Source organism: Amphiura filiformis, chromosome 6, assembly GCF_039555335.1.
Source record: "Amphiura filiformis chromosome 6, Afil_fr2py, whole genome shotgun sequence".
NCBI lineage: Eukaryota > Metazoa > Echinodermata > Ophiuroidea > Amphilepidida > Amphiuridae > Amphiura > Amphiura filiformis.
Window position 1 is genome coordinate 10027213 of NC_092633.1, and position 245449 is coordinate 10272661.

At 37.6% G+C, this 245449-nt stretch overlaps 5 protein-coding genes and 2 long non-coding RNA genes across 9 annotated transcripts; 5 read left to right on the forward strand and 2 right to left on the reverse strand.

Moving 5' to 3' along the window:
• Positions 1–1137: 1137 nt before the first annotated feature.
• Positions 1138–142679, forward strand: LOC140154948 (mitogen-activated protein kinase kinase kinase 2-like). Of its 2 annotated transcripts, none has more exons than XM_072177609.1 (16): positions 1138–1636; positions 29394–29494; positions 55776–55836; positions 118803–118846; positions 120088–120199; positions 121073–121255; positions 121899–122156; positions 124860–124933; positions 126797–126858; positions 128615–128710; positions 129485–129739; positions 130208–130356; positions 130795–130920; positions 131403–131532; positions 131928–132105; positions 132619–142679. In XM_072177609.1, exons 5-16 carry the CDS (start codon positions 120095–120097, stop codon positions 132854–132856), a joined length of 1854 nt encoding a protein of 617 aa, XP_072033710.1. In that variant the 5' UTR covers positions 1138–1636; positions 29394–29494; positions 55776–55836; positions 118803–118846; positions 120088–120094; the 3' UTR covers positions 132857–142679. The 2 variants fall into 2 exon arrangements, with proteins under 2 accessions (XP_072033710.1, XP_072033711.1); XM_072177610.1 differs by having other exon boundaries at positions 1138–1393.
• LOC140154946 (uncharacterized) lies at positions 73580–81251 on the forward strand. The gene is made up of 5 exons (XR_011859328.1): positions 73580–73840; positions 78293–78454; positions 79407–79609; positions 80202–80295; positions 81210–81251. It is a non-coding gene; the product is annotated as an uncharacterized lncRNA (long non-coding RNA).
• LOC140154947 (uncharacterized) lies at positions 82154–98517 on the forward strand. Its single transcript, XR_011859329.1, has 2 exons — positions 82154–82210; positions 96883–98517. It is a non-coding gene; the product is annotated as an uncharacterized lncRNA (long non-coding RNA).
• Positions 142680–150315: 7636 nt separating the features above from the next.
• LOC140154949 (uncharacterized) lies at positions 150316–171789 on the reverse strand. Its single transcript, XM_072177611.1, has 15 exons — positions 171648–171789; positions 167794–167876; positions 163586–163796; positions 162831–163030; positions 162204–162344; positions 161496–161744; positions 160868–161002; positions 159453–159692; positions 158374–158682; positions 156980–157083; positions 156126–156236; positions 154852–154947; positions 153716–153868; positions 153202–153349; positions 150316–152301 (listed from the first exon to the last, which is right to left on the reverse strand). Exons 3-14 carry the CDS (start codon positions 163741–163743, stop codon positions 153305–153307), a joined length of 1941 nt encoding a protein of 646 aa, XP_072033712.1. The 5' UTR covers positions 163744–163796; positions 167794–167876; positions 171648–171789; the 3' UTR covers positions 150316–152301; positions 153202–153304.
• Positions 171790–171944: 155 nt separating this feature from the next.
• Positions 171945–180259, forward strand: LOC140154950 (dnaJ homolog subfamily C member 24-like). Of its 2 annotated transcripts, none has more exons than XM_072177612.1 (5): positions 171945–172073; positions 174621–174791; positions 176002–176140; positions 176500–176568; positions 177653–180259. In XM_072177612.1, exons 2-5 carry the CDS (start codon positions 174684–174686, stop codon positions 177823–177825), a joined length of 489 nt encoding a protein of 162 aa, XP_072033713.1. In that variant the 5' UTR covers positions 171945–172073; positions 174621–174683; the 3' UTR covers positions 177826–180259. The 2 variants fall into 2 exon arrangements, with proteins under 2 accessions (XP_072033713.1, XP_072033714.1); XM_072177613.1 differs by lacking the exon at positions 171945–172073 and adding an exon at positions 172459–172584.
• A 5269-nt stretch (positions 180260–185528) lies between these two features.
• LOC140154951 (uncharacterized) lies at positions 185529–200401 on the reverse strand. The gene is made up of 7 exons (XM_072177614.1): positions 200206–200401; positions 197267–197384; positions 193786–193918; positions 191759–192741; positions 190471–190633; positions 188869–188946; positions 185529–187441 (listed from the first exon to the last, which is right to left on the reverse strand). The coding sequence occupies exons 1-7, from the start codon at positions 200263–200265 to the stop codon at positions 187342–187344; spliced, it is 1635 nt and encodes a 544-aa protein (XP_072033715.1). The 5' UTR covers positions 200266–200401; the 3' UTR covers positions 185529–187341.
• Positions 200402–200514: 113 nt separating this feature from the next.
• Positions 200515–232193, forward strand: LOC140154952 (protein lin-9 homolog). Its single transcript, XM_072177615.1, is given in 15 exon segments — positions 200515–200589; positions 205732–205850; positions 208185–208230; positions 208233–208294; positions 208696–208919; positions 209872–209997; positions 210596–210759; positions 211189–211334; positions 212039–212121; positions 212550–212682; positions 213312–213392; positions 213941–214066; positions 228746–228925; positions 230607–230701; positions 231831–232193. Coding segments are annotated over 15 exon segments (1710 nt in total). The 5' UTR covers positions 200515–200567; the 3' UTR covers positions 231934–232193.
• Positions 232194–245449: the final 13256 nt, after the last annotated feature.

The following is a 245449-nucleotide window of genomic DNA, read 5'->3' on the forward strand; positions in this document are numbered from 1 at the left end:
GTGATTTCGGAAAACGGAAATACTTTTATACCTTAAAATATTCACATTTTGCCATTTGCAACAAAAGAACTTTGATATAAGGGACCGTTCACAAACACTTGTAAGGGGGGCCTGATGAAAAAAGGGGGGCCTTGAAATTTTTTTGACCCTCCTAAGGGGGGTCCTGAAAAAAAATGACCACAAATTTTCCTGGAAAAATTGAGTTTATATGCTTTTCTATGGGGTTGACCCATAATTTTCATGTCAAAAAAGGGGGGGGGCTGAAATTTTTGAGGTCTGTAAAGGGGGGCCCGAAAAAATTTTACAATAAATTTTTTTTGCATCAGGTCCCCCCTTACAAGTGTTTGTGAACGGTCCCTAATTAGGCCTACATTAAAAGGGCATTTTGTGATCCACAGCCTCACCCCCCCCCCACTTTTCTCAAAAAAAGTTTTGAATTTCGTTCTGGTAGGCCTAACGAAATGCCTATCATGAGCAGTGTAATACACATAGGCCTAATCATGCATAACTCGCAAATGCAAAATCGGAACCAACTGATATCCACGAAAAGCGGCTTATTCCCAAAATTTCAGTTGATTCCGATTAGTGGCGATTACCAGTTGGAGCTAGTTATTGATCATTGCAGTTTTATCAAGTATTACATGACTGTAAGCCTAAGTGTGCAATTTTGTTGATTTGAAGGGGGATTTGTTTGAAGCCTGAGCCTAGCCTACGGCCTGAAAATGTTTGATTGTAACATAAAAAAAGGGTAGGTAGGTCGGGATTTTTTAAAAACTTAGTTTCAAACACTTTTAAAGCTTTTATACTGTAAATTGAGACATTTTGATCCCCTATATTTTCCACCCCCTCCCAGCAAAGTATTTTATGAACCCGTTTAATATGAACATTCCCTAATTTTGATGGAAATAAAATGAACACTGAACTGTATTTAATTGTTATTTTTATACATTGTACTAGTTTTCATACACTTCACTTGTTCTTCATAGGCCAGTCTTTGGCCTGTATTATTTTTGAAACCTATCCCCCTATCCAGTTTGCTATCAGTTTCTCATTTTGGACGATTCCGTACTGGTGAACAAGTTGCAGGACCAATTGCACACAAATTGATTACGTCACCAAAAAAGGTGAGATGTGACGTATACACACTAGCAATGATGGCCGGCTGATGTATTTGATGAGAACCAGGAGATATCGTGATTATGATGGATTAATTAAACCGCGTTTCCACATATTTTCAATATAAACGTGAGACCAGCAAATGTATTTGATATACAACTATCTATGTAGGTTCATGTGCTACTCTCAATACTTCGAATCAAGCCAGGAATATATGCAAAAAATCGGTTTTCCCGGCCCCACTTTTGCTCATACCAGTCGATACGTCCTGCATCAGGTACGTAAACAAGAGCATTTTTTTAGGAGGCGGTGGTCGCTGCAGCTAGCATCTACGGAACGAAACTACACGAATGTTGTGCAGGAAATTGTTACAACAGTGATTTCGGTAGATCATATTTCAAGCTTATAGTCACATTTTGCGTTAATATTACATGCTGGTGTTTTTTAATGCAAGAAATGCAGGGGTGTGACATCCCTTGCACATGACACTGCTGTGCACTGACACTGACATGAGTGACAGGTAAGTTCATGAGTTTACATAAAATATACATGATATGACATGCATGGCCATGGCATTGCATATATCACTTTATTCACTTTAGTACATTATACATTTATGTCATAATAATATGTGCATGTCATCTAGTACAGAAAACCTATTGCCAGTGAGCTGTCACCGATGCGGCGACAGTATTATAGGCCTTTCTGTCTCATTTCTGTACATGCAGACTAGAAAAAAGTACATCGTGGAACATACACTTTTGTCTTTCGCTGTGCAGCCATAGTATAGGTAACCCAGGCAAACCTTAGTTAACACATTTGCTAGTCAGCCAAATTCCCCGGTGTCGTCACTTAACATTCAAAGGCGTAACGCATGATCGTTCCCTACTAAGTCAAAAATACCCCCTATTTTGCGCGGTTTCAAGAACATTTTCGTCATTTTTTACCCCTTTTTAATTCAACATTATCACAATTCACAAAAATATACCCTATTTTTTAATTTCGAGTACACCGTCGTCAAAAACAACCCTATTTTTTAAGCATCGCGAACCCCTTTTTTCGCGAAATTGGGAACGATCATGCGTAGGCCTACACATAGTTAATGTTAAGTGACGACACTGGGCCAAATTCGCCGACAATGTCAATGCATATTTACATAGAAATTTAAAACAACTGGCCGAAGAAGGAAACGTACATAAATATGTTTTCTATACTTCACTTGTTGACCCAAATATATGATTTTTTATGGTGATAAGTCACTCGCACATGGAATTTTAGAGGGATTTGGATAGCAGTTCCATTAAAAAAAGCTGCTATCATATTGGGACTAAGATCTAGAAACACCCCCGAAATGCCGTTTTGGGGAATTTTGCTAGCTGAAACTTTTTGATGAAAGTCAATCTTTGACAAGATGTAACTTTGCTACGGAAAGTGCTATGAAAAAATGGTTTTCAGTTTTGGCTTTGTTTACTCAAGGGCTTTGATTTGATATATAAAATGATGCAGTTTGATGGCAAATTTGAATTCACCTAGCATACCTACATAGTATTAACCCTAACACTGACCCATGCTTTTTGGTATCGGAAGTCAGAGAAGATCCGAATTTTCAAGAAGAAGAAGAATTTTTGACTTGGCATTCCCGGGAATCGAACCCTTGACCCTTCGCATGGCATGCGTAAGAACCCCGACAGGTAGCTGCTCGGGTTATTGCTGCCCGCCAGCAATTCCGTGAGCATATCACACTTCGGTGATTGCGTCATCGCAGAACCCCTGGGATGCATGCATGTTATGAATTTTTCATCGTGGTATTTTGTGGTTTTTACTGGTGTTAGGGTTAAAGGACACTCTAATCTGGAAAAATACACCTTTTCTAACCCTAACACTGACCCATGCTTTTTGGTATCGGAAGTCAGAGAAGATCCGAATTTTTCAAGAAGAAGAAGAATTTTGACTTGGCACCGCTGAGATTCGAACCTTTGACCCTCGCATGCCAAGCGAGCGATCGCGGACCGGTAGCTGCTCGGGTTATTGCTGCCCGGCCAGCAATTCCGTGAGCATATAACACTTCGGGTGATTGCAGATTGCGTCATCGCAGACCCTGGGATGCATGCATGTTAATATGAATTTTTCATCGTGGTATTTTGTGGTTTTTACTGGTGTTAGGGTTAAGGAAGGTGTTTATACGGCTACGCAGATACCCTCATAATATGGACATCGTAGGGTAGCATTGTACGCTTGTGTATAAGCATGGTTAGTCGCGGAGTAACAAGCGTAACTTGCCTTTGAATGTTCCACGATCTACACAAATTAAATAATTTTTCTATATAGTATAATTAGTATAGTCTAGTTCGCAACGCAAACTTAATGGTATGACATTTTGTTATTGATTCTGCCAGCCTGCGGCCGATTTAGCATGGAACTTATACGATGTCCTCATTCACAAACTGATACTATCTATCTGTCCATCTATTAGACTGCCAATTTACGCTTCCTGGAAACACTCTTGCACATAACATACAAAACAACAAACTCACTAACTTCAACTTGCACTACTCACAAAATAAAACAAATATTAATTATTACCGATCCTGCAGAATAACTTGCATAATCGTCAATTTCATGGAATCCCGTTGCTGAGAATCGCAAATTTCATAGAGGAACGTCAAATGAGCTGGGGATATGCTTCATAAATCACAGGTGTGAAACTGAGGCCACTCACTCGCTTTTGCAGAAAAGTGAAGCCGCATGGCACAGGGCATGACGGCATGGACGTGTGCAAAATTTCCGATGGGCGCCGTATAATCCGTTTTGTGATTGGTTGCAAAAACCATTCATTGCAATCGTAAGCTAATCAATGAACGCGACAGGGTTTTACGGTATTAATTAATGTGACCCCATGTGACCCGCCAGTAAAGTACGTCTAGGCGGTCTAACCTGATTGGTTCACAAAACTACTTTGACAATTGCTAAGCCAGTCAGCGTGCTCGATGCTTAACAACCTCGTAGAGGTTTTCGAGAGGTAATTCATGTGGTGATCCAGCGATCGAGTATAAATTCAGTTTGACAACTGCTCTCGCAGGTGCAAGAACAATACATGGACACAATCACTGACATAAACACAATGAATTTAATGAATTATTTATGACATGCATCGGCTGCATTTTACATTGTACGATTGAGGTAAGGTTTTCGGCCCGTCCCTGCGTGAATATCCTTATTTTTCTGCATCAAAGATGCTTGCGATGACCAGTTTTTTTCGGACACTTTGTTAACAGGTAACTTTTATACGTCATAGGGTAGAAACGATAGCTCTACAATTGTACAAAATATACATTTAAAAAAATTTGTTATAGGCCTAAAATGTTGTGCACAAAAATGTGTTTCCGTACTTTACGCAAGTCTTGGTATGTAATACACATACTGTCCATCGTATAAGCCTGTTACCGTACGGCAGCGTGTTGAAGGAATATTACACAGTCAAGAATAGGCTCCGTCATCTGCTGATTCGGATCCCTCATAGTCTCCCAAAACATCAAAAGCGTTGCGTACATGTATACTTTTAAGTAAGTACCGTGCAACGCTTTGACTATCCTTTTCATAACAGAGACAAAGTAGGCCAACTTGCCTAGAAATGGTCAAATTTTGGCAAGAAATATCTCTGTGCAAGTCCCACATCACATCGATATCGGCAATCATGTTTTTTTACTGAAGTTAGGCTAGGCTGGTTACCACCAGTGTCATGCATGTGACATGACACAGTTAAAATAATCGATCGGAAATCGGGGATCATTAAATCGTCAACAATTTCAAAATACGCAATGACAGTAAACTTATTGGCGAGCGGTCCGAATTTAGAGCCATACAAGTTTACGTGGTGAACTAGGGCCAATTTGGATCATCAGAGACTGTCTTTTGGAATTGGCAGGAGAGCATTAAATAACTCTTCTGGAGCCTTTCTAGTTTCAGGCGAGCTGTTTAAAGCTGAATTTATACTTGATCGCCGAGCGAACGCCGATTGCGATGAAACGCTTTTGTAAAAGCGATGAACAATCGCCGAATTTTGCAATCATGCATGGCTTGTCGCTTTTGCATTTATACTTATCACGGCGATAGCGATTGCAGGCGACAATTTTTTATTCTAAATGCCACAAAATACATTTTTAAAACCTCAGTTGCTGTTAATAATTATTCCTTTGAACTAATTCATCATCAAAAGTAAATACATGTATACGAGAAAGGTAAATTAATTAGAAAAATAATAAATCCAGTTGGTTGTAATAATAATGATTGGTTGACGCATTCACATGTCAAGCGATATCGCTGATTCGCTGGAAAGTTGAGATTTCTTCAACTTGCAAAACTGAAAAGTGACATCGTTTTTACCTCAGCGATTTGAATCGATTAAAAGCTTGATGCTCTGGAAATGTAAGTAAACACTGTCACTGAGCATGTGTGAGAATCGCTTTTCTGCAAAAGCTATCGAGTATCATAAAGTCACTGAATTGTCAACTTAGGAGAGCTAAAAATTGCTCTCCTACATGTATATCAGATTTAAGGAGAGCAGTAGAGAGCGATTGCTATCGCTCTCCTCAAAAGGCAGTCTGGATAAATAATGGGAGTACAATTTCAAGCACAGGAGGTTAGGCATGTTATTGTTAGGTAAGAAATACAAGAACCTGTATAGCACTATTGGCAGGCTCAGAAATCTGACGCAATCGATTCGCGCAAAGATTCTCGTAAAACATCAACCGGGCAAGAGGAACAAAATTTTATACTTTTTGAACCAAGATTTATATAACTTTTCCACCGTACATGTAGATAAGATATTTGTGGCACCCTGTATTATATCAACTTAAAAATTGTAAAATTGTCTTCCGTACACTTTCAGCGTTATACAGAGGTCAAAGGTCATATGAAGTTGTTTGTTTTCCACTCATACAGTATGACATTCAGCTATTATAATTTCCAAGATTAAGTCGCCCCATATTGGAGGCATCCCAATTGATGGCTTGCGTTGAAAACTACAACGTTTCTAGTTTATTCAAGAGGAATATATTGTAGTATGACTTCAGCATCGTCCATGCAGGTAATAGATGCTACTTTAGGGTTACAGAATTCGTCATCGCAGCCGCAGGCCATCACCATGTTCATGGATGCATGAATAATGCATTGACTGCTGAATTCGGAAGCTTTATCAACACAATGTTTGCTCAAATACTGGGCACCCATACGGTAAGAAAAGCACAGGTATTCGTCTACTTTTGTGGGTACAAAAATACTACAAATAGTTTAAAAATAAGCTAATTGCTACACATAAAATGCATATACATGTACGTGAAACAAAAAGTAGCTCTTAGGAACTTTAAGCCACAATGTTTGATTTGCTTCACAGCAACGCCCTCAATTTTACTTGAATTTCTACTTTTTGTATAAAATTATAATGCCCAGTAGTGTACTAATCTTACAAGGAAAACCACTGCGCATGTATGCATTCCATGTGATGCCATTGGGCAATTACCAGGCCTGGAAATAAGTCGGTCTGAACCAGGAGCCAAACATTTGGAAAAGCGGCTCCTGGTCGGTCCTGTAATTCCCGGGGTGCCAAGTGAAATCTTTCTTCATCTCCTCTCCTTTTTCGTTCCTTCTCTGCCTTCAGATAGCAAAAAAGCATGTTCCTTGTTAGGGTTTTACCAATAAAATTTAAGTTTTTATTTCTCCCCGGAGTCCCCGGTTTTATTTAGAGTTTCCCGGTCGAGTGCTTGCTAGCATGTCCCGTGGATGTCAGCTTATGTGTACACACATCGGCGCGATGCTCCGTGCAGTATTACATGTAATACGATCGGCGAGCGTAGTACGCGCATTGTAGGCGTTGCATTGACATTGCAATTTTCTTTGTTATACCTCATTTGTTTGGCTCGGAAATTAAAAGGGGATAATGTGATCAGTGAAAACAAACATTTAAATAAGAATCTATTCTTTATGCAAATCACACATTGCTTTAAAAATCACCCCCTAAACAAAAAATTAGAGGGCATTTTAACATACGGTATGAAACTTTGACATAGCATATAAATTATAATTGCCTTGGTGCCCAACCATGCTTTAGCTGAAATACTTTTTTCCCCATATATGAAAAATTCCCCTTTAAAAAAAAATTAAAGCCCTATTATAACATTTGCTCAATATTTTTCAAAAATCTGTTTTTTACTCATTTGTAACATATTTCATTCAACCAACATACCCCACAAAAATCAAGACTTTAGGTGATGTAGTTTTGTCAAAATCCGAGATTTCAAATAAAATGCAGGAATCATCATTTACATTTTGTAGTATGGAAATATTAGTCGAACACGCATGCGATGTTTATAACACACATTAAAGGACCGTGCCGTAGCATGACCGATGAAGTGATATGCATTGCAGACATCGGCACGGGTAGTAAATCCCAAACATCAGTTTGGCTCAAAATGAAAAGGGGACATACATGTATCTGACATTAAAAGGTAACATTTGATGGAAAAGAAAGACTAATCTATCTGTTATGGAAATGTAGAATTTATGGCTTTAAGGAAAAATTAGAGAACATGAAAATAAATTTTAAGGTTGTAGTCAAGAGGAAACTATGGTACCGGTAAACAATGTATGTACTCATAGTACTCTACAGGTTAAATTTTAAAATCATGTATAAGTAATGACCCCAAAACTCAATTGGTCTTCTCTAGCTATAGATTGGCTTGCTTCAAGTTTGGTAGTGACGGCAATGCTTTTTTGCAGTTGCGGCGCAAGCTTGTCGACAAACCAACCTTGTACACGTGCATGACATGTACCGTTAAAACGCTGAAGTTAACATGCGCGATTTGATACTGCGGCCAGCAAAATACGCATAGAACTTGAGGTGAACCAAATTATACCACCAAATTCTAGCTGTCAGTATCATACATCCAGCAGTTACCACTACAGTGTACTTGACCCAGCTGGGTGGCTGGATAGTTGTAAACAACAACGTCAACAACAATGATCTTGAACCTTGGCATTATCAATATTGGTGTGATAACTTTCCCTGTCATGGATTTCATAATTGGTCAACTGGAATTTTATAAATTATTTGGATTTGTATTGACAGCCATGTACAGGCTAAATACCAAAAATATGTTTATTACAAGTGACAAAGAAGGCAGTTCACAAACCACTGCATGCAGAAACAACTGGGTTTTTAGGCCTCACAGCTACCTGCTTTTGTGGGTGGAGGTACTTCGGAGGAGAAAGGAAGATAAAGAGCAAAGATTTTGTTGTCCGGTTTTGAACCACCGCCCGATCCCTCGGGTGTAGAGCACCTGCCCGTGGATAACAACCCATGTGTGGGGACATGCCAGGCCAAGCTTTTCATGCCTACATGTAGATATATGTATGTAGTCGGATCCTTTGCAATCACATCACGCAGCATGTTTGGGCTGCCAGGGGCTTCATGCTGTACTGTTAGGCTGTAGCATTCAGGGCAGTTAGGGTTAAGATCACATGGAAGGGGTTCTATAGGCTACTACAATGTAGACCCCTTAAAATCTGGAAAAACCTCTTTTTAGAGTTACAGTGGAGGGGGGGGGGGGGGTTAAGGGTTTTAAAAAACCTTACTTTCAAACCCTAGTGCAACCCTGGAATGTCCCAAAATAGATGTTGACCATATAGATGGTATGGTATTCAATGCAACAGGATGGAATCTGCCACCTCCCACCTCCCACCTTTGTTTGGGTGTAGCCTAAGCCTGAATTATTATTGGACAAACTAATGAAGGATCCACCTGTTATTAGTAGCCTGATTAAATAATGCCCTTATTTTGTAACCGACTCACTATTTCCCCCTTCATTTATTTTACATAGTTCCTCAAGCTAAAATATTCCAAACTGACCTTTGTTTGACAAGGTAAATATGATAGAGCTCTGAAATCTGAACTAATCTGATCTAAATGTACTATATACTGAACATATCAGTGCCAGGGGCGTTTATTCTTCCGTTAATCGCCCCCAAAGGGGAGGGAATAATTGTACCCCTTTGGGGAAGAATTTTGCATTTTGAAAAAAAAAAAAAAAAGAGGGGAAAAACAGAAGGAAGTCAACAGGATTCAAGGAAAATTAAAAATAAAATTAACTAATTTTGGGGAAAATGTATAACTGGAACATGTATTATTATGTTTTTTGGTATTTTTGGATGGGTGGGTGAATTCATCAAGTGTCATTTAGGGAAGAATTATAATGGGTACATAACATTAGCATGTTTATGTAGTGGTCCCTTGGCTTTTACCCATTCCCATCCCAAAAATAATTATTTGAGGGAAACCATGGACTTCATCATAAAACAGGGAAAAGTTGGGTCAGTAACTCTTCCCTGCCTGGGCAATGGTGACTAGTGGTCATAGGTAATAATGCAAATTTTGCACACTAAGATTAAGGGAGCTCTGCTTTGCATATTTTATACAAAATCCATTTTCTTTTTAGTTTGGACATCTGCCTATCTAGGGAAGCATTTGGGATTCTAAGGGAAGAACCATCAATTAGTTAACAGCTCTATTGTCCAAGTTTATCTTCCCTTTTAAACCTCAGCTTCAGATCCAAATCCTTGATTATTCTTTCCTAGATGCAATAGTTCAGTGGCATTCTCCGAACTCTGCAACAGAAGAATTTTAATTCTAAGGCTTTATAAATCAGGGGCATGCAAGTCACCACATATATATATAAAAGAGCTGAAGATGCAAAAAACAGATAGCAAAAAGCTCAAAACACCTAGCAAAAAGCTGCAATTTGGGAAGATCCTATACTTTTATACAGAGCAAGTGTACTGGTACAAAAAAAGCTGAAAATCAAAACAAAAACGCTGAACTCTCACACCCCTGTAAATAATAAATCACAGCTAGCTCTGAAAATAATAAAGAGCCTAAGAGGTGTTTACCAGCCTGTCTTCCCTTTGAACCATTAGTCCTTTAGAATGCAATGGTTCAGTGTCCAGACTGTAGGCCTACCATCTAGGAAAGAATTTGGTGTTTTTAGGGAAGACAGAATAGAACAAACAACTCACAACACACCTATGTACAGTCAGGGAAGGGAGGGATCAAGAAAATAAGGAAAAGTACATGTAGATAGCACCCGAGGGAAGCACTTGAATATGAAAGTGACATACCTGTGCCCACCAGCGTATGAAACTAGGGGTCTATCGGTGTTTAACTTTTCCGAAAAAAGGGGGTCATTCGGTGTTGGCAATGTAAAAAATGGAGTGATTTTGCATGGGAGCGCCTAAAATTTCACATCATTGACAATCTAAATTAGCTTTTTACCCAATTTTACAGTACAACATAGACAAAATTAATTTATTTTGCTCAAAATGTGTGTGAAGTGTGCCGAAATTTCAATTTTGAGGACTAATTGTTCAAGAAAGGGGTCATTCAGTGTAGGCTACTGAAAAAAAAACCCAGGGTCATTGGGTGTAGGATTTGCCAAAAATAATGGGGTCTTTTCACGGGCTCATGACGTATGTCATTATATGGGTGCCCCCCGCCTCCCAGGAGATAGCAACCAACCTAAAATGTTCACTTTTTGGTCCATTTTGGGAGTTTTCAGTTGGGGAAGAATCTAGGGACGGATGTGACACCGCGCGGTAGGGTGAGGGAATAATTTCAATTTTCTGGAAGAATAGACACCCCTGATCAGTGCAACTTGCATTTTGTTTGATTCGGTTCAGTGGTTACATTTTTATGTGGCTGTCAGTTGCAGTCCCTGACCCCAGGACCCTGGACTAGCGGGGACTGGACAGGAACGTAATGTTTGAAACGGTTACAGATATGTTACAGTCCTGGCCAAGTCCCTGGCCATGTCCCCGCCCCTAACCCCGGGCAGCTGTCGTAAGCGTGAATGACTTCTGGGACTCAAATCATAATATCAAAGAACCTGGATTCCCCTGGTAAATTGATAAAACACATGAGTGTTTCTCCCACATACAAAGCTATCCGAACCAACACAGTTGAAGAGTACTATTTTATAATATCCCAGGTATAACCCTTACCCCTGGCCCTTTTGAAATGCATATGGTCATTTTCACGGTAAAGGGTGTAACTTTGGATTTTTAACATTTTGATCCGTAGTGTTCTAATAAAGCCACAGAATTCCATGATTTTTGGCTACAAAAGTCATCTAGTTAGCAGCTACCTTGGGTAGCATAATCATCTTCGGGAGTTACTGCGTTCAGTTTTAGCAGGCTTAAATGTACCTAATATTGCCATTTTGAAAACTATAAAAAACAGTAACATTTTTGTAAAACCCTGTGTTTTCTTCAGTTAGTTCATGGATAATTTTTCTTATCCTGAAAGTACGGTCATATGTTCAGTAAACACTGCCACATTAGATTTAATTGTGAACAGCCCTGTATTTTTGAGAAATGGACTTCGATATTTGTCGTTTCGGAGGCTTCATTTTCCGTTAACAATTGTTAACAAACTTTGTGGGTATAGCTTTGGTTCAAAATTCTTGGTTATTTCATCACTTCTTCTTGATTCATAACAGTTGATATCCTAACTTGAAATGGGTAACAAAAATTAGTCGATTTGCAAGCTTTTAAAAATTTTATAAAATCTTGACTTCAAAGAGCCATTTTTCCGTTAACTTTTTGAAGCCTCGAAACAAACTGTTCAGCAAGCTTGGGCAAATATAAATAAAAGAGCTCATCCAATCTATTTATCAAAATGTAGCAAAGTAGATCCTCAAGTCACTTGTTTTTAAATCATGGAGATATATATCACTGTTTGAAAATGGGACCCAATACAAACTTTCCGTTAACAATTGAAGCCTCCGAAACAAATGAAGCCTCCGAAACAACAATTAGGTTAATTATCATCTATGCATATCTAAATTGGTGTGTTCCATATTGATATCTGCATTGTAATTGTTACATGATATGTGCAGAATGTCATAAATTTAAAAAAAAATTGATATTATGGTTAATGTTTGAAAAATATACTGATACCCAAGAAAGTCCGTTTGGAGGCTTCACATGCAAATAACACCATACTTAACAAATGGGTGAAAAAATTACCATGTTATAAATCTACAATATCTGCCGCATAGAATCATTGATTCAATACACACAAGAAAATAACAGCTTAGATGATCCCAACAGTGTTGTTTTCAAAAAAAATACTTCTGCAATGTTTAACCATTGTTAACATGAAGCCTCCAAAACAAAAAAAATGACTTGCTGTGATAATTTAAGTTTTGTCACAACTGAAATTCAATACTTAGAAGCAATGCATGAAAATTGGTAATTGCGATATTTTTTACCTATTTTTTCATGTCAAATTGTAGTAGTTAGCCAAATATTTTACTTTTATGATCACCTGAGTTGTTAACTGAAGCCTCCGAAACACAGATCGCTTGAATTGCCAATTCTAGAAAATAACTCCAATTTCTGTGAAACTTGGCTGGGAGGTTCCTTTCATCAAGTAGTATTTGTACATGAAGTTAGACATTCAAATTATTTTAGGAACCCAATTAAAACTTAAAAAATATGTTTAAGGTTGGGAAATTTCCATTGCAAATGACCCTTGATGTTAAAAATTTTCAAAATTGCAATTACAAACATAGCAAAACATGGTATAAAATTTAACTTATATCTGTTGACTTACTTTGGAATGGGATTTCACATGTATTCCAGCTTTCATGTCATAATTTTCTGAGCTTATGTAAAATACATTTTTTCTTAGATTTTAACCAAAATGTTATGGAAATGTCAAATTTTTATCCGAAATCAAAAGGTTTAAGCCTTGAAACATTATTTTACTGGAATTTAAGTTGCTTCTATGCATGATTACAGTAAACAGAAACATATTTAAGTGGTTTGAAATTTTGACCCTAAAAATCAAAATATTAGTTTACAAGTTTTAAATAAACCATGTGATTTGTGCTTGATAATTATTTTTCTTACATTATGAGGCATACATGTAATGTTGTGATTGCCCGAGACTTCCTTTAAATTGACACAAGTAATATATGCTTTGATCTCAAATCGGATTTATCTAAAATGGATATTGCTTTTTGCATAGATCTGAACTCTTCAGATGCATGTAAAGGATCCAGAGAAGGATCAAGACAATAAATAATGTAAAAATACTACATAGATATAATGTGCAATCTATAGGCCTATCTGTGATGCATTTGTCGTCGAGATAAATTAAGTACTTCCTTATTTGGCTGTAGGTTTGTGTCTGGCAATGACCTCCTGGCCACAGGTATAACTTGGTCAATATTCCTTCATGTAGCTGTCACTAACCTCAAGTACTTAGTCAAATAATTATTTTCTAGTTTTCTAAGGTAGGGCCTACCTTTAGACTCGATTTCATAACATGTTGAGAAAATGTAGCAGGCACCACAGTGTTATGGGATGTTATATTTTTAATCATGTATGTTATGTTCCAAAATAGAAAGTTTAAAAAAAATACAATGTGGAAAACAAAAATCAAGAAAACAGTCGATATGGGAAAATAAATTTTCAGTGAACGACTGAACGTTTTAAAAAATCATTATTTACAAACTGACTTGGAATGCTTTCTGAAGTTGACACAAATTGAGTCTGTGCATGCTGTATTGTGCATGCAGGCTGTAGGTAAAAGTACAAAGATGTAGGTCAATTTGTAAACGGGAAAACAACTTGTACAGGCATTGTGAGGTTACATGTGTGAGATCTGATAATAATTACACATTTGGACATAGCACAATGACAATAATCCACACAGGGCCATTTCAAAGTGTGCATAGATTTGATTTCTCTGTAAAGTATGTAGTTTTTGGATAAATCATACAACAATGTAAGAAAATTTCCACCAAAGTGTTGGTCCCTCCATTTATGCATAGATTTATCATTTACCTAGTATATTTCTGGCTTGGGGAAGTATTATACTGTTGCTATAGCTACACAATAAAGATTGTAGTCAAGTTCCATGAACTTGAGTGATATAAGTGCTACCCATGCTACACAGGCAGGGCCTTCTGTAAGTATGCTGCGAGTTTTGAAATTGTTGAATTCTTCACATGTATTATAAACCAACTGTATTCATAGAATCATACATGTTATGTATAAAAAATAGCTAAACAGCACTTTAAGGTGGTTATGGAGGCATTATAAAAGTGCTCTAAACATGTTTTAAACAGATTAATTGAGTAGAGCAAAAGTACACTGATCAATATGCCTTTTGTTTGAGTCAATCGGACATACGGTTTTCAAAATATATCAATTTATATTTTCTTTGTATCTTATTGTTTTTATCAATAATCAATAAAGTTAATGAGCTAAAATGACTGAGAAGCTCATTAACATATAATTTTGCCAATATTTTGCTAAAATCCATGCATAAATGTTCAGGTACTTTTATTTTGCATACTTTTGCCCTGAAACTTGGTCAAAGTGTTTCTAATATGTTCTAATGTATTATATAGTGAAGCCGCCGCTTAATTTGCATATTTGCATAATTAATTAGTATTTATGCAAATTAGCTCATTAATTATGCAAATATGCAAATTAGAGGGCGGCTTCACTATATAATACATTAGGACATATTAGAAACACTTTGACCAAGTTTCAGGGCAAAATTATGTAAAATAAAAGTACCCTGAACATTTATGCATTGATTTTAGCAGAATATTGGCTAAAATTACATATTCATGAGCCTTTGCAGTCATTTTAGCTCATTAACTACATTGATTATTGACAAAACAATAGGATACAAAGAAAATATAAATTGATGTATTATGGAAACCGTATGTCCGATTTGCTCAAACAAAAGGCATATTGATCAGTGTACTTTACCCGACTCAATTAATCTATTTAAAACATGCTCAAAGCATTTTCTATTTTCTAGAAAATGCATCCAATACCACCTTAATGAAATGAAATTTTACAAGCAGTTTAAATGTCGATTCTAAATAAAGGCATTTATAGTATCGCATTCATTCCATTAACCTCCCAGGGCACTTAACAAAGTCCTTTTGGGTGGACACTTATTTTTTACATTGTTTAGGCCTACAATACATAAAAAAGGCCCAAAATATTCATCCATCATCGTCAGTGTGTTACATGTATATGTTTTAGACCATGATACAGACTTACACAGTCAGTTAATGAATTAATTTACTACAGTTTGCTTGTTGTAAAGTCACAGGGTGGGCGCTTAAGGGGCATGGGCAGTTAATGAAACGAATACGGTAGTTTTTTAAGAGCATCAACTTTGATGATTTTGATATCTGTGTTATAATTTATGAGAATCTGTAGGAATCAACATGTTGATAGTGGGCTTGTCATGGAAATTCTAGCCATGTTAAAATTACAAAAATGTACATTCAAAATTTCAATTGTGTAAACGATTTGAAAGACTCAGGATTCATTTCTCGCAGGTTGACAAGGAAATGGAATGTGTGAATCCCCCCATTGTCCCAATTGTGGAAAAAAGCTTTATTCTCCAATGAACACACGTATGTATATGGGATAGGCAAAATAAAGTTATTATTATGACTGCATAGTGCATACAAACATGTTGTATGTAAACATGGTAAAGTCAGTGCATCATGAAATCAAAATTGTGATGGACTTCATACCCAACACGATTATTGATAAAAGTTGGGTTTTGATTTCTCAGTACACAGACTTGCTACCCTTTGGACCACTTCAAGGGTCAGATAGGAAACACACCATTCAGTCCTGCATTCAGTGCATACAGGGTTGCTATTAAAAACCGATTCGGTAATTTGCTCATCTTGAGGATCATAAAAATCATCCAAAATCTTTGGTATCTTTGTTAGTGTCATATGTGCTAACATAACCTACTGGTGGTTAAGCTGAAGCATTAAAGACAAAATGAGACATTTTACATCTGTAATTTCTATAGGGTTGTGTGTCTTGAGCTCGCCACTGAGCTCGCCACCAAAAAAAGGTGGCGATGTTACATTTTGCCAAAGTCGACTCAAAACAAATGATGATATCTCTGTCAAGCAAGAAGGTATTGTCATGCCTGTGGTCTCATTTTATTGCTAAATAAAATGCACTTTCAACCCTGTAAAAAGAAATACTTGAACTTTTTAAATACTGACACTGTGCTTCATAGACTTCAGAATGGGCAGGGTGGCGGTGGTGGGGGATGTGGTGGTGGGGGATGTGGTACACACAAACTCTATGGGATTGGTATTTTTAGTGCGTAATCTGCTTCTGTAAAGGCTGTAAATTGGATTTGGACTCTATTTAGCATCTAAAACACTCATGGCCTTGCAGCTAAACAATTCTACTAATTGTTTTTAATAATTTATGATTGGTTTAGTCTAGAACATACAAACTTTTCCATACAAAACTATCCGTTGTCACGAATATTAAACACTGTAGTAAGTAATGCAGATGTCTTCAAAATCTAAAAGTTACTGTAAAATTTTAATTACCTATCCTATCATAGTCAAAGTATAGATTTTCTGAAGGGAAATTTGATGAGGAATCTAAATATGGACATAATTTTTCTGTATGGGTTAGGGGGAAATGTTAAGGTTCAAAATATGTTGAATTGTAAAAAATTCTAACATACTTTGGGACACCCTATATTCCTGGTTTCTTCCAAAGTCAGTTGGCTCTCCATATCCTCTAACCAAATGAATGTTGTTTACTTCCAGTTTATTACTGTAAGTTGGTAATAAGCAATGCATTGAGTGACCCATTTTTTATCAAAATCTTTTTTATTCCACCCTGTATAACTTGCAGGTCACCCTGTATAATGAGTTGAAATGTATATATTTGAATTGCTTATGCCTTCAGCTTTCCGAAAATGTATACTTTTGCTAGTTTCGGGTTGATGATTGTCGAGATAATCTAATTAGAAACCCGGTTGGTGTAAAAATTCATAATATTTGTCATGTAACGCTAAGGGTGGTGGCGAGTTCAGGACACACGGCCATAGATAGGAAATAAACCTCATGCCATGTATTTTTGGGGCTTCAACTTTGTCATTACTGCTCATGTTTATTTTTTTATTTTTTGCCAAATTTTTCATAGCAAAAATACCAAATGACACAAGGATAGGATTACTGAATGGGCCTTTAAGGGGGTACTACACCCTTGTGGTAAATTTGTGACTATTTTAGCATTTTTCTCAAAAAATAATAACACTGGTAACAAAAGTTATGTATGTTATTGGGGCAAGGAATCCAATTGCTACACTGAAATTTCAGTGACTCAAGACAAGCGGTTCAGTATATATGATAGAAAGTGAGGTACATCCTAGCGGTACCTTATTTCTTATCATAAATAACGAACCGCTTGTCTTGGGTCACTGAAATTCCAGTGTAGTAATTGATTCCTTGCCCCTATATTATATATAACTTTTGTTACCACTGTAGTATTAGTTTTTGAGAAAAATGCAAAAATAGACACAAATTCATCGAGGGGTGTAGTACCCCCTTAAAGGCATCTAATTAACTTTGTATACAATTGGGGTAATTTTGCCTCAGACAAAAGTTACTACACTTTTGCAAGTTATAGTTGAATTTTGTGTTTTATGAAAGTGATAGTAGATTTTGCCGTTTTCGACAGATATTTGACCCGGGATATTTGAACCTTGAAAGCGCCAAAGTGTCCTTGTCCTTCGGCCACATTTTGTGATCAGTGACCGGTCAGTGACTAATTTTAAAAGTACATGTAGAGGGAATTTTATTATTTTAAAACAAGTGTGAGATCATCCACCCAATTGGGTGATGTGCTGGATTCAGGAAAAAAAACCACCCCAATTGATACATTTAATTAGGGATTTTGTTGATGTTTTCCTTTGTCTTAGTAAATGAGCAACTTGAGCATTGATTGCTCATTGCTATCTTTGATGCAGAGCTCACTGTACCTGTGGACTGAAAATAGATGGCAACCCTTTAGTGTATGTATGTTGCCAAACCTGTATCCCAACATGGGTTTTATTATGGTAGCGTGAGCATAATTTGAGCTAGCACAGTTGCATACCGACTTCCACTTCAACACGGGAACCTGCTTGGTTTACCTTTCAACTATTAACAGACCTGTTATGCAAACATTGTCCCTCAATAGCAATGACACAATGGAGTGACTGAAACCTGTATCTCAATACTTCAGCTTACAGTAGACACACCGATCTTACCACACGATGTGTGATGAATGAATAGCATTGAATAACTTGGCAATGACTTCCTTTGCTGCACATGAATTGTTTTCACGTTAACTACAAAAACTTTAATTAGGTATAACTTGTAAAGCAACAATTAAAATGTGAATCATTACACTCATTGTTCTTATCAAAGTTCATGATCATAGGTTTGTACATTGAGAGTAATTGAAGCAAATGATGCTAATTATTGCAAGAACCATGGATGGTTTTCTGGAGGCATGTGTAGGGGATGCTAAGCAAAGACACATGGAGTAAGAGTCACATAAAATGGTGGTCCCATGTACCAGAAGAGCAATATCTGGACATGTAAAAGTTGCAGGCCTTTTCGTAAAGAGCAGGGGATCAGCCCGGCCAGCCTGTTGTCTGTCACACTCAGCATTGAGGTCAATTTGTGCTGCCCTTTGGGGCTTGGCAGCATATCGACCCGTGGCGCGCTTTGAGGAATCGGAGTATTCAGAAAGCGTGGATAAATGCCGTTTTATTATTATTATTATTATTATTATTAATATTATTGTAAAGTCATGGGATATTGCCATTTATGATCACTTTGTGCACTCTACATGTATGTTAGTCTGAACCATCTCTGGTACATGTATGAAAGTGAAAGAGGAAGAGAATTGTCAATGGTTCTTTATAATATCTCCCCATCACATTCACATAGTAACAATGTTACATGTAGGCTAGAACAATGTTTCTTGATCTAAATATAAACACTTCAATACATTTATGCATGTATAGGACTACATGTATCAGTTTCATCACATTTATAGTATTGTTATGTTGGTATTATTGGAATACATTCATGGCTAAATTTTTACAAGTTGACATCGGTAAAGCACAGGCATATACACAGGATTTTATTTTTTGGTGTGTGGCACTTCCAAAAAATTGACCTTTTTCGATGAAAAGTGCACTTAGAACATACGCATATTTTTTGTTTAAAGTGGGCCTATCCCTCTGGAACTTTGGTCAATGTTTCTCCCACTTGTGGCCCTTTTTATTGAAAAAAAATAGCAAAATGTGGACCTAGTTAATCTGTCAGACCATGTATGGAGAGAATCGACTGGGTACCGCATACACAAGAAACAAAAAGTGGTGTCTCATCACTTTGCAGCTTGATGTCGTGGCTTTGTTGCTTATTCCCCACTCATGAATAGTTAGACTAACCTAAGCACAGGAAATGCGCTATTTTTGAGAGTAAAATGCGCACACCAAAATGCATGATTTTTCTCCCCCCAAAAGTTCAAATATATGCAATATTTAAAAAAATTACTGTTTTTCTTCTATATTTTCTTGCAATGTTTGCGACGGCCTATTTTCTATACTTTTTTTTAACATGGATTGCATTGCAGATCAAAATGGATTCTTTGATTTTAGTGAAATATCCTTCCTATAGCAGTGTACAAGGAAAATGAGTACTTGAAAAAATGAGTACTTGAAAAATTGTTAATTTGGGCAAATCTTAAAATTCGCCGTCGGATGTAAAATGTGCGATTGTACCTAAAATGCGCAATTTTCGGTGTTTTTTGCGCATTGTGCATTTTCCGTGACCTTAGACTAACCTTTGTGGATAATGGGGGAAGGTCTACAAATTTCAACATTCTGTAAGGTGTTTTTTTTTTGGGGGGGGGGGGAGGTTCTTGCAAAGCATGAGATATATGTTGGACTTACATGACAAAGACTAACCTTTGGGTATTTGGGAGAAAGTCATTTTGCAAGAATATTGTATGCTTGTAACACAATTTACTCATGAAAAAAAATTGTGACCTGTGTCTTTGTCAAAATGTGTATTGTGGTAAATGTAAACAATGCAGGTAGACTTTTATGCTGGTCGGAATCAGAATTATTTTTGACATTTACAAATTACACCCGTCTGCATCAAATTGCCGATTAGACAATGATAGATTTGAAATTAATTGCAGCCACCCTGCATCATACAGAAATAATCCCCAAAGTCCATGAAGGTCCACTTTATGCTATTTTTTCTAATTAAAGTCCACACTTTTAAAATTAAGGTTCACTTTTTGGTGATAATGTGTTCATAAAGTCACTTTTTTTACAAAAAAAATCTGTGCAAGCACACCTTTCATTTGAGAAGGTTCGGGAAGTCCCGCATCCCTTAATATAAGTCTGCCTGCATCGTGTGTACATATTGCCCACTGGCTGACCAAGTGCTGAACTATTGTAGGTTTAATAATTGCAGATAATAATGTTTAACAGGGAGAAGTGACATCATTTTTTCATGCTTTGCTGATTTACAAAGTTTCCCAAGTCTTTTAAATTCATGATTTTATAATACATTGTAGACCTAGCTCTACAAAAGGAATGTATTCACACATAATTTTGGTTGAAAGCTACAAAAATGGTCAGAACAGAATGCAAAAAAATACACTTGTAAATATATTCAATCAATGTGAAAGTGCATTGATTTCTGTGTTAATTTTATAATGGTAACGAAGCAGGTGAATGCTCTGCAGTAATCATATGTTAGTTTGACCATCAACCAGCTAAGGTAGCCAGCCAGCCAGCTACTCTGTGACTCATGCTTATTGTATTTTGGATAAGAAATGAATAGATTGTATAATTTTACTTTCAAAAATAATGCAGATTCAAAGGGTCATGTTTTTGTAGGACATAAAAGTCATTTAATACATAATGTTTGTGTAAATTCATGTTTACTGTCCAGGGGGTAGTTGGCCAAAAATAGTCCGATTTATGCTGCACTGTTCACTGTAGCCCAAATTATTGAAAAATGTCCAAATATGTAGGGCCCCTACATGTAGGGAATAGTTGTTAACTTTGGGGTAAAGTTGTTAAATGTGGCCAACATTTTTCACTTCTGGTATATTGATGGGTAAAGTAGGTATTATGGGGCAACGCACCCTGCATATGATTATGAACATATGCAAATTGTATATATACACAAGTAGATGAAATGAGTACTCTTAACAGGTTTAAGGTGAATTTGATTGTAGGGGTTTTTGGAACAGGAAAAAAGTAATAATTTTAAGAAATTTTGTATTTAAAATATAAACAAATGATGATGGAGCTCCACATTTTTTTCTTTTCACCAAAACTTTAATAGACCTGTAGGCCTCTGTATGTAGTTGATGGAAATGCATAAAATAGCTTTGATAGTGCATTTTTAATAATTCTTGAGCATAAAAAGATAAATTTTAAGATTCCACGAACGTGGTACGGTATTTTAGCACCCTTGTTGATATGCACGTTCTGAGTAAGTTTGAACCACCATATTTACTTGACCCAATTTTTCATAGAAGGAAATAATCATGTAAGAAATGTTATGAACCACAGAGCAGCATATGAATGAGTAAATAAAAGTGGGTTATCATTTCTCATCAATCAAAAGATGCCTTCACTCTGTCATCAACAAGATCACTTCCAATGTTAATCCCCTGTGTAATTATAGGTACCTGTTACCATGGTGATGGCATCACATTGCTGAGTGAGCTGTGTGTGACAGGAACTACTAAGTATGATGTACAGGAAAGACAATACTGCTATGACACAGGAAGAATACAAGGAATTTGTCCAGAAATTATTAAATGGAAGTGCACAATGCTCTCACTTAGATTTTCATGCATAGAGAAATAAAATTAACTTAGGAGGTCAGGAATTCACAGAATTGTAAATTGAATTTGATTCATGAATTCACTCTTTTTATGCCTCCGCTGCGAACGTGTACGACAATGCTCAGATTAAAGCAGGTTATCGGCAGATAGATAGAGGCATACTGTGTTTGCACTGTCCGTCTGTGCTTCACTGTCCGTCTGATTTGGTCTCATATGAATAGTTCCTAATGCAACCATTATTATGTTTTGATGAATCCAAGTGTGTGAAAATATTGGATCCACAACATAAAATGATAAAATTGGATGCTTTACGCCCAATTAATATTTATTGGTCTCGCTATGATAATGAGTATTAAAATATGGGCTCAATCAATCCAATTTTATATCAATCTTGGGTCGTAGCTCTGCATTATGGGTACCTTTATGTACTGGTGGTATCCAAGGTTACATATGGATGTCAAAGGGATAAGTAGACAAAAGTAAATATATAAACAACAATATTTTGAGTAGATAAAATAAACTGCCCTTCCTCTGGGACAAACAACAAAAACATATCTCAGGAAAATGTTTGTCACTCCATTTTGACAATTTTAGTGATTTTTTTGCTCAAACTAGGATCTTCCATGTATCATATTGTTTCCGTTTAACTCAAATTTAACTGCACATCCATGCACTTATATTATAAACCCGGCTATAATGTATAAACATGGTAAATGCACTAAATGCAGCTTAAAAGTCACTGTCTATAATTGTGCTTGTGTTCTCATGACAGGAATCGACAATGTTGTGCACTTTTGGTTTTGGATATGGATTGTCTTTAAAACTACATAATAATATCAAATATCGTCCCCTTTATGCTGCTTCGTGAAAAAACGAGAGCATTTTCAGCATAAATGTGAATAAATAGCAAAATTCACAATCCAATACCTTGGTATGCGTGAATTGCATTCTGGGCAGGCAAGCAACAACAACATGTGCCATATATTCCCTTCGTCATGTGCTATGCGTGCGTGGTGCACTGACATGACAATCAAGCTCCACTAGTCACGTTCCGATACTAAGTTGTGACACTAGTTTTAATAGGCCTACCACTAACCACAACCAGTTTCGTCTTTATATCGCTCACGGTTCATGATAGATTTTTGTGTATAAATGATGGCAATAGCCATGTCATTATCGACGAAAACAAAACCGACCTGACGACAATGCAGCAAATGCACGTATTGAACGGATTTTTTTGTTTTTAACTCTTTTTCGTACCATTTCAGAAAAAAAGGAAACAAAATATATTTCCTCTTGCAATATGTACATTTCAAATGAATGTAAAAAAACTTTTGGTTAAAAATGGAGAGGAAAAAGAGAACTATTACCGGGTATTGAACCGGGTACCTCATGGTTAACACATAACACGCTAATCAACTGAGCTATTTGGCCCGCTTCGCTCATAACGGAATTTTTAGATCTATATACTACCGCCGTAAAGCTGGAATCTCCCGGGGAGTCTCCTCAGCAGTTAGTGTGGTTCGCTCTTTTGTGAATGACGCGAAACAAAAGTAGCTGTTGAGGAGACTGATTATTCACTCATAATTCCCTACCCAGAAATCTGACGTACTTTTTAGTATTTAGAAATTGGTAGCCTGTAAAGGTTGATGTTTTTCATGATTTCTCCGGAAATACATCGACTTGGGGCGTCAAAGTTCAGGATAGTAATGAGAAAAATAGTATCTATTATGTGATACCAAAACCTCATCAACAATGAAAAATATCGGGGGGATGATGCTGTCGATCGGGTTACGGACCTTTAATCAGGCCTCTGACAGTAATTTTGCTGATCAGCTGATCCCTCCTGTTCTTTTCCCAGCTCGATTTAGCGATTAACCAGCGATTCCCGCTGTTGTTTTGGTTCCATGCCAGCACCCCCGGTACATGTACGGAGGCCTCCATCTTGGGTTTCGGGGGTGCTGGCGACTGTTGAGGGTCGCCAGCACCCCGAACGCACCCAGCACCATGACTATGCGTAACAGTACGAGTTCCCAACTGCCAATCATCGGGGGTCAATCACCTTGAGCTTGACAACAATATCTGGATAGACTATCGCCAAGTCTTACGTGTAGAGGTGCACAATTTAGGTTAATTTTCGTGATTGAAACGGTATTTTTCTTGTATAAATCTTGGCCCGGATATATAGATAGCGGGATAGTTGGTTGAATTGATGTATGTGATAAATTAAGTTCATGGATGCGCTAAAAATATCATTAAAAAAGTTGTTCAACAAAAAAATGCACTGTAGCAGTCTAGCAGACTTGAAAAAATCTAACCATGGATGCAGCAAGCCGCGATTTTTGCAGGTAATTTTCATTACTGAAACGCGGAGCACAGATGCGATATAGCCAGTAGAAATCGCGGTAGTGTTACAGGATACGCAATGGCAGAAAAATGGCGGCTTACATACCTGTATATATATTATTTGACTGACTGCCTCATTATACCTCATCCCTGACTTAATTAACAGGATTGATAGAGATTTACATTGAAGCCATTAATTGACCAATAATTGCAAGCTTTGTAAACAGGTGTAGCTGTAGTGTTTCAGGATGGCAGAACTGAGCCACTTGTTGTTTGCAATCACCACAGGCTACTTCCGTTCACAGGCAACTACTAGTGAACTTCCTCATCACTAAGGCCAGGTAGCACTACTTTTGGACTCTGTTGTTACTTAGTGTACTATCCAGAGAGGTGCGCTACGCGCTCTAATGGAATGTGCGGAGTGCTTTTGGACGTGTTCATTTTTTTGCGGGTGGATGCATTTATATTTGTTTGCGTTTTCCAACATTTTTACTGACAATTTTGTTATAAAAATTGCAAAAATCACAGGAATTTTAATAAATGCATATCACTTGTTGCTCGAGAAATCGTACAAAATAATGCACTTGTACTGAGGTGTTGATTTGTCTAATGCACTCTCCCCTTCGGGGCTCGTGCATTAGACGCATCAACATCTCAGGAGTCAGTATGTGTGCATTATTTTGTACAATTTCACTCCCAACAAGTGATACGCGTTGATTAACTTATCAGTGGGAAACAGTCACATCGGTTAGTTTTCCTTGTAAGATTTTATGCGGTTAGGGATGATATTTTAATACCATTCTGAGGCATGTTGGCATCATGGATGTGCAAGGAAGGGAAATCCCCAGATGTGTGGGCTGTGTGTCGCATATCAAGTGTTAAGTAGGTATTAAGACTGTGATTGGGGATCTGTTTAAAGGTTTAGGGTTCAGATTTGGGTTAGGATAGTATTTAGGGTTAGGATTATACTTGTAGGATGAGGGTGTGTTAGCACTAGGGTTGGGTTTGGGATGATTCAACTACAGATCACTGATTTTTCCAGGATCTGTATTTAGAGTAACCACCTGCAAAGATCTGTAATGTTTTTATTTTCTGTATACGGTAACACAAATAGGATACTACTATTTGCCGGATGTACACACCAGAAATGAATGTGTGTGACAAGTTATTTTTAGGCCATTTTACGTCAAGGTGCATTGTACTACACTAACACCCTGTGTGTGTGTGTTCTTGAGTTATTTTAGATGGCAGATTTTCAATGTAATATTGATTAGATGCTTTGAATCAAATGCAGTTGGCCCATTCAACCATAGAGCTTGCTTAGTTTTCTCGGATAATGATGCCGAATATTAGCGAATATGTACTGATAATGATTCTAAGGGTGGCATTGCCAGGGTTTTAAGGCAAAATCTTATACAAACTTGGAATATTATTGTCAAATTGGCAACTTTATTCAGCTTTCATTTGGGAGTTGCTGAGTCTATTGTTTATCGTGGGGTCATCGATGAAGCAGTGAGAATTATCACATCGCGATAATTAATACATTACCCTCGTCGAATATGGGTTGTTAATTAGTAATAGTATAACTAGTATGTATGTGTCTTCCTTCACTTCTTCTGACAACTGGTGTATTGTGAGTACAATAATGATACTATAAACAAATTATTTAGTAGTAAACAAACTGACAGTTAATACTGACTGCATAGAATTTATGCATCAAAATGAAATTATTGAAGTGTAAAAGATAATTAATTGCATGAAAATAACTGCTTTTGTATATTCTATGGATACAATAGAGAGTGAATGGACATATGCAAGTTTACTGTACAGTGTATCCCAATAAAAATTCTGGATGAATCACAAAATTGAGAAAGGAATTGTACAATCTGTTTCCTACATTATTTATTCAGTGCAAATTCCATTCAATTTTGTTCAGTGGTTACAAAGAAATGAATGATTTTGTAATGCCTGTCACAATGCAATTCTTTCCAAGTTTGACCTTGAGCCTCTTCATACTTGCTCATGAATTCTAACATCCCTGGACCACTGTGGACTGTTTGATGATCCAGCTTTTCTGTACAATGGTTTAGCCGCAGTCTGTGGCCCTCACGGACTTACGCGCGAGTAACCGAGCGTTCAATCGATGCGCCTCTCTGGATAGTATACTAATAGCAACAGAGCCAAAGTAGTGCTATAGTGGTTGTGATCATCTTGACATTCTGTCATTTGTGTTGAGGTATCTTCAGTTGATTTACGTTGTATGTTGTCATTTTATTCCCAGAGTTCTATGTGTATTTTAAACAAATTCAACATACAGAATGGTTTGTAGCTTTTAAAGCCATATATGATATGTTCAACAGTGACACCCTCAATTTGTTTTGAATTTCTACTTTTTGCATTTTTGTAATGCCCAGGAGATACACTTATGCATTTCATTTCAGTGTGTACTTTTTGAGTTATAACAAAATACCCAGTACTTTTTGGGGGGATACACTGTATAATATGGTGCTTATGTGTTGACCTTAACAATTGTATCAAGGTGGTCTCAAATCAAGCTGAACCCTGCATCTGAAGTGATATCTGAAAGAACTGATGATTGCATCTCTGAGGTCAAGAAATACAATGTTGATGCTTTTTCATTGCTATTTAATATTTTTGTTTGTTTGTATAATTAATTAATTCAGTCATTTGCCTCAAATCAGAAACAGAAAATTTAATTGATATTCATTCAATGAAATTGCCACCCAATTCTATTTTGATGATTTTATGCTAGATTTTATGTAATTTGTTTTGTTTCTGAAACAGAAGCAAGTGCGGGTACATATGCAGATGTGCCCCTACTCTGACATTTTATAAGTCCATCTTTTCATACCAATCCAGGGTAAAACCCCAGGGTAAAACCAGGTGAGACATATATTCCTGGTGAAACCAGGTAGAAAACCAATTGATTCCACCAGGGAAGTGGCACTGATTCCACCCATCACCCACTCACCATGCTCACTATGGAGCCTAAATTCTGTGATTAAAAGTACTAGCAGGTGTATCAAGTTTTAACAAGGATAGAATATTCTTTTTGTTTACTTTGACATTTTATAAGTTCATCTTTTCACGTCAATCCAGGGTAATAATACAAGGTAGACAACCAAATGATTCCACCCATCACCCACTCACAATAGAGCCAAATATCTGTTATTAAAAGTAATTGTAAGAAAAGTAGACAAGTTATTACATTACTTCCTTGTACATATATGACTATCATGTAGCTTTATGTGATCCTCCCATCCACCCCCTGAAAGCTAAAATGTCTTATATAAAGTGTAGTTTACCAACTGGTTTATTTACAACTGAAACCAGTGATAAGACAAGACTTGATGGATAGTAGTACTCTGCTGCAAGGTAAGGACACTGTGGATGCAGCTTTTTTTTGTTTTGCACAGTCAAAACTTGGAATTCCTTATTTATATGGTATATTTTGAATCAAAGCTGTTGCAACCTTTTGGTTTTGATTGGAGGTACTACATGATTGTATGTTTATTAAGGTTTATCGTTGTTAGAGCCTATAGCTGTCTTCTAATTAGTGTGGAAGAGGGCTGTACTGGCCCCTTCACTCACTGTCTGAAAGGGATGCAACATACACAATGTCAGCATGAATATTCGGCTTGAGACCTATTAAGTTCACTGTAATATTTAGTTCATTGTGTTGTGTTCTGATCCTAATTTCTACCATTACTATAACAAAATGTTTGTAGCTGTTGGGAGTAGGATCAAAACTATTCTTCTGGTTTCTGACTTTTTTAATCCAAAAATTAACTTCTAACTTGTTAGGGTGATAGAGTATGATCATCACTTGTGTTATTTGCACATTTTATGATAGTAATGACTTCATTTGCATATATTGCACAATAAACCTTTGTAATTTACAAACCTGTTTTGTGCATTTACATTGCACTTGGGGCACACACTCATGATCTTACTTCTCAGTACAAAGAGGAACTCTGAACATTTGTTTGGTAGTGATATTAACTTCAAGCAACCTGAGCCGGTTTTTGATCTCAATTGATGAATGCAAATTGTCTCACTGATGTTGATTTAGGCAATGATGGCACTTAACATGGGCCCATTTACATCATAGTGTATCAAGAACTTGTCATATAAAATATAATGTGATGAAGGAGATACAAGAGTTTAATGCTCCCTAATAATTCAAATGTAAGTTTCAAGAATGTATGTAGTATCTGGTAGCTGCACTTTCACACATATTTAGAAATAAGTTCTATTTGTGAAATTAATCACAAATATAACTGACAGAATTGCTATATCATCTTCTCCAACCACACATCGCAGACACACATGGAAGAATATCTTTCAATGCAAAGTGACTCTTGTCCATATATATTTAGATGTTGTTTTTAAGTCTCTTGATCTAAATAGAATCTCACTACCATAGAAACTGTGTCATGCAAATGCTCTGTAGCATATAATACTACTTCCTTCTGACTACTGCTGGACCGTCATTGCTGTCAATGACTAGATATGAGGATTTCAAAACAAGCATTGCTAGATGAAATGAGGTCTCTGATTCATTACATCATCAGCAGTGTGGACTGTGGATGGAAGCATATTTTTTGTTAACTTGGTCAGTTAAGTTTGCAGTTATCGTGACCTGCTGTCTGATAGCAGAACTTGTCATGTTTCTAATATATTTGAGTAGCTCATCTGATAAATATTTTATTCTTGTACGTAAATGTAGAAAATGTCAAGATGAACATAGGATCATGAATTTGAACGATAATATTACTGTAATGGTATCAATGCTGATGGTGATGATAGTTGAAATATATTGCGTGAAAATACTGATGTTGACTCTGTGTGTGAGCATCAGGCTTGGTTGTGCTGTTTAAGCCTTGTGTATTTATGGGGAAAGCTGATGAACTTCCTGGATTTGAAATGTATTTTCTCTGTTCCAAACTTGAACCTTAATTCTGGTTTTGATGGTTTATTTAAAGCTAACTTGCAGATAGGGTACTGCACTTGATGGGTGTTACGGATGTATCTTGGAATTTGTGTCAGTGAAGTTTGTACGTACGTAATAAAGTTGGACATGGTGAATCACTAACAATAACTTGTATTGTTTCCTGTTGCAGGTTCTCAATGCACTTTACATTGGTAATGTTTTTGGATATATTAGGAGTGACCCACAACCAATCGCCTTAATGAGAGAACCACCATACATAGACAAACATGGGTAAGTACAGGTTGATTTTTAAATGTAACAAACTCCATCATATGTGATGCGATCAAGCAAAATCAGTCGGAACTTGGAAATATTAAATTTTCAGTTACTAACAGGAAAGTAAACAGCATTTACAAAGCTGCATTTTGCAGAAAACCTCACTAAAATTAAACAATCAGTTTATTATACAGCAATTTCGAAAACAAAAGGAAATATTTCTTTGTTTGGTTATATCTCAAAATCAATATGTCCGAGTTCCGACTGATTTTGCTTGATCGCATCACATATGAAAGCTGGGCCATATGGAAGAACAGAGGGATACTTTTAGAGGGAAATTAAAACATTTTTGACCCAGAGTAAAAAAATAAAGAAATGAACAAACAAACCACAGTTCCCAAATTTTGCATGGTCCAGGAAAACTAGGGCAAACCCACATAGCCCATCTACGCATGTAAACATGTCAAAGCTTAGTTGCGATTATTATGATTATAAGACTACCAGCAAAAAAACATACATTGTTATCAAAATCAAAAATCATTGCATAAATGAAATCAAAGTCTGACAGCTAATCTATCTTTTTTTTGTCCTCTTGACATGTTTTAAATGAAAGGAATGGGAAAAGAAACAGTTTATTGCATTATGGTACATTGGGCCAGGATTAGTATCATAACTTACTATATATGTACCAGTACTGTGCAATAATTATATAATATTGGATGGCATTGAGGGTTGTATAAGAATATACTGGCAAGTGCAGTATATTCTCATACAACCCAAAATAAAGCCATCCAATATTATTATTATTATATAATCAGGCATGAGAATTTTCAGTTTAAAAACTGAATTCAGTTTTTTTTATAGTCAAAATTTCCGCAACTTTATTTAATTTCAGCCTGTTTTTGGTACTTTTTGCCCAATTTCACGCGCATTTTCAGTTTTTTTCATTTTTTTTTAGAAAGTGCAGTCTCATGCCTGTATAATATGAAGCTTTTTCTATGCATGTTTAGTACCAAAGTATCAAACTAAACATGCTGGGTGCCATTTGGAATCCAGTCGTTTAGTGTAATCATTTTCATCATGTTTGCCGGCGGTACAAAACAACAAACTGCGTAACTCAATCAATTACGCCTGCTTTGGTTCTCCGCATGCCTTGGTATGCCGCAGAACACGCTACAAGTTGCGAAAGCGACAAGCAAAATGTGCGCGCCTGTTCAGTATCAAAATTATCTTGCACGGTGTTACCGTGCAGTATTAAAAATGTGTGGTATAGCTAAAAGCTTCGTATTATATAATAATGTACATGTATGTTATTGCTTTTTCAAGGTTTCCAAATTTGGAGGGTCATTTGCTGTTATCAGCAATTTTTTTGCACACCTGCACCTTTCCTAAATTGATATTCTAAAACGAAAATGTTATGTTTTTCTTAATATCTTTATTCCAATTTTGGCATATATTTTTATCCTTTAGTTGATAAGAATTCTGTAATCTAATTGGTCAAACACCACTTGGATAAAAATCTGTATTACCTGCGTACTAATTGTACACTTATACAGGCAGGTAATATATTCCTGTGTATTCCTAACATGCATGCACAGTGTTCTAAATTGATAAGGCCAAAAAAAAAAGGTTTGTCTCAAAGCTCACAGGTGGTTTGACTTTGAAAACAAATGCGTAATGCGATTTTTTTCCCCCAACTTTTTTATGGTATTTTGAGAAAAAAAGTCTGATTTTCGCCGAATTTTTCTGGAATTTTTGTCAAATCGTGCAATTTTACAAATGCGCGCACAAGCTTTGAAACAAACCTTTTTTTTTTTGGCCAAAGTTACCAGTATTTTACATCAGTAATTACCTGAGTTTCCTTTTTGAACTTCTCCCACATTGCATTGGAAACTATTAATTTTGATCATTGAAACAAAAGGTACGGTACTATATTAAGATATCCTGAATACTAGTAGCAATTCATCTCATTTAGTGTAATATGTATTCCAAGTAAAAAGTAAAACAGTATTGTGTGAAGGTAACCGTTTGATTTTCTAACCATGCATTTTCTAACCATGCATCATGTTTTTGAGAACTAGTAGTGATCAATCTTATTTAGTATGTATTCCAAGTAAAACAATTTCCTGAAGGAAACATTTCGATTTTCTTTAAAGGTCTGTGACCCGATCGACAGCATCATCCTCTCGATTTTTCTCATTGTTGATGAGTTTTTGGTATCATTTAATAGATTATATTTTTCTCAAATTACCATCCTGTATTTTCGGAGAAATCAAGAAACAAACAGGCTATACTGGTAGCCACCTTCGACATTCTGGGTAGGAAAAAATAATTCCGTGAATAAGAGCGGTGTTACTCTCAAGCCAATTCGAACGGAAATACATGTAGGTCCGAAATAATGAGGGCGCTATAATGATAAACGCTTAAAACAAAAATAAAGAAATACATAAGGGATGAAATAAATACAAAACAAGACTTTATCTTGATAAGTATGATACGAGGAATATGAAAAAAAATATGAGAAAAAATGTCCCCACTATAAAATTAATTAATTAAAAATATTATAAAAAACCCATTTTTTCATCAAAACAAATCCTAAAATAAAAGATAGTGTAAAATGTACGTAATGATAATATACAAAATTAAAAGGAAATGTATCAGGGTCAAATTAAAATAAAAAGAATGATATAGACTCAGTACACGGTCGATCTTACCGCTTCCGATGTTGATTAAGATACTTCTTGCATCGATCCCGAGATGCGGAAAAACCAATAGTCATTTTGTCCCACATAAATGAATAAATAACAAAACCCCGATCCCCGGTGGACTCACCCAAAAGGTGACGCCACACCATATGATCGTCCCTTATCCTCCTTGGTCTCCGACTGACACAGACGTGCCTATCGATTGTTCATAGCACTGTGTATCAATTTCTCGACCAAGGCGAGATATACGGTTGTAGTTTCACACCTTAGGTTAAACCAAACCGGTATTGTTCGGCTGAGGATAGTTTTGACGGCATTTTATGGCGAAAAAGTGACAAAAAACGATCCAAAACTTAGCTACATATCGTGCCTCCGTTTGTATACGGGACACACGAGCAATTCAAAATGGCCGCTCGTTGACGCCATTCATTTTGTTTCCCACGTAAAACAACCATTGCAGCCTGTAAGTTACAATAGATGTTTGTACATACACATTGTATTTCATGTACGGTAGGTTATTGTTGCTATGTTAGGGTGATTACTCTATCGTTATGTCTTCATTACCGTCCAATAAAGACGAGTTAATCAGATATTCATACGGTGGGGATTGGTAGGGACCCGCCTGACATTTTAGTAATAAAGTTAGCCAGTCCTTACTTTACCACTAACGTTAGCGACCAGCCTCCGTGCTCAGGTTTGCTTACTGGGCTTGAGTCGCGTGTTGGGGGGGGTAGTGCCCTCCCTTTCTCCTCGCTTCGCCTCGCCCTGTCGGGCTTGCCCTTCCTGGTGACGGAGCGGGACCCACACCCGCCCTGTTTCACCCACAGGGCGTGCTCACGATCTTCTAGATGTCTGTCGTGTGCTTAGGACTCTCCGAGTTCCAGCTTGACGATTGGGATAGGCTCCGTCATCGCCATAGGACGAAGAAGAAATCTACCAAGGGCACTGGTAAGGTCGATTCGGTGGATTCTGCTGTGACAGCCCCTATGGGTCATGGCAGGTCTGCTTAAGGGGCTCCGGTCCCCGGACAAGCAGGAGGATCCATCGGGACTGCTAGCGCGTCCAAAGGCTCAGCAGCCAGCGAAAGCACTGACTATACGTCGGAGCAAAGTAGCAGGCAGCAGAGCGGTAACCACCAGCGGAAACCCTAGCGGGTTTTGCAGCAGGAGGATACCAGTCGACACGGTAGATTCTGCTGTGACAGCCCCTATGGGTCATGGCAGGTCTGCTTAAGGGGCTCCGGTCCCCGGACAAGCAGGCGGTTCCTTCGGGACTGCTAAGCGCCCAAAGGCTCAGCAGCCAGCGAAAGCACTGACTATACGTCGGAGCAAAGTAGCAGGCAGCAGAGCGGTAACCACCAGCGAAAACCCTAGCGGGTTTTGTAGCAGGAGGATACCAGTCCTCTAGCGAAAATCCTCACGGGTTTTTAGCAGGAGGACACCCGCCTGTTGCAGGCATATCTACGGGCTCAAACAGCCACAGTAGTAGCCAGCGACGGGCAGCATGCAAGGGTACCCGGGCTTGCCTGGGTTGAACCCTAGCATGCATGGGTTCAGCAGAGACGATACCGCTGCTAACGCTGTGGGTGTAGTCTTAGCAGAACCAACTGGGGTTGTCACACGGCAGCGCCCATGGCGGGACCGCCGAGTGATACCCTGGGCCCTAGAATAGCTGCTGGCTGTCCACAGGGACTGGCTGGCGATTATTCAGGGGTTGGGCTCGCAGTCTCTCACGGGACAGCGACCCAGGTGCATTCGGTGGCAGCTACAAAGACGAGCTACGGCTTGACTTCAGTGGTAGCCGCTATGCACCCGCCCATAGCTGCCGTGAGGGGTCCGCCACACACAGCGACCTTGGGCGGCTCTAGAGGGTACAGTAAGTAGCTTGAACAGCCTAGCTGATCAACAACCCACTTATGTCCTCGAGAGCCAGCGGAGCGTGGGTGATCCATTACCGCAATGGGTCAATTACCTCTCTTGATCGATCACTGTCAAATCAACAGGGCATAGCTCCATTGATTGACGCTGCCTATTCAGGTGGCGAGGTGATTGATCGGGGTATGCACGCTCAGCTACCCGTGGTACTAGGCAAGCTCCCTCTAGCCAAGGGACAGCCGGTATAGCGGGTACCCATACACGGCTTGATTCCCTTGCGGGGAACGCAGTGAGGCATGGGTACAGTGGTACACAGCCGGAGCCCTCACGGGCACCTACGCTGGAACCACGCATACAGCGGTACACAACCGGAACCTCACGGGTACCCATGCTAGTACCGCACCGGTACCACGCCAGCACACAGCTTGATCCCCCAAACAGGGAACGCAGTCTGGCGAGGGTACAGCGGTCCACAGTTGGGAACCCTCACGGGTACCCACGCTGATACCGCACCGGTACCGCAGCACCGCTTTAGTCGCCACAGTCTCTGTGGCAACAAGGGGAGGCGGTGCTGGTACTGCAGTACCATGGGGTTACCCTGGTGGCGGATCCTTTCAGGGTCAGCTGCCGGCTGGGTATGCCCCGTGGTACCCGCCGCAGGGTGTTTCTTCCACGGCCTAGCACCGTGGCAAGTGTCGCCAGCTAGCGATGGCCACGCAGTACCAACATCAGCTGTTGACCAGGCCAGCCGGCATGGGGCTAACCCAGATCTTGATCAGGGTAGGCCCCGTGCTGCTAGCGCTAGGACGACGGCTGCGAGAGCATGCGGACCCAGTGGTGCCATGGCGGATACCTCAGGGTCTTGCGGGAGTACTCCCTCTTCTGCTGGCAGGTAGTCGGCGAGCCACACAGTGGTTATGCCTTCTTACCCGCTTTCAGATGCCCGTCCTCAGTTACCGTCATCATCGGAGCATGATACGGATACTGTGGGCGAGGGAAAGGAGTCGGAAGCTGAGTCCGGTAGTGACATCACTACAATCTCCTTCCCCCGCTGCCCCGCGAGGGGAGCAACAGCACTGATCTTCCTCCGGACACCCCTAAGGGGGAGTCCATGGAGGAGGACCAGGGGATCCTTTCAGTAGGATGCTCAGCTGCTGCTTCCTCACAGGGACGCCTGCACTCTCATTCCCGCAAACCTCACGGGTAGATATCGTGAGGGCTGTCGAGCTCAGTAGAGCTATGACGCCGCGTGCTTGCACGCTTCCTCTGCGCGTAACGTGGGAGGACCACGGGACCTACCTGAGGGGATCCGAGAGGGACCCACATGTCGTCCAGCGACGCTCAGACAACATCTGAGCTCTTCCGCGAGGTGAGCCTATTAGCGGTGCTAACAGCTAGCCTCAACGAGAGCTCCATGGGCCTAGCCCATAGGGTGTCCACGCAGCGCCGGGGGGAGGGGCCTGCCACTCCAATCGCTCAACGCGATGGAAAGGCAGGGTCCTTTTTCTTTTTTTTTGCTTCTGCGCTACGGTGGAGGACCGTGCAAAGAAGCTACCAACGGGAGCACTCTGAAGAGGTCGGAAACTGCCCTTACCATGGGTAGGAGCTCCGACTTCAGCAGGCCGTGCACCACCAACAGTACCCGAGCCCACTACCTCTGCAGCACCCATTTCTGGGAGGCGCAAGGGTAGCACAGGAACAGCTGGCAAGCCCGAAGAAGAGCAAGCGCTCTTCCAAGGGAAGCTAGGCAGAGCATTCCTGGGGGCTCAGCGGTTTTTCCACAGGGGATCTCCCAGTGGATCGACCGCTTATGGCTTTCACCCAGAGGTGGGAAACCATCTCTTTGAGCGCCTGGGTATGGGCAGTGGTGAGTGGGGGCGACAGACTGGCAACCCAGTCTCCCCACATTCTGCCTGCACATTTCAGAGGTCCACAGTAGTGCCGTCAGACGGCCCCCAGCGGCGGGCACTACTGACAGGGATCACACAGCTTCTCACGAAGCGGGCGATTGTCCCGGTCTACCCCCCGTTCTACGGGTGATCTTGGAGCCATTGGCTCCAAGGAAGACCGGCGACGGGAGCCCCATCCGGAACCGCAGGCTGTTGAACACGTTCTTCAGGCCCAAGAGGTTCAGAATGGGGACTCTCGCCTCGGTGCTAGCCTGCCCCATCAGGGGCATGGGAACAGCATCGCTAGATCTCTCGGACGCCTATCTGCATATGCCAATCGCCTCTCAAGATCGGAGGCATCTGCGCTTCTAGGTACAGGATCAAAATTACCAGTTTTGATACCGCCATCCGCCTGTCCATCTCTCCCAGGGTGTTTAACACTCTTGGTCAGAGCGGTGGCAGCGTACCTGAAGCACAGGGGTGTCAACATCAGTTGCTACCTGGACGTATGGCTCATATACGGACGCACTCCACTGAAGACTACGGGTCTCATGGGGTTGATAGTCCGTAGGGTGCGGGACCCTGGATTTTTGATCAGCTCAAAAAGTCCAGCGTGGTCCCGACGCAGACACCACTATTTGTAGGGGCCCAGATCACCCTCACGGAGGGGTTCGCGGTGCTCTCACCCGAGCGGGTGATTTAACATGGTGCGGTGTGCCTGACTCTTGGCCGAGTCTCGGGCAAAACCCGCTGTGGCATGGATGAAGGGGGTAGGCCTAATGGCCAGTATGGTAGACCTCGTACTGTACTGCCGGTTCTACGTTAGGCTTACCCAACTACACCTTCTAGCCTGCTTGCAGGCCCAGTCGTCACCAATATCCCTCGCGGTTCCGCTTGTCGGAGATCGCGCGAGAGGAACTCTGGTGGTGGACCCATCAGCCCAATTTGACCCAGGGTGTCGGGTTTCCTGCACCCCCGGTCTGTCGCGTAGTGACGACCATCGCGTGAAAACGGGGCGGGGGGGTCCACATCCACGGACTCTCCGTCTCGGGCCTATGGGGGCCATAGAGACAGAGTTTCACATCAACCTCCCTCGCTTACGAGGAGGTGATCGTGGAATCACATACCGTTGTCCTGACGGATAACACAACCGTGGTAGCCTACCCCAACAGACAAGGGGACTCCGGGCCACCACGATTGAGCCTGCATGCACGACACCTGATAGGGTGGTGCAAGTTCAGGCAGATTACGATGAGAGCGATACACATCGCGGCGTCCACCAGCATCCTCGCGCACAATCTGTCACGAGGAAGGGTGTCGGGACCAGCAGAATGGTCCCTTGTTCGCAGGTCGCTCAGACGATCTTCAAGGGATGTACCACCCTCGAAAGATCTGTTCGCATCTCATCGCAATCATCCACTGCCGGTGTACTGCTCAAGGGTCGCGACCCCCAAGCATTCACCGTGGACGCTCTGTCCATAGACTGGGGAGGGATGACAGCTTATGCAGTCCCTCCGATCTCACTACTCATGAGGGTGGTGGCCAAGATCGGGTGGGAAGACTGCATTGTCATTCTGCTAGCGGCAAGGCCGCTGGCACTCCCGAGTACCAGATCTACTCCGGATGCCCGGAGCGGAGGTACCCAGTCTATCACTAGAGCACCTGCAGTTAGCTGCATGGCCCTTACCAGGGAACACGCAGCGGAGGGATACTTTTCATCAGAAGCTGTTTTTCTCATCGCCGGGCTAGACGGAAGTCTACCCTCCGTGACGTATAGCCAGAGTCTGGCTCCATACTACGCTTGGTGCAATGAGACAAATAGCTCTCCCGCTAGAGCCTCTGTGCTGCTAGTTCCGGAGTTTCTGACAGAAAAGTTCCAAGCAAGACTTCAGCGGGCCACTAGGGCCAGCTATAAGTCAGCTGTCCTCTCCATTCACCGAGGTTTCGAGACGGGTCGACTATCATAGCCGATGGTTACCTTATTAGTCTACGCCTCGACGGTATGTTCAACGAGTGTCTACCAAAAAGGAAAGTGATCCTCCTAAGGGATCCCAACACAGTCTTAGATTACTTTAAGGGTCACCCTTTTGACCTTCCGTCAAAAGCGACGCTTAAATACGTAACTCTCAAGATGGCTTTCCGGTTTGGCGTTGGCTTCGGGACGGCGGTGCTGAGTTGCACACGGTCTCGAGGTTAGCTTCCGTGTTCACAAACACTGGAGCGTCACTGTTTCGGGCGCTCTGTTCTCGTGACTCACGAACGGGCGCGTGCATACCGACATTCGCCCCTCTCCAATCCCCAGGGTTGGGCAAGGTTCGCTGAAGCCAAAGATAGGCTGGGGTGTCCGATAAGGCGCTGCAGCACTATTTCTTCCGAACACAAGCCTTGCGAGGACTCACGACCGCATTCATCACCCTTACAGAGCCTTTCGGTCCAGCCGCTGTCGCAATGGCTGGTCCAGGTGTTGGTGGGGTCCGGCGGGAACGCGAAGGTTTCGCGTCCCACGACCCACTCGACACGAGCTATCTCATCATCTTGGGTGTACCGGTCGGTTGTCCCTTGAGGAGATCTAGCAGGCGGTGTCCCGGAAGCCACCTTCGCCCTTCTCTACGATACTTCCGCTTACGTTAGTAATCAGAGACGGGCGGGAGGTTTACCGGGACATTGTTCGGGCGATCATAATACGGTGGTGTACGGGTACCAGGTTTTCAGACTATACAGAATACTCAGCATGGTAAGAACCAGTGTCGCTATTCTTAACCACCAAACTTATTAAGTAAGGAGGTTTATGTCTGTGATCGCGTGGTCTTTTTGTTTCCCGACCGTTGGGGAAAATATTTTCTGACCTCGCGAAAACCATCGCTACCGCCTCCCGATCCCTGATCAGATGCTGACCAATCTTGTACCTCCATCCGTCGGTTACTTGCTAGATCGATCTTTCAGATGTTGATGCAAGAAGTATCTTAATCAACATCGAAGCGGTAAGATCGACCGGTGTACTGAGTCTAGTCCCAAACAGAAATGTTTGGTAGACTCATAACCGGTGCGATCTTACCTTTCCGATGTTGATTATCCCGGACCCCGCCACCCCTACAAGTTTGGTCCGGTAGGGGATCCCAAGTCGGATAAGGGATTTCATATGGTGTGACGTCACCTTTTGGGTGAGTCCACCGGGGATCGGGGTTTTTTGTTATTTATTCATTTATGTGGGACAAAATGACTATTGGTTTTTCCGCATCTCGGGATCGATGCACGAAGTATCTTAATCAACATCGGAAAGGTAAGATCGCACCGGTTATGAGTCTACCAAACATTTCTGTTTGGGACTATTTTGTCACAAGAATGATGAGCGTAGTGGTATGGCGAAGCACTCGACGGGAGTGTTGTTTCTGGATGCTGGACCACAATGCAATTCATGCGTACCAATGTATTGGCTTACTAATTGTGCTAATTATTCACTTTTACGCTGAAAATGTTCTTGTTTTCTCACATAGATGCATAAAGGGGACAATATTTGAAATTGTATGTAAGTTTGAAGACAATCCATATCCTAAACTGATAGGGTTACCCCCCTTTATTACCCCCATCATGTTTTTAGACATCTCAAAAATATCTTTTCCTTTGGTGTCTTTTATTTTCCGTATTTCATGAACAAACAGGGGTAACTAACACTAGTATTTTGGCCGCTCCACATTTGTGATGACCTCCCCACATTTTTCAAACCTGCTACGGCCCTGTACTCACTTGAAAGAGCCTGAAACTTAAAAAAATACATACTAGCCGACCCGTGTTCAGACGGTCATATATGTAGGATCCTCGAGGATTGGCGTGCTCGAGGATTGCGATCCCTAAGTCAATCCCCGAGTGTGTGTCCACATGACTTTGTCGTGGCCTGTAATCCTCAAGGTCTGATGACGTCAGTTCGAGAATCATTACAACCGGAAGCTGAATGTGACCTCTGCAGTATCGCGCTAAATAGAACATGTTTTTACCGTGTATAAATGAAGTTATTTAATATTATAACTCGGCAGAACGTAAACAAACCATACCACCAAATCAATTACTGCGATGTCACGATCTGCGAAGAGCATTTTGCTTTTGTTTGTACTTAAATTCATGATGGGAGGGGGGGGGATGATGGAAAGTGGTGATGATGTTCTAGATTTGACATCGATACTGTTGATTGGGAGAAGAGAGTTGTTGAGAAAGAAGAGGCAGAATGAGCGACAATTGCAATATTTAATGTACATCTACCGTAGCTGCAATGGAACTCCACCACCATGCACAGGTCAAGCTCAGTGCTTGAGGATCGCAAAATTTAGCGTTCACACGGCAGTAGAGCTCGAGCACCACTCGGGGAACTTGTGAAATCCCCTAAATTTATAGGGGATAAATTCGGGATAAATTTGGGGAAAAACTTGAGGACTGGAATCCTCGAAAGCGTTCAGACGGCAGATTTCCCCGAGTCTGTACTCGAGCAACGCGGTGCTCGAGGAAATAGCCCTCCATGTGGACAGGACTACTGTATTTTTTATTGTAGACATAGATCTCAAAGTCGAACTTGTTGTGCGCTCATAAATTTAGGCAAATGATGATGATGGCCATGCTATAAGCATTCCTTTGACTTGTTTATTTTAAGAGAGCAAGGAACATTCACCAAGCAAAAACTATTTGCATAAAATTGTTGCACATTACATTAAAAATACATTAGAAATACACAATTTTGAAGGCCAAAAAACGCACCTTGATTTTCGAAAAAAAATAATGCAATTGTGTATTCCTGGTAGCAGCCCTACATTCATTTGTCTGAAAAAATTTGCTGGGCTTAAAACCAGGAGGCTCATTTCTCTTTTGTAAAACAACCACTGCCTGCACACAAGTATACAGTCTACATTACACACCAGTTGATTCAGTTCCTAACGTTTGCAACATTGATAGAGAATTCCCTTTAGCAAGCCTTAAAAAGTGTCAAAGTTAGCAAGTCAAAGATACATGCTAGAGGCTAAAAACAACAAATTGAAAACTTTTAAACAGTCATAGCTTGAAGTAAATTGCAAGCAAAGCAAGCATGCCCTGGCTGTTGACACAATGTAACAATATTCTTGTCATTCATCATCTTGTTAACCATAAGAGGAAACTTGGTGCTATGAAAAAGCAGGTCCAATGAACTCGATATGCTACATGGATTACATCCAAGCTAAATTTGCCGTGTAATGTGTATTCCCTAGCGACCCATAGAGGGAATATCCTGATGAAGGAACTGCGCGCGTTGTTGGCAGCTGCATGAAGCCAGGGTAGAGAGATAACCAGCGAGGATAGGAACTAGGAAGCATGCAGGATAAGCCAAGCAGGAACATGCACATGATCCAGTCAGCAAGCTAGTCTAGAATACTCACTCGCTACTTTTGGCTAGTCACCACTGTGAATTTTAGGGCAGATTTAACAAAAATTTGACAAGTTCATAACCATGAAGCTTGCATGAATTGGACAAATTGCATTTTAATCACTGTAAAGGTGACCATTTATAAGCACAAATTATTAATGACATGTACTTTTAAGCGGTTTCAGTCACATTAAAATAGCAACACATTTTTTTCTAGTAATAATGCTGTGTTGCCCTCAAGTGGGGAAAATAGGATAGTTGGGTCACTCGGTCGGTCAGATTTCTTTCTTTCTTTTTTTGTAACCTTCAGTTTTTAAAAATCCCCACAAATATTAAATAATACTTTTTTCATCAGGAACATTTGTAAATTGACTACTGGATACTTGTTAGATTAATCAATTTGATAAATCAATTTCGATAAAATATTAATTTTAAGTGAAAAACATTTCTTTGAACATGTGTAAAAATAGTCATTCAAAGATTCTTAAAACCAATTCAGTGCTCCATTTTATTTCATTTTAAAAACACTGCAATTACCTACATGTTGAACAACCTTACAGGAGGCCCTTTAACCAGGATTAATTTGGGGGGGCTGATTTTGAAAAAGTGGATTTTTTCCCAAAATTTGGACCTTTTTGGACTGGGGGGGGCAGATTTTTAAAAAGTGTGCATGGTTGCGAAGCAGCTACCAAGCCTGCCAGGGCGAGGTGACTAAAGCGCATGCATTGCCAGCGCTGAACCAGTACTATAGCTAAAATAATAGTTTCTCGATCATGAGAGTATGAATGTACTGCGTGCACTGCGTAATGTCCCAAGTTTAGTGGAATGACACGATAGCGCAATCGATTGTGCACGCACAGGAAATGCAGTGCTACCCAAAGCGTGTGTGGTAGGCGTTGTACGCCGACGCAATTGTCATTGCGTGCCTATTGAGCTCTAATGATCGAGAAACTATTATTATAGCTATACCATTACCCCCGGGCAATTAACCAATAGACCAGAGTAACAATCTTTGAATATCCATGCAAAACGCTCGGTTAGAATAAGGGGTTTTGATGGGGAAGGGGTGGGGCTGCACATTAGGGACAAGATTTAGTCCCCAACAGGGGTAGCGCTAGAACTAAATACTCCAGTGTCCGCAGGGACCCCCGAACTTGCAGGAAATTAAAAAGTATGGGGTCAGGAGTATAGTTAGGTGAGTCCGAGTTGCACAAATGCAGCATAAACAGTATGTCTGAAATAGCGCTAGACTGAAAAACTGGGGGTCTGCAGGGACCCCTGAACTTTCAGAAAATTTAAAAACGGGGGGCCCGAACTCTATTTTGGTGGGTCTGTGACCCCAAAAAGCAACCTAGCGCTACCCCTGGTCCCCAATTGATCACAGGAACCAGGTCAGATGGGATGGGGAGGACATGTACTCAATGGATTAATTGGAAGGATAAAACTCTTGAAAGCAGTAGGGCAAACTGTTAATCATTTGCAATGTTTTTTTTTGCATAAAATACAACTTTTAAAGTATTTTGTTGCTGCATAGATATGAGAAAGTATCCGTCCCATTAACCCTGCCTACACAGAAATCCAAGGTATGACAATCATCCATATCAACTTATCATCATGCGGCGTAATTGGTCTACTGATATCGGCAAGCATACAAATGTAAACTCTCTCTTCCAAGTTTTGTCAGTGATACTTGATCCCTTAGCTTCACCAATTAAAGTGTTCTATCACAGTATGACAACACAAATTTTATAGTAGTATAGTAAGTATACTATCTCATTTATAGGCTGGGGTTGCCAATTTTTGACTATTTTTGAGTCTTCAGGCTAAAGCTGTGAGTTTGCTTGTTTATTTGTTTGCAAGTCATGAACAGAGTTTAAGTTTGTCCAGGCTATATTTCTATGTGAGGAACTTGGCTTTTCTTTAACACTGTTTGTGGAAAAATAGCAGTTCATCTTCATCCATTTTGACCCCTTAACCCTAACCCTACCCGTGGTTTTTTGGCTATCGGAAGGGAAAGAAGGAACGAAAAAGGAGATGAAGAAGAAAGTCACTTGGCACCCCGGGATTCGAACCTCGGACCCCTCGCATGCCACGCAGAAGATCCCCAGCATGTAGCTACACAGGTGACGTTGGCCCAGCCAACGATTCCCTGGGTATATGACTTGGTCTGATTGCGTCATCAAGTCCCGTGGAATGCATGCACGCAGAGTGGTTTTAATAGTGAGCTTTAGTGAGTCCTACAATGTAGTTGGGTTAGGGTTAAAGGTGGTACTACACCTCGGGCAAATGTTGTGCCTATTTTTGCATTTTTCTCAAAAATTATAGCGTATTGGTGACAAGTATACTATAGGGGCAAGGACTTTATTTCAGCACAGACAACAGTTGTGGAGTTACACTCAAAAATGAGGGGAAACCAATATTTGATCAATAAATTAATAACTTCTTGCCTTGAGTTGCTGAATTTCCAGTGCAGTAGTTGTAGTCCTTGCCCCTATAATATATTATATAAACATATCTTACTTGTCACCAACACGCTATAATTTTTGAGAAAAATGCAAAAATAGGCACAAAATTGGCCAGGGTGTACATTTTTGTAGTACCACCTTAACTTCAAGTGCAACTTGCATTTATGTTACACTTGCCCAATTAAAAAATAAGATACCGGTACCATTTAATGGTATAATGCGCTTCATACAAAAGGCATATTGATTCTTGTGTGCTTTGCTCTACTCAATTAATCTGTTTATAACATGCATAGAGCACTTCCTAAATGCCACAAATACCACCTTATTAGAAAAACAAACAAAAGCCAAGGATACCTATCTTCTGCCCCCTCCCCCCAAAAACCCTCATCATATGCACCTTCACTACCAAAATTAACACCAACAACAAAACCTTGCACATAATTTGTCAAGCAACCTATTTTTCCTCAGCTCTTGCTTTTGCAACACAAGATTTATTAGGGCCTATAGAATTCATAAGTTGTTTTGCATATAATATAATTTGTATCAAATTCAATGTAGACATATGAATCTTCATATTTTATTCTCTCTTTCTTTCACCATAATATACATTTTCAACTGATTTGGCAAATGCTACTATCATTGCAAGTATACACATTTACTCGTACAAGTAAATGCACCGATCTCACCTTGCAAATATTTGAAACGTGAATATGTTATTATACCCAGGGCATTAAATAGCTGGTCTTGTTTCATCATCGCTAAAAATAACGTCTGCACACATGAAACTACTCCATTATTCTATTATAACAAGAATTGCTGGCAGCACCGGCAGTGGGAGTGGGAGATCCCCATTATTGTCTATACACAATACAGCTGCACAGCATCTGGCAACTTGCTGTCATTTCCATGTGATCCCCGATTTAGTCAACTTGTCATTATATCAATTGGCTTAGAAAATAGCTTTAGCAGTTATTATAATAATACTCTACCATTTGACAAATGACTGCAGCAGGTTGATGATCCATCAGCTGTAGAAGGATATCTGTCTGTCAGTGAACTTGGCTTTAGTGGAAGTTCATGGGTATTTAAAAATTAAATAAATAAATGTAGACATTTATATAGCGCTTTATGCCGTAAACAGCCTCTAAGCGCTTTACATTTATTCCGCCGTCATTAGAATATGTCGGAACCACGTTTGCAGCCTACAAGTGGCGCAGGGTCCATCAGTACAACGACTGTGACTACCCGGAACAGCTTCCCATTGCACCTGGGTGCAACAGACCTTGAGGGTTTTATCTCATCAATAGGATTTTGCCATGTCATACATGGAGATCACTTAGTCGTGTAATACAGACGGACATCTTCATGTCCACTCTATGATGATAAGGATAGCTTAACTTAACCCCAATTTCAATTAATTAATTAAATGTTAAAACCCCTGTTTGGAATATATATGACACATTATGTTGGTATTTGAAATTTCTAAGTCAATATTTACTTTTTTTTTCTTTATACCAGGGTTTTTAGAATTTCAAACTATTCATTCCTTACAATATTTCCTCTTCTGTTTTAGAAAGCACAATATTTTGTGTCTGATTCTGAATCCTGTAAAAAAGTAGTTTCAACCTTGACATATTGCCACTCTGACTCCAACAAAACATTGAAGATGATGATGGACCAGCAACTCTCATAATTTATGCATGCAAACAATGTGAAAAATTATTCACCCATAAAAACCTGAAATGAAACAAACTATACATGTTTCAAGCTTAATTTCCATGTATTGTAATGTTGCCAAAAATGCAAGAACCCCGTGTAAACACCTAAAAAAGGAGTCTCACTTATTTGGGTGGTCATAACTTCGATTATAATTGAATTAAAAGCAAGAAAAGTAATATAAGCGTGTGGGGAATTTTGTCAACGACAGTATGATATCGCTTGATTCACTCATAAAAACAAAAAAAAATTAACAATTATTTATGAACTTTGGTGCAATTTGAAAAGTCTAACAACAGATTAGGCGATGTGAAATTGCATTTAGCGTAACATGTTCCACTCACTTGAAATGTGTGGTGGTCAACGTGTGTCATTCATTGATCAGTAAGAACCAGGGCTGACCCCCGGGAGCTAACCATGGTCTGTTCAAAGTGGAGGGCACCATGCACGGCTGATACCAATTCAAACATCCTCAGTAAATGACGCTGCAACTTTTCGAATCGCGCCAAAATCATTCAATCATGAATTCTTGATCATTTCAATTTCAATTTAAATGTTTACACAAAATTCGGTATCTTGCTGTAGGTAAATAAAAATTTCCTATAAATTTTATTGCTTTTAATTTATTGTGCTCAAAATTATGACCACTGAAACAAATGGAAATTGTCTTTTTTGAGTTGTTTTTAATGGCCTAGGAGCTGGAGCTGCATGGTTTTAGCATTGATTTTCAAATAGTACAATCATGTCCTAGTTAGAGTTTTCCCTAGCTGCTCATAGCTGCCATTAAGTACAGTGCTAATTTCCTGATGGTAAATAACATGTATCCTGTTTGAGACTTCAGCTCTATGAACATGAAGATGAGTGAGGCACCAAGTATGGTAAAACCAACTGATTCCTAAAGCCCAACATTTGTCTACTTTGCGTGATGCTTTATCATTGCATCATTGAACGATGAAACTGAAATTTTTTGTCATCATGAGAGTGGCATTGCTGTATTGTTGCATTCTTCTAGGTCACGCCCCCCTGTGATTCTGCCTACCAGAAATTTAGAGGGGCCTATAGCACTGTGATATCGCAGCCAAGTTGAACAAATTTCAACTCTCTGTAATTGGATAAAAAGAATCCAAAATTGATGCTCACAAAGATTCTTGCAGGTGGGTTCATTGCATGGTATTCGCAATACTTTTTGCAAAAATCAGTGCTCATTGATTGTGGCATTTTGAGCAAAAACTTCTTACCTTGTTCAATCAATTTCTTGATAATTAATATGAGAGACCTCTGTGTTTGTGTTCTTTGAGTTTTCTCCCTCAAGAAGCAGGCATGAGATTTTCCAGTCAAATCACTGGAACCAGTCTTTGGTGATGTCAAAATTTCAAGTTTATTTATTTTCAGCCCATTTTCAGGTGTTTTTGTCCAATTTTACTCACTTTTCCAGACTTTTATATGAATATTTATTCTCATGCCTGAAGAAGGTAGTAAACTAGTGTGTTTGCAGATTTCATCACTTATTGATGTTAAGCATGTATCAGACATATTGCTATATATTCATACTTGATGAGTGGCATGTAAGGTGTCAAAAAAGTAGGCCAGACTTCCTCAATATTGAAGTACTGTTTCAAATATGTGTGAGCCAAAATGTGCCACTATCTACACATGATGAAGGCAGAGCAAGCAAACTAAGTTGAACCATCCTTTGGCATTAGGGCCAAAAAAGTTTTTTAGTCTTTCAGTGTGGCCATGCAACTTAGGTTGCATGGCCACACTGAAACGCAACCTCTCTGGATAGTATACTACCGTACTGACGCGAGTATAGTCCAACCTTCGAGTAAAGTCCCACCCCCATAATCTATTAATGATTTCAAAATGCATTCAAATTCAATGCATTTTGAAATCATTAATAGACTATGACATGAATACAAATTATCAATTTTCATATTAAAAATACAAAATATCTTGAATTTTTTTTTTTTTTTCTTTAGGTCAACCATGAATGATTCTAGCATTTAGGTCTAGGTCTAGGGACACTACAAAACCGAAAAAATAAAAAACTTAAAAAAAAAAATACAAAAAAATGTTTTTTTTGTTTTTTTGAAATTGAGTATAGTCCCACCCCCAATTTTGAAAAATGTTCACCCAAAACGGGTGGGACTATACTCAAGGCCAGTACTGGTAATAGCAACAGAGCCCGAACGTACATGTAGTGCTAGGCTTTTTGGTGCTGGGAAAGGAAAGAAGGAAGTTTTAAACAGAAGCTGTTTGTTTCCCTCAGGATTCGAACCCCAGACTCCTTGCCAAGCATGCCATTAGAGATCGGTAGCCATGGGTGTTTCGCTGACCCGGTCAACGAAACCGTACATATGACTTTGATGATTGCATCATTATATCAAGTGGGATGCATGCATGCACAGTGACTTGGCTTTTAAAGATTTTTTATTAGATTTAATAGCGTTAGGGTTAATATTTTGGATTGAAAGCTGCCTTTGTGTAAAGCAAAAAGAAAATTGCTCAAATGTGGGCTAGTTCACCTTAGACAGAATGTATGGAAACTTTCCAGGCTATAAATATTTTATTGGTTTTGTAGCCAGTATTTGTGCTAACTTAGTTATTTGCAATATGCTGTCTAGTACTTATGTGCTTGTCACAAGGCAAATTTCAGTCTAATCTACTGGAACATTACCACTTCCAATATGATTAGCGGGATGATAAATGCGTATCGGAATCAGACTTGCATAGCAATCTCTGTCACAGTCTTGGTGCTTCACGCTATTGCATTATGTCGGCAATTATCCTTTGCCATCGGTGTAGACTTTCCAGGAGGTATAGATGAATATTGAACTAGAAGCCAGACATTATTGTAACATTGCATTTTCCATATTTATAGGGGAAACTAAATTTTGCTCATAATCAGGGGTGATTATGGCATAATTTTACCCCAAGAATGCCAAAATTTTCCTGTAATGAGCTACATGGATTCCAGGTTTTTCTTCAGGCATGACCCTCTCACAAAATCCAGATTTCATTGTCCTTTAATTGTCTGGTTACATAAATCAATGATCCTTCAAATAAGTGTAAATTTGAACTTGAAGTCTATGTTTGTTTGCATTTTTTTGCCAATATCAAAATGCACAAAATGTACATTATGGTCATAGAACTTGAAATTTGTGTAAATTTGTTTGAACTTCAGTAGCTGCACTTGTCCATAGGAAGAGGGTTAAGAAATTAGGACACATTTTTTAATGTCATTGTAAGTTAGTTGTTATTCTTGTTCTCTGCGCACGTATGGGCAACAGGAAATGGGAGATTTCATGGCTCGTTTGTCATGTTTGTTTAAGGATGAAACTGAGCTGAATTTGGTGGAAAGGAAGATGGCTGTGAGATAGGGTAAGAGATGTATGAAACGCTATGTAGCATTGGTTAACATGCTTGTGGCATACACAAATATAGAGAAGGAAATAGTTGACGTACATTTCCCGTTGTGATTCCGTATGGAAAAAGGGTAATTTGCAAGAGACTGAAATTAGAAATAAGATTCGAGCGAATGTTCGAAAATAAGATGAAATTTTCAGGTCAGAAAGTTTGCTGATTTGTAGTTTGTGTAGGTAGATACTTGAAGTATACTGGGTCATACATGTAATGGTTCAAAGAATAATAATTATTTTCAACATGAAAAACTGCACAAACCTATAATTTTTTTAATGATTTAGGCTCCCCTTTTAATAGTTTCCTCCACCTGGGCCATCCTAATTTCACCACTTGAGGCCCCATCACTCCTCCAAAAAGCAAGGGTGTTATAAGTATTCATAAAACTCTGTGCTCAATCTAGCATATTTGGCTCAATTGAAGTAAATATTAAACTACCTGCAATGTTGGAAAAATAGTCTTGGAACGCTTTCATGTAAAGAACGGAAAACTCGCCCCCTTCTCCCCCGTGCAATGTTGAGAAATGCCAATGTCTGCAGCAGTTCCCCAATGTGTTCTAACATTGATGGGAAGAGGGGAAGGGTAAATCATTGTTGTGTATGTCATATTTGTTCACAAATACATCATTTCCATGATAACAAACACAGAATTTTGTCATTTCTACAGCGTGTGCCAAGTGTTCCAAGTACTTTTTTTCCAAGATTGTAGGTACCGGTGCTTTAGGCAAGTCTTCTAAAGAGCGCTATTATTGTATGTTTGCTTTCCTCTTTGAAATCGGTTGAAAAGTTGTAAAATGTGGGGAAAAATGCTGAAAAAAGTTGGAAGGTATAACACAGCCAAACAGGTTGGTCAAGTCATATCAAATTAAAGTCAGATATTACATGACCCATACAAATAACAGTTAACTCTATTGCTGCATACTTTTTGTATGTAAACTTGATTCTCTTTTCATAGATTTTTACGCTCTGTTGCCTTTTGTTGACTGGAGAATGAAGACATTTGACTGAAAAATGGAAATCAAATCACCTGTGATAAGTGGTCAAGGTTATGCCTTTGCTTCTGCCAAACCTTAGGGTTGCACCATTAAGATTTCCAGGGGGCATTGAAGTTTAAAAAAAAAAAGCTTTGCCCTAGTAGTGACTCAAAACAAAACAAGAATTACTCCACTGATGAGTAAAAAATAACTCCTGTCCAACTTTTGATAGCAATGCTATAAAATACAACAATTTTGTGCTGGCAAAATATATCCTCACAGTCCAAACTTCCATGCCCCGTTAAAAATCTAATGGTGCACCCCTTAGAGCTTGTATGTCCCTGCAAGCTTCTATACAATCATATTTTCATAATAAATAGGATCTATGATACAACGTTGTGAACGCACCAGTGAAAGTGGTTGCAAATTCTTTTGTTTGAATCGCAAAGAATTTTAGCTACACTTTGAAGCAGGTTCAACACAAACCCATGAAAAAGACCCCAATGAGTTGGCGGAGGACATTTTGACAAAATAAGCACATCACCACAAGAGCGCTTCAGGGGTATATATTTTTAAAAGAAGTGCTTATTTTTTCCATCCTCTTTATTTTCAAGAGAGATTTATATTTCCATAATTTGACATGTTCTTCAGTGGGTAAAAGAGCTTTTTTACTCCAAAAGTACCTTTCCATACCAAAATATAGGGATTTTCAAGTTTACCTTGGGCTCTGGGGGCTTTTTACTTTTTATGCGGTACTTTAGAGAAAGAACTTGGGGAAATCTGCTGTGTGAACTGTCAAGATTAAGGATCCCAATCCCTAAGTTTGTCCCCAAATTTTTCCCCACAAAATTTTTTTTTGGATTTTGCGATTTCCCTGAGTGATCCTCTAGTGGTCGTTCTGTGATTCTCCAGTGCTGAGCTTAACCTATGACCTTAGTTAAATTATATTTAATATGGTTCAATTCTATGCACCACTGAGATGGGTCACAGCCACAGAATTACATTAGAGAAGGAGAACCGGGACTCCCTATACCGCCATGTACAATCGCGCCATCAGCTATGGGGAGAAAATTAGGGGTATTCGGGTCCTCGCCGACGGTGTGCGGGGACGAACGAAAACAATTCTGCATCTCATCTGAAGCGTCTTGGAGCATCAAGTGCGTCTCTCAAATGCGATTTTTACCAATGTGAGTGTTCAGAAGACTGGTATCCATAGAGGATCTTGTGATGGGCCAGATGAGTGAGCTTCCTTTAATAGTCCAGGCAAACTAATTGATTTTTTAGGTAAAGGTCAAACAAATTGCAACAGAATTTTTTTCACCACAATGCATTTCTATAATGTCCCTAGAATGACATACTAAAAGTCCCTAAATATCCAAGTGGTGGAAATATGCCTAATTTGCATAAATCCAAAATGGCCGCCAATTCACAGATTTTTCACCTTATTTTGAATTTAACACTCATCTTATATAACTTTTCAGGTATTTTAGATGCCTAAAATGCTTATTCCAGAATGGATACTCAATACATGTTTCACAAGTTTGCCTAACGTCTCAATAAGGGTGCCTTAATTTGCATCAATCCAAAATGGCTGCCAATTTTGGGACATTTTATATTGATTTGGCCAGCATTCCCAGTTTACACAACGTTTGTGTTAATTTAAATACCTGAAGTGCATTTATTAGGATTAGTAATTTCTATGTATGTTTCACAAGTGTGCAACATGCCTTAATATGTGTACCCTAATTTGCATAAATCCATAATGGCCGCCATTTGTAGTACTTTTTCTAATTCTATTAGCTGATATCATCAGGCATTGCTCAACTTAACTTGAGGATTCCAGTCTTCAATAGAGACATGTTGGCGTGCAGTCAAGAATTAATTTTGGAATCGCATTTCTTATGTACGCCGATACTCAAGAATTTTATGACCATCTGAACACGCCTATGGAGTTATTCCGCTTGAGCTGAATGATGCCTAAATGATTGGCTAATGAAACTCACACAATTGTTCTTCATTAAGTGTAGGAACACTTTGTGGTAGCCCATGATGTGCACTTTGAAATTATAAAAGGGCAGGAAACCTTGTCATATAAATAAAAAAGAACAAAAAATCTCACAAAAGTGACAAAACTATAAAAATAAATAATCATAATAATAGTGAAAAGAAGAAAATTCACACATGGTGAGACCTAGACCAGCAGTCTCCAAACTATGGGTTGGTATTTTGGGGTCACAAGCCCTTTGTAAATGGGTTGGAATATTACCGGCAACATATTAACTTGTTAGAAAGGATTTTATTTTATTTTTGAACATCAATCATTGAGCGGGACATAAAAGAAATCTGCATAAGAGGTTCGGACAATAGCAATATTAGATTTCAATCAGGTAACCCAGTCATTTAAGTTGACATCAGTCTTGGAAGAATCCTTGTGTAAAGTGACTTAGCAGTTGATTTCTATTTATGATCTTTGAATGATCAATTTTACAGTAGCTGTATAACAGTACATTACTCTTTTGTAATGGTTGACTCCCGTACACAGTTAATGAGTGACATAGGCAAGGCTTTGAGTTACTTTATGAGTGTCAAATGAAGCTTTGACCCGGTTTGATGCGCAAGCAGCCAATCTTATCACGGCTCTCTTGTTATGATTGTTTGACGATTGAATAGCCAATCTGGACCCATTTCCGTATCCACGCATGGTACACGCACCATTGGCAAGAAAGAGCTGATCGCCGGTATTTCATTGCATCGCATGTCAGTTTGATGCGAATATTTGACTATTTCCTTCAGTTTTTTTGATGAGATTTTTAAGATTTACGTAAATATTTATTCTCTATAACAAATTATGTGAACGTGAACTCGAACACTGTACGATAGTTACGAAATTTGTATTTTTGCTCTCGTGTTTGGAGCTTAAGCTTATGTGATTCACACATCGCCCTACCCTAAGATTTCCATTGACAGTCCTGACCTGGAAGTTGTTTGCAAAATAAGGTCAATAATGCTAACTCGTTCACTGATTGGTCTGCTAATTTAATTTTAATATATGTACGATGGAGATGTAGACATATTATTTCATGGAAAGTATATTGCGTAAACTAGCTTGATTATGTTTTAAAATTCACTTGCGTCCTCACAGACGCAGGGCATTGATGCAGCTTGTTGAACAGTGTGTCCAACAGTAGAAAATCGCGTCCTGGACGCACAGACGCACCTTAGCGGGAGCCTTGGATACTGGTTTATAAAATCACACTATTTATGTAGATGTAGATCACAGTAGAGTATGATTGGAGTTCACTTCTAAAAGGTTATTACAATTTACAGTCAGCAATAAGCCTTTCTATCTTATGGTGTCAAAATGGGGACACCAGTTTGGTTTGAAAGAAAAACAGTTGTCATTTATTATGCAAATATTGTGGTAATTGGGCTGTTACCTAAACAGAGTGGTGGTTCTAAAATTTGTGTCAGAAAAGACAATTTACCAATTGTTGCAACAATAAGGTGAAAAGAGTTAAAGTTCTTAAAAAGTGCACTTTTTTGATGAACTTTTAACCACACTTTGCAAAAAAATAGGTGAGCTTTGTGCATAGAAAGTGACAGGACTGCAGGCTATGATAATTGGTTATTCATTGGTCGGAATTTACAGACACAATCTGGACACGCTTGGAAGAGAGTGGACAATAGTGGTTGCCAATGTGTGGACAATAATGATAGCCCATGTGAGGTCAAGAAAAGGTGCTTGGAAGTGTTTCATCACCTGTGACTTAGGCATAGATTGTGACAATCTGTGCTCGAAGTTGTTACTATCCTGTAGATTGACAAATCCTTACTAAGGATGGAGCTGGTAGATCTTTACCATTAATTAATGGTAATTACAACAAGGAATTAGGAAATGAAGACTTGTTGCAGTGGTTTATCAAGACTTGGTCAGATTTCTCAGAAAGCTGAATTTGACAATATGCTGGTAAGACATGAAACTTGTCTCACACATCTTGTGGTGCAGCTGTAACTAAGTGCTATGTTTTTTTGTCATCTTACCTGTTTTATTATGTCTCACGTACAACCAGCCACCAGTTACAAAGGAAACACTACGATGGATGATGAAATGAAAGATCATGACTTGACTCATTAAATGAGTGAAAAGGAATTGATATGAGTTGAAGTAAAAGGATTACTCTCTTGAAGTGATTTTGTAATTGCTGATGCTAAACCAAGAACAGGAATAATCATGCTGGAAAATCAAAGTCTGCATTCACTATGGAAGAGTGAAAACAGGACGGCAACACTTTCATCGCGGTCGTGATATATATCATGGCAGTACATTTCAATTTCATCGTGTTCCCGCCAACCTCGTAAAAACCTAGCTTAGTTTTCATTGATAGACTTTGATATGTAGCTGTGTGAAAATACAAATACTCAAGCAATCACAAAACTGAACTGTTAAAATCCTGAATATTAAACATACCGGAATGAAAGGTAAATGGTATTTAAGCACTGACATTCATTTGGCTGTATGTACATGTAGTTACGCATGGAACATACAAATTTGGTACAAATGAATGCTCTATGATGGATTTGAACACTGTTAACCTGTCAAAGACCTACTACAATAAGTATTTACCAGCAGACTACTAGTATTAATGAAATGCACCATTAATTTTCATCTATTTATAAAGTGAAAGGACTCATTAACTAATGAGGTGTAATAATAATAATATTAGAAGGTAATAATTAGCTGGAAAGCATTACAACCATTGTTCAGTGAGACATGATTTCCATGATTTTTCCTGTCAATCACAGTGCATATAGTAAACCTTGAGTGTCTATTTCGGTCTGAATAGGATTCTTATTTAGTTATTATACAAGTGTTGGTTTTCTAGCAATTTCTCAGAAATACATTAATAAAAATTAACTTGATGTCCTTGCTATGTCTTGAAATTATCATGAGACTATACAATAGTAACAGCAAATCAAAATATGATTTTCTTGAAATAAAAATAGCTCAGCCGCACAAATCTGCACGTAACCGATAATTCCATGGATAATGTGTCATTTTGCGCAGTTGTGGATTCTCCTGAGCCCTAAGTATTTTCCAGCAGGGACATGAAATCACCTGTCGGTGGATGATTCTACATGTACCTGTAAGTACATGTCAGTAATCCATGCACTACTGATATAATGCATCTACTGAAGATGACAGCACTAGTTATGATTTCAAATCAAAAAGTGTTAAAATTGAATACATATTATTTGCAAACACTTTGTAAACATGCATCTTACAATATGTACCTAAGGGTTTGCTATAAAAGGTGAATGTCGGATGAATTTGATATACAAATGTTAATAGTACATAATCAAGTAGTGGTGTACATATTTTATAGCCATACATGTACTCAAATGCTTTAGTAGTATCCACTCAAAATATATGTAAACATAGCAACAACAAGTGTTAGCTTCTGGCTTGAACTAAATGTTGGCCAAGCAGCTGTGTATTTTGGCATCTAGTACATCAGATGATGAAATCTGTGATAATTTGTGATCTAGCTGCGAACTTGAGCGCTTGAATTCAGTGAAATCTGAATTCAATATGATTTCAAAATAAAACATTGGTTAAAATGACTTTATGTTTTGACATCAAAAAAAGGCTTTGATAAGTTGATGACACTCATGTGAGTTGATGAAGAGTTTTTTCATATAGAAGAGGGCTGTTCAATTCTCTTTGGGCTGTTGGGAGCTGTTTGATCAGGTAATACTATAATTATTTGTGATGCTCTTCCAGAGCGCATAAATAGAGCTACTTAGTAAATTCTTGTTGTGTAATAAAATGATGTTAATTTTTTTTTCACTTTTTTCCCCCTTCCTCCTCAGATAAAGACGCGGTGATTAAGGAAATTACCAGCGGCTAGCGGCCCTGAAGAATAGCAAGGCAGTAAGTATGAAATACAAAGATATACATGTTCTGTTACAGCTCTTTCGCAAATTGCGGATGTGTGCACTCTGAAAGGGCTGTCTTTCGGAAGTCAATTTGTACCTAAATTTCTTCCTACAAGATGATATGCGTAATTGCATTTTGTATTTCATAGAAGATGGATTAACCTTTGAGCTGTATCTATTGTTATGCAATTTGCTTATTAACATGTTGGAAGGAATTTCGGTACAAAGTGACTGCTGGTAGAGAAACCTAGGATCTAAGGATTCAGCATTACTTGTTCAACCTGGGGGAAATGGATGGGATTTCAAATACATTTATGCTGTTTATACTGAAAATACAGATCCCCTGTTCCATTCCTCCATTTTATTTCCCCACCTGGCATAAAAGTTTTGCCCAGTTTCTTACAAACTATAAAATGACGTGGCAGTGACGTCAACGTGCAGAGGCAGCTGTTTCGCGGGCATCTATGCGGCGTGTTTAAACACTAGGCATGTTTAAACACTAGCGATTTGAAGCTGCGCCCAATGATATGTGCACTGGTGTAACTGCCACATCAGGATGAAAAATATAGATGTAATTCCTCCTCTCATGCTTCATTTTGATAAATACCATGAGGAGAAGTCTGAATTTAATCTACTGATCATACCCATTTAAAATCAGACTTTTTTCGCAAACATTCTACATCGGCAAAACAAGAAGGGACACGAATTCTGATGTAGAATGAAAAATCTTGAATGGGATAACATAGACATTTGAGGGTAATCTGTTCTTCAAAGAAGGCATTTTAACCAAAGATATTTTAAACCAAAAAGGACTAAAAAAAGTGTCAGCAGGGCTGGTAAAAAAATACTTACTTCCTGTGAAGATAAGCAAATTTCACTCAAAGATAGTACTTAATATTTCCTATAGACAAATCCGGTGAGCCCAGTGATGGTCAGGATCAGTCGGCCATAGCTAGGGGCCATCCGCGCCAAACTAGCTTAGTTCGTTTGGATTGCGATCCAAGACGCCCACTATCGTGAGCGCATCGGAGCGTGTAGCACTTGCGTCGCGTCACGGGAACGGTAAACGCGCGTAAACATGCATACTGACGTCGCGTAAAGGCATGGATGGCCCCCAGCTATGGCCGCCATTGAGGTGTAGGAATGTGGCTCGTCGGATTCGTCTATAATTTCTTATTATTTCATATACATTTTTCCTGGAATGAGCTTCCTGGGTTCCATATTTTCCCAGGCCTCATTCCATCTACAGAGAGAATACACCTGTACACCTATCACAGTCAGTTTCAAATAGAGTAGGGTATGGTGTTTTTGTAACTCAGTGACTTGGATTTATAACCAATTATCATAGCATGCAGTCCTGTCATTTTTTATGCACAAAGCTCACCTATTTTTGTAAAGTGTGTTTTCAAGTGCATCAGCAATTTGTGAAAGGACGCTAAAAGTAGAAATCTGTTGTTATGACTAACGTGTCGCCCCTTATTGGAATTTGTAGTTTTTCTGTTACTTCTGGTAATATCATGTCTTTGGCGTAGTGTCCTGGGTAAGTGTACATGTGCACAAGATTCCTGAAGGGAATTGATGCTTCTGTCACACTACACCGAATAGGTCTTCCGTACAAGAAACGGATGGTATTTTAGTAAATCCGTTGTTGTTCGTCCATGATCGCTTTATGTTCTTTTTATGTCCTGCTACCATCCGCCAAATGCGTTTCGTGTTAGGTGATGTTCGTTAAGTCCGGCGGCAAGTTTTGTGCATGCACAAAACTTGAACGGAGTGTACCGAATACACATGTTCGGTATTTATCCGATGTGTGTTCGTATGGTGCTGCATATTGCCGGAGTTTGTTCGCTCTCCTTTCGCTCATGTTCGTTCTTTGTTCGCTGCACTCGCCCGTGTTCGCTTGTAAATACGCTCCTGTGAGGCCTTCACCACCGGATAGCATATTTTTGCATTCGGTGATGTACGCTGACCAAGAACGTGTTAGTGTCACACTACACAGGATCGGTCTTCCGTATAAGAAACGGATGGTATTTTAGCAAATCCGTTAGTGTTCGTCAATGTTCGCTTTATGTTCTTCATATGTCCTGCTATTATCCGCCAAATGCGTTTCGTGTTAGGTGATGTTTGTTTAGTCCGTCGACATACGTTTCAAGTTTTGTGCATGCACAAAACTTGAAACGGAGTGTGCCGAATACACATGTTCGGAAGCTGTCCGATGTGTGTTCGTACTGTTCTGTATATATACCCTGGGTTTGTTCGTTATTCTTTCGCTTATATACCGCAGGTGTTTGCAAGGTTTCGCAGGCGCTTGTGCCGGATGTAGGCCTATGGCGAACATGTGCATCGATCATGGGGGGGGCTTTCTGAAGGGTGTGTGACGCAATATCATATTTCCCCCAGTACTTTAGTGACTGGCAAGTAGAAAAAGGGGAAAGGAGAAAAAAAGAAAAGAAAGTGAGAAAAATTGAAGAGAGAAGAGAAGAGAAAAGTTAAATTGCACGTAATTTAGTAGGCCTATGCATGCATGTAAGTAGTATTGAGAGAGGGCACTTTCTGAAGGGTAGAGGACGAAATATCAAATTCCTACCAGTTTTAGTGATTGAAAAAAAAAAAAAAAGAAGAGAAAACATGGAAAATGTAAATTGTGCGTTATTGAGTAGGCCCAGGATAGTATATAGTAAGCCTAAGTATAGGCCTGTGATTATTATAGGCAGTGCTTAAATGTGGTTCCTTGGCCTCAAAGCCTGTGAAAATTACTGCCGCCCGTCGATATGTAGGGCCCGTGACATTTTGTCACCAAAGTCAGTATTTAAGACGGACTTAGGTCTATTACTGACTTTAACATATTATCAATCCATGCATGCTTTACCTGAAATTATGAGTCTGAAGTCTTATATCTAAGTGTCAGTGGATCAGTGTAACATTTTAAATTTTGCAAATTCAGTTCGGGCCTTCTTTGGTTTTTGTTTAAAGCAATAATAGTGTAAAAATGATGCACCAAAAACAATTTTCCAAATTTTCCATTTTTAAACTAAATTTTTACACAATAGGCCTAGGCCTAATAATGTAAATAGGCCCTACAGTCCCCATGCAAATGGCTTCAATTGGACCTTCAGTTTGAAAAATAGACAAGTCTTCCTTTTTGCTTCTGCTATGGACATCCACGTGTTATTTTAAAAATAATTGTTTATATTATACAATAGTCATAATGGTGAAAACTTTTCAATGGCTTCAATTAGGATTTCGTTGCACCAATTTGCGGCTGTTTCTAACTAATATAGTACCCAATAATAGTGCTAAAATTGATCCAAAAAATGACAAGTGGCTTCAATTGGGCCTCCATTGTCCAAAGGTTTCTCATCTCTATTGCCCCCGGACGCTGGTTGCCAGGGGTAGCGCTAGAACTAAATACTCCAGTGTCCTCAGGGACCCCCGAACTTGCAGAAAATTAAAAAGTAGGGGTCCGGAGTAGAGTTTACGAGTCCGAGTTACACAAATGCAGCATAAAAGTATGTCTGCAATAGCGCTAGATTGAAAAACTGGGGTCTGCAGGGACCCCTGAACTTGCAGAAAATTTAAAAACAGGGGTCCGAACTCTATTTTGGTGGGTCCGGGACCCCAAAAAGCGACCTAGCGCTACCCCTGCTGGTTGCCCTGATATATAAGATTTGTAGCCCTTTTGTACTTATTAGCCAATATTTGACCATTTTCGTCAAAGTTTTCCCCCTTAAAAGTTGTCTTTCCCACTTTGTTCACCCTCTGAAAAAGTGCTTGCTACGTCACTGCCTCTAAGGGGTCAAAACCCTCTCAAACACCCTCTCCTCCCCACTTTTCTGATAGGGTGGACGTCCCTGTTGGTGCCACATGCCACGGATTCGCCGGTCATTTGTCGGACGTTGAACGATTGAATATAAAACGCCTGCAGGATTATTAGCGCCACAACGCATAGAGAGACGAACGGAATCGGACCCCAAATCCGCACATTTGTCGGACGTTGACCCCAAAATCCGGTCATTTGTCGGACGTTGAACGATCGAATATAAGACGCCTGCAGGATTATTAGCGCCACAACGCATAGAGAAACGAACGGAATCGGACCCCAAATCCGGTCATTTGTCGGACGTTGAACGATCGGATATAAGACGCCTGCAGGATTATTAGCGGCCACAACGCATATAGAGAGACGAACGGAATCGGACCCAAAATCCCACCGAATCTTCTGCCGAACTGGTGATTTTTCCACCGAATAAAATATTTTTGTATTCGGTGATGTACGTTGATCCAGTCCGTCGTAGTGTGACAGACCTATCAACTGTGAGATCATATCAAGATAGTTTTACTAGCCGGATTTCTAATTTTGTCCGAAGTCATTGAATCTTTACACCATACTAAAGGTACATGGCGAGTTACAAAACAATCTGTGAATTAAAATAACAAACTCTCTGGTAAAAGACATTAGGAGTCTTTTAAAACGTTATGCATCATTGCTGGGAAAAATTTGCCTTGTTTATCTAATGAGAGAAAAAATAAACTTTCCTGCTGACTGCACAATCAGAAAAACAGATATATTTAGCAATGACCAAGTCAGGTTTGAAATGGTGTGAGCATGTCCATACCAGGAGAATGACCCGACCAAACCAAAGCATCTATTCTATTGTTTTTGACATACGTATGGACGAAGTGGGTTCTGTACACTGTGAATGGTAGACTAGGTTTGGGGCCCATTTCACAACTTTTCACCCTTCGTAACTCAAGTAACCATTCGTAAAGTTACAAATACCCAATACTAGACATAACTTTATGAAGGGTCCCTATAGTAAATCCCTATTACTTACGAAGGGTACCATTCGTAACTAAGTCAAGTGAAATGGAACTTTGGACTCATCGTAAGTTACAAACGATTTCGAGACTTACAAAGCTTCGTAAAATTGAGTGAAATGGACCCGTGGACCTGTAACCACTAAAGGGTCAGTCCATGTCAAAACAGACTGAGTGTACACCCACCCTCTTGGATTATGCCCTCCTTTGGCTCAGGGGTACCTTTCATGGACCCCTAGGTGAGGTCACAAGAAAAAATTCAAATTCAATTTAGTTTCGAATGGCGGGCCATCTAAGTTTGGCGACCTTGACCAAAATTGGGAATTTAAGGTGTCCAAATGACAAAGCGCTCTCTTTGAGAGGCATTTTCTTCTTAATTAAATCAGTTGTGACCCTCTTTTTGAATGTGGTCACTCACTGGCTGTGTCTGAAATGCCGAATGCCAAAAAAGATTGATTTCGAATTTCGTTGGGATTTCAGAGGGGGTCAAAATCAGCACTTCGTACTGTTCAATCAAATTATCTTTGATTTTGAAGGACCCATGATAATGCCACAGTGCACTTATAGGTCCTAATTATGTTCAGAATGGATTAACCATGTGCCAATGTCTATGAGCAATTCAAAAAAAGAGAAATTTCTAGACCCCCTACAGAATTTTAGGCCCCCCTAAAGTGGTTCAGCCACAAATGACGCTTAAAATCGGCAAATTTTGACACCTAATAACTTTAGGTGTACACCAGATATGAATTTCTAGTCTTTTGCATCTGAAAGAATGTAGTCTAATGTTACTAGGAACATAAGATTTGTTTTGTATTTTTGTGTTTTGATACTTTCAAAAGGTCGTTGACCTATGAACATTTTTCGTCATAGCGCCCTCCTGAAAGGTCTGACACATAACAAACTATACATTTTGGAATCCTCATGACCATACGAGTAATTTGATATATTACTTGACATAATTGGGAGCATTCTGAAAATCTGACCCCCATAACCTGTACTTTGCATGTGCATCGTTGCCAGGAAGTGCATTTTTGACCCCCTTAAAAATCCATACAGAGGATTATAAAGTAGTTTTTTCTTGTTACTTAACTCAAGAGCAACTTGAAATATCAGGATAAATAATACAAATGGCTATAAAGTGATCAAATATATAAAAAGTATCATACTAAAATTGGCATTTTGTACCGTATCCTGTATGCATGGTATGTTAGGCAAAAATGACTATTTTTGAAAGCGTCAACTTAATACTAAAACACAAAAAATACAAAACAAATCATATGTTCCTAGTAACATTAAACTACATTCTTTCAGATGCAAAAGGCTAGAAATTCATATCTGGTGTACACCTAAAGTTATTAGGGGTCAAAATTTGCCGACTTTAAGTGCCATTTGTGGCTGAACCACTTTAGGGGTGGCCTAAAATTCTGTAGGGGTCTAGAAATTTCTCTTTTTTTTGAATTGCTCATAGACATTGGCATATGGTTAATCCATTCTGAACATAATTAGGACCTATACGTGCACTGTGACATTATCATGGGTCCTTCAAAATCAAGATAATTTGATTGAACAGTACGAAGTGCTGATTTTGACCCCCTCTGAAATCCCAATGAAATTCCGAAATCTATCTTTTTTGGCATTAGGTATTTCAGACACAGCCAGTGAGTGACCACATTCAAAAAGAGGATCACAACTGATTCAATTAAGAAGAAAGTGCCCCTCAAAGAGAGCACTTTGTCATTTGGACCCCTTAAATTCACAATTTTGGTCAAGGTCGCCAAACTTTGATTGCCCGCCATTCGCAAACGAAATGGAATTTGAATTCTTTTCTTGTGACCTCACCTAGGGATCCATGAAAGGTACCCCTGAGCCAAAGGAGAGCATAATCCAAGAGGGTGGGTGTACACTCAATCTGTTTCGACATGGACTGACCCTAAAGTGTAACCCTTATACATTTACACCCCTACCCGTCAAGTGACCTGTTCAGGGATACAGGTCACCACTTCTTTTTAATTATTAGTCTATTTTAATGATATGGGTGAAATACAAAAAAAAGCAATATATTCATGGTACCAAATTTTCGCAATTGTGCTAGAACTTAAATCTTTGGTTACTGTTGGCAAATTGATACATTACATGTATCTTAAAGGCAGCATCATGCAAGAGTAACATATATGGCTCATTCTTGTATTATGGGGTCCAATGGTGTCCAGTTATGACCGACACATAATTTGCCCTGAATTTTGAAAACTGTAACAGGTATTTGGCCTATTTGTAATTTTTTATACAAAACAAGTGGGTTATTACTAAAACTTTCAAAAAAGAAATTGTTAACAGCTATTTTTAATTTTTATTACATGTAAGGTCTCGAAAATCATGGACACCACTTGTGACAAAAAAGATCATCTACATCTGGTTGCCTGTTAGTTTCATTTATATATGACCATTGCTTATTTTTTTTGGTCTTATTTAGTGAATAGGATGTATACTAAAATTGTTTTATGAAAGAAATGTTAGCGACAAAACATCTGTTAACAAAGACAGCGCTTACGCAAAGTACATATTTTGGTGTCCGTGTTATGCGCGACGTTATGACCGACATGTAAAAATGCAAAATGTGCTATATTTTTTTAAAATGGGGTAATTTGTAAACAACAAATACTTCAAATGATATATTATGACATGTTTAAATATATGACTGACAAATGGAAATTGCAAAATAAGTTGAATTAAAGTTAAAGCTGGATATTGTACGACAAACTGGACACCGAGTTATGACCGACACATGAAAATGAATAATATGTCATAATTTTTAAAAATTGGGTATCTGATAAACAATGAATACTTAAAACAACAGTGTGATATGTTTAGATAAATTTGCAGGTCAAATACACTTTTCAAAGTATGACATAATTACAGATAGCTTGTTATTGTCAGTCATAACTGGACACCAAATATTTTGGTGTCCAGTTATCTGCTATACCACTGGGCACCTTAAATTCTCTCATGTGCACAAAATTGATGTTATAGAAAGTCATCCACTTATCTATTATGCCACACTTGTGCTGGCCCCACATAAAATGGCAACTTTTAATCTAAACTGACAGAAATTGTACAAAACAGGCCCAATAATTAACTTTTGGGTCAATTTTTGACCATGTATTTTGACCAAAATGCAAATATGCTGTTTTGAAGGTTACAGCAACTTCTTATATAAATGTTATTTTATTTTTACATTATAAAAGCTCCTAAACCACATTTAACTTGCAACTTTTTAGCCATTTTGGCATTTATATTTTTTGTTTAGCAGGGGTTAAAACATGTTTGGTGTCCGGTTATGCGCGACATTTTAGAGTGATTTCTCCACAGTTATGTGCTTGCATACCATAGGCGTGCATGAGGGGGGGGTGTTACGGTGTGAAACACCCCTTGGATCTGTCCAAAAAATTAAAATGGGGGGAGAAAAGGCAAAGAAAGAGAGAGAGACAGAGAGAGAGATGGTGAGAGAGAGAGAGAGAGGGGGGGGGGGGGGAAATGGGAAGAGGAGAGGAGGGAGATGAGCAAGGCAGGCCTATATATTCCATAACTACCCCGCCCACACAAATTTATCTCACCCCTAGGCCTATACCCGGTATTGACCAGCAACGTACGTAAATGTGTCAATACATGTTAACACCCCCACATCATTACACCTTTACCCTGGCAACGTCGTGCGTAAAGGTTTTAATTGTTAATTGACATGGATATAGGGCCTTATGATGTTAAAACCAACACCTCTCCACATCACACCCCACACCCTACCCCGGACCCTACCCCGCAACATACGTAAAGGTTTTAATTGTGCAAATTGAGTTCGGGCCCTTTTTTCTGTTTGAAGCAATGATTTAAATAGTGTAAAAATTATGCACCAAATGGCTTCAATCGGACCTTCATTTTGCAAATTTTTAGAACTTCTGCAGGAGGCAAAACTCTTGTTCACGAAAGGCTTCATGTACCGTTATTTCACCAATTTTCGGCTTTTTCAAACTAAAATTGTACACACTAATCATGCTAATAGTCCCAAAATGATCCACCAAATCGCTTCAATTAGGTCTTCATTTTGCAAAAGTTTCTTAATTCTGAGGGGGAATGTGGCCCCTCAGAATTAAGAAACTTTTGCGTAGTGGATAAACAAGCAGCCATTTTTGATTCTGCTTTCGACATTTACCAATTTGTGTTTAACACAATTTTTAGGCCTACAACTGAAGAGAAAACTTGTTCACGAAAGGCTTCATGGACCGTCATTTCACAAATGTTCGGCTTTTTCAATTTAAAATTTTACACACTAATAGTGCGAAAATCGTCTACCAAATCGCTTCAATTAGGTCTTCATTTTCCAAAAGTTTCTTAATTCTAAGGGGGGCACATCCCCCCTCAGACACCCCCCTGCACAGTGGATAAACAAGCAGCCATTTTTGATTCTCAGTGCTTTCGATATTTACCAATTTGTGTTTAATACAATTTATAGGCCTACAACTGAAGAAAAAACTTGTTCACGAAAGGCTTCATGGACCGTCATTTCACAAATTTTCGGCTTTTTCAATTAAAAATTTTACACACTAATAGTGCCAAAATTGTCCACCAAATCGCTTCAATTAGGTCTTCATTTTCCAAAAGTTTCTAATTCTGAGGGGGGCACATCCCCCCTCAGACTCCCCTGCGTCGCGCAGGCGCGACGGGATGACCACTACGCGGCCATTTCTTTATTTTAGTATTTTTATCATCACACCCCCCTTGAAAAATTCCTGCGTACGCGCATGCTTCGTACAGATTTCTGGGCAATCATCGCTGAAAATATTTTGCAGATTTTGAAAGAGTATATAATTCCACTCAATTTAAGCTAACTTTTGACATTAATATTCAATTTTGAAAATTTGACTGTATGTCACACCATTGGACCCCATAATACAAGAATGAGCCATATACATATGTTTATGCGAAGATAAAAATATGCCAATCCATGCCATTCTCAAAAATATCATGGATGCAAAAATATCTTGCTGAAGATTTTGAGCTGTTACTGGGAATTTCCAGGGTTGTGGTATTCTGTTTTATTCAGTTAAACAAACTATGAATGAACTGGGCTATAAAGCATAAAGAGATAGATAAATACTGGTGTTGTATGTGTTTCTATGCATACACATTATATGTTGTGGTACTCACTGGGTATTCTAAGCAACTGCAACAATGGGTATGAAGTCTAAAAGCTGATTTGGGAAGCATAGGCCTTGAAATAAGACAACATTTTTGCAGGCACTGCATCCAGGTCTTCATTTAGCCCTACTTTCAGGACTCCAAGTTGCTTTAGTATATAATCCAGAGAGGTTGCATCAGTTCGCTTCGGCTGCTCATGCTACGCGCTCACCCTTCGTCCTCACTAAGTATGTTGTGGCAACTTGTGTGTAAAACATCAAAGAGATATAGGGGCTCACTATCCTTGCATATTTTGGGTATTTTTGCGATTTGAGGCTGGGGAAACAAGAAAAACAACAAAATACATACAGCAGCAGTTGCATTGTCCAATTGTCTTGTCATTTAACTTTGTCAAAGTTACTGGCTCTTTTGCTGATGATATGCATGTTTTTAGGTCAGTCAATTGCCCTCCAATAAAATCCTAGTTGATCCTTTCACTTTATTGTGTCTGACAAAGACTTCTGCATTTAAAAAGAATTGTATGCAGTGAATTGTATTAGACCATGACTGGGTAAATGGCTGTGTGAGGGAAAGTTTATCTCAAGTTGTGACATTGGTTATTGCTACATGTAGGGGGAAAGTAAAATGTGCATTTTGTTTGATCTGATAGAGAAGTTTGTTGGTTCAAACATGGTTTAAGTCCGATGTATACTCCACTTCGCGAGAAGCTGTGATGAAAAAATTAATTCGCAGCTTCGCGCGAAGGCATTCATGTATACTTCATCAAAATATCGCCGAGTATCGCGAAGAATTGTTGCCCACTCTGTGTTTTCATATAGAAACTTCGATGCCCTACCCCCCAAAAGTTGAACCAAATCAAACTCTCCGCGAAGCGAAGAAACCTGGTAATATTCAGTTCGGATTTCTGTTTCTCCCATGGCACATTTCAAATTGGGTTTATAATTTATACAACGAGAATGCTCATTCCTAGATGGAAGGGACACAAATCCATCAGTTCTATAATGTGTAGGCCTACATGTAGGCCTAGTATTATTGTGTTAGAATATAAAAGTGCAATGTTGTCAGAGTTTAATATTTGGAGCAAGGCCACAGGGTTGAATTTTACACTATTTGTTGGTCCATTTCCATGGTTGGTCATAACTATAGAAACAGATTGTATATTTTTATTCCATTTCTGTTCTGCTAAATGATTTTCAACAACATTTCTACTCATAGAAATTGAATTCATTGTTACAATTACATAAAGTAAAGTGCATATTAAGTTTATCTAGGGGTCACTAGGTCTCCTGAATTTATCAATAATGGATATAAGCTTTTTATTTTCATATACATACAGGCCAGGGATGCCAGTTTTCAGGCAATTGCCTGATTTCCTGCTTTTGTTACTTCAAATGTCCAGAATTATATTTATTTCTAGCCTGTTTGAGGATTTATATAGTCCAAATTTGCACACTTTTCAGGCTTTTACTGCAAATTCACTTTAGGCTAATGCCATCCCTGATAGGCATACATGTAGGGCCTAGATTTTTTCCATGATTTTTCAGTTTTGCCTTAGGAATATTGCACAAGTTCATATTTTGCCAAATTGATCTGAGGCCTGCATGTATATTTTACTGCTGGGGTGTTTGCTTGTGTATGTCCAGCAATTTCATAAACCATCACAATTGCAGCAGGGCATAAAGTAGGCCTGCCACAAAATATTTTCTCCCCCAATTTTTGTTCCATGCGTGTATCAATATGGCGGTCGAGTCATGGTTTTATGATTTTAATTCTGTCGTAAAGTTACATACTTTTTCACATTAATTATGACATTCAAATCTTTTTTTTCTTCAATATTTTAGATCAAAAAATTCAGCAATCATGACTAAATAAATAGTTTGTGCAAAATGAAAATTATAAATGTTTGTGTGAATGGAAATATCACAAATCATGTCTCTAAACATTTCAGGTTTTGCTGTATTTTAATTTCGTGTATTTCACAAGATTTTTCAGTTCCTGTTATTAGAATTGCCCAATTGTATTGTGAATTAATACACACACAAGATTCCTAGGGATATTCGGATTTGCTCGGAATGTGCTTGAGGCAATCGTTGTCATTTGAGCGCGTCATCTCATACCTGACGCATTTGAGAGATGCACTTGACGCGACCTGCATGCGATACTTTTAACGCTTCAAATGAGACGCAGAATCATTTTCATTCGTTTCCGCGCACTGTCTGCAAGGACCCGAATACCCCCAATTTTCTCCCCATAGCTGACGGCGCTAATTATATGTGGCGGTATAGGGAGTCCAGGTTCTCTGATTTTAATTCTGTGATCTTTACAGGAACACAATGTTTAGGTGACGACATTAGGCTACATAATACATGAATAAAAATAGAAACTGGGTCACTGCAGAAATGGAACTTGCAAAAAAGTCTTCTCACAAATTCCGTTATAAATAAGCCCATAGTAATTCAGATTGTACATATCAATTTGTTTGTTTAGTTCATGCCACAATGCTTGTTGACTTTGTGGTATGTTCTGAAACTTGTAGATCGGATTGAAGTCATGTAGTAATAATAATATTCACATTCTAGTTCAACAGTTGTAAAGTTCATGATCAAACTTATATTTATTTATCACTCTCACAGGCAAAATCTAGTCCTACAACCTTACATTCTAAGGGCTGCTACAGACTTTTTAGTGGGTTTTGAATATATCGTTGATCCAATATACTGTAAAAACTTGACAGTTAGCATATGTGCTTACTTTCGAGGGCTTTTAAAACATGCAAACATGAATTGAAGAGCCCCATCCACAAAAGTTTCAAGGGTTTTGAGCAAATCATCGATATACATAGTTATACATGTATATACGAACAAGTAAACCTGTAAATGTGTGTCTCAACCCCAGTAGCTCAGTTGATAAAGCGCTGGACATGTTTTCAAAAGCGCTAGATAGTAAGCACTTTTCGCCAGCCCATACGCGGGCTGGTATCTATTTCTGAGATTGGGTTTGTATGCTCAAGAGATTAACTTTATTGGTATTGGTAAGAATTATTTTATTTTACTTTTTGAGGTGGAATGTTTTAAAATTATTGTTATTCGATTTGTAAGGAAAAGTAAGTATGTTTTGCCGTTTCAACGAATGAAAACGAGTGAGTATTACCAAAGTTATGTTTGAACTAATTATGACTTTAAAAGTTCTAGGTATAGGCCTAAATGTAACAATAATAGTTAATATACAGCATCATATGGTCAGCAGAAGAAAACCTGACATCACCTATGATGTCATATCAGTGTCCTTGACCGGGGGTCCTTACTTACTGAACAGCGTGATATCATGTTGATAACAGATCTATAGAATCAAAATCTTCATCATATCCCCGGATCATATCACAGATTCTCAACAATCTGTGATCATGTGGACCATATTGATGTGAAAGTAGTTCTCTATCATATCCTGTGTCGTTTTATGGATAAAAATGACTCAAAATGTTATTGATGAAATGGTTGCTATCATCAACATCAGTTTTGTCTTTTCAACGGGAAAAATCCGATGCAAAATAAAGTTTTTAGGGCCTAGCTATAATATGGGCATAATTTAATTATTTATGCATGTAGGCCTATAGTATTGAACAATGTACCCCATTTGACATGCACTTATAGATAAATAAATTGTCTTACTTTATTAATTTAATAACTTCTTTATTATAAATAAAATGACACATAACTATTTGATTCATAAAATTACATTCAACAAAATGATTGAAGAGAAAACACACAAGGCACTAGGCAGACTGTTATAGAACGGAGTAGGTAAGATGCCATGTCCATAGCTTCATGGAGTTTCCGACTAGCAATCAACATGATCAGCACATTCAGAAAAACACAGTTTAAGAGTGAAGATTGTAGTGAGTAACCAGTCCTTTATAAATGTGCTGGCCACTATCTATTATAATATAGTAGGCTTAAACTATACATTGCGAATTAATTAAGTTATTTTAAAATAAAATGTACATGTAAGTTAACTCAAACCGGCAGTGTATTTGTGAAGTGGTATATCGAAAGCAGTGAAATCGGACATTCCTAAGCGAAGATATTGAGTTCGTAAGTTCTGGTATTACAAAATTGGAAATTGAGATATCGTGGGTAAAAAGCTGAAAAGACAAAAAAACAAAACAACAACAACAACAAAAAAACCAAAAAAAAAAACCCAGACCAGAACAATTTGGAGTAATGAATTAAAAGAGTTGACATGAGATTAGGAATTAATGTTTTCTGCTGTTTCAGTGTGCATGTTCTCATCGTTGATGGTTTGGTGGACTGTCATGTAGATGTAAGCGTGATCCTAAAAATGCCTTTCACATTGACCAAAACTAATTACAAGACCTCTTCTACATTGAGGCTGGCTTTCCTTTTAAAGGGAATTTTTATTATTTATTATGCTATAAACTATCAAGTTTTTATAGTATACTGGTATTTAATCTATTCACATTCTATTTCCATTAATGTTTAACATTAGAAGACACACATTACTGGAAATAGAATAGGAATTGATTAAATAACGAAGGCATGTTGCATCAAATATTCTAGGTGGATTATTCGGAGTCTATGGCTACTAATTCTATTCTATTTCTACTAAACCAAAGCTATGTTCTAAATGAGAAGACATTCACTGGACTAGAGAGATCAATAACTGTTTAGTTCTTAGTTCTTGTGTAAGCCAGGTTCAGACTGTTCTGTGGTAAGTCTGTGGGGAAGTTAACTCTAGACTTAGAGTTATCATGGTAGTGATTGTGAAGATGTGCTATGTGATAACTATCATAAGCTTATCACGGAGGTAACTAAACTCAAAGAGTACTTCCTTGAGTTATCTAGCTATCAGGAAGCATTAGCGTCTGCTGTGCCAATGTCTATAGTTGTGGATGAAGTGAACATGGTGAACTGGTTTGGATAATCACTACATTATTTGTTGGCCCTATAATAGCCCAAATGTACAATGTATGTAGTTTTCATTTCATCAAGGTCCAAATATTTTCTTCATTCAATGGTGCTCCTAATCTGTATACAAACACACATAGTGCAGTTGTATTGCGATTGTTGAATTAAGTCATTGATATTTGCTATAGCATGAAGTGCATAATGATATTCATATTTGCTCAGGCCAATGACAATTGAATTATTGCAAATTTTCATATCAATACTGGTGCATGATAAAATGTATTTTGTAAGAATGTCATGAATTTAGTAAGGTTTCATTCACAAGTAAATGTGAAAAATCCTAAATGCTAAAATAAGATGATGAGCGCCTAAATGTCATATTTCAATTCAGCATCAATTCAGCCTTAATAAGCATGCAAATATGCAAATTAAGTCTGGTTTTAAGGTTTGGTCACTATTCTAAGGCCATAGAAACATATAAAATTTATGACCCAAATTCTATAAAAGAGCTGTGAAACTGAAGTCATGAAATATTGTTCAAAATTTAGTTGTGAGCACTTTTCAGCTATTTGCCACAACTAACAATGTACACAAAGTTTGATTTGTTTCAAATTTAAGACTGATGATCAGGGTTCTTATCCCTACAAAAGAAGCCTGTATAGATGCAAAATGCATACATGTAGCCTACGTGTACAAGTAACCAAGCTTTTTTTTCTGGGGGAAGGGGGAAATGAGGGAGCGAAGTAAAATCTTGGGAGGATGCAAAAGTCTGAAAATTTGCCTAAATTTTGGGATATTTTGCACGAAGTAGTGGGATTCTTAGTGAATGTTTTTGTTCTGACAGCAGAAAAGAGTAGTCTACTTCATAGCCCCTTTTGAAATTCATACTTTAATATCAACTCTTCTCACAATGATGACAAGTTCAGAATGAGAACTGCTCCCATCTGAACACCTCGATGTCCAAAGAAACCTTTTTCTCTGGGCAGAGCGGTCACTGGGGATGTGTTACGTTTTATGGAAGGGCATAGCTGGGGTGATTTGTTTATCAAAAGGGATGACAAAGCAGTCTACGGAAGATGCCCCTTTGCCTCTCTGGCACCACCTCTGCCTGCATGGTAAGAATTTGGCGAAACTAAGATTCCGCAAAGTAATTTTCAAAAAGGATTTCATTAATATGCAAAGTGAATTGGGAGTTAATTCAGATTCATAACTTTTGAGCCTGGTAGACTTTTGCCTGAGTCAAATAACTCTTTCCAAATCTATACAACATTGATTTGTCAGAGATGAGCTTGTAATTGTTTACAATTGAAGTGCATTTTAAAATGCTACTACAACTTCGCTGAGCTCCTTTCATAGTATGCCAAGCCATGGAGATAGCAATTATTGGTTGTTTATAAGAAATATAAATATACCATTTTCCTGTTTGTTTCAAATGTTTCCTTGAATTTTAGAAATCCTGTCCCGAATTTACTATACGACAAAGCTAAAAACACCAGCATGTTGACAGCACTGATGTGCTAACTAACATACTCACAATCCAGGTTGACATACCACTTCTTGTGAAAATTCCCCTATTTCCCTTTCTAACTCAAATAAATCACTTTTGGAGACTTTGTGGACAAGTTTAACTGATATGCAGAATTTAAGTATTCAAATTTAATAGCAAGCATTGGAACAACTTAATCTCACCAAAGTATCACCCTGAATAGGAGATCAAGACTCAGACCTGAAACTTTTCCTCTTTTTAGCGGATTTCGGCTTTTTATGTTGATCAAATTTACTTGTTTACTTCTATTTTTAGCCCAATTTGAGCAATTTTACCCCAATTTTGAGCATTTTCAGCATTTTTCACCAAAGGTTAGTTTCAGGTCTGAAGACTCAAATTTGGTATTGTAAAAACGAGAGATGTTTTTACGCTTTTCGTAATGTTAGTTCACAGCTAGTTCTGCAATCGCTAATTGAAAACCTGTGAAATAAAAATAGTTTTGATCTAAGGGTTCACTATTTATAGTTGTTATGACAGGCATAAACATTACATTTTCCTGTTTGAACAGAAATTCCTCTGTTTTGTTTTTTGGTCAAATTTCTGTGTTTTTATGTATTTTTGTTTGGGGTATTTGGGGATTTGTTTATATGTTTCCTGTTTTTGCCCCATAATTTTCCTGTTTTATTTTTGAAATTCATCCTAATGTCTGGTTATAACCAAGTACAACATTGTTTATAATTGTAATAACCAGAATTTATTTCCCTTGGCACACCTTACATGGATTGCTGATCACACTACTTGAAAATATGAAGGAAAAACCCCAACCCTGTTCTACCTGTACCGCAGACAATCGTGTAGGATAAATTGATCAGGTGGTTTTTGTTCTGTTTTGTTGATATTACCCAAAAATCACCAAAATCTGTAAACATTTAGCAAATATTTTCCATTTGCTTTATTCACATTTTTTTTTTCAGTCAAATTAATCCACTTTTCCTATTAAAAAAAAAAAGCTGCTGAATTTATACACATGTTGCCAAAAATAACCCGGAAGCAAAATCTTGGGTTGGGTCTCAAGAAGAGGTTTTTGTTTAAAACAAATTTGTCAGGGTGTTTACCATGTTTAGGTGGTGTTTTTTTTGTAACAGACTACTGGCTTCTAATATGAAGTCATGTTTACAATCTTGTCATCACCTACTAACTGTAAATTATCCCGGCCCTAACCCTGCTCACTAACCCAAACCCTTCTAGTTCTAACCCTAAAGCACTACAATGAATGTGTATGTCTTGTTCTACAGTACGACGGCAACTTTCGCATACGACCGTTAAAAGGTCAATTTTTACCGGTAGGGACTTTGGTGGACTACATTTGCACTCGTGGGTATGAGGAATGATATTTTTCCCGCTGATTTTTAAACAAGTTTTTGACAATTTATTACAGAAAATAAAAATCATCAATCGACGGTTATTACATGAAAAATTACATGGATGCGGATTTTGTTTAACTTTTGGTATCAAATTTTAAAATCTGAAATTCCGTCTTCGCCGGAAGTCACTTTTACGTGTTTACTACTCGGGTCACGGTAAGTAATGTTCTCGTCATGTTTACATTATTCATGAGGTGTGAATTTGCCGTATAAAACAAAATAGCACTTAGAACATAATAAAATATAAAACTATAATATGTTAATTTTAAGTTGAGGTGAAATTTGTGAGCGGCGGACTCTCTTATTTGCAATAAATTGGAAATTAGAATCGATGTTCCAAACGGACCTTCGCTGACACAGTCAACGTAAAGGTTTCCGAATTCTGCACCCTGTATGCACAGCACAGCAGCGTAATTTTACTCGAGAAGTTTGCTCACTTATTTTCGGTAGATTAGCGCTGATTTCATGCAATGCATGTTCATTTTTATTATTTAATTAATATTGTTACCGTACTGATTTTTTTAATTGAATGTAATGCATGAATCCATGTCGATCGTGTCAATGATGTACGTCATGTACGCATTTGACGTGCTGACGTGATGATGAGCATGAATCATGATCTGATGATGAGGAGTCATGAATTTTGTTTCATATTCATGTTTTCAACAGAATAGTACCATTCAATTGAATGAACATACATGACATAGAGCGTTTTACGATTATTCACATTAAACATTGTTCATACATACGCTGCTATATAACGGTAGCGTGATTGAGTCGAGAGCCGGGCATAAACAGCGTTTATGCCCGGTGGCCCGATGTGCGATCTCGGGTAAAGAAAACGAAGGAAATTCATCGTTTTTATGATGTTCCTTGTTATCTTTTGTCATTATTTTGATGAAATAAGAATCACAAAATGTTCTGGTATGTATGAGCAGGGGTTCATTCATATATTTCATGACTAAGCGGTTGTTTATGCCTCGGGCATAGCGGCCCCTCGGGCATAAACAACCGCTTAGTCATGAAAATATATGAATGAACCCCTCATTAATGCATATCATTGATCATGCGTATGCTCGAGAAGTCTAGCCAAGATTTTTTGCGTGACACTGCGTGTCGCGTGATGTACGCCAGCATGTGCAACTGTGAATGGGTATTAAACGTGGAAGTGAATCCAAAAATGATGAACCATTTGGGATTGGTTATTATTGTATCCAAGGTCGTGTATTCGTGTTGTAGTTTGAAAAATTACTGTACGCTAAGTACGATCGCGGTTGGATAGAAATTAGAATACAGCTGTGGTGTTGAAAGCTGCGTTCATTCAATTGGAATTCCCACTGTAGTAGAGACCATTGCTTCTACATGTACTTGTAGTCTAGTCGAATTCGCTGAAGCAGCCATGACACTGACTGTGTAAAGCAATGAAAGTAGGCCTGGCATTTTCGGGTAATTTTGTACCCGGCGCATTTTTCGGGCGGGTAACCGGGTACCCGAAATTGCAAGAAAAAAAAATCTTAATTTATTTTTTAAAATTTAAGTTATTTATTTTTTCGGTTTTGTAGTGTCCCTGGACCTAGACCTAAATGCTTTTTTTTAATTGCCTTAGGATCATTCATGGTTGACCTAAAATAATTTTAATATAAATATAATAAATTTTAATATGAAAATTGATACTTTGTTTTCATGTCATACTCTATTTTAAAGATATCAAAATGCATTTTCGACATGACATATCATGACATGAAAACAAGTATCAAGTTTCATATGAAAAACACAAAACATCATGCAAAATTTTTTTGCCCGAAAATGCCAGCCTTAAGGGATCTAAAATGAGCGTTTATTGCGTTTCGACAGTATTTTTTGTGGGACATGAGAGCACCTCGGACCTATCGAATTGCATTCTGAATACGAAGCATGTCTTTCTGATATCAAATAATTTTCATTTTTTGAAAATCACAATATAATACAAATTTTATGACAAATTATAAAAATTTGATATTTTTTCAAATTTTTGATATATAACAGTCCTCGAAGTAAATTATATAAATCTAATGATATATTCTTAAAGTGTATGTAGCAGGAGGAAAAGCCGACGGTCAATTGAAAATTTTGACCTTTCATATTGAAGATATGGATTTTTTTCCCAAAAAGACCTAATTTTTTTGGTCAAAATTTTCAATTGATCGTCGGCTTTTCATCCCACCTACATACACTTTAAGTATAAATCATCAGATTTATAAAGTTTACTTCAAGTACTGTTAAATATCAAAAATATCAATTTTAATGATTTGCCATAAAATGTGTATTAAATTGCAATTTCAAAAATCAAAATTATTTGATATCAGAATGACATTCTTCGTATTCAGAATGCAATTCGATATGTCTGATGTGCTCTGATGTCCCAAAATAAATACTGTCCAAACGCTCATACCCCAGCCCTTAAGTTAAATGAAAGGTTTTGGATTTATCGAAATTATTTATGACACATGGTACCTACTTACGTAAATATATCCATATTGTGTTACCTTATTTCCTTGAATAGTCCACCCCCCCGTGCCGGGGACTTGCATTTTCCAAAAAAAAAGGGGGTGTGTTTCTTACTAATTTTTAATTAGGTCATTTTTAGAATGACAATTCCTGTTAAAATCATTAAAGGTACCGGTAAGCTGAAAACTCACGCTAAAATGACAAACTACAAACTTGGTAACGGCTTTACTACATGTAGGCCTGCACGGTAAGCTTTACACAAGATAGGCCCTACATGTAGCATGGCTATGGAAATATCAGCATATTTGAAACATCTTGGAAGAAAAAAGTGGTGGGGTGTTTAATTGAAAGGGGGCGACTATTTGTGGATATGTATACGGTACATTTAGGAAGTAGCTTCAATACTTAATCTTATGTCATGCAAAGGGGTGTGATTTTCGGGTAATTTTGTGCCCGGGTACCCGACGCATTTTCGGGCGGATAATTTTTAAAATTTAGGGCACCGGGGCAGGGTAGGCCTATTTCCTGCCCGGGTAATGTAATCCCTGGCTTGGTCATGCATCTAATGCGTTGAATACGCATTAACTGTGGTATGACCGTATTAAAAAATATGTGCCCACTCCAATCAATCCCCAGATATCAGAAATGAGGCCATGTATAATATAAATATAATATAAATGATATATCGACTGTCTCCGCCCTCATCAATTTTTTGTAGATTGACGATTTTTTTGTTATTTCTCTTATTTGCTCCCTTACTTTGTTTCTAAAATTGTTGATGAAAAGACATGTTATAATTATTTGCAGAAAACCTTTGACTACTGACTAGAGCGTATTTTAAGCGTACCACATATTTACTGCGCTGAAATGCACTTGTCTCTGATTTGCTGCTGAGGCGATCTGCTGTTGCAGAGTGGAAAATTATTAATGGACTTTGCGCCATACGCTTTGTTAGCTCTGACTTTGCAACACCACGGTATAGTAGTATTCACTCGACAATTACTGGCTGCAAAATATTATAAGTTCTTGGTTATCATTTATAAACACATTGCAAACACAGACTCCAAAACTGTTAAAATCTAGTAGAAAGCAATGAAGCATGACACCACCATGCACCGTACTGACTCGAGTATAGTCCCACCCCGTTTTTGCGTGAACATTTTCCAAATTGGGGAGTGGGACTATACTCAATTTCAAAAAAAATTTATTTAAAAAAGTTATATATTTTTCAAAATGCATACAAATACAATGCATTTTGAAATCATTAATTCAAAACACATAGGCCTACTATTTTTTAATCAACCATGAATGAATGATCCTAGCATTTAGCTCTAGGTCCAGGGACACTCCAAAGCCGAAAAATTAAATAAATAACTTTTAAAAGATTTTGGGGTGGGACTTTACTCGAAGGTGGGACTATAGACCACTTGACATCACTGTTTATCAACAAAGGCGAGGGACTCGTCTATCGATATTGCTCGAACGAGCCGCTACACTGTTTAATGGCTTTCCTGTACTATATGAAATGTGGTGGGCGATTTAAAATGCATGTGCCCTTAGCAGACTAAGGTGCGTACGCACACTGCAGGGCAAAGAACAATTGAAATTGCCATAATGCGCGCGCATAATGACGTCAGATGCCAAGTGGTCTATACTCTCGTCAGTACGGTATAAGCAATTGAAGTTCGGAAGTATACACGGCCACTCATGATGGGTAATCACCTCAACAATTTTGCTCAAATTGCACCTTAACTAAATTTTGGACTGTTTGATATCAACTTTGGCTGTAAAAGATACAATTGACTCATCAAAATTAACTACGATACATGCAATCCCTGACCCTTTGTTCCTAACTGCAATGGTCAATCCGCAGCTTGCAGCCTCTGGAACTTACAAAATGCTGCACGAGCCCAGAACAGCTCAGAGATTGTAGGTCATGGTTTTCACATTTTGTTTAAAAGGTAACAACTTTTAATGAGGACTCATCAAGGCTCAGAAGCTGACTATAGTTGAGGGCCAATGTCCTAATAATAAGATCATATGGAATATTTCATAATTATAGAAATTGAAGAAATGACTGAGTTTTGTAACCACCAAGATTGATGATTTTGTATTTTTCAGATCTACCCTGTGCAGCATTTAGTTCATCCACATACATTTACGTGTTTGTATGCCTGGCAGCAACCAGTGAATTCTCTATTGTTACTGGTTCTATATGATTTGCTCTTAAATTCATTGAATCACAGTTTAGCATTAGTGCCTCCAATGCAGATCTACTTTCAGGTGAGCAACATGTTTAAAGCCATAATTGTAAATAATTGTTTCTTTTAAGTTGGTCAAGAATTTTTTTTCATTCCGTCCATCTCAAAGCTAAGCATAAATTGTAAACATACTAATAACCTTTCGCCAATGGAGTAAACTCATAAGGTTACACCTGATGCCTTGTCAATCACAACACAATATGCCATACTATGCTGATCAGCGGCCATCACGCTGTGCCGCTGCCCTGATGTCAGACACAACATGAATGTATTCTGCCAGCAACTATAAGCAACACACTGAAAGTATTTGGTAAAAATGACAGCAAAACTATTTTTGCTGCATATTGGCCATATGGGGTTTTAAGAGTTGAAAGCCATACACCTCCTAAGGAAGACATGGCCTTAATCATTCTCCATATGAGGTGTGTATTCAAAGGAGGTTACCTGAATGAGCGATTCCTTTTGAAAGCTACATCCCCTCTCTGTGGGAGATTAAAATCATGTCTTCGATAGGGGGTGTTTGGAATTCAACTGGAATAGCACAATCATCTTTTGCCACTACTTGAACATTGATCTCTGGAATTGAACCTGTGTAATCCATGTCAAAGAGGTTAATCTTGACAAAGTAATCTTTAATCAGTGGCTAAAATGAAAACAGCCATGGTTGGTTTTCAGCAAAGTGATGACAGGTTTTACACTGTAAAGTGTGCTGAGGCTTGTGGATCAACGTCTAGGCGTTGTGCCTGTGCGTAGCTTCTGTCACTATTTTATTATTTTTATTAACAGCATCTTTATAGAGGGTAGCCCAGATCAGTGAACAAAGCACTGCTTTCCACTGGGGCCCTCTTTACATATTAAAATACACAGAGACACAAAGTTATCAAAAATATACAAATATTGAGAAATAAATCACTTAAATAAAATACCAAGAAAATCTGTATAAATTGCACTTTTGTTGCACTATCACTATCCAGGTACCATCATACCAGCTGGTGCAATAGGTGTAGTCCTTGGTGGTGTACTATTCAAGAAAGTTGGTCCAGGACTTACAAATCAGCAAGTGTATTCTGTGTAATACTAAAGTATCGTGCTGTCTCTTCAGGGTGTTATTTCTTATTGATAGCTGCCCTACATGTACAATGCCCCTCACAGGGGTGTCAACAAGTTACAATGCCAGGTAGGATAGGACACTTAAATTGCAGCAAGTGTGCTGTTAATTAGTTGTGCCCTGTTTGTTCATCAATAAGAAAAATATGGCAGCCATCATGCCATGTACATCCAATTGTGGGAATAGAGTTTATACATAGGTAGAAAGTGGCAAATTTTGTTGATATTTTGCACAGCTTGAGTTACGTAACACTGACTTTTAACCTACGGTACTTGCCGTTTAACATTGAGCTAAAGGTTAAAAACTAATTCCTGATTTAGTGTGCCAATTTATCTTTATTCAATTTATTCAGTCCTAAATGATATTTTTAAAAGTTTAATTTTGTCAGTCCCCATGGACACTTCACAGCATTTTCAAACAATATAACACAGCTACTCGTCTCTACTGGCCCTGAGCAATAAATTTTGTGCATAAAATTGAATTGTACCTTGGAGTTATCTTCCACTATATTTATCTGCTGATATTCTCATCAAGACATGGACATACCTACGTACATGTAACTGCATCATAAATTTGCTCTGAATTTTTACTTGCGTAATGTGAAATGGGCCACTAGTAATATTTTTGTATTTGTTAATTTATATTCAAATATTTTATACAGTTGGACATCACACTGAAGAATATGCGCAGATACCCCTGATATGAAGAAAGTGCCAACTATTAATTATTAATGGCAACTTGAAGCTTACAGAAAGGTATGTAGTACTGCTCTTAATGAGTTATCAAAAAGATCTTTAAAGGAAATTGGACCTAGAATAGAATTAACCAGAAAATGCAAACTCACTGCGCATATCAGCAATTATCAATATGGTATAGCTAGCAGCAAGCTTATCAATGTTTTTAATAATTGCCTTTTATTACAAGTTACGGAAAACAATTAATATGCAACATATATTTGGCCCTTTAAATTGATAACATAGTTTTAGTGTCTGCTGTCATGAATAGTTTTGTATTGCTTGGTGCACTTTAAAGGGCATTTTGTGATCCACAGTATACTGCCAAAGCACCATGGTTCAGCTATGGTGCAGTAACTGCACTAGTTTACTACATCAGGATGATTTGAAATTCTTTTTGCATCAGTGAGTTTATTAAACTTGTTACATCAATTATCAATGTTCTTAGTCAATCGGATGAAGAATTATGACCACTCAAAAAAGTGTGCACTTTCTTTTTGTGCAGGTGTTTATAATTTTGTAAAGGGCAAAATGACATGATTATGTCAAATATGTCAGGATTTCATCATGTTTGCAATTTGCTCATCGTTATTTTGCTAAATGTACTGTTAACTTCATATTTAATTGCGTGTATGTAGAATGTGTCAAATGAGGCATGCCTAGTGCTAACACTTGTCCATTTCCAACCCTGATAAAGGAACAGACCGGTAGTAAAATGGATAAAAAAGACCAGGCCTTTTGAAATTTCCAAAATGGATATGAGGCTGCAGAGGCGGATTTAGGGGGGGCCCATAATTTTTGCACAGCGGCGCCTGACTTTGTGTGGGCACCGAGCCACCCCAAAAAACATACCCCCAACCAGAAACATATGGTGCCCCCTATTGAAAATTCCTGGATCCGCCCCTGAGCTCAACATGTCACTCAATCTATTTCAGCTTCTTTTACTCAATCTGCTGGATCAGAGATAGACCTACTAAAGTTATCTTCAGCTGTTGATGTGATGGAAGAAACATTAACAAATCTTGAATGCATTCTCTTGAAAGACAAACCATACCAATGTGGCAGTGATATCAGTATTGCTGGTTTTCTTTGCTGAGTATGTGGGGTAAGGGAGACACATAACTTTTTTATATACTTTGTTTCACTTCAAATTTGGTGGCAGAACATGATAATGGATAACTCCACATTTTCTGTCTACTTTTTGAAAATAAATGCTGTATAAAAAGGCCAGGTTTTCCTGTGTTTACATCCGAATGCTAACCGTGTTTTGACTTAGTGTGTTCATGCGCACATGATTGTAAATGTCAAATCAAATTTTTGTGTTTCCTTTTCAAATTTGTAGAGATCACATTGACAAGTTCTAGTAAAACACAATTATCAACACTCAATGGGACTTGGACAAAATGACACTTGTGTACATTGACATATGTGATGTCAATAGGTGTGAGGTCAAAGGTCATCTAGGTGCCACATCGGATGGTGGAGTAGGGGGTAGTGTGTGGTGTTGGTAGGGTAGGGTGATCGGGGACATCTATTTTATCCCATAGAAGAAGGCTGAGGGTATAGCGCTGGTTATCAATAGCAAAAGCATGAAAATTACTCAGTTTTCTGGGTTGATGGGATGAGCCTATGGGTATTAGGTTTGAATGATGTTTGGTGCATTTGGAAGGCATTAGAATTGCATATTTATGTGCTGAAAAAGGTGACGGAAAACAGGAAATCAAGTTTCAAGGGCCTAATACTTGATGGGTGTCAATGTTTTTCACAACTGCTAATCCTACATGATTAGCAGTGTGGTTCAGTATTTGAGGTGCAAGCCTCAATAAATGAGCTCCAGTAAGTGTTTGACTAATTTTTCATTTAATTGTATTTTCTCATAGTGTTAGCAGTGCAGCGGTCACAATCCAGATACGGTATTGCATGTCTGAAAGCCCAGGTACGTTTTAATTTGATTCCAATGTAGCCATAGTAAGATATGGTTTAAATACATGTAAAGAGCAAAATTCCTCTTTCAGGATTCATAATCCAGTTGGCATATCCTGATGTCAAGTGTGTACTCCTTTTAAAGGAATTCTGCTTTTCATTTTGTATTTCATTGATTAGAGCAAGTGTTTAATTTTCTAATTTTATTAAATTTAAATTCTCAAAATCAGTATTTCAAAACCATATACTGACTTGAAAGCAACAGTGAGCACAATGTGCACCATGTATTTGATTTTGTAGTGCGTGTTTTAAGAGCAAGACATAGTATCAGGTAAGTAACACCATACATTCCTATTTAAATGGCTTCAGCATGTGACAAACTACATCCCGAGCGTGCTCGAGGACCATGTGCTGTATGTTACAAATCAAAAGATCGATATTGGCACATTGCCCATGCACTACCACATCATGAGCAGATGGTTAGCAACTTAAGACAGCTTGGTGTAGGAGACACTGATTGTATTTGCAGAAGCTGTCAACTTAAGTTGCAAAACCCTGCTCCTGCACCTGATGACAGCACAGCAGTCCCAGCCCAAAAGGTAAAACTTGAAGACCATTGCTGTGTTAACAACTGCATGCATACAAACACCAAATTTCATGTTGTTAATGAAGATATTACCAAGATCTACATCCAAGAGTTACTTGGTGTAGAGGTAAGTATTTGTGTAGGCCATCCAATACAACTTTGTCATGCACATTATTGTCATGTCAATAATAATTACACCGCAAGAAAATGTTGTTTATGTGGCAAGGGTTCAAATTCAAAAAACCATCCCTCTAATTTCAGAAGGGTTCAAAATGCCACAGAAACAGTTGGTAAGTATGCACATTGTATTCTTGGTATAGATGAGCATGCAGTGACACCAGATGACTACCTATGTAATATATGTAGACATGTTGTTTCCTCCTTTCAGAATAGTCCCCAATGCCAACAGGCTTTTAACACAGACAAGAAATACCTGCATGATCTATTTAGTTTGTTTGAAAATTATTCTTGTCCTGATATCTTTGCCTGTGAATCTTTCAGTTTTGCCCAAACTATGCTATATTTAAAGGGAGAGCTGATACTAGAAAACCCTGTGCTTCTTCAGACACTGTACAACAAGTATACTATGATTTTACATGACAGTCTCTCGCAATTCCCAGATGATATATTGAAACATCCTGTCCCTGACCGTAATCAGGATTGGCTGAAGCAGCAGATTGTAAGATGTTTGGGTGGCACTATTGTTGTTTCCTCTGTAAAGGGTCAATCTAGGTATGGAACGATGATTCGGCGGTTTGGAAGCGATGTAGTTCAGGCACTACATCGTCTTCTTTTTAACATGGAACGCCAGTCAACTACCAGTAGGAGCCATGAATTTCAACCTTCCAATACATATGATCCACCTGCTGATATTACATACAGGATGTTTCAAGTCGCTGATTATCTTAACCAGAGCTTGAACACTCATGCAGCTTCAGTTGTTGCCAAGATCAATGAAAAACAATTAACAATTGATACAGTCAATTTTGAGGAGCTTGTAAAATCTTTGCCTTCCCATGTTTGGAATTTTCTTTTCAGATTGTCCTTGGGTGCCAATGAGCGCAAACTGTTTTGTCAACATGTTCGTACAGGAGGGTTTCAGTGGTCAACACATTTTTGGACAATCTGTACAAGTCTCCAATTCTCAATAAGTCAAAGTTTCTGAGGCGTTTCTTCGTTTGCAGTTGTCTTCTCTTTTGTGTAAATCGGGAGTGTCATTTCCCATTACACCTTCTCATCAGTGATGTCATAGACAAGTACACATTTTCTTCTACTGAGTGTTTGACAATTTTATCTCGTTTTGGTATCACCGTGTCCAAGGAATCTCTCTCACGATATCAGGTCTTTGCTGCAAGGAAGGAGATGGAGTTGAAGCCAAGTATGTTGACTTCTACATTCTGTGTGGCTTCGATTGATAATATTGATCGAAATTCGCAGTATAGTGCTGTCACAGCTTCACAGAGGGACGAGGTTTTCATGGTACATCAGTGCAGGCCGTTGAGCCATTACCAATTTCCTCTACTTTCAATCAACAAGTCACTGTTTCACCATCTCCCAATGTCTCAATTGAACCATCAGCACAGATTCAACGGCATGACCGGTCACTTGGTATGTCTGTTTTGCAATCTTATCATCATCCTACATCTTGTGTTTCTACCAGGGAAGTCCGTGATCAGCGACCTAGGCGACGTTTCCTTTCCTGTGTTGATGATTTTAATGTTCCTTCCCCTGAGGATGAACAGTTGTCGATACTAAGAAGAACAGTTTTCGCATACATGATTATGAAGGCATTGGCTTCACATCAACATCCTTCATTGGTGTTACCTGATTTGAGGGATTCGATGAGGGCTTCCCACCATTCAGATGTAGAGAAATCCAATGTACACTTCACAGCTGTTCTTCAAAAGCCTGCTGATAGTAAAGAAACCCTTTTAGAGGTTCTCCAGATGCTAAAAGAAAAGCATGAAGTTGGAAAGGCTATTGAAAAGTTAGTTGTGCCTGGTGATGGTAAGACATACGCATTGCTTATTGACCTTCAGAGGGATTATGCTGTGGAGCTAGACTGGGTATTACCCTATCTTGGCGAATGGCATTTGTTGAAGAACGCTCAAGCACCATTGTTCAAAATTTATATGGATGGTGGGTTGCGAGACTTATTGAAGTTGTATCATCACGGTGCAACAAATAATGCTGTTGCAAATGCTTCAAATTTTGAAAAGACGCATCAGTTTTTGTTGCAAGTGTGGGAAGCGTTTTACAGGGTGCAGCTCAATCGCTATTTTCACTCATCCAGCCAAACACTCGCAGGTAGTTTGTTCCAGAGGCCTGCATTGACAACCAGAAGTGACTACCTAGAGTTGATGAATGACATGATAGTCTCCTCTGATTCATCTGACGTTACGCACATTTGCTCATCATTGGAAGCCGATTTTCGCAGATTTTGATCTCAGTGTTCTGAGAAGAGTCCTACTTTCAAGTTTTGGAATTCTTTTGTGCACAGGGATATGATACATTATGTAGGCTTGTATCTTGCAATAAGAGGTAGAAATTTTTCTTTACGCAATATATGCATTCGTCTCCTTGCTCCACTTTTTCATGCTTTAGACAGACATGTGTATCTGAGAATTATCCCTCATTCCCTTGCTCACCTCAAGCAGTTTCCTCTTAATATTCTCCAAGAATTTCATAGCAATGGTGGATTTGTCATGAGCTTTCAGGGCAATAGCTACAGCTCTGTTGCATTTGATGAGGGCCATGAGATGGCAATCAATCGCATGTCAAAATGGCCATGACCACCACATCAGATGGGAAACTGTCATGTCTTGTGCAATATTTACCACATAGAGCCAAGTCCCTTGTTAACTTAAATGAACAAATTGCAAACAGTAGTAAGGTAAGTACAAATGTAACCAGCACAAATGCTGAGAAATCTAGAGAAGAGATTATTAGTGGTTATATGACTAAAATCCAGAAGTCATGTCTTCTCTCGGAAGAGGTAAGTATGCAATATGTTCAGCACATGTTTACAAATGAGGTTGCATCAGCTCTTGTTTCTGACAATCTGCTCACCTTTTATGACAAAGGTGAGTCATCATTCATTAATTACATGAAATGTGTTGTATTAAGAGAGCCAGGTAGTAAGCCGCAAAAGCGCCACCGACTCAACCTCAGCACTTTCGCACAGAGAAAGGCAACCCTTCATAAGCAGAGGAAAGAAATGTCTGATCAACGCCTGCAGATCTCATGTCTTAGAAAGCAAATTGCTAATTCAAAATCTTCAGGCCAGCCTATAAGAGACTTAGAACAGTTTGTTGCCTTACCTCGTGCCCTTTGTTCTGCTGATGGTTTTCCAAACAAGCCAGACAAGGCTCTTATTTCCAAACTCTATGCAGAGCGATATGCCAATGTTTTCTATAGCACTCTTAATCTGCCAGGTTCATTTGCATACCTTGTTGATGGCATGTTTATGATACAAACATTACCTTATGCGAGCCACAAACCACCTTCAGTGATTACATCAGCTGCCTGTATAGGCGCTGGATTTGTGTTCCGCTGCTTTCTCATGCCAAAGAGATTCATTTGGTGTTTGATGACCCACACAGGAATGGGATTAGTCCTAAGGATGTCGAGCGGTCACGTAGGGACTCCAGTAAGCAGCCATTGAGGACGGACGACTTCTGTGACCTGACTATTCACTCGAAGCTTCCACCCAGACATCTATGGGCTTCTTTTCTGGCAAATCGTGACGTTGAAGCGACAACTAGTTGGTATGATAGCAGACCAACTTCTCACCATATCACTTTCATCATTACCACCTGGCAAGTTGCTTATTATAGCAGGAGCATTTGAAGGGGTCAACAGGGACAAGGCTTTCATTGTTGGTGGTGGTCTTTGGCGTGAAGCACCAGAGTATTGCAGTAATCATGAGGAGGCAGATACCCGCATTTGGTTTCATGCCAGTGTGACACAGTGTAGCGATATTGTTATATACAGCCCTGATCGCGATGTTCTGAATGTTGGTCTGCCTCATGTACCATCTCTGCATGGTAAGCATGTAGTTGTCCAACTTAGAGCAAAGTTAGGAGATGATCTCTACCTAGATGTCAGTGATCTTGGAACTGCATTCACTTCTGATTTAGGTCTGCAGGTAAATAGCTGTAACCTTCTGAAAGCTTTACAGATGCTCTTCATTTGCAGCGGATGTGATTTTGTTTCATCTTTTTATAAGTACACCAAGAGGAAGTTCCTTGCTACGTTTATCCAAGATGTACAGTTCATTTTAGGAGAGAACATGTCTGGAAAGCTGGATGATTGGGATCCTGACAACTGGCAATTTGGATTGTTGTCATTCTACCGCCTTGTTGGTGCCCTTTATTTCAGGGCTCACTTTAGTGCCTTCAGGTTTTCTTCACCTGCAGAATACTTTGACTCTATTGCATCATCCAATCCTGGTTTAAATCAGGCAAGTATGCATGTTGAATTCTTAAATGCTATTAGGGAAGGGCACTTTCATCGCGCCATCGCAGGAGAAGTAGAATGGATGCCCACACATGATGCACTCAGGCTACATTGGCAAAGATCATGCTGGGTAGCACAGGTGTGGGCACAGGCTACTCGGTCAATAATGGTTGTCCCAGAATTCACATCATATGGCTGGTCAATGGAAGACGGAAATGTTCGAGTAACATGGGATACCCTGGAAAATATTACACAGGTCAACAACAGAGTGAAGCTTTTGAAAGCGGGGTGTTCATGTCGGAGAGGGAAGTGCAAGAGTGGACGATGTGGCTGCAAGAGAGCGAACCCCAAAAGTGTCTGGTGTACAACCAACTGCAAATGCATTGATTGTGATAATTTTCCCAGAGAAAATACATCTGTTGATGAAGATTTCACAGTAACAGATTCTATCGATGCAGTTGCAGTTGGAGGATTAGTGGGTGTTGGTGATGAAGAGAGTGATTTGGATGTATTCATACAACAGTTAACAGAGGATTCTGACACTGAAAATAATGATGAGGAAGATGAAATTTCTGATTCTGACATTGACTATGAATTTCAAATAGAAATTGTCCCTGACACTGACTTAATGGAGCAAGAGAATAACTTTGATGAAGAAGATTAAACACTTGAGTACAGCTGAATTTGCTTCTCCTCATCAAAGTTCTTCTGTCCTCTTGCTGGAGTCTGGTATTTTAAAACAACACTGTCAAATAAAATAATAATAAATAATCATACAGTGGAGCAATGCAGAAAAAGCCTGTTCCCTGGAGAAAGAGTGATTGGTGAAAGAAATACCATTTTTGGAGAAAGCAGCGCAAGGAGATAAATGTTTGGAGAAAGCAGCGTAAGGAGATAAATGTTTGGAGAAAGCAGGGCAAGGAGATAAATGTTTGGAGAAAGCAGGGCAAGGAGATAAATGTTTGGAGAAAGCAGGGCAAGGAGATAAATGTTTGGAGAAAGCAGGGCAAGGAGATAAGCGTTTGGAGAAAGAGGATAGTTTTTGTAATATTCCATGATAACCATCAGCTAAGCATCACTGTTGTATATGCACATTGATCCTTTACTGCGAAGCAACCAGGTTGGCTTTAGATCAAGTCGCAGCTGTGCTCAGCAAATACATATGTTGAGGAGGATCATGGGAGGTTTCAAGGAGTACCAACTTCCCTTGACAGTCACTTTTGTGGACTTCAAAGAAATCTTCGAATGCATCAACAGGTCCGTCATGTTTTCAGTGCTGCAGCATTAATGTAATACCAAAGGTTGTGATCAATGCCATCCATTTTTGGCACTAGATACCACATAGGACAAAGGAGCAGTCTACTGGATCCAATTACCAATGATGACACGCCATTTTTGGCACTAGATACCGCATAGGACAAAGGAGCAGCCTACTGGATCTAATTATTACCAATGATGACTAGCCATTTTTTGGCACTAGATACCACATAGGACAAAGGAGCAGTCTACTGGACCCAATTACCAATGTTGACACACCATTTTTGGCACTAGATACCGCATAGGACAAAGGACCAGTCTGCTGGATCTAATTATTACCAATGATGACACATTTTTTTGGCACTAGATACCGCATAGGACAAAGGAGCAGCCTACTGGATCTAATTATTACCAATGATGACACGCCGTTTTTGGCACTAGATACCACATAGGACAAAGGAGCAGCCTACTGGATCTAATTATTACCAATGATGACACATTTTTTGGCACTAGATACCACATAGGACAAAGGAGCAGCCTACTGGATCTAATTATTACCAATGATGACACGCTCTTCTTGGCACTAGATACCACATAGGACAAAGGAGCAGTCTACTGGATCCAATTACCAATGATGACACGCCGTTTTTGGCACTAGATACCACATAGGACAAAGGAGCAGCCTACTGGATCTAGTTATTACCAATGATGACACACCGTTTTTGGCACTAGATACCACATAGGACAAAGGAGCAGTCTACTGGATCTAATTATTACCAATGATGACACGCCATTTTTGGCACTAGATACCACATAGGACAAAGGAGCAGTCTACTGGATCTAATTATTACCAATGATGACACGCCATTTTTGGCACTAGATACCACATAGGACAAAGGAGCAGCCTACTGGATCCAATTACCAATGATGACACGCCATTTTTGGCACTAGATACCACATAGGACAAAGGAGCAGTCTACTGGATCCAATTACCAATGATGACATAGCATTTTTTGGCACTAGATACCACATAGGACAAAGGAGCAGCCTACTGGATCTAATTATTACCAATGATGACACGCCGTTTTTGGCACTAGATAGCACATAGGACAAAGGAGCAGTGTACTGGATCTAATTATTACCAATGATGATATGCCATTTTTGGCACTAGATACCGCATAGGACAAAGGAGCAGCCTACTGGATCTAATTATTACCAATGATGACACGCCGTTTTTGGCACTAGATAGCACATAGGACAAAGGAGCAGTGTACTGGATCTAATTATTACCAATGATGATATGCCATTTTTGGCACTAGATACCGCATAGGACAAAGGAGCAGCCTACTGGATCTAATTATTACCAATGATGACACGCCGTTTTGGCACTAGATAGCACATAGGACAAAGGAGCAGTGTACTGGATCTAATTATTACCAATGATGATATTTTTGGCACTAGATACCGCATAGGACAAAGGAGCAGCCTACTGGATCTAATTATTACCAATGATGACACGCTCTTCTTGGCACTAGATACCACATAGGACAAAGGAGCAGTCTACTGGATCCAATTACCAATGATGACACGCCGTTTTTGGTACTAGATACCACATAGGACAAAGGAGCAGCCTACTGGATCCAATTACCAATGATGACACACCGTTTTTGGCACTAGATACCACATAGGACAAAGGAGCAGTCTACTGGATCTAATTATTACCAATGATGACACGCCATTTTTGGCACTAGATACCACATAGGACAAAGGAGCAGTCTACTGGATCCAATTATTACCAATGATGACACGCCGTTTTTGGCACTAGATACCACATAGGACAAAGGAGCAGCCTACTGGATCCAATTACCAATGATGACACGCCATTTTTGGCACTAGATACCACATAGGACAAAGGAGCAGTCTACTGGATCCAATTACCAATGATGACATAGCATTTTTTGGCACTAGATACCACATAGGACAAAGGAGCAGCCTACTGGATCTAATTATTACCAATGATGACACGCGCTTTTGGCACTAGATAGCACATAGGACAAAGGAGCAGTGTACTGGATCTAATTATTACCAATGATGATATGCCATTTTTGGCACTAGATACCGCATAGGACAAAGGAGCAGCCTACTGGATCTAATTATTACCAATGATGACACGCCGTTTTTGGCACTAGATAGCACATAGGACAAAGGAGCAGTGTACTGGATCTAATTATTACCAATGATGATATGCCATTTTTGGCACTAGATACCGCATAGGACAAAGGAGCAGCCTACTGGATCTAATTATTACCAATGATGACACGCCGTTTTTGGCACTAGATAGCACATAGGACAAAGGAGCAGTGTACTGGATCTAATTATTACCAATGATGATATGCCATTTTGGCACTAGATACCGCATAGGACAAAGGAGCAGCCTACTGGATCCAATTACCAATGATGACACGCCGTTTTTGGCACTAGATACCACATAGGACAAAGGAGTAGCCTACTGGATCTAGTTATTACCAATGATGACACACCGCTTTTGGCACTAGATACCACATAGGACAAAGGAGCAGTGTACTGGATCTAATTATTACCAATGATGACACGCCATTTTTGGCACTAGATACCGCATAGGACAAAGGAGCAGCCTACTGGATCTAATTATTACCAATGATGACACGCCGTTTTTGGCACTAGATACCACATAGGACAAAGGAGCAGCCTACTGGATCTAGTTATTACCAATGATGACTAGCCATTTTTGGCACTAGATACCGCATAGGACAAAGGAGCAGTGTACTGGATCTAATTATTACCAATGATGACACGCCATTTTTGGCACTAGATACCGCATAGGACAAAGGAGCAGCCTACTGGATCTAATTATTACCAATGATGACACGTCATTTTTGGCACTAGATACCGCATAGGACAAAGGAGCAGCCTACTGGATCTAATTATTACCAATGATGACACACCATTTTTGGCACTAGATACCACATAGGACAAAGGAGCAGCCTACTGGATCTAGTTATTACCAATGATGACTAACCATTTATGGCACTAGATACCGCATAGGACAAAGGAGCAGTGTACTGGATCTAATTATTACCAATGATGCCACACCATTTTTGGAACTAGATACCGCATAGGACAAAGGAGCAGCCTACTGGATCTAGTTATTACCAATGATGATATGCCGTTTTGAGTAGTGTCCATTATATAGCTTATGCATTTATAGACATGAATTTTTGCACAGATGTTTATACGTCTAATGTGCGAGCCCCACAGGGGTGGGTGCAAGTGCATTAGACGAGAATCAAAACTCAGCGCAAGCCTTTCTTAGTTTCACTACTTTTGAGTAGTGTCCATTATATAGCTTATCATAAATTGTGTGCCATTTTTGGCTCTTTAGACAAATTAATTTTTGCATAGATGTTTTTTTCCGTCTAATGTGCAAGCCCCACAGGGGTGGGTGCAAGTGCATTAGACGAGAATCAAAACTCAGTGCAAGCCTTTCACTACTTTTGAGTAGTGTCCATTATATAGCTTATCATAAATTGTGTGCCCTTTCACTACTTTTGAGTAGTGTCCATTATATAGCTTATCATAAATTGTGTGCCCTTTTTTGGCTCTTTAGACAAATTAATTTTTGCACAGATGTTTTTTTTTTGTCTAATGTGCGAGCCCCACAGGGGTGGGTGCAAGTGCATTAGACGAGAGTCAACATTCATTGCAAGCCTTTCACCACTTTTAAGTAGTGTCCATTATATAGCTTATATTATAAAATAACTCAGTGCAAGGCTTTCACTGTCCATTATATCGCTTATATTATAAAATTGTGTGCCATTTATTTGGCTCTTTAGACAAATTAATTTTTGCACAGATGTTTTTTTCCGTCTAATGTGCAAGCCCCACAGGGGTGGGTGCAAGTGCATTAGACGAGAATCAAAACTCAGTGCAATCCTTTCACTACTTTTAAGTAGTGTCCATTATATAGCTTAAAATATTATAAAATTGTGTGCCATTTTAGACAAATGAATTTTTGCACAGATGTTGATCCGTCTAATGTGCGCTTTGTTGATATGTCGAGTTTCTTCAGCTGCTTACTAAATTGCTTTGTTTACAGTAAGACCGAGCAGGTGGACACTGTCTGCCTCTTCCAAAGTTGTTCCGAAAAAGTGGAGGCTAGGGTGACTATATGAAGCATCTCTGCAGTTAGAAATAGTGGTGGTCTTGCACTTCGCAGCTCAAAACAGTACATTCACATCAAGTGATATTGCAGCGCCAATTCTATCTTCCTTGGACTTGATGGATGACATCAGGGATACATCATCAGCATATAAGATGGATGGATTTTTGAGTCCGGAAGTGATGTCATCAATGAAGATAATAAACAGTAGTGGTCCAAGGATGGAGCCTTGTGGGACACCAGCATTTGTAGGTTTTTCAGTTGATGAAAACCCATTCAGTGAGACTCTCATGGAACGGTTGGTGAGGTAGTCCTTCAACCACTTCAGCAGCTGTCCAGTGAAACCCAGAGCAGATAGCTTTGCCAATAGGCCAGGGTGCCATACCCTGTCGAAAGCCTTACTGATGTCAAGGCAGGCAACTCTACTTTCTTCTCTGTCATTGATGGAGTTTGATAGCCACTGGGAGACATATGTTAGGGCATCGAAAGTGGAATGGCCAGCCCTGAAGCCAAATTGTTGCTTAGATATTAGCTGATATGAGTCTAGGTGGCGCCACATAGCTTCATATTTCAGTCTCTCCATGAATTTAGACACTGTTGACAGTAGGGATATAGGGCGATAGTTGCTGGGAGAATGCTTGTCCCCGTTCTTGTGGCATGGGATGACATTAGCAATCTTCCAATGGTTCAGCACATGACCTTTATCAAAGCAAAGTTGGAAGAGATGAGCAAGTGGGGTAGCAAGCTTAGGGGCAGCGGTTCTAAGCAATGGATGGAATACCATCCGGTCCAGCAGCTTTGTTGATGTCGAGTTTCTTCAGCTGCTTACTGACTTGCTTTGGCCAGAATACAATGTTGCCGCACTTGGAAGCAGTCTTGGTTCGAATGTTGGGGACTGGCTTACAGTTTTTAGCATGTGGGATGGAGCTCGTCTGTCATATTCTTCAAAACTCTGGACTTGTGAGCAGAATCAGCAGATGCAGCTTTTCTTTACACAGATATGTACTCTGTCCTGGCTCTGTTATATTCAAGTCGGGAGTCTGGAGGGATTTCCTACATCTCCACTTGCTATCATTCTTCTTAAGTGTCCTTACACAGCCATCGTTCCACCATTCTGGGCAGTTAACGTAAGAATGCACAGACCTCTGGTATAAACTCATGCATTGCCTCACAGATGACATGGGTCACATTATCACATGCAGCTTCAGGGTTGTTTTTCATGATCAATGTGTTCCACGGAGCTGCAGCTAAAGCACTTCTGAGTCCGTTCCAATCTGCCTTTTTGTGGAGCCATACTTTTCTGGGTGGTGTTTTTTCAGATAGAGGTTAAGCTTGCAATGTTGTCTGGACAAGGTAGTGGTCGGAGGTACCAATGTTGTGATCTATGAAGACTGGAGTGGACAGGTTGGGGGCATCTGTAATGATAAGATCTAAGCGATTGCAAGCTGGTGGGTGGCTCCTGAGACAATTTGAGTAAGATTATGTGTACAGCAAAAGTCATATGCCATCCTGCCCTCTTCATCAGTAGGAGATCTGCTGAGAAGCCATTCATGATGGTGACAGTTGAAATCGCCAGCAAAAATATAAATATTTGCTTTGGTTCTTGTGATTAGGCGGTCAATGTTTTGATGATTTTCTTTTGTGACAATACACAAGAGAAAGCAGTATTGTACCACTTATAGTTTCCATGGTGAATACCATTACATCATGCCTCTTGGGCTCCATGCTGTATTCTCTCACTATTGGTAAGCCATTCTTGTATATAATAGACTATGCAGCTACCCTATCCACTGTTGTCAATCCTATCTCTTCTCATGCTAGAATAGCCAGCTAGGGAAATGGAAGGACTATCTTCAGGGATTGAAGATTGCAGCTTAGATGAGATCAGGCTTGGACTTTGTTGGAGCAGAGCAGATCCTAGCCCCCAGCTGTCCTTTCTGACAAAGGTCATTCTCAGCTTCACGTTCTGCTCTGTAACATTGCCTGCCTTTCTTTTGAGGTTTTGCAGTTCTTTTGCAGGTCCATTACAAGAAGGGTTAACCCTATGCAACTCCCTAGGCGAAGGGGTTCTGCTTTTACATAGGTGGACAGCAGCCGAGGTTCACTAAATATAGAGTGACTCGCCTCAAATCCAGGAACAAGTAGTGCCGTTTAATCTAAAGATTTTGTCAGCCATAGCGATGTCCTGTTCAGCACCGACTATTTAACCATAGCTGGGTGGCCATAGTGTAACCTCCAGGATGTTTAACTCATAGCTGGGATTAACTAAGATCATAAGATGTACAAGAAAAATAGAGAGGAGAGATAGTCACAATACCAACTAGCTTTGACTTGACAACACGTAGGGTGTTGTCCGTGTGGGAATGTGCCGTCACCTTCACACTGGGGATCTGTGTCCTGTACCCCAGAATGAAATCACTAATTGAGTCATGATTATCCCTAGGATCAGGAACCTCTAACCCTAGATTTGGCTTGAAACTAACTGTCAGGTTCCTGGTAATATGACTTCACTTGTGATTTCAATGTTTAATGATTTAAATTTTTACAGTATATAAGAGTCTGAATGGGACTCCTAGATTGTGCATCTTTATTTGTAAATATTTTGTAGTATCTGGTGTCACTAGCTTTGCAAGACAATTGGGACATGAATACAATTTCTTGTCTTAGCACTGCAGAGCTTAACATTAAATGTTTGCTTGAAAATAAGATAAAGTGTGTTTAATTCACCTGACGTCTTCTACAATTTGTTCACATGTCCTATATGAAACTATTACATTGTTTTGTCTCGCCTGAACTATATTCAGGATGGGACTTGGTAATAATCACTATTTCTGTCTGTCTGTGTGTGGGGTGTGTGCGTGGGTGTTTGCCAGTAAACGAGGACACACACCGACTTCTCATTCAAACTACGGACCACTCTGCAATGGGGGACCGTCCTCGGTTTCTGGAGGTCTGCAAGCGACCGCAAATTATGCATGTATAATGTTTTGGGGAAATACGACTGTTATTGTTATATTAGATATAATGCTTGGAGGCGAATACATGTGGGTGTGTGTCCGTCCGTAGCTGCATCTGTAGATCGTTAAGACCTGTGGGGACGCTACTTGTTGGGATGAAGTATATCCATGTTTGCTCCTAATCCGTATGTATGTTTTTGGTGACAAATATGCAAATGAACATAGCTAATTTGCATAATTTATCGACAATCACCGCAAAAATTGATTGTGGAGTTTGTGGACAGACTATCTGAGGTAGAATGAGAAAAAAACTGGTGTATGGGCATGAAACTTGGTGGGTACAGTCAACATTCAGAACCAAATTTTTGAAAGGTCATTTCGGGGCCATCCAGGGTCACCCAGGGGGCATCTGAGGTCAAATTATAAAAAACTGACATGGGCACGAAACTTGGTGGGTACATTCAGCATTTAGAACCAAATTTTTGGAAGGTCATTTTAGGGTCATCCTGATGTCAAATTATTAAAAACTGTCATGGGCATGAAAGTGATGAAAATTTGTGGGTACAGTCAACATTTAGAGCCAAATTTTTGTAAGGTCATTTTGAGGTCATCCGTGTCACCCAGGGATCAATTGAATAGTCAAATCACCATGGGTTGTTGTAGGTTCATTTATTTCTATCAAATGTAATCACAAAAGCAGGCGGTCGCGAAAGCAGACGAGACTTGTGGTTCGAGAACCGCCTTGTTTATTGTACATATCTGCCTCAAGAAGGTGCATGTGAACCAATCCTAGTTGGCAATGTTGAGCTCAATTATAAATATACCATGCAGTGCTGTTAACACAGCTGGTAATTTTCCAAATGGTGAATATTTTGCTTTATTTAATAAGCAACTTCTGACTTTTGAATCTTGTCACTATATTGTAAATATAGGAACGTCAATATAACTTACTTTAAACACACTTCAAGCATAAAAACAGTACATTGTTAACCAAATCTTTATCTTTTCTTTCTTTTTTGTCCTTTGCAGAATGTAGTTGTCAGCCGATATAAGTATATCATACTGCATAGGAGGATGTTTTTGTGAAGGTTTTTTTTAAAATACTTTGAATCATAAAAAGGAACCGTTCAAAAGACGTCCTGCTCTGCAGTCCTTGTTTTTTTGTACTTAGAACAGTGAGTTACCTTAGACATGGTCTTTAACATCTTTTTCTTTTCTTTTCATTTCAGGTTAAAGAACACCATGGGTTTGTATAGACTCTGAAGATCTCAACTACATTGAATCGATGTTAGTGTGCAAGCCATAAAATAACAGTACTAATTAATGCACTATTCAAGTACTTCTCCCACCCATTATCCTGTGAAATATGGGGCAATGGTGTGGATTGTAAGCTGGGATTATATTGGGATTTCCCAGTCAGTACATCACAGGGTAGAGGATGCAGCATTTTGTAAAATTTGGGATATGTGCAGCATCTAATGCCTATACAATGTACTTAAAGGCCTATTTAGTGAACTCAACAAAAGTATTTCAAAAAATTAAATTGTGTATAAACAGTCATAAAGTGAAGTCATTAGGTACCCTATTTATGAAATACAATATTTGGTGAAATTTACGATCCTGTGTGGATGAGAAAATCAGCGAATAGGCCTTTTAAATGTAAGTATTCCAAGAATTACTAGCCCAACATTCCCACACATTACCCAGAATTGGGGGGGGGGGGGGAGTACTTGAATTAAAGAATTAAATAATATGAATTTGTTTTTACAATCCTGTACCATGCGGTATAGGCTAGGCAGGTGATGTACAATATTGAGTTATACTTGCACAATATTGGACCTGCCTATCCACTATCACATAGTGGATAGTAAAATCAGAGATTCCTATTGTTTAGTCTCATTCTTAGTCAGTTAAATATTGTTTTAACAACTAGTTGGCAAAAGTTAAGATTTACCATCATAAATTCTGAAATGAACAAAACTTGTTTACAATATCGGTTTTTCAGTTGCAAGTACTGTGATCTTTAGGCAAGTATTAAGCACGGGATCTATACCTGTAACACATTACATAGACATGCATCAATATTTGTGTTCTGTGTTATCAATATCTGGTGTAGGGTCATCTCTGCCCTGATAGATGACATCTGAAAATATGCAGTTGTCCACTCATGTGTTGTGTTTACAAACTATACCACGCCAACTGACTAAGAATAGTGCATTAATGACCTGCACTATAAGATATCAAAAGCATGTGGTAATGGTGGCTTTGAACTATTCTTCAATATGATCCTGCATTCAAAATTTTAATTTTCAAATGTTTTTGGTCTCAAATTATTGTTAGGGCTCAACCGATCAGATATCTGATATTGATTTTATAATATCGGCCGATATCCGATCCGTTCCGTTCAGATATCGGTAAAAAGGGGAAAAAATTAAAATAAAAAAAAATTTGGCGATTTGGAGAACCACTGGACGTATTCTGAAGTGCCAAGATCATTAATAGTTAATTTGAAAAAAAAAGTTGAAAATATTATGCATAATTGGTTTTCCATGCATTTACAATATGTGATAGATGAAGGGGTAAACACAATTTAATGGTTTGCATATAAAGGATAACAAACTAATTTTTTTTTTTTCAAATTAACTGTGAATGATCCCGGCACTTCAGAATAGGTCTAGTGGTTCTCCAAGTAGCCGTAAATTTCTAGAAAATTTTTTTTTTGTTAATTAAAAAAAAAATTAAGTATTAGGTGATGCATCTGAAGGTACCTTATGTTGGACAGTATATACCTTATATTGAATGCATACATTGGAAGTTGTGAGATTAGTAATAATGAGCCACCTGATAACATGTTATTTATGATCTTAAGTTGAGTTTTTTATGTTTATCTAATTTTTTTGGCAATTGTGCAGAATAATAATTGTGTTTTTGCTCTTATATCATGTTATGAAACTAATATTATTGAAGAAATTTGAAGGAGAAATATGATTTACCTTTTACTAATTATTTGATGATAATAATAATTATTTAATCAGTCCTAAAATGTCAATGCCTCTTACAGTGTCACATTTGAGAAAATTAATTCTCAAACAGAACATGTCAATTTTCATACAACCTGTGTCCTAAAAGCATGATACTTTAAGGTGGTACTACACCCCTTGATAAATTTTTGACTATTTTTGCATTTTTCTCAAAAAGCAATAACACACTGGTAACAAAAGTTATGTATCACGAAGGCATATGTATTATGAAGGCAAGGAATCCAGTTAATACTCTGGAATTTCAGTGACTCAAGACAAGCGGTACACTGTTTATGATAAGAAAGGTACCGCTAGAATGTACCTCATTCATTTTTTGAGAAAAATGCAAAATTGGTGACAAAATTTATCAAGGGGTGTAGTACCACCTTAATGCACTACTATGCTTACATTATGCACGACCAAGCAGGGTATTTGACTAATCACGCTACACATACAGCTACATGTATAACTGTCTGAGAATTAAATAATGTGAACAGTATGGGCATTTCAATACAAGTGTGAAGCTTTGTTTGAAATCATCATTCATTGACATTATATAGGAAGTGTGTGAAAAGTATAGCAATTTAAACTTGTTTTTTTTTTATCACTGGTTGTTTGCTTGCATTTGGTGGTTTTATTCATTAGCATGTTCAACATTTTATAATTTTTACTAAAATATGGTTATTCTTTTATTTTTTACTTGTTATAATCCAGCCTCCTTTTATATTGACAAATATACATTTTCTTGTCCAGAGTGTGGACCATTTGACCTGGATTTGGCATCACTGTGTTCAAGAAAATGCTCACCCACTATCAGGTCACTGGTTAAGTCCAAAATCTTTTAACCTTTGTTATCTGATTTGAATTAAAAAAATATGCTGCATCATTGAAAATCACCTACATGTAATGTCAATATTATGTGGTTCTTATTACTAAAATACTTGAAAGTTGGATTTGTGCTTCGCTGTGAGTTAAAATTGTGTGTTATGCTTTATTCCTATTAACTATTATTTGAAAAGGGATGAAATCAAAACTCGACCGGCGTTGTTTTGATTTCATCCCTGAATGGATATAGTGTGGTTTTAAGCAGTATTCATAACCTCATGAATATACGCAATGCGTGCGATCCAATAGTCGATTATTTGTAAAAACCGGAACTCAAATCGAGGTCATTAATATAATATATTTAATATCTCACAATTAACCGCGAAATGTGTAAATAATAGTGTAAACCTCTGTGTGTGCCGTGTTGTGCGTTAAACAAACTGTGTGCGCTTGGGCTGCCGTATTTGGATTGCGCGCTACCATATTTGCACAAATTGTTATTCGCACTGCTGTTATTGGTCTTCTGTTTTTGCCTGTTCGATTTTAGAAAAGGCAAAACTTACAAAATTGTGTGTTATTTTGTAAATTGAAGAGATAAAAGTGACGGTTATGAATGAGGTTAATAATTAATATCAGTAATGTCAGGCATTGTGAAAAATCTAAACATTTTGCTTTGGACCTCAGAATATCCCTCGGGCTGGGCATCTCAGGATATTCATCGGTTCAAAAGGCAAAATGTTTCGATTTTCACAATGCCCTCCAAATAACCGATGTGCAGGCGCAGTTATTAACCTCTAAGCGTAGACAGGATTTTTTCGGGGGGAAAAGGGGAGGCTCTCAAGGGAAATAAAATTTTAAGATTTCAGTTATTATTAGGAAGGTCATGTGTAATACTACAGAGTGTTGTACGTGTGTTGTAAACAACAACTCTGGATGTTGTAATATGTGGATCTTGGGTTTCTCTACCAGAAGTTACTTTGCACAGAATTTCATTCCCACACATAATAGGTGTATTGCATAACAATAAATACAGCATGGAGGTTAATCCATGCCCTTTTTTATCATGGTTATTGCAATACACATAGTAGTGTGGAAAGGAATTTTGGTCAAATTGACTTCCGGAGCTCAATCCCAGGATCTATGTATTGCTAAAAATGCTATGTTATTTAGATTATTATATAGTGTTGTAATCTCTGATCTCTGATGTGGAGAATGGAGATGCATATATTGCAGAGTGTTGTATGGGTGTTGTAAACAACAACTCAGTTGATGTTATTTATATATTGCTAAAATGATGTGTGTAATTACCGTACTATTAAACAACAAGTTGTGTATGTATATACTAAGTAATGAGTTTTACCATGTTACCATGAAGTGTGTTGCAATCATATGTAGGGTCATGTGTGTGTATACCAATATTGCTGATCAACCCCCTGTGGATGTTGGCTTACAGTCAGGTGCAAGTTTGAAAACAAGTATTTATAACTACTGATGAACATTTTCATGCCAGGTTTTGATGGTACATAATATGCATCATATCTTATGGAACATGATGCAGATTTTAGAGTTACTGAGTAACATGTGGAGATGTGATTTTAATGGTGGTACATCCACACAAACTTAGTGTGATCCATGATGATGTTGACCAAAAGAAACATTACAAATGATCATTTGTAATCTTTATAAGTTGTGATAACACAAAGTACTTGATGAAGTGAGGTATAATGTTTATGCAAACAATTATATGGTAAATAAAAAAGGCTACAGGAATGGACATTAACAGAAATTTGCATCATTGCTTGCTTATTTGAGTGTTTTTAATATTAAATTTCTTAGCAGCTACATTGACAATATGCAAGATTTTCAAAATAAGCTGCATGACATGCAATTCATGAAGTCTCTGGTTGACCACAGAATTAATAAGAAGAACCGGGAATCCCTATACCACTGCATGCAATATCACAGGCATTAATGGGGAAAAAACATGAACCCCCAATTTTGCCCAAAGTGTTGAGTAAATGTTCTTTGGTTTTGATATTTATTATATCGGTGTCCATACATTATTGATGTGGAGTTAGCATAACTGCATTTACATCCCCATGGACCAAACAAAAAAAAATTTTAGGGTTTCTGGGATATATGCTACATGTAGAAGGTCATAAACCAAAGTTGTCATTTTTTTGGTCATACAGGTCAAAACCTAAAATTGCTCAGATTTCAACAGAAATGTCTCAAATTGTTTGTCATAAGAAATAGTTTGCACTGTCTAGATTACTATCTTCAAGAAAAATACAGCACTAATTTTTTCGGATTAAAAATATTATCCCGTTTTGCCAAATGAAATGCCTAAATCCTAATGGCAATAAAACTCAAATTTTAATATTTTTGCAATTTGAGGAAAAATGGTCCAAAAACATGCAATTTTTAAAACATGTTTTCATATATAATTGTAGTCACAAAATTGTAAGACTTGGCACAAGTCTAAACATTCAAAATCTCGAGTAAAGTGTAATGCTTCCGTCAATTGCAAGCCTGGCTACCAGGGACTCCGGCACATCGGGGACGAAGTGGGGGAGATTACCAAAGGCTATTGTAATAATCCCCGCTATGCCCCGGGTATTGTCCCGGGTACTGGGGCACAAATTGTGGGTGAAACCCCCAGTACTGTCCCCGCCCATGCCAGCCGGGTTTCAACGTCATGAAATGACGCTATGAAATCAGCAGTAACACTCGGGTAACAGCCCTGGATACATAACGGTATCATGGCCCTGCTACCGGGACGATGTACTTTCTGGTAACTTCTGGGTGACAGTCCCGGGTATTGTGTCTACAGTACCCGGGTCCCTGGTAGCCGGGCTTGCAATTGACGGACGCATAAGAGTTGGCTCTTAATTTTAATATTATGTTGTTTTTACTTATTGGCTATGAAAAAGATTGGAAAATGTGTTTTCCAACTGACCAAATGTTAAAATTTTACTTGCCAGTTAGGATTCACTTATGGATTATGATTTAGATATGTTTTATTTGGCCAAACAGGATAATATTTTTTTTAATCAAACAAAATTAGTGCAGTATTTTTTTTTTTTTTTGAGTAATGCATTCGACAAAAGCATGATTGCAGTCTACTGCAACATTTCATCTCACACATAGCAAAATAGGTTGATGACAAAATTTGATTTAATGGTCTGCACTGCACGTTGAAGGACACCGGTTCAAATCCTTTGTTTGGAGCCAATCAATAATTTCATGCACAACCTCTATAGATACCACAAAATATGATGCAGTGGCGCAGTATTATGGGGGGCACATGCCCCATAATAAATTGAGAAAATTCCATAGTAAAATTCCAAAAATGGCTTATGTCCCCACCCATCAGACCGGTGCGGTGCCCCCCCCTATGATTACCAAAGCTATGCCACTGATACCACGATAATAACCACCGTGCATGCATGAATCCCACATGATGCGGTGACACAATCACCCTGAGTGCTATAAGCCAAAGGAATCGCAATAACTGGCAAGGCCAGCGCAACCCGTGGTTACTTGCCGGTGATCGTGTTCTTGGCACCGGAGGGGTCTAAGGTTCGAATCCCAGTTTATCTTCTCTCCTCTTTCATTTCGTCTTTAACTTTGATAGCAAAAAGTAGTGCGCTTAACAAAGTCACTTTTGTGCAGTATTGACTATGCAAAAATCAATGATGGCCAATTATTGGCCATCTTCATCAGAGCTCATCAGTGTGCCATATGTTTCAGAGTCCATGATCCAGATTTGCATCGGCAGTTAATGACATCACAGTTTGCTTATTGTAAATGTCTTGCCCGATGCTAAAAATACTTCCTTTCCAGTGGCGTACCATGGCCCCCAACCCGGGGCTGAAGAAAATTCAATTTTGCCGCCCTTCCTCAACAGTCCGAAAAGGTTGACCCAATTTTTTTCTCGGTCGTTTGAAAAAGTGAAGAGCAAAAAAAAAAAAGGGTTTCAGGCGCTAGCGCCCTAAAAGCAGCACATTTTGATGTATAGTACCATTTTTTCAAAATTTTTTATGCTTTTTTATTTACTAATTCTTTTTGCCGCTCCTTCGTTTTTGCCGCCCCTGTTTTTGCCGCCCCTTCTTCTTCCGTCGCCCCTTCATTTTGGCCGCCCCCTGCTTCTACCCCGGGTACCAAATTTAAACATTGTTTACCAATACCCACAGAAAACACACATGATACAGCCAGAAAGAAATTGTGCATTTGCATGAACAATAGGCCTATCATACAGCATTAGACCTTGAATTTCGAAAAAAAAAAATGTTTGATTTAAATAAAAAAAAAAAAAAAAAGAGGGTAGGTTGATCGGCAATTTACACACATTTTAAGCGCTAAATTGTGTATTAAAGACCTTGGAACTTTTTTGTTCGTTTGTTTTTAAATTTGTATTTATTATTTTTCTATTTTTTTGCAAAAAAAATAAGAAAAAAGTTTATGGTCAGGCCTATTTTTAGGGTCGGTCGGGTTACGCCAATCAAACAATATTTTTTAGGCCTTAGCGCCAATCAGGCTTGAAATGTGGGGGGGGGGGACAACCGGCCAAAATTGTTAAAAAGTGGCTGAAAAGAACAAAAAATGGGTCGACCATTTTGCCAAAAGGTGGGGGAGGAGGGTCCAACCCCGGATTGATGCCCATATCATACAGCAATGTTTTCAATGCCTAATATAGGGATTCAATCATGTTTCACTGTTGTTCATCACCGATTAACAATGATGCGTTCACGTCGTCTGAGTGGTTTACTTGTTCGCTCGGGCAGCTAAAGCTGTAAGTAAACCAGGCAGACGCGCCGGACGCGAGTTGTTAATTGGTGATGAACAACGGTGAAACATGATTGAATCCCTTTCAACAACGAAACAAGCTAAAGATGTCTAATTCCCATGATTCTTTCATTCGAATGTCCGCTTGCCATTTACACAACCAAAAAGATCGCGGTATTTCTCTGTTGATATCAGCAATAAAACTAAAGAATAAAGCAGTACTATTTAGCTGCTACCGCCAACATAGAGAGTTCATGTTTACGGAACTTTACGCATATATTCCAGGCATGACGAATTTTACGCGCTTATGCGTAACGCGTACGCTACTGAACTGTGGATTCATCACGGATTAACAACGTTTGGCTCCTGTACAAAGGTATAGGAATAGTTGTTGAAATGGTTATATATGACTTGATTCATATAATTTGCATCTTGACGCATGACTTGGACAAAATACACAAAATCGCAGTGCGATATGGACTGGCACAATGCCTAGATATTTTTTTTTAACCATTCTACAAACACCAGGGTTCTGATCCGCAACTTCTCGCACAAGTCGAACGCCTTATCAATTGAGCCAACTTGACTGCTTTTGACAATTTGCATCAATTATGAATGAATTGTGTTAATAGAGCTCATGATCGAGTTCTTTCATACCCTTATTTTTAAGTAAGCTTATCGAGTGATGATTGCCTGGGATGATTGGTCATTCTCACGCCACAGCAGTACAGTCATGACAGTGCAGAGAAGCTGTCAGAGGCACAAAACTAACCCAGTCTCGTGTTGGAGCTTCTTTTAAAAATATCACTGTAATTTAAGCTTTAATACAGTACGGGACAGGTAAAGAATCAATCAAGCAGCGGCCGTCGCCCGAGTCGCCGCCAGCTCCTGGTCCTGGCCACCTCGGTAAGACCCTTTAGCTTGCTCTGCCTTGATCGTGTTGATTGACCAACCAGGCCGGAATTTCCCATCAGTCCAGTCATAAAGATTATTAATCCTGACTTTGATTTCGAAAACAGAAAATAAGCTGATTATCGTCAATACTTTCAAAAATATATATTTACAAGCATAATTAATGTTACCGAATTCAGATTTTAAAAAAGGCGATATTTTAATTTTTTGAAATAATCGAAGATATTATTTAGTGATCATGGCTGATTATGGCGTGTACGCATATACGCACAGCTCAGAAAAAACAACAAACTTCGGTGTGAATTTGCCGTATAAAACAACCAAATTGTATAAAGTTAGGGGAACAAATTACATTTAGGAGGGTCTAACATATGGTAAAATATAAGCGTGGCGAGTTCAGAAAAAAATGTTTTGCAGGATTTTGTGAAACGCGTCGGTGAATGCGTAGTCAGAATTTTCAAATTTTCACGGGGTTTAAACCTCTTTTTCTCCAACAAGTGACAACATTTGATTTGTTTCAGTACAATGTAACTTCTAGTCATGCGTTCATCTTTTTAAAAAATTATGCGGATTGGACTAAATCAAATGATTTCATGGGGAAATAGCCATTGTTTTGTTGTGCGCTTCGGCACGAAAATACGGTCCCTTTAAATTTAAAAATTATGACGTCATTCAAAGGTCACGTACGGTAAAATAAACCGGAAGTAGATGAAGTTGCCGTCGTACTGTCTACATGTATGAATAGGTGGCTTTTCATGAAGCTAAAAGCTAAGCACAGGTAATGCACTTATACTAGCAAGTCTGATTGAAACATTCACACTTTGAAATTCATGAGACTCCTCAAGCGTCCACAAAATGTTGCGAAAATGTTGTGTTGCGGTGGAGCTGACAATAATATTCTTCATGATTTATTATAGTCCTTGACCTGTTTTGGAAGTCATTGCTTCTTGGGGATTAAAAAAAATGTACCGTCCTTGTTAGTTGAATGTCAAAAATATGTGATCATCCATGACGAACCCAGTGTAAAGTCGCCAGTTCATATTCAGAGATATGGACCAATAAGCATTACATTTTTGAGTAGGCCCTACCTATTTCCAAAGCAGTTATAACAAGTGATATATCATTTTAAAGCTTGTTAAAGTGGAGATTTTTTTAAACTGTTAAATAGCCTAAGATACTCAAAAGTGTGACTTTACACTAGATTCATTGTGGATGGTCACATATGTGGAATTAGGCTAAACAGCTCAAAGCCCCTGCATTCATTCGCTTTTCATAGCAATTGGCATGTTCATTTCAGCTGAAACAGCAAATTAAGGACCGCCATCCTTTTTTTAGCCTTCATGTATGTTTTTTCAACATTAAATTTTTAACCAGTAAACCTTGGAAAAAGTAACAAAATTAAACAAAAAATATTCCTGTGTCATAATTTGTTTCCTACAACATTAACAACATGAACAATCAAAATTGATTTCTTCCAAAACATTGTACTCCTTAAATTTAGAACACTTTAAAGGTGAAGTCAACCAGCAAATTGCTAAGATAAAAAGATTTAATTGACATCAGAGAAGATGAGAATAGAAGGAGGTCGCTCGCTGTCCCCTTCAAACGATTGACGTGCATTGCCGCCTATTCATAACAAATAGGATTAGAGCCACTTCCGACTAATACGATAATTGGCTTTGCAAGTTCACTGTACACTTACCACAAACTGATGCTGCGAAAGAAGACTATGATGACGCTCAGTTGACTTGTTTCCCTGATTGTTTATGTTGTACACAGAGTACCCGCTACACTCGGTGACCTCCACGCGGACCGAAAGTCATGCAAAATTTTCGTATTTCATGAACTATTTTTAGTTTTAAATGTCAGATTGTAGTTAAAAACATCAATCTAACCATATTATGAACCGGGATTATGATGATCTGAAGAAAAATTATATTTTCAATGAGATTTTACCCCTCACAAAATTGAAAAATATTTTCCAATATTTTGTTTTTGCTACAGAAAAATACGAAATTTCGTATTTGTCCGTAGCAAAAACAGTCGTAAATAAACAATGTTCCACTTTGCCCAACAAATTTATACTTCAGAATATCAAAGATTGATATGTTTTGTCCTGAAAAATAACATAGTTTTAAGCCAGGACTTCTTAAGAAATTCCAGACCACGGTTTATTTGATCGAAGTCACAATCGGTCCCAGTCAAATCTCGCCATTTCGGACTCGGACGGCAGCATGTTTTGATTTTGCCACAAACAGCAGGTCATGACCTTTTGACGATCGCTTTTGATTGGACAGTTCCAAGGTCGTGCAAGTGACGAATATTCAATACTACAGGGAAGGGGTGCATGTTATTGGAAGAAAAAAAATACTAATAACTTTAAATAAAAGGGCAAATAGACTATACACATGATAATGATAATTCTGAAACGTTCTGACTAAAATCAGTTGTTTCAAGATAAATTAAAAATACAACTTGCAATTCAACATTTTTTGCAAGTAATTACTCAACATTTAATAGGGGGGTTAAAATAAGGGGCTATCATTTTTTATTCGTTAGGGGGTCCCAAATATACAAAATGTCGGCATCAATAAAATTGTGCCCCCTATTTCGGCAACAAAAATTTTATGACCCTACTACCGATACACCTTACCCCCTAAGCAAGCTAATTTATTTTTGAATAAATAAACACACTATCTGTGGTCATCTTGTGACTCCCTACATGCACATTTTGGTCATCAAAAATATTATGACCCCCCCCTATTTTTCTTTTCAAAAATTTATGACCCCCTTTCGATGAAAATGATAGCCCCTATTAGAGCCTGGGGGAAATTTTTGACAGGTCAAAAGGATGCAAGCAATTAGTGACAGTCCATGGTGGGGGAGGGCAAGAGGGATTTCCCCATTCTTTATTCCCCCAGACAGCTAAATAACCACAGAAAATCCATTATTTTCGGCAAAAATCACCCAATTTTAGATATTTTTTGTAAATTTTACACCCTCAGGAAAAAATGTTTGCGATTATTGGGGGGCATAATAAATATTACTTGGGGGCGCACCATTTGGTTATTGGGGGGCATGGGAGTTTGTATCAGGCAGAATGTTCTTTTTCCGCCAATTGGTTTTAAAAAAAATTTAATGTATACCTTTTATACAGAGGGGGGGGGGTAATCATCAGGGAGGTGAATTTTTTCCGTTTCACTAGTGGGGGCGAAGTTTTTTCGTCCCCACCTGGAAATCAAATGGTGCGCCCCTTATGGATGATTGAATGAAAAAAAAATCATGATACAACAAAAATGATACACATGAATGTTCCAAGTTTCTGTTATATTTTTTATTAAGTAGTAGTAAAAATAAAATAACGAATAATTATCTAATTATTATTAAATAATTATTAATAATATTAAATAATTATCAGCTGTAAATAACGCCATCTTTTGCACATTTCTGCCTTGTCAATGGCGGGCACATAAACGGAGGGTATAAACAGTTATCCCTGATGCTGCTACACCGCATCCGCAGGATTTCATCAACAACTTGTTCTACAATTGATAGTTCGGATGGCATTGTTTAATGAGAAGCTTTAAGAGTGTCCGAATACTAATATATCACAATTCTGTCAATTCTGCAACAGTTCGAGAAACAAATTCGGAATTTAATGTGTTTGTTCCCACATGAAGAAATAATATATGGCTAAATTCCTGCAGTATTTCGACACCATATTCAATAGCCATCTGCCATGCTCGAACCGTTGCCCCTGGCTTGTAGAATGGAGTGACATGTACGACCAGTCAACTGAGTCTTTGTAAATATCAAAATGTCCCCATCAAGTATTTGATGAGCGAGTCCCCAAAGATAACAACTTGCAGAGCCCGAATCTGGCGAGCACCTGTATAGAAAATAAAAATCTCAGATTTATTAAAAAAAAAAAAAAAAAAAACACACAATCGGATTCGTAGAAGATTTTTTATGAATTTTTTGGGGGGAAGGTCGCCCAACTGAGCTGTTTGGAGGAGGAGTTTACTTTTGGCGAGGATTTTACTTTTTAGATGAGATTTTGCCTGTGGCTGTGCGTGCAAGATTTTGTAATATTCAGCCCATATTCAAGTAAAAAAGTTCTACTGTGGCGCATGTAAATTTCGTTTTGTAAATCCGTTTAATCGACTCCTGAGTCCTGCCCCCCCCCCTTTCCAAAATTTCTTGCCCCAGGGCTCATAATTATTGCACAGCCTACAGGTACATCCTAAATAATGTCAAAATGACAAATGAATAGTCTTCAAGTTATCAATTAAAATAATAATTTGCAATACGGTATTAATTAAAACAGAAGCTCTTTATCAAAAAAATAACAAAATAAAAAATAAATAAATAAATAAAAGGTTGAGACCATGATGATGATGGACATGCATGCATGAGACAGTGAATGTCCAGTGCTTATCCCATGCCATGGTCGACGTCGATGACATGGCAACAACAAAACAGATCATGATTATTGATAAACAATGAACTTGCATGCGTCATGGTCACAAACACCATAAAAACGCTGCTGAAATACGCTCCGTGACCTAAACACGGAAGGCCGTGAACCCAAACTTTACATCAAAATATCAAAAAAAATGCATAATGGTACACAGAAAGTGAACTTTTAGAATGATTCTAACATGTATTGGCAACATATCAGCGAAGTTTTAATCGAGGAAGTTACAGGAAATATTTCTTATCATTTCTAATAAAAACCTTATATTTGACCCGTAAAAATCGTCCGAAACTTGACTTTCAACTATTAACTACTTCAAAATATCATAACTTACGAAAATTCGGCCGAATTCGATGCAATTTTCACCAAAATAGACGGAAATTTGTTGACTCTCGACACGACAATTTTTTGTGAACATGCGGTCAAAGGTCACAGCCTGGAGCCTTGATTCTTACAGAGGGCTCATTCGGGTACTGCCAGTCGTCACTAGACACGATACACTTCCGCTGCTTGGATATTTTCTTCATTGGGTTCAGAGCGGATCGATTGGCTGTGAGTCGGAAACACAGGTCGGCAAAGAGGGAATCTCAAGTGCGGATTATTGGGGTCTTACAATAGAATAGTGAAAGGCACTTGTAAAAGTAAACAGCTTAATTTGGGCGAGCGACCTCCTTCTATTCTCATCTTCTCTGTTGACATCAAATGAATGGAAGACCAGCTGTCCTTTTTAAAGGGAATTTTTATCAGTCTGTGATTATACATAAACTGACACAGCCTTCATACAGTGTGTATTTCTGCCCATCAAGACCACAAGTTACCCCCTCTGGTTTGAAATGTTCCCAACAACATTGATTGACACAGATTTGCGATACATGCATCTTCCTTTTGGCCTGTTTCAGATCAATTAACCTCATTTTGGCACATTTTTAGCATTAGAATATCAAATTTGTGGGCACTTTGCACTCATTTGTCCCACTTTAAAACTAATTTTGGTAGAGGATCAGTAGGATGATTTTACAATTTCACTTTTTCCATTTATTTTTGCCCAATGCACTACAGAGCTTAGTATGAAATAATCACATGTTTAACCCTTAAACACCCATAGATACCACAAAATACCAGGATGAAAACCACTGCGCATGCGTGAATCCCAGAGTCTCGATGGCGCAATCATCCTAAGTGTTATATGCTCACGGAATAAGATGATTTTTATCCATGTTCCCCAATTTTGAAATTTGAGGCCTGCATTAGCAGCCATTTTGGAAATGTGTAAATTAACATTTTTTCCCTGTGCCCTTTTTTTGTCCTTTTTGGATATATTGTTCAGGAGGTTGTTTAGAGTCACTGACAAGCAAAAACATTGGTGTTCCATTTTTGTCTAGGACTCGGCTATGTGTACAACCTAGCCCCAACCAGGGATATGAGACCCCAACCAACATGACTTTGGTCATCTTTGTTGTCTAGCTGTATTTGTTAGGGAATTCTTGTCCCCAGTAAACGATAACAAAAATTGGTGTCATTGCCATGCCTGTAACAAGGGTTCTGGGAATGCAGTCCACAATTATCCATTTTCAGCATGGTTGCTTTTCCAAGGTCTTACAAACAGACAGCGTAACAGATATTTATATATATGCAGCCATTGGAAAGGCATTTTGATTGTTATTCTCAATAGATAATCCGATGGTATTGGACTTCTATTGAACAATCTTTCCCAAGCATATCTCACAAGTTTGTTTGTACATGCATAAATGTGAAGACCCAGTCTACATTAGTATATTTTTGTCATTGTGTTGTAATTACATGATCAATATGACACAATTATGATAAATGAATGATGAGAGCGTCCACACGGTCAGCACCTCGTCATTGTGTCGTAATCACTTCTGTGTTTTCACATGTCACAGTAATTACAAAGATAAAATGCGTACACACAGGTAATGTTTATCGACACTAACAACATGATCATGATACAAGCTGGGCCAATGATTGAGATTTTCATCATTCACGAATGATGAAACGAATCTTGTAATATGCCAACAACATTGAGCGGACACATACTAATTTCATAATATGATTATGACACGATCCTAATCGACAGGAAATATACCTGTGTGGACCGGGTCAAAATCTTACATGCAACTGCATATACCCAAAAGTGTGTGATGAATGTGTAACATTTAGAACAAGATATGACTGGCTTTGCATGCCATAAGAGAACCTGTGTGTGCAGTTGTCCTGGCAATTGTTAAGGGCTGGGGTATGAGCGTTTGGACAGTATTTATTTTGGGACATTAGAGCACATCAGACATATCGAATTGCATTCTGAATACTGAAGAATGTCATTCTGATATCAAATAATTTTGATTTTTGAAATTAGCAATTTAATACACATTTTATGGCAAATCATTAAAATTGATATTTTTGATATTTAACAGTACTTGAAGTAAACTTTATAAATCTGATGATTTATACTTAAAGTGTATGTAGGTGGGATGAAAAGCCGACGATCAATTGAAAATTTTGACCTTTAGATTGAAGATATGGATTTTTTTCCCAAAACACCAAAAAAATTAGGTCTTTTTGGGAAAAAATCCATATCTTCAATATGAAAGGTCAAAATTTTCAATTGACCGTCGGCTTTTCCTCCCTGCTACATACAGTTTAAAATATATCATTAGATTTATATAATTTACTTTCTGAGGACTGTTATATATCAAAATTTGAAAAATATCAAATTTTTATAATTTGTCATAAAATTTGTATTATATTGTGATTTTAAAAAAATGTAAATTATTTGATATCAGAAAGACATGCTTCGTATTCAGAATGCAATTCGATAGGTCTGAGGTGCTCTCATGTCCCACAAAAATACTGTCGAAACGCATAATAAACGCTCATTTTGGATCCCTTAAGCAGGGACATAATTTTTAAACTTAAATGAGGTAAATGCCATGGAACAGTGGACACACAGAATGACAGAACCACGGTCACATCCATGCTTGTTGGACCATAGTAGACCCTTGTTAAGGGTCTATATGGTTGGGAGAGTATAGATCGCAAATAGCATCACAAAATGAATATGCCAGTGGAGGGCCCCAGGAGTGGTTGATTTTGGATTGGGTGGTGATGTGTTACTGGGATTCTGAAACTTGACTTGAACTCTTGTAATGAATACATGGGATGGGACCCCAGATACTCATACATAGCATCTAAGAGCTTTAGTGATATTGCTGTTGTAATGAGTACATGGGGCCCCCAGTTACACATAAATTGTCTCTAAAACCTAAGAGCTCAAGTGCTATTGCTGTTGTAATGAGTACATTGGACCCCCAGTTACTCATAAATAGTCTCTAAAACCTAAAAGCTTGACTGATATTGCTGTTGTAATGAGTACATGGGACCCCAGTTACTCATAAATAGCCTCTAAAACCTAAGAGCTTGACTGATATTGCTGTTGTAATGAGTACATGGGGCCCCCAGTTACACATAAATTGTCTCTAAAACCTAAGAGCTCAAGTGCTATTGCTGTTGTAATGAGTACATTGGACCCCCAGTTACTCATAAATAGTCTCTAAAACCTAAAAGCTTGACTGATATTGCTGTTGTAATGAGTACATGGGACCCCAGTTACTCATAAATAGCCTCTAAAACCTAAGAGCTTGACTGATATTGCTGTTGTAATGAGTACATGGGACCCCAGTTACTCATAAATAGCCTCTAAAACCTAAGAGCTCGAATGATAAATTGCTGTTGTAATGAGTACATGGGACCCCAGTTACTCATAAATAGCCTCTAAAACCTAAGAGCTCGAATGATAAATTGCTGTTGTAATGAGTACATGGGACCCCAGTTACTCATAAATAGCCTCTAAAACCTAAGAGCTCGAATGATAAATTGCTGTTGTAATGAGTACATGGGACCCCAGTTACTCATAAATAGCCTCTAAAACCTAAGAGCTCGAATGATAAATTGCTGTTGTAATGAGTACATGGGACCCCAGTTACTCATAAATAGCCTCTAAAACCTAAGAGCTCGAATGATAAATTGCTGTTGTAATGAGTACATGGGACCCCAGTTACTCATAAATAGCCTCTAAAACCTAAGAGCTCGAATGATAAATTGCTGTTGTAATGAGTACATGGGACCCCAGTTACTCATAAATAGCCTCTAAAACCTAAGAGCTCGAATGATAAATTGCTGTTGTAATGAGTACATGGGACCCCAGTTACTCATAAATAGCCTCTAAAACCTAAGAGCTCGAATGATAAATTGCTGTTGTAATGAGTACATGGGACCCCAGTTACTCATAAATAGCCTCTAAAACCTAAGAGCTCGAATGATAAATTGCTGTTGTAATGAGTACATGGGACCCCAGTTACTCATAAATAGCCTCTAAAACCTAAGAGCTCGAATGATAAATTGCTGTTGTAATGAGTACATGGGACCCCAGTTACTCATAAATAGCCTCTAAAACCTAAGAGCTCGAATGATAAATTGCTGTTGTAATGAGTACATGGGACCCCAGTTACTCATAAATAGCCTCTAAAACCTAAGAGCTCGAATGATAAATTGCTGTTGTAATGAGTACATGGGACCCCAGTTACTCATAAATAGCCTCTAAAACCTAAGAGCTCGAATGATAAATTGCTGTTGTAATGAGTACATGGGACCCCAGTTACTCATAAATAGCCTCTAAAACCTAAGAGCTCGAATGATAAATTGCTGTTGTAATGAGTACATGGGACCCCAGTTACTCATAAATAGCCTCTAAAACCTAAGAGCTCGAATGATAAATTGCTGTTGTAATGAGTACATGGGACCCCAGTTACTCATAAATAGCCTCTAAAACCAAAGAGCTCGAATGATAAATTGCTGTTGTAATGAGTACATGGGACCCCAGTTACTCATAAATAGCCTCTAAAACCTAAGAGCTCGAATGATAAATTGCTGTTGTAATGAGTACATGGGACCCCAGTTACTCATAAATAGCCTCTAAAACCTAAGAGCTCGAATGATAAATTGCTGTTGTAATGAGTACATGGGACCCCAGTTACTCATAAATAGCCTCTAAAACCTAAGAGCTCGAATGATAAATTGCTGTTGTAATGAGTACATGGGACCCCAGTTACTCATAAATAGCCTCTAAAACCTAAGAGCTCGAATGATAAATTGCTGTTGTAATGAGTACATGGGACCCCAGTTACTCATAAATAGCCTCTAAAACCTAAGAGCTCGAATGATAAATTGCTGTTGTAATGAGTACATGGGACCCCAGTTACTCATAAATAGCCTCTAAAACCTAAGAGCTCGAATGATAAATTGCTGTTGTAATGAGTACATGGGACCCCAGTTACTCATAAATAGCCTCTAAAACCTAAGAGCTCGAATGATAAATTGCTGTTGTAATGAGTACATGGGACCCCAGTTACTCATAAATAGCCTCTAAAACCTAAGAGCTCGAATGATAAATTGCTGTTGTAATGAGTACATGGTACCCCAGTTACTCATAAATAGCCTCTAAAACCTAAGAGCTCGAATGATAAATTGCTGTTGTAATGAGTACATGGGACCCCAGTTACTCATAAATAGCCTCTAAAACCTAAGAGCTCGAATGATAAATTGCTGTTGTAATGAGTACATGGGACCCCAGTTACTCATAAATAGCCTCTAAAACCTAAGAGCTCGAATGATAAATTGCTGTTGTAATGAGTACATGGGACCCCAGTTACTCATAAATAGCCTCTAAAACCTAAGAGCTCGAATGATAAATTGCTGTTGTAATGAGTACATGGGACCCCAGTTACTCATAAATAGCCTCTAAAACCTAAGAGCTCGAATGATAAATTGCTGTTGTAATGAGTACATGGGACCCCAGTTACTCATAAATAGCCTCTAAAACCTAAGAGCTCGAATGATAAATTGCTGTTGTAATGAGTACATGGGACTCCAGTTACTCATAAATAGCCTCTAAAACCTAAGAGCTCGAATGATAAATTGCTGTTGTAATGAGTACATGGGACCCCAGTTACTCATAAATAGCCTCTAAAACCTAAGAGCTCGAATGATAAATTGCTGTTGTAATGAGTACATGGGACCCCAGTTACTCATAAATAGCCTCTAAAACCTAAGAGCTCGAATGATAAATTGCTGTTGTAATGAGTACATGGGACCCCAGTTACTCATAAATAGCCTCTAAAACCAAAGAGCTCGAATGATAAATTGCTGTTGTAATGAGTACATGGGACCCCAGTTACTCATAAATAGCCTCTAAAACCTAAGAGCTCGAATGATAAATTGCTGTTGTAATGAGTACATGGGACCCCAGTTACTCATAAATAGCCTCTAAAACCTAAGAGCTCGAATGATAAATTGCTGTTGTAATGAGTACATGGGACCCCAGTTACTTGTAAATACATTGTAGCATCTATCTAAAACCTAAGAGCTTGACTGATATTGCTGTTGTAATGAGTACATGGGATCCCCAGTTACTCATAAATAGCATCTTAACCCTAACCGTACCGTATACTACAAAATACTACTTGATTATGCGCTGTTCGTGCGTGCACCCCACGTGGTGTGATGACGCAATCGCCCTAAGTGATATATACTATATAGGCACAGTTTTCGCTGGCCAGCAAGCCTAAGACCCGTGGCAAGGTGTCGCCGACCATGTGCTTGGCATGCGAGGGGTCTCAGGTACGAATCCGACCCAGAGCAAACAACTTCTTTCTTTTCTCTCTTTATTCCTTCCTTCTTTCCCTTCCCGTTGCCAAAAAGCCCTGAGGCGGTTAGGGTTAAACCTAAGAGCTCAAGTGATATTGCTGCTGTAAAGATCTCTCTTGTGTACATGTTCAATGGAAGCTTGCATACATCAGGAACCAATTTTAGGGTGTTTTGCAAAACCATGGTGCACTGTGGTGTTGTAGTGAAAAATATGTTCTGACTTTGAAATGATTTAAAATGAAGCTAAATGTGCGAAATTTCTGGATTTTTTTTTGTGTGTGTGCAAATTTGGATACAAAACAATGAGATATTAAAGGCGCACTTTCACGATTTTTGGAGGAAATTTTTTCTGCTTTTTTTTAAGAACAATAAACGCTCCCAGTGCTGGATTTACCATTGGGCCAGATGGGTCAGGGTCTAGGGGCCCCCAAAATTGCCCTTTGCATCTTTTGGATACAAAAAATTGGTAAATCAGTGGTAAGCAATTGAATTGAAACCCTTTTTGTTTTTGTTGCATGGAAGCAGGAAACTTTGCAGGTCTTAAATGTCAGCTAACGAGAAGTCATAAAACTCCAACAAGTATGGATTTACTTATGTAAAAAACGGTAGTGTTAAATAAGAAGTACCATATAAAGTAACACCTTGGCATCAATGCAAGTATACGGCTTGCGGTTGATAAGAATTAAGTGACAGGTAGTGTGATGTTTATGGCTTTACTTAGCATTAGCATTTTTGAAGAAGTAGTTCCCCTGAAAAGGAACTATACCATTAAGTTTGGGAAGTTAGTATAGTAATCATGCAAGTTAAATGAATGTTTCATGCAAAATTGTGTTCAAAAATGTTCTCAATGTTGCTTGACTTGAAGGAGGGAAAATCACACTTTAAAACACACTTGTCTATGAACAAGTGTTTCTTATGCCTTCATGAACTTGCCTGTGTCAAATGTTTGGTGAATCCGGCCATTCATAAAATATCAAAACATTAGGTAATGTGTTCAACAAAATATTTATCAAGCAAATTTGGGTTCAGTAATAAGGACTGTCAATCACACAGTGTTTGAAGTCATACCTATTTGGGATGGATCAAGGGGGTGATTGAATATGTGTGTGTGTGTGGGGGGGCTGCAGCCCTTGTGATTTCAATGTCTTAATGAAGTTTCAGCAAGGCTAATGGGCTGGATCTAAGTAAAGACGCATGCCTTATCCAATCCAATTACTTTTAATGACATTCAAATAGGACAGCTTTATGGGCCATACTACATGACGCTTGGGAAATTGTGCCATCAGATAGGAATTAAAGCTTTTTGCGGTGTAAAAAAATGTCAGCACGCAACTGTTTAGTTGCACTTGTTATTTTCCTGTTGGATGCCAACATTGATTTGTTCTTTCCCATAGGAAGCTATGTAAGAAGTTTAATTCAGGAATCTGATATATGGGAATGAGATACTGTTAAGTGATTTCACCCATGGGACTCTTATCTTTAAGGAGACACTGACCCAGAGATGGCTTTAATTGGAAATTATAATCCTTGATAAATTAATCAACTGTAACGGTCCAAGTGGTTTTTGGCTATCTGAATGGAAAGAAGGTACAAAAAAAGGAGTGAAGATGAACAAAGAAGTTGCTTGGTACCCCCTCTCCCCAGGTTTCGACACCAGGATCGCTCATGTGCCAAGCAGTGCATCGTCTATGGTTTTGTTATATTTTGTTTAATTTGACATGGTTAGGGTTAAGGGAGTCAAACTTGTCATTTCGGACAGTCAAAAATTGTGAAACACAAATTATGACAAAGTTTGCTTGTACACGGGCCACTCTAGTTTCTGTGAGTTTAGTGGCACCCAGTAGTTTCTTTCCCCTAGATACTATAGATACTACAGGTACACAGTCTGTAACACAAGACTGATTACCAGAACCTTACAGATGTCACTGTTGCATATCTTTAGTAATAAGTACAAACTAAAATAATAGTTTCATCCCCTTTAAAATATAGGTTCCAGATCTGATGTTGAACAAGAAATTGTAATTGCCATTTCTGATTTGCTCGCACAACTTAACTTGCACTTTACGAGCCTACTTGAGTAATGCAAGGAAACATTTGTTAATCCCTTGCGGGATTTCCAACTCTCTGACTGCCAACAACAGTTAAGAATCTTGATCAACGTTTCCTTCCAGTTTTACTACAAAATTTTGCATGAAATTGTGTTTTTTTTCCTTATACCTTTAATACTTGCCTTAGTTTGTGCACAAGTCATTTATTCCCAAATGCTTTGACACTTTCTGGATTTTACGGATGTACTTTTCTTGTCAAAGTCTTAGGAACGGATTCATTTGCTTTGTTGTAATGTTTGAATTTGAACCAATGAAAAATGATTAAGTTGTCAATTCTGTTTTGCTCATTTTCACAGGCTGCTGAGATTCGAGTTAAATTTGAGTATCAGGCAGAAAAGAGGTAAGCTTTCTTTTTTCTCTTATTTTGAAGGAATGTTCATGCCTATTGGGCAATTGTTAAGGGTAGCATTGTATGTGAGGCTATCAAACCTAAATAGACTTAAAAAAGAATCATGACAAGGGCAAAATGGTGTAATGCTGGATTGTGTGATTGTTTGCATTCTGCCTGAGATGTATTACACACAAGCTTATAGATACCAGTTATTTAGAGAATAAAGGTATTGATTTTAGTTGCTGGAGTGCATCTATCATCTCATATAACACGGGTGACATCATTATTTTAAGTATAACAACGAGGCACAGCCAAGTTTTATGCCAAAAATGATGATGTGTTATATGAGACCATAGATGTACGACAGCAGCTAAAAACAATACCTTTATTCTCATTCGTAAACACTTCAATTCAAATAAATATATTAATCAAAAGTATACCAAATTTTAATCAAATTAACTACATTTTACAAGGAATTACCTTGGGTTTAGAATCGATCAGTCCTGTTGTTGCTATGCACCTCTGATTGGTTCAAATAGCGCGTACGAGTATCCCGTCAACACACATGCTCTAAAGTGTGTGATATCGTGTCTTATACACAGGTATGAACCAATAAGATTGCAAGAACATTCTTAAGCGTTTAAGAATGTTTGATATTATTCTTTTTTCTGATAAATGTGGAAGTACTCTGTATTGGTCTCTATACGTGATATCGTGTCATATCACACAGGTAAGAACCAATTAAGATTTCAAGAACATTCTCAAGTGTTTAAGAATGTTTGATATTATTCTTTTTTCTGATAAATGTGGAAGTACTCTATATTGGTCTCTATATGCGATATATCAACAATGCACAGTGCTTTTTTAGTCATCTGGATTCTTTGAATGCAATCTCTTAGAGCCAAACAAGAAGAGTCATTAGATCTAAGATAATAAAGATTGATTTTGAAATTCAGTGAAAAAGGGAAGTGTTGATCTTCTTTTACATTTTATTGTTCTGCATGAAAATAAAGATACATGAACATACACATGGAGGTTGATGATATATAAGCATGGTAGTAGGATACATATAACAAGATTTCATAGTTAAGTTGCAGTGAGTGAAGAGCAGTGATAATTATACAAAAGTTTACATCTGAAGGGAGGATGGTATCTCTATCAGATGGTATCTCTATCAGATATCTGTCATTCATTCATTTAGTCAGTCAGTGTGCTCCATGTTATTAACATGAATTTTTTTTATGTTGCAGGGCACTCATGGTTCCTCGGCCACTTAATTACCCAGACTTGCTGTCTAAAGCAAAGACTGCCTATGGCGCAGCCTTAGACATGTTCTATACCACCAATGAAGTCAATTCAAATGTAAGAGCATATCACAATGTCTTGTCCATTTTACATAACGTGTACGCAAACATGCACATATATATCTTCAAAAGAGTACTAGCAATATTCTGTTGGCCTAGTGCACATTTGGTTGAGCAGTGATGTTGTACGTATGTGCATTAATGTGCATCGGTATGCAGATGTGTGTTTGCCGGCAAACAAGGATATACATGGGACTGTCCAGATTTAAATCATGGACCTACCTGCAAATTGCATGCCAATACATTTTAGAGATATGTCTGCTGTTTGGTATTCAAAATACCGCCTGCAGCTGCTGGGCGTATTTCATATTGTGGATCATGACGCCAGGATCATACACACCCCTACAAACAAAAATTCTGCCATTTTGTCCCCGGTATGTCAATCAAATGTCTGTTCAAACATCCTCATTTTGATAACAATACACCAAGTCTGTGAATGCCTGCACAGACAGGTAGGGGCACCTTTGTAATCGCCACTAAATGGGGATGTAAGTATGATGCCCAACATTCAGACCAAGGAAGCGGGGACTGTCCCTGTTTTATATGTAGTGGGCAGCAAATAACATAAAAAAATTGCGAGTGTGTCCTCTATCGGTGATGAAAAATATGTACTAGGTTGAAAGTTAAATGTCATAATTTGTATAATGTTCTCGGTTAACCTGGGAAAGGCAGGAAGTAACATGGATCCCTTTCTGCATAAATATAGTCCTAAACAATGTTCCCAATTTGGGGTGGTTTCGTGCAGGGGTGTGTGACACACGCCTACATGAAACCACCCCCAATTGGGGAAGTTGTTGCTGGTTGCATGAATCTCAATTTGATCTTCTTTTATCCTACATTCTTACAATTAATCCTTTATTCTTTGATGTAGATTGTAGTTCCAATAAGGAACCAAATAGATCTAAACCAGGCAGTGGAGTTGATGGACAGAAACCCCAATGCCAAAAGTCTACGTATCTACCTTAGTCAACCATCTAGTCCGTCATCATCACTGACGTCGCCTACTAGTAATACATCTCGTAACGGTCCTGGAAAGGGATTATATGACACTGCAGTAAGTACTCAAGATTCAATTAAATTGAGGAATTGTTTTTATTTTCTAAAAAGTTACAGTACATAAAGACTTAGTCAAATTTTGCATTGGGAAAAAAGTACAAAACTACCATGCACATTCTTGTTTGAAGCACACATTCTTTTTCAAACAAAAACATTTCAAAGGAAGAAAACTCTCTAAGAAGTACAAAAAATTACTGGTCACAGCAGAATTAACCTGCTTTCACAGCAGAATTTTGGTTTCTAGCAGAATGGAACTTTCAACATTATTTTGATATTTGCATTAAAAGACAGGGGTGCATTTATTAATCTGTGTAGACTCTCTCACTCTCATTCATCTGGGCATGTTGAAATTAAGATTTGATTTAAATCTGATCAACCAGACATAACTACTTTTGATGGTCAAAATGATATTGCGACTAAAAACTGCATCAGAACCCAGCTGAAGACTGCAGGTTGCAGTCGCTCACAACGTTTGTTTCTTCCGTCAAAAAAAAAAAAGATAGGCCTGGTTGATCAGATTTAAATCAAATGTTAATTGCATTTATCAAAGAATGGGTATTTATTGAAAGGAAAAATAAAGTGTTATGTAATGTTCTAGAGCAATCTAAATTAATATTTTGTATCATTGCTGCTTGTTACAGATTCGAAGTGATTCAACAACCTCATCACAGAAAACCACTCACAGGGCCCATTCCCATACGGGGGAATCAGGGGGCTACAACTCCCCTGTATCAGACTACCCATCTAAAAGACATTCCACACCTCTCATGCCAAAACGGGATACCCCCTCACCTCCCCCAGGCTACATTCCTGATTCTGAGCATGATCATTCAAATATGAGGATGCAATATGGGGAAGGACATTTTATCCCTGAACCAGAGGAGATGCCTAGGTCAGATGTAAGTAACTGCCATAATATTATACTTATTATATACACCCTACAGGGAACACAGCTCTGTAACAATTAGCCAATAGTTGAAAAAGATGGGCTTTAATATTGGATTTGAAAACCTACAGAGATGGAGCTTCCCTGATGTTGCATGGAAATGAATTCAAAAGGAATGGACCTTGAAAGGCTTTGATCGGGTGACAGTTCTAGTCTTTGGAATATGGAGAAATGGTTGATGTAGACAGCATGTATAAACTATGATCAGCTCTTTATAGGCGGGAATTATTCGGTTTTTGTTACTGCACGAGTCAATAAAGTTCCAACTTATGTACGCTTAAATTCACAAAAGTTATGCGTCATTCACACATAATGCAAAGCACAGTTCGCGTAGGTGCTGCGCCCAACTGTGTATACGCCATTCTATATCAATCCACGATGTTATGAGTCCCGCCTATTACGAGCTGATCAGAGTATAGAGCTATTTTGAAATAATCTAGAACTTAGGAGTTAGTCAGGCATTTCTTATTCTCAAATCTTTTCCATTGTATATTTGTAAGCATACACAATAAATGTGAGTGTGATTCCTTGCCATCTGTCCACACAGTGGATGATACTCAGGATAGTGGTTCAGGCTCTCAAGCAGCAACCTTTTTCTTGTATACCATTTTTCACCCTGATGTGACAGTGACGTCTTTGCGCATTTTATTGGGCGCAGTTTCAAATTGCTGGTGTACGCACACACCCTGCTTCAAAAAAAAAAAAGCGCAGTGATTTATAGTGCGCTACGCACAGGCACAACGCCTAGACGTTGATCCACAAGCCTCAGCACACTTTACAGGTTGTCGCTGACCACTACGGCCCATATCATTCCACAAACCATTAAACAACCAATCAGGGACTTTGCTGCTTCAAGAGCGCACACCCTAGACATTTCACAAATAACCATCGCAACCAGGATCAGCCCCCCGAGCTTCGTACGGGTTACAACGAGACAAATTAGCAGTGAGTTCCTTGTCCAGGGAATTTCAAGCTAACTCAGTTTTCTTTTCCACGTGAGCGCATTAGGCACCGCCAGGTTCGAACCCACAACCTCTCGCACCACAGTCGAACGCCTTATCGATTGAGCTAACTTGACTCTGCATGGATGTGCGATCGAAATAGCTGCCTCGACCAGTCAACAAAATTTTGTTATTGAAAAAAGGCTAGGTTGTACAATAATGTACAGCACCCACAAGCTATGCTTTATTCCATGAGTATGTACTGTTCTTAAAATAATCAGAGGATGTATAACAGATTTTAAAGTTGCACCTAATAAAAAATACAAATATAACTTACACTTTTCTGCTGGCAACAAATTGGGGGCAGTAATGTAGTTACGGTTGGTATGGAAACCGGATCCAAAAATACCTTTTGTTTTGCTTAAACAAATTTTGAACGATTACTAGCATGCAATGAATTTACACAGAATATCAGCACTTTTTAGCAAGGTAATTTGCCATAATTCGTAAGTGTCATGTCCTTATAGGCATAGTGGATAGGCAATAGTATTCCCTAATTGACACTTCGTTGCAAAATAATTTTATGCAATATTAGATTTCTTTTCCAAAAATCATACTGGGAAAGAACCTCCGTGTATGAAATGAAAGGAAGATACTGCATCTAAAGTAGTTATTTTAGTACGTCTGTGGTCCGGGTATGCACTGGTGATTGGCAATCACGTAGAAGTAGTGAGATCTCATCCGCTTTTACTGGCCATTGACCAATAGATCAACCATCTTGTGTTCAAGACCGTTGATCAGCCAATCGACATGATTGTTTTGCTGGGTGGAAGGCACAGACCATGGAAGTAATATCAAATTTTGTTTATAAGCAACCTTTTTTGTTATTCACCAACAGTTGTGACCTTTTGTAAATCCTTTAAGCCATCGTAAGTCCAAACCCATTGTTACTCTTATCTTATGGACGAGTTGCGATGATAATATGCCATATGCATGCCAAGAGCTTTGTTGTCCCCGCTAAACAAAGTTTGGAAAGGGCACTATAAAGCAAGATCTGATGTATTGTGTTGTCCCCTCCAAATTTTGGACCAGGGTTGCCAAAAGATTTCAGCCTGAATCGCGGGTCAAATAATCAAAAAGTCGCCCAAGTTTGCTCTTTACCATTGGTTTCTATGGGGCAGGAAACTATTATCAGAAGTCGCAGGAACCAATGTTGAAAAGTCGCCCAAATTGTTTCTTAACTATTGGTTTCTATGGGACAGGAAATTGTCAAAAGTCACGGGGAAAATCTTTAAAAGTCGCCCAATTGGGATACCAAATCGCGGGTAAACGAGCTCCGCTGTATGGCTGTGTGTGCAGAAAATGTTAACCTTATGTGTTAATCCAGGCTTCTGTTATTGATTTTTCCCATATGCTTTGACGGATTTCTATTTGACTTGAACACATAGACCTTTGGGTACTTGAACATGTGTGAGGTCAAAGGTTATCTAGGGGTCACTTGAGGTCATTTTGCAAATATATGTTGTTAGTTTTTTTGTTTTTTTGTTTTGTTTCTTTACGAACCATCAAAGCCTGATAATCGCCCTCCTAGTGGGGACACATTTTACCCACCACATAACTTACGAATCCACTTGTTAATCGCCTCCTAGTGGGGACACATTTTACCCACCACATAACTTACGAATTCACTTGTTTTCTATTTTTTTTCTTTTCAGTCACGAGAGTGGGTAGGAAGTCCAGATGGTAGCCAACAGTCACTAGAGAATTACACAAATCAGTCATTAGGAAGGTAGGCCTACCATACCATTTCATGTATAATTATTTATGTCTGAATAAATAGGGCTATCTCTCACATGTGCAATGCATTGCTATTAAACTTTACTCAACTATAGAAAAATTATTAAATTTGTGTACATCGTGGAACATTCAACTACGCTTGTTACTCCGCAACTAATCATGCTATATACACAAGCGTACAATACTACTCTATGCATCCATAAGCGAGATTATCTGTGTACAACAGCTTACAGCGCACAGCCACGCAAAGAGTATGTTCCACAATGTACACGAATTTAATAATTTTTTTATAGTCACTGACAAAACTTGTTTGGTTATGTTATATGCGCATATCAATAAAGTCCCACTTAGGTTTGCATAAATTTATAAAAGCTTGGACTAGCCTATGTGTTATTTTACATTTTGGCACAGCTTTGGCACGCAAATTGAATGTATGCCATTCTATGTCGATCCACAAGTTTCGCCTACATTTAAAGTATGAGTTGAACAATTAGTGGATATCGAGCTTGTCCTTTGGTACACAATGGTCATGTCTGGACTAAAGTAGTGAATATCCAAGCATTAAGATGACTTAGTAGTAAATACGCTTCCTATCAGGGGCGGATTTAGAGGGTTAGATGGGGGCGCACCCGGCGCACGCCCCCTCTAACTCTAACGCCCCCGTATTGAAAATTCCTGGATCCGCCCCTGCATATTAAAATGCTGAATACTGATTTACACAAGAAAGACATCAGTTGACAAAGATGATATGTAGTGTGTCAAATAAAGCTTATAACTTAATCTGTGGCTGCTTGCCTGATAGTCAGTTTCCCAGTTATAAAACCTGTTGTTATTTATGGTCATGTGAAGATTGTGATTTTGTTTTCGTCCATTGTACTTGTATCCGTGTTAACGTAGTCAATAGTTACAATAGGAAGATTTTGGCAATGTATGCTACTCCAAAACAATTTTTTGACAATTTTTTTTAAATTTCATGGCTTTCTTGAAAGTTTTTACTTGGTGAGAATGTGAATAAAGTTTTGTTTTGATAACAGGGCATTGTAATGACAAGCTATACATTTTCTTACCAGTTGCTATTATGTAAGGTTTTGTATTGGAAATAAAAGAAGATTGCTGAAAATAAGTTGACGTTAGAAAAGAAATAGTCATAAATAGTATTGCACAAGACTTTCACTTGTTGACTCTCAGTTGTAGCTGTGCTACTGCAACTGACCTGGGATTATCATTCAAACGGCTCCGCTTATTTTTATGGGGTGGAAATTTTTGTTTTCCACCAAAGGAGGCCATTATCTAGTCAAGCAGCAAAACAAGTGACTTGAAAATGTCGTACAATTTGTTGTGATAGAGAATAGTAGCCAAGACATCTAGCGAGAAAGATGTTTAGTTTGAAAAGAATTGTTCCTTGGTCGAAAGTTGATCACAAACTAAATACAGCAGCCAAAAATTGATGAGAAACACACAAATAATAGATAGCCAACCAAGCAGACCTAAAATAGAACTATGAGTACTGTACCTATTAATATGCCACCATTTTCTAAAAATGTTTGACCAGATGATGTTAGTTTTCAAACATTTAGGCCTAGTTCTGGTAAATGTGACACTGATATCCTATTAATATTCATTTCAAATTTTTTATTGCATTCTATTATAGTATGTTATATATAATAGCTGTGACATTTACTGCACTGTGTATAATTGTACAAAACATTAAAAATTGTACTAAAAAGTTTTTATGTTGCAAAGCTTCACAATGATACCATTGTTGACAAACTTTATGTGCATGTTAAGGTTCATATAACTAATAAAAAGCTGAATGTTCTAATAATACCATCTCATGAATGTTTATTCCCTACAGTGCAACTGGAAGAATGTTCAGGGCAAAAAGTTCAAATACTTATCCCCATGAAGAATTTACAGGTACGTAAACGTATTGTGTTGCAACATGCATGGTTATAAGGTCAGAGAAAGGCAACAGTTATTTTTCGTTGTTGACTTTCATGAAAATGGGCTATACCATTTGAAATCTGCACCCCCTGTGTGAGAGATGAAGGTCATGTCTTCCAGAGGGGTGTGTGGATTTTAACCGGAATAGTGCAATATTTCCATGTGCCTTGCCACATGCATCAAGCAGTATGCTTGCATGTATCATTCAGCTGTAAAAGGTGTAATCACATGGTAAGATTATGAACATTGTCTCTGGAGAAAGAAATCAACCTCATTTTGTTTCATTTGATTGATATTATTTTATTGCCAAGTCGTGGCCTGTAGGCCAAATTATATACAATAATTACAATATAAAATACACATAAGAACATTCATTGATTTGAATATTTAAGCAAAATTGCACAGGATATAAAACACAAAAATATACAATTTGAAATAACATTCAGAAATTTGAGTATAAAAGTCACTAAACTTTTGCGGTTGTTGCTGAAGTATTAAATCCCTTGCCAACAAGATGTGAGACCTTGTTGGCTGATTGAATCGGTCGGATCATGGGCACCTCACATGCCCTATCATCAACCCATGTCAATATTTTTTGAGCTTTTTAATAAGCCATTTAGATTCAAGCAGCTGTTGGCTATAACATCAGATTACTTATTTATAATGACAGATATTTGCAATTGCTTCTCATTAACATGCCCACTGGTGTCTAGTTATACCACCTGTTCAGCTAAATTTATGTTATCATGCTCTTGAATTCTAAATACTCTTAATTACAGAAAACTGATGCATCATAAGCTGGTGATGTTTGTAAAGATCCTGTTAATAAATATATGTGACATGATATAATCCACTCAGACTAAAGTCGGACATTTTGACAACTGAGTTATTACCATCACTAACTTGTTCAGTATTTACGCTTACTGATCTTGAAATCTGGAAGTCCCTGGCACACTTTTTTTTATATACTGTTTTTGCCTATATTGCAATTAGATTATTGCTGACTGATTAGACAAGGTTGAGTCACATATATTATTAATCAAAACATGTTAATTGTTATTTAGCCGATCAATAAAATGTGTTTACAAGTAGTAATGTGTTTCAACATGGTTTCAACAGGTACTCTGTGTGAAAACAGAAACCATTTTGTAACTTATCAAATCCATTGGCAACCACAAGTTAATGCTCAATATAAAATTAAAAAGTCCAAGTTTAGAGATAATTTCTCAAATATGACATGATCTGGTCCATGGGGACCAAAGGAGGCATTTTTGAAAATTGAGTTACTGTAATTCTTACATTAAACATACAATAGGCTATCATTCACTCAAAACACCAAATGTCTAGCATACTTGGTTCTAAAGTTATGAAGTTTTTTGATGTCTATTTTCTTATGTATTTTATTGTTTTTATACTCCATATTTTTACCTTTATCTCAGTTTCAAATTTGCATTTTGGCCCCCATGGACAAGATCATGTCACAAATTATCTAGAGCTATCTTAAGAACCACTGAACCAATACTGGGCTTGTTTGTACTCGACATATTAATGCATTTTTCATGCAGATTCCAAATATAGTTATGAAAATGTACAATTCTGAAATTTATGAATTTAATTTTTTATCATCTGCAGTCTACACCCACATGCAGAGACTTAATATTACTGAAATCATTCAGTGTGTATTCACATTTAACTAATGTTGTGTGCTATAATGATGACTTTATTCCAGATTCTGCATATCAACAAACATATGACAAGGGCAGTAGACATGCAACGTTCCCAACCAGAGTACCCTTGACAAGTAGACAAGTAGACTATGATAATGGTAAGCTAGATATCAAAAAGAGCCAAAAAACACACATTTTGGCATACACATGTTGTGCATGACTCAAAACTGTACTGCAACTATTCAGCTATAAACTGAGTTCATATTTCATACTTCTGAAAATAATTCTCTCTCTCTAGGTAGTGATTTGAAACAGTCTACACCCTGATACAACCTATAGTAAAATATTTCTCACAGAATTTTGAAAATATGTTGGGAAAGTATCAGGGGAAATGTTTTGTTGTTGTGAAGTGCTGGATACCCTGTACTCTGTGTCAATTTTAAATCTGGTAGTATAATATATACAATTATTATGACTGTAAGATTTGATTTCCGTACTATTTTGGAGACAAGTAAACATTGCAAAAACCTACTCATAGTCTTAACCAAAATCATACAATTTATCGGACAATTAATGGGTGTGGTACTATTTTTCATGTTTTGTTTTCTATTTTGTTTTTGTCTTTTTTGAGGCCAACCTCTAAAACAATACGTTTGGGTTGTCCCCAGCGGTTTTGATATGAGAAGCAAAAACCTGATTAACAATGCCACTTCTAGTTTGGTTACCGCAATTCACTTTGTTTTTGTTCACAACCTTTAAAAGAAAATTTTTCTCGGGCATTAAATTTCACTGGGGTAATGGTTATGAGAAAAATATGAACTTTGTTCTGATACCAAAATCTCAGTTTTGAAGAAGAAAAACAGGAAAAACTAAAACAAAACCAATAGGGTTGGTTAATACATCGTCACAAACCAACTTTTTAATTCCTTCAGGTCGTAAAACATTCCCGGCAAGTAGGTCAACGACAAAGAGACCGCAGCTGAGTCCGTCAATGATGCGGGGAGATAGAGACGAGTTCAGTTCCCAACACAGCTCACGGAGCGGCAGTAACCAATCGTTAAGTAAGAGCAGTAGTAGCAGCGGTATTGTACCGGATGATCCCCCAAGTTTGAGGAGTCGGAGGGATAGCGAACTAGAACATGCAATTATGTCATTACAAGAAATGGGCATGAGAGAAAATGCAAAATGTAAGTAATAAACATTAGAGTTCCACTAACAATATAGCGATCAAATTTCTCTTGTGACAGGAAGGATTTCAATATTTTGGGAATGATATGGCCATATCAGTTTCCTTAACAACCGTTGTGATAATGTTAAAGCCACAGATTGCTATTTCTTGTTCTAGGAAAATGGCAAGAGAGTAACATGAGTAGGTGTAAATTTCACCTTGGTGCGCACATGGATAGTCTTACAAGTAGTGTCTGAACAAATACATAAAAAAGGCTAATTTTGACCAATGGGATCTGTTTAGCATCCATTTGTGGAGCAGTTATGTAGGGCTTGTAGACGTAATAAATATGTACAGAACTGATAATTTACCACAATCAAAGTTCTCTTATTTGACTTGGCTATGCATCAAATGTAATCCTCTGATGTGTCTTGATTCAATTCATCACTTACCCTTTTGAAATGATATTTTTCTTATGTACGCATAGCACCCAGGGCACCAGAACATTGGAAAAAAGGCAGGATCCTTGGACAGGGGGCGTTTGGTGTAGTGTACTTATGTTATGATGCAGACACAGGCAGGGAATTAGCCGTCAAGCAGGTGTCACTAGACCATAATAATTCAGATGCTAAAAAGGTAAGTAGTCATGTTACCATCACACTGCTATTGATGCAATTGCATGTGTCCTATGGAGGGAGGGGGGGTGCAAATTGTTTGCCTTTGATTTGTTACTCTATCTGTCAAATCAACTTTCACTTTTTTAGGGAATTCATACATTTTTAGAGTGTTTTTTTTTCACTCTAAAAAGACATTTCATGATTTTAGCATCTTTTTAAGGGCATGCTACTGTAGATATATAATTAGCTTATTTCTCCAATTACAATTGATTGGGACAAGTTAAGCATAATTGCATGTATTACAATGCCCCATAGGCCACTGTATTGTAATTTCTATCTGTCAAAACAACTCAAAGTTGGGGGGGGGGGATAAGGCCGTTATCATGAAGTGCCCCTTTAAAGGTATTATATCATGTTTCTAATTGCTTATTTCTTGCTGTTTTGTTCTCTATTGTAGGAAGTGAGAGCCCTGAAATTAGAAATTGAGCTGCTACGGAACCTTCATCATGAGAGGATAGTGCAATACTTTGGCTGCTCAGAAAACCCTAAAATACTCTCTATATTTATGGAATTTATGCCAGGGGTATGTATATTGATTCAATCCTTGTAACGGGGTTGTAGGGTCACTAAGTACTGTAAAATCAAAAATAAGTTTGATTGGGTCTCGTGAGGTTGCGAATACAGTACCTCATAAATATTTTAGGTGTTCCTGATATTGCATCTATTGGTCAATTGCACTCAGCATTCGAACCTGATATTTTGCTAATAAGATGCATTACATTACCCAATTTCATATCTCTATCCCTTACCCTAATCCTAACTATAAAGCACTTATCATCCCACTATACACTGTTTTGAGTTTGGTAGTGATGTATGTGCATATTTTCCTATTTGGAATATCAAGTCACATGTGCTAACCTAATGCCACAGAGTATTGACAATCACTGCCATACTTGAGGTGAAGCGAAGTGTAGTTAATGAATTGAATGTTTGGCACAAACAGCATTTTTGGGTGTAAAGTGCAAGTAAAACAATTTCTTTTCCCTCTATCTATCCATCTCACAGGGCTCGGTTAAGGATGAGGTTGCAAGGTACGGTGCGTTAACAGAAAATGTAACGCGGAAGTACACAAGACAAATTCTAGAAGGGTCCGCTTACTTACATCAAAACCACATAGTACATAGAGATATCAAAGGTAAGTTAACTATCAATTAAGTAGGCAATACACTTGTTTGCAGAGCATGCAAAATTTTACTTCAATGTGTGGTTATATCCTTAAGCAATTGCTTAATTGAAGTCAAACAAAATGGGATGGATTTTCATCTAAGTAGTGATTTTAGCCCATGAATCAAGCTCATTTTTTGGCAACCCTGGTTGGTTCACAATCTGCTATCCTGAGATGTTTATCAGATCTCCCTTTGTTCTCAATAGACCATTCTGAAAAAATTCCATAAGCCTTGACTGCGAATTTAACCCTGATGACGTATTATCGATACACACTTCTTTACTGTGCGGGACTGCACTATTTATTACACTTTATCATAGACAAACTCTTAACATGCTTATTTTTTTGGTGATGCTATCTTGCAGGAGCTAACATACTTCGAGATGCTACCGGCAACGTGAAGCTAGCAGACTTTGGTGCATCCAAGAGATTGCAGACGATATGTAGCTTTATCACAGGGATCAAATCGGTGACGGGGACACCATATTGGATGAGCCCAGAGGTTATCAATGGGGAGGGTTACGGCAGGAAGGCTGATGTATGGTAAGCATTCATAGCACACCACTGATTGACAAAGAAACCAATACAGACTTGCTCATATTGAGTTGCAGTCAATAGACTGCTAGTGATGTATGCGTGTGCTGTTGACAGGTGGTGAGATCTTGGTTATGAACACACCATATGGTATAGGTCCCGAGTTTGAATACCCTAAAGTTGTTTTTATAAAACTTCCGTGGTCCGGTTACGCGCTGGTGAATTGCGATCGCGTAGAAGTGACAAGGTCGCCGAAGACCAATGGGTCAGCCGGCTTGTTGTCAAGTGCATTGATCAGCCAATCAGTGTGATTGTTTATTGCTTTTGTGTTTACGCTTGTGTACGCGATACGCACAGGCACGACCACGGAAGTTTAAAAAAAAAAAAACTTTACACTATTTGGGCAGCATGTCCCTGTATACATGTTTCTGATATTATGTGATAAACAAAAGATGTATTTGTTCCTTCATTAATAAAATGTGTTTTTTAATTTTTTTCCTCTTTTTCTTTCCATACCCATAGGAGCATCGGCTGTACAGTAGTAGAAATGTTAACAACCAAGCCACCGTGGGCAGATTTTGAAGCGATGGCGGCCATTTTCAAAATAGCAACGCAACCAACACAACCAGCACTTCCACAATCTCTCTCCAAAGATGGCCGGGACTTTATTGGCCTTTCATTTAGAAGAGACCCTAAAGAGAGACCGGGCACGTTAGACCTCTTAAAACATAGTTTTGTCACACAGTTCAGTATCGATTGAGCGATTGATTTATGGACTATTATAAAGAAGCGCTCGTTTTTTGAGAAAATGGACTCAATATTGAAGTTGTGTTTTAAAAACTTTGTTACCATAGATGATATCATCATCTGAATTGCAAACAATTTGAATTAATTTTCTTTGCGCAATGAATTGCAACTCGCCCGGGTATGGAAAATCATGAAACGCCCTCGATGGTTGAGGAAGACTATAAGCGCAGCTCCTGTGTTGTTATTTTCTGCTGCCAAATTGAGAAATAATGTTCAACTGTGTTGTATCTGTGCTATATGTTATGCAGCTGTGTGAGTGTCAGATACAGCTTTGGAAAGGGATGGATTGATGCATGGGATCGACAATCTTTCACTCCTGCTAAAATAAACGTCATGTCGTATATCAAACAGAGAAACTGCTGTGCGGTTTGTACCTGATTTATCCTACACTGTGGAAATTATTGATTAATACAAAAATATACTACTATCTACTACACATGGATCAGAGCACTGCTGGACAGATAGATAATACAGGCATTTTTTATAATTGTCCATGAGGTTTATTAGCCATTGGTCAAGTGTGACCCGACCATGTAGGCTCTTGAGTATGCACATCCGATTTCTTGTGTGCTGTGAATAGAGGTGTTATACATTATACACTGCGCTCAAGGTTATATGTTCATTATGATAAGTTGTTAAGCTCAAGACAATTACAAAAATGCCTGTATGTAATATATATCATTGTTTAAGTGTAATTAGGTTGGAAGTGCTTTGTTGTTACTATGCACCTGTGACCTTCTTCCATTCAACAGACGATATAATATATGTACATTTACATTTATTGTAATAATCATGTGAGCAATGCACTCCTGTTATGACAGTGGGGGTAGTGTTATATTCAAATATCTTATATGCCAAATATTATATGTCGTCGCTGGGCAGGAAAAACCTCCTTTATGTTATTGGCACCTGAACATGTTTAAAGCAAAACCTTCTATGTAACCTGTTGGCAGTTTTGTGTTATACATGTTCAGTGGCCACAAGCACATATGAGGTTTTTCCTTCCCAACGACAATGTGTGTTTGGATATATCATTAACATCACCCTGCTACTATAATTGCCATTTTTTTTGTAATTTTAAGAACAAGTATAAAAAATAGTTCAAGCTTACATTTTAAACATATTTATTCACCAATCTTTGCATAAGAACAAATGATAATGAGACAAATTAAAAGGATTAATCAGAAATGAATAGGGTGATTACGTAACTGATGCATGCTTGAATCATATTTTGTACTTGTTCTTAAAATAACAACAACAAAATGCTTAGGCAAATGATTGTAGCAGGGTGATGATATGGGGATGTACTGCATATATGAGTCTCATTTTCAGGCCCTTTGCTCCTTTTCCCATAAACATTGGCAAATGGCAGCACTGCTTTGTCATGACAGGTGTGACTTGTATAACCTTGTATGATACATTTTCAAGTATAATTTCAGTATATCTTCCCCAAATTGTTTCATTTTTTTTGTTCACACATTCCCATCCATGGTTAAAATTGAATTTTTATCATAATTGTAAATCCTATACTTACATTATTGAGTCCTTCCCCTCCCCAACCAAACGTTTCCCTTTTTAGGATAGTAGTTTTGATATATATATATATATATATCCTTTGCTTGGGTTTCAAATTGACATGATGATGTGAGCTTCTTTGCAAAAATCCCAGTATTTAAAGTATACATGCATATTTGTGTTTACTTCAATTGTAATTACTTTTGTGGAGGAAAAGATTGGACACTTAGAAAAGAGAGGTGTAAATTTACTAGCAAACATTTTGTAAACATCTTCTCAAGTAGACTAGGCAGGGAGAAGCATTTATACCCACCAAAAGGAACTTCGTATAGGAACTTAGTAAATTGTCACAATCAGGGAATTTTATTTTTTTGCAGATTTGGGAAAACCTGCTGGTTAGTGGGATGAATTGAACTATTCTAATTGAAAGCCTTACATCTCCTATGGAAGATATAACCTTAATCTTACACACAGGAGGTGTAGATTTCAAACAGGCACCATTTAGGTTACCTCATTTGAAATTCATACCCTCCTTGTGTGGAAGATTAAGGCCATGTCTTCCATAGGGGGTGTTTGAGTTTCAACTGGAATATCGCATTAAGCAGCTTGCAATGAAACCATTTACTTTTGTGAAGCTCCTTGTAACATGTAAATGTTGACAAATTAAATAGTTTACAGTAGTAAATGTTTCTCTTGTTGTACTCAGCACACTTCACCTTACAGCCCCCCTTTCAAAAATGTCTTGATATACATGTATTATAAGAAAAGCCAATGTTAAATCTGCTGTTTATGTGGTGGATAGCCAAGGAATTCAGTTCAGTCCAGCCTCTAGTATTTGGCCATGATGGGACTGGATGGATAAGTGAAAAATCCAGATAAGTGAATTATGCCTTATTCTGCATTGAATGGCTGAAGCACTTGCATTGGATTTACTCAATAGCAATAACACTAAAAGATGGCATTTGAGTACTGTATGCAACATCATTATGTCCTTCTAAAAGCATAAAATTGGGTGTCAAAGCATTAAAATCCTGCTTAGCAGAGATATCGGGATAAAAGAGGTTGGGCTGTATTGGCATTTGTAAATCTTTATGAGATTAACTCATTATGAAGTTAAAGTCATGCAAATATTTTGGAATTCCTCAGACAGCAGAATCTGTCTGTTTAATCAGATAATTTTAATGTTACACTGACCCACATCCACTCAACAAAAAGGGGACTTTTGTGAAGTGTGCTTTGAAATGGGAAGTCAACTATGAACAATCTCTTTAAGGGAAGCTTTTAAATTCTATTCCATAAGCTTACAAATGCAACTTAGAATACTGCTCTCTAAATGAGGTATCTATAATCCAAATTTTGTATGTTTAGTGAATTCCTATTGGTTAACTATGGAAATTGCAAATATCTGTTCTGTACATATTTTGTAGAAAGAAAAAAAAAGTATAAATAATTATTACTATTTTATGATTATTTGAAATTTCCATGTGCCTACTGACCCCCAAAACCTTGTGTATTTTTAACTACTTGGCTGCACTGTCAGTAAGCTTACATAACCATGTGTGTAATTAGACAATTCTTTGTGTGATGACAAAATATTCCATTTGTGCCTAGTCATTAAGTGTGTAGAAGAGTGGTTGGTTGGTGGGAAGAGAAATGTGACTCGATATGAGCAAAGATACGGGTGTACAATGGGTGTATCCTTGGTGTAAGATATTCATGAGTTAGAATAGTGTAAAGACTATTGAGGAATTAAGCAGTTTACAGAATAAAGCTGTATAATCATTCAATAGACGATGTCTGTGCTAGGCTAATTCTATGCAGTTTTACACGAATGATACACCGTACAATGAGGGGAATAGTTAAATGGAGAGGATGTAAATCGCTGTATTCTTGTCTCATTTGAAAATGTTTGGATGCCAACATTAATCGGCTATTCCAAATTGAAATCCATACATCCCTTGTGGAAGGAAACTTCTAAATCGAGGGTATTTCTGTGTGCAACACTTGCCACAGTGAGATAGCCTGCCATACAACCGTACTCTCAGTGAATTATCTTAATAATTGGCATTTATTTCATTTTCATATCAGGTTAGAGATATGATTCTATTGTATTTCATGTGATTATACATCCCCCATACCAGTGTGTGTGTTTCAAACTGTGTGTGCTCAATCTATGGTCTTAATAGATCCAATTGGAATTATTATGCATGGTTATCTACTGTTTGTAACAATTAATTGCATGGTCTATAACCTACTGGGTCTGATTTGATGAACACATCCAACACATCACAAGTCCACACAACTGAACACTTTATGACTTTTTGTTACTCACTTTGATTTTCAGGATTTGCATTCAATGTCCCGGAGGTGATTTTGCAAACATTTACAACCCGCTGTAGAGTTGCTACCTCAAACGCGACATGGTGGATTTGGTTTCATATCATTGGTTAGGCTAAATAAATTGCCTCTCAAAGCCTATGAGAGTTTCAAAAGAGAATGCAGAATGCTTTTTTTTTAAAGATTTTTAAAAACTTAATTTTGAATTAATTTTATGGAAATTTGCGAGTATCGAATCAAGTAAAATTTCTTCAAAGTATTTTTCAGAATTTTCATGATTTTACGGAAAAAAATTATTAAAAAATAGGTGAAATGGATGTGCTAAGAAAAACACACACAGGGGCTTTGAGACAGAACTTTTTTAGCCTTATGTGAACAAACTAGGCCATTAATTTTGGTGACAGTACCTGTTGGTGTGCTGGTGTAAAAGGGATCAGAATTGATTGAAAGTATGTTTTAGTGAGATGAACATGTATTATTAGATTGAACTATCATGTAATGTCTTCAGTACACCTGATCACCTTGTAGACATCTGTCTATAGCACAGTCATGTGAACTTGTTACATATGATTGTGTCCCCTCAGACCATCCACAACCATTCTAGGCCTCTTATAATCTGCACAATATACACCTTTCATGGCAAAATACTTTGTATTGCTTTCAACTCTGACGTTGTATTTCTGAACTAAACAAGTCTGAAGTGAGCAACCCCGGATATGGTTTGCGTCAGGGTCACCAATCCAAAATGGCGACTTGGTAGCGATGTCTTTCGAAGCAATAAATTCACTTTTTTATGCGGTACATCCTGGTAAAAAATATTCAGAAAATATTTATGTAGAAAATACTTTCATGTACCACCGGATTTAGTTTCGTTGCTATATTCCCAATATTAAGGAAATTGATAATTTTATGAGAGAAACTTTTTATGTGTTGCTGTTATGAACATAAGCTTAACAAAAATATCATATGCCGCTACTTTTCCCCATGATGCACGACATGGACAGACTGATGATAATTTTAGAAAATTTGACTGAATAATACATCATTTTGCCATGATAGGTGCACTTGTGCTGCACATAGTGTCTTAATAGGCTATTCCAGTTGAAATCCATACACCCCTATTGAAGATATTAATCTTCCACACATGGAGTGTGAATTTCAAATGAGGTTAGCCAAATGGGTGTCTCCATTTGAAATCTACAGCACCTGTGTGGGAGATTAAGGTTATGTCGTCCATAGGGGCTGTATGTATGGATTTCAACTTAGATTAGCCCATGATTCTCTTCACCTTGTCTTTGCAACATGTCATTAGCAAATCTTTTTCTAACATTTTACTATATTGGAACATGGCAAGTTTTTTATATGCTGTTTTTCTTCAACAAAATTGCAAATGTACATTGAACTTTATTCTAACATTGTCATTACCCTGTTGGTTGTGTAGATCCACCTGCATTTACACAAGTTCTTATCAGTGTGTTATAGTATTTTATACAAAAGTTGAATTGTTGATAGGAACACATATGCATTTATTTCTAGGTGATCATTTTTCAGAATTAAAGAAAGTGCTTGCTTTGTTTGCATGTTATTGCCTTCTTAATGGTATGCCTTAGTTTTCATGAATTACACAATACTATACCTATAAACTTGTCATTTTTGCCATTTTCACGTCAAATTTTAGACCATGAATTTGTAAACAAAATCTGTGTGATTTTGATCCTGCATCACAACGTTTTCAAGGTGTGTAGCCTTGAAACAGGCATGCCGTTCTCGGAATCACAGCATTGCGTGTCAAGACGGCACAGTCATAACGCTGGCTCACATACAGAGACACTATCAATGTCTATGAGAAGCAGTATAGAGAATTTGGACACCACTATGATTGAATGAATAGAGAATCACTGCATTGTTTACCCATGCACTCCACAAACTTTAATTTTAAGTGTGTGCTTGTTTGTGATATGGGTGTTATGCGTTGTGGCAATGCAGGCTATTCAACATGTGCACAAACCTATGTATCATATTTTGTAACCTGATAGCAACAATCCAATAAAGCGGATTCTGAAAAGCGTTACAAATGAAGCTACTTGGAGTCCAAATTCTCCAGGCTATATTTCTTTTGAGCGATAAATTGCCATGGTGAGCGTGTTCCTTGGTTTATTGTTTTTGGATTATTTGCATACATTGTTTTTAATTACAGATGAGCCACTTAAATGACAACGAATGTTAGAACACTTTTATTGTTCCAGTACAGTCCATTTCCACTGGTTGGAAATTCATACTGCAATCAGGACTGCTAATCCTAACATGCACTTCCAGGTCATGTCACATGTGTGTCACATGTGTATCACATGATACCATAACTGGGTGATTTGTGGATTTACCTTTTGGGTAAATCCCATGAGCCTTTGTGGGTAGACCTGTGATGCGCACATCGATACTGTGCACATCACGGCTTTGAAATGCGCAGTAGCGATGTTCGCTAAACTAAGTGCACATCTGCGTGATGTCAAATGGAGACATCTCCGGTCTACCCGCAAAGGCTTATGGGATTTACGAAAAAGGTCAATTGACATAACTGTGCTGGAATAGTGCATGATAGGAGGTTAAAATAAAAAGTGTTATGTTTCAATATGCTGACTAATAATGAAATTACTATTCTTATTATGATCTATATCTTATGTTCTATAAGAGACAGATATTCTGTATATATATGGCCGTTTATGTACATTGTACAAACAAATTCCCTGATATGTATATTATATAACATAAGACTGCAAATATATGATCCTTGAAAGCTTTATGTTTTGTATGTTTGGAACGTTCCCAAAACTATCTTGCTTTTTGAAAGGTACTGGTATTTTACATGTACATTGGCACAACTTTATGTAGTCCACAACAATAATCTTACAAAAGTCATGACATGTTGAAAGGATTTGCTTTTGTATCAGTTGATTGTCCAATGTTGCATGCAGTAAGCAGTTGCATCCATTTGTACGAATATTTGTACTTTGCAAAAAGGAAGTCCGATAGGAGGGTAGATGCAACATACATACCATTTTGCTTAAAAAGGGTCAAAAATATGGTAGTGAAATTTGGAAAGCTTAGAGGGGACTAACTTTTTCCTGCATGTCACGTTTTCCTTCCCTTGTTCCTGACTAATTTGCTCTTATTTATTGTTATATTTTTTGTCTTGATTAATAAGTTCAATAAGAATTCAAGTTTCTTGCAGTTATGCTATGTATTATATATATATTTGAGCAAAATAAATTTCTAATTTATTAATGTTTAATTTGTTTTCTGCAGGAAAACTAATGAATAAGAAATTTTATTGAAAATCATTGCTGATATTTTATTTCTAAATCATTTCAAAAACAGTGATAAATTTTACTATTTGTTTCCTTTCTTTGAACAGATATTAATTCAGGGTTTCTCAAGTTTTCATTTTTTTGTTGCTGTTGATGAATCACATGTGGCCCCATCAAAATCAATCTTTACAGGTTTAAAGTGATCCACTTTAAACCTGTAAAGATTTTTGTGAGTGTCTTCTGCTAAAGGAATCTATGGTTAGGAAGATATACAAATGACGGGCATTGGAAATTATTGTTTTTAACTATTCTTGGAATGTTTTTGAAACCCTGAATTACTAATCTGTGTTTTCTGCATTTTATATTTATAGGGTGGCCCTTAAAGGACACATTCTTGTACTGTATGGTAACTTTTTCATCTTTCTCTTTGATATTGAGAAACTTTTTAAAAGTATTACTGACAATAGACATTGAAACATATGTGATGATTTTAAAAGAGACAAAAAATGGGATGAATCCTTGGTGTAAGATATTCATGAGTTGGACTAGTGTAAAGACTCCATTTAGGAATTAAGCAGCTTACGGAATAAAGCTGTATATTCAATAGAAGATTTCTGCACTATGCTAATTCCATGAAGTTTTACACAACAGGATAAACCAAAAATTCTGCTCCCATCGTCTTGTTTGTTTTGAGCCACACAATACGTACACCACACATTTGTGTTAAATATGATATGTATATTTAAGTAACATTAAACATCTAACAATGTAAAATATGAGTAAGTTACTATAAAAACAGGTTGTATTCCTTTAAGAACCACTCTGTATAGTGTACATGCATTACTCTCATGATTCTGTCTTTAGTGTAGAGTGCGGGCCACTCTGACTATGTATTGTTTGCTATATAAATAATTAATGTTTTCATTGATGATAGGTTTGAATGTTATATATTTTTTCCATGTGCCTTTTACTGCTCACATTTTATTTCAATTGTATCTTCTGATTATTGTATTTTTATTTTTGTGTTCTCAACTAAGAATTCCAAATTTTATGTCAAAGGTGTTTAAAAACAAAGATAATTATATTCTTGCATTTACAAAAAGTCAAATATGATGATCGTTGTATTTGGTTAAAGAATGTTTCTAAGTTATATGCTGCTCTAAGTTACAGTTTTTGGCTTATTGTTCACATATATATGTAGTGTTTTAATAACATAATAAATGCTGAATCCATATCCAGGCTTGAAATTACAACGCTTTTTTAAGAAAAATTTGTGGGTCCGGTAACTAGGTGTCTTGAAATTTGATTATGCAAATTGAATCCATTGGTTGTTATTCTTGAAAAGAAACCAATTGGAGAAATGTGGAAAAAAAGACATATGTATATGCATGTAGTGGCAGTGATTTCAACAGTTTTCATTTATTTAAATAGCTTCAAATTGCTCCTCAAGTTCATAACTGGTTATCCTTGATGTAAGCATACACAAAATTAGCCTATTGTCAAGACTTGATTGTGGGATTTGATGGCTTTATTCCATAAACTGTATAATCCCCGTCTTGATACTAGGCTAACTTTGAGTATGCTAATATGAAGGTCATACTAACAGTGTCTCCATAATAAGATCTTACAAATATTACCATTCCTGATATAACTAAATTTCTTAAGTTCTGGAAGTCAACCAAACCACCTTATTTAACTGCAGATTTAGTTATTAAACAATAGTGTATGTTTGCATATAATTTCAAAATGAGCAAAGTATAAGTAATGTAAGCTAAAACAGTAAGATGTCCTCTGTAAAGTCTAGTATATAAGCAACTTAGTATTTCAATCATGCATCCTTTTATTAGCTATTTTCATAACTAAATGTACTTAAAAAAACTCCTACTTTGTACACTTCGCACAAAAGGTTTCACTTTAAAAACCTTGTTACATTTATACTGTAACATCAAGTCGTTCTAGTTTTTGCATTGCATGCACTTTTGTTTTGTTTTAAACAAAGGTGCGTACACATGGCTTTCTTCTTAGAATTCATTCTTTGAGTAAAGTATGATTAATGGCTAGCCCTCTAATCATGTAACTGTGATTTCTGATACCAGTTTTTTTTTTTCTTCAATTTAAGTGGTTTTAAGGCGACTTCAACCATGGTATTACTCAAACTGGCAGATGTGATGTTAAAGGAATGACATAGTTATAGAAGTGATCTTTACAGCTAGTGTACAAAATTGGTTGTTTATTCATCAAGCCCATTCCATATATGGTCATACTTAAAAATAAAATTTCCTGAATTTAGATATTGTCGAGGAAAGGCAAACAATGAAATAGTCAACTGTCTACTGGTTAGAACTATAAGCTCAATTCATGTTTCCATATTGTACATGCATATTGTGTGTGTAGTAGTGCATACAATCTCAGATTATGTTTCCAAGTATTGTTTAACCTAGTTACGGGATTGTACACATAATTCTGTATTTATATGAAACACTTTTATGAGTTGTGGCTTATTGATATCAACGCCCATTATTTTTGGGTTTTGGCTTTTATGTATAAAGTGAGAAATCCAATCATGTTATCAGTCATTTTATACAAAAAATGTGAAAATAAAAGGTAATGGAAAACAAACTTTCTTCTGTGTTTCTTGTCACTGTTGTGTCTTGTTTGGTACCAGGACATGGACTTGATCCTACATCCGAGTCCACTTCCAACATGAAATAAATCGTCTCTATCCTACATCCAGGATGTAGCATCTCACTGAGGTAGTCTTGGACCTAGAATGTGGTACCAAATTGCCTAGTGAGGACACATTTTCCACATCATCCCAAATTCTTAAGCTGTTTGTGACCTTTCGACTTAATTCATGAATTGAACGCAGTTACCAGTCTGAAAAGAGATTTAAACATTTGCTTTTTTTTTTATATTCTTTGGCTTTTAATTTTGATAAATTTGTAATATACGGTGTGTCATAAGTCTGTTCCTCCCCCCATAGGAAAACCATTTTAACATGCTTTAAATTAAACTCACACAATTAATTTGATAATAATTTGTTACTGGTTATTGTTTTGGATTAATATAAATGTTACTTAGCAATTTATTTGAAGTTGTCTTTTTATGGTCGATAACCTCCGAAAGTCTGCAAACCTCTGTTATTGTTGTTTTTCCATTGAAAATCAAGGTTTGCAGACCTTTAAATCTGCCATAACATACAAAATTAGCTCTAAAATTCTAGAACAACGGCCGACATATTTTTTTTGCTGCAATGAGCCTTAAGGTTCATTGCAGCTAGTAGCCCAAAGGCAAATAAACAGAGGGGGTACTTCCATATTGAGGTTATGCTCCAGGGGAAGTCGGAATATAGGCGGAACGGACTTTCGACACACGGTATATTTACAATTCTTCACTGGTGTAATGGCATGGTTGTCCATGTTGAAAACTGCAGACTGTGTAACCCAGAAATGATCTCAATCATTCTTTTTACATTTGCCACTTTCAGATCATATAAAATCTGGGTAAGTGGACCCAATATATCAGCAGTTTGGTGTATTATCTGTCATTGAGAAGGTGAAATCAATGTGCAATGAGACCAATTGTATGCGAACTCGGACCTATGTCCAATACCACATGTCTATAGTGAGAACATGTTCTTACTCAAAACTAAAGATGAGCCTGATAAGGAGGGAACAGCATACGGCCACTTGACTGATCAATTTTACACAAGTCCACAACAAAACAAGATGGGTGCACTGCCTGGCGTATGTCATTACATATCACCTCATCTGTAGTAAACTACCAATGAAATTTTGAAGGCAGATGGTAAAGATAAAACAATACTTGTAAAAGAAAATATGTGACACTCAAGTTTGGCATGATTTCATTTTATTTTATTCACCAATAAGTTTAGATTTTCACAACGTCAAAACAAATATTAACTGTCTGAGCGTAATGATTGACATAATTATAATCATGAAGATTGTTCCTTTCCACCAACTGGCCATCCATGTATTTCTCAGACCTGAAATTTTCAGCTGATTTCAGCTTCGTTTGTTGCTTAAATTTAAACTTTTTCTTTCATTTTCAGCCCAATTTGAGCTATTTTACCATGATTTCAGTGTTTTTTTTCAGCCTTTTGAGCATTTTCAGCCTTTTTCTACAAAGACAATTTTCAGATACCATTAAGACAGTTAACATTTGTTTTATATCACTCGTACATTATTCCGTTGCCATGAAAAGTGAGGGAGATGATTTTCATCATGAAAAGAGATCAGCCCTACCCTTAATTGGGATGGGGCCAAGAACTTTCTAAAATATATTACACTTTGCTTCTAGAAACTCCATCCAGAAGGACAAAAGTGGACACCGTCAGCGTCCTGAAGAAGTTAAGGTCATACATCAGTCATTCACCAGTATCCCTCCGCTGATGACGGAGTACGATGAGTGTTGTTGGATAGTTTTTCCTTTTAAATTTTCCTTTGATAAATTCTGTAAGTTTTCACAATATTTTATACTAATTTAATTTGTCAGCACAGAACTAAACTTTGTTGTGACATAGTTCATATTTCCATTAATTTACCTCCAATTGCATTGGAGAGTGTTAGAGGCCAAGCACACACAAGTTGAGCTATGAAGCACTCTCTTCACTGCCGGTGCACTTCACACATAATTTGTCTGGCCAAGGCACACAAAGGTTCATAACATATTATGCAAGGGAAAAACTATCCAACAACATTGATCTATAGCAAACATATTGTATGGCAATCAACAAATGAACTGTCTAGAATATATGTATGAGTGATATAAAGCTAGAAAGACGGGCTAAGTTTAATCTTATTATCAACATGTAGTCCAGTCAATCTAAGCAAATAAGTGGTGTCACACACCGACACCGCCTGGCTAATAATTATTTGGTACAGCAGAGACACTAAAATGAATACACGGGATCGATACACGTGAATTGCTATGCACGATTTTGATATCAGACGAAAATCTTCGTATACCGGGTTAGAAAATGATGAATATCTCCCGTAATTGATTTTTTCTCAAGAAACCAGATGTGGTCTCATACACTTGAAAATACGTGTTGAACAGATATGATAGTCGCTAGAATGCGCTTTGAAAATTGGCCGTGCGCTTTGAACTCAAAATTTGACCAAAACTCTAATTTTATATTGCGTTGGTCCTGTAGCGTGTAGCGTGGTACTACAGCGTGTAGTACAGCTGCACTCACTACTAGGCAGTATAAAAGTTGATGACCATTGACCTCAATGGGGTATACAAGCTTATTCACGCACAACCAAGATCAATTACCCGGCTATTGTGTGTAGCCTTAGTCATGTCCCTCGACTAATTCTTCGTCTCAAAGAGCTTCAAAGGTCTGAACCAAATGGCCAACCGTGGCTGTGGATTCAACCTACCATGGCGATTTATGCCATGAAGATATAGGGTCGATGGCACCGTGTGTCACTCACCACTAATTGCAACAGATTTTTTTCACTTTTATACTTTTTAGAGATGTCCCTGAACATCATACCAAAATATACTAAAATATACTTGGTGGAAAGGTAGTTTTGGCGGAAAAGGTCATACAGGGGTCAAATTTCAAAATTGCTTTAATCTTTTTAAAACTATACCAAAGCATTCCTCTAGTCTTAAGGATTCAGAAAAAGTATAGTTTGTCATATCTGTGATGTACCATTCTCAAGTTATAAGCAAAAAGGTCAAAGGTCAAATTTTGGGCTCCACGTGGGTCAACATCGAAAAAATGCTCCGATTTCCTTAAAAATGGTCTCAATGTGTTCGTCCTTTAAAAACACTCCAAAATAAGAATAGTTTGCCATATCTAGGATGTTTCGTTACCTAGGTAGCAGGGTAAAAGAGGTCATTGACCATTGAACTCTATTGACCCCGACCTAGTTTTCGATGTTACGCATGTAATAAACAACCTAAACAGTGCAAATATTCTTTAAATGAATTATGTTTGCAAGCCGAACAATTTGAGACCATTTTGGTTAAAATCAGACAATATTTAGTTTTTTGACCTCTGTTGAACCCAACATTTGACCTTTGACCTTTTCGGTTATAACTCAAGAACCGTACATCACAGATATGGTAAACTATATTTTTTCTGAATCCTTATGACTAGAGGAATAATTTGGTATAATTTTTAAAATGATTGGAGCGATTTTGAAATTTGACCCTGTATGACCTTTTCTCGCTATAAACTACCTTTCCACCAAGTATATTTTAGTATACTTTTTTTTTTTCTTTTCAGGGGACATCTCTGACATTCATAGCAGTGAAAAAAATTATGTTGCAATTAGTGGTGAGTCAAAACCCACTTTGACTGGACTAATGGTAATATATATAAAATTTTACTTCTCTGTGTATTTATATTTGGCTCAAGATAAGATACATGGACTACAAGTATACGAATAGACAATTTGCTCTACCAGGAAACTTTGGTATTTAGGAATGCTTACACTGAAAATCCTCTGATACATTACAATAGTTAAATCAAGTCTAGAAAAGAGCACATGTTAAGTAGTCAATTACAGTAGTAAATAGAACCATATTATGAAACCAAAACAAATAGGTACCAAGAAAAACTTAGTAAGAAGAGAAAAATATATTAAAATGCAGCACCAAATTAGAAAAAATAAAATATTAGAAAAAGGAATACATTATATTAGAATAAAAATTTGATTACATGAATACAACTTAAGAACCTGTATGAAGTAAAACTGCATATGCATGGTAGAGGGTTTACTGCTTTCATAACTGAAAATCTACATATACATGTTTTTAGGAGGAATGTTAAATTATCAGCACACTGCATACTGCTATTATAACACCTTTATATTGGTTATTCCTAAACTATTAAGCAATAACTTGGCCAAGTTAAACATATTTGGTATTTCATTGATTGAGAAATCTCTAAAATGACTATTTCATCATACATTCATTTTGAGAACCGCCTAGCTGCATGCATGTATTTATAAAATTTCCATGAATGGAATAAAAAAAGTTATACATTGTAGATAGGTTTTTTACTTACAAAAAGCTCTAAATATTATGCCCTGAAAAATAAAAATATGAATAGAAAAAATAATGTCCAGCAACTGTAGTCTTCTTTTACTTGGATCACACATGATAAAAAAATAGAATCAAATTAGCCATACACATTTTCAACAATTACCTTATTCTATTAAAGTAGTCAGAGCCATGTGAAATTTTAAAAACAATAAGACATGAGACGAATATAACTAAAGAGATACTCAGCCCCATTCATTCATACCTTGTGCAGTTTCCCACGGATATTGTTATGCAATCGCTTACTGCGCACGCTCAACTTAATTACACAGTTTCACTTCCGGGTTCAATACACTGGGGTCAGAAAGTTGTTTACAATATTTGCTGGCTGAGTAAAAAGAACTAACTAGATGCCCAAACCAAATTACAAATATTAACTATCAGAAGACTAGATATGCTTACATTTATCCATAAAGCTGCATATTGAGGCACAAATTGACTCATATTTAGTTCCGTGTTGAAGCTACCGTGGAAGACCTCGAAATAAGATCGATAAGTGATAACAATATGTGCATTGCTTGGTATCTCTTTAGTTATATCAGTCTCAGGTGACCATATTATGTGACCATATAATACATGTATGAGTGAGGTAAAAATATCAATTGTGAAATTCCAAAGTGGTTGAAGAATGTGACCTATACTATACAAGTTATACCACAAAATTATGGTACCACGATATTATGAAGACTGAAGTTCCCTGTTTAATCCACAAAATCAGCCCACTTTATAGTAATTCTCGCTATTCACAATAAGGCGCGCCAGCGGTTTGCGATGTAATCGTGATGTATCATGGGAAAAGGTCGACATCCAAGTCCGCTAATACTGAATATTACCATGCTATTACATAGGAACACGTGACAATATTTTTTAGTTTGTCAAAATAAAGGTGTTACACGCGAATCGATATGCAATAATACTAAATAATGTGATTTGAAATGTGCACAATTAATTTTTTCTCTATCGATTTGCGTGTAATACCGTTATATTGACAAACTAAAAAAATTGTCACATGTTCCTATGTAATAGCATGGTAATATTCGATATGCGACTTGATGTCGACTTTTCCCATGATACATCACGATTACATCGCAAATCTGCTGGCGGCGCCTACTTATTGTGAATAGCGAGAATTGGTTATTCGACATTTTGAGGAACCACAACAATATCTAATTAAGTCACCACACTACAAATACTGAACATATTATTGCAGCAGGGACCCAATAAACATAAAACAGTTGCAAATTTGTCTAATGCCTTAATAATTTGGCAAAGAAAATGTGGCACCTAATTGATAGTTTGGCAAAGCGCATGTGACATTTATACTGAATTTAATATAAATATTATATAACACCAGTAAATTATTTCATGCTTCACAGCATATATGCATTTTATGTTGTGTATATACATCGATAATCGAAGGACGGTGCATGTGTCATATATAATTTGTATTAAAATATATTAAAGAAAGAAAATGCATTCTAATATTTGAATATACATGTATACTACCAGATCCTATTGCTCCTGCTGCCATATGGGTACACACTGCTGCCCAGCTACTTTGTGGCTAGTACCAATATAGCACCAGTCCAGTACCGGTGTATGTGTGATTCCGATGTGTGTACCCACACAGGTATCTGAGTACCCACAAAGGTAGAGTACCAAATAAAGTAGCTGCATGTGGTAGTGTACCTCTGAGGGTGGCAGCAATAAGAATCTGGTGGTGTAGGTTTTAAAATGTACTCCTTACATCACAAATTTATATTAAAATTCATTTCAACTATTGCATTATAATCTGTATCACACACTAATATCTATATCATTATAGTGAAAAATTCAATTGAATGAACACAGCTGTCAACAGCGCGATGCTTCTCTGCATACACTGTGATGAGCGCGCCGCCCATTTGTGTAACATGGAAGGGAATCCAACCATGCCAACTCACTCAAGATTGGTTAGTATTTTCATTATTTTATCCATGGTTGTGTGTTTGTGTTGTACTTTAAAATATGTGACATATGATCGCTGTCGGATCGCGTATAGCAGCTGTGTTAATTCAATTGGAATTTTTACTGTATTCTGGTAAACAAGGAAAATACGTTTGTGTGAGTTGTCTCGGCAATGTGCAATCCAATTTGGCACCTTAATCACTGCGTTGGCATCATTGATTAATGATATGATGTTGATCTCTGAAGTAGCCCAGTTTCCTTCTTGAACTATTGACCTTTGTCTGGTGCCCTCTACATTATATTTTGACAAGTATCTGTCTTGAACGTATTTTCATTGTGTGCCAGACTAATCATCTCACACTGTATTATCATATTCTTTTCTATCACATTTACACTAATATATATGTTCAGATATTTAAAAAAAAATCATGTTGATGTCTATAATATATACCACATTAATATATCTATATATCTTCTAGCAATGTTAATACAATTATTGTATATTAAATCATGTTTATATATATATTCAGATGTCGCACACTATTATTGAAAGGCGCAGGATGGTCAGGACCACAAGGTGTTAAATCTACTTTTTTTCTCCCAAAATAGAATTTCATACAGAAATAGATTGTATTCAATACTATGCAAGATAAAAAAATAGCAAAAAATAATATAGTACATGCAGTTTGCAGTCATACACTTACAAAAAGCAAGAGGAATTTGGATGAGAGTTTCTGCTTTTAACAATGCTTTGACAGAATCTATCAAACAGACTATATCATATAGCAGGCATTCTCAAAAAGTGGTACGCAGCGGGGTTCCAAGTGGTGCATGACCTCACTTTAAAAAAACTACAAATCAGATTTTGCAAAAGTCGCATTGTCTTTAATTAATGCATTTCAGTCACTAAAATAGAGGTGAGTCAATAAAATCACTTTTTTTAAGTTTATTTATAACCATTTTGAAGTATAATCAAGACTGTTTAAATTTGAAAACTTGTACAAAATCTTGCCAGAAGAGCACCTCCCAGAAAGCTCAAATTCAAGAGCGTCATCTGCGACCTAGACCCGTCTAGGTCCCTGGACCCCACCCCACCAAGTGCTCTAAGCAGGGCAATGGACTCCACCGTTATAATTACACGCTGCACTCGCTCACATTGGATATAGTGGCGCTTCAAGTTCATTTCATTTTAAACAGTTGCACTTTTGATCCATTTGAGAATGTCTGTTCTACAGTATGTAATCCAAATACTGTCTTAAATATTTTCATACCAGCTCTGCCTTGTTGTAAACAACTTCAAATATTTGGGCAAATGTGATCTCCTGAAATCACACTATTATTCGTAGTAATAGAATACAAAAAACAGGTTGCTGTATCCTTTACATCCAACTGATGAGTCTAGCAGTAAATTTTTATATAATGGGTTCATGAGCTACGCCTCAGCCATTATTTACATTTTTACTGCCTCGGACACATTATGTGGGTGTTAAAGGCTACTGCATTACCCTTTATTGCTTATTAACATATGGCATGAAGTAATGCTTTCATACACATTGCATTATATTGGAATGCATGAGGCTGGTTAAGAATGTTAAACACACAAATAATTACCACTTACAGAAAATACAAGATTAGAATACAGACCATGGCAGAGAAAATCATAAGCATCTTGTTTAGACATGTAATTCTTTTAAAAATCTATGTTCCCAAAGAGTAAAATGTCAGCCCTTCAGAAATGATTGCAACTGTCTAAATGTCTGTTCATACTACGCCGCAATTGCTGTGCGGTGCATTGCCAATATATCAATTACTTTTTGCCGCAACTCAGCGCAATTAGTTGCATTCCCAAGTTAAAATGTATTTAACTTTATTGCAATACCGCAATGCAGTATTTTGTGGTACTATGCAGTGCGGCAATGCATCGCAAAGCAATTGCTGCATAGTATGAACGGACTTTAAGTCTCAGTATTGGCAGCACCATAAATACACACACTTTATGTATTATACAAGACGAAAAACCAAATATTGCAACAACAAAAACCCTAAACATGTACATGCAACTAACCAACTACAACAACATTGTTCTAGAATGTGGTTTACTGTACAATATGCAAATGTCCTATTTTCTCAATATTCCAGACATTGTCACAATCTTTCAGGGATTGCCCATGCATTAATCATGAATACTGGGTGGCCCAAGCGCAATATACATGCTATACTACAGGTTGTAAACATATTAGAAAGGTCAACCAGCCTTGCTTACATAATTGCAACATTATACTTCATTTTAACTTAAGTTTAGTAGAGATGTATTAAATAGCGAGTGATAACCGCATCCTGTAGAACATTTACACACATGTACAAGGGTGCTTCATTGACACTCTTGTGACAAAACTGCATAAAAGTACTGGGGTCCATTTCACTAAACTTTACGAAGCTTTGTAAGTCTCAAAATCTTTCATAACTTACGAAGAGTCATAAATTCCATTTCACCAAACGGTACCCTTCGTAAGTAATAGTGATTTACTACAGGGACCCTTCATAAAGTCACGTCTAGTATTGGGTATTCGTAACTTTACGAATGGTTATTTGAGGTACGAAGGGTTACAAGTTTAATGAAATGGACCCCTGATGCCACTACCATACTTGTAAGTTGAGGCGGGTGTACAGTTAAGGCCCCCCAAAAAAATTTGTTTGTTTGCCCACGTCCGACCGACCGTGTACCCTGGTCTCGACCGTGTCTTTTTTTATATTTTTTATTTGCGTTGAATGTGCTAGTAAAACAGTGGTTAGTATAAATTTAAAGAAAGAAAATGTAAATAAAATGAACAGTATAACATGCAGAACCATCTCAAGAGTAAAACCAGTAATGTGCTGTGTTTTGACTTATTTACCAGTCTACAAATTGTCAGTTTCAAGTGCAATATCTGAAAAAAAAAAATCAAACCTACCGACCCAACTGTTTCATACCCTCTATGGACAAACAAACTTTTTTTTTTGGCCTAATCAGGCACTGAACATGTATCTCACACTCAGCACTAGCCTTGTTTCCCATTCATTCGTGTGTCCATACACTTTTACCAATATTTTTCATCGCTTCCAAGAACTTACTACCCATGGTCTCTAGGCTTAACATTGGTGGAAGTGGTGAATGTGATCGTACACTCACTGTTCTTTCACGTTTTGGTCTGGTCTGAGGTGGGCAGTCAACTACCTGTAATATTAAGACAAGAACTTGGTAAATGTGTGTTTCTATGGGTACATTCACACTCAATTAATCAATATAAAAGACAACTAAGCAGATGTGACATATGTATGATGAGGTTAAGTGGTGGATATAAAGGCTGTCCATCGGATCACTTACATTATATGAGTTATTATATTGGAAAATCAGAATAAACATACCAAATTTCAGCTTTCATTGATTTATTTTTACTTGAGGTACTGAAGACAAAATAATGATCATGCAAAGTTCTCTCCCATTTGTACATATGCCATGCATAGCCTAAACATTCTGCCAATTGCATGCTATCAAAATAATTATGAAGAATAAGACACATTTTAAAAAGTGATTTTCACTTTCTTCTCACAATTACTGCACTAAGCACCCAATCCATTACTACTATTACACCTGGCTTTCAACCAATCACATGCATATTATATTACAGGTATGTGTGAAAGCATGGTGCTTAAGTAAAAAGCTGATGAACTATATCAGGAATTTCAATTGAATGAATACAGCTTTCAACAGCTGTATTTGATCCAACCGCGATCATATTTTGTATATTTCAACCACAACACGAACGCATGACCTTGGATACAGTACTAACCAATCATTGGCATGTTGACATGCTGACATACATCACCAGTGTACGCAAAATATTATCACGATATGTCAGGTTGTGGTCATTCGATTGCACTGAGCACACAATCATATCCCAAACCATATGCTGAATATATCAAGTGATTTAATATAAAAAAATTTTTTAAAGGATGATCCTCAATTGCAGGTAGATCCAGATCATATTCATGCAAATATTTTGTGCTGGCCTTTTCATTTGGCAGCTATTAAACCAATTCATGCACCCCACCCTAGGCCTAGAGTACCACTTACTTCATTATGGCAATGTCTACAATGCTTCGGAATGTATGGGTGGCGGAAAGTTGTAAACACAAGCTCACAATGTTCACATTTCACACGTCGCCGAGGACATTCTCTAGCTTTTGACATGGGGTAGTACTGAATGTGACACCGTTTGCAGCTGTTAAGGAGTAAAAAAAGAACATTTATTTTAAAAGTTGATGATGCCAATTTGGTACATTGGGCTAATCCAGCTGAAATCCATACACCCCCATATGGAAGACATGACCTTAATCTCCCACACAGGGGATGACAGTTTCAAATGGAGTCACCCATTAAGTTAACCTCATTTGAAATTCACTCTCCCTACTGTGAAGGAGATTAAGATCATGTCTTCCATATGGATTTCAACTGGAATAGCACTTATACCTAGCACTAGATGTGAGTAAAACAAGAATTATCAAGTACATTATAAGGGGCCTTACCATAAAAACTTATTATCAACTCTGTGAATGTGAACAAAACACTAGTTAACACATTAATTTACCTTGAATATGGTCTGTAGCCCCATACCATCTCTTGCCATACCTTTCTGCAGGGCAAACACACAAACTGTCTTTTTTTCCAATGAGAAGACAGAATATAGTTGTAGGTTCTCTGCTGTCAGTTGAGGAATAAATGTGATGGACTCTGCTTCCTTCTGTAATGAAGCAAAATTCACATATAATCATATCAGTCTGAGCAACTATTTTTATACTTTTAAGGCATGATGGTTACAGTTTGTGACCTAATTGGCACCCAAAATGCATAAGTAATTTCAAGATAGTAATCTGTATTTCTTTAGGGTAAAACAGTTTCAGTGACAAGCAGGTCCTCACATATCGTGGGTCGCATCACATAGTGGCAGACAGATGGCAGTGGTTGCACCGTTGCAGCACATAGTGGTCAAGGTTGAGGTGGTCACCGTGCGCGCTATACGCTCACATTTGTTAGCGTTGCCATGGTAGTATCGTGTGAGTGCAATAGAAATTGGACTATTGCACTCATGTGGAGTGCAATAATCTTTTTCTAAAAATAGTAAAAATTATCAATTTCAGATTCAGATTCAGATTAAATTTATTTCAATAGTAATTGACTGATCAAAATGATAAGAAACTTTGTATGAGTAATACAAAATTCATTAAAAATGCGATGTACACAAATTCTGATTTGAATTGGCCTATCGAAATATTAACCAGTCTGCTCTAACTACAGGAGATTCATAATTCCATGCATAGGCTGCCCTCACATGTAATGTGCATAGCCCTGAATTGGATTTAAATTTGGGCATAATCGAAGCATTTGTGCTGCGATTTCTAGTTAGGTGGGTGTGGCCACTATCAAGCTTCAAAATAAGTGGATCCAGACCAGGAGCTAATTTTAGCAAAGAGTAGCTCCTGGTCACTTGATTTTACCAAGGAACAGGGGCTATTTTAGCAGAAGCAGGAGCTGATACAATTTTTTTAAATAGCTTTGTTTTCAATACAACATAATACTGTTATATATACTACAATCATGACAACACATGAACGGTGTCAGAAGTGAATCAAACATTTGTTTCATTTCAGTTATTATCAAGAACGCTTGTGTATGGTATTATTATATCATGTATTGTTTCTGGGATTTTTTATATAGTAACATTACCTTCAGATAAGAGTGTGCTGGTTTTGTTAGTGTAAAGGTCAGGGTCTTTCTGCAGCGTCCTAAAAATGCTGCCTCTTCAACAGCAGTCATGTCCATCTGTTATTAAAAAAATATGAAACAATGAAAACAAAAAGAAACATATCAAAACAAAACACAAAAATATTTAAAACAAAACAAATCTTATTTTGGAGAGTTAATTTTCCAGCTTTATTTGAACGAAAGTAAATGAAAACTTATCAGATTTTTATATATATTCAAATTCTATAATAATCTGACAATTATTGTTCATAAAATACAAAATTTTTAATAGAAGCACAAAAATATGAAATAGTTCTGCCAATGCAGCTTCCAGTTTAGGTGCATGAATGGAAAGAGTACCACAGTGATGCCTTTAATTTGAAGCAACAAGACTTTTTTCAAATATATCTTCTCCAGAAAAATACACTTCATTCATATTAATGTGCATACATGTGCACCGGCGTGTCCAGGATCTTTTTCCTCATGGGGCTAAGCCCTTTTTCAGATTTATGCGGGGGCTTTATGGCTAAAATCGCCAAAAAACGGCTGATTTTACATGATTTTTAACAAAGTGCGGGGGGCTTCAGCACCCAAAGCTCCCCCCCTGGACACGCTACTGATGTATGTTAAATGGGCAGTTCCAATTGAAATCCATACACTCATTTATGGGCACCTTGGGAGAACAATGCTAATGCATTGAAAGGTCAACCCAGGTTAAATAATAATGAAATAAAAATAAATAAATATGGAAGACATGACCTTACACTCCCACACAAGGGACATAGATTTTATATGGAGTCATCCATTCATGTAACCCCATTTGAAATTCACACTCCCTGTGTGGAAGGTTAAGGTCATGTCTTCCAAAGGGGGGGGTATGGATTCCAATGGAATAGCCACATTTATTTGATCAGACGTTGGAGTCAGTGTAGAATATTTATGGAAAAAAACATATATATTGTAATAGGTTGTTACATATGGAAAGGCTGATGATCATAAGACGTCAAGATGTACACAGAACCACCATGCAAGCAACTGATGGATGCCACAAGACTGGACAGCCAGGACATTTAATCCTAAAACATTCTGGGTGGGTTAGTCGTCGGAGGAGGAACCCATGCTGTAATGTTTTGTAAAGGGCAGTTAATAACTGCATGTAGAGTAGGCAAGGTTTGGAGAGCCATCATTGGGGTTAGATTTGACAAGTTGCCCAGAATAATTAATCATGTTAAAGGTGTGGTTTTCTATATCCATACCTCATCTTTTGCATCTCGATCAGCACCATGGTCAAGTAGCAACTGAACAAACTCTTCTTTGTCTTCTTCTTGGTCCATAAAAACAGCCCACTGGAGAAGCCATTTACCTCCCTGAAAATATACATGTTTTGATATTTAATTAGCAGTTTCTTAACTCCCTTTCTGTTTTTGCCTAAGAAGGAAAGAAGGAAGGAAGAATGGAGATGAACAGAAAAGTTGTTCACACCACCCCAGTTTTTAACCATCGACCCCCAGGAGCGTGGACATAATTGCCGGGCCAATGATTTCATGTGTATTATGCAGTCTCGGAGGATTGCGCAATCGGATCACATGGGATGCATGAATGGGCTTGCAGTTGCTTCATGCTGTATTGTTTTGTATGGTCTAGTAGCATTAATAAAATTGAAACCATAAATATGACAATTGTATCACCTAACATTTGAGCTCAAACACATACATGTCTCAATGAGCCTCCTTCATCTCATTTTACTCTTTCCTCTCTACATGCGTTATTACTTGTTAGTAGATAAATAAATTATTCAAAAATTAAAAGAGTATAAATTTTACTAACCCTGAGACTGGGTACCAGTGTACAAGAGTATGCAATAAGCTCGCATCTTGTGTGATATCAGTCAACAAAATTTCCCCACTTTTTTAAAACCTTTCAAACCCAAACCTTCCTTTTTTTACCAAAAGATCAAAATTTAACAGATTTTGACATGAAATCGAAATTCAAAATTTGATTACGGTTTCACTAAATGACACATATATATGTGTCAGAAAAAGATGCTAATTCTGAGATGCTCAATCCTCTGTTACTTTGAGATACCGGAGCAACACCTATAATAACTTACAACTTTATAATTTGGGCAGGCTCCATCAGTCAACAGTTGTTCCACTTCTTGCTTGTCATGGTCAATGATGGCTTGGAACAACAGCATCTCTTTGGATAGCTCAGCTATAAACAGAAAATGGAACAAATTAATTTCCCCATAGGAAACATTAAATTTTGGAAAAAGGCACTTATTCACTGTAATATTATTGTTGTTTTTATTCTTATAAGCCTCACACTACCAAAAATTAACAATAGTGCTAAAAAGGGTGTTTTTCTTTTTCATATGCATGAAATAATGAGGGAATTAATTGTACATATGACTTTTTGCCACTCAATAACATAACTACAAGAAAACACAGTAAATGTAAACAACAATCATCAACAACAAAACCAAACAAGACAAAAACAAGCACTTAAATGTTTAAAATGATTACACCTTAAAGTATTAAGGTAGTGTATCTCATATGAATTCATTGCTCTTTCCTTTTATGATCAACAAATGTCTCAGTCACTCATTCCCCCTATTGCCATCTATGGGTCAGAATCCTGGGTATTACATAAATCAGATCGCCACAGACAGGATGTTTTTGAAATGACACGCCTTAGGGCAAAGCTTGGAGTTTCCATCCTTGACAAAATACACAACAATTCCAGACAAGAATCTTAACATCACAAGCTCCATCAATGATGTTATTTGCTGGACACATTTGAAATGGGCTGGGCATATCTTCAGGATGCCTCAACATCAGCTTCCCCACCAAGCCTACATAAATGACTTCAGTAAAAAACAATCACCAGGTCGTCCACCAATCAGATGGAAGTACCAAATTCAGAGAGACCTGGGAGTGACTCCACAGGAAGCAGAGACACAAGCAACAGACAGAATTGAATGAAGCCTGGAGGAGGCTTACTCAATATGGGACAAGGGGACACAATGTCTTGTGCAGCTAAGTCAAGTAAGTCAAGTTAAATGTCTCAATCAGATGAGAAGCCCTTCATGCATGTATCAAACATAAATCTGTCAGACCTTCATCATCTTTGCCACAGTACAGTTGGTCAACAAATTTAAAGTATAATGATGATGTGCATTTGGTCATGTCTGAAGGAAATAAATTCAGTGAAATGACACTCTAAGGCACCAAAAACAAATTTGTTTGATCCTTGGATCGACCGTTGACGCTGCTTCGATGCTTGTTATTAACGAACTATCAACTGATTAATCAGAATTAACGCTAAATTTATATTGGTCAATATCACCACAGGCACAAATTACTATTTTATCACAATTAACAATAGTAAATTAATTGATTTCATAAATAATAAGGATCGACCAAGCATCAATGGTCGATCGAAAGATCGAATTTGTTTCTATTGCCTAAAGATCTATTGAAAAATTGTGAACTTCATTCCTACCTGTTTGGTCATCATCAGTCTCAGTCTGAAGAGTAATCAAAGCTTCTCCCTTCACTTCCACTGACATCACATTAAGATCTAGAAGCCATGTAGCATTATCTTGGGCTGCCTTCATCAATGTCTTCTTATAGCTTGACGGCACTTGGAAGATGAGTTCTATACACCCGATCTGGGCTCCAATGCTGCTTATGTGCCGTACCTCTCCATCAAATTTTGCGGCAAGCATTCCTCTGAACTCTTCAAGATGCATTCCACCAAAATGCTCAACCTTACCAATTACCTTAAACTGAATATCACTGTAGTGTGTTCCTACATTTAAAAACAGATGATATTACATAGTATTTCTACCTTCTACTGGCCACTAAAACAACATCAAACATGGCGAGCTTCATGCGGAGCTGGACCACTGAAAACCAGCATGTCTAAACTGGTAAGCAATGAATTTTACTGCTTGATATTGCTTGTGATTTGTAAAAAGGGTGGGGGTCAAGAATTTTCAGTATAAAGGTTGCCTCAGTAAAAAGGGTGGGGTAAAATAAAAGGGTGGGGGTCAAACCCCACAGCCGAGTATGGCATGAACCCTGGCCACACGACAGAACGGATGACCAGCGCCCAAGCAAAGATATTGGTATTTGGGATTGCCTTCCATTATAGGGCTGGATAGCTCAGATGATAGAGCACTGGTCTTGCAAACCAGATGTCGCTAATTTTTCAGCCAAATTTTCTTTGCTCCCCTTCCTTTTATTTTTTTTAAATGATGTTGATGTATTTTTCTTAGGAAAATAATCTGAATTGTGAAACTGCCTGATTTTAATCTTGTGTACAGTTAAAGACATAATGGTAACATCATTATGTAGAAGTTGTTTATGAAGATTTTATATTAATAGATAAAATTGTAACAAAATAGTACCAAGCAAACTCCATTTATTGCAGAATAAATAATCTGAGTATAGCAACCACTTTATAAAAAAATTTCAAGCAAATAGTCCAACACTCCAACAACACTCTGTTTCACACGAGTGTGTTAATTTAGCTGCATGTAGTATCAATTTGTGGCGAAAGTGACACATCTCTCCTACCTTTTACACTTGATGGTTCATGCAAGTAGAGAGTTTCATGCTTCTTGAAACGTCTCACAGCATACCTCCAAACTTGGTCATACAAATCTTTCTTGCGTAGCTGTCGTAGTAGATACTGCAGGTACCAAACATTGTTGGCATCCAGATAGTTATTGACTTCAAGACACTCGATTAATTTCAGCAACTCTGGAGGTTTTCCATCTTGTCCAGTCAAAATGGCTCCATCACCTGTCAAATTGTCTGAAATTTAATCCAAATGAAAACAAACATAATTTTCTACAACAATGCACAATTTGATTTTTGATTTTGATTTGATTTTTTCGGGTTCTGACAACCCTGGATAACCTAAGAAAGCCTCTATTGAAGCTTATTTCCATTGGGGTCCATTTGAAACAGGGACGGGTTGGGAACAGTCAGGGGTTAACATCCTACTCTTTTCGAAACTGGCTGCGAAATACATGTACAGGTATGGCTCTCTGCACACAGGACCGACAGCTTAACGTCCCCTCCGAAGGACGGAGTACTTTCATGATTCATTTACCCAATTCTAAATGAACCATAGGGAGAGCGGAAGTCCGAATTTAATCTACAGAAGTTGCCAATTAATTTCACACTTTTTTTTCCAAGTCAATATCCCAGCAAATTACCACCGCCGGGAATTGAACCCGGGACCTCATGCACTAAAGGCAAGTACCCTAACCATTGCGCCACGCTCTCCCAGGAGACTATTTAATACACACCTTGATTATGAACTATCTGAACTGGTATAAAATGATTGCACATTTCCATAATGCTTTACAAGCAATTGTTCTAGAAATTAATTTGAATGAACACATTAAAAAAATTAAAAGAGTATAAGTTTCACAAACCCTGACACTGGGTACAAGTATACTACAGTCTGTCCACTTAGAAGTACAAAGTAAATAGACCTCGGAAACTGGAGGTATGAGAATAATTATTTCGGTGCAATGCTTCTTTGACACGCCAACTGCTGTGCGATTTGTACTTGCTGAGCGCACCACGCTCTTTACGTGTCGCGTCTTGTTAGGTGTGACACAAAGCATTGACCCCCCATGCCACAAATTTGGTTTGTACTTCTATGTGGACAGACTGTACAATGTAAGAGTATGTAAGAAATAGTATGTAAGAAAAGTTTTAGCTCGTATCTTGTGTGATGCAGGCGATAAAAAACAGACCGACCCCTTAATATCATGTAGCTGCTTTAGTAACATTTTAGAATAACTGGTCAAACTGGCTAGTTGTAAAAATAATTAGGTTAAGGTACAGCCATACCTAAGAAAATTTGTTTCCTGGAACCTGGAACAAAATAATGTAGTATCAAATAAAGGGCTGGATTCACAGTTCTCTCAAATGTGAAGAGTGGTTTTATTCACATTGCAACATTTGATCCTTACCTTGCCTTATCAACAGAGCAATTTTCCTTCTATCACCTTCTGTCAATTCAGTAAGACTCATTAGCAAGTTATTAAACATTTGATTAGGAACCTGTTTAGCTGGAGGACGATTCTCCAGAGTCTGCAGATCAACATCTGTATCACAAGTGAGAACAATAAGTTTTCCATGAGAAATCCATTTATCAATCAAGTACCAGCTGATGGCAACCTTGCATGATATACATACACCAAGATTTAACAAGAGTGTGGAGATTTAAGAGTTTCAAATGTATTTTTTAATTATATTGTGATCATCCACAACAAATCAAGTTTAAAGTTGCAATTTTAAGTTTCTTAGACTTTTGAACAGGGGAAATCTCCATAAAATATCACATTCCACAATTGCTTGATAAATAGGTGCTCAAAAACCCAATTTTGCACTTGGAATTTACAATAATTTCCAAGGAGACCCTGTAAATACATAACAATGTAGCATGCAGATTTGTTGCATATATGCACAATGATGTTTTGCTGCTTCCACAACTTACATGTATACACACACCACCCACACACAAACACCCCCCACACACATATGTGCAGTGTATTCTCACCCAACTTATGCACACAAATAAACAGAGAAAAGTCTTACGAAGAATTTCATCAGCCAAGTCTGTGCGGCCACTCTTCTCCAGAGCTCTTGCCAATTTGTGTGATGTAGCACGATTCGAAAGCCAACATCGCCATGTCATCAACATTAGAAATATTTGGTTCTCCATGTTCTGGGGTTGATTGCACTTAAATCGTTGAATATCAACAAAGCTGAAACCAAGGAAAGTAGCTAGCTTTTCCCATTCAACACCCAATTTTGATGACAACTCTCGCAGGCCCATTTCTGGTACTTGATATAATAACAGAAATAAATATGGTAAGCTTAAAATGAGATAAAATCATGGCTGGAAAACTCAATATTTATCACACCTCAACAGGAATTCTTCTATATTTAAATTGCCTAGCTGCTTTCTGCATAAAGTTTTTTCCCTGACACCAATTTGTTACAGGAGCTTAAGTTCATCTTTCCATATACAATGAGCAACAATATATAAGTTAACTCTATGATATTGAGACACGCACTTCTCAGTTTTATGTTTTCTAAGTGAAATTGATTCTGGAAATTGAAGGTTATCAGGTATGCCACCCATAGACTTCACAGACTTCGGAGGATGGTAGAGAAGGGGTGGCATACATTTGCATCATGGTACATGTACATGTACACATACTCTGATTTAAAAAGGTCAATATTATTAGTGTGACTCAAGTAGGTGACAGCAACCTTATAGTAAACTTTGTTGTGTATTACCTTTTCTTCTTTCAAATGGGTCCTCTGCTTCATCACTGGAAGCTGTTGTGGTAGAGGGTGACCTTAATGTTACTTTACGCATGTAGGAACTCAAATCATCTATACTGTTTGTAGTGCTGGTGTTAGTAGGCATAGAAATACCTAAAAAATGAAGTAATAGTTATTACATCAACTTGTTTATAGATGACATAGATTACACATGCCTCTGCACACTTAACAAGCATCCACTGACCACTGTGGCCCAAGATACCCCCTAAACAGTCTTGATTTGCAGCTAAAAAGGCACACTTTATACCACAATAAACCATCACAGCTCCCCAAGTTCTTGTATGGATTACCGAGATAAATAGGCAGTTATTAGTTCCTTTCCCAGTGAAATTTCAAATTAGTTCAATTATTCACAAGCACAAACAGGGACCACGCCGGAGCTCGAACTGATATTGTTATACCATGCACCGGATTCTAATGCCTTACTGATTGAGCTAACGTTGCTGCTTAAGTTATGTTGTTTTTGTTTTGTGTACATAATGTCACTACAAGGCTTTACACACTTAATAATTACACCATCAGTAAGGAATTTAAAAAAAAATGCCACAGATAAAACTGAATGTAGTCAAACAATTTTACCTGAGGAAGTCCCAGTGCCAGAAGCGGACGCTTGGTCATGATTGGAGACGGACGCTTGGTCATGATTGGAGACGAACGCTTGGTCATGATTGGAGAAAGATGCTTGGTCATAATTGGATACGTCATCAGCCAGTGCCTGGTCATCATCATCATGCAACATTCTCTGAATAGGAATATCAGCCTGTCTGCCTTCATCTTCTCTGTTGGTATCAAAACATATGGGTAATCTAATTATATAAGAAAAATTGCTAGAGAATACATAAAGAGAAAAAAACCTTGTAGATTTCTGCCATTCACTGTTGTGTCTGCTTCAATAATTTTGGTTAAAAAAATTAAAAACATGCCATATCCATCTCCTCTACATTTAAAACTGTCGGGCCAAATTTCATAAAAATTACCAAAATCACCCTACGCCACTATGTGTTGTGAGCGACGAATTATATTGCTCATCCCTAGTGAGAACATCAACATGTAGTTTACATAGAAACCACATCCTGTTTCCTGTCTAAATTTGTAGCAAGATCATACATGGTGTAAAATGGTATCTTGTGAGAAAACATGGCTTTACACAGATAAGTGAACATTAAAAGGATAGAAGATTGAGTTCCGTATGGCTATAACAGACAAACATTATACAAGAAGTGTTGATTTAGCAAGTAATGTAAAAGTTAGAGGGTTCTCAATGAAAATATTGCTCTTAGAAATAAAAGGTTATAAAATAGAACATACACAAAATAAAAGGTATTACTTCATACCTGATAATGTTATTCTCTAGTTGAGGATATACAGGATTCCAATCAAACATTGATGTCTGGTTGTTTGGGTAGCTTGTACACTGGAGTACAGCACGTCCATTTTCTGTATTCTGTGCGATTTCTTGACGGGAACGATCCATACTCACAATTGTTTGCATCACATTTCAATCTACCTGCAGAATGAGAACTCACCATGACCAAACAGCACGTACTGCAAATATTGAAAAGAAAATATGAATTAATTAATGAATCACCATGATTCATCATCAGGGTTGTATCGTCGGTGTACCTGCTGCCACCCATGACAATATCTAATGCCACCCACTATTGTGTTCCTTTCTGCTGTGACCTACACATTGCTATTCAATTTTACCCCCTGAATGAACATGACGAATAGAAGGTTAATGACTACACATTAGTTGTTTTATGGGTATTGTGAAAAATTTACACATTTTGTTTTGGCACCGAGGAATAGCCGCCCCAAAAAATGTTTAGATTTTCACAATACATGACAAATAATTGATGCAAAGCCAAAACATAAGTCAATTTTCAATTTATTTGATTCCATCTGTACATGTATAATATTATCATTTTGTTTTTCAATCAAAATAATATAAAATTAACCATACTTCTTTCATTTTCCCTTTTGAATAGCCAATCTGCTAGCAAAACCAATTACCGTACATCTAGAGCGCTTTACATTGCTACACTATGTTCAAATGCGGTAGTTACTTGTGCACAAATTGATTATAATTTCCATACATGTACAACGCACACACGGATGTCATTATTATTATGCAGAGGTCCACTGTTGTTTATTGTGCGTCCCGTTTACATTTTGACAAGCAAGTAAGCATCATCAATTTGGGAATTGCTACACAACACAAATCGTCGGTCACAACACATAGTGGCAAACATGAACGTCAAATTACGCTTCCAAGAAAAATGTGTTTAACATATGTTACAACATACTGTTTAACATACTGTTATCTCTCAGTGGTCTGATTCCAATTGAACTGAAGTTTAAAGTGTATCTTTAATACATGTAGTTAAAAATGAATAACTATTATAAGATACATACATATCTTCTTAAAACCCATCTATTCAAAATTGCATATCATGATATTGGAACCTTTTAGATTTAATTTTTGATTGTTTTTACCACTGAACTTCTGCTGATATATTATTTGTATAATGGTTCCCTGTGTTTTAAACATGTTAAATCAGTTTTGCTGTATATTTTGTTGTCAGTTTAAAATTGATCTATTTGGTTCTTGAGCAGTTCACCGTGCAATATTATCTGCGTCGTAGTATTTATCATTTATGCTTTCTTTTGTTCTTATTCAATGCATATTTCACGTTTAAACCATGCTTTTTTTGCTTTCGATTGCTATCGCATTTTTGTGCATTTTCCCCCGTGCAATATGCATTGTAGGCCTAATGTGTTATTGTGCCATTTGATGTATATTCCACAGTGCTGTTTTCTGTTCGTATGCGAAACATTTGCCATACTGCATGGTGTAATATCCATTGATGTGCTTCATTCTCTATGTTTTTAAATGCTAGAACGTATTTTATTATTGTATATTCAAATATCTTTTAATGTGTTCATGTATAATGGTTCCCTGTGTTTTAAACATGTTAAATAAGCTTTGCTTTATAAATATATTTTGTTGTCAGTTAAAATTGATCTGTTTGGTTTTGAGCAGTTTCACCGTGCAATATTAACTGCGTGCATTGTATTTATCATTTATGCTTACATTTTTGTTATTATTTCACGTTTAAACCATGTTTTTTTGCTCTCGATTGCCATCGCATTTTTGTGCATTTCACCCGTGCAATATGCATTGTAATGTGTTATTGTTTTGCCATTTGATGTATATTCCACAGTGCTGTTTTCTGTTCGTGCGAAACATTTGCCATACTGCATGTGCAATATCCATTGATGTGCTTCATTCTCTATGTATTTTAAATGTTGAACGTATTTTTATTATTGTATATTCAAAATATCTTTTAATGTGTTCATGTATTTTATGATTGTAAAATGTTCAGCGCCTTGAGATTTTAATGTAATGCGCTTTATAAGAATAAAATATTATTATTATTATTATATAGCTAGTTATAAACCTTTAGGTCACTATGTGAAACAGAAAATACAGTGTACTATGTGTTGCAACCAATAAAATATTGTATAGCACTTTTTGTAAGTCAAAATAAATGTTACTTGAGAACTCTACATGTAGCTTCAAATTTGCACATGATAGTTATGCATTTGATGCTAAGGTGGAATTTTTTGAATACGGCTGTTGATTTCTGTTTAAACAGTCAAATCCGACAAGATTTTGAATGCAAATGTCTCTGGCCTCGAATGTGAAGCTATCCGTGAGCAAATTCGTGGTTAGACTTCTCAAGCAAAGGTACATACACTTGAAAAGAATTGCTTTATGCTTATGATGTTATGCTTCATCAATTTTTCTACTAGATTTTGAACATAACGTTATAATTAGATATGCTATTCTGTGGTTTCTGCTGTTCATTTGTGCTATGGACTTTTATGTGTAAAATGTGGTACCCAGCACTTTGGAGTACATAAGAAATATTTAGTAACAGGACTGAAGCAACACAACAATTTCTATGTTTGTACCAGGCATTTTCCGACACAGAGACAAATTCGCCCAAAGGTAACCAAAAGGTTGGGAACACATTTTTAACAATCAATAAATGTTGAGGTCCACTAAAAAGTAGACCATTTCGGGGCTGTATTTGGTGTACATGTTACGTTATGAACCTGAGACGAATATGTTGGTATATTCGTCTCAGTTATGAACAAAGAGTAAAAGCGACCCAATTTGCTGAAACGATATAGTTTCGCCGTAGTACACTGCATTCCATGGAAGAATGGTTGTGTATAAGTAAACATAAGGTAATACTAGGATTCCGATATTTTATTAATGACATGTTGTTTTGAGGAATAACAAAGTTTTTTTTGGAAAGTTATATTTTTGAAAAGTTTATTTCAACTGGTGATGTACAGCTCAACTGATCATACTTTTCCTACATTCGACCTTGCATGATTTTTGAGTTGACACAGTCATGAAAATAACTATAGATACTTGACAAGACCAGTTCTGAACCTTTTCATTGATCATTCATAACAATAGGTATCTGATGGATCAGTGAAGATAAGAAGGGATTATAATATATCCGTAACCTTGATATTATAGTACATCTCGAGGAAAAAGTGCAATGGACATGTTTTCATTTTATGTTTCAAATATCCCGCATGAAAATTGAGTATTTAACCCAAAAATGAAAATGGAACAATTTATTGGAAATCTGTTTTAACAGATTTTGTTGACATCTTTTTCTGCACTGTATTATACCTAAATTAAGAAATTTGATAAATATTCAAAGAAAATATAGGTCATCTAAAATTGTTTGATTTTTACACATTTTGGGGCAAAAAGGAAAAATAAGCAAAAATATCAAAATCTGTCTAACAGTTTCATTCATCAAGTCATAACAAACGGCCTACATGCTTAATTTCTAATAAAATATTGAAATTGTGTGGCTGATGATCGCCCGTAGAAAACGGACGTGAAACCCAGGGTACCAACCCATATCATGGAAATGTGTTAAATTTATGGAAATTGTGAAAAATATAGGTATTTATTGATTTTCATGTTTATTCTTGCAAATATGCTAATAATATGCAAATTATGAAATTGCAAAATAAAGTTTCTACATAGCATACATCTTTCAAGTATGATGTTGAAAATGACAGACATCAAAAAGAGATTCGATGAAATGTAAAGGTGTAGTAACAATTTTGGCATGGACTGTCTGGTTAGGCAAAGTACGGTAAGTTGAGCTGTAGGACTGCAAGGTTATTGAATTTGTGAAGAGTGTTTCTTGCTTTAAAAAGATAGTAGGATACATGTAGGAGAAAGGAGACATAGGCTAAAACAGTACTTTGACCTGCTTTGAACTTTCAATTGACAGGGACTTGTTTCATATATATGTTTGCTTTAATTTTGGTGCATGCACACTTTTTGCTGTGCATGTAGAAATTTTGGGCTACATGCACCAGTGCAGGTAGGAAAAAATTTGTAAATCGGACACTGCACACAGCCACTACTGCGTATTGGCTGTGTGGAACCAGACATAGCTAAAACCACATAAGAATCTTCTAGCTAATAAAAACATACCCTTCTTTAAATTTCTTCCAGATCACTCCTGAGCTTGACTGCTTATCCTTTGTGGTGGATTGTCATGATTGTGCCAAGAGTAACTAAATAGTAAAATATAGAAAACAAAAAATGGCTATGAGTTGGCAGGCTTGTGTGGCTGAGCTGAGGTTTGTTTGATAAAGATAGCCATATGGTGGGGGCACCACACACATCCCTTGTCTAGTTGCTGAACAGATGTAGATATAGGGGTATGTGGTAAATATCATGTATCCTCAGCCCGGCATGCACATGATCCATCATTCACTGGTGGATGGGATTTTTCTTGACTTACTATGGTATCAGGAATATTGTGTTTAACTGGATTCAAAGTTTTCTTTCTGGTAGAAAACAGAGAGTGGCGGAGCTAAATCTGATTGGGCTTCAGTCACAACGGGTGTTCCTCAAGGTTCTGTTTTAGGGTCCATCTTGTTTCTGTTATTTGTAAATGACATTAATGACAAACTTTCTTCAAGTTGCTCTGCAGAAAGATCTTGACAGAATTCACAGGTGGACCATTGAGAATAATCTCCCCCTTAATGCTTATTTGTAAGTGTGCTGTTGTTCTCTTCACATGTTGATAATATCTGTAAAAAGGTTTCTCGCCTAACTGGTTTTGTCAGAACTTCACGCCATATGCACTTCAGTGCTCTTCTGCATCTATTTAAAGCATTGATACTCCCTCATCTTACTTACTGTGCTGTTATTTGGAATCCTTGTCAGACTGACCTGCTTGTTAGATAAGAGTCAGAGAAAGATTTCTAAAGTCTTGATGCATAGAAAGAGGTGTCCTTCTGATCTTTCATATGAGTCTAGATTAGATGAATTTGGATTACTTAAAACATGCGACTTATTTGATTTGTTGAGGTTGATCTTTTGCTTTAAATTGGTTAATGTAATTGGTCCAGGGATACCAGTGGCCTCCTGAAGTTGGGAAGGAAAAAAAAATTTCATAAAATACTAAATGCGAAGTGTAGCGAGCGGAGCTCTCGTCCCTCACGGCGTGGTGTCCAGGGGCCGCTTAAGGGCCCCTGGCGGGGTCCAGTTGGGGGTCGAGTGGGCAAAGCCCCCCGAAGCCAGATGGTTTCTGCACATTTAGCACCACAGGAAAGGCCATTTCAGAGGGTAAAAAGAACATTTCAAAGCTCCTGGCTTGTTCTACACTTTTAATAAAAAGTGCTTCCTTCTTCCTGAAAACATGCTTTAAAGTTTTGAGTTTCCTATACTTTTATGCACAAGAGACACTCTTAAAAAATGTTTTTGGGCTTTATTACATGACCAATATGGCTGATGTTGATATATGTGAAGCAGAAAAATAAACCAATAATTAACAATTTGTGCTTGGCATCCACTGCCTCCCCACCCCACCCACCCCACCCCACCCCACCCACCCCCACCTTTTGGTTAAAATTTCAGGACAAACATTTTAGCAGATTTAGCACCCCAAAAGAGACCATTTTTTGATTTAAAAACCTGTTTTAGACTTTTTTTGAAAAAATGCTTCCTTCATCCTAAAAAAGTGGTTTTAAATGTTCTGTTTCCTATACTTTTGTACATGGGAGACATTCTTCAAAGTGTTTTTTTGGCCTAATAGCATGGCCTACATGATTGAAATTGATATATGTAATGCGCAATATAAAAACAATGATTCATCAATTTTTTTTACCCCCCCTTTGGGTATGTGGGAGGGGGCCCACATGGGGGGGTACTTATGATTGTGCATGAAGAATACATTGTACCCGGACATTGTATGATAAGAGTAATTTGTAAAATTCGGTATGTTAAACATACAGAGACAGAGTGATGTCACTACAAATTGGGACTAAAATAGTAGGCCCAAAAAGGAAACACACAGGCCTACACACACTCAACCACCCCCACCCAACCCCCCCCCCCCCCCCCCTCCCCCACCCCGGCCACCCCAAGCCAAAGGATACCGCTAAAAGGTTCATATCAAACCTTTGACCCAAGGTCATTTCCATTTAGACTTAAACATGACTTGATATTAGAGTATATGGCATCAGCATCATCAGTCCAGCATCATCTCAAACGTCATCGTTCATTAATACACATTACATACTTCTTACTTGGGTAATATTTGTTGAGGAAAAAGAGATGAGTTTTTTGAACGAAAAAGCCGACAAACTAAGTATAATATGCTGGTCCGATAATGGACTAAAATTCATCAATTTTGGGCATGAAAAGGTGTTCTCAATAATATAAAAATTTGACCACATGCATGTTAAATGAGTACCATCTAGTTGAGTCATCCACTCAGGGTTCTAAGGAATTTTCATTTTAAAATTGGAGATTTCCTCAGATTTTTTTCCTTCCAACGGGAGATTTTTTGCGACCTGCCGACCGAATTTTTTTTTTTAAGCGTGCTGTCCGGTTTCGGAAATATCCGGAAAACTGGCATCCCTGTTGGTCCTTCTTCTTCTCGCATGGGACCCGGCGTTACGAGACATTCCTCGCCGTCTGACGTCATAACATCTGACGTCATCACAACAGTTTCAATCAGATGCCTGATGAAGTCCGATGCTTTCGGACGCAACGTAGCAAAGTGAGTTGCAAATTTTAGTTCCAGCATTTGATTTAATTTACAAAATAATGTTTTGAACTACTGGATGAATAATCTACACCAAGATACAAATTTATATGGTAAAACATGTTCAATGTTACAAAATTGCTCATTAACATGGTCATGCCAAAATATTTGACAGTATTGGTTCATATCTGACATCAGTACACACTCATCAGTGTGACATCAGTACACACTCATCACATTTAAAGCAATGTGTGATTTGCATAAAGAATAGATTCCTACAAAATGTTTGTTTTCACTGATCACATTATCCTCTTTTAATTTCTAGCCAAACAAATGAGGTATAACGAAGAAAATTGCGAATTCATTCCAGCACCTACAATGCATGTACTTACGCTTGCCGATCGTAACATGTAATACTGCACGGAGTATCGCGCTCGACGTGTGTACACATAAGCTGTTAGCAAGCAGTCGATCGAGGAACACTGCACTGAATAAAACCGGGTCGATATAAAAAGTTAAATTTTACCGTTATTAAAGCACTTAAGTGTTTTATGTGGTATTTTAGTACACCACTGGGTATTATATAATAATGCAAAAAGTAGAAATCAGAGTAAAATTGAGGGCGTCTCTGTGAAGCAAATCACACATTATGGCTTTAATACACACTCACAGGCTCTTACTCGAGAACTTTAACTTCATATTTGCACATGACAGTTACGCATTCGATGCTAGACTTCTCGAGCAAAGGCACATATTAATGTAAAAATGAACAAATGAAACAACAAAAATATACAATCCAAAACAACTCGGTAGAAATCACTGAAGTATGACTAGCATATTGTATGAAGTATGATCATTTACGATGATCATAAAAACTGTAAACAATAATTATTTCAAGTATAAAACTAAGTATGACCAAAATTGCACTGAACACAAGTAAAACTTGTCATGCTTGTAAATATCATCTACTTATAGTCAAATGCAGCAAACCTTTGACGAGCGCGACTACCGTGATGTTGCAAAGTCGGCGCTAACAACGCGTACGGCGCACAGTTCATTCATAAATTTCCACTCGGCCACATCAGATCGCCTCAGCAGCCAATCAGAGACAAGTGCGTGCAACGCAGTAAATGCGCGATGTATCCTTACAATACGCGCTCGTCAAAGGTTTACTGCATTTTAGTATAACACAGCCATTCTTCTGGAAATTATGTAAATAAACAATCACAACAGTAAATTTACATGTAAAAATTAGGTCTTTGTGCAAGTCATTTAGTCTAAAACTCACTGCTGTATATTCGTGCCACGCCCTGCAACACACAAAAACAATGGCCGACTGTAGACATCACGTCATACAAATCCTTGGGACTTCCCCCAAACCTGGGGATTCCCCAGGCCGTAGTGTGAGATCCATGTCATCCATCAGTGTAAGCTTATCAATTTCATGACATCACACAATGGATATCAAAATGAATTTATACCACTGCGACCTACACCTAGCCATCTCGCAATTGTAATATATTTATAACGCTTATTTTATGAAGCAAGCGCAGTCTTGAAGTTGAAATTCGTCAAAATTCAGCCGAATTTTTTTTACCAAAACTGTCAAATTTTGCAGCTCATCTAATGGCCTACGGGTTGTTTATAGCACGGCGCATGCGCATATTTAATTGAAGCACGGTGATCAGAATCTCCAATGTCGTCTTCTAGTAGGGTTAGTTAAGCTTACCATCTTTATATATAATTTGTTGGTTTGTTTGTGTGTTTGTTTGTTATCCACGTTGGTCAGTGAGGGACACATGCTGATCCATGGGAAATCCATGGAACATTCCAAGCTCATACAATAAAAATGCACAACCCAATCATAGCCTGTCTGTTCTGTGTATACATGTAGTATAGTAGTCCGAATAATCAGACCCAGAACAAAATATTAATTTTTGACATGATCCTGTTCTGGGTCTGAACTGTTTCCATATGAAATCTTGATGGCAAATTGGACAATAGAAGCCCATGGTTCTACGTTACAGCTTTTTAATCCCTATTCATGTTACGTATATCACGCTATTGTGGACCATCCTTCTGATACTTGACTAACTTGAGTGTTTGGACAAGCGTCTTTTGTCTACCTCTCTGTTTGTAAACAAACCAGGAGGTCGAAATCGTCCTCCTCGCCGAATACGAAAGTCAGCGTAATAGTACGGCACTATATAGCTAGTAGTGTGTAGGTAGGTATTAGAGGGAAACGTCAGTTAACACATTTGCTAGTCAGCCAAAATGGCCTAAACCTCGTTAACCGGCAATACAAATTTACATTGAAATTTAAAAGAACCGCTTGCTCAAGGAAACCTACATAAATATGTTGTCTATACTTCACTTGATGTGACCCAAATATATGATTTATTTTGGTGATGAGAGACTCGCATATGGAATTTCAGAGGGATTTTGATAGCAGTTCCATTAAAAAAAGCTGCTATCGTCATGAGACTAAGATCTAGAAACATCCCCGAAATGCTTTTTTTGGGAATTTTGCTAGCTGAATCTTTTTGATGAAAGTCAATCTTTGACTAGATGTAACTTTGCTACGTGTAGGTATGAAAGGTGAATTCAAATTTGCCATCAAACTGCATCATTTTATATGTAAAATTAAAGCCCTTGAGTAAAGAAAGCCAAAATTAAAAACCTTTTTGTCATAGCACTTTCCGTAACAAAGTTACATCTTGTCAAAGATTGACTTTCATCAAAAAGATTCAGCTAACAAAACAGCATTTCGGCGGTACGTGTTTCTAGATCTTTAGTCTCATGATGATAGCAGCTTTTCTATGTGGAACTGCTATCAAAATCCCTGTAAAATTCCATGTGCGATTGTCTTATCACCAAAAAAAATCATATATTTGGGTCAAGTGTAGACAACATTTATGTAGGTTTCCTTGACCTAGCTGTTTTTTTAAATTTCTATGTACGGTAATATGTATTGTGCTTGGGCCCCAGTCTAGGCGAATTTGGCTGACTAATGTGTTAAGGGCTGGGGTATGAGCGTTTGGACAGTATTTATTTTGGGACATTAGAGCACATCAGACATATCGAATTGCATTCTGAATACGAAGAATGTCATTCTGATATCAAATAATTTTGAATTTTGAAATTAGCAATTTAATACACATTTTATGGCAAATCATTAAAATTGATATTTTGATATTTAACAGTACTTGAAGTAAACTTTATAAATCTGATGATTTATACTTAAAGTGTATGTAGGTGGGTTGAAAAGCCGACGATCAATTGAAAATTTTGACCTTTCATATTGAAGATATGGATTTTTTTCCCAAAACACCAACAAAAATTTGGTCTTTTTGGGAAAAAAATCCATATCTTCAATATGAAAGGTCAAAATTTTAAATTGACCGTCGGCTTTTCCTCCCTGCTATATACACTTTAAGAATATATCATTAGATTTATATAATTTACTTCGAGGACTGTTATATATCAAAAATTAAAAAATATCAAATTTTTATAATTTGTCATAAAATTTGTATTATATTGTGATTTTCAAAAATGAAAATTATTTGATATCAGAAAGACATGCTTCAGTATTCAGAATACAATCGATAGGTCTGAGGTGCTCTCATGTGCCACAAAAAATACTGTCGAAACGCAATAAACGCTCATTTTAGATCCCTTAACTAAGGTTTGCCTCTCATACCTATAGTGTGTAGTGTCTGTTATCATGGTTGTTATATGTGTAGTAACTACAAATTTCGAACATTTGAGGACTTGTTCTCAAGTAGTAGCAGGTGCCATAGCCTCACAGGGTGTCTTCAGTGTTATTGTTTTCAATATGTCGCAAAATATTAATATTGATAATAATATTGTTTTCTTAACCCATAATAATTAACAACCTGTTTGACCTCTCCATACATTGCTCACCTGTGTTTTAATATCATATTTTGTGGTGAAAATGATTACAAATGTGTAATTTGCAGTCATTTTTGGAGCAACGATTTCTTCGTACCGATGGCTAAGTGTGTATACATGTGAATGCACATTAAACATAAAAATATCTTGTTGGAACTCCTGGTCAGAGCTGGGAGTTTCGATTATTGGAACTGGTGTAGTGTAGCCTAGGAAGATGCATGCTGCCCAGTAGCTTTGATAAACAAAGCAAGAAATGGAAGAAAATAGCAAGGAAAAGGAGAAAGAAGAGAAGGCCACTCACAAACACAAGTGTACAATTTTCATATAATACAATTTGTGTATATTTCAGATTCAGTGAGTAAAAAGTACACTAATGGAAAGGAAAAGCTAAGCAATTCCCCCGTGCCAAGATATGGCATCAGATGCTGGATCTTCACAAGACTTGTATGCCATCTTAGGAGTCCACCCAAATGCAACACAAGAAGAAATTAAGAAGTGCTATCAGAAAAAAATACTGCAGGTATATATTTTTAAATCAAGATTTTCCCTGCATCTGTTTCTTTTTCATACATGTATTTGAGATCATAGTCATCATACTGCTTAATGATTTCATAAAATAGGTTGAATAAACTTTTTCACATTAGTATACATCTGTAAAATAACAGATTCTGATTGGATTTAGGAATAGGGCCTATATATTATACGTGAATGACAGCAAGCTTTATATATAGTTTAGCGGGATTATTTGAACCCAATCACCATCTTCTTGTCTTACACATTCTATTCAATTTAATAATAGTAGATTAGGGAAAAAACAATGCATATTTTTTTAATTGTTAAAGGTTTTGCTTTTTCAGAGAGTCCCTTGATCAAGATCCAAAAATCTGAAAAAATTTATTAAAATGCAATTAGGTATTGACAAAGGGCAAAGTTATCACTTTGGCCTAGGCTTGGGCATCGTCAGTCTTTTGTATATCGCATATCCCAGCCAAAAACATATCGCGATATCGCCATCTGACGATATTTTTATCCATACATGCATGCATGCCATATCAGAAATTCACTGGTATATGGGTGCAAAACGGCCCGGCAAACAGTGAAGCAATTAGTATACAAATAAACAAGTACAAAACATACTTATTCAATCCACTGCCATCGTTCAAAACAGCCTCTTTATAATCCGAAACGTTATTAAAAACAGTATGAAACCATTTGCTGCCATTATAATTATGCATGGTTTCCGCTATTGCATTGCATGAACATTAAGTTGATATCGTGGCCTGCTGAGTGGATGGGAGACCACTGCTGCCCTCATGTACATTAAACATTTAGTTGATCGTGGCCTGCTGAGTGGATGGGAGACCACTACTGCCCTCATGCACATGAAACATTTAGTTGATCGTGGCCTGCTGAGTGGATGGGAGACCAATTATAAGTATATCGCCTGTCACTATTTCTACATATCGTCATCGCGATAAGGATTTGATAATCACCCTGCGATATCGCCCAAGCCTACTTTGGCCTACACTGAAAAAACAAAAAACAAAATGGACCTTTACTGTTTATTTTCTCATCATTTGATGGCGAGCCACTAGGAATGATGCAGTGTAGCTACCATAATCTGATCATGAATTCAGTCAACTCACACAATGTTTACCACAATATCTGTTCATAAATTGTTGAAAATTGTAGTTATGCATTTAGCTGTTTTTGTTTGTTTTGTTTTACAGTACCACCCTGATAAGATCGACCCGCATTCTTCTGCAGATGTGAAACAACATGCTATGACCATATACTCTGTTATTGACAAAGCCTGGCAGGTCCTCAGTAATCCAACAACAAAAAAGGAATATGACTCCAGGGTTAAAGGTGAGTTTTCCAAAAGTCATGCAAGCTTGCATCTAATCCCTTTTAAACACGACTCCGATCCATTGATATGTCAAAAAAACAAAAAGATTACATGGCTTTCGGCTTAACCACTAGCAGTTTATGTTAGCACATCTACGACTCTTATTTTCAGGGAGTTGCTTAATAAAATTGTGAAATGGAAGTTCCAGGGGGGCTTATTATAATTAGAGGATGTGCACTGATATGGTAGTGATTTTTATCAACATTGTTATGATTATCTTTGAGCCAATTTGAAAAGAAAATGAATCTTGCATTCAGTCTTTGTTAGTCTTGGGGTTCTTGAATTTTTATCATCTATCTTGTCTTTGTAAACATTGCAGAGGAAAAGCTGAATGCAACCTTGCCCGTTTATGACACTGTCCCATTGGATGACTTGGACTGGGATGAAGGTATGTTGGTATTTTGTTGACTGCCAATTTATGTATGACATAACTTCATAAGGTCATGCCCACAAGGAAAAAATTACATGAAGTGAATGTCAAACTTAACTTCCTAGAAAGCAGGGTGTTAGCCAGCCACCCATCGAGGCAAGATTAATGCCTCTGGCAGATGCTAAATCTAAAAATAATGCTTGTATGTATAAGTTCTGTGAACTCAAAACAAGACCAGACTAATAAATCACGGCTACAAAATGTACATGTATAGCACTTGGCAATATAGCTATTTGAACTGACTGAATCCCCAGTAGGTGTGGTATAGGGTCGAATTTTGGACAGGGAATCTTGGTGAAAATGACAGGCACTTGTCAAATCACAGCTAAGACCCTGCTTGAAAGTGAGGATTGCGGGGAGGATTGATTTATGCCCATGAAACCAGCAGGTAGCAGACCTGCTGAACAGTGGGAAATAAATTCAGGGCTTGAATTTGACCCTTACCTATCAACAATTGAGTGTTAACACACCGGGCACACTAACATGGCTTTTACTGCCCAAATGTTTTGTAAATTTGACCGTTTTGTATGTCTCTCACTGACTAAACAAATCTTTAATATTAGTAATTGGGCAACTTGAAATTATGGTGGCCCAGTTACAAACACAATATTGATTAAGGTATGAGCCCAAATCAGATTTGCACAATTAGTCCTTTCACTATTGCCTTTTATTCATCCACATTCAATACAGGATGAGTAGGTCTTACTTGTCAAGTCTTCTAGCCATGGCTCAATGGTGGACACCTATTACTGTCAGTCTGTCACTCCATTTGTATGGAAAATTACAAAAATATGAATGAATTAAATTTGTGCATAATACTTTTCATTATTTTGATAAAACTTTAAAAAATGCTAAAAACAGACTTGCACCATAAAAGGATCTGGTCAATTCTTTGTGAGCAAAGTGACCCATGCCTATAAATACTGAATAGGGGAAATCCCTTTAAAATATAGAGTTGTCAAAAGCTACCCCGATGCTTCATTCCTATATTGTTATTCCTCTAACAACCAACTGTTACCATTTGAATATTTCCCATTTCTAGAATCAGACTGTTATTGCTACCCATGCAGATGTGGAGGTGAATATGCTATCACTGAAGCCGATGTGGATGAACAAATTGAACTGGTCTGCTGTGACACTTGTACTCTAGGGTTGAGAGTAATATACTCTGAGGAATCACTAACAAGAAAGAGTGAAGTTGATACTGGGAGTTGACATCAGTGATACTCAATAGAGTTGAGGATACATTGCAGGGATGTAGCTACAGCGGGCGGTGGCGGGCGGCAGAGCCCGGCACTCAGATTTAGCGCTCACTACTGATAAACAATACAAGCTCTAACACCCAGCAGTCAAGTGTCAAAAATTTCAAAATCACATAGAATATGGCCAAATTTAGGCAATTTTCAAATAAAATTGTCAATTTCACGAAAAATTACCTCAAATACCACCCGGCACTACAATTTCTCTAGCTACACCCCTGATACATTGTACTGTGCTTTAAAGAAATCAGTTGATACATTGAGTTCATACAAGTGAACATTTCACTCCAGAGTTAAGGTTATTCTGCTCTAAGAAAGAGTGGAATTTCAAACAATAAAGAGCAAAACTGATACCACCAGTTGTAATGTGCCTACATATTGGTGGAAACAATGGAATTTGAGATCACGGATGAGAATCCTAGCTGATGGATGTCATGGAGTTAGTCTGCAAGTTGGACTGAGAGATCAGATTGTGTCACATTTCATAAGAATACCAAAATGTCATTAGAGGTTTTCAATCTCAAGCTGTGATTAAGAAATACTGAATTAAGCTTGGGCAGAAGATATCTTACTCTTCCCATAATCCATTCCAATATGACACATCACCTCATTACAGTAAATGACACACCTATTACTTTGTACAGGCTCCCTTTGTTTTTATGTTGTGAATCAACTGGCTATACATGAGTTGATAGTCAGTAAATAAACATATTTTGCAAGATCTGGATGTGCTCTGTTCATTGACTCTCTACTTTTTGTCACTATCGACCCTTGTTGCACTAGATATCAAATCAGTACAGATAATTGAAATGGAAGAAATGCATTGTGGGAAGTGTAATATATCCTCTCTGACCCTTGGGTTTACAACAGAGTATGCCACAAAATACACTGAAACATGTTTAAAAGCTTTTACGTTGTTTTAATGTGTTTCAATCACAATAGACTTGTAAAGGAATCTCACTTATGTTACTATTTCGGTTGTGTCAATATGTGTTTGAATAGAGCCATGCAGATTTACATTCAGTCATTATATTATCAAGCGGAGTCATAACTCAACTGAACTCAAGTCTGATAAACATGCAATGTGTTTTTACAATAAATTAATGGCATTTTACATAAATTACTATAGTTTGAATAATATACAGAAATACAAGTGGTATCATTAATGACATATTCAGTTGGACCTTTACAAAATAAACCAAAGAACTGGTCATTGATCAATAAATATACCGTGAAGATTTTTCTAATGGCACACATGGCTCATTTGCCTTTAGGTAAATTTCACATACAAATAGAGAGCTCCCTCCTCTGAAAATCCCAACAAGAATTAAGGGTCTGTGCCCTTATTTGCTGGTGGGATTTTTACGGAAGGGCACTCACCAGTATGTCAAGGGAGCCCATATGTGCCACTAGGCTAATCTTTATGGTATAGGTAATAATTCTGTTTAATAATTATAATTCTTTCAAATTCAAATATTTTATTCATGCTTCATAATATAGCAAATGATTACAAATTTACTGCATCTGCAAGACTAGTGTACATGCATAAATTAAAATGAGTTTGACATGGATTTTGAGTAACCTGTGGGCTCAGTGCAACACTCTCTCATCTCATCTCCATTTTTGGCCATATTGAGAAAATTGCATGTGAAGAATTCTGGCCTCAAGGCCTCAAGGCCTCATGGATATAGGGCTATGTTTCACTGGTCTGTGGCTTTATTGGGGTTGGATATGGACATCATCTTTGTTGTCAAGGGAAACCCCATTATTTATTAATTTTGGTACCAAAACCCCATTTTCGCCAAAACTGGAGACGAGGCATTGTTGCACCAAGCCCTTGTGCTGTACAGCACAATATGCAATAATTCTATTGTACCAATAGGAAGAGATCAATAATAATACTGATAATTATGTTTCCTATCTTAAGTAATAATCAAGTGTAATGCCCTCTATAAACATGAAACCTCTGAACAGATATCCTTTGCCATGTAGTATAATATTATAATAATTTGAAAACAAACAAACAAAAAAGCGCAGTTGATGAACTAAAATATCCAAACAAAATCATTTTTCAATTCTGATATTTCACATGCTTAAAAACATGCATATCTCTAAAGTTTGTTTGGCTTATAATTGGCGAATACAATGACTCATAACATGGTGTATTGATATAGATATAAAATAGCATACATGTACACACAGATGAGCGCAGCACTTACGTTAGATGCATTATGCATGACTTGCGCGCACATGAATTTATGCGAGCGTAAGTTGTGACTTCATTTAAGGTGCAGTAACAAAAACCAAATAATTCTTGCCAATTATAAGCCGAACAAACTATAGCACCGAAGAGATTAGACCCAAGGAGTTACCGTATTGGTCCGAGTATAGTCCCACCCGTTTTTTATGTGAAAATTTTTCACAATTGGGGGTGGGATTATACTCAATTTTCAAAAAAAAAAAAAAAAAAAATTTCAAGATATTTTGTATTTTTAATATGAAAATTGATACTTTGTTTACATGTCATACTCTATTAATGATTTGAAAATGCATTCAAATTCAATGCATTTTGAAATCATTAATAGAGTATGACATGAATACAAATGATCAATTTTCATATTAAAAAATACAAAATATCTTGAAATTTTTTTTTTTTTTTTTCAACCATGAATTTTTCTAAAAAAAAAAAAAAAATTAGTTGTTTTATGATGTAGTATTTTATTAAAAAAAAAAAATTTTTTTTTTTTTTTGTTTTTTTTTTTTTTACAATTTCTGGAACTTTTCGAAAAATGGGGGTGGGATTATACTCGAACGTGGGACTATACTCGGACGAATACGGTAATAGTACCAACCTAGAATTGCCCAATGCGTAATGCTATGGTAAATCCCTGATATCGAATGACAATTTGCGTCTTCAAGCTAGCGCATTTAAACCCCATTACAAGGTTTGCGCCCATAGCACTTAGTGCGCATTATGTTTATAAACACACAAACAAGCATGCCGCTGACTTTAAAAAGAAGAATTCGCTGTAGAAGTGACGTAAGGCTACCATAGCAATAGATGAATACAGTTTTTGACTATATCACCCTGCACTACAACGTTCACATGGTACCTATGCATTGAACCATATCAAATATCATGCTGATCACTTGCACCTGTAAGATTTGTATCTTACTTTGAAAAGAGCGGTATTGTATTCAATCTATGATTGCAGACATACACGGGTGATAAGTGCAACCTGTTTGTAGTGCAGGGTGATCTATTCAAAGATTGTATGGTAGTTAATCCAATTATGACATCACTTCTACAGCGAATACTAGGCATATGTCAAAAACAGGTAAACTATTTTGCACTCAAAGAGGTACAGGCAAACATGGTGAGTTGGTACTCTTTGGGTCTTATCTCTTTGACTAGTACCCAAATCTCAATTCTGATCTGTGAAAAATGTGTGCTGAGGAATAAAACCAACAATTCCCACCTATGAAGTACTGATAAAACTATATACCAATTGTGATAATATATTGGGATGAGGCTGCTGATCCAACCATCCTCCACTAAGTGAAGAATCACTTGTTGTGTTGCACTCTCAAACAATGGCACAATATACGAGTTGTTGAAATAAATAGCCTATATTACATCAATAATTAAATTAATAAAATGATTATATGACTCATGTCTCAGATCCTTTGCAATAAGCCGTTTTCACAATTTCAGCCAGGCATGCTCAGAACTTTGACATCCGGTACATGAACAAGATTTCAATATATCGGAACTTACTTGTTTCAATGGCAGTGAACTTTGCACTTTATTATAACTGCTTTGTACTTGTGTTTTGCATATTGTTCGGTCTTGATGTCTTGCATAAGCCATATGCTAGTAGGTATATCACTAATTGAAATTTGTCCAAAGTTGTTAATCATGTTTCGTAATTTTCCTGAAAAGTCACAGTTCATTCACGTCACACACCATCAATGGAGGTGCTTTAATACTAGTAGTTAAGATCGTTTATCTCCTGTCAACATACCAATACCAAACGTTGAAATTCTGAGCATAATATGACTGAATTTGTGAAAAGGCTTATAGAAAATAATCTTCTATGGACAGCAATATTACATCTTTTCCATGGAATATGTCCTGATAAATATCATAAATTACGTTCTCAGAATCTTCCTTCTTATACTTTGTTCAGAGTTAGAGTCCAATATAATCAACACTTGCACTTTTCGGGTAATTTTGTGCCCTGGTACCCGATACATTTTTTGTGCAGGTAATTGGGTACCCGAAATTGCCAAAAAAAAGGGTGTTTTACGGAGTGTCTCTGAACCTAGAGGGTCAGTCCATGTGAAAACAGATTGAGTGTATACCCACCCTCTTGGATTTTGCTCTCCTTTGGCTCAGGGGTACCTTTCATGGATCCCTAGGTGAAGTCAAAAGAAAAAAATTCAAATTCCATTTCGTTTGCGAATGGCGGGCAATCAAAGTTTGGCGACCTCTACCAAAATTGGGAATTTAAGGGGTCCAAATGACAAAGTGCTCTCTTTGAGGGGCACTTTCTTCTTAATTGAATCAGTTGTGATCCTCTTTTTGAATGTGGTCACTCACTGGCTGTGTCTGAAATACCTAATGCCAAAAAGATAGATTTGAATTTCGTTGGGATTTCAGAGGGGTCAAAATCAGCACTTCGTACTGTTCAATCAAATTATCTTGATTTTGAAGGACCCATGATAATGTCACAGTGCACTTATAGGTCCTAATTATGTTCAGAATGGATTAACCATATGCCAATGTCTATGAGCAATTCAAAAAAAGAGAAATTTCTAGACCCCCTACAGAATTTTAGGCCCCCTAAAGTGGTTCAGCCACAAATGGCGCTTAAAATCGGCAAATTTTGACACCTAATAACTTTAGGTGTACACCAGATATGAATTTCTAGTTTTTACATCTGAAAGAATGTAGTCTAATGTTACTAGGAACATAAGATTTGGTTTGTATTTTTTGTGTTTTGATACTAAGTTGATGGTCCCAAAAATCCCAATTTTTGACTAATAATGTACAGGTTATGGGTACAAAATGTCAATTTCAACATACCCTTTTTTCTATTTTTGATCACTTTATAGCAAATTGTCTTATTTATCCTGTTATTACATAGTTAACAACGTCCGATTTTGGTGTCTAATTATGTTTTCTTGCATGAGAAATACAACTACGCAACTTTAAAAAACTGTACAAGGAACCAATGACCTCCTTATTTAATACAATATGGATGCTTTTGGCAGCCATGTTGCAAAAGAGGGTCATCGGTTCCTTGTATAGTTTATTAATTTGCTTAGTTGTATTTCTCATGCACGAAAACATATATAATACATTACCAAAATCAAACGTTGTTAACTATGGTCAGAATTCAAAAAGGTCGTTGACCTATGAACATTTTTCGTCATAGCGCCCTCCTGAAAGGTCTGACACATAACAAACTATACATTTTTGGAATCCTCATGACCATATGAGTAATTTGATATATTACTTGACATAATTGGGAGCATTCTGAAAATTTGACCCCCATAACCTGTACTTTGCATGCGCATCGTTGCCAGGAAGTGCATTTTTGACCCCCTTAAAAATCCATACAGAGGATTAGAAAGTAGTTTTTTCTTATTACTTGACTCAAGAGCAACTTGAAATTTCAGGATAAATAATACAAATGGCTATAAAGTGATCAAAAAAAAAAAAAAAACTATCATACTAAAATTGGCATTTTGTACCGTATCCTGTATGCATGGTATGTTAGGAAAAAATGACTATTTTTGAAAGCGTCAACTTAATACTAAAACACAAAAAAAACAAAACAAATCTTATGTTCCTAGTAACATTAAAATAAATTCTTTCAGATGCAAAAGACTAGAAATTCATATCTGGTGTACACCTAAAGTTATTAGGGGTCAAAATTTGCCGATTTTAAGCGCCATTTGTGGCTGAACCACTTTAGGGGTGGCCTAAAATTCTGTAGGGTCTAGAAATTTCTCTTTTTTGAATTGCTCATAGACATTGGCATATGGTTAATCCATTCTGAACATAATTAGGACCTATAAGTGCACTGTGACATTATCATGGGTCCTTCAAAATCAAGATAATTTGATTGAACAGTACGAAGTGCTGATTTTGACCCCTCTGAAATCCCAACGAAATTCAAATCTATCTTTTTGGCATTAGGTATTTCAGACACAGCCAGTGAGTGACCACATTCAAAAAGAGGATCACAACTGATTCAATTAAGAAGAAAGTGCCCATCAAAGAGAGCACTTTGTCATTTGGACCCCTTAAATTCCCAATTTTGGTCGAGGTCGCCAAACTTTGATTGCCCACCATTCGCAAACGAAATGGAATTTAAATTTTTTTCTTGTGACCTCACCTAGGGATCCATGAAAGGTACCCCTGAGCCAAAGGAGAGCAAAATCCAAGAGGGTGGGTGTACACTCAATCTGTTTTCACATGGACTGACCCTAGAGCTAAATGCTAAATCATTCATGGTTGACTACAAAAAAACACCCTGTGCCTCATGGAAGAACAAAGGATACCTTATAACATCCACTGAATGAGTAACCCAGGCAAAAGAAGAAATAAAACAAATAAATAAATAATAAATTTCGAATTTATATAGCGCTTTTTCAGAGGACTCAAAGCGCTGTAATTTCGCTTCAAGTGGTGAATCATCACAATCAGATCGCATCAACTAGGCTAGTTGCAGCCGAACCTGGCGCAAACCTATCCACACTTAGATTGTAACATCCACCCATTTTCTGCAGCTCCCCAAATTCCATTGGGTGAAGGAAGTTTTTGATAACTAAACAACTAATCACCGATTTTGAAAGCAGGAGGAAACCGGAGATCCCGGAGAAAACCTGCGAGAGCGAGCATGGATCGGGATAAACCAAGTGCACATGATTCCTTGGGCATACGCCGGGCTTGAACCCGGACCTCAGTGGTGCAAAGCGAGGGAACCACCGCTCGCTAACTCGCCCTCCCAAACAAACAAACAAACCCCATTAAAGTCAACCATGAATGATCCTACTATTTAGCTCTAGGTCCAGGGACACTGAAATAGAAATAATTGAAAAAAAAAATCCGGTACCGGGTAGGGAATTTTCTGCCCAGGTAATGTAATCTCGGGCGGGTACCCGCAAGCCCACCCGAAAATCCCTGCCTTAGTAGATGTACACAAAAGTAAGTAAGAATTATAAAAAAGAATGATAAAAACTGTTCCAAATTGACCATGGTTAAGAAATGGTTATGAAGGCCGATCCTGAAGTACCGTCTAAGTTGCCAAAGATTTCTTTGACCATGAACATGATTGAATAAACAATGTGTGTTGCATTCTTATAACTTGGCTTTAGCAACTCCATCTTTGCTGTTTAATAGCTTGCTGTTTATTAGCTTGAGGTTTGAAAATATGCCAAACATTTTGGGCCAATCTACATGGTAATAGTAAGTTCATCCATAAGATAGCCAGGGGGCTGTCCTTTAACATCATTGCTACATACAGGGGTTGGTAACTTGATCTCACATGACAAAATCTCACCTGTGCCTTAAGTGTGATATGATAATATAACTGGGCCAGTAATTTTTACAGATTGATCAATATCTTTTTAGAACTACCAGACTGGGATACCTACATTCACTAAAGAATGTCTTGACTTTCAAGCAATTAATACACATCTCTTTGCACAGATAACATTTGTAACATAGCACTCATCTTAACTCATTGGGCTATTGCAATCGAAATCCATACAACCCCTATGGACCTTAATTTCCACACAGAGAGTGTGAATTTCAGATGTGCTTAACTGAATGAGTGACTCCATTTGAAATCTACACCCACCCCCCACCCCCCATATGGAAGATTGAGGTCACATCTTTCATGGGGTGTATGGATTTCAAATGGAATAGCCCATTACTGTTTATGTCAATCTAAATTTCGAACCATGAAAGTGAAAGTTTCCATGGATATTGGATAATCATTAAAAACAAACAAATAAAGCAAACAAAAATAAATTACTAAGCCTATTATGTGGAACAAACACATAGGCATATTGCACCCAGTTGTTTACAACAACTTTACATTAAAACAAGTCCCATATTTGTTCCATTTACCACCCATGCTCCTATAAGCACCCACCAAGTGACTTCACTACACACAAGCCTCCATGGATCCAAATACATAATGGTCCATTGGTCCTCCATCATTATGTACAGGATCCAACCACACATGTATCAAAGGTGGAACCACCTGCACATAAAATCCATATTTTTGGGCCATTTTCTAACTCTATGCAATTATGTAAACAACATAAAAAATAAGCACCCTCCCAAAATGATTAAGTGCCCTAGGCAGTTAATGGAACAAATACGGTATAATATTTTACAAAAGGTTAAAAGAAAAAGCAAGAAATTAGCTAACTAATAAATGAAGAGTTGTTCAGTGCATGATACATATGTACATTTATTTACCTTGTATAATCTTGTCTGCATGAAGTATGAATTCATTTCATTCCACCAATGCTTGCCTATTTTGATCCAAGTATGTAACAAGCCTAGCAATGTGGACATGCATTTGGTACTGTAAATCATGCCATGAATCGGAGGCATGTTGCTGGTCATCTGATAGGGAACGAAGCGGTTGAGATGGCAACCTGGGGGCGTGATAGATTTTTGTGATTTTTTTCTTTGCCAGAAATCGTCTGTGAGTTGGGTATGACTAACAGATGTTATGTGTGTAATTTAGTCAATAATTTTTTTATAGAAATTCCATAAATCAAAAGAAACATAGAGAAAACAAGTCTGTATTAAATTCCGGTGCAAAATTTGGATGACACACCCTTAATTTTCGTAAAAAATAAGTTGACAAGATTTCATACACAGAACTAATAGGCGATTCATGTGAATTCCAGTGAAGAAATATATGACAAATTCTAGCTGATGATATCACATGCAACTCCTCTCAATGGGGGCATGCTCATTTTTACAGCAATTTTTCTTGGTGTATGCATGCATTGCTCAAAATAACTTAAAATCATCAAGGGTCATTGGGCCCTTGAAATCTATGGGCCCTCATCAAATTTCATGGGCCCAAACTCAATTCTAAAATATTAATGTTACACTGATCCACATTTGCAACTTTGCAATGCAGGTGTAGCTATTGGTTTATGTTGAAATCCACATGAGTTAATCTTGCTGACTTTGGAGACAAAATTTCATGGGCCCTGCAGGCTCGTAGTAATTGTTACTGGCATCTGGTCCAAGGGTCCACCTTATTTTGAGCACTGCATGCATGTATACCACATCCTACACCATCCCTTCCACACCCCTGCTTGCCATGAAATCAACTCATACTGTTAGTAATACAGAGTATAACTTATTAAATCTCTATCATATAATTGTATACAAATCTATCTAATGCACCTAAAGTGCCATGTTGTGTTATCGTTTGCCTTTCTTAGATTTGCCTTTCTTCTTCCTCATTTCTTCTTCTTTTTCTTTTCTCATGTCTTCCAAGTCTTCCATCATTCCAAGACGAGTACTGTCATAAAATAACAAAAGTCAAATATCATCACGTTTAAATAAATGTATCCATAATCAGATGTGCATTTTTGATATATTGTGTGTTTCATACTTTATAGCTGCCAATTAGCGTGGAAATTATATGTCTTCCAATATGCAAATATGCTTTAGTTGACATGAATTCTGTAATCTCATAAGTCGAACACTACATGGAGAAACATCCATATTGCCTGCATACTCATTAATATTTATGATTATAACACAGGCAGGTAATATTTCCTTATACCTATGTACTCCCCACATACGTGTACACACATTTGCATAAAGCAATGCATGCGATATCTGAAGATGGATGGGTAGCATGGCAACACTGATTAAAATCAAGCAATTTATTACTTTTCAGTAAAATTACTAAACTAAAATCCTTCACCAAATTTTACCTACAAGTAAAAAGATATAGAATTAATGCTTATTTTATGTTAATTTAATTGTTTGTCTCAAAGCTCGTCAGAAATTTAAAATGGTTTTATTTGCTTTATTTTTTTCAATAATTTTTACCATAGAGGCAATGTGTAGGTCAACTGGTTTGAAGTAAATCCGGTTGTATTTTGGAGATGTGAAAAGAGACAAGCTGCTTTTACTGAATTGAAACACTTGAAAACAAAATGATGGGGCTTTGTAAACAGGCATTCATAGTTTTTCCATTTTGGTAGGATCCATGTACCGTAACCACCCGGGTATAAGCCCACCTTCAGGTATAAGCCCACCCCCTATTTTTCAAAACATTCTGGGAACAAGGGTGCACTCGGCTATAAGCCCAGTACTAAATTTTGGTCAAGTTTAAAAATCAAATCAATGCTTTTCTCTCACATTTAAGAATAAATATAAAAAACATCAGTTGATAATTAACATTCCACACTTAAAATTTTAAGAAATTGACATAGATGATAGAAATTACTGGTACATTGGGCATTATACAAATTGGGATGATCTTTCTTATTTCTAAATTCAAGTACTAGCCCCTCCCCGGTTATAAGCCCACCCCCATTTTTGAAGCGAAATCTACCATCTAGGGGGGTGGGCTTATACCCGAGTGGTTACGGTAATAGAAAATCAAATTTAAAACAGGAAATGTGCATGATTTTATTAATACGCCCAGGAGCTTTGAGAAAATTAAATTAATATGGCCTCAAGGATAAAAATGGTTAGGCTTCATGGAATACGGCACCAGAACGTAAATATTTTCCCAAATTTTGTGAACAAACAGGGGTTACTAAACAGTATGCAACACTCCTCCATGCTGGTGGCAAGTAACTTTGTAGTCCAGTGGGTAACACTGAGCTAAATGTCTTTGCCAATAATATTTCTTTGTGCACATTCTTTCTTGTTATCCATTACCTGTGACCTGTTAAATTTGATTCAAGTTATAATTTGAATTAGTCCTACCTTCTAGCCTCTTCTCTTTGTACATCCTTATAGCTAGCATCCATGAATCGTAAAGCATAATCACTTTCATAACCATACCTGCAAAGAAATTATCAAGAGACTGGGTCAGTCATCATTACAAATTGTTTGAAATCATACATTTTGAAGAAATAAAAATGGTAATTTACAGATTGTGGTTTGCAATTCTTGCCTTATCGCATTTGAAAGGATCATCATGGTGTAAGTTACAAACTCTTCAATAAACAATATATATATATATATATATATATATATATGTAGAGAGAGAGAGAGAGTCTTATCTCACTTTAATATACTATGTTTCATTTATACAAAGGGCAGTGAGAGCACCATCGATAAAGAGAAGGGATTTCCTAACATTGGGCATTCCCCCTCCCCAAATGGGAATTTCCACGATTTTCTCATTTGAGGGGGAGGGGGAAGCTATATCAACTTCAAACAGGACTGCAGAGTCTCCCTTATTCTGCTGAAACACGAGGTTTATATCTCAAGCATGTAGCAATGTCTATTCACTAATACTGAAACAACGGATCCAAACAGGCCAAGAGGATATATCAAATAAAGGTACAGGCATACATTGGGAGCAAATATGACAGTTCACACCTTCTCAACTGATTACAGCAATGGGCTATTCTAGTTGCAATCCATACAGGCCCTACAGAAGCCACTGCCTTAATCTCCCACACAGGGGGTGTAGATTTCAATTAGGGATTCAATCATGTTTCACCGTTGTTCATCACCGTTTAACAACGACGCGGCCGCGTCGTCTGCGTGGTTTACTTAAACCACGCAGACGCGCCGGACGCGAGTTGTTAAACGGTGATGAACTACTGTGAATCATGATTGAATCCCTTTCAACAACGAAAAGAAGCTAAATATCATATAATTCACGATTATTTTACGAGGAATGTCAGTTAATCATTGCCACTCAGCCTTACAGAAACTTCGATGATTTCTCTTTTGATATCAGCAATAAAACTACAGAATAAAACGGCAATGTTTAGCCGCTACCTGAAAAATGCTGAATTCAACTTGTAAGCTGGCATACGCACAAAGGTTCCAGGCATGACAAATTTTACGCGCTCTCGCAGTAATGCGTAGTCTCGCTGCTTCACAGATACGCTACAGTAAAAGTGTGGGTTCATCACGGTTTAACAACGGTTGGCTCCTGTACAAAGGTATAGGAAGAGTTGTTGAAATAGAGTTAACAGTTCGGGTAACCCCATTTAAAATCCACACACCCTATCTGGAAGATCAATGTCATGTCGTTCATAAGGATGTATGGATTTCAACTGGAACATCCCAATTTAGTGAGTTTGGTTACTCAATGATGATGGCCTTCAGGATTACATCACATTTGACAAACCCCTGACAGCAGCAGATCAAAGTGACATTCTTTTCCTCGATCTTTATCTTCAAGTCTATTTCTCTCTTTTCTTTCCACATAGGTCAGCATGCTTATATAGGCATTTTAGCCTGGCTTGAGCATTTTGATTGAGCCTGGTCCGGATCCCGTCAGGACCCAAGTGTGTCTCTAGAGGAGTAACTGTTCAAACAAACAAACAAAGTATTGCTCAAACTTACTTGGATTTATCATAACCAAATATTTCCTTAATATAAGAAGACACACTTCCGCCTTCTTCCTCTAGTGGTGTATCATCGATGAACCCATCATCTTCATAGTCACTGTCTTCATCATCGCTGAGAAGACGACCAAACTTGGCTTTCATACGAGGAAGTGGTGGAGCTAAAAAAAGCACAAAAGGTAAACTTTCAATGTTCGAAACACTATTACATATGATATTCTGTTCAATTTATTTAACCAATTACTTACAAGTTTTCAATTTCATCAGCATTTTTTGGCTGTCAATTCATTTGTATTGTAATTTTAATTCCCCCAACCTCAAAAAACTGGATACACCAAGATGATCCTTTATTAATGTTTTGATGAATCCAAGTGTGTGAAAATATTGGATCCAAACATAATAATGATAAAATTGGATGCTTTACGTCCAATATTTATTGGTCTTGCTATGAGTTTTAAAATATTGGACTCGACTGCGTCTCGTCCAATATTTTAAAACTCATAGCTCGACCAAAAAATATGGGTGCAATCGATCCAATTTTATATCAAAATTGGTCATTTCTACATTCCATTAATTACTTCAAGATTTTGGAATAATGATCTCTTTTAAATTGAGATTAAAATCAAATTATATGAATGTGCCATGTGGAACATTTTGCCATATAAAAAACATTTAAAAATACAAATTTGGATCATAAACAGACAGGCCTCAAACTAAGGCAGGGTCTCAGGGCATATGCCCTTAACAATATGGAAAGGCCCCTGGATTTCTTGGGAGGGCCTCAACCTTCTTGTACACAACATAACTATCAACTTCATAAGAAAGACCTGGAGGACCTGCAAAAGTGTTGGCGTAGAACTTCAAGATAAAATCACTTCAAAATTTGTTCCCATGATGTATTTCTTTAAGGTGGGTCAGAAGCGAGCATGACCTAGCAGTGTTTGCACTCAAATATTGAGACAAATAAAGCTGACACACAAGAGGAATGGCATGGGTTCTATAAAGCATCTAACAAGGCTTGATATAAGGGGTGACATTTCCGACCCATGTGCATGATTTTGTTCTGGAGGGTGAAGATGTCAAAAATTTTGTTTTGGCCAAACACTTCACGGCCTATGGAAATATAAATGCGGTTATTGGCTTCCCTTCCTCAGCTCATTTCCTATAAGATCAATGTATTAATATTTAGCAGTACACTGCAGTGTTTAAGTTAAATGGATAAAACTGGACAAATATGTCTCCTGCCATCCTACTCGCCTGAAAAGTAAAAGGATTGGGGAACAAACCTGGTCTCTTCTTTGCAACTGGTCTTCTGAAATCTGAATCTGATGACCTAGGTCTATCCCTGTCCATATGAGATGCATGAGGCCTCTCCCTATCGCCAGATGACACTGGCTTCCTTCTATCTTTATCCATTTGAACTGGACCTTTCTTGCCAGCCATCTTGTCGGGTTTCTTTGAAGTTTGTGGTTCGCTGCGAGAGGTCTTTGACGCTTTATTGGTACCTTTGTTGGTATACTCTGTAATCCTACTTTGTGTGGCATTCTTTGATGTCGATGTCGGTTGAGGGCGGCGTTCCTGAGAGCTACTTTTGTTTTTATACTCTGTACTCCTACTTTGTGCGGCACTCTTTGGTTTTGAAGTCGGCTGAGGGCGCTCCTGAGAGAATTTAGATTTGTACTTCTCAACAACTTCAACTTCCTTAACTTTTCCATTTCCAATAGCAGGCTTTTTATTTGGAGTTCTTTGCAAGCTGCTAGATTGGCCAGATTCTGTTTTTGAATTCTTAGCTTTATACTTCTCGGCAGCTTCTTTCAAATGCCCGTTTCCAATTGTAACATGTTTATCTTTTCTATCTCTATGATTTTTATTAAATGAGGAATTGATCTTGTTAGTCCTATATCCATCATCTTGTTGTTTTGTTACAGAGGGCGACGGTGCTGATTGGCCACCACCTTTCTGTCGCTCAGCAGCTATTCTCATAATTTCATCAAAACTTATTGGCCCCTTTGGTAGAGCAGGACCTTTCTTTTTTGGTTTGTGCATCTTTTCTCTACTTTCTTCTATTTCATCATCTGAGCTATCTGAGCTATCTGAGCTATCTCTGTTTTTCTTCGCTGCTTTTGCCACCTTGTCCATAAAATGTTGATGTCTGCTCTCATGTTCCTCATCCTCATATTGATTGGACCCATGTTTGCTGCCACGACTTTTACTCTGGTGTTCTTCATCATGATGTCTGCTGCTACTGCTTCCTTTGTCATCGCGAGATCTGTAATAATAGTGATTCGGACAAAAAGATTTGTGGTCAATAATGTCCTTTCTTGACCCAATATCTGCTATAATATATGATTGGCTTTTGTCTGACAGAATAAGCAACTTGACTATGACCCTGGCATGCTTGTACAATGAATTATTATGATTATAAACATTGTCCAATTCCTCCCTCTGACAGGCATATAAGTAGCAACATATACATTTGTACACTGCAACTACCACAGCTTGTCTGTACTAGGCTTCTTATCGTTTCATTTTACTTAGGCGACATGTTGCCAAAACTGACATCAAATCTTTGTCGACAAACAAGTGAAAAATATTGTCTTTATAAAGCTTCCGAAATTTAGCACTTAATGCGTTTATTCACCCTTTGAAGAGTCATTTTGACAAGATTGTGAAGCTCTTGCTTGGTATTTTTTACTACTTTTTACTAGCAGCTACTAGTCGTGCATGATTTATTATTGATAACTATTATGTCGACAGTGATAGTCTCTTATCAACTGTCGGAAAAATCTCAAATAATCTCATTGGTGATTTTGGCAACAGTAGGTCTGTCGATAACAAGCCTAGTCTCTGTACTGTGTGTATAGTACCATGGATGCTCACTCTGAAATTTCTATACAGTATTCATAAAGGGTTGGGATTAAAAAGCAGTCAAGTTAGCTCAATTGATAAGGTGTTCGACTATGGTGCGAGAGGTTGCGGGTTCAAACCCTGGTGGTGGTTTATTACACTCTCATGGAAAAATTGAGTTAGCTTCGAATTCCCCTGGACAAGGACCTTACTGCTACATGTTTGTCTTGTTATAAACCGTACAAACTCTGGGAGCTGATCTTGGCTGCAAAGGTCAATTGTGGAATGTCTAGGTGTATGCTTCTAAGCTGCAAAGCCCTTGAGTTGTTGTTAAATGGTTTATGGAATGATATGGGGCTGAATAGTGGTCAGCGACAACATGCAAAGTGTGCTGCGGCTTGTGGATCAATGCATTGTGCCGGTGCATAGTGCACTCTAAATCACTGCACTTTAAAAAAATATTTACCTTTGAGATTCTTTAGAAGAGGTTTTACTTTTGCTGCTAGAATCTACTTTGCTTTTGCTTTTCTTCCCTGCTTGTGCGGCTGCAGCTGCACGTAGCTTCAACAGTTCTTGCTTCTTACGCTCTTCCTCTGCGGCTGTTTGTGGGGGTAAAATGAAAACAAAAAAAATAAGTTTTTAGGATCAATACTGTTATTCAATAGATTTACTCACGATTCAATAAGCCTGTGAAACATCCAAGGTTTGGAAGTTGCTACAGCATGTTATAGTACATACATTTTAAGTCGCTGGTAACCTGTATTTCAAAAAAGGGTGTAGTTTTGAATTGATGTGATGAGATTCAATTTTATTCAATATCTATGGTGACCGATGGATCGTTCTACGGTTGTGTGATTTACATTACCATCCAATATAAATACAGTCCGAGAAGGCATTGAATTGAGACAAATAGCATGCATGTGAAATGTTCCAAAGGTTAATGATCGAGATGAATAGAACGTACATGTATAAAACTTTATAATGCGTGTAGGGGTGCGTACATGGTGGCATGTCATAAGTTGGGTATGCAAAAAGGGTGGAGGGATTACACTTTTCTTAAAATTGCGATACAAATTTGATTGGCTTTCCGTAACCCCATATCCTAAAGCAGTGACTGATACCTCATTTTAAGCCTAATTTCATACTCTTTCAGTCTACTGAAGCATATAATTATACATCATTCAGTAAAAAAATCACATCAGTTGAAATGAAAAATGCCAGGGGTGGAGGAGCAGGCGGATGTGGAGCAGGCGGATGCGGAGTGTGCAATAGAGCCTATGTGAAAATTCACATGTCAGCATGTCAAAACTACTGGTTACTTTTTCAAATCTAGTGAGGGTATGATGTATTGACAGCTCTGAATGCTGAATTTGTACAACTAAAACAATTACTGACTACTTAAGGTGGTACTACACCCCCTGATAAATTTTGTGACTAATTTTGCATTTTTCTCAAATAAGTAACTCCACACTGGTAACAAAAGTTATATGTAGGCCTATATTATATAGGGGCACGGAATCCACTTACTTCACTGAAATTTCAGTGATTCAAGACAAGGGGTTCATTATATGTTAAGAAATGAGGTACATTCTAGCGGTACCTCTTTTCTTATCATAAATAACGTACCGCTTGTCTTGAGTCACTGAAATTCCAGTGTAGTAACTGGATTCCTTACCCCTATAATATACATAACTTTTGTTACCAGTGTGATATTATTTTTTGAGAAAAATGCAAAAATACTCACAAATTTATCAAGGGGTGTAGTACCACCTTAAAGGGATATATGTTCCATTTTTTTCATTTTTAATGAAACCATAGTTGAATTTCAGTATTTTTAGCAATATGCTAATGTACATTTCTCTTCTTGATATTCATTTCCTCAAATAGAATAACCATCTCGCTAATTACTCGTAAAAAGGTCATTGACCTCCACAACGTAATTAACATACGTACAATTATTTTAAATAGTTCATTTCAAGCATTAATGTATTGAGAATATATCCTCCAAATCTGATGACATTCTTGCATAAAATAAACATTTTACAGTCATTTTTGTAATTGAGGTCCGATTTGAGAAAAATGCATTTGAAAATTGAGATTTACATAGACGCCTGTGTATTAATTAATTAGTAATTAAGCATTATCTCAAAAATTAAGCATGTGCTAAGGTTAAAAGTGGTGGTAATTGTTAGAGGTTGTCAATATATACAACATATCAAAAAATACATTTTTTGTCATTTTTGACCATGTAATGGAAATTGTACCCAACTTATGACATGCGACCACATATTAATGGCATTTACAATATTTTCTCATGTTCTCGATTAGAGGTAATAAATAGTTATATTAAATGAAATGAAATCATGAACTTAAATAGTCTTCATCCAATTGTCTATACTAAAAGTATCTGAGTTTGTCGCGAATGTTATTAATTGTTAAGCCAATTTTTGAGAGGGAGAAGACCGAAAGGCAAAGCAGTTTGCCAAATAACTCAATGACTCGCCTGGTAGTAGCCACAAGAATATAATATCTGAACCCACCCTTTAGTCCTAAGACAGAGAGAAGGAAAAGAAAGCCTAATGGAAGATTTTGAAGAAAATAAATAGTTCAGTGTCCAAGAAAATGTAATTTTGTAAAGTATTTTACACAACAAACAATATTTTCTTTCTGAATTGGCCGTATTTTTACATATGTAAGAAAATCAATCGCATTATCACTCTAGCGTAAGTTGGGGCCCTATTGGACTCATTGGAACCTTCTGCGACTGTCAAGCAAGGGTGAAAATAAGAAATGATGAACCAGGGGCTCCTTTTTACACAAAATGGCCCCTGGTTCACTTCATTCAACATGGAACCAGGGGCCACTTAATCAACAAGGGGCCAATATTTGTTCTGAATAAGTTCATCATGCATTAATGGCTATGGAATTGAATTTTTGGATGTAGTGACCAGGGGCCAGTTTCTGAAGAAAAGTGTCCCCTGGTCAGCTTAAATTTAGATGGGACCAGGGGCCATTTCAGGGTTTCTGGGGGCTAAACGGCTCCCGTCTCCCACTTATTTACACCCTTGCTGTCAAGGTAAAATGAATTTATTATAATATTAACTCTATTCTATGACCACAAATTACTCCAACAGCATAAATCACCTAATAATACCATGATGTAATAGACCTTTTCAAATCAAGATCAGAAAAGATTGGAAAACCGCAGTATTTATTCAGTAAGCTAGGGGGTCATATTGGTGCACAATGAATCAAGCGGAATCATGTACCCTTTTGAGTGAAAATACAACATATTTAGCCAAAATCAACATGAGTCATCACAGAGAAATATTTTCTAAAGGTATTGAACTAACACTTCCACTATTTGGCACTTCACAATGTGACAGTAAAGAAAAATGCAAATTATGCTTGTCGTCTGCAGCATATTTGATTTGGTCTTCATGTGGTCTTCGCAATATAAATATCAATCTCTTGCACAAGCCATACCCACTACAAATCACCTTATTTACATAAGATGTTTGGTTTTGAGTTATTCAAAACTTTGAAATAACTAGTTCCCCTATTAAAAGCCCTACAATATTGCTATCCCAATCAAAATACAGAGTTTTAAGTAAATGCATTAGACAAGAGCTCACATGGACAGCTGTTTCTTTCAGCCATGATACCCTAAACTGGACTATGATTGATTGAAAGTGCTGGGAAACCATTAATAAGACACATTCAATTGCCTGTTGCAGTACCTATGTGTATGTAAGCGACCCTACATGAGGAAACACTATAACATTAATTGAATAAAATGTCCAATTTTATCTGTATGAGATAACTTGAAGCATACCTTCCATAAATGCAAAAAATCAAATTATTTTTTAGATAATATCATGATCTAGCAAATCACTAGTGGCGACTTTTTAATTTGGCTGTGTTTACACAATTTACACATTAATTACCTTTCTCTTTTCTCTCTTGTTCTTTTTGCCGCAACCTTGCTCTAACTGCACTGGAACTTACAGACGGTGCTTTCTTAGGAGGAGGTAGCTTTGTATCATAACGTTTGTTTTCAGCACACTACAAGTAAAGACACAGAATGAAAGAAATTGATATCATATTAATATTAATATTGGCATCTTAATTTAGCGTAGTCTTTACAATCATACAATCATCCGGTCACCCACCCACCCACCCAATGGGTAGTTACAATGTAAGTGTCAACACTCAGAATATCAAAAAACACTTATGCTGAATGAAGATGCCTATATTCTAGTTCATAAGTTACTAGTATATGACTTTATGTTTGAAATTTGGCACTTGTATTCTTCATGCAGTCATTAACTCTAACCGTGCCCATGGCTTTTTGCTATCGGAAGGGAAAGTACAAACGAAAAAGGTGAGAAGATGAACAAAGAAGTCACTTGGTACACCCAGGATTTGAACTTCTGACCCCTCGCATGCCATGCAGAAGATCACCGACCTGTAGCCACAGGGGTTTCAATGGCCCAGCCAGTGATTCCCCCTTATATATGACTTAGGCTGATTGCATCATCCCATCGTATGGAATGCATGCATGCACAGTGGTTTTCATAGTGAGCTTAGCGAGACCAAAATTTCCATTGTATAATAAACCGTCTTGTTCAGACAGTTATTCAAAATCTCGGATTCTCAAACTCTTCATTTTTGCAGGGTATACATCACAATGGTGTAGAAAACATAATTTTGAAAAATATTGAGGGCATTCTTCTCGGCAAATGTTACCATGGCTTTAAAGCCTTAACCTATTAAACAGGACCAAGTACTACAAAATACTACTTGAAACAATGTATATGTGCTGTTCATGCGTGCATTCCATGTGGTGTGATGACGCAATCGCCGTGGCAAGGTGTCGCCGACCCAGTGCTTGGCATGTGAGGGGTCTCGGGTTCAAACCCACCCAGAGCAAACAACTTCTTTCTTTGTTTCTCTCTTTATTCCTTCCTTCTTTCCCTTCCCGTCGCAAAAAAGCCCTGAGGGGGTTAGGGTTAGGTTACCACTATCGAAACTCAGTATAGGCTCAATTAATCCTAACAGGACCAAGTACTACAAAATACTACTTGATAATATATGCGCTGTTCGTGCGTTCCTCCCACGTGGTGTGATGACGCAATCACCCTAAGTGATATATAGGCATGGTTTTGCTGGCCAGCGAAGCCCAAGACCCGTGGCAAGGTGTCGCCGACCCAGTGCTTGGCATGCGAGGGGTCTCGGGTTCGAATCCCACCCAGAGCAAACAACTTCTTTGTTTTCTCTCTTTATTCCTTCCTTCTTTCCCTTCCCGTCGCAAAAAAGCCCTGAGGGGGTTAGGGTTAATGTACGATCTTTTTAAATTTTTAGATTTTTCTTTTTTCTTCTAAAATGATATAAATACACTTCATTATGACATTGGGAATTTGCAAAGAAACAACATCATAAACTTCACCTCTATCACTCGAATATCTCGCACTATTTAGATCAGGACGGGGAGTTAGGCCAAAAAAAAATATTGTTGTGTTGCCCTCAAGTGGAAAAATGGGAAAGTTGGGTCGGGGGGTCGGTTTTTTTTTTTTTTTTTTTTTTTTTTTTTTTTTAACCTTCAGATTTTAAAAATCCCTCAAATATTAAATAATGCTTCTTCAATTAGGGACATTTGTCAATTTTGACTTCTGGATACGTGTTAGACATCAATTAAAGACTAGTCTTTCAATATAATATCAATTTTAAGTGAAAAACATTGATTTTTTGAACAAATCTGTAAAAATCATCATTCCAAAAAACAAAAAAACAAAAAAATTGCGACCCTGATTTTTTATGTTTTAGGACAGGACGGTTGAGGGCAACACAACAATTTTTTTTTTTTTTTTAGTCTTCATTAGCCAGTTTTGTTACGCCCTCCACATGTGGATAGCGTAACTAAACTGGCTTCGTAGGAAACTACGATTCGCGATCTTTCCGACATAATATCATAATCTAAAATTTATAAATATGTCGGACCAACAGAAAATCATCCCGTTTTACTACAAATAGGGCGAATTGGCCAGTTTGCTCATAGATTTAAGTTTTTAAAAAATACAGGTATATTCTGAAAAAAGATCGTACATTAAGGTTTTAAGTTAAATAGTCACCATTTTAAACAAAACAATTTCCATTTACTATGTGAAATATCTTGCTTGAAAATGTTATGATCTCCCCTAATGGATGAGTTTTCCAAAACATACATTGTATAAACTATAAATAACTATGTCAACTCAATGTCTGTACAGTGTCACAAGCCCGAGGGGTCACTCCAATTGTGGCCTGTACACCATCCGCGATAATAAAAACGTGTAAAAAGGGTAGTTTTTCGTGGGTAGGCACGATATGCGCGTATCGTGTTTAGGGTGTCAAAAACATGACAAATTGGAAAAAAGGGTAGCAAAATTGCAATTGCTAATACGCGGAAATGAAATTTAGGGTATGAAATTTGATGCAAGGAACAAAATCCCGGCGCATGTTACCTGTTTAGGGTATCGTTTTAGCCAATCTTTAAATCCTTGTTTAGGGTGCTTTTCTAAAGTTGATTATCGCGGATGTATGTATACGGGCCACCCACAATGGGAGTGATACATTAAAATTAAAAAGTTAAAAATTTCCCCCTAGTAGCTTATCTCCTGATAGTCATATAACGACCAAATGATAAATGACGACTATCATGGAAGACTGAGTTCCGCAGTCTACTAGTAGCTACTATTCCATATGGCATGAAAACTTTGAAATGTATGACGCAAGATTTAATATGAAATAAATACTCTATTATACATGTACATGACATGTACTGTACATGTGCAACTTGTACAACTTCCATATAGACAAATAGTCCGAATAATCTTTTAAAGCTTACCTCTTTTTTAGCACGTTCTTTGTTTTCTTTCGCAATTCTCATCAATTCCTTGAAATCCATCTTCGACTCTCTCAGTTCCTGGATTTCTTTCAAACTAACACTCCATCATATCACACACCAGGAACAAGCATGTAATATTAGTTTTTTTACAAAAATATCAACCAGTCAGTTCCTGTTTTTTTAACAACATGCACAAAAGTGCTTACATGGATTTTAATTTCGGTCAAAGGTCAGGGTTGAACAGCTGATTGGCACCTTATATGGTCATTTTCGATAATCCGAAACATTCCGATATTCTAACTTCGTTTGTAAACTTCCGTTCCCAGGATTCCTGGGTAATCTTTAAAAAGAGGCGCGTCAAGATGGCGGATACTTCCCTGGAAAGTAAGAAAAAATTCGTACAAATCAACTCGATATATATGTATTTCTGGCGAATATATATTTCGATCGGAACCGTTTAAAATTAATTAAATTTCTAAGTAACTAAGATCTTCCATGCGAGTCAAAATAGTGCTTTGCATACATGAAATATGACGGGTTACATACGTGGCAAAATTTTACGCCGTGATTAAAGAGCAGAATTCTGCAGTCATGACAGTGCACTGTGTGCAGTGTCATTGACCATTGTTGACTTGAGCTGAGGAGCTGTAAACAGAACTGTATGTGTACATATGTGACATGTGCAGGCAGGCGCAAGCTAAAAAAAAATAGAAATCAATTACATAGTTTCAAAATTGAAAATGGAATTATTTTATTTGGGAATTTGGACGGTAGTCGCCGGTACTAGTATGGCTAGTCTACGCGCCGGTAGTTCTCCACGCCACGTAAACTCATGAACTTCATTTCAACTTGTAATTGTATGGCTCAAATTTCGGACCGCTCGCCATTAAGTTTCTTGACTTCCTTATTTTGAATTTGTTGATGTTTTTTAATGATCCCCGATTTCCGGTGGTGCGGTGCACGCGGTGGATTATTTTATTTTTAGTTTAGCTGTGTCACATGTATATGACGCTTGTGGGAACCAGCCAAACTTAACTTTAGAATTGTAGAGTGATTTGATTAAAAATTGAGCAAAATTTGACCTTTCTAGGCTAGTTGACCAAACAATTATGTGCGTAATTATATGATAAAACTAAAAGACAGTCTAAAGTAATTATATGAATTATGATAATGACAATCAGTGTTAGAAATAAGAGAAAAAACCAGATTGTCCACCGGCCACCGGACAACCTATATCCAGGCTGGACACATCACACTACCGTTAGGTACGTTCATAAAATTTTGAAGTTCAATATTTTTAGCTGAAAGTTCTTTCATTTGAAAGAGAATCAAATTACCTAAACAATAAGGGGTCAATCATGTTTCTAGTGCATATACTTTTGAAGTTACAGACAAAAATAGTGTCACCAAATTGTCCAAAATTTTGTGTGTGAAATTGTGACAGCAGGCACATGTACAATGTACACTACTGTATGTGACCCCAGATGACCTCCTATTCTTTACTGTAAGAAAGCTGTTTTGATGGTCTTGATTTGCACACAAATTGCTTTTTGCGCTTTAACGAAGCGTCCACTTGGTGGAACATGGATTGCACTATGTGATAGCTTATGAATCCATTATTATGCCAGTACCAACATAAGTCAACATCACTTAGGTTTTGGTTGTCAAAATTAATTTTTAGTAATTTTTTCCATTGAGCACCACAGTAAAGCCATTTTTTTTTTTTACAGGCACATTCTACTTCCCTATGGACTAATAGCGCCACCTATAGTGTGTGATGTGAGCCTGGCTACTACCGTGTGATGTGTCCAGTTCGTCGCCGAACTCGCATATAACATGGAGAGCTTAGCATAACGGCCTGCCTATTTACGCTTCCTGAAAACACTCTTGCACATAACATACAAAACCACAAATTCACTAACTTCAACTTGCACTACCGACACCATGAAAAATATTTTAATTATTACCGATCCTTCAGAATACTTGCAAATATTGGCAGTTTCATAAAATCCTGCTGCTGAAAATCGTAAATTCCACAATCTTCTGTCAGATCCAGGTCAGTAATCACAGGTGGGCTGAATCTACCAGCGTGACAAGACCAGAGATAATAAAAAGGATGAGAGCTGGCCACGCCGCACAAATAGCTAGCCTGATTGGCAAGCGTCGTCGCTGGCCAGATCTTCTACGGTCGTGTATGATGAGTAGAGACCATAGAGCCCTATATAGGGCTCTGTGGAAGAAACGGTTCCTAATTTTAAAGCCATAGATAATATATTCATTTATACGAGAACCATATTTTTGTACCAATCACAGAACAGAATTTCACTTAACTCACAGCTGTCAATCATTCTTGTGAAACGTAAGCTCCGCCTAGTATCAAGGTCTTCTTCTGCGCATTGGTTGTGCGCATTAGCTAGCCTCCAGCACAAATCCTGTGCACACGATCAGGTTGGATGGGCGGTTTACGCCTGGTTTACACAACAGGAACTGCGATGCATCCTAAACTGGATCGCTTCCGTGTATTCGCATTGCATGGTGGGTAATCGCCTGCCAATTTGCGTAGCTCCACGTTCACAACAGTTTAAAATCAACACAGGTAAATCCATATAAAAATTAACATGGACACAAAATTGACATAGCTTATGTAATTCAAATAATAAAATAATAAAATGTAATATTATCATGATAGATGCACGCTTTATTAAAACTTGAAAAGATTATTAAGTCCAATAATTTGTTTGTGTTAGCTTGCACGGGTCACAAAATGGCGACCCATCACGCATTTTCTGCATGTGCCGACATTAGTAACTCATAGTGACTGTCCTCAAACTAGCGCCAGTGTGTCTCAGGCCTGATAACTAACCCCAGGTAATTTTATGCAGAAAGTTTTCTTGCGAACAGCTGCAGGTGACAATTAAACAATGAACACGGCTTGTTTATGTACATGCGTGGGGAGGCTTGTACGTCAGCTGACGTGTTTTGGACATGTTCCGGCGTAAAAAAGTGTCGTTTTTCTTCATGAAAAATACCAGCGATGACCAGTTTTTTGTGGGCTATTTGATTTACAGGTATGTCGGTTCGTCATAGGGTAGAAATGATAGCTGTACAATTTGTATAATAACATACAGTTTAACATAGGCCTAAACATTTATGGGCACAAATCGACCTTCCGTATTATGCACAAGTATGTGGAAGTGGCAGGCATACGGACAACCTAGCAAGACTTTTTGGTTGTCCGCCACAATTTTTGGTTGTCCGTTCTTTTTACCATTTGTTTCCAGTGTTCTCATCATATTTGAGCCATGGTCGGCCCTCTTGCCATTTTGGAAGAAATTTCATTTGACGCCTGGTTTTGTCGTATATCGTGTCAGCTTCTCTTTTTTTAGAAGCACTAGAACTAGATCTATCACTCGTGCCGGCCGCACCGCCGCCGAAGAACGCATGGAGTGAAGGCTGCTTCGCCATTTTGCAACAACACAAGCACCAAGTAGCGCACGTGTCTATTTCACCATGGAAATGATTTCCCTCAATAATTATGCTCGTTTACAACGTCAAAGTTCGCACCAGACTGAAACAAAAATACAACAGCATGTACATAGATTCAAACCAAGCGACCAATTTTCCTCTATGACAGTATAATAATTATAGCGGCAGTAAATAAACCACAAAAAATCTCCTTAATTGATTTTGTTTTTTAAATTGTTGTTGTTTATCATAATACATGTAATAATATTAATAACGATCTATATTTTGTGTGTGTAAATTTTTGGTTGTCCGCCGGATAACAGGCGACCTCATTTTGGTTATCCGACGCTCATTTTGGTTAATTTGGACAACCGGATTACCACTATTTCGAACGCTGATGACAATATGTACAACACTTTTGTGTTTTGATGTTTTGGGAGACTGAGCTTGAGGGATCCCAAACAACGGGTGACGGATCCTATTCTTGACTAGACTCTCTCTCTCTCTCTCTCTCTCTCTGTGTCAGGTGGCGCTGTGTAGCGCTGCTGTGGTCTTCACAAGAGTACGCCATCTCACTCGATCCGATGCCAAGTGTGTTGCACCTTGCATTCCCTGGTTAGAAACCAGCTGCACGTCATTAGTCCAAGATGTTGGTGGACGTCCTCTTCCTCGTTAGCCTTCCATGGCCCCTTGCAAAATCTGTTTTTCTACACCTCCATGTTTCCTGACAATATGGCCAAAGTACTTCAGCTTTCTCTCCATTATGCCGCTTCTGATGGTTAGACTTGTACCAATCTTGTCAAGGATCCAGGAATTTGTTCTCCTGTCTTTCCATGTCACTCGTATAAGCCTCCTGTAACACCACATCTCAAAAGCATCTACTCTTTTCCTATCATTCTTGGTCATAGCCCAAGACTCGCATCCATAAGTGGCAATGGAAAACACAGTTGCACGAAGTAGGCTAGACTAGACTAGAGGTGTAATATTCCTTCAACAATTCCCTAGTACGGAATGGTCTTGTACGTTGTCCAGAGACAACGTATATTAAGTTCCTTGTACTAGGAATTTGGCAATTGCCGGTTCGCCTAAGATATGACGGGGTATGTCTACTTGAAAACAGCCAAAGACGAATCTCTGTTGTTTCGGCCAATTCAGAGTCTATCTTGTTTACATTTCAGAACATGACTAACTACACCAGTTCAGTAGTAAGCAAATTAATTGTCCTAACTTTTAGATAGTACATTTTTGGGCAATGCAAATGCATTTTTTTCATCTAAATGTGACAAAACCACAGTGCAATGAAAAAAAACAATAATTTTTTTGGCAATATTTAAAAAAAATGTGGAAAAAGCAATTTTTAAAGCTATGCGTGTGGGTAGGTTTTAACAATTTTTGGATGGCACTGCACTAGTATGTTCACATGTTACCTCTGCATTGAACCATGTCAAAGAACAGGGATAAAGATCTGGATCGTAATTCTATAGAATATTCATATCATGCTGCTACGCGCACAGGTCTGTAAGATTAGTATCTTTGAAAAGAGTGGGAAAAGGACACTTTTTAAAGCTATGCGCGGATTGCGCGCAGGAAGTTGAGTGAGACAAGGGTTTTTTTTGCTGTATACAGGATTAACTACCATATAGGTTAAACAATTTTTGGATATATCGCACTGCACTAGTACGTTCACACAGTACCTCTGCATTGAATGTCAAAGAACAGCCCGGATAAAGATCTGGATCGTAATTCTATAGAATATTCATATCATGCTGATAACTCGCACCTGTAAGATTAGTATCTTTTAAAAGAGTGCATTGTATTCAATCTATGAATGCAGACGAATGCAATCTGCTTGTAGTGCAGGGCGATATATTCAAAAATTGTTTTAACCCATTGCTATGGTAGTTCATCATGTTACATCTTGTACATGTATGTATGTATGTAGGCATAGGTTTATTTAGTACTTATCATGTACAATGCACATATCAAATCTGTGTGTTGGAGCCATGCTGTGAATAAAACTGATCATGATGTTCTCCTGTATGTTTTATTGATGTATTTTAGACTCTGCCGAGGCTTTGATGAGTCTTCGCAGTTCAGGGAAGAACAGGCCATCACCAATGAAGCAAATAAAGCAGGAACCATCCGATGAACCCCCAGTACATGTGTCTAGGAGGGGTGTGGTAAGTTATTATGAATTTATGTATTTATTTATTTTTGTTGTTGATAGTTGCAGAGGTCGAGCAAGAGCTCTAGCCTGTTCTTTGATGTTACTGTTCTACAACCTTCTTGCATTAAAAAAAGAAAATTAAATACGTTCGTACACACATTAACCAGGGTGTTATTGTTTTGATTTATTTGTAAAATTGACAAAAGCGTGCAGTTATCTTAAATTTTCAGCAGGTCAGCGGGAAGATTCTCTATTTTTTTGCACAGTATATTAAGTACCGTATAGACATCATGCCATGATACCAGTCCAAAATGATGCACACATCATGCACAGGGTCAGCTTTGCCTGGTTAAAACAGGGGGTCCAGTGGAAGCTATTTTGGCCCCTTAAGGGGGTACTACACCCCTGGCCAATGTTGTGCCTATTTTGGAATTTGTCTCAAATATTATAGCGCATTGGTGACAAGTAAGATATGTATATTATAGGGGCAAGGACTACAACTACTGCACTGAAAATTCGAGCATAAATAGGGGATTAAGGGGGTACTACACCCCTGGCCAATTTTTTTTATTTTTGCATTTTTCTCTCAAAAAGTATATACATTGGTGACAAGTAAGATATGTACATTATAGGGGCAAGGACTACAACTACTGCACTGAAAATTCAGGAACTCAAGGCAAGTAGTTATTGATTTATTGATCAAATATTGGTTTTCCCTCATTTTTGACTGTAACTCCACAACTGTTGTCTGTGCTGAAATAAAATTTCCAGTGTAGTAGTTGTAGTCCTTGCCCCTATAATATACATATCTTACTTGTCACCAATGCACTATAATTTTTGAGAAAAATGCAAAAATCGGCACAAAATTGGGCAGGGGTGTAGTACCCCCTTAACTGCCCCTTAGTCTGAAAACAAGGGGTCCAACCCTGAAAACAAAGGGTCCAAAACTACAAAATCTTTAAAAAAGTGACAAAATAATAAATAAATCTTTACTTTCCATTCATCTTTGATTCTTTAATTTTTTTTGGTTGATTTATTTTTATTTTATATTATATTTTTATTTTCCTTTCCTTGAGTGTTTGTTTGTATTTATTTTAATCAAATTGCCTCTTGTCTACTGCTCGCTGGCCAATAATAAATATTACAAATTTATACTGCCCTCAACGTTTTAAAATGTTTTGTATAAAAACACACTTCAACAATATTTTTTTAATGTTTTCAAAATGTTATTGTAAAATATTTTTTGCAAACATTTTTTGCCAAATATTTTGTCAACACTTAGCAGTAGGTTATCAGCAAATGTTTTTGAATATTATGAAAATGTTTCCTTAAATATAACCTGACATTTAAACATTTTCTGGCAAACTTTTTAATATTTTTTGTTTGCTGGGTATAGTGGGTAGTCCATAATTCACCATTTTAAGGGTTCAGTTGCTTGGAAAACTACTATGCATAAGCATAATGCAATTTGGGAAACATTTGAGACTAGCTTATGCCGGGAGTTCATGAAAGTTTTGAAAGGCTAAATGACCGGGCATTATGATGAACAGCAAATTAGTGTCGCTAGGTTTGTATTTTCAGATAAACAACAAGGGCTCGGATATCAAGATTTGCATAGTATTTTTTCTGGGACATGAGAGCACATCCGATAAATATCAAATTGCATTTTGGATACGAGGGATGTATTTGGGGAAAAAATGCACCTTCAATACTAAAGGTCATTTTTAAATGATCGTCGGCTTTCTCTCCCAGCTACATACACTTTAACTTCATTAAGTTTACTTCGAGGACTGTTAAATATCAAAAATTTTAAAAAATATCAAATTTTAAAATTTGCCATAAAATTTGTATTATATATCATAAATTTCAAAAAATTAAAATTATTGATATCAGAATATTCCTCATATTCAGAATGCCATTCGATATGTCTGATGTGTTCTCATGTCCCAGAAAAAATAACTGTGCAAACGTTGCTATCCGAGCCCTTAACATTGTTAAATTGGGAGATTTTTTATTTCTACACTCGGGCTGCGATTTATATGCGTCCAATTGAGATTTTTTTGGACCCCTAACTTCCCCCTGGATTTAGAGATTCAGTGCATCCGTATTACCTTATTTTCAAAATTTTGCATCCAGGATGCAAAAACGTGATCCCTGATCGTGCAAAAATTAGATTATCTTTGTCTCTGATACCCACTGTATTTGACTTCGGTGTCATATATTTATCCTATTATGTTCCTAAATTATTCCTATGTATTTTATATTTTTGCAAGAGCTGGCTTGAAGAGCTTGGTTTATAGCTATAAAAATAGTCATATTGTTATTTTCTTTGAAATTGCCATTGCAGCCTCCTAGAATTCGCAAAAGGAATCGCCTTATCTTCAACGATGATGAAGTCACTCAATGTCTCCTAAACGCACTCCTAGTAAGAAATCCAAGGCTGCAGCATCAAGTTCTGTGAGTAGTAACCAATCGCTGTATTATCACTGTCTCTGAATTACACTCTACCGACACACACAATGTCTATCCATGTTTAGGGGCAAATTTCAAACCAATTCCTCACTTATGGTGTTTTTATATTGTCTATCCTTGTTTAGGGGTAATTTCCAAACATATTCCTCGCTTAGGGTGTTTTTATTTGAGTAAAATCCTTGTTTAGGGTTAGTTTGACAAATTTTTGACATCCTAGCTTAGGGTCATTTTTGAAAGTTAATTCACACGGATGCTTATAACTTTTATACATGAGTGCCCCCCCCCCCTCCGGGTATTTTAGAGGGTCAGCAGCTGCACTCATATAGACAGAATTAAAGCAAATTTTGTAAACTAATTGTTAAATGATCTTGGTTTCCATTCTTCAGCCATCTCGAGCACGTCAGGCGTCATCAGCACCAAGACACCAGACACCTAGCAAGCAGCCTGCACCATCACATCGTCCTAGCCCAGGAAGGTTGAGCTCACAGATTTTAAGTACACCTGCGAAGAAGGCTGCTCAGAGGCTTGGTGTACGACTAAAGAACCTCCTCAAACTGCCTAAAGCCTATAAATGGTGCATGTATGAATGGTTCTACTCAGATCTAGACAAGTAAGTTTCCTCCCCATGAATTTGTGAGATTAGTGTTGATACTCTTCTGTACAGTACAAACAATCCTCCAAATTAAGGGCACGGTGGCTCAGTGGTTACGGCCTTGGACTCATAATCCGAGAGCCTGCTCGGCGTGCGTGGGTTCGATTCCCGTCCCACCACCATGTTGCGCCCTTGGGCAAGGCGCTTTGCCTCGCTTGCCTCACCCCACCCAGGTGCAATGGGAAGCTGTCAAGGGTAGTCACAGTCGTTGTACTGATGGACCCTGCGCCACTTGTAGGCTGCAAGCATGGTTCCGACATATTCTAATGACGGCGGAATAAATGTAAAGCGCTTTGAAGCTGTTTACGGCATAAAGCGCTATATAAATATCTACATTTATCTTATTTTTAAATTGACAAGACATGAGTCGGTCGGGTGAAGACAAGGCACTAGCAAACAATTTTTTTGCCTAACAAGATGCACATGAACAAATTTGTCATCCAAAAGACAAGTTGTGTGTAAATGGGCCTGGCCTGTGTGCTCATTGGATCCTTCAGACAGGTCCAGGCACAGGAACAATGCCTTCCCCTTTGTCGATGTATGTAGTCACCATAAATTGCTGCTGGACTGACTTTGTATTGGGAAAAAACTGTTCAGGGTCAAGATGAAGGGGAAGGGAAATTGCAGGTAGTTTTGCAGGATTTCCTTTCCAGTTTGGGCTTTTGGGCTTGATTAAGAACCTGATTCGGTTGACCAATCATGGCCCATCTATGTGATGACCTGATTCAGTTGACCAATCAGGGCCCATCTATGTGATGACCTGATTCAGTTGACCAATCAGGGCCTAATTATGTGCTATATGGTGTGAGATAATCAAGATAAGGGCTATTATTAATCATGTTCTGCAATTGTTGAATATGAATTTATTCTTTTTTGATTTACTTCCAATGTTTTCTTGTTTCTCTTTCAGATCACTATTTGGTGGTGAAAATGATTTCCTAATATGCTTGAGGGAATCCTTTCCACAGTTGAAATGTAGAAAGCTTACACGTGTTGAATGGTGTATGATTAGGAGATTAATGGGAAAGCCAAGAAGGTAAGGTATTGCATATTGAAACTAACAAAATAATATTTTACTGCCTTTTAGAAACCTGCTTGTTTTGCTTAAGTATGGTTTCACTGATCGGCGCTCTTGACTTTGTTCCACATGAATAAGTTGTTTCTGACAAATGTATGTACTGTATTAACTGAATTTTGCTGATGCAAATGAATGTGCTATTAGATTTTAATCAGGCTGATTCTAATGATTCTATTTGTACAGCTGGAAAGGATTTTTGAACCAGAGCAAAATCTTGGCCAGTCCCCTACACATCTCAAACACATCAATTTCAGACCAGAGCCTGTTGGTGTCCCCTTCCATCAGAGATTTTGTCCTTCGTAAATTATGGGAAACAAAATGACATTTTAGTAGAGTTTTAGTAAATTTCACCACTTCATAAAGGGGTTTTTCATATTTATTGAGGCCAGATTGCTTCCACTGACAATGTGTGTCTCTCCCTCCATCTGATCCTGTCTGGTTCAGGAACTGAAATATTTCCAAGAATGATGACACCCGGCCCATTCACAAATTTAGAGACGAACTCCTAATTGATTTAAACAATTTATGTCTTATTTTTGTTGTCAAAAACAATTAGGTGCTCACCCGCCTTCTTTGCTGAAGAGAGGGCAGCCTTGGAGGCTAAAAGACAGAAGATACGGTTGTTACAGCAACGCAAATCCAGCGAGTTGGATTCAAGTGAACTCAAGGACTTACCGGAAGAGATTCCTATGCCGTTGGTGATAGGAAGTAAAGTTTCAGGTAAGCAATGGATATTGATTTTACTTTAAATAATACTTTTTATGTGACCAATCAAAACTGCATCAGTCTTTTATTTCATTCATAATTGGTGCAGATTATCTTACCATTATAAACCCAATGCTATGATGATGGGTATGTGGCATATGGTAATATTTTGGTCTCTGAACCTGATATTTTGACTTATTGATGTACAGTCATGTATTGCTTTGTCGAAAACTTGGCGACATCTGATCTTAAGATTTGACGATTGTCAACAATGTAAATTCTACTCGACAACAAACCTAATTATCATGAACTTGCTATTGTGTGAACACATTCATGTTTTACTCTGACCAATGATTATTTACCACATATGAGATACACCTCATCATGATATTTGTAATCTATCATACTGAAACTCCTCTTTACTGATGTGTTTACTTTGTCCAGCTCGTTTACGAGGTGATGAAAGGAATAGAGCCGATGGGATATTTACAGGGCAGATTGATGCTGTAGATCCTATCAATAATACCTACAGGGTTACCTTTGATAGGCCTGGCTTTGGTACCCATTCAATACCAGACACAGAGGTGTTGGTAAGTACCCATGAAATTCCATCCTTGGTAATTTTAGTAGTCTACAATAATATACAAATATATACTGCCATGAGAGGTTCTGGTTAAAAATTTTAGTCTACAATAATAGCATATGTAATCGCCAGTTACATGTAATCCGATTACCACTCTGTCAACTAGTACACACTTTTAAGTCTTCAACCACCGTACACGTAATTGAAATGAAATTTGCCACACAAAGTCTACCACATTCCAAAAGATGTTTATCATGTGTGATCCAGTTTCTGTGTAACATGTCACTGGCAAATACATGAAAGCATGTGCTAGACCTGATTTAGATACCCAGTCAGTGTCATGAGTTGTAGGCAAACTTAACTCCCATCCCACCCAAAAGATGTTAAATGGTCCTCAACAGTATATCATTGGCCAAGGGCAAAGTTCACCAAGACTCATTTAATAAGACAATGGGTAGGGTACCTACACCCAGTTCACACTGGCAGTGAATATGGGCTAATTATAATTCACCTCAGAATCTGAAAGAGCATTAGGTTAATCATATCAGTGTAGTCACCACATACTTTCATGCCTTAGCCTTTCTGATATGAATATTGAGAGTTATTCCATCTGCATATTGTTTTAGAATTAAAGGATTTTCATGATACTACATGTGTGACAATGCTTCTATTCATTTATACATCTCTTTTCATTTTTGTCTTCAATTATAGGGTCATGAGGCAGTAGATACAATGCCCCTCACATCCTTTCTTCTCAAACACAGACCCAGACCTACTTTGTTTACACCGCCAAGGTAAGTTACAATTAGGCTGCCCTTTCCCCAAGAAAATTCGTATTGTGAACTTTTTTACATCTGCAATTTTGTTTATGCATCAGCACAAAATGTATGCATTTTCTTGGAAGTTTGTGAGCTATGTGAGATCCTGGTATTCACCAATTTCAGATCTGCCCTTATTCCAACATTGTATGTTGTGTCATATATTCCCTGTTTTTAATTTTATCCATTGCTAGTATGACACAGTTGTATCCTTTTGGATCCATCCTCTGGTTCCCTGCTGGTCAGTTGGAACAGATTTTCCGTTTTTATATTTCATGCTTTCGTTATTTGATTACCTTTGTCAAACTTCAAACTTGCCTGAATTGTCACTAATGACAATAAATCATTGAAGCTGTAACATTTGTTAATAAAATAATTTTGTGTTATTGTTTTCTTTTTTGAAGAATTACGTCAGGTAGTTTACACTCCCCGGGATTAGACCATGATCCTATGTTAGGATTATCTCCACACAGGGGTAACTTACAGGGAGACGAAAAAACATTAGGTGGATTCCCTATACAGTTTCTTATTGTTGTGGTGAGTAGTGGTACTGGTGGAATGCAGTTAGACTAGGCCTGAAATAACTTATGTAACCGGAGTCACTAAATTGCACCTTCCTTATGAGGTTGAGAGGCGGTTTCATTTGAAATTAAAGAGTATAAATTGTAATAGAATGCTTATCTTGTAAAATGTTGTATGGCATTTTTGCACCCAACTGAAAGTTGTATCACATCAGGCAGAATTTGGTAGTGCAAATGGTGATACCCTACAGTTTAATTTGAAGTTTGACTTAGATGCTATTACTAAATTAATCTTTATTCAGAGAGAAAATGTCTTTCTATAAGTTGTCTTTTAAATGAAATAAGAGCCACAAATCAAAAGCAGAAAACACATTAAAATATCCTTTATGCCAAGTATAGGATAGTTATTTTAAAACCAAATACCTTAGAGGTATATATTCCCAAAGTGCAACTGTCAAAACTGCATCATTTCTTACACAATGAGCCATTGTGACCAAACACAGCAATGTGTGACATTGTAAATTGAACCAGGTGGCTCTAGGACTTGTGAAACCTGTATTTTATAAGTGCACCAAATCAGTAAAAAATTGTGTTTCCAGATTTACAACAAATGTTCTAATAATCAATATGATCTTTTTCTTTCAGACAAAATTATCTAAAATTTTAGTGTATAAAAAGGAACTGATACTGAGGTTAAAAGACATGAATACAGATGCAGAAAGAATGGTAAGAATCACAACTGAGTTGATATAATTCAAATAAAAGAATTGTGTAATATTGTCACAAACCGCTCACGAAAGTATCCTGCGCCTTCTCGAGCTACTTCCGGTCCTGCCGGGACTCGAAACCCACAACCCTGGAATTAAAAGGCAAGCATGCTAGTGTTTAGACCAAAAGAGGACTTCCCCGTGTTGTCTATAACACCAATGCACTTATACCTCTGTGACAATGCTCCCCCTCCTCATAAGGCACGTCCTCTGCTCATCGCGCCTTCCTGGTGTCACTGCCAGCCATTATATGAACGCCTAACTCATCCTTCTCTAACCACTTCCGTTCCTGCCGGTACTCGAACCCATACCCTGGAATTAAAAGACGAGCGTGCTAGTGTAAAGACCAAAATAGGACTTCCCCGTCATTTATAACACTAACACACTTATACCTCGGTGACAATATGAATTATATTTATTAAAGAAGTACAAGCATTTGAAAATATTTTCTTCAAAATGGTGAAAATACTAGATTGTGAACCTGCATTTAAATCTTTTTTATTTCAGAAACTTATGGAGCAGCCTTTAAATTTGAGTTTTAAGCAGAGATACGCAGACAGTGTATTAGAGCTAGAAAGACTCAACAAAGATCTCAACAACTACCTGTTACAGGTGCAGAAGTATTGTCAAGAGGTAAGAAAGGCTTTGAACAAGAGTAATAGCTGCCTGGTGATATGTTATCAGGTGCAACAATTTCTTAAATATTTTTGGGAGGAAAATGATTTTCCTTCCCAATGGCCAAAATTCCCTGACAGTCAGTCCCTTGGTCGATTCAAGGAGTATTTTGTGATCCGAGCATCCTCTTTTTTAAAGAGCTTATTCCCAAAATTCCAGTTGATTCCGATTTTGCGTGTGCTAGTTATGCATGATTATATGTATTACACTGCTCCATAGCCACTGTTGTAATTTCAAATTTGACAATATTATTCCTAATCCAATTAATCTGCAAGAAAGTTTTTGTACATAAACATTATGTAGCCAGAGGTTTCCGGTGGTATAAAAATCTTTTTTGAGAAAAGTGGATCACGAAATGCCCTTTAAACAAGTCTGCCAGTTATTGAAGAAAACCAGCTAAAAAAAACAAACAACGGAACTACTGATAGGAAGACAGACCATTTTGTTATTCAAATTGATAGGTACAAGTCGCTGCATTTTGACAGATGTAAAGTGGAGTAGTCTTATATTTATGGTGGACTTGGCTTTACATACACAGAATTTTAATTTGCCAAAGAATCAAGCTTCCAATATGCATGAAATACAGTATGGGTTTTGTTGTTATTGAGTTATAAAGCTCTAAATTCTGTCACTTTTAGGCAATAAGTTGACTTTAATATATGCGTCAGCACAATGTCGACTATACTACCAGAATCAGCAATTCCACCAGTACAATCTGTCCTTTGAAAATAATCACCATGATATCTGGATGTAGTGGTCCTTGATCTACCAAAACATTATGTATTGGTAGATTTGATATTCTGATTAGTCAAAATGCAATGGTTTTGAAGCCTTATAATCAGCCTGCCTTCAGATCTGGCTCCAAGCCCTTAATAAATGCCCTACAGAGATGGCACATGCATAAACCCATGCTCTTAAATAATCCCCCTCACACCAAAATATTTTTGGAAAACAGCTGGAGATCTGTTTATAATGCACCCCTATGGTTGTCCCAAACACTGTAAGCTTGGTTGCTGTGTTGTCCAGATTTGGGCTGCTTACTATTGGTGGGGTTTGCAGATGAGATAACAAGAATGTTTACCATATAGCAACACAACATTGCAATGGGAGCTGATATCAACAAGAAGAAACCAACATTGCTTTGTTATCTAAAACACTGGGCTACATCAGAATATTCATAAAGGTAAAAATATGACGGGAGAGTGCTAATTGTCCGTATGCACCATTTTTGGCAAAATACAGTTATTGATAGATTATTAAAATATAGGTAAATGCACACATTTTAAGCTACTATTAAAAGTCTTAGGGCAATTAAGTATATTTTAATTAAATAATTAAAAAGTTAAAAAACAATAAATAAGGAAACAAATTGATACAAAAAGCTTTCTGCAAATCATCAAAATGGTTGATATGACCTATTGCACTCGTCCGATAAAATACACATAGAAATTGGCTTCTTATAACAAAAAGGGACCTGTATTGAGGCTACCCAAGTGCTCATAGTAGTAGTACAAAATTCATACCTTACTGATCATTGCTTCAAGAATGAAAATGCATTCAAACTGATCCAAAGAAATCGTAACATACCACTCCGTAAGTGGGTGTGTTATAACAGGCGACTGAGTTGGATGTGTAATATATTGTGTAACAGAATATACAGTACCGTGGATGTAGCACACAAAGTTGTGTTTGAGAACACCCCTGGAATTCTGCATGCAAGGCTCTATAAAATATTCAAATATGCTCCTACAACAACATGCATAATTTGCTTCCCAACCCCTTTGTTGCCTGTTGTCAATCTTGTAATTGCCAGGGGAACAGCTCTTTGTCTGGACACAGCTCTTTTGCTCTCAGGAATTGGATTTCTGGATTTGGTTGATGTTAATTTGTCATAAAAAAAGCCAAAAAAAATTGTTTTGGAGGGAGTTGATACCCTGCAGCCTATTCCCTGGACAAACCCCATAAATGTTCAATACCGCACACAAGCCCTCGGCCACCTGTCAAGGACCAGATGGATTTTCACAAAATGGATACGTTGCCCATTTACATCCCTATTATGATAATTTTGAGGGTTTATAACGGTGTTTGTTGAGTTTTCGGACTAATGACCTTTCGGACTATCGACCTATAGTATAACCATATGCCAGAGGTAGTCAAAAGCCCCCATTTTGACAATATGGCTAATATCAGTAGAGTGTCTGTTTACCCAAGTGGAACTTGCTACGGAAGATATTTGTAACATGATTTGCCCCCTCAACAACATTCTATATTCAATTGAGTTAAAAATGTGTGACCTGAAATTGAAGGTATATACTAAAAATTCAAGGTGTGTCAATTTTTTTGAAAAGTAAACAGGGTTTAGAAGTCCCTTAAGATGGCCAACTGATAATCCAAACATGCACTCTCTCTATTGGAACAAGCACATATAACTGACCTGGTTGATCTCAAACAGCAAAATCCTGTTTACAGGGAAAACTTGTCCCAGTTTGTTTGAACATGTTTTCAAGAAAAGGCTTGCTTATTATGAATGTTCTCATTGTTCCATTTTTGTATGTGCCCCAATATTTTCCTTCCAAGGATCAATTTCCCCCGCCAGGTTATGGTCCTGCATAATTATTAAAATCAACTGTTTTTTGACACAAGGGTGTCAATCCTGTAGTAACCTGTAATTCTAATGATCACTGGCTCAATTTGAAATGTGGAATTCTCACATTAATTCTCAATTGATGCCTATTAAACAGGTATACTTTAACCACCCCCACCCTAAAGCAAATATAACAGTCACTGATGTGTGGTTAAGTGTTAATATATAGACGTGTTTGTTTGTTTGTTTGATACAGTTTCTAGGTGTATATTTCTACCATTTATTATGTGTAATAATGTAACATGTTGATTCTTTATCCACCTGGTTTTTGCCTTGAACTTTGGATCATATACATGTCTATATGTCTATAAAATGTGTAGAACAGGAATAAACATACCATGAATTTATGAAACAGGATACATTTGAAAACAGGGATGACAATAGTGCAAAATGATCAGAAAATATTAAAGGAAAGTCTAGAAAGGGCATAAGAGCATTATCAGTGCTTATTGTGATTTTACTTTTACTTGAAGTATGTACGTTCAAATCATTATATCCCCATTCTGCATGTTATACAAAGGTGCATATGTGTGTGTAATTGGATATGGATGTACCTATGAAAATGAAGATATGAAATGTCCCTGTTTTCATAGTTTCTGGTATCCCTGTTTTCGACCATTTTCAAGGTGTTGGGGTGTACATATGGATGTGTGTTCCAGTTTGTTTCCCAATATCTGGAGTTCTGTGTGGGGTACAGTGATCTAACTTCAAGGGGTTAGCAAGGCCAGGGTTCTTAAAATCTAATTAGATATTTTTTTTTACAAACTGCGAAAGCCAGTTGAAGCCCATGGGGCCAGAATTGAAGTGCGATATCCACCCTACCCGTCCCATTCAATTATTATTGTTACAGCACGTTGTTTCAACCTTCGTATTCATGTTCCACTTTATTTAAACCACTATATTCTATTTCTCCTGTTATGTCTATTTTAAACTAAGATCATTGGATGATAGTGTGTAGTCAGTGAGCATGTCAATTGATAATAATACCTGTACAAAAATAAAGGTTACTTCTAGCAGTTGTCAAATGTGTAATAACAAGTGTGTCAAGGATTAAAATTTGCCTGGGAATTTGCAAGTTTTACAAGCACTGTATTTTTATGAACTGTTTTCTTGTAACTATTATAATTTGTATAATTAAATAAATAAAAATACAAAATGCTGTCAAAACGCTCATACTCATCCCTGCTCACACACGAGAAGGTGATAAGAATATGCAGCAAAACAAAAAGTGTTTGAATTTAAAACTTCACTGGATAGAAATACTCGGTCAACCTGTACAAATCACCCTGAAAACTGTCAGGACACAGCAGCTCAATGAAGATACTCTTGTTAGCCTGTACAGATCACCTGCTACTTTAAACCTGCATGAGAAAACTGTCAGGACGCAGCAGAATGGAGATACTCTGTTAGCCTGTACAGATCACCCGCTACTTTAACCTGCAAGAGAAAACTGTCAGGACACAGCAGCTGAATGGAGATACTCTGTTAGCCTGTACAGATCACCCGCTACTTTAACCTGCAAGAGAAAACTGTCAGGACACAGCAGCAGAATGGAGATACTCTGTTAGCCTGTACAGATCACCCGCTACTTTAAACCTGCAGAGAGAAAACTGTCAGGACACAGCAGCTGAATGGAGATACTCTGTTAGCCTGTACAGATCACCCGCTACTTTAAACTTGCAATAGAAAACTGTCTGAACACAGCAGCTGAATGGAGATACTCTGTTGGCCGGTATAGATCACCCGCTACATAAAACCTGCATGGGAAAACTGTCCGGACACAGTAGCTGAATGGAGATACTCTGTTAACCTGTACAGATCACCCGCTACTTTAAACCTGCAAGAGATAACTGTCTGGACACAACAGCTGAATGGAGATACTCTGTTGGCCTGTACAGATCACCCGCTACTTTAAACTTGCAATAGAAAACTGTCAGGACACAGCAGCTGAATGGAGATACTGTTTTGGCCTGTACAGATCACCCGCTACTTTAAACCTGAGAGAGAAAACTGTCAGGACAGAGCAGCTGAATGGAGATACTCTGTTGGCCTGTGAAAATCACCAGCTACTCTAAACCTGAGAGAGAAAACTGTCTGGACACAGTAGCTGAATGGAGATACTCTGTTGGCCTGTACAGATCACCCGCTACTTTAAACCTGCAAGAGAAAACTGTCTGGACACAGCAGCTGAATGGAGATAATCTGTAATACAGATCACCCGCTACATAAAACTTGCAAGAGAAAACTGTCTGGACACAGCAGCTGAATGGAGATACTCTGTTGGCGTGTACAGATCACCCGCTACTTTAAACTTGCAATAGAAAACTGTCTGGACACAGCAGCTGAATGGAGATACTCTGTTGGCCTGTATAGATCACCCGCTACTTTAAACCTGAGAGAGAAAACTGTCAGGACACAGCAGCTGAATGGAGATACTCTGTTGGCCTGTATAGATCACCCGCTACTTTAAACCTGCACGGGAAAACTGTCAGGACACAGCAGCATAATGGAGATACTCTGTTGGCGTGTACAGATCACCCGCTACTTTAAACTTGCAATAGAAAACTCTCAGGACACAGCAGCTGAATGGAGATACTCTGTTAGCCTGTACAGATCACCCGCTACTTTAAACCTGCACGGGAAAACTGTCAGGACACAGCAGCATAATGGAGATACTCTGTTGGCGTGTACAGATCACCCGCTACTTTAAACTTGCAATAGAAAACTGTCAGGACACAGCAGCTGAATGGAGATACTCTGTTAGCCTGTACAGATCACCCGCTACTTTAAACCTGCACGGGAAAACTGTCAGGACACAGCAGCATAATGGAGATACTCTGTTGGCGTGTACAGATCACCCGCTACTTTAAACTTGCAATAGAAAACTGTCAGGACACAGCAGCTGAATGGAGATACTCTGTTAGCCTGTACAGATCACCCGCTATTTTAAACCTGCACGGGAAAACTGTCAGGACACAGCAGCATAATGGAGATACTCTGTTGGCGTGTACAGATCACCCGCTACTTTAAACTTGCAATAGAAAACTGTCAGGACACAGCAGCTGAATGGAGATACTCTGTTAGCCTGTATAGATCACCCGCTACTTTAAACCTGAGAGAGAAAACTGTCAGGACACAGCAGCTGAATGGAGATACTCTGTTAGCCTGTACAGATCACCCGCTACTTTAAACCTGCACGGGAAAACTGTCAGGACACAGCAGCATAATGGAGATACTCTGTTGGCGTGTACAGATCACCCGCTACTTTAAACTTGCAATAGAAAACTGTCAGGACACAGCAGCTGAATGGAGATACTCTGTTAGCCTGTACAGATCACCCGCTACTTTAAACCTGCAAGAGAAAACTGTCAGGACACAGCAGCTGAATGGAGATACTCTGTTAGCCAGTGTTCGAAATATGCCTCAAAAAGTTACAGGCCAGCCGGGCTTGACCTTAAAAAGTTACCGGCCAGCCGGGCTTGACCTTAAAAAGTTACCGGCCAGCCGGGCCGGCAACTAGATGCCAGTCAGAAAAGTTACCGGCCAGGCCAAAAAGTTACAGGCCAATGGCCGGCTGACCGGCCCTATTTCGAACGCTGCTGTTAGCCTGTACAGATCACCCGCTACTTTAAACCTACACGGGAAAACTGTCAGGACACAGCAGCAGAATGGAGATTCTCTGTTGGCCTGTACAGATCACCCGCTACTTTAAACTTGCAATAGAAAACTATCTGGACACAGCAGCAGAATGGAGATACTCTTTTGGCCTGTACAGATCACCCGCTACTAAATCAATATCAATGCAAAAGCCATTTTTGTTTCGAAATTTTTAAAGGTGTGTTACACTGGACGTATAACTAGCTGGTGGGGGATCAGAGTGCCCCCTCGGAGAATATTTTCGGGTAAATATTGGGATGGATAGAGCGGAATTTATGACAATTCAGTGCCTTTTGGACCGTTCCCACTGGCGTAGTACCCCCCTTAAAAAAAAAAAAAGAGCCGAATTTTCCCGTAATTTTACGGGGACCGTAAGCAAAATACATTTTGGAGGTCAGAACCACCAACCTACCTCCACACCCGCCTTCACACCTACATGTAATACTACAAATCCATGTGTATCCCTAACTCCCTCTTAATCCTGCTGAACACACTAAAGTAAAATTTAAATTCCGTAATTTTACTGGTCCCCGTAAAATCACGGGAAAACTCCTGGCAGCAAATCTTCTGGTTATCCCGTAATTACAACAAATTGTGTTTTGCTTATACGGCTTATGGGAAATTTCGAAATACGGGCGTCCGATAATTTACGGTCCTTTTTTTGCAGTGCAACCCCCCCCCTCATCATGGCCGGCGGTTTATTTTAGGAAGTCAGCTAAACGGTGGTCCTTGACTAATACAATTTTGGGTCAACAATAGACAAAAATTTTGTGAACTGCATGTTCATGTACTGTGAAGAAACTAAGCAAGTACATGTTGCTCCCCACTATAATCGGGCTGATATGTCCCTGGAATAGTACACATATATAAACGTGCGTTGAAAATATTTTGGAAAATTTTGTCCTACGTCCTACCCCTACATTTTTGGAAGATGGGGCGTCCCCCTTAAAAAATCATAATAGAAGAAAAAACAAATCAATAATTGTATTTTCAGTGTATTTTCCTTAAGCACGAAACAAACCACCCACCCGACAATGTTATAAATCCGTATTGCAGATGTCAGTTTTTAACACAAGGTGCACGGGAACCCTGTATTTTTTGCGGTGTACTGGCGGTATGATATAGGCGCCTACTGGGTAATTTGCTTTTAGGAGGTGGGAAACCTTCCCACTGATCTGATCAAAAATTAAGAAGCAGAAAGCCTCAACTCACAAAGGAGAGCCCGAAAGCCAAAGGATTTCTTTGAACAACAAACTGCAGATTATGTACAAAATCCGTGTGCCCCACCCCTCTACCAACTCTTTACACTAGCCATGATATCCATCCGGCTACCGCTTGTATGCGAACGTCTTATGACAAGGGACGGATATACAGGATTGCCAATTTGGAGGAGGGCACTGAGGTTAGAATGGGCTGAAATTATTCCCCACCCCTGTCACTACTCCGGAAAATGTTGAGTTGCGTCGCTCATGGTCCGTGAAATCCGTGAGATATGGTCAGGGGAGGCGTCAAAGGGGGCTACGGCCCCTGAGGAGAGAGAAAAAGGAACTTCGGGGACCGAGATAGAGAGGGAGGGAGAGAGAAAGGAGGAAAAGAAGAAAAAGACCCATTCTCCTCTACCCCTGTAATGGCGGAGGCCAGAGGATGATTTAAGGAAGCCCCATCATGCACTGCAAACGTGTTATCACCAGAGTTTCAACTGCCCCTTTACTTTTCAAATCCAAAAGATGTTGTTTAAGAATTGTGCGTGTGTCATTATTACTTGGTCGATTTCAGATCTAAAGTGATGTACATGCATGAAGGATAATTCACACCTTGTGTAGGTAACATAAAATGTGAAATCGACTAGCATTGTGAATGCGTTTTTATATTGTAAATATATCAGTCCAAATTCAAATTTAACCATGTCCGTCAATGCAATGTGCGCGCAGTGGTGTCATGTTCACTCACACAGCTGTGCTAACCGCAAGTCAACACAGTGGCGTGGTGGGAAGTGCTTAAATCATCCTCTGGGCGGAGGCGAAGGGGCAGCTGCTCACCCTTTCGTTCCGTATCTTGTGCTTCTTTCCCCGCCGCGATTTTAAAGCTTGTAAGGTGTTTTTGGCCCATTGGCGGCAAGTTTTTACCCCACATCAAAATGACTATGCCTTCCCTTTTACCATGTTTACCCTCTACCTTTTGAAAAATCGTTACAACGCCGCCCGCCATTGCCCCGACGCGGCAACACCCGCAAGTATGTGAAAACAATTACCCCCTCCTATCCCCCCTCCCCCAATAAAGGAAACGGAATGGAGGCTTGGAGGGAAATAAAAAAAACTAATATATAGTTATTGTGTAGGGAAAGACAATGGGGTGCCTAGGACCTTAAAATCCCCCCATCCCAGTCTGTTATGTCACAAACTTGGGGATTCTCTTGATTCCCTTTCTTTACGTCACCCGAACGGGAATCTCGATACTATTTTAACGCCTGTCCCCGGATAGGTCTATAATAGTGAAAATATAGCGCACCCATTGCTTCATTGCATTTTACATTTTGAAAATAATTTCCAATTTTAGACATTTATATTTTTATCGTGCGTATTTACTGCGTATAATTATTTATGAGGAATATCCGCAATACAGCTTATATATTAGTATCACTGCGAATATGGGAAATACGCTTTGTTAGACCCTAAAATGTTAATGCCCGAGCATTTCTAAGAAAAAGACACGATGACAGGATGAACAGGGGGGGATAAATTTTGTATTACATGTAGGCCTATGTTAGTAGTTACTGCGGCCCGGAATTGAAGGCGGTCCGTTAATGAAATCCATAATAATAATAATAACTTCAAATAGTCAATGTAAGCGTACAAATATTGTGCGATGATCAAATAGCTTCATTTGGGCTTTCATTTCTGAGGGGAGCACGTCCCTCTCAGAATGTAAAATTGAACCACCACCACCACCCTGGCGCCGCCATAGGCCTACTTTGGGCGATTCATCATGTTTATAATCGTCTCCTATACGATAGAAAAAATTATAGGCCTTAAAGGGGGATTTCGTGATCCTAGCATCCTCTTTTTATGACATTTTCATCCACACAAAAAGCTTATTCCCAAAATTTCTGTTGATACCGATTTTGCGTTTGCGAGTTAAGCATGATTATGTCATGGAAATAGTATACACTGCTCCATATAGGCCACTGTTGTAATTTCGTTCTGGTATACTAGAACGAAATTCAAATTTGACGATATATTTTCGCTAAACGAATTAATCTGCAAGAAAATGTTTGTATTACATAAACATTATGTAGCCAAAGGCTTCCAGTGGTATGAAAATCGCATTTTTTTTTTAGAAAAGGGGGGATGAGGCTGTGGATCACGAAATGCCCTTTTAAGTGCCGTTTTCTTACAAAAAAAACCCACGAATTTGGCGGATCACAATTTGATATTGGTATTAGGCCTATTCCAAGAAATTAGGGTTTTCCTGTAATTTCGTTCTGTTTGACGATATTTTTGGAAAGTGATGAGTTGAATGCAACTGCAAGAAATTTGTTGCACGGTAACAGAAAAGTGGTGGGGGGGTGAGGATATGAATCACTTTAAAAGATCGTACATTTGCTTAAAATACCAGAGAGCGAAATATTATGAGTCGTCGTCGGAATGACAGGAATCCAGTAGGAATATTCAAAATAAATGTGAAAGAAAACATAATAAATGAAGCGTAAAGTAACATCATCGGCCTATATTTGGAGAAACCTATAAATGTATGATTTCAATCAAATTTAAATTTGTTTTCTGTGCCAAAATTATGGGCTTATGCCTAATATTCAGTAGCGTGGCCGGGGGGGGGGCAGAAAAAATGAAAGAAAAAAGTGCCCCTCTGACAAAAAATAAAAGAGAAATCAGGAGGGCAACGGCAAAGAAAAGGGGCAATGCTGAGCCCCTTTCCTACCAAAATTTAGCCCGATCATGGGCCAAAATCAGAGCCAAAATAGTGTAAAATACAACATTTTTGCGCGCTACGCGCGCACATTGTGAAAATAAAGCCATTTCCATCATGATAATGGGCGAAAATAGTGTAAAATACCAATTTTTTGCGCACTACTCGCGCACATCGTCCCAATAAAGCCCTTTTTTGAAGCTCGCTCTTTGTAATGTATGATGAAACTCTAATTTTTTTCGTCTGTGCCCCCGAAATTTTATTTTGCCGCCTCCCTTGACCAAAAAAGCTGGCTACGCTCCTGCTAATAATTATTAGTCATTTTCGCTGTCAGTAGAGGTTTCTGATGAGGTAAAATAAGAAAACCATTTAGCCACTTGGCATCACTGATTGTAGAATTTAGCATTTGAGAAAAGTTTGGGTAGACCAGACCGCTATTTAGTATTTGTCGCCTGTGTATTCGCGAACAGGTCAGGACCAACTTACGAAAAACGGGGGAAAATCAAAACAGTGACATGTTTAATAAAAAAAAATTCGCACGCTTTAATGTGTGTTCATGTTCATTTACCAGTTTCCTACAGAGCTGTGTAAGCCCAATATTTTGATTACATGATTACATCGTTGCGCGTTTTAGTTCTTTAAAGATTTGATTTTCAAATACAATTTCCTTGACCCATTTGGAACTGCTCAGAACTTAAGAAATTTGCATGCGTCTTTTTTCCCGGGATTTTCCCATAATGAGCAAGGATGTCTTTGATTGGTAGACTTCCTGCCACGCCTACGGATGAACCGAGCGTTGATTGGTTAGAACGTGGCAGTTCAACCACTCCAACCAATCAGATTGTTCCACTTTTAAAAGAAGGAAGCAAAAGGGCCATGCGCAGTTCAATTTAAATGCCCTTTAAATCCAAAATGGCTGCTGGTATTTAAAACCCAATTTTCGAGTGCTTTGTCCTCGAATTTAGCTACCCCACCTTGGCCTATTTGATAAATGGTTTCTTGCGCTAAAAGATGATGATTTTTCACCCGGAAACATGCAAGAGACTTGGGAAAGATGCACGGAGGCCGAGGATCTTGTAATAGCGAATCAGAACGCAGCAGGCTGTGACGATAATTGTTTTGATGAAAATGTAAATGGTGATGATGGTAGTTCCGCGTTGCAGGGCGTGAAACCACGACGGAGTAGGAAGCAAAAAGCACCACGCCGTAAAAACCCTGTACCATTAAAAATACCCCGGTATGAAGTGCCGGAATCAGTACCAGTATTTACAGGGGACGATGACGAAGAAGACTATGCTTTTACCACGGTAATTATGTTGAAAATATCACGATTATTTTCGTCCGATCGCGAAGGAGATGAAAGATGGCAATGGTGTCGAATTCGGAAACCCTCCCGGTGCATTTTGTATGGGGAATTCGCGGCTGGTAAACACACATAATGAATTAATATGGGTACTTGAGACGACGTGTCTGTATAATTATATCTCTAATAAATGAAGTGAAGTATTTTTTTCTTGTTACTTGACAGCTGTGTCAGTTTTAGTGATGCAACTAAATGATGATATGACGATCATCATCATGCATGATCATGATGCATCGCGTGGTGGAGACTGGAGATGCATGAAATGTTTATGGTTTTGGCACTGACACTTGTGCACTGCACCACTGGTAGTGGTACTGAGTCTTTGACTTGCATGTTTGAGGCCCTACTTCTAGTCTCTTTTAACTTATTAATTTTACTCACACCAATATGACTCAAAGAAGGATACATACTTCTGTGCATGGTTTGTGACAGAAATTGGTGTCAGAAGTGGGATCCCACCGCTGCCACCATTTCTGTCATATTTTTCTCTGGCAGAGCCATCACTGGGATGCATTTAGTCCGAATAATCCCCAGCCCCCACACTCCGCGCATCCGCAGGTTTTCATGCTCGTTGGGGTGTTTTTTCAAACCATGTGTTCGCGAAATTAAAAAAAAAAAAAGGTATTATCATCAACATATCACTTCTCTTGCTTTTACCAGAGAGAGAAAAGGGAATATTTTTACGAAAATATAGCAGTTTCACAGTCTGTGCAGAATAATATTAATAACATAAATGAGGCCGCGCCAGTGCAATTTGTGCATTGTATGCAGCCTACATGTTTCAACCAGAAAAGGGTATATTACTTACATGTATTAGAAATATTGTTCACATTTTAGCGAAAATAGGGGCATTGTCCAAGGGCAAATTATTCGTGAAATTGCTAAAAAAAGGGATGTTTTTAAAGTTCACCGACAAGCATGAATACCCACGGATGCACAGAGTGTGGGGGCCGGGTACAGAACAAAATATTCATTTAAGGTTAGCCGAGAGTTTTTCATGCGCTTGATTTCAGAGGGGCGTAAGTTCATAACAGAAACAGCCATGCAGAAAATGAACAAGCGTGCATCGGGACGTGAGGCCTACTTACAATAGAATATCGATCCACGGTCAAGACATGAAAAGGCTATGAAACTTGGATTAGCTCGTGCCCAGAGCTCGGATGCCGGGGGGGGGGGGGGGGCACAAGCCGTTTTCGGCAATTTTCACAAGGATTTTATAAATTTTAAAATTGATTGGGGGCACTTCGTCAAGCTACGCCCTGGAAAATGTGTTGATTTTGAATTTATAGCCTTGATATCTTTGATGAAATCAATGCTGCTATTCCCGTGATTACAATGTAACAGGGTAGGCAACAACAACAATATCAAAAAGCAATTATTTGTAAATCGAATTTGGGATGAAAATCAACAAGACAGATTTAGCAGGCCTACAAATTTCTGAATTATATAAGGTGAAAAACAATCAATCACGATTCACTGCACTCAGCGAATCAATCAAATAAAACTAAAAAGAAAGGAGCAAGAAAGAATAAAGAAACAGTGAAACAGAGAAAGAAAGAGAGAGAAAGAAAATGAACGAAAAAGAAAGAAAGAAAGAAATGAAAAAAGAAAGGGAGAAAGAAAAGAGGAAAGAAAGGAGGTAAAATGAGAAAAGAGAAAAAAAAAAAGAAAATTCAGCCACGGAGACTCGAACCCACAAAAATAGTTCATATTAGATTCCCAGTCCAACCCTCTATCCACTCGGCCATAGATCAACTTACGCAATTGACTGTTCTCAAAGCGGACGATATAACTATAATTGGATGCAATTACATATGATTACAATCGCGTCCGCATTATGGCTCTTAGAATAAACACGCATGTCGGCGCTGAAATTTTGAACGAACTGATGGAGGAAAACCTCGTTTTTTGCAAAACTTGCTTCAATTTGGAGTGAAAATCAAATGGAATAGCAATTGGCAGAATGTTGAGAAATAATGTAGGTATTCAGATGTCTAAATTAACGTATCGTAATCAAGATATCGATAATTTCACAAACCAGCTTTTTCTCAAGCAAATTCTCCAAAATTTTCCCCCAAAACGGGCTTTTAAAATTTAATCGGTACTGTATTTGGTTCTTCCCCATGGCAACATTATTTCTTTGATCGATTTGTAATACAATAAGAAAAAGAAGAAAACAATCACTTTCGGTGTGGATTTATACGAGCGCACATTTGAAAAAAACCTCATGGAACGTGTTTTTGATCTTGTGAACGTGGTGGGTAAAAATGCTTTAAACGAAGGATTTTCAAATTTATTCAATCACAAAAGGCTAAATTGATTCGTTATAATCTGGTGTATCCTTCGTGTAAGAGAATACCAAACAGATCCCAACTCTAATCCTAACCCTAAATCCTAACTCTAATATTAGTATTTTGTGCTCTCTTGCACTAAAGATAAACCTATAATCTGTAGTACTAACACATTTGATACTGAAGCGTGTTGTCAAGCGTGTTGTATAAACTTTGTCAGATTTTGATGAAGGGAATTCCTCAAAACCTGGTAGAAGTAATAAGCATTGTGTAGTGTGTACAAAGAAATTTGAAAGTCATGTTATATTTTCATGAAGCATCTGAAGGGGAAGGTGAAGAATGAAGATGTGAGGGACTTGTCATCCATGGTCATATTAAATTAAATTGTATGGTCATCTAACATTTCGTTAGATTTCCACAAAAGCTCTCATAATTTTCAGCTAAAGACTATGGTACTTAAGCAGATGGTCAGAAGTCATGAGATAATTTTAATTTTCATAAAACCCACTTTCATAACAAAGCCACCAATTACATCATGAACATCTTTTCAGGTCAGCATTGTGCATTTAACTCACATAGTTTAGGCCAATTTTTTCGGATGGAATCATACTCATATTTTCCAAAATGTCTTGAATTTCAGCTAGACAATAGGGAGTTGGGATCATTTATACCAGTCATGGAACAGCATATCCTGGAGTGTTCAATATTTATAAAGTGATTTGATGGTTAATGGTACACTTTCTTTTGTATATTATTAGATTGCACCTGAGCAAGGCCTCCCTCCGCTGGCCCAGCCAACTGAAGACAGATTACGATGTGAACAAGAGGCCAGTCAGATGGTACATGATGCCAACATAGCATTAGGTGAAAGAGCTGTCAAGAGTCCTAAGCTTAATGACCTGGTAGCTAATCTTACATCATTGATGCTGCAAATCAAGGTGGGTATTGGTGATAAAACAGGGAAATGAATTTACCGTATTGTTTGTAATAAATGCTCCCCCTCTAATAAACGCCCCCCTCCAATGTTTCTGTGAAAAATTGACAAAAATGCGAACATTTCCATGACATATCGTGTAGGTAAGCTTAAAACTTGCATCAGTCATGTCAGTCACGATCGCTAAATTGAATGGACAAAACCTATTATGACTCAACTCCCATCCATTTCATTGCCTAATTATGGTAGAATTTCACTAATTCCATGCACTTGCAGGTGTAATTTTGTTGTATTCCCCACGAAAATATCATTTTGTATAGTGTAAATCCCTCCTTTTAATAGGAGCACCATCTGGAAATTGAACACGAATTTTAAGCTTTTTCACTGACAATTCACTTCCAATAAACGCCCCCCTTTTGGAAAAATGCAACGCCCCCGGGGCGTTTATTACAAACAATACGGTATGTATGTTTTAGTTTTAGATTATAATCAAAATGTTATATTTGTTAAAAACAAAACATAGGCCAGTTATGTGGAATTTGCTTGACAGTTCAGTTGTGTGCTTGATTGCATCACACTTGAATCAAAACTAAACCAAATATGTATCCATCCATATCAAAACGATGCACTTGTCGTCTGCTACATGTGTCTCATTTACATAATAGCTAGGAGTAAATTCCAGACTCATCTCAAGTGGAGGTCACTTCAAAACATCCCTGAAGTCACATGGTTAAGGAGTATTCTCTATATTCCTAAACCATGTGACTTGGGGATGATTTGAAGTGGTCTCCACTTGAGATGAGTCTGGTATTTATTTATTCCTAACTATTATTTAAGAAGAGAAACATGTAGCAGCCGATAAGTGCATCATTTTGATATGGATGTACACATTAAGTCAAAACCTTGTGTATCATTAAGGATAGCATTCTTAACATTATTTATTAGTTATGGTGTAATATAAAATCACTTAACATTCTCACTAGAAATTACATGCAATGTAATGATTGTGCCAAAATTTCAACTCAATCTGGCTTGGCTTGTGCAGTGCACTTATATATATATATATATGTTAGAGCAGCAAAAAAATCCTGTTTTGCAAAATGAAACACCTAAATCCTAATCCTTAAGTTAGTTTTAACTAGCAATTAAAGTCAAATTTTGAATTTGGCAAATATTTGGAAATGTGGCCAAAACATGGCGTTTTAGGGTGTTTTTCGTATGCTGTTACAATCATGCCCAAAGATTTGTACTAAGACTGCATTTGATCAAAATTAACATGAACACAATTTATGAGCAAACTCAGACATAGCCTATACTCAAAATTTTGAATGCTTAGAATTTTGTCAATGCAATTGTAAGAAATTATGCAAAATTACATGTTTTTGGCCCATTTTGCAAAACTATTAAAATGTGACTTTGTCTCAAAGCGTTAGAAAGATTAAGCTTTTTCATTTGGCAAAACAGGATAATATTTTTTTAGTCAAAAAAAATAGTTCTGTATTTTTCTGGAATAGGGAGTAGTGTCTGTTGGGAAAGGACAAGCAAATGTTTTTTGGCCTAATGGGAAATGTGTATTTGCCAGCAAATAGTGAACTAGAAAGCTTTCAGCATGTGACTAGCTGTTTTGATGATGACTAGTTTCAAGTCCCATCATCATCTTTTTTTCTCTGCCTATTACATTTCAGACACTTGCCAAGAGTGATATGAATTCATATGGTTTTAAAACACTCAATGACTCCCTGGAGGAGATCAAAAAGAAAATAGACCCATCGAACCTGGGGTAAGTAACAGTCCACTGTGAACACTTTGAATCATGACATTGCTTCAATGTTGTAAAATAATAACACTGGTTTATAATATGATCAGGTCGTAATAAGCAGGACTCATAACATTGTGAATTGGTACAGAATGGTGTACACACATCTGGGCGCAGCACCTACGCGGAATGCGTAGCGTTTCCGCGTAGCGTATTGTGTGCCTGATGCGCGCTTTTGTGAATTATGCGGTCGTAATGTGGGACTTCATTGATGTGTGCATTAACAATAAACCAAATAACTCTTGCCTATTAGGAGCTGATCATAGTATAGAAGTATCAAAGCAAATGTCAAAATCTACTTGTAGCGGAAGCACTGTTTTCTCCATACTGGATAGCATTTGACATGGACTATGGTGTTCATGTGCCCCATGTGATTTCATATGGGGAAACCCCTGCAGAAAATCATGCACTTATGGAGTTTGCTTACTCCTTGGCTTGCAAGAAATATTTCATGTTTTTTATTTTATACCGTCTGGCATTTATTGCAGGTTAATATTTGATCAAATTGAGTAGTTACCTATGGCTTTTTGGAAAAGTGTTTCTGCTACTTGTGTTTTTTTTGTGTATTCAGGATTTCAGTCGGTGTGACATCCAGGCTATTTCTAGTCTCGGGCCCAAACGCCACATGGCTCACAGGTTGTTATGAACAACAGAAACTGGCCAACTTGGAGTGAAATTCAATTCCAGTTCAAAAGACCAACACTCAGCTGTGGAATTTAATTTTAAGTTTGTCAGTATAATTTAATGGTAAATCAAGTACATAACTTCCACTGACTATTTGCGATCCAGATTTACACAACAGTAATAATAGCAATCATAACAACAAATCAAATCAAATCAAGAATTTATTTTCACTCGATACGGACAGAAGATCACAAATATTGTCATCCTAAATTTCAGGAGTGTGCAAAGGTCTGTTTATACTTTATTGCGATTACGATGCAATGCAAAGCAATTGCAGCATGGTATGAACGGACCTTAACTCAGTTACTGAAACATTGTAAATGTTAGCATGTGTATTCCATATGTGTAACCTTGTTTGTTTGTTAATTATTTATAATCTACTTTTCATCATTGGTATTTGTCATTTCAGGTGCTTCCAGAACAATGTAGAGGTGCATGTGGCACATATACAGAGTGGCATGAGTCAAATGGGCAATTTGCATGCATTTGCTGAGAAGAACATTCAGTACTAAACTCACCTCATCCTACCCAAGCTGCTTGCTTGGTGTAAACAAACATTTTTGAACAAAAACAAACTAAGCTTCTGCAGAGGCAAGTGTGCGAATTGATTTCTACATGTACTAGTTAATCGCCAAGGGAACAAACCAAACGTTTGATGACGTCCTAGACACGAAAGTGCATGTTGACCCCTCCCTTCAATCCAAAAGATCAACTTTGACTGATATTTTACCTAGTTTTTTACTAACGTAATTGGACATTTTGAACCCTCCCTCCTCCCTCCCCCCAACAAAAGGATTCTCTTTATAGGACTTCATCAAACTTTTGTGTTGTTCACTAAGTATACAGGGTTTGAATTTTGTCGCACGGTGTAATAATCAATCTTGATTCTTGCAAAAGTATTTTGTGGGAATCGGTTGATTCTTGCAGACATCTACTGCATAGATTTTGAAACCTACAAGAATCAACTTTACGGTATTAAATTCGATTATGAGAATCGATCGTCCTGAAATTCCTAACTCTCAGGAAAAGAAGGATTTCTTCACAGCGATACTATTCCGTGCTTGTATAAGACCATGTTCTGTCTATCCATGGATGGCTACAGGAATTACTAGAATGGCAATACACCAACAGATGTAGAATGGTATGATATGATGTTGGATTGGAAAAGGGCTTTGTTCAATTTATAATGCAATTTGTTTGAATTATTACCAAAAATAATAATAAGAATCCAGATTAACCTAATCCAAAGTTATTTGCTGGACATTTAAGTCTTTTTTTTCCTTCAAATTTCAATTCAAGAAACATTTTCCAAACCAATTGCTATCATACCAGTTTTTATCACCTACATTTTGTATCTAATCACAAGTTGGAGGTTGTGCAACTGGAAGCACCAGAAAACATGTAGAAAAAGTTGAAAAGTTACGCACCAAAGTTTGTGGTGACCAAATCATGAACTACTTGCTTTGTAAACTTTGTATGTGATAATGTATTGTAGAAATTCTCATTTTGAAAGTGAGCACATTATTGCAACTTGCATTTTATTATGTAAGAACCCATGAAATGTAAATGTTTGTATATATTTTGTAAATTTTGTACAGGAATATAAATCATGTAAAAGAATTTATTGTACTTTGTATTTCAGTGGTTCCTTCTTTTTTACATGCAAACCAATATGCCACAATTACACAAATGATAGTCACTTGTCACCCCCGTATCAATTTTTAACCTTTCATAGTCTGCAATTTAAAAGTCTACAATAATTATGCTGAAAACTCAAGCAGACCTGAGCTTACAATAAATTGTTGGTGTATGAATATTTTACATGTCACAGGCAATCAGTGAAATACAAAAGTTCATTAACCTTTTTTTTTCAGCTTTATCAAAGAGATTACAGTCAGAGTGTCCCACACACCAGATGCCAAAACTGGGCAACCAAGGAAAAAAATCATGGGTGCTTGCTTAATATAAGCCTTGGTGGTAGGCATGGGGCTATTCTGATTCCGTGTTCTTTGAGCCTAATCTCTATAGTTGTATCTCAAAGTCGATAAAAAATGAAGAGTGTACTTGCATCCTAAATTAGATTTTAGGGTCTAATTAAATCAACAAGTTTATACTCTTTGAGCCTTGACCTATATCAATAGTGCAGGCTGTGTAATTGTTACAAATTGAATAGCTTAATTAATTTGACAGTAACATCAGTCCTGGATAAGTGTTGGATCATGGACTGTAGTTTAGGTGTGCATGTAGTACAACTGATCCAATTAAAATTACAACATGACTAAAATCTATGAAAAGTACAGAATTTGGTCCAGCTGAACATTCCAGATCTCTGTTGTTATGGGCTAGCTCAGTCGCATTAAACTGTAGCTCGTTCACTAGAACCTCATGCATGATTGCTCACAAAACAAGAGATGATTCTTTATGTATGCAGCCATGTACACTCATAAAAGGAACATTAAATGAATCGATCCATTTTAGCTCATTTTGTATGTTTTTATCACAGATTAGTGGAAGAACAAAATGCATCACAAATTTGAAAAGTGCATGTGTTTTCTATCCATTTCAGCTGTGGTTTTTTTTTTCCATATTCATGAGGGCTGATCTCACATGTTTTAAGATGTTACTAAGTTATTATGCTGTGACAGGTGCAGTGTAAGCACTGGCACTAGCCTTGTTCAGGGCCCTCTAAGTTTCCTCCCTCATGACCAGCACTTGAATCCTAGTTTCTAATCTGCACTGCTTTTGGGGCTCGCCAAGTCCAATCATGTGTAAGTTGAACGATCAAACTCGGGTTGAGCCTACGAGCCCGTTTTGGCGGTTCGTAGACTAAGCCCAAGTTTGATTTTTTTCAGCATACGCACGGTCACTAATAGCCGTAATCTGTGGCCCTCACCTGCTCACTGACTTCACGAGCCCAAAACTAGTTCAAGCAGGGAGAAAATCTTAGAAGGCCTTGAACAAGGCTAGGCACTACCCTGCATTTTGGAAGCCAGGACCCACAATTTTCGCCACTTGGACCACTAAATTGAACATCCTAGGGCCCTTCCTGGACCTTTTTTTTTTACACTACCCTGAGTTTAAACATAGCAGTGTTAATTTGCCCTCTTCATGGATTAGTTGGCCCTCATTGATGAAAATGGTTCAACTGCAAATTTGTGATGGCTTAGTTTCTATATTCATCTGGTTAAAGGAAGGTGGCTCAATATATTCAGGAAATCAAATTCTTTAAAACTTACATATAACATAAAATGTTGTCCCTTTCAAGGATTCACACACAAAAAAAACATGTAAATGTGACTAATTCCTTATGGAATTACTGACATATATACAGTGTGATACTGGTAGTCTACAATGTTTTTATTAATGATAATCATCAAGATCATGTAATATATTGATATCAAATGAAGGCCCTATTTTTCTCATTAACATACTGAAATATAAAGGCGTTCCAAATTGATATATTTCTGAAGATACCATCAAAAAAAAAAAACTGTTGAATTAGTCTCAAATGTGGTATACCCCAGTTGAGACACTTTTTTTTTAATGATTATTTCGAAAACTTACCAATTTGGAACACCTAATTTCAATATAAGTTAATGAGAAAAATACAAGCTTTCACCTGAACTAAAATCTGCATTTTGATGAGGGATGAGGCTGTCAATTGGGTCACCCACCTTTAACAGACCAGATGTTCAAGGGGAAGTGTCCATTATGGTTCTTGTAAAGAAGTTTGTTACAAGTATATTCTTGAGAACCAATTTCTTCCAGTATTGACATAGGTTAATGGAAGGAGTGTACTCCCAACGCCATATTTTACTGTTGCTCATGGCAGGACAAATAGAATACCTCCAGATTATTTCACCATGCACCCTGCAAACTCTTTGATTGCTACATGACAAATCTTTGGGATGCTTTAAAGATATCAATGCCAGAGGTATTTTATTAGGACTCCATGTATTACAACTACGCGTAAATATGTGGACTCTTTATTCTGAATTCTTATACTTTGGTTCACCTGAAGTTCGAGTGGCGTCAATGCTTTTTGTGGTAGCACCACAAGCGCCTCGACAGACAGCCCTTGTATGCATGCATGTATGCTTTGCACAATTAACTTTTAAGTGCATAAATCAATACTGCAAGTTGGAAAATATGCACCTATGTCACTGCCAAACTTGAGGTGAACCAAAGTTAGTACAGGTGGAATATTTACAATGAATTGGAAATCAAAATGTAATTGTAGAATGAACATGTAATAATCTTTAAATGTTTTATTAAACTCTCTATGGAGCTACTTGACATTATTTTGTCCACTTTCTATTTCATTTTATAGCAGTTTTTGCAGCTGCTTCCAAATTAAAATTTGTTCTTTTGGCTGCGATCACATAGAAGTATACGGTATTCGCTGTTCGTAATACGATATACGCTCATTCGATCAGGCTGAGTTCACATAGTATACTCATGTGAACTCGGCCTGATCGAATGAGCGCTAATCGTATAGCGAATACCGTATACTTCTATGTGATCGCAGCCTTTGGGGTTACCCAGCTAAAGGCAAGAATGTTTTCAAAACTAACTGCGCACAACCAATAGGGGATTATTATTTATATGGGCCTTATGAGCGCATTCAGAGTTGAGTCAAATCAGTCAAAGTTTAATTTAATTTTACCAAGTCAGTCTGATAATAATAATATTGAATGGCTTATTTTTGTGTGGTACAAGAATATATTGCACTTGATAGAAAAATATTCTTGTATCGCACCCAAAGCCATTCAAAATTATACAAATTTATATATTCCTTTCCCTGTGCATATCCTTTGTGCACCCAATTCAAAATCAATGTTTTGTTTGCTTGATGATAGCATGTTTATGTATGGGGGATAATCTTACTCTATCATTACGCATTCACCAAAATTCATGTTAAGCATGAATTGATATAAAATTGGACGGATTGAGTGTGATACCTGAATTTATCGGTCGAGCTAGAGTTTGCGATTATTGGTCAAAAATGATTTTTGACGTGATTTTTAGATTTTTGGTCAAAATGTGATTTTTGGTCAAAAATGTGATTTTTGGTCAAAAATGTGATTTTTTGTCAAAAATGTGATTTTTGGTCAAAAATGTGATTTTTGGTCAAAAAAGTGATTTTTGGTCAAAAATGTGAAAAAATGTGGTTTTTTTCGTCAAAAATGTGATTTTTGGTCATGGCTTGTCACATAAAAAACAAAAAATCACACCAACAGAGACTTTTACATTAAGTATATGAACTATGAAGAGGCTACAGATATGAAAAAACCCTGTAGCTCCAGGTGACCGATACACAAATTGATCAGACAGCCAGGTTATGTACAAAGTATAGGAGCCCAGATTCTGAAGACATAATAATGTTTTTAATTGGAAAATAAGGGACCATTTGTTTTACCTCGTAAAGGCAGCAGATCAGGTTTTTTTGTGGTGATCATTGTCGACCATACTGCTTACCAGTAGCCAACTCTGTGTGCCGCCCTCTTTTCGCTTATCATGCTGAACACCGTTAAAAAAGTGATATGCTGCCATCTAGAGCTAAAACGCTTTGTCTCTAATCAAAAATAATTTATGCGTAACATGAATTGATCAAAAAGACAAATCCAGATTCAGACATCTGCCAAACTATTTTAAACCACATCATTCACTCAGAGAGGGAGAGCTAGACATGTGAAAACAATGGGAACATCCCCTTTGTCTGCAGGATCAATAGTCGGGGAGGGTTAAAAGTAGGGTTTATGGCATTTTTCTAACACTAGGGTTATAGTTTGATCAGCTTGTAATAGGCGGGAAATGTTAGGCTTTTACCACTACACCAAAAGTAGATCCAAGTTAAGAGAGCTATTAGTTGACCTGTCTGGTCTAAATTTTGTGTGTTAAAGAAAGTATAGGACTTGAATCAATAATTTGTGATGCTTCTGGCGAGATGTCACAAGAAAATTCTCCAAATGAATTCTTTTGATATTAATCCGCAATGTTACAAGGCCCACCAATTACGAGCTATTCAAAGTATAGGGTCAGAGTTAGAATTGAAGTCGGGTTAGGATGAAGGCTTAGGTTTATTTGTTTCACATCCCCACCATGAGAAGTGGATCTAAGGGCGCGTTCTCACTATGCCTGTTTGATACCAGGACGTGGACTCGATCCTACATCGAGTCCACTTCCAAGCATAGTGAGAACGCGAAATAAGTGGTTTCGATCCTACATCCAGGATGTAGCATCGAGACCACCTCATTGAGGTAGTCTCGTACCTAGGACGTGCCCGAGGACGTGGTATCAAACAGCATAGTGAGAACGCTGCTTTACAAGTGGACTCGATCCACTTATACGGCACCGGAAATGCACAACCTTGACGGCCGTCGTTGTACTATAGGCCTATACATGTCTACATTATATAATTTTCCCATGATAAAATTTAAACATGTGCCTTTTCAACTTAAAAATTCATAGCTGGTATTTATAGAACAAATTTATACAGGCTTTATTTCATGTAATTTACAACATTTAAGTTATTTTTTCGTCGGAAAGTCAAGGGGAAAATACACGGCGTTCGTTCGAGATGCTTGCCGTTGATGAGCAGCATGCTTCTCGTGCATTGTGAAAACAACGGCATCGCGGCAAGATACAGATTTTATCCAGTTTCAGAATTAAACAAAACGACATTGGGCTTTACTGGATACATGTAGTACAAAAGGATATTCAGGTTTAATATGAATCGTTTTTGAGGTGTTCATTTTGCTAGACTGAGTTAAAATTACCAATCAAATAGAGGTTGTGTTGCATGTGAATCGGCGTGCTTGACCAAAATCAGAAATATTAAACAACTCGATGTATTTCTCTCATTTTACACGTACAGGCCCAATATAAAATAACTGTTTTTAGAGCTGTTTATTTCAGATCTTTCCAAATACATATAACAAAATAACATATCCATAGATTGAAGAAATATATCAGGGGCCTGTAAATAAAACAAGATCTTTCAAAATTAGCTAAAATTGATAGTCTACTATCGTAAAGTTTGATTTGTGCTGTGAGTTCGTCTCAAAACATGCATTGCGACAGAATTTGTGACGCCATGGCCATGCCTCAAGTGCTTGATATTATAACATCCGGGTAAGTGGAGTCGATCCTACATCAGCATTTTGGTGCTTGTGAGAACGCTGAAATCAATGTGGACTGAGTCCACTTGTATGTGGACTCGGACCTAGGTACGAGACCCCATGTCTGTAGTGAGAACACGTCCTAATGTAACACCAAGATACTTGAATTCATTTGTATGATCAAGCATGTCATATTGTTGAACTTGGTAAGAATGTGAGATGCACCAAATACTATATTATTTAGTTTTATTGTTAATGTTGAGAGTTAACTCGTTTTTATAAAACCAACTAGCAATATTCTTGACCTAAATAAATAAAGAAATGTTATAAACACAATTAAATACCAGTATATTAAAAAAACCCAATTTGATATATTCAACGGTTATACATAATATCTGAACATTATATTTACGTCAAATTTCAAATAACAATTGAGCTACAGCACCCTTGGTGCTCTTGTTAAATTTAAAACTGCCTTATTCCCAAGACGTGGAAATGAAAAAGTTTAACTTTTTTCAGTTACTGTATTCCCTTCCTCTAACTAGTTTTACTAGCCCCCAAGTGGACTTCTAACATTGCATTGCGTTTAGCTGATTTAACGTTACAGCGAATGGGCAAGATTGTTCAGCATGATCCAGTAATGAGATAGAACTGTCAGCAATGAGGAAAGACAGCAGGTGCTATTATCTTATGATCGTGACATGGTAAGTGTGATAATGAATGTTGTGTAGCATGTCAGTTGGTGGCATTAAGTTTGTCGTACATAGATGTGGTATGTGAACATGTGATGTCGTGCTCCAACTCAACTGCAAGTACCTTGGCGTTTTTTACGAAGTAGTGGTAAATACCAAATACTAGTGCTGGGAAAATTCACTACATTAACTTGACGCTATGACAGCACACATTCACATATGCAAAGTTGTTAGTGGTGCATTTGTGAGCAGATCACTGTAGTCTGTCTCATCTGAAGTTGAGGAGAAACGCTATGTTGGATTTCGCAGTGCCCAATTAGAACCACAAATGCGTAGATGATTTCTCTGTACGCTGGCATTACAACTGCATAAATGGGCCAGTTAAAATCTGCCACTGTGAAATCCAACAGCGAGCATGAGAATTATCAAGATTGGAACAATTAAGGATTGTAGTATGTTGAAGCACGAGGGGAGAGGCAACACCACTGGTTTCTGTCCAAAAGAAAAGACATGATGACTTGAACCCTACAGTATGGCAAGTTAATCTTTTTGTAAGGTATTGGGTTTGAAAGATCAATCCCAAAGGTTAAAAAAGGAATATTGTGTTTTCTGTAGACCGATTCATTCGGGGGAAAAAAAAAAGATTGATGAAGTCTATGTACAGTACTAGTTATAAACAAAACTACTTTAGTTAGGGGAGGGGTTTTATATGTTGTACATTCCCATGCTTTCAAAAAAAACGTCAATGTTATTTTAACCCATGTCAGGTTTTGCGGTGAGGAAGGTCAGGCAGTGAGGAAGGGGCTGTCTATGGTTGAGTTACCTTTATAGGGCTTCGTCAATCAGATTTTGAGTTGTTCCCTGAATTGATCCATGAATTGACCTTATTATTATTAGCTTGATAAGTACAACTTGTATAGATGAGGTAATGTGATGTATAAACAAAGGCAAGCACCAGGCAGGGAAGTACCAGGCCAACAAGGCAAGGGGGGGGCAAAATTTCCAAATTGTCCTGCTGACCCATTCCTAAAATGCAATTTTAATGCTGAAATTTGTCACATTGTGACCTAAAACTGGGACAAATGAAAATGCACATTGCAATTTTTGGTTCCAGTATTTTGAGCCAAGAAGGCAACTCCTCCTCTCCTGGTTGGTATGCATATATGGCACCATGTATTAATATGCTTCATATATAGAACAAACAGCATATGTGATACGATCAAGCAAAATTAGTTGGAACTCGGAAATTATATTAAATTTTCAGTTTCTTACAGGATAGTAAAAGGCATTTACAAAGCTTGATTTTGCAGAAAACCCATATCGAAATTGAACAACCAGTTCCAAAGATATGAGCAATTAAAGAGTTTCCAAAACAAAAGGAAATATTTCCTTTTTTTGGGGGTATATCTCAAAATCAATATTTCCGAGTTCCGACTGATTTTGCTTTATCGCATCACATATATTGCAATTTATATCACTCATACATAAATTCTAGACAGTTGGTTACCATTTATCATTTTTACCATCAGCCTCTCTGTGTGATAGTTTTTACCATCATAGTGCTGCGCCGTAGTGCGCCTGCGCCAAGCCGTGCGCTGACTCTTAGACTCGCCGATTTAGTTATGGGGTGGACACCAAAATGTTAAGTATGTCACGGCAAAACATGGTGTTATGTTGATGAAAAAATATATTTCCTACCTTATATAATATTTTAGTAATAGAATTTATGCATGAGTGATATAAAACAAATATTAACTGTCTTAAATTGGTAATGATCGAAATATAATCACTTGGTGAAAGGTGTATCGTTCCATTCCACTCGCCGTTCCGGCTCGTGTAATGGAACAATCCATCTTTCACCTCGTGATTATATTTCGACCATCACACTCACAGACAGTTAATATTTGTATAATATTGCACTTATTTGGTGCAAGTTTTGAAAGCACAGATCACAGGTCTGAAAAGCATGATGAGCGTGCATAGTGACAGGCTTGGAACTACATATGTCCACTTTAATCGATTTATGTTCATATTGTACAGTGGGATATTTTCGCTGGGTTAATATTTTGTTAATTTCTGGACAGTTTAGTGGGTGTTTAATTCGTGTTTACAAATATATTCACATTAAAGCCATATTATAACATTTCTGTAAAAATAGATTAGTATTTATGTTACATAAAATGTTAGCTTTTACTGTCAGATATGTCCCCTTTCAATTTTGAGCTGAACAAGTGAGGTAAAGCATAGAAAATTGGAATTTACTACTACCGCCCATGCATGTTACTCCCGCGGTTGTAGTACGGTACGATCCCTCTGGGTGTGTGCATATGTTTATCCCGCACGCTGTGTACGTACTGTGCATACGTGTTCGACTAATTATTTCCATCGTTATAACAACTGTTCCGGCGTTTTATTCAAAATCTCTGATTTTGACAAAACTACAGCACCTAAAAGTCTTGATTTTTACAGAGTATCTTTATTGACTAAAGTACATTACAATCGTGTAAAAACCAGAATTAAAAAAAAAAAAAAAAAATTAGGGCGTTCTCCTCAGCAAATGTTATAATATGGCTTTAAGTACGATGTGTAATATAAAATTTTAGAGACGTTACAAATTTGCGGCTGCCTGTTCAACCGCGAAAAAGCGCAAAAATTAAACCCACATGAAAATGTCCCACTTCATAGTATGTCTGTTTGTGTGCATATGCACAGTTTCAAGTCTGCCTTAAATTCCTTAACTTGACTTGTGTAATAGTGTAGTTTTGTTGTTGTAGCTATTACTTAGGTTTTTTGGGGAAAGTAAAGTGACTCACTCTCAGACCAATAAATAACACATATAAATCACACATCACTTTTGGTTAACTTTTTTTCTTAATAAAAGGCACACTTTTTTGGCACGTAACAGTATATCTTTACATTGCACATGTGTATAGTATAGCAGTTAAACACTACATGTGATCACTCTATACGACATAAATATATAAATATTGTACAATACATTGTAATATACAAATGGACCACTTTACATTTACGCTTACCACAGGTAACATCCCCATATTGGATCCAAGATTATGTAGATAACATGGCCCCAAAATGTGAGTATACTAAGTATAAAACAACATAATATTATAAGTACATATTATACATATACTTTGATCCGCTCATAATCGGTGAGAATTATTAGCTTTTACCACTACGCCGAAAAGTAGACCCACGTTAAGAGTGATATAATTCATTTGCCTGGTCAATAATTTGCATGATAAAGAAAGTAGACAAAATATAGGACTTCAATTAATAACTTGTAATACCTCTGGCGAGATGTCGCAAGACAACTCTCCAAATAAAACATATTGATATTAATCCGCGATGTTATAAGGCCCGCCGATTACGAGCGGATCAAAGTATAACTTATTTTACTATATCACCAATATAACTTGGTAGTGTAAACAGTATGATTAACCCAGGGGATAACTTAGTATACTGATCCGGTGACCAGCTTATTAAAAAAAAACATGAGACCAGAAGGTACCAGATTTTGCAATTATGAGGCATGTAACAATATCACAAAAATCCTCCTCTCAAATTCCCAGATAAGGCTTCTGCAATTACCAAAATGTATTCTTCTCCAAAATAAACAAAAATTTGGCAAATACGACAAAAAATTAAGATGGTTAATTTCTTTTCAAAATGTTATCTTTTTTTTGGGTAAAAATAACGGAATATTGTTTATGGTCTCTTGCGTAAGGTCAGAGCTGTTCGATATGTTAGTTGTACATTAATGGTATCACAAACAGTGCTCGAAATATAATAAGCCAATTTCTGATCCAAGGCAGTATTCAATGGCCAAAAATTGTACATTTTAATTATACGCTGGTCCACATTTGTGACACTTTGTAAGCCTTTGTTCAACTCAACAGCGGGAATTACCATAGATTGAAGCTGTAGTCAGCATTGGGTCTGTCTTGCAGACTTCGATGACAAAATGTACAGGTCCACAGGGTAACAAATTGGCGTGCCGATGATGATTTTCACTAGCTCGAAGGCCAGGGTTTTAGCTAAGATTTGACTAGTGCCCGTCATTTTAACCAACTTGAAAATGCCTGTCCAAAACTTGACACTGAAAACAAAAACCAGACCTCTGCCCCTTCTGTAGGTTCAGTCAAAATAAATAGTTACTGCTAGAGCCTTGATTTATTCATCTGGTGTTGTTTTGGTTCACAGAACGTATACAAGCTTTTTAGAATTTAGCATATGTCACAGGCATCAGCTTTGACTGTCCCAGGAGCAAACTGCCTGTCCAAAATGACAGGTGGATGGGTGGCTAGCTAAAGTTTGTTCGGTTTATATAAGGCAGAAAAAATAAGACTCGGAACATGTATTGATATAGAATGGCATGCACGCGGTTAAGCGCAATGTTTACGCTAGTTGTGCATTGCGTAATGCGTGACCGGCGCACGCTTATGTGAATTTACGCGATCGTGAGTTGTGACTTTATTGATGCGAGCAGTAACAAAAGCCAAATAATTTCCACCTAATAAAAACCGAACAAACTTTAAACACCCTGCCAAGGGCCATCTTATTTTGAGCACTGGTTGCAAGGTCAAACTTCAGGTTTCCCAACTTTACAGGAATGTTCAAGAAATCTATTTTTACATCAAGTTGTGTATGGTCTCATTCATGTTCAAAATCAAAAAATGTTGAGAACCCCTGTCATGGTCTCATTTAAAGGTTTTATGTTCAACATCAAATATAAGTTGTGATCCTTTGTCAAGTATTCATATTTCTCAGATTCATTCATAACATTTACAATTAAATAAAGGTAATGTAGAAAAAGTCTCAATTTAAAAATTGTTATACGAAAAACAATCTGAGCCATATTGTGCTTGGGATTACTAAACTGTAAAATTACTGAATTTTGTGGGTACTTTGTTTTATAGTCCAGCGGCAGACCAAGGTAGGTTGGTTTTGCCAGTTAAAGTGTTTTTGTTTGTCTACAGGTGGTACAAAATCAGATTACCAAGGGGTGTAAAATTGTTACCTATGGGCAATATCCCAGTTCAAAGTTTATACAAGGGTTAAAATTAAAAACTTGTCAAATTGTGTCTAAATGGTCCAAACCTATGTCAAATTCTCGTCGTAAGGATTCAGAAAATTATATAGTTTCACATATCTCTGACTAAGTTGGAGGTGGATCAAACTACATTTTCTGAATCCTTAGGACCAGAAGAACATTTTGGTATGGGTTTAAAAACATTGAATTTTGACCCCCCCATAATCTCACTTTGCCTATGGGCAATTTGAGATATTATATAACACCAATATAATAATAATATGCAAAGAAAAACACTTTAACTGGCAAAAATAGGCCCAATAGAACAATAGTTTGCAACCAAACTATTACTATTACCTTTGACTAGACTTTGTAGGGACTTAATATATAGAAAATGCAAAATTGCACTTTCTCATCATTTTTTCTGCCTGATTCTGTTGTTAAATTTGTGACATGGTCTATGAGCCTGATTGAAGTATGTTACGTAATTACAATAAGTAGCAAACACACTATACTATTATAGTAACACTTATGAAATAACAATGCTTTGTAAAAGCAAAATAGTAATCAATTGCAGTCAAATGTAAAAACATCTCAAATCTTTTGGAATTACATGTAAGTTGATATCAATGATCCATTTCTTGATGATTTCTTATTCACCCAACTATCATCTTTGGTTGGCAATAATTGCATCAAATTGAGTGGAAAAAACTTTTACAGAGGTGTATGCAGAGCGATGAATGTGGCTGTCATGTGCAGAGCATGGTTGGCGTATTCAGCCCATGTGAGCAAATGAATCCAAAGTCGACTGGATCTACACCAACCATGTTCTGAGCATAACAACCACATTGCACAACCCATCCATCTCTTTTGTAAACCTCAATATGAAAATAAACTTGAATTGAAAACACATGGGATATAAAAACATTTAAATTCATAAGTGAACATAAAGTTGCACTTGAATTTGACTTCTGTCCCCAGGGGGAGCCCAGCAAACGCAAAATGTTCCCAAAACGTTTTAAGATGTCAGATTACATAAACGTCATGAAAACATTTATAAAACGTTATTGTAAAATATTTTGTCATCACATTCTGTTTAGAATTTTTTGCATCAAATTTTCAAAAATGTTTTTGAATGTTGCTAAAACATTTTTATACCGCTTAT

Bases quoted from the DNA above. Each gene is read 5' to 3' on its own strand.
- LOC140154948 (XM_072177609.1), top strand. From the start codon at position 120,095: ATGGTTCCTCGGCCACTTAATTACCCAGACTTGCTGTCTAAAGCAAAG. The intron at 121,256-121,898 runs GTAAGTACTCAA...TGCTTGTTACAG, and splicing joins AGGGATTATATGACACTGCA to ATTCGAAGTGATTCAACAAC. The intron at 132,106-132,618 runs GTAAGCATTCAT...CCATACCCATAG, and splicing joins GGCAGGAAGGCTGATGTATG to GAGCATCGGCTGTACAGTAG.
- LOC140154949 (XM_072177611.1), bottom strand. From the start codon at position 163,743: ATGCAAACAATTGTGAGTATGGATCGTTCCCGTCAAGAAATCGCACAG. The intron at 161,745-162,203 runs GTAATACACAAC...TATTATATCAAG, and splicing joins CCCATTTGAAAGAAGAAAAG to TACCAGAAATGGGCCTGCGA. The intron at 156,237-156,979 runs GTAAGTTATTAT...GTATATTTTCAG, and splicing joins CCTGCCCAAATTATAAAGTT to GGAGGTAAATGGCTTCTCCA.
- LOC140154950 (XM_072177612.1), top strand. From the start codon at position 174,684: ATGGCATCAGATGCTGGATCTTCACAAGACTTGTATGCCATCTTAGGA. The intron at 174,792-176,001 runs GTATATATTTTT...TTTGTTTTACAG, and splicing joins ATCAGAAAAAAATACTGCAG to TACCACCCTGATAAGATCGA. The intron at 176,141-176,499 runs GTGAGTTTTCCA...TAAACATTGCAG, and splicing joins ATATGACTCCAGGGTTAAAG to AGGAAAAGCTGAATGCAACC.
- LOC140154951 (XM_072177614.1), bottom strand. From the start codon at position 200,265: ATGGATTTCAAGGAATTGATGAGAATTGCGAAAGAAAACAAAGAACGT. The intron at 197,385-200,205 runs GTAAGCTTTAAA...CTTTACTTGTAG, and splicing joins AAGAACGTGCTAAAAAAGAG to TGTGCTGAAAACAAACGTTA. The intron at 193,919-197,266 runs GTAATTAATGTG...CCCCACAAACAG, and splicing joins ACAAGAGAGAAAAGAGAAAG to CCGCAGAGGAAGAGCGTAAG.